This window comes from Oryzias latipes, chromosome 7 (genome assembly GCF_002234675.1).
Source record: "Oryzias latipes chromosome 7, ASM223467v1".
NCBI lineage: Eukaryota > Metazoa > Chordata > Actinopteri > Beloniformes > Adrianichthyidae > Oryzias > Oryzias latipes.
Genome location: NC_019865.2, coordinates 30,498,142 through 30,739,381, shown reverse-complemented (window position 1 = coordinate 30,739,381; position 241,240 = coordinate 30,498,142). Strand labels below are relative to the sequence as shown.

Sequence of the window (241,240 nt, the reverse complement as noted above, 5' to 3'; positions counted from 1 at the left end):
TCAGGCATGGAGACAGTTTTTATAAACATTTGTGAAAGAATGTGCCGTTGGCAGGAGCTCAGTGAATTCCACTCTGGAACTCATAGGATGTCACCTGTGCAACAAATCCAGTAGTGATGAATGATCAGAAATGCCCACATCCACAACAGAGGTCACAGAAGCCCTCAGACATTGAGTAACAATGAGATCCAGAGTGTGACCTCTGTTGTGGATGGGCATATTGAATTTGCCCAAGTACAGTATGCAGAGAGCTACATAAAATGGGTTTTCATGGCCGAGCAGCTGCATCCAATCCACACATCACCAAGTGCAATGCAAAGCATTGGATGCAGGGGTGTAAAGCTCTGGAAAGCAGTAGAATATAATTGTGTAGTAATTGATATTTCACTGTAAATCAAAGTGTGTCTTACGTGAGTATTGAGATACGGGGGCTCACCCAACATGGTCCTTTAGGCAGGATTCTTCCTGATGTGGGAACGAAAGACACGTAGACTAGCAGAGAGAGGAAAGACTGACACTGAAGACTCAAATGGACAGACATGGACCAACTGGCAAATATAGACTAACAGATTTGTCAGGTTAACAGACAAGTAGACTGACAATGAAATTTAAATGTTGTTAATGTTCTGGTTCTTAAAGATGTTAAATATATGTAATGGGAGGCACATCTATAAATTTGTTAAAGAAATAAGAGGTAAGATGAGCTTTAAATAGTATGTGTGTTTGGAGTTGCACAACAGTACAATTGAACATCCTGTCATCATCCTGTGATCAACATATGTCACTGCACATTCGTGTTTACATACACTAAGTGCAAATTCATTCTGGCATCAAGAAGCCGCTTCCATCCCAGCTGCGCGGACTGTAACAAGCGTTTATTGAGGCCTGGTTCAGTCCACGTGCCTTCTCGATCGGAACCAAGACCGAGACCCCCCATCTGTCCCAGCTCGTCCTGCCACGGTGTCTGCTGCCAGCTCCGCGGATTCCGCTCGGGGGATCCAAGCCCACTAAGGCAGCAGTGTTGTCTTGAAGCATGTGCTTCTTGAGTGCTGCCCACGGAGCAGGGGCAGCCGTTCGGTCAACTGTAGTTAAGTCAGCCGTGCTTTAGAAATGTCGTACTAACCCACAAGGACCACGTTACATGCTTTACTGCAGAGCAGGAAACACGATCGTCGCTGTATTACTACAAAAAAATGTTAATTCGCACGATAAAACTATCTCCTCACAAAGATTTGTGTACTGCGGAGGAACTCTGTGTTAAGCCAAAGCGTAAAGATGACAGAACATCCGAAATAAAGCTCACAAACAGATTTTTACCCCTAACACAATGTGATGTTAAAGAACAAAGTGAAATTGGACCACAGAGAAGGAGTCATAATGTTGGCAACAAAGCACAGGCAGAAAAAAAATCTGTGCCAAACGTCAAGGTCAGAGATACGCTGCTGCTTGGAGATGGCGCTATCAGTGGAGTCAGCCACAGAAGAATGCAAACTTTATGTTGCCCAAGTTCTAATGTTCCAGTGATTACAGGACTCTTATCTAAAGTCTTGTACCAAGGAGTCAAACGAATAATCATCCATGTAGGTGCTGTCGATATCAAAAAAGAACAATCTGAACGTTTGAAAAAGATTTCATCAAGTTATTTGAGGAGATTGACAAAGTAGAGGTTGAAGCATTCATCAGTGGACCTCTTTCTAACATCGATGGGGTGTCACTCAAGTTCAGCTGTCTGTTTCAGCTTAACAATTGGCTCTCCAGAGAGTGTGCTTCCAGAGGATTCCATTACATTGAGAACTTCAATACATTCTGGAAACGAAAGGACCTATTCATGGGAAGAGGCCCACACCTGAACAGAGGTGGAGCAAGAGAGTTAGTGAAGAACCTCCTCCACGCTCTGGGGCAAAGAGGCCAAGGGCCTGAAAAGGCAGTAAGGAAGGACCGAGCCAGTGTCCCAGGAACCACAGAACAACTGCAACAACAACTACCTCCACCACCACCACCGGTCAAAGACTTGGATCCGGCAGCACCAGTACCACAACCACCTCCATCTAAGGACTCAGCTGCACCAGCATCACAACAACCACCGCCAGCTTAGGACCCAACCGCAGAACCTCAACAACAACCACCAGATTTGGCCCCAGAAATACCACCAGCTGTGGGCGCCCCCTTCTACATCTACTTTCAGTGAAGACTCACTTTCCTTTTGTCTCCCCCACTTTCACCCATGGCCCTACCTAGCCATTTTGATAGCCTCATTAAGTCAGGAATTAAGATGGCTCCCCTAACACCTGTGAGCCTCACACCACACAGGAGCTCTCCTACCCCTCCAGCGCCCCCTCCTTATCCTTTACCCAAAGTCCCTCCAACACGTCCTTCATCCAAAGCCCCTCCAACACGCCCCCTCCGTCGTTCACCCAAATCCCATCCAGCTCCCGCTCCTCCTGGTCCATCACCCAAACTACCCTCAACTCGACTTCCCCTGCGCGCCTCTAGACGTGCTATCCCCCAGAGCTAGGATGAAACGGGCCCCCAGTGTCCTAGGAAAGGTTATGTCAAACTGGGGCCCTGTGATGAACAGCTTCCTTCTGGTGCTATACCTGTAGTTGCACCACGTAGAATGCAAAAAAGGGCAGTTAGACTGTCCAATCAAAGAAATCTAGTTGATATCCCTTGCAAGAAGGTTTTGACCAGTCCCAAGGAAACTAATCTCAAACTTGCTGCACTCAATGTCAGATCTTTGTGCAAAAAATCATTTTTAATCAATAATCTTATCTCTTCTTTTAATCTTGATTTTACGTTTTTAACTGAAACATGGCTTGACAAAAACACAGGAAACATAGTTTTAGTCGAATCAACTCCCCCCAACTAAAAAACATGTATCGGAAATACGAGAAAATAAAAAGGGTGGAGGCGTTTCTGCACTGTTTAGAGATAATATTGCAACCCGCAGACTATCATTTGGTGTGCTTTCATCATTTGAGTATGTGTCCTTTAAGATTGAGTTAAAACAAACTCCTCCCTTACTCTGCATAGTCATGTACAAACCTCCTCAGCACAGCCAAAGTTTCATTGATGATTTCACTGAAATGCTCTCAGTTGTGTGCATAGTCATTACAGGTGATTTTAATGTATATGTTGATAATGTCAATGACAGAAATGCAAAAGAGCTCAATGCTGTCCTTGAAACCTTTGATCTAATTCAGCATGCGAGTTGCCCCACCCATAGCAGAGGGTACACTCTGGACCTGCTCATCACAAAGGGGGTTAATATTTACAATGTCAGTGTGGTTGATGTCGCCCTCTCTGATCATTTCTGTGTATTCTTTGACCTGTCTGTTGCTCCCAAACCACCGCCTGGCCCTGCAGTTGTCTAAAGAAGACAAATAAATGAGAGCACTAGGGCACAGTTTGTAGAAATGATAAACCCTGAAAACGCCTCTGGTGCCAATGTTGATGAAATGCTGAATTCTGTTACTTCTAGCATCTTGAATGTTCTGGATTCCATTGCCCCTATGAAGGTTAAATTGAGAAAATATAGACAGAAAGCTCCCTGGAGGAACAATGATCTGGTCAGGGCACAGAAACAACAGTGCTGCAGAGCTGAGCGAAAGTGGCGCAAGTCAAAACTCCAGGTTCATTATGAAATGTATAAGGGGGAGTTGTACGCTTACAACCAGATCTTATGAAGAACAAGGGAAAGGTACTTCTCTGAAATCATTGGAAGTTGCAGCAGCAACTCTCGTGTCCTGTTCACAACAGTAAACAGATTAACTAACCCTCCAACCCAGCTACCAATAGAACTGGTTTGCACACCTAATTGTAATGAGTTTGCGGTATTTTTTAATGACAAGGTTCAGGGCATTAAAAAAGCCATCAACTCCACAACACATATAACTATCGAACGGCCACCTACTCACTCTAAGCTGACTCACTTTGTACCTGTCACTGACCAAACTGTCCAAGAGACCATCACCGGTCTGAGCTCGTCTACATGCTGCCTTGATGTGTTACCCACTAGATTTCTAAAGTCTGTCCTGAACAGTGTGTTGCCATCAATTAGTCAAATATTTAACATGTCTCTTCAATCTGGAATAATTCCAGAGGCCTTAAAAACTGCAGTCATTAAACCTCTCCTGAAGAAGAGCGGTCTTGATCCCACTGTACTGAATAATTACAGACCTATCTCTAATCTGCCATTTTTAGGAAAAGTCCTTGAAAAAGTTGTCTACCAACAGCTCACTGATTTTCTCTTATTAAACAATTCATTTGATGTTTTCCAGTCAGGTTTTAGACCCCATCATAGCACAGAAACTGCTCTTATCAAGGTAACCAACGACATCCGCCTGAACACTGTTGATGGCAAAGTCTCTGTCTTAATCCTGCTAGACCTGAGTGCTGCCTTTGATACTGTTGATCATGGGATCCTTTTGCACAGACTCCAAGACTGGGTTGGCATCTTTGGATCTGCCCTAAGTTGGCTCAAGTCTTATCTGGAAGACAGGAAATTTTTTGTTGAAATTGGGAGTTGTGTCTCAGACTACATGGCCTTGACATGTGGTGTGCACCAGGGATCGATCCTGGGACCCCTTCTGTTCAACCTCTACATGCTGCCACTAGGGCAGTTAATACGCAGTAATAACATATCTTATCACAACTATGCAGATGATACTCAGATCTATGTGTCACTGACAACGGGTGAATATGGGCCGGTGGATTCACTCAGCCACTGCCTCCAACAGATCAGTGCGTGGATGCAGAACAACTTTCTCCAGCTAAACTCAAACAAGACCGAATTTATTATTTTTGGCCCACAGAAACAAAGAGAAAGTGTCAGCAGCTACCTTCATTCTCTGTCTCTTAAACCCTCAAATCAAGTCAGAAATCTAGGGGTAAGCATGGACTCTGACCTGAACTTTAACAGCCATATCAAGTCAGTAACATCAGCAGCATTTTACCATCTGAAAAACATTGCCAAAATCAAAACCATAGTGTCAAAGCCAGACCTGGAGATACTTATTCATGCATTTGTCTCCAGCAGGTTAGACTACTGTAACGGCCTGCTCACCGGCCTCTCCAAACGAGCTGTAAAACAGCTTCAGTACATCCAGAATGCTGCTGCTCAAGTCCTGACCAAAACCAGGAAGTATGATCACATTAGTCCTGTGCTAATGTCTCTGCACTGGCTCCCTGTACCTAAAAGCAGTGTTTTTCAACCAGTGTGCCGCGGCACACTAGTGTGCCGTGGGAGATGGTCAAGTGTGCCGTGGAAAATTGCCCTCATTAACTGATCTAAAAACATTAACCATCTCCAGGAAATCAGCTCTGTGTTCATCCAAACAGGTCCTGATAAAACACTGAGTAGTTAGGAATATGAAAGATCATAAAATACTTTTTTCTTTGTGTTTAATTGATTCTATTAAAGACATTTTGATAAGAATGACGGCACCGCGATTTACCTGCAGCTATAACTGTTTTCTGAAAAGTCCCGCAGCTTTTACTGTCTCCACGACTCCACCAATCATTCTTGAAGGCTTAATCACATGTCATCAGTCTGACCAATCAGAAGTGTTAAAAGTCTTCACTTCCTTGTTCCAATTTAGCTCATAACTCACTCATTTCCAACAAAAACACCAGCTAAAGCTCGTCTTTAGCGGTGTAGCTTTCCACAGAATCCGGTATCAGACCGTGGAACAAGTGAACAAAACCATGAAGCTCAGAGACGCGAGTCTTTCTGCCGTTTTTCGCAGTATTCACACTACATCTCCCATGATGCATTGGCTTAAAGGGACAGCGCCCCAGCGTACAATGAGTCGTCCTTGTTACACGGATTGAAACCACAACGAACATACAGTTTGTATGTAACTTAACTTTTATTACATCTTTCAGAAAAAACATCTACAACTTCCTGCTTTTTCTGCCACAATTATCACAAAAATGCACGTCAGATTGCCGGGGGGGGGGGGGGGGGCAGATCAAAACAGACTATGAGTTTCTGCTTTTTTTTTTTTGGGATGCTGGTGTGCCGTGGGATTTTTGTCAAGGTTAAAAAAAGGTTGAAAAACACTGCCTAAAAGAATAGACTTCAAAGCAGCTCTGCTTGTGTACAAGTCTCTCCATGGCAGAGCACCAAAGTACATCTCTGACATGTTAGTGCCATATGAACCATCTCGTACTGTGAGGACCTCAGGGGCCGGCCTCCTGTTGATTCCCAGAGTCAGAACTAAACAAGGGGAATCAGCGTTTCAATACTCTGCAGCTAAAATCTGGAACAGCCCCCCTGAAGTCGTAAGACAGGCCTCTTCTGTGTTCATGTTCAAATCTAGACTTAAAACATTTCTGTTTAGCCGTGTATATGACTGAAAGGTCCTATCTGTACTTTTCTTTCCTTTCCTTCCTTTATTTTTAAATCACTTTTCAATTTTTTTCCTTTTCTTTTAAAGTAAATTTTACGTTGATTATTTCTATGATGTATTGTGATTTTAATGCATTTTTCTGTTTTGTGAAGCACCTTGAATTACTTTGTGCACGAATTGTGCTATACAAATAAACTGCGACCCTGCGACAGACTGGCGACCAGTCCAGGGCATCCCTTGCTGATAGGCTCCGGCAACCCCGTGACCCCGAAAGGGAAAAACGGTCAAGAAGATGAATGAATGAATGAAATAAACTTGCCTTGCCTTGCCTTGCCTTGCCTTGCCTTGCCTTGCCTTGCCTTGCCTTGCCTTACTCTTACACAAGCCGCAGCAAAAGGAGACGCTGGGAGCTGACTCCAAATGATGACCACCATCGTTGTCAGCTATGCTTCAGAAAGATTTGGCCAGATAGAGAAAGGAAAGACCAAGCATACCCCCTACACCAGGAACTGCAGGGCTACTAAGATACATCACCTGCGTTAGGAGCTGCATACCCTCAAGAAACAGCACAAGAAAGCTACTGAGGAGGAGAAACAACCATTAGCAGCTGACGAGCCTACGCAGAGCTGAGTGGCACCGGAGACGGGGGAGAGAGAGCCAGGAAGCGTGCGGCCTTCATTGCCAATCCCTTCGGCTTCACAAGGCAACTGCTTGGGGACAAGCGCAGTGTTCAGCTTGAGTGCTCAACAGAGGAAGTGAACTAATTGCCCCAGGACACAGTGAGTGATCCCCTGAGAGAGCAAGAGCTGGAGACCAACAAAGCTCTCAGCAACCCCGCCCCACCTAAAACTGAGTTCAATCTGAGAGAGCCAAGCCTGAAGGAGGTTGAGGAGATCATCAAGGCAGCTCGCTCAGCATCTACCCAGGCCCCAGAGGTGTACCTTATTTGGTATGTAAACGCTGTCCACAACTTCTCAGATACCTGTGGAAGATCCTAAGGGTGATTTGGCAAAGAGGAAGAGTTGCTGACCAGTGGAGGTGGGCTGAGGGAGTGTGGATCCTCAAAAGGAGGAGAACTCGAAAAACATCAACCAGTTTCGAACCATTTGGTTACTGAGGGATGAAGGGAAGGTATTTTTCAGCATCGTCTTGCGAAGGCTAACAGAGTTCCTCCTCAAAAATGACTACATCGACCTTTCAGTGCAGAAGGGGGGCATTCCTGGAGCTCCCGGCTGCTTGGAGCACACTGGTGTAGTTACACAACTCATCAGAGAGGCCCATGAGAACAAAGGTGACCTAGCTGTATTGTGGTTGGACCTGGCTAATACCTCTGGGTCTATTCCACACAAGCTGGTCGAGCTCGCCTTACACCTCCATCATGTTCCCAGTAAGATCAAGGACCTGATCATGGATTACTGCGGGTGTGTGGGTCACTCCTGGATCAGGGACATCAGACTAGCATTGCATTGGGAAAGGAATAATTACAGGCTGTACCATCTCTGTTATCCTTTTGCCATGAACATGGTGGTCAAGGCAGCTGAGGTGGAATGCAAAGGGCCCCTAACCAGGACAGATGTACGACAGCCCCCTATAATAGCCTATATGGATGACCTTACCATCACAACATAATCGGTCCCAGGGAGCAGGTGGATCTTACAAGGACTTGAGAGACTCATTGTCACATCGGTGATTAAATCAGCTCAATAAAATACTGTGCAAAAATGACTAAAAACAATTAAAAATTTAAAAATGGATTTAACAAATAGTAATCTAAAAACAGCTGCAACAGGTAAAAAAATAAAAGACATAAAATTTGATTAAAAGTCCCAGGTAAAAAAAAGTCCAGTCCCAAAGCCGCCCCCCCGAAGTCTACTGTTGGAACCGGCCGTGGAGGGGGAAAAAACCAGCATCTGTGTGGCTTTATGCACTGATTGTCAGGCCTTCAGGTCCCACACGCAACTTCTCGGTCAGCCTCGGCGTTCCTCCACACGGTCGACGCCCCCCTCTCACACGACTCCCGCTACGTCTTCAATGTCGGCGTCGAACTGGCGATCAGCTGGTCCGCCCTTCCTTGGCTCTCACCCGGAGCTTCATTCATTGCGGCACACTTCAGCTGCGTTGCGTGCGTCTGCCTCAGGTGCTTGATCGTGCCGGCAACTGCTCAGAGTTCCATTTAAGCAGTGGTGAGGAGTTCTGCCCAATGAGGTCCAGGTGTGTGTAATCAGGTCCATGATCCAGTACGATTAAACCGCATGCAAGAGTTAAACAAACAAAACAAAACAGCACAACATACAAAACCACCCAACACCAACAAGAAATACTAAGGATCAGCACAAATATTACACACACTCCGGTCCACCCTTGACATCATCACCTAGGCAAGGATGAGATTTAAGCCTTCAAAGTCAAGGTCCATGGTGCTGAAGAGGGGGAAAGTGGTTGACAAGTTTCGTTTTTCCATCTCAGGGACGGTCATACCAACCGTCTCAAAACAACCGGTTTGGAGTTTGAGGAAATTTTTCGACTCCACTCTGAAAGACTCTGCCGCCATCCAGAAGTCCAACAAAAAACTTAGAGCATGGCTCACTAAATTTGACAAATCTGGTCTGCCGGGTAGATTTAAAGCCTGGATCTACCAGCATTCCATCCTGCCCAGAGTCTTGTGGCCCTCGCTGGTCAATGCAGTCCCAGTGACAACAGTAGAGTCCTTAGAAAGGAAGATCAATGGCTTTCTTCCGAGGTGGCTGGGCCTTCCACGCAGCCTTACCAGCACGGCGTTGCATGGGACAAGTAATATCCTGCAATTGCTCTTCAGTGGCCTCACGGAAGAATTTATGGTGGTACTCACCAGGGAAGTCCTACAGTATGGGGACTCCAGGGATGGCAAGGTGTCAGCAGTCAGTATTGAAGTGAGGACAGGAAGAAAATGGAAGGCTGAAAAGCAGTGGAGGAGGCAGAGTCATGCCTGAGACAAAAGGCACTGGTGGGCACTGTGACGACAGGCAGAGCGGGCTTGGGCTACTTCCCAAAGACTCTGGTCAGTCAGGCACATAGCAAAGAAAGACACCGTCTACTCCAGGAAGAGGTCAGAGCAGGTGTGGAGGAAGAGCGAGTGAGCAGGGTAATGGAATTTCGGCAGCAGGGAGCATGGACTAGGTAGGAGAGTGCACTGCAGCACAGGATTACCTGGGCAGACATCTTGCAGGCAGACTTCCATCTGGTCTGTTTCCTGGTACAACCTGTCTATGATGCCCTGCCATGCCCAGCAAAAGAGTGAAACACCATCCTGCCTTCTTTGCTCTGAAAAAGGCTCTGTAGAACATCTCCTTAGCAGCTGCCCCAAGAGCTCTGCCTGATGGTCGCTATCGCTGGCACCAAGACCAGGTGCTTAAAGCACTTGCTGAGAGTTTAGCTCTTTGCATAGTCCTCTGCCATTTAGGCATTAGAGGAGCAGCTAAGAAGAGGGCCATTCAATCCATGAGCAAAGCCGCAGAGAAGGCTACGAGGTGGCTTTGGATTAAGAGGGCTGATCCGTGGACTGCTACTGGGATGCAAGTCGGGGTCTGATCAATCCCGGCTGGGTCGCCTGGGTGACGGTGTATGATATTGTGAGACCTGAAACACCCCATGATCTCAGGATTCCATGATATGTTTCATCCATAACTGTGTAGTTTTTGAATTTGTACATAACCTTAGTATTTTAGACTAGACTCAAAATACTTATATATATATATACACTATATATACTGTATATATATGCAGTATATATATGCAGTATATATAAACGCCCCTCTCACCCTCCGCGGGTCCTCTACCAGAGGCCTCTACCAGAGGCCTGGGAGCTTGAGGGTCCTGCGCAGTATCTTAGCTGTTTCTAGCACTGCGCTTTTCTGGGCTGAGAGGTCTGAGGTCTTTCCAGGTATCGGTTGTAGCCACTCCTCCAGCTTGGGGGTTACTGCCCCGAGTGCTCCAATTACCACAGGCACCACTGTCACCTTCACTTTCCATGCTTTCTCCAGTTCTTCTCTGAGTCCCTGGTATTTCTCCAGTTTCTCATGTTCCTTCTTCCTGATGTTCCCATCGCTTGGGACTGCCACATCCACCACAACGGCTTTCCTCTGTTCTTTATCCACCACTACAATGTCTGGTTGGTTCGCCATTACCATCCTATCAGTCTGGATCTGAAAGTCCCACAGGATCTTTGCCCTCTCATTCTCCCCACACCTTCGGAGGTGTTTCCCATTTTGATCTTGGGGTTTCCAGTTCATATTCTGCACACATGTTCCTGTATATTATTCCAGCCACTTGATTGTGGCGCTCCATGTATGCTTTCCCTGCCAGCATCTTACATCCTGCAGTTATGTGCTGGATTGTTTCAGGCGCCTCTTTGCACAGCCTACACCTTGGGTCTTGTCTGGTGTGGTAGATCTGAGCCTCTATTGCTCTGGTGCTCAGGGCTTGTTCTTGGGCTGCCAGGATGAGCGCTTCAGTGCTGTCCTGTAGGCCAGCCCTTTCTAGCCATTGGTAGGACTTCTTGATATCAGCCACTTCAGTTATGGTCCGGTGGTACATCCCATGCAGGGGTTTGTCCTCCCATGAGGATCTGTCCTCCAGCACTGTATCCTCTGTTCTCCATTGCCTGAGACATTCACTGAGCACACTGTCATTTGGGGCCTTGAGCTTGATGTACTCATGCATCTTGGATGTTTCATCCTGGATTGTGGCTTCTACGCTCACTAGTCCTCGGCCTCCTTCCTTGCGGCTAGCATATAGTCTCAGGGTGCTGGATTTGGGATGGAACCCTCCATGCATGGTGAGGAGCTTTCGTGTTTTAACATCCGTGGTCTGTATCTCTTCCTTTGGCCATCTTATTATTCCTGCAGGGTATCTGATAACTAGCAGTGCGTAGCTGTTTATTGCCTGGGTCTTATTTTTGCCATTGAGCTGGCTTTTCAGGACTTGCCTTACTCGTTGGAGGTATTTAGCTGTTGCAGCTTTCCTTGTTGCCTGCTCCAGGTTGCCATTTGCCTGTGGAATTCCAAGGTACTTGTAACTGTCCTCGATGTCTGCTATTGTTCCTTCTGGGAGTGAGACCCCTCCCGTGTGGACTACCTTGCCTCGCTTAGTCACCATCAGGCTGCATTTCTCGAGCCCGAATGACATCCCAATGTCAGTACTGTAGATCCTGGTGGTGTGGATCAGGGAGTCAATGTCACGCTCGCTCTTAGCATATAGCTTGATGTCATCCATGTATAGGAGGTGACTGATGTTGGCCCCATTTCTGAGTCGGTATCCATAGCCAGTCTTGGTGATTATTTGGCTGAGGGGGTTCAGATCTATGCAGAACAGCAGTGGGGACAGAGCATCACCTTGGTATATCCCACATTTGATGGACACTTGTGCAAGTGGCTTCCCATTGGCTTCAAGGGTGGTTTTCCACAGCTTCATTGAGTTTCCTATGAAGGCTCTTAGAGTCCTGTTGATGTTGTACAGCTCCAAGCATTCAGTGATCCATGTGTGTGGCATTGAATCATAGGCCTTCTTGTAATCAATCCAGGCTGTGCACAGGTTGGTGTGTCGTGACCTGCAGTCTTGAGCGACTGTTCTGTCGACCAGGAGTTGGTGTTTGGCTCCTCTGGAGTCTCTACCAATGCCCTTCTGTGTGTTACTCATGAATAGATCCATGTGCCTATTTATCTTGGTTGCAATGATGCCTGACATGAGCTTCCATGTTGTGGAGAGACAGGTTATTGGCCGGTAGTTGGATGGTACTGCACCCTTTGAAGGATCCTTCGGGATCAGGATTGTTCGCCCTTCCGTTAGCCATTCGGGTGAGTCCCATCTCTTAGCAGCTGGTTCATTTGTGCTGCCAGGCGCTCGTGGAGTGCGGTAAGCCCGGTGCTGTCCAGTTCTTCATACCTGAGACTCTTTCTTGGATGTCTGCCACTGTGATGGTTACTGGATTCTGTTCAGGGAGGTTGCTATGTTCTTTTCTCAGAGAGACCAGCCACTGGGCATTGCTGTTATGTGCTGTCTCTTTTTCCCATATACTTTTCCAGTACTGTTCAGTTTCTAACCTTGGCATATATATATATATATATATATATATATATATATATATATATATATATATATATATATATATATATATATATATATATATATATATATATATATATATATATATATATATATATCCATGAGTACATCAAGCTCAAGGCCCCAACTGACAGTGTGCTCAGTGAATGTCTCAGGCAATGGAGAGCAGAGGATACAGTGCTGGAGGACAGATCCTCATGGGAGGACAAACCCCTGCATGGGATGTACCACCGGACCATAACTGAAGTGGCTGATATCAAGAAGTCCTACCAATGGCTAGAAAGGGCTGGCCTACAGGACAGCACCGAAGCGCTCATCCTGGCAGCCCAGGAACAAGCCCTGAGCACCAGAGCAATAGAGGCTCAGATCTACCACACCAGACAAGACCCAAGGTGTAGGCTGTGCAAAGAGGCCCCTGAAACAATCCAGCACATAACTGCAGGGTGTAAGATGCTGGCAGGGAAAGCATACATGGAGCGCCACAATCAAGTGGCTGGAATAATATACAGGAACATGTGTGCAGAATATGAACTGGAAACCCCAAGGTCAAAATGGGAAACACCTCCGAAGGTGTGGGGAGAATGAGAGGTCAAAGATCCTGTGGGACTTCCAGATCCAGACTGATAGGATGGTAATGGCGAACCAACCAGACATTGTAGTGGTGGATAAAGAACAGAGGAAAGCCGTTGTGGTGGATGTGGCAGTCCCAAGCGATGGGAACATCAGGAAGAAGGAACATGAGAAACTGGAGAAATACCAGGGACTCAGAGAAGAACTGGAGAAAGCATGGAAAGTGAAGGTGACAGTGGTGCCTGTGGTAATTGGAGCACTCGGGGCAGTAACCCCCAAGCTGGAGGAGTGGCTACAACAGATACCTGGAAAGACCTCAGACCTCTCAGTCCAGAAAAGCGCAGTGCTAGGAACAGCTAAGATACTGCGCAGGACCCTCAAGCTCCCAGGCCTCTGGTAGAGGACCCGAGCTTGGAGGAGAAACCACCCGCGGAGGGTGAGAGGGGCGTTTTTTATATATATATATATATATATATATATATATATATATATATATAATGTAGAATGTGGAATGACTGGATGCTTCGAAACCCACAATCAAGCCTAACTGCCAAACAACTGGTCGCCCAATGCTCTAACATCCGCAAACGGCAACTCCTATCACAACTTGAGATTGAAACGATTCAATACAATACCAAGGGCGAGCCAGAACAGCAGTTCAGAGAGGACGTTATACCACACTCCCACTCTGAGCTTGGGTACACAGCCCCAACAACTACAGATATGCTGAGCGAGGCAGCAACTGACCTGAAAGACAAGATCATGTATAGAATGACCACTAGGCAACCCCGACACCAACTACAACGGTTAAGTGATGTACCGCCTGAAAGTCTACTGGAAACTGTGAATGAAGTATTGAGGGGAATTCCTACCACAACAATCACAGAAACCAATTAACTGGTTTACACTTCAGCAGCACTGATCCTTGAGATGCTTGGCTATAAGAGCAACCATGGAAGAAAACAATACCCATCATGGAAGCAACGGTTAGAGGCCAAAATCAAGGCAACTTGGAAGGATGTGAGTAAGCTGACAGAGGCTCAAAGAGGTACAATGAGAAAGCAAGTACCTAAGAGATGCAGCCAGATGCCCATACCTGAAGCACTGGAAAATGACAAACAAAGGCTTTTAGCCTTTAGCCTTTAGCCCTGACATGATACATGCCTACTGGCTAAAGAAGCACTCCACGAGCGCCTGGCAGCACAACTGAACCAGCTGCTAAGAGATGGGACTCACCCCGAATGGCTAACGGAAGGGAGAATGATCCTAATCCAGAAGAATCCCTCAAAGGGTGCAGTCCCATCCAACTACCAGCCAATAACCTGTCTGTCCACAACATGGAAGCTCATGTCAGGCATCATTGCAACCAAGATAAATAGGCACATGGAACAATACATGAGCAACACAAAGAAGGGCATTGGTAGAGACTCCAGAGGAGCCAAACACCAACTCCTGGTCGACAGAACAGTCGCTCAAGACTGCAGGTCACGACACACCAACCTGTGCACAGCCTGGATTGATTACAAGAAAGCCTATGACTCAATGCCACACACATGGATCACTGAATGCTTGGAGCTGTACAACATCAACAGGACTCTAAGAGTCTTCATAGGAAACTCAATGAAGCTGTGGAAAACCAAAGCTAAATACCTCCAACGAGTAAGGCAAGTCCTGAGAAGCCAGCTGAATGGCAAAAATAAGACCCGGGCAATAAACAGCTATGCACTGCCAGTTATCAGATACCCTGCAGGAATAATAAGACGGCCAAAGGAAGAGATACAGACCACGGATGTTAAGACACGAAAGCTCCTCACCATGCATGGAGGGTTCCATTCCAAATCCAGCACCCTCAGACTGTATACTAGCCGCAAGGAAGGAGGCTGAGGAGTAGTGAGCGTAGAAGCCACTATCCAGGATGAAACATCCAAGATGCATGAATGCATCAAGCTCAAGTCCCCAACTGACAGTGTGCTTAGTGAATATCTCAGGCAATGGAGGGCAGAGGATACAGTGCTGGAGGACAGATCTTCATGGGAGGACAAACCCCTGCATGGGATGTACCACCGGACCATAACTGAAGTGGCTGATATCAAGAAGTCCTAACAATGGCTAGAAAGGGCTGGCCTACCTAACTGCAGAAGGGTCCCCTAACAGCCCAGAAGGGTCACAACACAACACATTAACTTTACACACAACACATTAACTTTACACACAACACATTAACTTTAAGTGCATATATATATATATATATATATATATATATATATATATATATATATGGAGAGAGAGAGAGAGAGAGAGAGAGAGAGACAGAGAGAGAGACAGAGAGAGAGACAGAGAGAGAGAGAAAACTAATCGACTATCTTAAATGATTTGTATCACTGCGCCGGCTTCTGTAAAACAACCTTTTGCTTCATCATCTGGGCAAAAACAAGCGGTAAGCGATTAACTTTCTCTCTGAATTGATGCTTTATTCAACCCATCGGGACGATCAGCATATATATATCGCAACATATAGTACGCTGTTCATGAGAAAAGTTATCCAAATCGGAAAAAAAACAAGAATAAAGTACTAAAACTGATTGAAAAATATTTTTTTTTGTAAATGACCATGGTATAAGCGGGTTAATGGCCTTCGAAGTGTGCGGTTACTACTTTTTAACGCACTTCGCGGAAGCATTAAAAAGTTAAAAAGTGCGTTAAAAAGTAGTAACTGCACACTTCGTTGGCCATTAACCCTTACTTAACACATTAGGGATAGTGAAGTGGCAAACTGGAGGGAGAACAAACACCTATGTGGCTTACGGTAGGGCCAAATGTTGCAGCCCAAACAGCACCTGATGCTGCATACCTGCCACACATTCAGTGCTCACTGGTTCCAATCTGGAAGCAGCAGGTCTGAGGCTAATTCTCACACTGTCAGAGGGAGAGGATCAGCCTTTTGTAGGTGAGCCGCTGCTGCACACATGATATTAATCAAGTGGCCCTCTACCAGGCACATAATGCGTAATTATGCATTACTGACATCAATAAAGGGACCCTTATTATATAGTGTTACCACTTTATTAGTGTTACCAAAAAAAACAGACCATTAAAAAAATCTTAAAATTCCCAAGTAAAATAAATGATTTGAAGAGATTTAATACATCATTGCTAATACCCTGTGGATCTTGACAAATCCAGTTCTCAGTCTCAGTACAGGTGCTCCACGGGGTTCTTTTTTTTCAGCTCTGACCTCTTATCAACCATATTTCTAAATTTCATAATTTCATCATGTGTGTCCCAGCTTTTTTATAATGATAACACATCTCTTCTTTTCTTTTCAAACAATTAGCATAAAATTGCTATTTCGCATATCCGCCAACATTTCATTAAAGTAAAGTCTATTAAGTATGTAAAAATAAAACTGTTTGGAGATTTCTTTTCTACAAGTCTTTTTATTCAGCAAAACTTCAACACCAACTTGGGATTTTAGTCAGTATTCCCACAAATTCTGCAGGAAACCTTAATTTTATAAAAAACATTTGCACCACTTTCCATACACACATATTTTCCATCTTGACCCTCAGAAGTACAATAACCTGAACTTTCAGTTTATGTTACCCAAGTTGTTGTGTTAGAAACATAGTAGTAGTTTTTTATTGACTGTAACGCCCTTCAAACAGGGCTTACAGACTGCACAGACATTGATGATCCAAAATCTTGTAGCATAACTTATTTCTAATTGTTTAGATCAGGGGTCGGCAACCCATGGCTCCGGAGCCACATGTGGCTCTTTCATCCATCTCTTGCGGCTCCCTGTGACTTTGGAAAATAATGAGTATTTTATAATAAATAAATTTTATTTTAGTTTGTTCATTTTTCATGGCATTTCAAAGGTGCTGCTGGCTCCGCATGAAGCGCGGGCCACGTAAAAAACAACTTCGTAATGAGCTCGTTTTTATCGGGCGAGACCTGCAGAGCTGATAGCAGGAGGACACATGCTGGGCGGCTTCAATAAACACTCCGATCTTCTACCGGGAACTTGACGTGCTGCGGGGCAGAGACCAACTCACTGATGACAGAGAGTTCGCGCCAGTGTTGCCAGATAGTCACAGTTTTCCAGCCCAAAAGTCATCTGAAAACCGCCAGACCCAGCCAAAAACCGCCCAACACAGCTTTTGTTGATGTTTTTTTTCGTACTGGACTGATAAAATAAAAGATTTTTCTAAATAAAATATAGTTCAGACTAATAATAAAATGGTTACAATATTGAAGCGCCTTCTTCCATTCATTTGCTTAACCCGCTCTATCCCCGCTATAACCTGCGTCCTACTCTTCCATCCTTGTGCGGCGCTGGAGCCCCCCGACTATCGTATTTTGCGCTCTCTGTGTAGGACACACTGAGGAGCGCGGGGGAAACAAATCTCAGCTGCAGAGGATGTGAACAGGTGAACAGATAGAGAGGAAAAGCAGGTGGAGAGGCGGGGGAGGGGCTTTGGCTTCAAACTCTGTCAGAGATGCAAACACGGGCGTCAGATTCAGACGCAGCTTTCCCTGCAGGAGTTGAAGCAGAGACCTTCCCTGGGATGATTTTATGAACTCAAACATGGAAACATGATTACCAAGTAGAACTCTTCGAAATAAGAAACCTGATCTCTCCACATTCTCAGTGTCTACCATGCATTGATAAACACATCGCTCCATGCAGCGATCAAACCAGAACCAGTAGCTCCTCCCAACGCGGCCGCGGTTTCATCCTTTCAAGAACATAATGTGCATTTGCAGCGACGCATGCTTCAGACGATGTCCGATTGGCCAATCTACATGTCAATCAAGTCCCGCACTTCTCAGTGATGATTTTGATTGGCTGGTGGATTTTAAAGAAGTACTTTTATTTTAAAATCTTTTCTGGCCCGCGATCTGCACTCATGTCATTGAAGATCAACCGGTCGATCGCGATCGACGTAATGAGCACCTTTGAAAAATATATACATGCATAATATATATAATGATGTCAAAACAGGTTGTGGCTCCGGGTGCTTTCTTTTTTATTAGGGGCGGTCGCAAATGGCTCTTTGAATAAAAAAGGTTGCCGACCCCTGGTTTAGATCTATGCTTGACTGCCTATTCAGCAGATTCAACACCCATCAAAGCGACTACTTCCAATAAAAAGTCTTGACTACTTCCAATGAGAAGGCTATGTAAATGTGTGTAGACACGGATTTTGGGACCTCTCCATTCAAAACTCTCGTGTTCACTCTTCCCTGCTTAAGTTTTTACATGCGTTTTCATGCTTTATGCACAAAACAAAAGTTAAACTAGGTCGTACTCTGATCAATCAGGGACTCATATTTGGTAGTGATGGACAGCGTCCCTTTTAATTCACTGAAGTACCAACCATCCTCTGCTTTGCGTTGGACGGTTGCTTCCGCAAAGTGCGTTTATTTCTGTTAAACCAAACTTATACTGAAGAAATACCTGTTTTGTTGTTTAATCTTTTATTACATTGAAAGGTTGAGGCTCAGGTTTACATGCGTTTGATGTGTGCTGCACTCATTGTGACCTCTGACAAACGTTTAATGCCTTGACCTGTCTAGAGCAGTGTTTTTCAACCAGTGTGCCGCGGCACACTAGTGTGCCGTGGGAGATGGTCAAGTGTGCCGTGGGAAATTGCCCTCATTAACTGAAAAATTTAACATTTCCCATCTCCAGGATTTCAGCTCTGTGTTCATCCAAACAGGCCATGATAAAACACTGAGGAGTTAGGAATATAAAAGATCGTAAAATACTTTTTCTTTGCGTTTACTTTATTTTATTAAAGACATTTTGATAAGAATGACGTACCGCGATTCAGCTGCAACTCCGGCTGTATTTTGGAAAAGTCCCGCCCCTTTAACTGTCTCCACCAATCATTCTTGGGGAGCTTAATCATATGTCATCAGTCTGACCAATCAGAAGTGGTTAAAGTATTCACTTCCTTGTCCCGATTTAGCTCGTAAAGTCGCTCAGTTCTAACAAAAATACCAGCTAAAGCTAGTCTTTATCGGTGCAGCTTTCCACAGAATCCGATGTCAGACAGTGGAACAAGTGAACAAAACAATAAAGCTCAGAGACGCGATCTCCGCCGGCCGTTTAATGCACTACATCTCCCATGATGCATTGGGTTGTGAGAGTGACAGCGCTCAAGGAGATCTGTTGTTAAATGTCTTGAAATCAACGAACACACATCAAACTGTTTTTACATCTTCTAACTTAACTTTTATTGCATCTTTTAGAAAAAAACAGCTGCAGTTTCAAGCTTTTTCTGCAACAATTATCTAAAAAATGCATGTGAGATTGTGGAGGGGCTGTAGATCAATACAGACTATGAGTTTCTCTGTTTTTTGTTTTTTTTTAATTTTTGGATCCTGGTGTGCCGCGGGATTTTTTTTAAGGTCAAAGTGTGCCGTGGCTCAGAAAAGGTTGAAAAACACTGGTCTAGAGAACCATCCATGGGAACAGAGCTATAAAACCATTCTCATGCTAAGGAGAAGCTGACCTTTTCCCTAGTGCCTGCGATGGAATTTCTGCACCCAGAGCTGATTTACTATGGACGATGGGTAACCATTTTGCAGACCCACAAACGGGACCTCCACATATGGGCCGGCGGAAGCAGGCGGTCCAGCTGTTGACGAATCCATGCGTCCAGGGGAGGAGATTCGGTCGCCATGATAAAAACTTTACTTTCCAGAAGTTCTTTGTCCTCATCTGCCTGCATTCTAAGTCGCATGCAACTTTTGTGCATTTGCAGATTTTGTAGATTGAGAACCAAGATATCTGTTTTAATTTGTCTTAGAACTTTTGTTAGAGAAATAAAACTTTGTGGATCTTTATCCGGTCAAATCCTGGTCTGCTTTTATCTCTCCCGACTCCTTGAACACGCATGGGAAGATCTGAAAAGCGAAAAGATGTTTTTCCTGCAATACTTAGGCCAGTATCCCACAAACCTGACAATCCTGTCTAAACCAGGGGGCGGCAACCTTTCCTCCCAAAGAGCCACTTGGATCAGTTTCCCAAAGAAAGTTAAACACATCCTTTGGAAAACCCGGTGTTTCCAGTGAATGGCATATTTCATTTGTTTCTAAAGTTTGTGAAGAGATGTTCATTTTTTGGTCCCAAGACGCCACAAAACTAGCAAATATTTCTTAATTAACTAGTAGTCTGCTTCTTCAATACATTTTTGTTTCAACAAACAGCTTTTGTTCTAATCTGAATCAGGATGTTTTTGGGCAAAAGCTGAGTGTTTATTTTAGGATTTCTCACCGGATATGAGACTTTGTTGTTTGTTAATTCCTCATTAAAAATTCCTCAGTAATCATACTGGTAAAGTTTTTGAAAGCAAAAAAATCTGCCCAGGTGACATTAAACGTTTTTGTTTTCTCCAGGAACTTCCATTTCCTCCAAATTCTGCATCGTTGTCCTGCCTGGGTCAGAACATTGTTGGGATTACACGCCGGCGGGAGTCGTGGTGGTGACGCACGCAACTTTACTTAGAAAATGTCTACATTTAGATTTTATTTAAACCTAATTCTCAGCCCGTTATTTTATTTTTTTTATCTTTAATTATTTTTATAAACCTTTCCTGTTTACTGCTTGCCAACCGTAGTCGTCAGCACAGGGGAGCTGCTCAGGGACGAGCAGCTCGCCTGGTTCTGACCCGCTCCTGGTTCAGACCTGCTCCCCAAAATACAAAAATACCCTCCATGTGTTTACGCTGCTCTCTCGCACATCCCGACTGTGTTAAAGGCACCACGACTATCTTAGAACATAATAGTTATTTTACAAAACCGCAGGATGCCAACCCCTCGTCTAAAGTTTTTGTCGGTTTGCTCTATGACTCATGTTGTCCTGTTTGAAGGGTGCTGCAACAAAAATTTAGCACTCTTTGGGAAGTGTGACTGATCTGCTAAGATTAAAAATAATCTTGGTAGTACACTGGTAGTCTATTTGAAGATCAAGATTAAGTTTTTCTATTATCACTGTATGAGGTTTTTATGTTGTCCTTTATCAGTGCAGCTGAAATGGACAGTACAATAGCTTCTTGTGTTTTTGTGTTGAAATACTTGACATTTAGTGGTTTCTGCTAGACACACCAGCAAGATTTTGACACACTCATACCATTTATGCTTTAGTGCCAAGAACAGTATAACTTGGCTGTTACACTTTGTGTTAAAAAAATTCCTTAAAGTTCCCAAGTTCATTTTTGATTATCACTTTCCCAGTGCAAGCTTCTCGTACGCAACAACATTTTTGTAGAATATGCACAATCTGTCAGTTTAAGGCTTGTGTTAAATCATTTTCTAGCATACTAGTCATTTCCGTCTTCCTCATCAGTTTTGGTGCCTTTGCGGAGCCGTTGGAAGCAATGCACTGTAGAAGCCAAGACAAAACTGGCCACTATTGCAGCGACTGAGGCAGAAATACCAGAAAAAATTACAATAAGGTAGTCCGTAAGGGTTAGGACACCACTGCAGTCTTTGAAGCTGTCCTCTGAGAGTAAATTAAGAGGAATGCGACGTCCATCCATGGGCAAGGAGCACTCTATCCCCTCGATACCTGGGGAAAAAAAACATATTCAGCCCATAGATCTCTTTTCTTATCAAGTCTCCATTGTTCTATGAAAGAAATACCTTTGTATCTGCCTGAATAAAAGAAAAATGTTGTGTGGGTTAAAACACTTTTTTTATTTTGTAGAATAACATCCAAAGTTTTCCCCCAATACGCAACTAACACCGTTGCCTACCTACCTATAGAATATACATTTGTGGTAGATTTCAATGTTTCTTTATGATACCAGGATTTAAGTGTCACAGTTTGGCTATTTTCAAAAGCGTTTAGTTCAAGGACGGTCCAAAGCAGAGCAGAACACTCAGGTTTTTTAGAAGGACACCATAATTGCTCATATAAAAGTTTGACAGTCAGAGTTTCTTTGGTAACACAGTTATTATTTTACTGGTAACAAAAAGAGCTTTTATAGCAAATAGAGACATCTGTCTTGAATTCACCACCATCCGGTTATGACACTCCTGTCAAGGCTGTCAAGGAAAGTTGATCAAGTTGTTACAGAACAACTTGAAAGCACTTGAATAATTTTCAAACTGAAAAGGAAAAATTCCTAAAATTGTTTCACTATATTTTGAAATAAATTGAATTAAACTGTTGCACAACAATTATCAAGTTTTTATGTTTTTAATTTTCTGTTTCTTTTATTTTCCTGCAACAAGCTTTTTTTTCATCTACAAAAGTTTCAACTACTTAATCAGAATTATAACTGTAAAAAAGTTCAACTGAGAAAGGGCACAAAAACTTGAACAGCAATGTAACTGCAGCTAAACAATGTCAACTGTTGCATAAACATGCTCCAAATATGAATCTTAACCCGAAATATTCTTATGAATGGAGAGCCAATCTGCGAGTAAATCTTCGTGTGCAACCCCCTTGTTAAGCAGCTTACATCTTACCTGATGGGAGCTTGTGTTGGTTTTCCTTCATCCACACAAACAGTTTGGCAAACTGGCAGTTGCAAAGCCAAGGATTGCCCTCCAGGCGTAGCACTCGCAGGGAAGGCAGGAGTTCCAGAACTCCAACATCTAGGACTGTGAAAGCATTCTGTTGCAGCTCCAACTCCCTCAGTGACGTTAACCCCATAAAAGCATTTCTTCCCACCATGTTCAGGTAGGGGTTGTTTCCAAGTCGCAGCTTGATAAGACTTCTTGATTCCTCAAATGTTCCCGAAGTGATTTCTGTCAAATTATTGCACCCTAGGTCCAAGAAGACTAATCTAGATGCGGTGCTTAGGGTACCAGGCTCAAGCTGCGAAAGAGAGTTGTTCCTCAGATCCAGATAGACCAAATCAGTGTAAAGAACAAGGAAGTCAGCGGGGATCCAAGGAATCCAGTTGTTGGAGAGGAGAAGACGACGAACATTCAAAGGGATAGAGTCTGGGACTCTAGTAAGGCCTTGGCTTGTGCAGTCTACAGTATGGTGATCAGGACACAAGCATCTAAAAGGGCAGTTGTGGCCTCTTGTGAGTAAGGAGGAGGAAATCAATGCAAGGAGAGGCTGAAGCCAATTAATGCATGGTAGCATTGTCAAACAGCATTAACTGGGAGATTTGGGATAGGGGTGGAGGTAGCGGTGGGGGGTTGATTAGACAGTATCAAAAGGCTGAGACGGAAGATTGAGGAAACAAGATGTCAGAGCAAAAAATCTCAGAGGGAAAGAAAAAGAAAAGTCAATATTTGTAGAGCAAAACACTTCCATCCCACAGTATTGTTTGCATCGCAAGGCAAAAAAGAAAAGCATAAAGTGAAAGAGCAGAAGAACGTTGTGCTGCAGGGCATCAGTCAGAAAATATCAGCCTGTTGGCTCTGAGGAAGGATAGGGGAGGAGCAAAAGACACAGGAGGAGGGGGAGTTTGGAAAGAGCCAGGATTAACACAGACGCAATAAACAAGCTAAAAAGAAGCACGGGCAGCTGTATTTGTGAAGCTAGACAAGAGCTGCATCCTGGCCCCACCATCCTTCTTCTGTCAGCCAATGAGGAGAAGCAGCTGCGGCGCCATCATTAGCTGGATCAGTTGAGCAAATTGCAGACAATCATCACAAACTGGAAGCAGGAGCTCCTTCACCCAGACAGACCTGCAGTTGAAATGGGGATGCCACCAGCATCTGTGACATAAACGTGACGTTTCAACACACGTGGTCTTTGACAGCTACAACTGTTTCCTCAATTCTCTCTCCTCCCACAGTCTCGTACTTTTTTTCCCCTTTATCTCTGTTTCTTTTGCTGGAGTGATAAAGAATTGTTGCCTTTTCTTGATAGCTAAATATCATTTGCCGGACAGAGAAGTGTTCATTCTATCTGGTAAATTCCTGTTTTGTCTCACACTCTTTTTTTTATTAGAAAAACAGCCCTGACGTTTATTGATTCATTTCATTTTAATAAATGTTATATTACAATACAAGTATACTGATAAAATATTCTTTAACTGACCATACTTCCTACACTTCTATTTTGCAAGTGATGATGTTTTAATTTTTCAAATCAGGTATCAAGACAACAGACTACTTGTTTTTTAAATCTTCCTGCAGTTTCACAAAGTCATAGATTCCTTTATGCACAAATGATGACTAAAAAGACAAATGCACAGAATATTTTTGCTCCGCCCAGTCATGCATAAAAAGTAGGTCATGCTCAAAGCCACAGTAAAGACAGGCATGGGAGCACAGAGTGAGTATTTTATAGATCCTGTCCATCTCAGATACTCTCATTTCATATCAGTTTAAGCAACACGGTGCTGTCATTTTGTTGGTGCTGTCATTTTGTTGGTGCTGTCATTTTGTTGGTGCTGTCATTTTATTAAACACCATCTCAATATGTGCAATATCATCTCATCATGTGCAATACATTAAGTGCAATATATCTCTGCCATCATGGACACAGCAGGTTTTTTTGTGTTGGTTATAACTACCTCTCTGCAGAAATTTCTATTGTAGATTTTGTTCTTTTGTAGATTGTACTTCGTAAATTGTGCTCTTCATTTTGTGAAATTATTTTATTTTAATTGTTATATTATTTTGCGGGATTACTTCTCTTTTGCATGTTTGCACTGAATAGTGAGCGGCTTTAATTTCACTGCATATGTGTGTGATGCGAATTGTACATGTGTACAGTGACAATAAAGGCATTCTATTCTATTCTAAACACCAGAGTTACAAAAGAGCTCAAGCACAAAAATCTAATAAGCAACAACTGAAAGACTACAAACCAAAAACATACGCACAAACTAAAAAATAAATAAACGCACAGACAAACTGCTGGAACTTCTCCTGTACTGGTACGTTGCATGTTAGGACGAGACTTGCTGATGTGTTTGCCTTCATTGGTAAAGTTGGATCATTCTGTATAATTGAGCCATCAAAATGCAGTGGAAGCTAGTGATAAGAGATGCAAACATGTAGCCCCCACATTGATAAAAGAGCTGGGAGATTGCAGTTTTATTTTGGCACAAAGACTGACCAGTAAAAAAAGCAGAAAAAGCTGTTCTTACATTTGCTAAAACATCACAGCTCTGGTAAATTAGGTTGATTTAAAGTTGGAAATAACAGAATGAAAATATTTATTGAATTGTAAATGGACAAATGAACATTGAACAACTTGGCCCCACCTTTCACTTTGTCTCCACATCCTTGTTTACTGAAACTGAAAGACAAGCTTCTTCTTGTAGCCTCAAAGATCTAACAGACAGAAGGGATAGCATCATAGAGGGACTTTTTAAGCCCTTTATGATGCTATACTGAAATAGAGAGACAACTGAGATCTGACTTTGTTACTTTTCAGGTTGATTCATGCTTAATCTTTCCTGTCAGAAAAATCCTCCCATTCTGTGCCCATGTATACAGTGCTATACCTTTGTGAAACCAAAAGGGTAAAACCAGTGAGCCTTCCTATGGTCAACACATGTCCCGTGTATGACCTGAGGCTGAAAACATGTTATGATGGATAACGCTGTGTAATATCTGTCTGAAACCCTATTATAAGAAAACACACACAATAACAACACAATAAAAGGGGTCTGACAAAGCAAATCAAGAAGTGAGTCTGGAGCACAGCAGCAGACTCAGCACTAGGCAAAGGCACAAAAGGAGTCAGACTTTTACAGGTTCAGTAGAAAACTCTGCTGGGGGACTATAATACCTAGAATACGGTGGCCCAGAAGGGTCACAACACAACACATTAACTTTACACACAACACATTAACTTTACACACAATACATTAACTTAACACACAACACATTAACTTAACACACTGTCACGGTGGGGGGGTGGCTCGAGAGCCGGATGGACCCAGATGCAGAGATGTGGCGTGGCGAGGGACAAGGAACGAGGAACAGGGCATGACATGGCATGAACACCAGAACAGGAATACTAATGGACCAACACAGGAGGAAGGCAGAGACAAGACTTATATACAGACAGGGCAGACAAGACACAGGTGAACACGATCAGGGCAGATGGGGACCAAAGGAAGTAAAACCCAAGAAAACAGACAAGACAGGATACTTTCAAAATAAAACAGGAAACAGAAACAAGACAGAACAAGGACCAAAAACAAGACAACAAGTTCAAATCATGACAGTACCCCCCCCTCAAGGAACCGCTCCGAGGTTCCAAAAGTCACATGAGGGGGGGGCCCCGGAGGAAAAACCTCGACGGGCACAAGAGTCCAGAGGACGGCCGGGGTCCACGCCGTCCGGCGAGGCAGGTCCGGAGGACGGCCGGGGGGCCGAGCGGTCCGGCGAGGCAGGTCCGGAGGACGGCCGGGGGGCCGAGCGGTCCGGCGTGGCAGGTCCGGAGGACGGCCGGGGGGCCGAGCGGTCCGGCGTGGCAGGTCCGGAGGACGGCCGGGGGGCCGAGCGGTCCGGCGTGGCAGGTCCGGAGGACGGCCGGGGGGCCGAGCGGTCCGGCGTGGCAGGTCCGGAGGACGGCCGGGGGGCCGAGCGGTCCGGCGTGGCAGGTCCGGAGGACGACCGGGGGCCGAGCGGTCCGGCGTGGCAGGTCCGGCATGAGATGCGTGGAGTCGTCAGGCGTGGAGTCAGGCGTGGAGTCAGGCGTGGAGTCAGGCGTGGAGTCAGGCGTGGAGTCAGGCGTGGAGTCAGGCATGGAGTCAGGCATGGAGTCAGGCATGGAGTCAGGCATGGAGTCAGGCATGGAGTCAGGCATGGAGTCAGGCATGGAGTCAGGCATGGAGTCAGGCTCTGGCGGGTCGGGCCAGCAGTCGGAGTCAGGCTCTGGCGGGTCGGGCCAGCAGTCGGAGTCAGGCTCTGGCGGGTCGGGCCAGCAGTCGGAGTCAGGCTCTGGCGGGTCGGGCCAGCAGTCAGGCTCTGGCGGGTCGGGCCAGCAGTCAGGCTCTGGCGGGTCGGGCCAGCAGTCAGGCTCTGGCGGGTCGGGCCAGCAGTCAGGCTCTGGCGGGTCGGGCCAGCAGTCAGGCTCTGGCGGGTCGGGCCAGCAGTCAGGCTCTGGCGGGTCGGGCCAGCAGTCAGGCTCTGGCGGGTCGGGCCAGCAGTCAGGCTCTGGCGGATCAGGCGTGGAGCCGAGGTCAGGCGGGTCAGGCGTGGAGCTGAGCTCAGGCGGGTCAGGCGTGGAGCCGAGCTCAGGCGGGTCAGGCGTGGAGCCGAGCTCAGGCGGGTCAGGCGTGGCAGTGGAACCGGGGACCCATCGGGGCGCAGGCGGCACCCCCCTGGGAGCCGGGACGGGTCGGGGCGCAGGCGGCACCCCCCTGGGAGCTGGGACGGGTTGGGGTGCGTCCGGGACCACCACTGGACATGGCTGTGGTGCGTCCGGGACCACCACTGGGGGAGGTTGTGGTGCATCCGGGACCACCACTGAACGTGGCTGTGGTGCATCCCGGACCACCACTGAACGTGACTGTGGGGGACGGCGGGGACGACGGCGACGTCGACCCCCCCTCATGGCGAGACGGCTCCCAGTGTAGTCCTGCTCTGCTGGGTCCAGAAAATTTGGTTGGTCCATTCTGTCACGGTGGGGGGGTGGCTCGAGAGCCGGATGGACCCAGATGCAGAGATGTGGCGTGGCGAGGGACAAGGAACGAGGAACAGGGCATGGCATGGCATGAACACCAGAACAGGAATACTAATGGACCAACACAGGAGGAAGGCAGAGACAAGACTTATATACAGACAGGGCAGACAAGACACAGGTGAACACGATCAGGGCAGATGGGGACCAAAGGAAGTAAAACCCAAGAAAACAGACAAGACAGGATACTTTCAAAATAAAACAGGAAACAGAAACAAGACAGAACAAGGACCAAAAACAAGACAACAAGTTCAAATCATGACACACACAACACATTAACTCACAACACAACATATTAACTCACAACACAACACATTAACTCACAACACAACACAATAACTCACAACACAACACAATAACTCACAACACAACACAATAACTCACAACACAACACAATAACTCACAACACAACACATTAACTCATGGCCCAGATGGGTCACAACACAACACATTAACTTACCTTACAACACTTTAACTCACAACGGAAGTAAAGCAGCAATGGAAGTGCTTTTATTCTGAAATTTCCACTGGGCTGAGCGGCTAACCACCTAACAGAAAGTAACGTCACAGTGAGCTGTGGAGGGAGCATGATTTTTCTACAAGAGAAGATAGCAGCAGTGTTACCAGATTGGGCGGTTTTGGTTCTAAATTTGCGGGTAAAAATGGCTTTGGCCGGGTTGGCATAATTTGGGCTGTTTTAGGGTCAGTTCGGCGGGTTTTTTCCCTCATGAATATATAATAGCGGACTACGTTAGGCCGTATGGCTGTTGAACTTCTATGTACTGAAGCTCAGTGAACGCACCAGGCAGAGACGCTTAACGGGCTCTGTCATCTAACCTGTTGTTGGGGGGATGCAACACCCCGCCTCTTAGAAATTGTGTTCTTTAAAGCCTGACACTGCGGCTGCGTGTAGGAGGAGGTACCAGCTAAAGTTATGGTCTGATCGCTACATAGATCGTTGTCTGTGTTTATCAATCCTTTTATTATTAGTCTGAACTATCTTTTATTTTGAAAAATCATCGGATCGGGTGCTAAATCAGTCCAGTACGGGGAAAAACTCAACGAAAGCTGTGTATTCTTCTTTCTCCTGATCTAATAAAAGGAGGACAGTATTGAATATTTCTTCAGCGGACCGGCCTTCTTTCATTCATTTTCTTAACCCGCTCTATCCCTGCTATATGCGGCTTTCTTCCGTGTGCTAGGCCGGAGCGCGCAGACTATCGTGTCAACCTATGATGACCGTATTTTGCGCTCTCTGTGTAGGATGCACTGGAGGAGCGCGGGGGGAAACAACTCTCAGCTGCAGAGGATGTGAACAGGTGGACAGGTAGAGAGGAAAAGCAGGTAGAGAGGCGGGGGAGGGGCTTTGGCTTCAAACTCTGTCAGAGAGATGGAAACACGGGCGTCAGATTTAGATGCAGCTTTCCCTGCGGGAGTTGAAGCAGAGACTTTCTCTGGGATGATCTCATGATCTCAAACATGGAAACATGATTACCAAGTAGAACTCTCCAAAATACTAAACCCCATCTCTCCACATTCTTGGTGTCTAGTGTTGCGGAGTGGGTGTGTGTGTGTTTGTTTGTGTGTGTGTTGGGGACCGCACGCGCCTGTGTGAGAGGAGGGAGCGGAAGAAAGGAGAGGAGAGGAGCGCGCGTGAGGGACAGAGAGGGGTGTGACAGCGGAGGGAGGAGTGTGCGTTCATATTGTGTGTGTTTAGAGGAAGGAGAAACGTAATAAAGAGAAAGTTTCTGGCAACACTGCTGCTAGCTTCTCTTGTAGAAGAATCATGTTCCCTCCACAGCTCACTGTTACGTTACTTTCTGTTAGGCAGTTAGCCGCTCAAATTTCAGAACAAAAGCACTTCAATTGCTGCTTTACTTCCGTTGTGAGTTAAAGTGTTGTGAGGTAAGTTAATGTGTTGTGTTGTGACCCTTCTGGGCCATGAGTTAATGTGTTGTGTTGAGAGTTATTGTGTTGTGTTGTGAGTTATTGTGTTGTGTTGTGGGTTAATGTGTAGTGTTGTGAGTTAATGTGTTGTGTGTAAAGTTAATGTGTTGTGTGTTACGTTAATGTGTTGTGTGTAAAGTTAATGTGTTGTGTGTAAAGACCCTTCTGGGCCACCGTACTCTTACATTAAATCAGTGCTTCTCAATTATTTTTTGCCAGGAAAAAGAAAGTGTTTCGCCCCCCCCCCCGCGCACACACACTCGCACAGTGACAATATATTAGGTTAGTATCTATAAAATTTGTTTAAGTATACCTGTAAATGTATCTTTTAACATTAACAAATGAAAAAGAAGAAATATAAATCCACTTTCAACAAATATTAACTTTATTTTGCCACACAGAAACTCTGTTCTAGTCTAAAACAGAAAAGAAGCTTAAAGTGCCTGAAATGAAAAAATCTTTCATTCCTTATTTAAACTAGAAACATTTTGACCAACTGAACCAATAAATAATATTACATGTAAATTGATCTGAAACAGTAACACATCTGCACCAATATATTCTACGTTTTTTGTCTGAAGAAATAGGTAAAAAACATTTTGCTGAATATTTTTCTAAATGATGGATTGTTTATTTTCATGTCATAAAGTTCAGCTGTTTTACTGCATTACCTGCTGTCTTTATGTCAAATACTGACACCAACTAAACGGCAGGCAGACTAAGATCAAAATGTCTACAATAGTTCATAAAGAATGACATTATTAGCATGAGCTGAGTCATCTAAAGGCACGCCATGATCTTGGTGTTGCGCAATAGAGGCTGCTCGCGTATGCGTTCCACCTGGCAGCCTGAGCCCACTACCCCTCCCCTTTCATTCTCACACAGGAGACAGGAGCAGCTGCAGGGATGGCTGTTCACAGTTTTCAGGCTGTTACAAACTCTGTCATATAACAGATAATAGGAAACCAATTGTGGCACAGATTTTTTTTGTACAACAGTAAAACAACACTTTTTGTTATGACTATGTAGTGAAAGGCATTGCTAATGACTGTCAGGTACAATTTCACTAATTCAGTAACTTATATTTCACAACAGACATACTGTTCAGATGTAATACATGTATTTCAAAGCAACAAGACCATTAACAGATAACAGATTAAAAAATATATGCTAAAATATTTACTATTAGTTTGTGGTTTATCACAAGATTATTTTTTCTACTTTTCTGTTAGGGTTAATAGACACAAACACTTTCATTTACCTTTTGCTTTTCTGTATTTACTCCTGGAATTTCATAGAGCCAGTGTAGCGGCTGCGGGCTTACAAGCCGCTAGAGAGGCTGCGACAGGTCCTGTTTGCGACGCGCTCCACAAAAAACTATGACCAAGAAATCCACTTTGTTTGTGTGTCGTGATTTATTCCACTTCATCGTTGCCACAGATGAAACTTATGATACGATCCATCAAAGCAGAGTTCATAATCATGTATAGAAGCGGTCAACAAAAAATACTGGGCCCTGTGCACCCTCTCTATATCAAACCAACAAACCAAACTAACACAGGTGACAGGTGCGCCTAAATGACGTCTTAACTAATCACGTGACCAAAAAGGGAATTATAAACAAACATGATAATGGCGACTACAGCCAGTATGTTTCTGTCCTGTTGTTGTAGGCTACATGTAAAACTTTTGATCTGCTTTTATTTACCAGCATTGCTGTTTTGTTCTTTCTTAGGCACACAGGCCTCTGGTTCTTTCTTTGGTCCCTGTCATCTTGTTATTTAAAAGAAAGACAAGATAAGATTTTTAAGACTTTCATTGATCCAACGAAGAAATTGCTTTGTTACCATAGCTCAAAAAACAACAGATAATAATAAAAACAACAAATAGAACTGATAATAAATCGCACTAAAATACAACAAAATACACAATAGGGTGTCAAGTGTCTATGAGGCTTCGTAGAGTCTAATAGCTAACAGGAATAAAGGTCTGCTAAAGCACTCCTTCTTGCAGCGTGGTCTTCACGTCTATGACTGAGCTGCTCAGTGCAGAGGGTGATGAGGATTGTCCAAGATGGATTTCAGTTTCCGTTGCAACCTCTTCTCACCCACCACAGTTACAGACTCTAGGAGACAGGTGTCCTCACCAGTTTGTTGATCCTCTTCCTGTTCCTATCAGTTCATCGACACTCATTCTACAGGTTTTGCAAAGAAAGTAACCCAGACGTAGGAGAGTCATGTTCCAGATTAAAATCCTGAAAAAGTATTTTAAGATAAGGAATCACATTTGAACAGCAATCACAAGTAATCAATATAAATATTGCAGTCTGGAGATACAGAGGCTATTGTAATGAACAAAGTCTGGTGGGGAATAAAAAAAGCGAAAAGGAATTTCCTGGATTTATTGTAGTGTTCAAATATCAGCAGCATAGCTAGGCAGAAGATACAAATACACAGTTGGCAGGGGTGTGACAATTCATTTTAGCAATGGTTCGATTTGATATTTGTGGTTGCCGATTCGATTCAGTTTCGATTTTAGTTCAGGATCTGATTCTCTGACGTAGATCCAGGACATCTTTATCCCAAACTTCCATCAGTGTGACTCAGAGAGAAATACCTGATACTGAACAATGCAGGTGAAGTTTTCCAGATTCTTGGGTTTCTTCCAGATCATCAAGTGTAAATGAAATATGTCTCCAAACAAACAAGTAAACTAGAATGAATGTCAAATCCATTCACATTTTAGTTTCCTAAAGTTCACCACTGTTGTTTTTCCACATCCAAAGAATCCAAAGGGAACATTCTTAGAACATTCTAGCAAACTGGATGGTCACATGTCTTTGCTAAGATGACAATAGGTTAGACTTTATTTATCCCACGATAGGGAAATTCTTTTGACTGCAGTGGCAAAAGTGACATTCAAGCAAAGTGAAATTCAGAGTGTTTCCACACTTTGGACTGGAATGATGGACTGATCTGTTTTTGATGCGTCACGTGTGTGTTGACTGCTGTGATGGTTGTTTTTATGTTATAGTAAAATAAACCTACCCTACCTCAGTCTAAATTGTTTTTTTCAAGAACGATTCTACTATCGATTTATTTAATTTTGAAATTATTTTTTAGTGGTATAGGTTGATTCAATACTGCCCCTGACAGATCGATCTGTTTGGATTGTAGAAACAGAAATAGATTCATCTGACAATTGTTACACCCCTAGACTGAGTCTAAAACGAGCACCATTCAAAACTGACCATCTGGCATTGAGAAGATGAATGAGCTGACTCTTTGTACTGCTGATGGTGATGGGAGTAGTGCGTGTAGGATGTGTGACTTGTTGAGGCAGATCAAACCATGAACACCCAACCATCCACCCAGAAAGAAAGAGAAAAACAGACACATTAGGGAGACAAGACAGAGGAAAAGGCAGGGAACTTCACAGAAGCCTGTCAGGGCAGGGCAAATGGACCGGACAGTTTCTTTCTTTCATTCTTGATTTGTTTGCCCTTAGATTCAATCTGCACAATAAACCCGGATTGTACTTTCACCAACAGAGCAACAAACTTTTGTTTTATGACTATTTTATTCTAAAAAAAATTTTGTCTGTGATTTTTTGTATACAACCAGTGGTATTTTAGATTATTTAACAATGTGTAATTGTGCATTTACTTGCCACATGCAGAGCAGTCCTATTCATTACTTGCACAATTACAAAAACACAGTAATAATAATTATTAATTATATTATTTGTGTATTTTGTAATTAAGCTTTGCAATAGCGAACCGTCAAGAATCTATCCCTGTTCCCGCCTATTAAGTAGCTCCACAGTCCACGTGACCGTGCACTTGACTCAGCGAAACGAGGGGTGGAGTTCTTCTTCCATCCTGTAGGGGGCTCTGTACTCCTCATGCTGAACAGGAAGAAATATTTGTTTTTGTCACGTGATCGGAAGAGAGAACTAAACTCAATAAACTGTTATGCCGTGAGTTTGGTGTCGACGAGAAGGCTGTCATATGTGAAGGGAACAGAAAGACAGCAACTTATGAAATATTTCCGAACATCTCGGCTGCTCATCAGAACCAGCAGCAACTTGTTGGTGTCACAGCGCGCCCGGGCCGGCTTATCTTGATCTTGTATGCTAAGTTTAGCTATAGGCGGGCTTGGGGGATCCAACCGTCCTTGTCAGAACAACACATCGGTGTGCTGATGGTGTGTCGTCCGACTTCTATCTTCACTGAGCTTTTGTTGGGCCTGTAGTGATAACTGATGACCAGCAGACAGGAGGAGCTGAGCTGTCGCTGTCCCCGTTCTTCTGTCTGCAGCGGTTTGCTGCTCAGTCGGAGTCCTCCATCGACGTTAGTGTTGCTAACCGGACTTGGACCCAGAGAGCAAGGCCCATGAGACGGTGAGCCCAATGAATGAACCAGTCAACAAGACCGAGACTGTTTCTTGTCTGTTTTGTGTCAAAACTTTGCGGTGCTGCTTCGGGTGTTTCTGACAGATTAAACATATTAAGTGCTCTCTGAAAACACACAAGTTAGGGTCGCGTGGTGGTGACGCACGAGCGCTGTTGGGTAAATACATGTCCGACTGTTTTTGAACTTTTCAGACTCAGAGCCAAATCTCAATAAAGAGTTAAAACCGACTCTGCCAACCTTAACGAGACAAGTCAATTTAAGATAGATAGAAAGATAGATAGATAGATAGATAGAGTCTAGTTTATAATCCCTGAGGAAATTTAAAGATCATGAACCTTTTAGTCAATTTAGTCATGTTTTCCTAAATAACTACTGATAATACGGAGCCCCCAAAGGGACATTGAATAAAAAACAAATTGAAGTAAAAAAGAAAACACCAAAAAAAAAAAAACTGACATTGCAGCTTTGCCTCCTCACCGTCACAATAGTATTATCTCTGAACGTCCTCTTAAACTAGTTTTAAAGTCGCGTGGTTTGTTTGGGTGTAGGAGTTACACCAGCTTAGCTCAGGTTACCACTTTTATTAAGATCATCCAGTAAACTCCATGGATATTGGTGGATGCATGCAAAGTGCGGTCAAAATGGGTAAAATGCCTTTACATTTAATAAACATTTGCTTGTAAACATAACACAACTTGGAAAAATTAAACATAAGCAGACATTTGCACACCTAACTGGTTTTATAAACTCCAGATTGTCCAATTTCTTCCAATCATTTAGTGTTTAAACAAATTAATTCTCTAATGAAACCTGTCAAATATGCAGGTATTCTAGTATTTCAAACGCAGTGTTTTTTAGTATTTCATTCATCCTGTTTAAGTGAACAAGATTCTATTTTAACAGTAATGTTTACTTCCCTTTTGTCTTTACAACTTTGACTGAGTGCTGAAGTGAATAAATGCATTCATAGATAGTCTGTGATGCTGAATTCAGTTGTGTGCCAGAAACAAACCTGTCAGAGGTCTCTTTGAGTTCTTTGAAAATCTTAACCTCAGGTTTTACCTCCAAGGATTTTCAAGGCTCTAGAATTGTCAAAAGTGACAGTAGCATGTAATGTTCTGAATGAGTGTCTTTTGTATGAATGGAATTTCTTAAGGATTTTCTTCTACTAGTTAATGTTACGTTGTGAATGATCAAAAAGTAACTAGGCGACAGTAAGTTCAGTGACTCGTATAAACACAAAATTGCAGGCACTAAAGTAACAAAACAAAAAACTTATAGCAGACAGACAGTCAGGACCATGAATATTTGGACAGAGACAAATTCTTTCTAATTTAGTTTCTGTACATTACCACAGTGAATTTTAAATAAAACAACTCAGATGCCATTGAAGTGCAGACTTTCAGCTTTTATTCCATGGGTTGAACAAAAAGATTGCATAAAAATGTGAAAAACTAAAGCATTTTTTAAACACAATCCCTTCATTTCATGGGCTCGTTAGTAATTGGACAAATGAAATAACTGCAAACCAAATGGTCATTCCTAATATTTGGTTGAAAAGCCTTTGTTGGCAATGGCAGCCTGAAGTCTTGAACTCATGGACATCACCAGATGCTGGTTTTTCTCCTTCTGAATGCTCTGCCAGGCCTTTACTGCAGCGGCTTTCAGTTGCTGTTTGTTTGTGGGCCTTTCTGTCTGAAGTTTAGTCTTCAACAAGTGAAATGCTGCTCAATTGGGTTAAGATCAGGTGACTGACTTGGCCATTCAAGAATATTCCACTTCTTAGCAGCCATGCACGCCCAGCCATGCACGCCCAGACCATCACACTGCCTCCACCGTGTTTTACTGATGATGTTGTGTGCTTTGGATCAGGAGCTTCTCCACGCCTTCTCCAGACTTTTCTCTTGGCATCATTCTGGTAGAGGTTGATTTTGGTTTCATCTGTCCAAAGAATGTTTTTCCAGAACTTTTTTAGATGCTTTTTAGCAAAGTCCAGTCTAGCCTCCCTATTCTTGAGGCTTCTGAGTGGCTTGCATCTTGCAGTGTAGCCTCTGTATCTACTTTCATGCAGTCTTCTTTTGATGGTAGACTTGGATATTGATACGCATACCACCTGGAGAGTGTTGTTCACTTGGTTGGCTGTTGTGAACGGGTTCCTCTTCACCATGGAAATGATTCTGCCATCATCCACCACTGTTGTCTTCCGTGGACGTCCAGGTCTTTTTGCGTTGCTGAGTTCACCAGTTCTTTCTTTCTTTCTTTCTCAGGATGGACCACACTGTTGATTTAGCCACTCCTAATACTGTAGCAATTTCTGGCATGTTTTTTCTGTTTTCTCAGCTTAATAATGGCTCCTTTCACCTGCATGGAGAGCTCCTTTGACCGCATGTTGTCTGTTCACAGCAAAATCTTCCAAATGCAAGCACGAGTCCTCTAATCAACTCCAGGCCTTTTATCTGCTTCACTCATAATGACATAACAAGGGAATTGCCCACACCTGCCCATGCAATAGTATGGAAGTCAATTGTCCAATTACTTAGGAGCCCATGAAATGTAGGGATTGTGTTTAAAAAATGCTTTAGTTTTTCACATTTTTATGCAATCTTTTGGTTCAACCCATGGAATAAAAGCTGAAGGTCTGCACTTCAATGGCATCTGAGTTGTTTTATTTAATATTCACTGTGGTAATGTACAGAAACAAAATTAGAAAGATTGTCTCTGTCTAAATATTTATGGTCCTGACTGTACGTACATACGTACGTACAGTACAGTACAGACCAAAAGTTTGGACACGCCTTCTCATTCAAAGAGTGTGCAAAGCAGTAATCAAAGCAAAATGTGGCTACTATGAAGAACCTACAATATGACATATTTTCAGTTGTTTCACACTTTATTGTTATGTATATAATTCCACATGTGTTAATTCATAGTTTTGATGCCTTCAGTGTGAATCTACAATTTTCATAGTCATGAAAATAACAAAAACTCCTTGAATGAGAAGATGTGTCCAAACTTTTGGTCTTTAATATATATATATATAATAAATTGCATCTGGAAAATGATTGAAACTTCTTCAAGCCGACCTTAAAAATGTTTGGGAACCCATGTCGCCAAAGATGAACTAATCTTTTGTAATTTCTCTAATGTTCTGTATGAAGGTCCAGACCTCTCTACCCTCTGCAGCAGGGACTTGTGGTCAGGTCACAAACCTCAAAGCATGTCACTGGACTGCAGATCACCCAGAATGCAGCTGTTTACCAGTATAAGACACCATGACCACATCACCCCTGAACTCAATTTTCAGATCCAGTTTAAGTTTTTCGTAATTGTTGTTAGAGCTCTGAATGGCCCTGACCTGCGACGGACTGGCGACATGTCCAGGGTGTCCCCTGCCTTCGCCCATGAGTAGGGCGAAGGCTCCGGCAGTCCCGTGACCCCGAATGAATGAACTCTGAATGGCTTGGTTCCAGCGTATTTATCTGAGCTGCTGTGGCCGTATGCTCCAGGAAGACGTTTAAGATTTTAATCCTACCGGGTCTCAATTCAAACTATATCTTCTAATATTGATATCATCAATTTACTTTATTTTGAAATGATTTTAGAATGCTACAGGTCAATTTGTTTATCATGTTGCCTCACATATAAATTGATTTATCGATTAAGTTGGTTAATCGTTACACAACTAATGCTAGGATAGGGAAACACGTGGTCATCACTAATAATGTTAGATTGTCTCTCCTGTGTATCAAATCAAAAGACAATTCTTGGTGTTGAACAAATCTTGATCTCACAGCTGCTGACACTACCCCCACTCACATTTTTAGGTGTTATCAATCCAGAATTTCTCATCAGTTATGGGTTTGTTGCTGTTTCTTTTTCAGCTGTACTATAATCCACACTACCTGAAAAGATAAAAAAACATTTTGTTGTTTCAGGCATTCAAAGCCTCCCCTCTGATGCCAGCGACCAAGAGGGTTAAGCTTATCACCTTCACACCCCGTGAACCCCCCGCAGCCAAAGCAGAAGGATGCTGGAGGGACTTGTTGCCTGGGTGCTGAACACCTACCTTGGAAAATATGTCAGCAACTTGAATACGGACCAACTGTCCATTGCCCTTCTCAAAGGTAAGCGATGTCTCCACCTATAGAGTTTCACTCAAAGGTCTTAGTTGAACTTTGACATTGCCTTTTAGAAAATAACATTAGGCTCTTACTAACTTTACAAGCGTAGATAATTTCAAGAAATTCTTGGACAAATATGATTTTCATTTATGAGTTACCATCATTTAGCCTAATAACATGGAATACTGATGAAGCATCTGGTGTTATCAGTTTATCTTTACTCTGATTAAAAAACACACATTGTTGTTCAAAGCAACAGGAATGTGTAACTACTTTTTCAGATTGCCTGTTGAGCTTGTTTAGGTCCTATGCATTCCTTAAATGTAAAGTTCTTTTGAAGTGACATCTATAGGCCGCATAGCCAAAGTCTGATTGCCATATTTTTGCTTAGTTTTCATGGCACTGCAAAGAAATATAAAGTGAATACATTGTAATTTAACCAGCACGACTCGCAGATAGCTAGTCATAAATTGGAAGGTGGCATACAGCTGAGCAAAGAACTATTTTGCAGTGTCCACTTGTGCAAAGACCGTTAGACAACGTGTTCTTTGTCTGTTTTCAGGTGCGGTTGAGCTGGAAAACCTCCCACTGAGGAAGGATGCTCTCCGGGAGTTTGACCTGCCTTATGAAGTGAAAGCAGGTGAGAAACGGAGAACAATGGCAGGGGAAAGGAGTGGTTTCCCCAAAGTGTAGCTCTGAACTCGTGCAAAGATGTTTGATCTGGGATTTTTGTTGCCTAAAGACAAACACAATTTAGGAACATGTGTGCTCACATTTGTTTTCATGTATGTGTTCCCATTTTTTGGTGTTTCCGTTGAGTGTCGCTAACTGTCTCTGTTGGAACTTTCCTGCTGCTTAGTAAAGCATCTGTAGATGCTAAATGGCTTTTACTTCTACAGTGCTTTATTACCTCCCTTGAAGGCCCAAAGCGCTTGACAGTCACACACCCATTCACTCATGCGCACACACATCCACACACTCTGCTGCTGAACACTGGCGCCAACCTATAACCATGAGCAATGTGGGCTTTAGTGTCTCGCCTAAGGACACTTTGACACATGGGCGGACGGGCGAGGCAGGAATTGAGCCTGTGATACTCTGGCCAGTGGTTGACCTCTCTGCCTGTGCGCCATGGCTGCTGTGCATTTTACTGTTAGGGTTTTACAGGTCTGTAACAGCAGCTTCCTGGATGTTGTAGCATTTTTTCATTTGATTGCATTATATTTTCATAAACTCTCTCCAAAGAGTTTATCAAACAATTTGAGATATTTTTTGATAAACAAATTCTTCTTCTTGATTGCTATGAGAAGGGTTCATCTTTAATTTAAAATAAAACTGCTAACACACAAAAACTGAATTGCTTTGTTTGTTGTTTGCGTGAAAGTAAAAGTTCTTTTCTAGGGGTGTTGCAAAAAATCGTTTCGGCGACATATCTCGATATTTCATTTGGTGAAACATGTATCCATTCAGGACGATATTTACTTAATTATTTCTGAGCGTCTGAGCCTCTTCAAGCAGCTTTACTCCATACAAAACAACAAGATCTCAGCTAGAAGCAGCTTTTTTCGTTGTTACGAGACATGAACTACTTCGTTTTTACTTGGGATGGATACCAAATCAAAACTCTGTTCCATGTTGCTGCCAGTAACATAGAAACACAGATTGCAGTGCTTTTTAGAGGCTCAGATAAGAACGAGTGAAGCACTGCAGCTGCACAGAGGCTAATGCACGGAGCATCGGGTTTTGTTTGTTTTTTTGATTTTTTTTTTTAAAGTACCTTTCAGGCTCCTGAACCGTTTAAAAGTACTGGAGAAGCTACATTAAGCAATATTGAAAATAAACAGTATTTATCTTTTTTTTTTTCTTATACTAAAAAATATTTTGTTGTGGAAATCAGACAATATTGACTGTTTCCTTTAAGAACAACTATATTTGAAGTTACCAAAATAAAAGCACGATGAATTTGCTTTGGTAAAAGCAACTTATCTATGAGATACAGTTGCAGTGCTTAATATTGTGATCACTAAAGAAAACATATTTTACAATTTTATCACAATAAAAGACGTATTGTTTTAAGTTTAATACTCTTAAAAAGAAAAAAAGGAAGTTTTCTGGTACATTATCGATCTCTTGCCAATACACACCCCTATTCTTTACCAAGAGCTCACTCTGCAGTGTTAGAGCAGTGAAGGAGGCCTCCTTAACAGTTCCATCCAGCCGTAATACACTTGGTAGCTTCTTTCACTTCAGTGATATTCAGTAATATTCTGGCTGTCTTATGGGTGACATTGCCCAGTTCATCTTGCATACGGCTCTCTAAATTACTGAACATTTCTCTATGAATTTCTGCTTCTCATAAACATGCACCTCCCCTTTTTTAGTCCTCTTGGCTTTTCTTGTTCAATGCTGTGAGTGAATTTCACTGACGTGGGAGGAACAGCACTCATCCATCTGTCGTTACAGGCTTCATTGGTAAGATCACCCTTCAGATCCCGTTCTACCGGCCTCACAGCGACCCATGGGTCATCTCCATGTCCCAGCTCAACCTGATCATTGGCCCCGCCCCACCACAAGAGTACGATGAAGAAAAGGAACGAGAGGATGAAAATGAACGCAAGAAACACCTCCTGAAGGCCCTGGAAGACAAGTTTAAGGTAAGGTATGCACAGTGTTTCCCTGAGCCTCGGCAGAACTTCCTATTGTGTATTTGTATTATTGTGATACGTATCATATCGCCAGACTCTTGCCAATACACAGCCACGATGAATTGTCTTCTCTGCTCTTGTTTTTAGTTAATGTTGTAAATCTGCATATTGAATGTAATGGTTTGATGTCTTTTTCAGTGTGAATGTGAACAGAAAGGAGAGTCATACTGGTACTCTGTCACAGCATCTCTCGTCACCAGGATTGTGGAAAACATTGAGGTAAGAAAGGCGACATTTGAAATGAGTGAGGTACAGCCAAAGAAGGGATTTCCGCAAGTTATTTCAATCTGCTTGAACTACTTTTAATTCCATGTTTGGTTCATCTTTGTGTCAAGACAAAAGGGAAATGAAAGAAGAAATACTTGAGATTAAACCATTTAAATCCCACTCATGACTGCACGTTTTATCAGCTTTCACAAAATTACTAAAGTGGTTAAGAGTTTAGTCCGGCAGTACCAGATTATTAAAATCCCTTTTTCGTTCTTACATCATCAGTTGAAGATCCAAGATGTGCATCTTAGATTTGAGGATGACTCTTCCAACCTAGAGAATCCTTTTTCTTTTGGGGTTTGCATCAACAACGTATCTGCTCAGAACCCCGCCAAGGAGATGGTGAGTGTTGACACAAACCGCATCTACAATTGTCCAGGACAATCCACTTTCTTTATTAGTTACAAAAGCAAGCAGTACGGTGTTTTTGGCCTTGGAAAATTCAAGCCATTCTAGGAAAAAGTTCTGGAATGTTTACTGTCATCATGCGTGTCATCATGGTACTCTGTAAGTGTCAGGATGGAGTATAAACTTATAGAAACCACTTATATAAGTGACCATAGTATAAGCGGCATAATGACCTTTGCATGATCAGAAATGAATGCACTTCCACAGCGTGTGTTGATTTCTGATCATGCAGACTTAACCCTTACATAAGCATGGGTAATATGTGGTTTGATGCTTGCATCTGAGGATCACTGCAGTTGTGGGCAGTTTTTTTTGGGGTCTTTGATTATTGTTTTTCTGGAATTCTGTTGCATTTGCAGGTCCAGAAGCTCCTCAGACAAAAGCAGCTGGAGATCCAGGACTTCAGTGTTTACTGGGACACAGAGTGTGAAATGCTTGGAAAACTGCCAGCAAATCAGATTCAGGTCAGTAACACAGTGACTGTAAATATTTGATTTAAAATTGGGCCGACGGTTTTTGTCTTTAACTTGGCAGACTTGAACCAGACTGGATTCTGAGATTAATTTTCTGGTTTAGGTGAAGGTATTTTGAGGCAAACTCTGGAATAAAAATAACCTAATGAAACGTTTTTGGATGACGGCCCTCTAGCTGGAATATTATATGGCTTCAATGTTCATCCATGATCAGCCAGACAAATCCCTCTCTTTAATGAAAAAGCACAAAAATAAATTTTATATGGTAATTATACCAAACCTACAATAAAATATGAACATAATGATAGGAGGTAGCTGTTATGGAACCTTTTTTACAGTCTTTTGCCAGCGGTTAACTCTATATGAGACAAAGATTCAAATATAATCTGGAAGAAAAGATAACTAGGCAATCAAAGAGCAGATTACCTTTAATGCATCATCATAGACCATATTCTGTTGTAAAATTTTAATCATGTTGTACATGCCTGACTGTTATTGGACAAGCAGTCTTAATCTTGTGTTGACACCTAACGCGATTCACTTATCAAATTTGGGTTAGACGCCTTTCTTTCAACGGGTGTCAAATTCGCTGCTCGTCGTTTGTCCAAAAATATGTGTATGTAAATAATTTGACGGGCCGGACGCGTGTGGGAGGAGCTACTGTCTAAAACTTTTAGCCTCATCGCTTCATGGAAGCATTGACTCTAGATCTCATTTGGAGATCAGCTTCATTTATTCTGAAGAGCTTTAAAAAGACATCAGTTCATGACAGAGATTCATCCATGCGATGAGCTTCACCGTCTACTGCAGGAGCTGCATCTGAATGACGGCGCTTTCAGCGTTACTTCTGTCTGTCAGTGGCCCAGTTTGAAGACTTGGTCTGAGGAGGGAAAAATGACAATAAAACAAAATTAGAGGACTTTCTCCATACAAATAAAAAAAACTATCGTAAAGGTTATGAGGAGAACGATCAGATTATCCTCCACGTTTGGTTTTGACTCCGACCGCTGATTACATCATGAACACGTCACATGCCAAAGCATGCCATGCTGCTCAAAACATGCCGCAGGACCTCTGATCGAGTCTGAACATTGACTTAACAGGTAAACTGGATGCTCCTGATGCATGCCGTGCTTCTGAGAGTCAGCAACATCAAGAAAAATGAAGAACTTGAGAAATACCAAGAAAAGCAGATTTGTTGGAAGTGGAAGCAATGGCTCAGATCTTCAGATTTGTTATCCTGATATTGTTTTCATGTATGTTAAGACAAAAACTGTTGTCTTTATCCCACTGCAGGATGCAATGACTCAGTGTATGCTGAACCGAGAGCACCAGTACATCTTTGAACCCGTGTGTGCTTCTGCATTGGTCAGGAGAAACGCATCCAAGGAGCCTCTGAGGTCAAGGAGCACTCCTCGGATTGAAGGCCTTGTTCAGCTGGAGCCCATGTCTTTACGTCTTTCACAGGTCATTCTGAAAACTCACTTCATAATACTAATCAAATAAAACTCTAATCCGTTCGTTGTTATAGCAGAAATGAGTTAAGTTAGTATTTGCAGCAAAAGGAGGACAGGAAGAAAATGTACAGAAACATTTTAGTCCAAACGACAGACGTTTGTAACTGCAGCAAGGAGAGAACAGAACAAAAACACTGGAACGTCTGCTGTACAACAAAAGAGAGGCGAGTCGATAGTGCTGTCATGCCATTAATGTGTAATTAAATTAGGTAAATCATTTTTAACCGACTCTAATAATTGCTGTAAAAAGCCTTCTTTTGAGATATTTTCATTTAAATGTGTGGCATTGTGGTTCAGTAAAACATCAAATTACAACCAAAAAGGGCCTCTGAAGTTTTTCCTAACACAACAGACTTCCCACCTTTACTTTCACGCCACCAAGGGAGTTTTGTTTTCAATATGGACCAATTAAAAACAAACAAAAGAACAAAATCCGGTCCACACACTTAAATTTAACACACAAAAACAGTATTAATACTTTTCTGAGCAATCCAAAAAATATTGATCCCAAACTTCTTATTGATATAATAATATTATTATATAGTTAACATACCTTATTCCACAGTTTACCGTCTGATGGGCTCAGCTCTCCGCTTACCCCATTAATTTATAATAACAAACTCCTCATCAGGCTCTATCCCTTACATACTAGATAGTAGCTGTGACATTGTTTTGGGTTAATTCTGTTAAGAACCACAATGTCGTACATTGACGACGACACAACAGCCACACGCTTCGTGCCACGTGAATGAACCAGACCTGCACTGAGAGCAAAGTTCAGAGTTCAAATAAAACATTCATGCAAGTAAACCTTCGCTTTTTTTAATATTTGAGAACACGACAATAGTTATAGATTAAAAACGAGATTAAAATGCCATTAAAAAAAATCACGTGCTAAACTGTCTGTAGTAGGGCTGCACGAAATGAGGAAAATTTATGCGATATTAATGATCAGTATTGCGATAACAATAAAACTTGTGGAATGTGAAAAAATAGCAAAACAACCAAAAACGTCATTCGCCTTTCATTGCAACGGTTTAAAAATTAAACTCTAAAGCACTCCCGTCAACGAAGGAGTTTAAGATAAAAGGGCTCCATCTGATTGGTCAACAACTTGAATGGGGTCCATCCGATTGGTTAAATGCAGAAATAGATTTATTTAATACGTGAAATACTTCAAGTTGCCATAAGATTCTTTTAGCACATTGAAGGAAAGCATTTATTGCTATTCTTGCTGTCTTTTGCCATATGCATATTGCACAGCTTGATGTCACGATAACGATACATTTGCAGTATATTCTGCCGGCCTGGTCTGTAATAAATTAACTGCGATTAATGCGATAATTTGACACCGCTACAAGTTAATAACCTTTAAAAATAACAAATACTGCATATGTTCAACTTTACTGCTTTTCAAGTTGTTTTAGTTTCAAATATATGCCAAGAAGTTTTTTAAAATAATTTTATTGCACCGCTTTGCTTAACGTTTGTTCTCATTTCTTTTATGTTAGGTTCAGTATCTGCAGATCATGACTTTCCTAAAAGAGCTTGACCGCAGAGAGCGAGGAATGTTTTACAGAAAATGGAGACCCAAAGTTCCAATTCACACCAAGTATGTTACATTTGCTGCATTTCATTTCTTTTCTCTTAAATTTTTGTTTAATCATTTACTGTTTGCTTTCCTCTTAGCTGCCGGCAATGGTGGATGTTTGCTATTGAGGCTAACCTAAATGTAATTAGGGAGCAACGTCGGCGATGCAGCTGGATCTTTTCGCTACAGCGAGCCCGAGATGCTCGGACCTACACCAGCCTCTACTTCACCAGACTGAGGGGAATTCCTTTAAGTCCTCTTGAGGAGGTAGGCTTTGGTGTTGGAACCATGCTCAATTGTTTCTAAGTGTGCCAAGAAAAAATCCCCTCACCATGACACCACCACCACCAGCCTGAACCGTTGATAAAAAGCAGGATGGATCCAAGCTTACATGTTGTTGACGCCAAATTCTGACCCTTCAGTCAGAATGTAGCAGCAGAAATGGAGACTCATCAGACCAGATAACGTTTTTCCAATCTGAAATTGTCCAGTTCTGGTGAGTCTGTGTGAATTGTAGCCTCAGTTTCCTCTTCTTAGCAGACAGGAGTGACAACCCCTGTGATCTGCTGCTGTAGACCCTCTGCCTCCAGGTTGGAGGTGTTGTGCGTTCAGAGATGCTCTTCTGCAGACTTCAGTTGGAACCAGTAGTGTTTTGACTTCCTGTTGTCTTTCTACAAGCTGGAACCAGTCTGGTCATTCTCCTCTGACCTCTGGCATCAACAAGGCATTTCTGCCCACATAACTGCTGCTCACTGGATATTTTCTCTTTTTCTGACCATTTTCTGTAAAACCTAGAGATGGTTGTTGGTTAAAATCCCAGTAGATCAGCAGTTTCTGAAATGCTCAGACCAGCCTGTCCGGCACCAACAACCATGCCACATTCAAAGTCACTTCAATCACCTTTTACCTCCGTTCTGATGCTCGGTTTGAACAGCAGATCATCCTGACCACGTCTGCACGTCTAAATGCATTGAGTTGCTGCCATTTGATTGGCTGATTATGAATTTGCGTTTACGTGAAGTTAGGTACGTGTGCCTTATAAAGTGCCCGGTGAGTGTAGACCTTCATAAACCTCTGTGTTGATGCTTTCTGTTATTCAGAGTGAGCTGAAGCGAGTGGAAGAGGAGCAGACGTTTGAGGAGCTTCACACTCTAAGAGAAATTGTGTACGACTGGTTTCGACAGCAAGAAGACTCCACAGAGGTATGCTTTAACAAAGAGCTTTACTGTTCACACTCTTCAGTCTGTGAAGACTACAATTAAAAAGTAGTCGGTGTAAGTGCTGCAGTTCCTTAAATTTTCCTTTGAAGATTTGGAGTCAAGAACAGAAAAGTACATTGGAGCTGCGGTTCCTTTTTTTTTTACTTTCATGTCAACAGATTTCTTCTTTTTAATTTCAGTTTGAAGATATTTAATGAAAATCTGGAACATTCATGAAATTAATCATTGAGAAAATAAAAGCCTAACTGATTTGACATTTTTATCATTTTTACAAGAGATATGGATATGAAAATAACACCATTAAACAAGAAAAAGGGGCTCACTTGGAATGGCTCTGCTTTTTCATTGTTTCACTGGATTTCCTTTTTGCATTTCTTATTTTTTGCAGAAAATAAAAGAGCCGAGTGTTGAGTGTCAGCCTGAATTATCTGCCACAACCATTCAAAAAAGTGGGAGCTCAGGGATGATCCAGTACCTCCAGTCTTGGTTCCCTGGTTGGGGAGGCTGGTACGGAGATTCTGAGAATCTGGTCAGACCTGAGGAACCTTTGCCAAGTCCATCCTCCTGGAGTATTCTAGGTCAGGCCTTGTTTCTTAGTAGTGTCCCAGCTGCACATCGTCTGTTTTACAGTCTCCTATACATGCTGAATCATGACTATGTGCTGCTCTCCAGCAGAGACAGAAGACCTGTTTGATCCACTGGAGGACTCCCACACTCTGAACACTTTCACCAGGCGGGATCACATGTTTGCCCGGCTGGAGTTCTTACTGGAGAAGGGTACCATCATGCTCTTTGAACAGGACAGGAGGGGCCCTGTTCTGCATGAGAGTGGTGTCATCCATCTTGAATTCTCGGGTATGTTTCTGCACTCATGGAGTCGATTCTAAAGCTTTTACACTTTCCCCAAAAACCATCATTAGATGGGATAAACATCAGCTGCACACTTTGAAGTTGCCATGTTGTCAACTTTCACTCATACATTTGTCTGGAGAAGCGACTTCCACATAATCGAAGCAGCTCTTGTTTCAGAAAAGAACTCCGTTTTTTTTTTGTCTTCAGTGGTGAAGGTGATCGTGGAGTCCCTCCCTCGCTCAGAGTCCTCCTTACTGTCAGTGAAGCTGGGCAATTTGTTCCTGCGAGATTTGACCACTCAGGGTTCCATCTTCCCTGTCCTGATGTCAACCAAAACCGTAAGTGGTTCCGAGAGAGAACTGTGTTTATTTATACTTTCAAAAGGAATTATCTTTAACCTTAACTTTAACTTATGACTTGTCGCAGGATACAGTTGTCACCGTTAATCAGTCACCACTCCAGTCCAACAATGTTTCTGGTAAGATCCTCAACAGTCACAACTACTTTTCCCCATCATTTGTAAAAGATTATACAGAACTTTTCTTTTATATATCGTTTGCATTGACATTGATAGTAAAGATGGAAAAAAGTACAAAACTTAATTATGGAAAAAAGATTTGTTTTATCTTTGTTTAAGTGCAGACAGTTTAAACAATCTTCAGTATGTTTCACTTGGTAATAAATCCTGATATTAGAGCCTAACTAATTTCTTTGGAGCAACAGTGAAGAGCCAGAGAGGTGAGGAAGCAATTTGAATTCAGCCTTAGACTCCACTGACTTATTTTTAGAATGTCCCAAGAAACACATTCTAAGAAACCAATATGCTAATGTTTATAGCCATGCTTATATAATTTTCTTCTATACAGTAATCCTTTTAAGCTGCAACATTATATACTTTTTCCATATCTCGAGTATTAGACATTTTTAATAAAATCTTACACCTCCACAGCTCTATTCTAGTATGTTTGCTCAATGGTTGATTGAAAGTCTGTCCCATTCATGAGATCTTTTTTGCATATTCTTGTATTTTCAAAGCCACCCACAAATGTTCTAGAGTTCAAAGGTCAGGGCTTTTTAAATTGCCACCAATTTCCTCTAATAATCTTAAACTACTTTGAGTTTAATTTGGAACCAAGTTTACACTAAAGAGCATCTCTCGTCACTCGGATGCGGCTCTCACTGCCGGAGTGAATCTCACCGTACTGGGAGATTCTCTGAATGATCTCATCAACCCAGACATGGAGATGTGATTGCCCATGCTGTTGAAGAGCTCTTTAAAATAAATAAACCTTATTCTTTTAACACCATCCATGTCTTCCATGCATTGTGAATGAAGTATACACAGACGCCACTCCATGTAACATTTAGGCTACAAATATTTGGCAGTAGCTACACATCTGGGGTGTCAAGCCTTTTTGGACAGGCAGCGAGGAGTAAATTCGCCACACGGTGAAAGACTGGCGGCTGACGCAAATTTGATGAGCGACTCACGTTCGGTGTGAGCAGGGCTCTGGAACCAATGATGAATGATTTGAACTCATGTAAAGTTTGACCAAATACTTATTTTCTACCATAGTTTACAAATAAATTCTTCGAAAATCAGACTGTGATTTTCTGTTTTTGTTTTTCTCATTTTGTCTCTCATAGTTGAGGTATACGTAAATTACAGGCCTCTCTCATCTTTTTAAGTGGGAGAACTTGCACATTTGGTGCCTGGCTCAATACTTTTTTGCGCCAGTGAAAGACCAATCCACGCTCCATCTCTTTGATTAAAAATCATCAGCAAGCAGAATAAAGTAGCAAAACTGTAGTTAAGCCGATAAAAGCAATAAATAACGTTTGTTTTTTTTGCTGCATATTTTGCCAGAATGCAGAGTCGAGTCTACATCTCCAGTGTTTGAAATGATATATGAGCGAAACCCTGCAAAATCCAAGTTTGAAAGAAGACTGGAAGTCCGCACAAGTCCACTGAACATTATCTACAACCCTCAGGCTATTAAAAAAGTGACTGAGTTCTTCTACAAAGGGAGGGTCCACACCTCAGGTTAGTATCAGACCCAAGTTCACTTTGTTTGCTCATAGTTGCATACTGTTTAACAACTGTCTAGTTATTTTGCTGGAAGAAATAGAATGTGGTGTCTTTGTTTGAAGAGGCTGCATGTGAGTGTAGTTCATCTAACTCTCACCTACACGGTCAAGTAAAGTCAGACTTTAAGGATGTCTTCAGAAAAGATTTCAAGACTTCATCAAAGATAGGTCAGACTATTCTTCAGAAAGGAGTTTTAGTGTTGAAACGAGGTACCATGGAGCACAAGAAGGCAATTATGGAGAAATAGGATCATTTTCCTTATCTGTTCATGGTTTAGGCATATTTAAGCCCATCAACACAACTGACATCTTTATTTCTGTGGCAGACTTTTCAACAGCAACCCAAACATTGAACCTTTAATCAATACCTTAAATAAAAAAATCGCTTAATTTTTTGTAGAGGTCAAGTTTTAACAGTGAAATATAAATGGATAGATAGATGGATAGATGGACATTATCCCACTTATACCATGGTCACTTACAAACATAATATGTAGTCAATATTTTGAGATTAATCCTAGTTATTTTTTCGGTTTAAACCGCAGACTGATTGATATGTGGTGCAGCATATTGTCATGGTAATGGCTGACCGACCTCGAATATGGCGGCAAAGGAAAGCGATATATGTAAGGGTTAATGGCCTTCGACGTGTGCATTATCAGAATTTACGCACTTGGTGTCAGACGGTTCAGGCTTCCACGGCATGCATTAATTTCTGATAATGCACACTTCGTCGGCCATTAACCCACTTATACCATGGTCACTTATAAAAGAAATAAATACTCAATCAGTTTTTGGTACTTTATTCTTGTTATTTTTCTGTTTAGATCTCTTTTTTTACTAAAAGAGAGACAAAATGCGCCGCTTAGCCGGCTGAGCCAGCACCGACCCCGACTGCAGCGGCACAGGAAAGCGATATATATGCTGATCGTCACGATGGATTAAATAAACATCAGTTCAGAGAGAAAGTTTGCCTTACCACTTGTTTTTGTCCTGATGATGAGGCAAAAGTTTGTTTCAAAGAAGCCAGCTCAGTCAAGTGTCCTAATTACTTGATCTGAACTTGATTTTCTGCAGGGGGCACCAGACCAAAACCCCCCCGTTTGTCCAAGAAGAATAAATGCTCCCTGTAGAATGAATCTTCTGCTTCATGCACACAATCACCTGGATGCTGATGCAGTGCAGACATACACCGTATAACCAAAAGTATATGCCCACCCATCCAAATGATCAGAATCAGGTGTCCTAATCACTCGTCCTGGTCACAGGTGTATGAAATCATCGCTCAGGCATGCAGACTGTTTTTACAAACCTTTGTGAAACAATGGGTCACTCTCAGGAGATCAGTGGATTCCAGTGTGGAACTGTCATAGGACGCCACCTGTGGAACAAATCCAGTGGTGAAGTTTCCTCTCTAATAAATCTTCCACAGTCATCTGTCAGCTCTATCAGAACAACATGGAAGATTTTGGGAACAACAACAACTCAGCCATCAAGTGGTAGACCACATAAACTGATGGAGAGGAGTCAGAGGATGCTGAAGGACATAGTGCAAATAGGTCACCAACTTTCTGCACAGTCAGTTGCTACAGAGCTCCAAACGTCATGTGACCTTCAGATTAGCCCAAGAACAGGACGCAGAGAGCTTCATGGAATGGGTTTCCATGGCTAAGCAGCTGCATCCAAGCCACGCATCACCAAGTGCAAAGCAAAGCGTTGATGCAGTGGTAAATGGTGCATACTTATATAGCGCTTTTCTACCAGCATGCCGCCACTGGACTCCAGAGCAGTGGAGACGCCTTCTCTGATGAATCGCGCCTTTCCATCTGGAAATCTGATCGATGAGTCCGGGTTTGGAGGTTGCCAGGACAACGGGACAGTTGGGATCGCACTGTACCAAGTGGGAAATTTGCTGGAGGAGGAATTATTGTGTGTCATCTCTCACAGGGGGCTCAAACTCACAGCCAAAACTTTTAAGTGTCTGCCCCCCCCCACCCTCTTGGCTACCACAAACATCCATCCCATACTTGGCTCAAAAATTAAATTCTGACTTTATTGCACAGGTTTAATAGTCACATACGACGCAGCACGAGGTGCATTCAGGGACTGCATGAAACTCCTGTAGTTATGTGCTTTCATTGAGAGCTCATTGTTGCTGCATTCAGGTGCGCTTAGAGGAGCACACAATAATATATGCATGTTTTTGTATGGATGACATTTTAGAGAAAAAACACATTGGCTCAGACATCGATATGGTTGGATCTTAGGAAATAAATATGATTGATCGATTAAAAACAGACAAAAGTCACAAATGTTGCAAAATGTTTGAATCTAAGGAGGCAATGGAAATCAATAGAAAAGATGAGGCAACTAAACAGTTCAAATCCAAATTAAAACGCTTGTGAATTATAGAATATGTATGCAATTTAACAAAACACCCCCCAAAAAAACCCAAAAAGGATAGAATAAAAAATTATAAACCGTAGATGGACAAAAAGATCTTTATGTAATCTAAAACCGTCATTTTATAGATAATTGTCTTTCTTAACCCGTTTAAACTTAAACTAAGAGTTTGAAGAAACTTACAGGAGTTGTTTTTCTTTTGTTTTTGTCATCCAGGTTTTGGATATCAGTCTGAGCTGGAGCTGAGAGTGGCAGAAGCTGCCAGGAGGCAGTACAACAAGCTAAAGATGCAAACCAAGGCAGAAATCCGGCAAACCATTGACCAGCTTCTTGTGGGAGAGTTTATTGTAAGAGTTTTTCTGAAATGTGTCCCGAATGTGGCTGTTGATGTTTATTATTTATGAAAATATATGTTGTACATCCTTCACAGGAAAACAGTAAGCGCTGGACGATGAAACTTGACATCTGTGCACCTCAAGTGATTTTCCCGGATGACTTCCAGTCAGGAGACCCTGTGCTTGTTGTGGTCGATTTAGGCAGAATTCTTCTGACAAATTCCCAAGGTAAATTCCAGTTATAAAGGATGAACAATGTACCAACGCGTGCAAACTGTTTTGTCTATTAAATTTGATCATTCACTCTATGAACTGCTTGTCAATTTCATTAAAGATGAAAGTACCATCAGCTCAAAATCTGCCGAGCCTGAAAGGGAAGACATGAGCGATGATGAGTACCAGACGCCGCTTGCCACGCCACCAGAATCTCCACCACCTGAACTCGACTTGCCTTTAAAGGCGCAGCTTAAAAACCCTGAGGTCCCCAGTCTTAAAATCCCAGAGTCCACACAAGCTTACAGTTGGAAACTATATGAAAAATACTGCTTGTCATTTATGGACCTGCAAATAATGGTTGGTCGCTACAAGGATAACTGGAAACACCTTCAGGAAGGTGAAGTAGGGCCTACACATGTGGTTGAAAAGTTTAACGTGCTGCTCCAGCTTGAGCAGAGGCTGCGTTATACTTCAGATCCTCAGCTCCCCGGGGCTGTGCTCTCAGGGACGCTGCCGGATCTCAAGGTTCATTTCAACCTTGAGAAGATGACTGCCCTTCAAAGTTGCCTTGCAAGGCTAAGCAGTCCAGCTCCAAGTGAAGCGGACAAATTCATGGAAAAAGATCCAAATGTCCGATCTCCTGATCCTATACCCCAGCACAAATATTTTTTCAGGGATGACAGCTCATTGAAACTGCAGGGTTCTGCCAAGAATCTGACCCAGAGTGTTATGACACTGGAACAGCATACACGCGAAGTCCTCGTGGAATCTCGTCTGCTGTTGGCTGAATTCAATGTGGCATACATGCAGCTTGGTGTGGAGAGTGAAGGTCGCTATATATCTGTTCTCAAAGTGTTTGGCACAAAGGCGCATTTCGTGAAGCGGCCATACGATGCTGAAGTTTCTTTAACAGTCCATGGTCTTCTTTTGGTGGACACTATGCAGACCTATGGGTCAGATTTTGACCTTCTTGTTGCTTCTCATAAGCACCTGGGCTTTGATCTACCCACTGGTATCCTCAAAGAAAGCCAGCCGTCTTCTCCTGACTTGTGCAACAACACATCTGAGCATGAAGAAAGGCTTCCCGAGTTTTCCTCAAACCTCTCCATGGGTAACACATCCCCATTCAGTTCAATTTTCAAAGATGAAGATGCACTTATCAAGCTTGAGTATCAGTTTGTGAGCTCAGACTGTCCCTCCATGAACCTTGACAGCTCCCTTCAGGTTACAAGTATACAAGTCAACAACTTGGATATAATTCTTAACCCCGAGACCATAGTGGAGCTGCTAAAATTCCTTCAGAAGTCTTTTCCCAGAGAAGATAGCTCTTCAGTTCAACAACAGCCAACACATCTTCACAATGAGGACGAGGACAGGACATACCAAGCCACGTATGACCAGAATAAAGAGTTAACAGTGGAGATCCACAGACTGAACCTGCTTCTCCTCCGGACGGTGTCCACTGGCACCACGTTGGGTGCTGAGAAGAAAGCAATGAAGATAGCCACTGCCAGCATTGCTGGAACCAAGGTCAACGTTTCAATGGGAAGTACATTTGATGTGAGTGGTTCACTCGGATTAATGCAGCTGGGAGACCTGACCCAGGAGGGAAACCGAAGCCAGTTTGTGGTCAGCATTGGTAGTGTTGAGGGTAACTCTTTGGGTCTGGATGGGTTAACATTTCTCTCTGATACATGTGGCTCCCAAACAGATGCTTTAAACTTCCGCCTTCTGGAGCAGTCCAGAGGGGAATGTTCACTAAAACTCCACATGGCATCACTTCACTACAACCACTCTGCCAAGTTCCTTCGAGAGCTCAGTCTGTCAGCCAATGAATTGGAAGATAGTTTCCGTTCCATGTTGAAAAATGCTGCCACAAAAGTATCAACAGTTCTGGCCTCCAAAACAGCAGAATACAGTGGTATGGTTTCACTCTTTGAGACCCCACTAAAAAAATCTCGAACCTTCAGCCACAGTTGGCCATATTCATTTGAGGAGGAAGAGGAGGTTCCCGTTGAAGAACCTGAATCCACACTTGATGATTTCTCAGTGAAGCTTAACTTAAACATCCATATTGAATCTCCAGTTGTGTCTATTCCTCGTAAATTTGGACACCCTGAGCTATTGGTTGGTCATTTGGGAAGTATAAGGATATGCAATTGTCTTAATAGCCAGGACTTACCAGGGGAGACCCTGCAGGTGTTGGTGAAGGATATTCGTCTGTATTCTCTCAACATGAGTCACTTGATTCCAAAAAGAGCACCCAGATGGGAGCGAGTTGACGATGTGTTAAGATACCTCATAAACCAAGAGGAAGCCCCGTTCACACGCAACGACTTCTTCGAGTCTCTGAGCCGAGGACAAGGTGAGAACATTTCTGTTGCTACTTTTTTGTTTTTGTTTTGTTTTACTTTGTTTGCAATATATACAAACATTCAGCCTGAAAAATGGGTCTTTTCACTGAGTATTTCCTTTACCAGCCTTCCATATACTGAAAGATACTACTATTCAGTTTACTGTGGAGAAACTTCCTCTTGATGAAGATGCTGAGCAAAGCTTAAGTACCACTGAGGAATCGTACAGAAGCGTGGGACAACTGAGAATTCAGGGGGAATTTGTCACCCCTGTCCAGGTATGACTTTCTTTATTCTTTTTAAATTGACACGCTCACAAACGCAAACAAAATGAAGCTGTGATTTTGGTCCCAACCATTGGCTGTGTAAGAGAACTGGACAGAGTGAGTATGATGTCACCCATAGAAAATGGCTTGAAATTAGGTCAATTCAGCCGCCGTTTCTATGGCAACCACTCACCAATCAGGAGTGAGCTTGTTGGAAGTCCATGCCCCTACCACTTGAAAGTGGGCTACACAGAATCTGTCAAACGTTTTGAACATTCAGCATGAGACCACATGCTTTCATCGAGGTATCTGATTGGTCAGTTTATAACTTTAGATAAAGATATACCATCATAAAAAAACTAGGATTAATGAAAAAACATGTAAAAAAAAAATACAGGTAGCAGGACACGAACGATTATCCTGACTAATAGAATGATTGCGTAACAGCTGTTCATTTCTCTATAGTTGTCTATGGGATTTTAGCTTCCTGGAGCCAGCAGGTACTTCCTGTTTGGAACGCCAGGGGCGAGGGGTCCCTCAGTCCAGTTCTCAACTGCCACGCCTAAATGTTTTTAACGGGATACAGATTTTAGCATAGACGAGGATAACACAAGTGTATATATATTTATGTTGTATCCATTTAATGTGACGTTAATAGATGACTAGTATTGAGTGAAATTTTAAATTTGTCTGCTAGGTCTTCTTGTGCAAGCCTGTGTACGAACAAGTTCTCCAGACTCTTGACAACCTGTTCTTGATTGAGGAGCAGCACACAATGCCCAGCCAGCCACCAACCCCCCCACCACCAACGCCTTCCTCTGTCAGACTCCATTGGTTTCCTGACCCCCAAGGGGGGCTGTTTGCTAGGGACCCCCCCAGTGTTAACTTTTCCCATTCGTCCCTTTCTTCTCCTTTGTCTTTACAGTCTCAAAAACCAGCTCCTTACTCCGCCTCCTTTACTCAGCTAAAAGTCAACCTACATGTGGCAGAACTCCAGGTCCAGCTGAGTGCAGACCTGACTCAGGGATCCCAAGGGTTAGTCAGTGTTCGCTTCCAAGATCTTGAAGGAGACTTTACCAAAGATCATCCGAACTCGCTAAGGGTGCAGCTGGCTCTACGTGCAGTTCTGATGGAAGATCTACTGGAACAGAACCCAGAGTCTAAGTACAAATATCTGATGGTGTCTCGTGGCGCTCCCAAGCCCTCAACGTTTAGCCCAAAGGAGTACCTCTCCCAGAGCTGTCCCTCACAGTCTAATGCGTTTTACCCAGACATGCCCCGCTCACTGCCAGCCCACATGGAGGAGGCCCAGAATGTGTTTCAGCTCTACCAGAGGCATTCCAGCACCCCATCAAATAGCAATCGCAAGTCCAAGAAAGACCCAGAATGTCCCATCACCCCCCCGCCTTCTCCTTTGCATTGTAAAGCCTCTCTTCAGCCTTCAGACTTTGATGACTCTTTGGTTCATATAAATGTTTTGCTGGTGGACCAGAACCACCCAGAATTCAAAACGCGCTATGGCAGTGTGGGACGAAGTGTGGACATTGACTTCAACTGCCTGGACGTTCTGATCACTCTTCAGACCTGGGTGGTTATTCTGGACTTCTTTGGGATTGGGTCCACAGCCAGCAATCATGCAGTGAAGGAGGAAATCCCACCCCAAGCAGTGCCAGATTTCCCATTGTATGATCCAGATGTGGACGAAACAGTGCAACCTGTCAACACAAAAGTGGACCTAAAGGTAGGCAACAGTTGCCTGAAGTTAAAGGTTTGTTATTCTTTCAAAATCTAAACAAAGTAAAAAATTATGACTAATAAAAATGAAATGAATTCTCTTAGAAAATGGTGATCAATTCCATGAGTCATCTTTCCCTTAAAGTAATTTCCTTAATTTTTCAAGCAAAAAAAATGCTTTTAGATCGTTGTTTACGTAAGAATTCCTGTTTGATCAACGAAGTTTCCACTAAATTTCAGTTCATTAGTTTTAGTAGTTTCCAACTGATCAGCAGACATACAGCAAGTGGGATTATGAGAACAGATTATACAGAAACATTAAAACATAAATGACACTTTGACGTGGAACGTGACTTTAGGACAAATGTCATACCAGGGACATTATACGTCTAATAAAACTCATGCTTATAGATGTCATGTTAAAGATGTTCTCAATCTACTAGGTAAGAAGAAGTTCAGTTACATTTTTTGTTACCTCCCAAGACATTGTTAGTTTTTTGTGAGCTATTGTTGCTAAATGCAAAGTGTTCTGATGAGCTTAGCCGTACAACTTATATTTATTTGATTTATTCGTTTATTTAACAGAGACAGTCCACATTAAAAGCATGGCTGCAATGCACCACAATTAGCCCAAAGGCTATTTTTCATCTGTCGTCCCCGGACAGGTGTTAAAACCGTCAACTTAAAAACTTCAAAGCATAAATTCAATACATTAATAGAAAAAATATACATGTACTATACACAATCATTTAAAATACATACAACATGCACAGAGAGAGAAACATAAAAACATATATAAAAGACACATAGGTAACAGATCAGACAATGAGGGGCAGGCATTAAAATAGTTCAATGTAGACACGTTTCTTGTGACATGAACCAGTTTTTCAGGTGCTTTTTAAACAGAATGAATGTGGTGAGGTCTCTAATAATGTGAGGAACAGAGTTCCACTCTTGTGCTGCTGTTACGAAGAAGGCGCTCTGGCTGAAGGCACGTCTCTGCAGAGGAACTATACAGTCTTGACGAACCGACCCTCCTGTCTCTTTGGGAGAATGTTCTCATTTTTACAAACTGACTGAGTGGAGGGGATGACAATTCAGTGATGATTTTACAAAACAGGCATAGCTTTGCATACTTAATGATGTTCTCCCAGCTTAACAGTTTGTGTTTTTTTAAACTGTCTTCACATTTTCCACTTTTCAGGTTCATTCTTTGTCTCTTGTGTTGAACAAAAAGCTCAATGAGCTCGCCAGAGCCAGCGTGTCCAAGTTATCTGCTCATCTTGAGATGCTTGGTGAGTATCATCCACTCTAAAGAAAAAGAAAATAAACCAATCGTTTGTCTTTTTAGCTCATTATTCCCAAGTATTGTAACACAAATGAATCCTTGTATCAAAAGTTGTTTTATTATGTCTTACATTGCAGATGGTGACATGGCACTGCATGGGAGTTTGAGAAGTTTGTCGTTGAGTGACCTAACCCCTCATGGGAGCTTGTATGGAGAACGCTTTACCACCCAAGGAGGGGATGCTCTTGTTTTTAACATACTCAAGTTTGTACATCAGGCACCACACACTCTACAGCAAGGCCTCGAGGGCCGGTGTCCTGTCGGTTTTCCAGAAATCCTGCCTTATTTGCTGTTGATTACCTGGATCAGGTGTGTTTAGCCAATAAGACGCTTCAATGGCAGGTTTGTTGGAAACCATGTTGGAAACCGGCCCTTGACGCCTGAAATTGGACAGCCCTGCGCTACAGCATGTTAAGCATAAGAAACGGGTGTTTTGTAACATCATATGCTGTTTATGAAGGTACGGTCAGCCCGATCCTCACCTCGAGAGAGAATGTGACATCATGGTGAGCCTCCAGATGGCCTCAGTGCAGTATGTCCACACCCAGCGCTTCCAGGCTGAGCTGGTGGCTTTCATTCATCATTTCACTCAGCTACAGGACATTCTCGGCAGGCAGAGGGCTGCCATGGAAGGCCAGACCGTAAGTACCAGTGCAAAGGCTCTTTCCCGCCAGTTCCTCACAGCAATTTGCTGTATTATCTAGAATTGTTGTATGACAGTGTATTGTTTTGGCCAACCTGCCTGTATGAAGTGATATTTTCGCGACAGCATTGAGAACAAAAGTCACAGTTTTGAGATCCAAATTTCCTAAATTGCAAAAAAAATGTTCCATTTTAAAACTGAAAGATGCTGGCTAATTGTCTACACTAATAAGTACACTACCGTGTTGTATTCTGGCTTTGCTGCTCCTTTTGGGTTCAGCTCAGAGAGAAACGGGCCAATATGCTTGAAGACTGCAGAATCCTGGTCAAACAGAACCGACACAAAGTCCGGTGTCTGCTCCAGGCACGGTGAATGTGAGGCAGACTTACGTGATTGGATAGAATCTAGACCAATTAGCATCGCCCGTCTGGTCTCTGAATGGCTGTTTGGTGGCACAAACGTCACGGTAAACTCAGAGATGGGAATGCAAACTCAAAGATGGGGAGAAAGCGAGATGGGAGAGAATGCATTTAAATAAAATTACTGTTACAAATGCAAAAATGTATTTTTAATGGAAAGGTTTAACATTTTTATTTGTTATTAAAACTGAAAATTTTGCTTGCAATTTAGAAAATTAGATCTTAAAACTGGGACTTTTGTTCTCCATGTGGCGACACAAATATAACTTCATATGAGTGTCCTATTTTTCATATCTTTTTTGGTCTTTGACCTCGTTTTAGGTTCGTGATTGTCCTCAGCGGGCATCCAGGGTACTGCTTGATATTGATGCTGGCGCACCAGTTATTGTCATCCCTGAAAGCTCACAGTCACCAAGAGTCATAGTAGCCAACTTTGGCCAGCTCAGAGTGAAAAACCGCTTTCTGCCAGCCGGAGCTTGTGGGACATTTTCCCTCCGAGAAAAGGTAGAGAAACTCACCATGGTACATGCCTTTTTCCCTTCACTGGTGAGTCACACCGCTGGTTCATCCAAGTTCCTGCTGTGCTGTCTAACACTTTTGTCCTTTTTTCATGCAACTTTTCTGTATTCATTTGTCCATTTGGAGAATTTTTTCAAACTTTTAAAATTATTTTCACATGCTTTTTGTAACAAAATTACATACTTTTTTCCCCCCCCAAAACTGATACTATTTGGCTGACTTGTTTTGTAAAACTATTTGCAAAATGTGTTGGAAGCAACAAGGGGGAGCTATTAGATGCCTTGCTGCTTGTGCACATAATCTAGACTATTTGTTGCAGTTGTACATCATTAGGGAAGCAGCCTCTAAATGCATTTTCACATTAATAAAGGAAATTCATTTGGCTTGTACACCACCACAAGCTGTACAAAATCTCTAGCAGGAAGCTTCTAGTTTTGTGCAAACTTTGCTTAATCTCCACCTGGTATTTAATTCTGCTGGTAATCAACTACATTGTCCTTAACAATGATCTCTACTGTTTTCACAAATGACCTGTAAAAAGTTGAGTCTATCATTCAGAAGCTATTTTTTAACATTAAACTGTGTAGTTTTAAATTTTCCCACAAAAGCAATTGGCAGCACTACCATTTCCAGCTAACAAGTTATAATAGAATTTGAAAGCCCTGCAAGATTAACATTAACGTGACCTGGTCTCACCTGTGTGTCTCCAAGGTGTTCCCTGGTCACCAGTGACCAGCTCCTTCAGATAGGAAAGCTCCTTGGTTACCTCCATCCATATGGCCAGCTTGTTCATTGCTTTAGGTCAGGGGTCGGGAACCTATGGCTCGCGAGCCATATATGGCTCTTTTGATGGTCACATGTGGCTCGCAGACAAATCTTTAATTATACTTTTTTTTTCATTAGACCAGTCCTTCTCGGGCGCGATGCGATGCCAGAGGCGCGCAGTAGTAGCAGTGCTTAGAGAGAGAAATCTGCGCCAGCGCTATCAGTTACTATTATCTATTATTTCACAGAGTTTGTACCAGCTGAAAACCTGTGAATTGACGTGCCTAAAACTACGCGCTCCCGTCTCTGAGAAAGAGCGCGCAGATGCGGGGACGGGATGTGTGAGGAAGAAAGCAGGGGGTGGGGCTGAGGTGTTGTGGGGACAGCAGGTGAATCGCGCAGGGATTGTAAAAACCTAAAACCCACTGCCCGTCACTCACTGCAGCGTGTGAGTATATGTTTGTCACCCGTCTGCATGTGATCAGTCTTTGTCACATCTACAGAACATTCAGACCTAAGATCACGTTTAAAGTCTTAACGCCTGCATGAAGCAGAAACTCACCACGTATCAACCAGACTAGACCATCAGCAAAACTACCACGAGAAATACTCATCATTTATTAGCAACAGCATAACAATGTTATTAAAAAGAATCCACAGACTTATTGTACTTTAAAAATGTTGAAATTAAATCAAATGCACACATTCATTTGTATATTTAGTTTTAAACAAATTGTCGCGGACTGAGTTGGATGGCTGTTGGGCCGCGTTAAAAGTTCTGGAGTTCATTGAACGCGTCAAGCAGAGATCTGATTGGCCCTCAGTTCTGTCGCTCAGCCTGTTGTTAGGTAGTTTGGACCAATGGGGTTCAGCTATGGGCCGAATAAGGGAAATGGGAGGGCTGCAGCGGGAGCAGGGGAATATAAAGTTGGGAGAAGCGCTCTAGTGTCGGCGGGAGAGATTCAGGAGTTGCTGAATTAATTGAACGGCGTTTGTTGCGGTCTGCAGTAATCGGAATAAAGAACTTTAAAAGAGGTTAAGTCTCCATGCCTCAGTGTGGGGAAGGGACACTACATTATTGTATGGCTCTTTCGAAATTACATTTCAAAATATGTGGCATTTATGGCTCTCTTGGCCAAAAAGGTTCCCGACCCCTGCTTTAGGTGTTCAATTTAACTGTGATAAATCTATCCGGAATTTAAGATATAATCCGGAGCAATGTTTCCCAATCCTGGTCCTGAGGCACTGCCCTGAAGGATTTCATTACTCTGCTCTAACGTTACCAACCTTTGCAGAGACTTTGCAATGACAGTCATGAAAGCCGACTGTCTTTAAGCAGAACAGGATAGAATAAATGAAATACAGCGTTCTCTGAGGACCAGGCTCAGGAAACTGTTCTAGAGTCCTTAAAATACGGAAATTAACAAACTCGTATTAAGATAACAAACCGAGTTACTTTGCTGTGGTCTTTACTGCTCTGCAGCTGTTTTTATTAGCGTTCCTCAATTGTTGACAGGACCAGTTAATAAAAAGTGAGACAGTCACCGCACCTCCACAAGGAACTAAACCAACCAAATTCACTAGCAAATTCTGGGATTGCGTGTGCTTGTGTACCTCTGTGTAGCCTCCTCCCATCACCAAGTATGAATGAAGAGTGAATGAATAATGGACACAATGAAAGCGCTTTGAGCGTCTGGAAAAGCGCGGATAAAATCCAATCCATCCTAGCCAAATGCTGCCGTTTGCGTGCAGACAGTAGCATTGAGGAAAAAAGCAATTCACCAAAAGGAGGGCTGATAAACAGGACTACTTTGATCAAAGAGTTATTTCTCCAAGTGAACATGAATTTATTATTACAGCAAACACAGATTATTTCCTACAAGGTACTAAATGAAGGTTTTGTTCGTCATCAAAAAGTAGCTGGTGACTACGGTACTCACTTTTGAGGCCCCTGCCTAGTTATGCTAACTTCCATGCCTCAATCCAAATGGTATTTTGCAATATTGATATTAACAAATTATTTTGTTATAAGTTGGTTTGATTAACAGCAGGAATAAAAATCAGTTCATTGATTAATCAATTCATCGCTACACCACTATTAGCTTGTGTCGGCCATATATGTTGGTCAATCAAATAAAAATGCTAATCATTTTTTAATAAAGCAGCAGATGTCAATGCCTGGTGAATACAGAATTGTCATGGAGAACTAACTTGCATGTTTTCCTTGCATTGTGTTCTTTTGATGAATAAATAGTTGAAGTTGTTGGCCCATGAAGCATTTATTAAAAGGAAGTTTTTGTCTCCTGGTGTTCTCAACTCTTGTTTCCTGGATTTTGTTATTTCTGCTTCCCGGGTGTAAACTCTCAAAATAAAATGTATCTATTAAACCAGCCATGAATGAGATCGGGGGCACCGTTATGCTTGTGGCTCCTGGAGCTGGAGTGGGATGAGTGTTGTTGATAGAATTACAACATTAATCTGTTACACATCATATGCCGTTTCCCCTTCCTGTTAAGACAGAAGATATTATATTCCTGTTTTAGTTCTCAGTTAGGAAACTTTAAAGCACAGCTTAAGAAAACTAAGAAGAAAGTGATGATCTGGAACACCAAAACATGTTTACAAAGTACAGAAAAATATGGGATGACAAAAAAAGACTTGTTAGCTGGACATGTCTTTTACCTCAAAATTTGTTTTTGCTAAATTCCTTGGTTTCTGAGATTTACTAGCTAAACATATAATCACATAGATTTTCATTATTTTGGTCTTCAGTCCTACTGTGAGACCCATTTTTATTGAAGGTTTCCCTTCTAACTTGTACATCAATGGAGTTTCTAGAACTGCCTTCTTTGACCCCTGCATTGTATTTCCCTTTGGCCAGTCTCCACAGCAAAGTACCCCAAGACTTGCACATCTGAGTTGGCTTCAGTTTTATGGCAGATTATTTGCTGGGCATTTACCCAGATTGGGAAATAGCACATAGAAACATTTGAAAGCACTCCATGTGGTTGTAGTAATGTATATCACCTGGTAGTCCTAGTCTGCCATCCTAGGACTAACCAGGCTCCATAGCTTCTGTGATCAGAGAGGATTGGGTGTGTCCAAGGTGGTATGGCTCTGAACCTTATTTTATCACTACAACATGGTTCAAATCAGGGCCATTTCTTCTTCGTCCAGCAGCAGGCCTATATAAGTGACATGTTTTCCCTACTGCACCAGGCTTTGTGTAAATTAGTAGAGAACTCCTATAGTTCATTTGTTTACTTCAACTACTTTAAGACGTTTTTAGCCAGAGGTTGGAAAAGATCATATTTATACAGTTTTAAGCTTGTCTTCATGTTGAAATGATTTGACTAGCATTCAAAGCTTTCAACTGTTACTCTCCATTTTACCTCAAATAGTTCTGTATTTTCCCAACTTCATTCTCCCTGTGCAGGAGTACTGGCTGTTCTCAGAAATGTCAAAACTAGGATGGAAGGCAAAGCCTTGAGCTCTCAGGTTCTTCTTTTACGGAGCCCCCGGCTTCAGTCATGGAGACAGAGATCATTTCTATCTTTTTGGCAAAACCTAAAGCTTTTTTTTTCTTTGACAAAGCTCATGGTTAAGCGTTGGCATAATTGACCCTAATCCAAGCCTTAAATTATGGCCTCAAAGTTGGATGGCTGTGAGTCATTGTAAGATGCACTGCATTTTACTTACTGCACACCTTTCCTCTTTTTCCCCCCTTCTTATTCATTGTAGCATGCCCTTTTATATCTCTATGATTTTATGACTGTCTGTTTCTTTATTTTTGTGGCATAACCGTCCCCCACACCACATGTCTGCTTTCCATGATTGGACCCATATATGTGAAGAAATCTGCTGGGCAAAATGATTTATTGGGGACTATCATCTGTATTCGCTTTGAAGATCTCTGTTCACACAGACTTCTCTAACAGCTCCTAAAAATTCCTCATTGTTAGAAATCTAACTTTTAAAACAGAAACTGAAACAACAGTGTACTTCCTGTTAAAGCCTGATGCTCTTATAACTTGCAAAAGCGGGCTTTGATAAAAAAAAAAGATATTTTGTCTGCTTGTGACTAACAGACATATAATTGTATTGTTTTAAAAAGGACACAGTGACGAGCACAGCAGAGCAGAGCGATAGGCAGAACCTACCAGAAGGCTCCGTCTCCAACTCCTCATCTTCAAGCTCCACCTTTAATAGACCTTGTAGCCTGAACACAACTGGGGCTCCTGATCAGACCAGTCCTAGCAGCTCAGGTAAGCAGAGACATTGATATGAACCTGCTTTGAATGAAACGATTGGCTTCATACATGCTTTGATGTAAGTAGCAGGCAAAGGGCAGTCACCAGGACTTATCTTTTATTAATGTCGATGTTTTCCCTCTAATTCTAGAGGCTTTCTCAATCCTGAAATAAGGTGCTAAGAGAGCTGGTTGACTATGCTCTTTTAAGATAGCATTTAAGACATGACCTCTAATTCTTTATGCTGTGAGACTATGAGGTTAAGCCTGAGTCACATGCATCCGTACAGGGGTCGACTCATATTGGTTCTGTGGATTTTGGGGTTTTCTGGGCCTGTGGAGGGTCGAACAGAGGAGCAGCCGCATCACAGCTCTGTGACGCTGATTGATGCAAATCTGCAGACCACTTCTGCTCCATAATGACCTTAATTGTCTACCTGCAAGAAAAAACCTTCATGAAATCTTGTTTTTTATATCTGGAAATAAATTCAGGCATCAAGTGGTTAAGAGAAGCGCAGATCCCTTGAAGCTCGTAAAGCCACATCAATGGCTGTTATGAAAATGGAATATAACATTGTTGTGCGTGTGGTACATGTATCATGACGTATTTGTAAGTATCAGGTCATTTGTTCCCTCTTATGACACACAGGTGATGCTGTCGTACATTAGTCACAACTGCCCTTAATGCAGTCCTTCTCAAATAGTGGGATGCGCATGGTTGCAGACTTTGCTTTTTGGCGTGTAAAGTGTAATTGCACACTGACAACAGCAGGTGGTGCAGCTGTGCGCTCCGTGCCAAAGCCTGGGCAGGAGTTTAAAACTTTGTAAACTGCTGTCAACAAAGTGAGAGAGACGAATGAAAGTCTCCCAAAAGCTAAGAAAAGGAAATATGACGAAGCTTTTCTAGAGCTTGGATTCACTGTGACGACGGCGGGAGACGAGGAAAGACCGGTGTGTGTGTGTGTGTGTGGGTGTGGGTGTGGGTGTGGGGGTGTGGGTGTGTGTACTGTGTGTGAAAATAGTGGCAGCGGACAGCATGAAGCCAAATTAATTAGGACGTCACCTACAGACATTACATCCTCAACACGTTGACAAGCTGCTTGATATTTTTCAGCAAAAAGGTGCAGCTTGTCAACGGCCAACAATCATCCCGCTTTCCCAGCTAAACATTGAGCAGGAGCTGAGAGTTGCACTATCATCCTTCAAACCTCGCTTTTTTTTTTTTTTTTTTTTTTTTTTTTTATTTTATTTTTTTTTTTCCACAATGCGTCGAAAGCAACAAATCTCACAATACAGAATGTGGAAAAAATGGACATCCCAGAAGCAGCTGCTTATTATTAGGGGTCCAGCATTTTAGACAAGCATAAAAATACAAAAGATAAGTGGCGGAAGGAAAAGAAAAGAAAAGAAAATAATTTCATAAATAAAATATACTAATAGAATGCGAGAAATGATGGTGATATAGTGGAAAGTGTTAGACAATAGGGACAATGAATTTGAACAACATAAACTCTGGCGTGTGGCCATATAAGTGTCAACAGACAGAAAGAAATCACAAACACGTTAATAGATGGTTTCGGTTGGAGCAGCATTTTCACAGTATGTTGACAATAATAACAATTTCAGTTTCCTTTTAAACATGTACATTGTTGCAGACTGTTTAACGTCATTTTCTAAAATATTCCAAGTTTGTGGACCTCTAATACAGACAGAGAAGCTTGTACATTTTAATTTTCTGTTTTTGCCTTTTAGCATATGCTTTCCCCTGGTGTCATGGTGATAAGAGGGCAAAAAAAGTGGTATGAGGTCACACAAACGACTATTTAATTTATTAACAACACTGTACATTGTGCATGCATTATGATACGTGTTGAGTTCCGGTAACTTAAGGAGGCTGTATCTGTGGAAGAGTGGATCCGTTGGGGAATTTGGCGTGGACCAGGTTATTGCTCTTATTGCTTTCTTTTGTGTAATCAGGAGTTTTGCTGTGTAGGTAGAATATGTGTTATTCCATATGATGTTACAGTAATTCAGGTGGGGCTCAAACAGGGATCTGTATGATGTTAGCAATGCATCTGATGGGAGGATGTGCCGAATCTTATAGAATAAACCAACAAGTTTGGATAATTTTTTAACTAGTTCATCTATGTGTTTTTTAAAATTTATAAATTGATCTATGTGGATTCCAAGAAATTTGATCGAGTCCACCTGTTGAAGAGATTGCCCATCTATATTTATGTTCAATTTCCTGTAGGTGGATTTGTGTCTGGATGTGTGGAATATGATAAAAAAAGTTTTGCTCGTGTTTAATGACAATTTATTGCATTTGAACCAAGTATCTACTTTTACTAGTTGTTCATTTAAGAGTTTTTCCAATAAGTCGATATTTCTATGTGACATGAATAAACTAGTATCGTCTGCAAAAAGTATTTTGTGGATGGCTCCAGAACAGAAAACAAAATCATTTATATAAATTATGAAAAGAAGTGGTCCCAATATGGATCCTTGTGGTACACCCGTTTGAATGTTGAGTTTTTGTGATTTTAGTTCTTTAACCTTTACATATTGCTCTCTTCCACAGATATAACTCCTGAACCACTGGAGCGCTAATCCCCTGACCCCGTAATGCCTTAATTTGCTGAGTAAGATTTCATGATCTATAGTGTCAAATGCCTTAGAAAGATCCAGAAAAACCCCAATACCATATTCACCTCTTTCAAAGGCGTCATTGATTTTTTCTACAAGATCTAAGATAGCCATACCCGTGGTGCTGTTTTTCCTAAAGCCATATTGTTGTGGCACTAATACATTGTGTTTTACAAAATAGTCTGATAATCTTGAGTACACAACTCGCTCAAATACTTTGGAAAGAGTTGGCAGTATTGATATGGGTCTGTAATTTTTAGTATCATTTTTGTCCCCAGACTTATATATGGGTATTATTTGAGCTATTTTAGTAATTTTTGGGACTTTGCCATGTGTTAAAGAAAGATTAATGGTGTAAGCGAGAGGTTCTGCAATTTCATTTACTATGGCTTTGATGATGTTACTACTTATGTTATCAGCACCAACTGTGTAGGACGATCTTAGCTTGTTTATAATATTCACCACTTCTGTTTTACAGGTTGGTTTTAGAAAGAATGAATTTGGGTAATTTCCCTGAAGATAAGCATTGTAATTTGCACCACCTGGTGGATGAATGTTTTGAGAGAGACTTTTCCCAACTGAACAGAAATAATTGTTAAAAATATCGGGTAAACTGAGATTGTTTGTTTGACATTGCTCTAAGGCATCAGGGATGACTGTAGTTTTTGTTCTGCGGCTGAGAATGTCATTTAACACCCTCCAAGACTTTTTTTGATCTCCAGATGCAACCTTCAGTTGTGTAGTGAAATGATTTTGTTTGCTTATTCGTAATAGTTTTATTAGATTGTTTTTATATTTTATGTAAGTTGATTTATTTTGGGTATTTGGTTTTTTTATATACTTTTTGTACAATTTATTCTTTTGTTTGATAGAATTTAGTATTCCCTTGGTTATCCAAGGTTTCACTTTTATGTCTTTTTGTCTAATTGTTTTTTCTGGGATTGTTATACTAATTGAGTCAGTTAATTCTTCAATTAATGAATTATATGCAGATTCTGGATCTGTGGTGTTGAATACTGCGTCCCACCTTTTGGTCTGAAGGTGACTGATTAGGTTTGCTAAGGTTTGAGTGTTTACAACTTTCACTTTTCTCCTTGTACGTGGGATTGACGGTTTTTTATTTAGTTTCATATAGCATGCAATAGGATAATGGTCTGTAATGTCTGAGTATACAACCCCTGATTTATATTCAATATTCACTGTATTAGTTATCATGTTGTCCAAAATGGATTTGCTTTTTTCCGTAACTCTGGTGTACTTATTGATTTTTGGGAAAAAGGATGAGGAGAAAAGAGTATTAATAAAGTCATTATTGGTTTTATTGTCCTTGGATAGATCTATATTTAAATCACCCATAATAAGACAATTTATGTTCGTTTGGTTTATGTGGAGAAGAATGTTTTCAAGTTTGTCTCTAAATATGTCATAATCAGAGTCTGGTGGGCGATATATTACTCCAATAACAATACTTTTTGCATTATTATGTTTTAGTTCTAGAAATATTGAGTCAGAAAAACCATCATCCAGTATAATGTCTGTTCGTTCCCTTACTGAATATGAGGAGCTCACATACAGGCAAACTCCTCCACCAGGTTTACCAGCTCTATTTTTGCAAAACAGTGTATATCCATCTAAGTTGTAAAGATCTAAATAAGCAGCTTCATTAATCCAGGTTTCACTGCAGCCTATTATGTCAAAATTGTGACCTATTGTTGCCAGCAGTGAAAGTAGGTCATCATGGTGTTTTTTAATACTGCGTATATTTAGATGCAAGGAGGAGAAGGTAAAGCTACTGTTAATTTTTATTAAATCCTCTGGATTATAATATTCACAGTTTAAATTTCCCAGTTTTGCACCTAGATAGTGATGTTCAAAATAGTCTTCTTCAAGACTACAATTTACTTTTATCAACCCCATACAGTTTGAGGAAAACATGATGTCCAGATTGCAAGTAGAAGACTCTGTGTAGACACTTTCCCAAATTCCCGCACCAAACAAACATAGTAAACAAAAAATAAGTAAAAAAATTTAAGAAACATAAAGATTACCATAGTCATTAAAGTAAACTCAAGTCAAATTTCTGTCTCCCGAGGAGTGCAATTCATTCAATACCCTTAACAAACATTAGTCATTGATGACTGCGATGTTTACTCACCAGATTATTATTGAGGTTGGAGTAGGAGTACAGTACCTCATTTGTGGGCAATTTTTAGAAATAGTTCAGCCTCTTTCGAGTCTCTGAAAGTCTTTTTAGTTCCGTTGATTGTGAAGGACAAGCTGAAAAGCTGAAAAGCAAAACATGCTCATTGTAGCCATTAATCATCACTTTGGGCGGCCGTGGTGCAGCGGTAGGGCGGTCAACCTATGATCGTAAGATTGCAGGTTTGATTCCCGCCTTGCACGTCCATGAGTCGATGTGTCCTTGGGCAAGACACTGAACTATGATGGGAGGTTGGCGCCAGTGTTTGGCAGCGGAGCCGCCACCAGTTTGTGAATGTGTGTGTGACTGCAAATTTACATTTAGTATTATTTATTTATTGATTGAATTCTTTTTCTCAGCATCAAATGGTTCAGTTGGTCAAAATATTTCTAGTTTAAATAATGACTGACAGATTTTTTATTTCAGGCACTTTAAGCTTCTTTTCTGTTTTAGACTAGAACAGGGTTTCTGTGGCTAAATAAAGTTAATATTTGTTGAAAGTGCATTTATATTGATTTTGTTCTTTTGTTAATGTTAAAAAATACAACTTTAGGTACACAATTTTTATAGATATTAACCTTGTTTATAGTCACCGCAGCATGTGTGTGTGCGTGTGTGTGTGTGGTGTGTGTGTGGGGGGGGGGGGGGGGGTGCGAAACATTGTCTTTTTCTTAGGGGTTGCTTTGCAGAAAATAATTGAGAAGCACTGCCTCAATGTTTGGTCCAAAATACACTGTGGGATATTTAATTTTCATTTGTTTGCCATTCTCGGCTGTGCAGTATTTTTTATGTAAAGTCCACTCGTGCTGTGATGGTTCAAACATTTTTCAAACACTTATTTGTCTTTGCAGTTCATTGATAAAAAACAGCCCGTCTATTCCTTTTGTTTATGTATTAACCCTTGTGCTATCTTAAATGACCCCCCCTTACATTGACGTGTTCTCCCTACCATGACAAAGGTGGATAAAGGTGGAAAGATTTCATGTAATCCATGCACACCAGTGAAGATCACAAATCATTGAAGAAAAAAGGTTCAGAGCACTGTCTAGTGGGTCTAGATGACCCAACTCCCAATGGTAAAGTGCCTAGGATAGCAAAAGGGTTAAATAGCACCTCATGATGTGTTGCCAAAGACACAAATATCTACCACTGCCCTTGTGGCACATTAGCATTTCTTCAGAACTGAAACTTACATTGAATTCTTGCCAAACACTGTTAGTTCTGAAAAGTCTACAAAACAAACCTCACCTGATGATGTTCTTTTGTGCAGCATGCTTGTTGGACTGCATGGCTCTGGACCTGCAGGAGATGGACATCTTTGCTGCGGAGCGTTTCCCTTCTTGCCTGTGGGACATTGGAAATAACACTGAGTCCTCTGACATCGTCTTTCCTTCGTACTTTGTCCGTCGCACTGGAGACAACCTGCTGAAGGATTGCTGCCGCCTCAAACTTCAAGTAGAACGCAATCTGGACAGGTACGGCCGGCTGACCCTTCAGAGATGAGAGCTGCTTTCTCTGGGTTTGGTTCATCCCAAGGCTCCCCTTTTATTGTTGTTCACTGCATAGGGGTACTGATTTGACTTTTTTTTGGAAAAGTTCAAAGGAAAAAGATTCTTTAACCTTGGAAGTTTTTGTTGAAGCCGTTTGGTCACTACTTCTTCGTTAATAATGTGACATTTCTTTCAGGGAGCTGAGCCATGCAGTCCCTGACATGTCCATTCACGGCAGTCTGTCGTCAGTGCACTGCTCTCTGGACAGAAAGCACTACCAGCTGATACGAGGGCTGCTAGAAAACAACCTGGGAGAGCCAGTTGAGGAGTTCTTGCGACCCTACAACCTTCAAGACCCCAGCAGCTATGTTAGAATGCTCTACCTACATTTCAGCATGGATGCAAACATATCACATTTTAAAAGCAAACAATAAACTGCAGTCACGTGGATCAATGCTATATGTTCAGTTTGTGGATGAATTTCCTCTGTCCAGACGGTGTTAAGTGGAGACGTCTACACCAACCTGTCTTTTCTGATGAACATGATGGATGTCAGCCTAGAGCTCTTGGAGAGCTCGGGCCAAACTCAACACAGACAGTCATTAGGAAGGTTAGCTTGTTTTGACTATTTTCCCAAATGTACAAATCAATCCTGAAGGATCCGCTAAATGTGAGTGGTAGAAAATATCTTACTTTTAACTTTCTTTTAACCACTGTAACCTTTATTCTGTTTTGTTTTTTTTACGCAATTAACCTAATTCTGGTGGAATGTGACGTGTGGATTTTCTCTGCGTTAAAAATGGCTGATTCACGCCACTGACTGTAGTAGAGAACTGGGCCGAGTGAGTGTGACATCACCAATAGAAAGTGACTTATTTCCAGCTCCATCAAAATTAAGTCACTTGAGTCGACTAATTTTTCCCGACAACGATGCTGCCGTAGACGTCGTCAGTAAGCAGTAATTGGTCTGAATCACTGTTTCTATGGTAACCTCTCTCGCCAATCAGGAGTGAGCTTGTTGGATGTCCACACCCCTACAACTAGAAAGCAGGCTACACAAAATCTGTCAATCAAATGTTTTGCATGTTTGGCGTTAGACCGCATGCTTTTATTGAAAGATCTGATTGGTCAGTTTATTAATTGAATAAATGGCGCTACAGAAAAATGTAATAAAAAAGGATTATCGAGAACGTGTTAATAAAAGGTTTTAAAGCAAGAGTGGTTCTTCTGACCGACAGAATGACTTGGCAGCAGCTGTTTATGTCGCAATAGAAGTGGGGAGGGGTCAGTATGTCAGTGATTCATGTTGGATTGAAGAGTTTAACATCTCTGGTGTTAAAGAGTTAAACTTTCAGCATGAAGTACTCATGAAACTAGATGCTGTTTTAGTGGGTTGTTTTAAACAGAAGCCCCGTCAGTCGAAGGCACATTAGCTGTAGAGAGGCAGGGTGACCTTGTACTGATCATAATGAGTGCATACTTTCTGCCACTTCAGTGGACATATGGAAAGAGTCCATTGTGATAATGATGTAAAAGATCCTGAGTTTATATATATATATGTATAGATACTGTTGTCAAAACCTGCTTAGGAAAAGATTTGGCTGTCATCAAACCCAGAAGAAAACGATTTAAACAAACATGAAACCCTAACCAGTAGTTAGGGTTTAATGTTTAACTATATTGTGCAGAGAAAATATGTCACAAAAAATTATGTGTTAAAATTGGAGGAACCGTTTTATGTTGGCCTGGACTTTGCTAGCAAAAACACTTTTTTTCTTTACAACAGTTGAACTGAACCCTGAGAACAAAATGTTGTTGAAATTCCAGATATTTTAGTTACTCCAACAGCACCAAGTAACAACAAAAGGAGCAAACTGAGAAAAGAAAACAAATACAATCACTTCAGGCCAGTTTCTTTTTTGTAGCATTATCAGTGCACCACAACACAACCAAAATGAGCTTTTATGAGTTTCCACAAGGCAGCAGTGCAAAGAAAATACTCTTGTTATTGGAAACTTTCAGAATCAAAAGCAGGACGAGCACCATCCAACTTGACAGAGTGAAGTCTGAAAGGAGAGAGGAACAAAGACGCACACAAACAGAAGCAGTTAGAGGTTTACTACTGGTTTGAAATGTCACATTCTGGACATTTTCTAGACATTTTCTTGGAGAAGCTGAACTTGCATGGAACCTTATTTCTTTAATGTTTCTAAAACGACTTTCATGGTGATCAAAATGTGGAGATAAGAGATATGAGCTGACTGAGATGTGAGCCAACATCCTCGTGTCATCATTAACTCTGCATAGATCTCTGAACCTTTTAGTTTTCAGATTAAGTTTAGCCACCAACTAAACTTCTAGAAAGATTTAGCTTGTTTGTTTTTTCTTTTTCTTTCAAAGGTTTGACTTTGTAAAGTCAAAGTTGCTTTTTGAAAGCTTCTCCAATGGATCAAAGTCGGTCAACCTGGTGTCTCACTCCCTGCTGGCCAATGACACTCGCTACAGTGAGCCAAACAGAAGAACTGATGGGTCTCGCCCCAATGTGTTTGACTGCATCCTCCAGCCTTCCAAAACGGGAACCAACCGAGCTTCCCTGCAGCTCGAGTTGCATTATCGGTAACTAACCAAAGTTCAAACGGTTTAAACAGCTTTCACACAAACTCACAGAAGCTTTGATCTGGTCCCACATTTTCCTGCAGATCCACGCGGGAATCCTCCTGCTTCACAGTGCTTCTCAATAACCTCAGGGTCTTCCTCATCTTTGACTGGCTCCAGCTGGTGCGGGACTTCTTGCAGATGCCAGATGAGAAACGGTCGAGTGGCTCCAAGTCTAGACAGAGGGGGTCTAGTTTCAGCAGCACAGATTCAGGAGCCCTTGGCACTGTCATGCCAAAGACGGTAAAGAGTGGAGTTGTAACCAAGAGGTCCACCGTGCCTGTGACCCAGGACCACTGTTTGGAGGTTAAGATTAATGTGACAGGTGAGAAAAATGCTTCTGTACTTTTACGTCCATCTGAGACTAGGCCCGGGAGATGCTGGACCAAACAAGAATGATGTTTCTGCTGCAACCACATGTCTATGTGATATTGTGTTTGCTTGTACAGGTACCGAGTTTGTTGTGGTGGAGGACCGATCCTCTCTGGAATCAAATGCCATCATTTTAAAGGGCACCACTGTCCTCACATATAAGCCCCGCCTGCTGGACAGACCCTTTTCTGGCAGCTTGGCTGGAGTCGAGGTGAGAGTCTGATTTAAAACGGCTTTCTCTTGATCTCAGTGTCTTGGCAGAAGAAGTCCTGCCAGCTCCAGCTGCAGAACCATTTGTGCTTATGCCTTGTGCATTAAATAATGGGGCAGTTAACTGGTGATAATTGAACTGTTTGATTCAGGTATTCTCGTGTCGACTGGGCAGCGAGCAGGAGACGGCGCTGTCCATTATTGATCCTGTCAACGTACAGGTAGATCTGTGTGGGAGCCCAACTTACCAGAGCAGCTCCGGTCTCCTGGACGCCTTCAATGTGGAGGACATCCCTCCTTTGCTGGAGGTCAGGAGTGGCTTAGATCATGCAGCTCTTAATAGCTAGAAACATTTTCTCTTTCTAAATACGGTTTATTTACCAGATGACTGAATAGTCATATTCTTCTTTGAAAGATTCAGTTTCCTGCTCTGGACATCCGCCTTTCCTACAATGACATCCAGCTCTTTCTGGCCATCGCCAAGTCCTTCCCTACTGCAAGTTCTATACTCTCACCCGACACTGACCGAGTGGATGCCAGCCCTCCACTGTCAGACGGCTTCAGTCAGAAGACCAACACCATCTCAGGTTTGGAGACAAACTCAGAAGTCTTATCCCGTCAAGCGTTGCTTCAGGTTTTAGTATTCATTTTGGTGCTTTGTAGAACCTCAGCTGAGCCACTTACTAGACCTTGGCTTCAGGAGAGAGGACTGCAAAAGAGCTCTTATCCACTGTAAAGGTGAGAGAGCAGTTGATGTATCTAAAAACCATCTGAGCATGAACGTCTGAAGCTATTTGACAAAAGCTGTATTGTTCTGCAGGCCAGTTGGATCTTGCTGCCACTTGGCTGCTGGAGAATGCGGAACATGTGGTGGGGCATTCCAGGAGCACGGCGGACCCTGGTGCTGGCAGCCACTCGGCTCCTCTGTCTGGGGTGGAGATCAAGGCTGAGAATCTGTGCATCTGTTTCATTGACGACTGCCTGGACTGTGATATTCCTCTTGCTGAGCTCACCTTCTCCAGTAAGTCCTGATGGCATGTTCAACGCCGTTGACAAACTGCGGACAAACTTTCGGATTTTGGTCGATCCATTTAGTCACTTGAGCAGGTCCTCTGTCTGCATGGTGGTCCATCACATTGGTTTATTCCAACTAGAAAATGTAAATGGACCTTGATTTTGTCAAATAGAAAGTAATCTTTGTACTCGATATGATTGCAGGGTTTTGTGTGCTGCAGCGCATCGGGTCCACACAAGAAGGCAACGCCAGCTTCACTCTTTCTGGAGACTACTACAACCGAGAACTGTCAGGTTAGTAAACCTAGGCAGACCTAAACTGTTGTCCAACAGCAATTACACAAACACAGAAGAAAAGTTATGTGAAGTTCAATGTCTGAGGTAGTTTGGAAATCTCTACTCTCATTACTATGAGAGATAAAATCAACCAAATGATATGAGGGGGTCTACACCACCACCAAAACTGAACATTTTGACATCTGTGAACATGTATTTTGGGCGGCAGTGGTTCAGGCGGTTGAGCAGGTCGGTGTTTCGATCCCCGCTTCCCCCGGTCAACTGTCGTTGTGTCCTTGGGTAAGACTCTTCACCCTCCCTGCCTCCAGTGCGACTCCACTGGTGAAGGAATGTGCATGGATGTCCCGGTGATGGTCAGAAGGGACGTAGCAGCTACGCCTCTGTCAGTCTGCCCCAAGGCAGCTGTGGCTACAACAGTAGTTATCATTCATTCATTCATTTATTCATTCATTCATTTATGAAAATGATTGAATGTCCAATATGTTTACATGTTTGTCTTACAATATTGAACATTTTCATGAGTAGAAGGGAGCAGAATTGAAGAATACAATTCTTAGAATTGTCTGCTCCCTTTTAAACATTGCATCATATTTACATTTCTCACACCATCACCTGTGCTATGATTTCACAATATACAGTTCAAATAAACAGTAAATACTTTCCATTCATATAATACATACATTCCAAACATTCCATTCAACAGTCAAGTTTGTACAAACTAATTCTTTTAGCTTTATACATCCGTTTAAATTGAATAATATTTTGACAACTTTTTAACTGATTCTTTTTAACTGATTCTCCTGGGAATCAGTTAAAAGTCCTCTTGCTTTTTGATGACCACATTGTCTTTAAGGAAGAAGTGAGGTAGTTCTATTGATCCTGACTTATTTCCTTTGACCTTATTCAGAATATTCCACGTAGTCTTTATGTTATGTTTATTTTCATACAGAATGCTATGATAGTATTTCTTCTCAGCTGGTCTCAATACATTTGTTAACTTGTTTTTGTAAACCTTATAACGTTTTTCAGCTGCTGCTGTTCTTAAGTTTAAAAAGTCCTTATAGAGTTTGTTTTTCTTTGTTATCCAGGGTTTTCTGTTATGATTAGATTTAGGTCTACTTAGAACTTCTGGACGGTGTCTATTGTAAAGATCTAACTAACGTTTTAGAAAAGCCTCAGATGCACCGTTTACATCGCCTGTTTCCATTCCATTCCAGTCTTGATTCATGAGATCGTTTCTGAAAGCATTCACAGTTTCATCATTCCTTATTCTATTATATATTTGGTGGATTTCTGATGACTTTTTTTGGCAATCTAAAGTCAAACATAGCAAATATAGGCAAGTGATCGCTTATGTCATTAATTACTAAAGCTTTGACTTTCCAAAATGTTGGTAAAAATGTTGTCTGTTAAAGTTGCACCATTGTTGTTATTCTGCTAGGCTTTGTATTCAAAGGATACAGTCCTTTACTATATAATGAATCGAAAAAAATCAGATGTTTGTAAATGTGAGTCAAGCTTTGAGAGATCTATATTGAAGTCTCCACAGATTATTAGTTGTTCATGTTGGTTTAGATTATTAAACATATCTTCTAAATTGTCCTTAAAAGTTTCAATTTTTGATTCTGGTTTCCTAGATACACATCCAACAGTCATATTTTTGTTTTTTTGTAACTCTATTTCCAAGTGTGAAGGAGGAGTGAATGAATAATGGAAACATTTTAAGCACTTTGAGCGTCTGCAAAAGCACAAAAAATTGAATCCATTATTATTATTATCATCTGTTGTTTTTCAGATGCAGCTCTCTGAAGCTCACTGTACTGGGAGTCTCTGAATGATCCCATGAACTCAGACAGTGGTAACCAGTGTTTGTGTAGAACTCTTTCAAATAAATAAATCTGATGTCTCCACATCATCCAGGCCTTCCATGAATTGTGAATATACACAGACCCGCTCCACGTAGCGATGGGGCTGAAAACATTTGGCGGTAGCTCCTCCTCATGTGTTTGGGACGTCAAGCTTATGAACCCCTTTTTCAACAGGCAGTAAGCAGCAAATTTGCCACGCGGCGGAGGAGAGGCGTCTGGCGTGAATTTGACAAGCGAATCGCGTTCAGTGCAAACGCATATTTGACATAAATGATGAATGACTTGAACTCATGTAAAGTTTATCTGTGTGGCAGGCTGGGAACCCTTTATCGAACCATGGCCCTGCTCCCTGTCTTGGCAGCAACAGGCTGCTGGTCGCCTCCACCCTCCAAGGTTTAAGATGGGAGTTCGGTCCAAACAAAGACTAGATGTTAACATTACCTCTGTTTTGCTAGGTATGTAAGATGGGAAACCTTCCTGTTTGCAGCTGGTAAAATTCCTATTCTGAAGTCTGTCTTAGCTGTCTTGGGCCTCTTACTAAAGTTGTCTCAGTCAGCAGAAATGTGTTTTTGTGCCCTCTGAAGAACAATACAAAACCACCAAGAGTTCCTGGATGGCTGACTACTGTAGAGAGGAAGAACACACCCCCAGCTCCTCATCCTCCCCTCCCTGGATGGGTTCCTCTGTTGACCCGCCCAGCTTTGGACAAAGTGAGTGACTGTAATGAATAAACTTAATTTTAATAAATAACGTAAAACGTGAGAAAAAGTCAAATATAAATTGAAAGGTGAATGAAAACTCAGAAACATGATGTGACAAGGAGGAAGAAAACATAAAATCCTAATCCTCACTGTTCTCATCTTAGACCACTCTATTTCACATGTATTGGTTCAAATTCTTCTAGAAATAATTGGCAATGTCTAAAGTGGATGTTGTAGATGCGTGGATGATATTGGTCGACACCTGAAATTAATATAAAGCCTAAATGCTGCTGTGAATTATTTTCCTTGCGTTGTCTCTGTTTTCAGGTGCACCACTCGCCCACCTACGAACACGAAGTGCAGTTAACATGGTTAACCTTCAGCAACAAGTTCACTACACAGGTGCAGTGCACTATGCTGGTGGGAACTCCATGTCCTGTGTTTCAGCATTTCACGTATAACTTCCCGATTAAAAACTAAAATGTATGAGAGTATGTTTTATAATAGACAGGCTAACGAGCAAATATTGCTGCAGCCATCAGTACATCAGATGGATGCTGTAGGGGCCTCACTGTGGGGACATTCTATGGAAAAAGTGCCTTTCCGGACTCTCAAGGCCACTGGACATCAAATCCAACCTTATTTATGTAACACTTTTCATAAAGAACATAACCCAAAGTGCTTAACACCACAACAAAAACATAAAAACTTAGAATAAAGCCCCCATCCCCACCCCTAGCCCACACAGAACCCTTAATCCCATTGCTGCCTCCCACCCCTTAAATGATGGAGATACGCATTTGGGAAAGCTGCATAGCCTGCCAGATGCAGCATCACAGGCGGGGACCGCTCCACCACAGCAAGGTGGTGATGCAGTTCCCCATCTAGAGCCGCAGCGGCTGAACAGCAGCCGACCCAGAGGGAGAGGTCCCACCTGAGGAAGCTCTGGCAGTGAAAATGAAAAGAAAAGTGAACAGAATAAGGAACCATAGTTGTAAAAGGCAGAAATAATTAACAATAAAATGAGAAATGAGGAATATTAAAAATAAATTATTAATAGTCCTGTGTAAAAACACAAAATGTGAAAAAGTGGATAAAGTAATACATACAAAATAAATACAAACTATTAAAAATGGTGAATTTAGCTAAAAGCCAGGTTAAAAAGATAGGTCTTTAGCCTTTTCTTAAAAGCATTAATGCTCTCTGCGGCCCTCAGGTCCTCTGGCAGACTGGTCCATAGACGGGGGCCATAGTGCTGAAACTATACTACTCTGTAAGTTTTGGTTTGAACAGATGGAATGGTTAAAAGACCAGAGCCAGAGGATCTCAGGGTTCATATTTGACTAAAAGATCTAATAAAGAAGAAGGCGCAGGACCAAAAAAGACATTTAAAAACCATTAAAAATATCTTAACATCAATCCTGAAGCATATGGGGAGGCAATGGGGAGATTTGGGGTGATGTGAGGCCCCCTCCTGGTCTTTGTGAGAACTCGTGCAGCAGATTTCTGGAGAAGCTGAAGGTTCCTAAAACCTGTTATTACATGATGACCTTCATGATGAGGTCTGATCAACCCTATAGCAAACTTTCTGCTTCTGGATCAGGGGAATTGGAATTTACTGTCTACATTATAGTTAAAACCTTTGATTATCTAAGGAATCCAGTAATTATCAGGTTCTTTGGATTAGCACTTATGCATTTCAACGATACGCCAATAAGACCAGGGCTGGAAAATTCCCATTACCAAGCATATGTTACTTACTTTTTTTGTATTCTTTCCACTTCTCTGTGTTCCCCGATTGGTAAACAAAAAGTGACGCCTATAAAAAAAATGTAAATGTTTTAACACAGAAATAAACATGTTTCTTTTTTTTGTAATTAACTTTTCAAGAAAGAAATAAACATGTTTTTTAATTGTGATTTTTTTGTTGTTGTTTTTTAGTATTGTTAAGAGTCGTACTTCTTTGGTGACTCTTTGGTTTGAAATGTCAGAGAGCTAAGGCTCCAATCATGATGGACAGTATTTGTGTTCTAACTTGAGCTCCTAACACTTAACATTTTTCAGTTTTGGAAGACCCACTCCAATGAAAATGGTGTTTTTAGTGTTTTTGACATTTTCTTGTAGCTTTTTTCTGATGATTAAGGACAAAAATGAGGTATTTCTTATTTCAAATCGTTGCAAACCAGAAGGAGACAAAAATGCCTCTTGAAAAAGCATTAAAAGGTTTCATTCCTCGAGAAAATAGATTTATTTTCTTGAATGTGTTTTTTTTTTCTGTTTCATGTAGATGTAAGGATGTCAAAGAGGAGGCAGCCATTTGTGCCATATGCTTTGCGGAACCACACAGGATGCACCATGTGGTTTGCCACTCTGACCACAACACCAACAAGGTATTCTGACCCTCATGACCTTTGACAGCCAGCAGTTAAAAAGATAAAAAGAGACAGAGTACTGAAAGGTTTTTAGAGAAACTGTCTGCTGCGGATCCAGCTGGGAGAGTCCAACATATGGAAATACAGAAAAGAAAATCCTGGATGAGAAACCTGCTTTCACCATATCTGGCGTTTTCTAAACGAATACAAGCTTTTACTGCTTGTGTGGTGTATTGGGTCTTTTATAGCTTAGCTCCTCCACCATTAAATGAATGCGTTAAACAGAAATCTCCAAGGGTGTCTTCCAGAGTAACCAAGCCGCTGTTAGAGGTGACTGTCAGCTCTCATTCAGACAAACGTCTTTCTGACAGTCATTTCTGTCTTATCAAGGTTGACCTTCCTGGATCAGCATAGCCATCACAATAAGAGAAAGTAGACATTTTGTCATCTTTAAAAGACAAATGAGATTTTTAATGTTTATTAGAGTGCAGAGTCCCTTTCTTAATAAATACATGTTTGAATGTCCAAACATATCAGGACAGAATATGATAAAGAATGTGAACGCAGCTTCTAAAACCGCTGGTGCCATGAAACTCTGTTTGGAGTCCTGGTTTATGATGTTATACCAAGACTGCAAACAAAGTCCCACTGGCTCCTGCAGTACTTGGTGACTGTTCTGAGCACTTGAAAAAGTGAGCTGTTAATCTATCTGCTTCAGTTATACGGCAATAACTGTTTTAATCAACTGGGGAATAATATTACCAGGAACAACAAAAAAAACATCTAATTATGTGTATTTTCAGGCAATTCACTGTTTATCGAGTAAAGCTGGAGTTTTTTTTTTTTTTTTGAAAGTAGATTACACACATTGTGTTCAATTTAATTCATAAATATTGTATTAATTTCCAAACGGCCATTAGAATTTGTGATAATTCATTTTTTTTTCTCTGATTCTTCAGTTCAGTGTTTCTCAGCCTTGGTCCTCGGGGACTCGTACCCTGATCCAACACCTCTGGCTCTAATGACTGCTATTATCTAGCGTCTGCAGTTTAATGATGAGCTGAATCGGGTCTGCTAAAGCAGGTTGTGTTCCCTGAGGACCAGGGTTGGAAAACACGCATGTAGGCGGTCGCATCTGTGGGCCGGATTGATCTCCTGCAGCAGGCAGTGTTGCAGTGAATCTGAAAAAAGTCCCTGAAGATGCTGTTGTTGAGTTGCTGTGCAATGAAGAGGATGATGTAGGCTTTACATATATTTGTTTTTTTCCCTACAAAGCTTCATTTTTTGAACAAGCAACTCTAAAAGTAATATTTGTAAAGAGGAATCATTTGGAAAGACTCAGTCCTTCAGGATGGTTCCATCAGCCGAAACAGATTTAAAAAGAGTCATAAAGACTTCACTTTAAAGTACAAAATGAATCTAAACTGAAGTACAATATTAAGTACAAATAAACTCTGCCTTGCTGCATTTAAATAACAACAAAAAAGTTTCATTTTCTACTCTTCTCACAAGTTACCCTGTTTCCAAAACCTTTCCACACTTTTGACTTTTTCTACAAATACGTAGAAAGAATTCAAATAAGACGAGACCTTTCACCTAAATACGGAGATACTGTTAGTAGCCACTAGACTTTAGTCATTGTGTGGGCTATGCTTGTCTCAATTTGGTGAATTTTTATGTAGCCCAAGAAGAACAAAGCTTTATGAGAACTGAAAACAGATGTTTGCTTTTGTCCCAACAGGGTGGCGTTGTCTCACAGCAGCAGCGCAGATTCCATCTCAGACATCCACAGCTCAGGAGTGGATGACAGCCACAATGTCAGCCAATGGAGAGAGGTGTTGCCTGGGGAGGAGCTTCCTTTTGAGTTTGAAGCGCGAGAGAAACTGCGTCACCGGTACACTTCAGACTCTGCACACCGCGTCGCACCATACCATCTGTTTTCTGCAACGTTGATGCAGAATGGAGACAGAAGTTTTCACCCAATGCACAAAAACCTGAAATTTGCATGCCACAGGTCTACTGCTGTAGTCATAGTGCAAAGGGATTAGAGTCCTCTATTTTCTGCTTTATAGGGGACAGCAGATGATTAGCCGCACTGTCAGAGATGAGTCCAGTGCAGAAACTACGGTGTTGTCTGTGTTTGATGGCTTCTGCCTATTTCCCCACAGACACACTCACGAACTGAAGCTGCACCAGCTGCTGGTCCGGGTTTGTGGATGGGAGCAAGTCAAGCCGGTATCTGTTGACAAAGTGGGCATCTTCTTTCGCTATGCTGCCCCGGACAGGAACAGCTCTTCCAGCACTGTGAGCACAGACAGACTCTGGGAACGAAACACTCACCTCATGGTACCAGCTCATCCTTTTGTCCTTAATGGCCCACAGGTTGGCAGCCCCATTAGCAGGACCAACATCATCCATCCTCATGTTTATGTAAGTCTCTTTTTATGCTCTTTGGAAGTCTCCTTTTGGTTTAAACTGCAGTAGTTCTGGCTACACACAACTGGAGTGCTGATTATGCCTCCCTTCAGAATGGTGGCAGAAGCAGGGTGATAGTTCTGAAAAACCTTGTTTGGTTTAAGGATCACGGTCTTGCCCTCCTTTCTCTTGCCCCGTGGTCACAAGTGTCGGAGGAGACTTGATGCTGACTTGAAACTGGACCTCCAAGTAAATGCAGCAACCAGGTCATGCTTTTTACAGCTGTGACTTTTGGCTAGTATCAAGTCTATCCTATCAAAGCCAAACCTTGAAATTGTTACGCATGCTTTTGTTTTGTCCGGGCTGAATTATTGCATTTCCTTATATGCTGGGTTTCCTAAAGCTTCAGTGACGAGGCTGCAGCTGGTTCAGAACGCAGCAGCTAGATTTATCTGTAGCACTAAAAGCTTCGACCCGATCCTGGTCTCCTTGAACTGGCTGCCAGTTGAATATTTGATTTTTAATAAAATTCTTGTTTTTTTGTTCAAGTCACTGGCAGGTACTGCTCCCTTTTTTAAAGAGGCTTCATCCCAAAGTGGGGCTCAGTGGCTAATTTGCATAAATATTTCTGGCTCCTCAGTTCTCCGCGCTGCCCCCTGTCAGGGTAGTGTTTGCCATCACAATGGAGGGCAGTGCTAGGAAGGTGATCACCGTCCGCTCCTCCCTGATGGTGAAGAACCGGCTGGATGTTCTAATGGAGGTCAGGCTTGACAGCCCCTCAGCCCCTGACAGTGAGACCTTCTTTTTAATTTATTGGAGCTTTTTTTTTGTTGTGCCTTATTGTTTTTAGTTATTCCTTATAATTATTACCTTGTTATTCTTTTCAAGTCTCTTTTGTATCTATTCTTTGATTGCTTCTCATGATTTTTTTATGTCTCCTAACTTTTTTTCTGTGTTTTGGAAGAACCGATGGTGTTGCCTCCCATTCTACCTGGCCAGGCCTTGGCCATCCCTCTCCACCTGACGTCTTGGCGTCTGCAGGCCCGTCCTAAAGGCATGGGCCTGTTCTTCTGCAAAGTTCCAATCCACTGGACCAGTGTAGAGCGACCTGAAGAGATAAGTAGCAGCAAGAGGGAATGTCAGTCAGCAGACTACGATGACAGCCACAAGCAAAACTTCAGGTAAAGAATGTCAGTTGGACTTTTTTCTGTAATTTTGCTTTACATCCTTGGCTTCTCTGCACCTTTTCTATGAAGGTTTTGTGTGGTCATCAAAAAGGAGAACTACCCAGACCAGCTGCCAGCCAAGAGGCAGGTTTCTGGCAGTACACAGGAGATCTATCGCCAGCCAGGCCACACCATTTACCTTCTGCCCACTATGGTTCTGGTCAACCAGCTGCCCTGTGAGCTGAACTATTACATCAAAGGAGTGCATATCCAGGGCTCACTGAATCCTGGAAAGGAGGCAGTTTTGCACTTGGCTGACACGTCTCAGAACCTGGAGTTGGGTCAGAAACGATTGCCTTTCATGAGTACCGTGTCTCTAAAGAGGCTTTGGGTTCCTTCTTGTCATTTTTTTATTTATTTTTCCTCCAGGAGTCTTGCTGGAGAGCTTTCCAGTGTGCAAAGAGCTGCTGATTCCTCCTGGCACTCAGAACTACGTGGTCCGCATGAGGCTTTACGACACAGAGAAACGCCTTCTCTGTCTCACCATCCGAATCATCCTGCGAGCACAAGGCGCTCTGAAGATTCTCATCTCTGCACCTTACTGGCTAATCAACAAGACTGGTAATGCTTTCATGGCTTACAATGATCTGGTAGAAGAACCCCATCACAAACTGTTCTTTAAAACCCCCTAAAGCACTTTTATTCCCTAGGTCTTCCACTGATTTTCCGCCAGGACAATGGAAAGGCAGATGCAGCGGGACAGTTTGAAGAGCACGAGTTGGCCCGAAGCCTCAGTCCCTTACTCTTCTGCTACACCGACAAAGAGCAGCCTGCCATGTAAGTGTGTGCCTGGGACCTGTCTTCCATTCTTGAATCCATAGGCCGTTGTGTCATCCCTGATCAGTGCCTTTACTTCACACATTTTTCCTAAATATCTTTGACCCTAGGTGTACAATGCGGATTGGAAAAGGAATCCACCCAGATGGAGTTCCAGGCTGGTGCCAAGGCTTCTCCTTGGACGGAGGAAGTGGGGTGAGAGCGGTAAAGGTGATCCAGCATGGGAACAGGCCTGGCCTCATCTACAACATAGGCAAGCTAAGACAAGAGCCATGCTGAAAGTTAGACAGATGTTCTTAAAAATGGTTCCAACTCTAACCACCACTGACCCTTTGTAGGTATCAGTGTGCGGAAAGGTAAAGGGCAGTACAGAGATACACACATTGTGACGTTTGCTCCACGCTACCTCCTGGATAACAGATCAACCCACAAACTAGCCTTTGCACAGAGAGAATTTGCAAGAGGACAGGTAAGAGAGTCATGCAAAGAAATAAAAATAACCTTGATACTGCAAACAAACTACAAAACATCCGCTAAACAAATGTGTTTTAGGGTACCAGCAACCCAGAGGGGTATATCTCCACGCTGCCGGGCTCCAGCGTTGTTTTCCACTGGCCCCGAAATGACTTTGACCAGCTGCTGTGCGTGCGCCTCATGGAAGTCACCAACTGCACATGGAGTGGCGGCTTTGAGGTCAACAAGCCAAAGTCGTTTCACATTAATATGAGGTGGGTCAACTGTTTGCTTTACTAAAATCAATTACCATACAAATACATGTTTTCCATGTAAAAAAGCACAAGGAAACAAACATTTTGCATATAAACAGCCATATTTTTTCCTTTTTAGAAATATTTCAGTGCAGTAGCTTAAAGTGGGTTTTGGTTTTGACAGGGACACCTTGGGAAACTGTTTCTTCCTGCGGACAGAGATCACCCTAAAGGGAGCCACCTATCAGATTTCCTTTACCAATGCCGATCAGCTTCCACCGCCCCTGCGTATCGACAACCTCTCTGAGGTATTTCACTGTCTGTAGCAAAAACCTTTTCCAGTGTCCTTGACATGGTTTTGTGAAAGTGTTTCTGCAACAATATCCGTGTTTGCCATATTTAATTATACTTTCCTGAGCAAAATTTCTAAACTAGGTATTCTGTGACTTTTTTTAAACCTTCCACATTTTTTGGCAGTGTACAGTGAGCTGTCAGTTTTTTTCTAACAAAGTGAACTGCAAAATGGAATCTTAAGAAAACATGCCTTGGTGACTTGAATTACTTCTTAAAATTAGAATTTTTGGTAAAATAGTTTTTCTTAATCTATTGGCAGATTTCTTTTGCTTATTAAAATAATTTTTTTGTTTTACTGTGTTGCCATTAATGTTACATGTCTGTATGAACAGCCTGTTTATCTTGAACCAAGATTATCTTGAAGTTTGATACAAACCAAGTTTAATTGATGATGTTGGTAGTAATCTAATTTAGCCAATATTCAAAAAGTGTAAATGTTCTTAAAGGGTCTACATCATGCTTTTCTTAAGCTTTTGAGAGTAAACTATATCCATATATATGATAATATTTTACCTTTTGTACACTAATGAACAATTTTTTATGAAATATTAGTTATTTTCACAGCTAATTTTTCCTACCCGGTCGTAAGACGACTTGATCTCTGAGGCTCCGCCTTTATCTCCTTGTTGGTGCCGCCCATTTCATGATGTCATCCTAGAGTCGACCTCTAGGATGACATGCATTTCAACCACGAAAGCAAACAACAGCCAAACTTTTGAAAAGATGGAAAATGAAAGCATTTTGCTGATCCCCACTAGCTCTACAGAGAAAGTGGTTGGGTGTGTGTGTTAGTCTGGGGGCGGGGCTGGCAGTACTGACACCTCCTGGAAGGGGCTTTTCTCACTATTTGTAGATTGGGAGGGGCTGGTGCTCAGAGCGTTTAAGAGGAATGCTCAGAAATCTGTGAATGAATCAAAATATGACTTTTAGGTTGTTTTTTTGAGGAATCTATACTAAACTTCAAAGCTCAGAAAAGTTGATTTTGAATTAAATAGGCTCTTTAACTGCAGCGACACCGCGCCCCCTGCTGGTTCATCACCGCGGTGATCATGAGAGCTGATTAGAGGTCAGATAAATGTCAATGAAAAATGTAAATGTAAAAGTGCTTAATTTGGTTTTTCATCAGGTTCCAATCCAGTTCTGGCAGCATGGCGTTGCTGACCTTCGACTGCACACTGAAGTGAAGCCCATGTCGGTACTGGACTACGCCTGTGATGAGCCCACGCTGCCACCATACCTCACCATCACCGTGAAGGGGGCGGGATCCTCTGATGTCACAGCCGACATGAACTTTTTTAAAGAGTTCAACAAGCTCTACTATGAGAACTTCATCTACATTGCGGCCACTCACACCTTTTCACAGTAAGCCTTAGGAACAGCACCACCAAGGCCATACATTGTTGTTGGGTTTAAAAAGGAAGTCTCTTGGTGTTTGTGCAGGACTGCTGAGACGAGGCCCGTTGGCAAAAAATGGTTGATGAGCTGGTCAGAGCTGGTTCTTGATGTTGACACAAAGACTCAAAGAGTCATACTAAGAAAAAAGGTATACCACCAAAATACATTTTCTTACAACCAGATAAGGCTTCTGAAAAGCCCCTTGTGATTTCCAACGTATGAGTAATCATTGTGTGAACAGTAAAGTGGTTTAGATGAAAATAAGTAGTAAACGGTCTAAACTGCTGACCATGTTTATTCTGTCTAGTAGAAAGATGCGTCCTAGTATGTTTACTGGTTGTCCCATAGGAGCCTGGGAAGCGCTCCCAGCTGTGGAGGATGACGGGAACTGGAATGCTTTGCCATGAAGGCTCATCTCCACCACAGAACAAGCCAACCCAGCCTCGTCCCCTGGACTCATCCTTGGTGCTGGACATTGCTGGTCTTGCAGCTGTTAGTGACAACAGGTATGGGATGCATTCCTGAGATAAGGCCGCCTGCAGATGCTTTACGAAACAATTTAAAGTAAAACGTTAGAAAATGGCATAACTAGCAATGCTGTAACACTGATGTATGATGACCCTTTCTTACCGGTACTGCCGTTCTCAGTTTTGAACCTCTAATGTTGCGGAGGCCGGACTCGCGCCGCAGCACGACTCAGACGTGGTACTTCAGTTCAGGCATGCTGACCTGTGGCCTTCCTCGACTGGTGGTGCAGGTAAGACATTCCTGAGGGAGCTGTTTGAAAGCCCCCTCTCTCAGCCAAACGCATGTTGACAATAAAAGGTTCTATTAGTGTTAATGTTCTACATCAGTGCCTGTACTTGTCTTTAGAAGTAATGTAAAGAGCCACAGTACACACCGTGGTCTTGTTCATACAAACGAAGCCTTGTTCTGTAGGAAACAGCAAATATGGCAGAGTAGGGAGGAGTTGTCGCTGGATGAGAAAGTGTTTTGCTCAAGCACCCTTTCTTAAGTTTCTTTTGAGTCTGAATCAGTTTGGTTTGTATATTTCTACATTAGATTGTTTGAAAAGACAGTAGAAGTATGGTCTGATTCAGAAATGAAACTTGAATGTAGAGGCCGCAATTAAGCAGTGAAGCGTGTTTTTGGACTGTGGGTGGAGGCCTGAAGAAAACCCACGCATGAACGAGATGAACATGCAAACTCCACACAGCTGGGATTAGAACCAGAACCCTCCTGCTGTGAGGCGAGAGTGCTAACCACTACACCACCATACAGCTCACTTTTTACAAATGTGGTAGTTTATCTTTTAAGAGAACCAAATGTGGTGCTTTGAAGTTTTTCATTTATTTCCAGATGGAGTTTAGCTCAAAGTTTACAATTTAACAAAGTTTCTATTTAGAGAGACTACAAAACAGAAAACTAGCTGCATCTCACTGCATAAAAGTATCAAAAAATATAAACCGGTATATATTCAGTTAAACAAGTGTGACTCGTAGCACAGACAAATACATTACAAGTGTTCATTTCTTTATGTAAATTGCTTAAGCCTTGCAGTTGTTACAATGCCCAAACTAAAACATGAAAAACGCAACACCGAGTTAGTAGAAAGCCGGTTTTACGTTGGTTTTGTTGTTTTTAGGTGAAGGGTGGCATAGCAGGACTTTATGATGGTGCAGAGGTGGTACTCGGACCAGATTCAGGTCTGGCCCCACCAGGCCCAGAACAACAGTTTATTAACCAGAAGATGAGGCCCGGCTCTGGGGTGCTGTCGGTTCAAGTCATACCAGATGGACCAACGCGGGTTCTTCAGGTAAGAAACGGGCTTGGGTTTGGACACTCATTGAATAAATCTGTGTGTGCCATGCTAATATTTTCTACTCTTTGTTTAGATCAGTGACTTCAATCAGAGAAGAATAATCCGGTCCTCAGCTAGCAATGAACATGAGGAAAGTGCTGAGGACACAAAGAGCAGACCACATAGGCAGGAGCTGGAGGTAAAATACGGATTACTTGACTCCACTAAAATATGGAAGGGGGGCTAACCTAAAGCATCACAAAAAACTAAATAAAATCAAGCAACAACCTTACTAACAAAACCAAATTACACCCAAGTTTAGCCTTGAGGCTTTCTGTGTGTCAGCTAGTAGGAATGACAGGAAAATGTCATCTGTTTTAGGGAATTTTGTTGTTTTGAATCCACCGGTGACCGGTTACCTGTTGTCCTATTTGAGGATTTTATTAAAGACTCTTTTTAATGAAAAGAGCGTTTTTGGTTTGTTTACCATGTTGTTGTGGTGTTTTTCTGATTCTGGAGGACATGTATGTAAAAGATTAAAACTTTTTTCTGAGGATTTTTATTCAAATGTCCACAAGCTCCCTGCTCTGCTCTATTCCAATGCATCCGCTTGTAAACAGCTTCGGTTTCCTCGTCTGAGCTGAAATCTGGATCAAAACTTCACGGCTGAATATCTCCATCATTGTTAGCCTTTTCTGTTGCACCTCGTGCTAATGTTAGCCTGGGGTTGTGAGGGGCTGTATTCTAGCGGGAGAGAGTGGAAACAGGAAGTTATTCCACGCCAGTAGACCCTCCCATAACTCAGAAGAGAATTTCTAATGAACTCCTGCTGCTCTGCAGAAACTCTGTCCTAGAAAACGACACAGGTTTTTGCTTTTTTCGTCTAGAAACGGCATAATCATAATTAAAAGACCACTGGGAACACTTTTTAAAATTGATCAAAAGATGATCAGAGTGGGACTTTTTAAAAAATTAAGAGCTAACAGCACAGCCACCTGCATTACCGGTATGTTACTTCTAAAACCAAAAATGATAGAGCCTCGCTGTGGAAAGACTGTAAAAATACATGTTATAAATCAACTTGCCAATAGTTATACTTGCCAATAGTTGCCAAAAGTTTCACTTTTTTTTGTTTTTAATGTATATATCAAATATTATTATGCTCTTAGGAGGATGACCTCTGCTGTCAGTTGTAGCACTTTTCCAAAAACCTTTAAGTGAAACGGCTACCTTGGCTTTTTCCTTTGATGGTTTTATGTATTTGTACACATACCAGTTTAATTTGGCCTTTACAAAGTCATGATACTGTCAGTTGGTACTATCTTGCAGCCCTATTTGTGCTTTTACTCCCCCTCACCCTCCTGCCTTTATCCTCACTGCAAACAGTTGTTAGATAGTAAGCCACTTCTCCACAATATCAGTCGTTTGTCAGAATCTCATCTGATGTTTTTCCTGCCTTGTAAAGGTGACGGTCAACTTGGAAGAGGGTCTGGGGATCTCTTTGGTCAACAAGTCACCAGAGGAGCTGGTGTTTGCCACCCTGTTTGGCGTTGACATCCACTTCACACGGACTGTAACCAATGAGGTTCTAGAACTGAGTGTCCAGAACATCCAGGTGAGCCATCATACTATTTATGTTTTTTACAGTTTCATGTTGAAAATTCATTTAATACCACAGAAGACGACTTTGGTAGCCAAACATTTTCTGAGCTAGTGTTGTTCCTACTCCAATCAGGTGGATAACCAGCTGCTTGGCAGTACCCAACCAGTTATGCTGTGCGTGACTCCCAATTCCAGTGACTGTAACTTGAATGAAAGTGGCCCTGCCCTGCAGGTCAACTCTGTCAAGGTTCCCAGTACTCTCATGCTCACAGAACTTTTCAAGGTGAGTTTGACACAGAGTATGTCTGCTTATGCACCTAAAGCAACACGCCACTGTCACTGATGGTGTTACTGTGATCTCTGTTTAGCACCTGATGGTGACAGCCCAACGTTTCACCATCATCATCGAGGAGAAACTGCTGCTCAAACTGCTCAGCTTCTTTGGATATGGAGAGGCGGAAGCTGGTGGGTCTTCAGTCAATCCTTCCTCTTCATATGTTTTGTGCAGTTATAGTATATACAGTCATCAACCACTTTATTAGGTACAGGTTGCTAGTACTGTGTTGGACCTCCTTTGCCTTCAGAACTGCCTTAACCCTTTGTGGCACAGATTCAACACGGTTCTGGAAACATTCCTCAGAGAGTTTGGTCCACATTGACATGACAGCATCACACAGTAGCTGCAGATTAGTCAGCTAAACATCCATGATGCTGATCTCCTGTTCCACCACATTCCAAAGGTTCTCTGTTGGGTTGATATCTGGTGACTGTGGAGACCATTTGAGTCCATAGAACTCATTGTCATCTTCAAGGAACCAGTCTGAGATGATTCCAGCTTTATGACATGGCGCCTCATCCTGCTGGAAGTAAACATCAGAAGATGGTACACTGTGGTCAGAAAGGGATGGACAGTAGCTATGACTATGAAATTGCGTGAATTGGATATGCAATAAAGAAATTTGCATAATGGAAACACGAAAATTTCAAAAAACTCGAATTTATCACTAAAAAAAGTTTTTGTGCATGGAGGAAGTTGTTTTTGAGGTGTATTGAAATTTACATATTTCTCCAAACTGCAATAGAAACACTTTTTTCACGTGACCAACAACCAGATGGTGACGCACTTCTTGGTAGGAACTGGCAGCCTTGGTCGCTGCACAGCGGGCGCCACCAGAGGTCCCACAGCATCAGAGAATCAGACCACCACCATTTCCCAAAATAGCTTCATCCATAGCCCCTCCCACGTGTACAGGGCACCACAGCCTGAAGAAGACACGTCGTCTCCTTTGATAGATGATGATGAGCGCTAGAGCCGTGGCAGAAATCTGAATGTATCTGCTGTAGATCAAAGTATTGATTACATCCATCACCGTGTTTTTAAGTGACTTAGCATGAGTTGGTTTCCTTTTTAATTTTTTTAATAATCCAGTAAATCCAATGAAGTATGTGAATTTTATAAATAAAATCTATTTCTGCATTTGTTATCAGGAAGCCGCAGTTTGTGCGGTCTGGAGTCAAAAGCAGTAAATACCTGTTTACACCCTCTGCAGTTGCGAGTTGGTCCACCAACCCCCACCCCTCCATGCCTGCTATTTCTGTTGTTGTCACCCAGAGAGCGCATAATATTGACATTAGACCAACAAAGATCGTGCAGATTTCATTAATTTTGCATGATATTAGGCAGTTTTTGTCTACAAAAACCAGTGGAAAAACAACTGGCAAAGTTTTTTTCCTTTATTTTATGTATTTATTTTCTTTTTGGGCCCCCTATGAGATTGTGCCCACATTGCCCATGGCTAAAACCGCCTCTGGACATGGTCAGCAACAAAACTCAGAAAGGCTGTGGCATCATAACAATTCTTAGTTAGTACTAAACGACCCAAAGTGTGCCAAGAAAATATACAAACATCCCCCACACACCATGATAACACCACCAGCAGCCTGAACCGTTGATACAAGGCAGGATGGATCCATGCTTTCATGTTGTTGACGCCAAATTCTGATGTTGCAGCAGAAATCCCCTTTCGTTCACGTTCTGATGCTTGGTATGAACTGCAGCAGATCGCCTTGACCATGTCTACATGCATCGAGTTGCTGCCATATGATTGGCCGATTAGGGGTTAAGGGGCAGTTGGACAGGTGTGCCTAAGAAAGTGGCTGGTGGGTGAATATGTTCTGCTGGTATATTGTGCTTCAGCTTTTTAATTCTTGACCTTGCATAAAGCAGAGCTCGAGATGCTGGATGAAAGTCTGCCTGAGAGGCCCAGTGAGGAGGCAGGCCCTCCCAAACGCTACTACTTTGAGAACTTGAAGATCAGCCTCCCTCAAATTAAACTAAGTGTCTTCACATCGCAAAAACTGCCTCCTGATCTTAAGGTAACCTTACCTCACACGACAACATCTCAAGGGTGGGCTGGGGTCACAGCATAAAAACTGGACATAATAGCAGAAATGACTGATTCTGTTCTCTTTACTTTATTGTTTGTCACAACAGGCCCTAAAAGGCACTCTGGGGTTTCCTCTGATTCGCTTTGAAGATGCGGTCATCAACATGTATCCATTCACCAGAGTACACCCCTACGAGACCCAGGAGATCATTTTTAATGACATCCTGAAGCACTTCAGGGAGGTGAGAGGACCCATATCCCTGTGGAGAAAGCTCTGTGGAGCCAGAAATGTTCACAAGTTCCCTTCTGCCAGTTCCAGTCCTACATTTCGTCGCAAAAATGAACATTATGTTGACACAATTATCATAAAACTAGTTTTAAAAGGCTCATATCATGCTATTCCTAAGCCTTTTATTGTAAACAACACCCAAGTATATGTTCATATGTTGCCTTTGACAAACAAAATAACAAATTCCTTATTAAATTTTAATTATCTTTTTAGTTCTTTTCCGAACTGGAAGTAAGACAACTTGATCTCTGGAGCTCCGCCTTTCGCTTCTTTTGGATGCTGCCCATTTTATATGGAGTGATATTTCTGCCACCATGTTGCACACAAAACTTTCTAAGTTTTTTGCTCAAAAAATTTTTTTTTGCTCAAAATTTTTTTTTTTGCTTTCAAAAACGTTTTTTGCGTTTGCAAAACACATTTTTTTACGTGCGTTGTGTCAAATCTTGCTTTTGTCTTATCTTTGATTTTGCTGACTACTTTGAGCGCGACTTAACGTGATGTGACTGCCACTGGCATCGCCAAAAAGGAATTTGCATGCGTTGTGTGTCATCTCACTTTTTTCCTATCTTTGCTAAGTTAAATTTCGGTTTGACGTGACAAAGCTGCATTCAAACAGAGACACCTGATTGGTCCGGATTCTAACCAATCAAGTGTCTCTGTCTCATATTGACGGTACTCAGAGGCAGACATTGACTTTGGACTTTGTGTCGGTTCTGTTCGTACGGGGTTCTGCCGTTTTCAACCACTCTGGCCCGTTTGTCTCAGAGTAAAACCCAGAAGGAGCAGCAAAGCAGCTAAAATAAAACAGAGTTTAGTATTTATTCATGTCTGTGTAGAGACCAACGTGTTTAAAACGTCTGCAGCAAAAAGAACAAAAAAAAAAACGTCCGAGCTCCGACTCCATCCAGCCGGAAGAAGTTAAACTTTTTAAGATTTGTATCTGAACTTTTGTTTTATTTTAATAAATAATTGTTGAAATATTAAGAGAAAATAGCATTTTTGATGACTAATATTTTTAAACTTTGGACAAATGCTCACAAGTTCTGAAACATGAGACACTGGTGAAAATTTACAGAAAAGTTAAAAATGCTTCTGATAAATGCATTGAGTCTCCTGTGGTGAGTCATCATTCTTTTGCTTATTTCTGCTGTTCATCTGATCCCAAACACGTGTGCAGCATTAAATAATATGCGCTTTAAATTTTTTATTGTTTTGCTTTAACAAACAGACCTTAAAGAAAATCACACTTTTCACTAATATTTTGCTCTGCAGGATTCACAGATCAAACAGACCTGTTGATGTAATGTCAGCAGAGAAACTTTACAGTTTCTGGAGATCCTTAGCCATAAATTCACAAATCTGACTTCATAAAAATGAACGAATGCTAAAAAAAAAAAAGCAAGTATGAATTATTATGAATTATTTAAAAAATGAAAACGTCTTCATCCAAAAATGAGGGTAAAAAGAGCTGGTTCAGCCTCTGAGCCTCGTTAGCAGACACCATGTTAGATTCATATGGCGATTTGATTGGTTAGAATCTGGACCAATCAGCAGCTGTTTGATGGCAGCTTGGTCACATCAAACCGAAACTTAACTTAGCAAAGATAGGAAAAAAGTGAGATGACACACAATGCATGCAAATTTCTTTTTGGCGATGCCAGTGGCAGTCATATCTACGGTGGCCCAGAAGTGTCACAACATAACACATTAACTTTATACACAACACACTAACTTTACACACAACACATTAACTTTACACACAACACACTAACTTTACACACAACACATTAACTTTACACACAACACACTAACTTTACACACAACACATTAACTTAACACACAACACATTAACTTAACACACAACACATTAACTTAACACACAACACATTAACTCACAACACAACACAATAGCTCACAACACAACACATTAACTCACAACACAACACAATAACTCACAACACAACACATTAACTCACAACACAACACATTAACTCACAACACAACACAATAACTCACAACACAACACATTAACTCACAACACAACACATTAACTCACAACACAACACATTAACTCACAACACAACACATTAACTCACAACACAACACATTAACTCATGGCCCAGAAGGGTCACAACACAACACATTAACTTACCTCACAACACATTAACTCACAACGGAAGTAAAGCAGCAATTGAAGTGCTTTTATTCTGAAATTTCTACTGGGCTGAGCAGCTAACTACCTAACAGAAAGTAATGTCACAGTGAGCTGTGGAGGGAGCATGTTATTGCTACAAGAGAAGCTAGCAGCAGTGTTGCCAGAAACTTTGTCTTTACTACGGTTCTCCTTCCTCTAAACACACACAATATGAACACACACTCCTCCCTCCGCTCTGACACCCTCCTCTGTCGCTGCACGCGCGCTCCTCTCCCTTTTTCCGCTCCGTCCTGTGTGTGGGTGTGTGTTGGGGACTGCACGTGCCTGTGTGAGAGGACGGAGCGGAAAAAAGGAGAGGAGAGGAGCGGGCGTGCAGCTCCCTCCACAGCTCACTGTGACATTACTTTCTGTTAGGTAGTTAGCTGCTCAGCCCAGTAGAAATTTCAGAATAAAAGCACTTCAATTGCTGCTTTACTTCCGTTGTGAGTTAATGTGTTGTGAGGTAAGTTAATGTGTTGTGTTGTGACCCTTCTGGGCCATGAGTTAATGTGTTGTGTTGTGAGTTAATGTGTTGTGTTGTGAGTTATTGTGTTGTGTTGTGAGTTAATGTGTTGTGTGTTAAGTTAATGTGTTGTGTGTAAAGTTAATGTGTTGTGTGTAAAGTTAATGTGTTGTGTGTAAAGTTAATGTGTTGTGTTGTGACCCTTCTGGGCCATGAGTTAATGTGTTGTGTTGTGAGTTAATGTGTTGTGTTGTGAGTTATTATGTTGTGTTGTGAGTTAATGTGTTGTGTTGTGAGTTATTGTGTTGTGAGTTATTGTGTTGTGTTGCGAGTTAATGTGTTGTGTGTTAAGTTAATGTGTTGTGTGTAAAGTTAATGTGTTGTGTGTAAAGTTAATCTGTTGTGTGTAAAGTTAGTGTGTTGTGTGTAAAGTTAGTGTGTTGTGTATAAAGTTAATGTGTTGTGTTGTGACCCTTCTGGGCCACCGTACATATCACGCTAAATCGCGCTCAAAGTAGTCAGCAAAATCAAAGATAGGACAAAAGCGGGATTTGACACAACGCACGTAAAAAAAATGTGTTTTGCAAACGCAAAAAACTTTTTTGAAAGCAAGAAGAAAAAAATTTTGAGCAAAAAAAAAATTTTTTGAGCAAAAAACGTAGAAAGTTTTGTGTTCAACTTAGAAAGTTTTGTGTGCGACATGGTGGCAGAAATATCACTCCATAATTTTATGACCTCATCCTAGCCTGCCACAGCAGCATGTCTGCATTTCCCCACAAAAAACAACTTTTAAACTTTTGCAACAGTGGATGTTCATCTAGTACATGTAAAGAGAAAGTGTTTAGCCCATCACCACTAGCTCCATGGAGAAAGTGGGTAAGTACGTTAAGTCTGGGGGCAGGGCTGGCAGTGCAGACTCTTCCTGGTAGGGGTTGTTCTCACTGGTCTACATCACAATGTGAGAACCCGCTTGATGTGGGTTGGGAGGGGCTGGCGCTCAGAGAGGAATGCCCATAAATGCGTGAATGGATCAAAATACCACTTTGGGGTTGTTTATAGTGAGATCTCAAAAATTGATTTTGCATGTTATAGGCCCTTTAAACTATTTGTTGATGTTTCCATCACAAAGACGATGTAAAGAGAGCTTTATAATTTTAGAGCTGAAAGAAATGTCCCGTAAAAATAAAACCAACCAAATGAACATTGTTGATGAGTCCTAAACCTCAAGTCTCAAGTCATGTCTCAGGTCCTTGGCATTGAGTCTTAATTCAAGTGTCAAGTCTCTGCATGTGCTTTCAGAGTCCAGATAACTAAAAGTTGATTGAGTCAGACCGTTTCTGTGCTCTGCTTTGGTCCACAGGAGCTAATGAGCCAAGCAGCTCAGATCCTTGGCTCAGTGGACTTCTTGGGAAACCCCATGGGGCTTCTTAACGATGTCACTGAAGGTGTGTCCGAGCTCATCAAGTACGGAAATGTAGGCGGTCTCATTCGCAACGTCACCCATGGCGTCTCCAACTCTGCTGCCAAGGTTTGCATCTACTACTCTGTTTACTATGGGTTCCTCCAGGATCTTGTGGGCTTAGTTTTCTATGACTGTTGCTGGGAAAAAAGCCTGAATTTGCAACCAGTTTCTTAAAAATTGTTAGATTCAGCAAATTGTTTTTAATCGAAACCTGTAGAAGGACTTACAAATTTTAAGGCGGATGTTTTTCTTTCACAGTTTATTGAAATGACATTTTATACACAGCATTTTTGAAATGTTTTACTAAGCTGTAATTTATTTTAAAATAAAGTTAACTTTTTTTCATGTTTGACCAAGAGCGACTCTAAGACTTAAACAATTATCCAATAGCAAAATGCTTAGTCAATTTTACACAAAAATGACCAACGTTATGTTCATGTTGAAATTTTCAGTTTGAACTAGAGAAAAGAGTTAACATGCCAAGGTGTGACTGGTTTTCCTCGTTTAAAAAAAGGAAAGTCACTTAAAAAAAGTAGCTGCGACACCGTGACTCTTGCTGCTTCATCACCGCGGTGATCAAAAGTCCCACACCGTCACAGCTCCAGTTCACACACATATGATTAATTCACAAACACGATAGATTCACACACATATATAAGTATACACCGTTTACCATTTATAGCTGAGTAACATGAATGTCAGAACCATCCCACTCAGTATTGTGCAGTATGAAAATGTGCTGGTTTTTGTGTGTCAGTTTGCAGGGACCTTATCAGATGGCCTGGGGAAGACGATGGACAACCGTCACCAAAGTGAACGGGAATGCATTAGATACCACGGGGCCACCAGTGGAGAGCACCTAGTGGCAGGGATCCACGGGCTGGCTCACGGTAAGGCGTGGAGACGTTTCTGTTCGGATTCTGCTATCCTGATGAAGGTTTTCAGTGAAGGACACTCAGAATGTAGAGGCTTATAGTGGGAGGTCTTATCTTTTCTAAATTCTTTCCTTTGTGCTACATCATGTAAACTGGGGTAAAAAAAAAAAGGATTTTTTTTCTGCATGATGTCCCACTGAAATGGATGAGTTTGTTCTTTAATGTTCATCATAGATGAACTTCAACTGTTAGTGTCAGAATAAAAAAAATACAGGAATTTGTCCATGCAGATCTTCTCCAGAGCTTTTGCTGAAAACAGATTCTCTATTGGATTCAAGTCCAACACAATCACTGAAAGGTCTAAGGCTTTCTGTTGAGACCAACAGAAACAACTTTAAATTGAAGTCTGTGTTTTCTCAGTTGGTACAGCTGGAGACCAAGAGCTTCGCTTTTAAAGTCAAAAGTTGCAAAACTAGGTGGAGATATACCAATGCAAATCTCAACACTTGTGCAGATTTGTTAATGTTACCAAATAAAAGAGGTTAATAATTAGTGAATGTTCTGGAAATTTGATTGTCTGAACATGGACTTCCAATGGATAAATAAGCCAGGGATGCTGGATGAGAACAACATATGTGCATTCACACACATCTAACTGCTGTTAGGTGGAAGATTTCATGAAAGCATGCGGCATACCGTAATTTCCTGACTTTATAGCGCACCTGATTATAAGCAGCACCCTTTACATTTTTAGGATAAACTATTTTGTACATACATAAGCCGTTTTCTTTCACAACAGTGACACACCGTAACTCAGCGCTAACAGGGCTGTTTTAAAAAACATGAACGTAAAAGTCACTGAGAGCTTTCTTCATATTCCTCCTGTGCACTGAAACCATGGAAGTCTTCCTCCTCAGTGTGGATTGGAATAGCGTCAGACATTCTTGGCCACACTCTCTCTTTGTCTCTCCTTCATTGTAGCTGTCAGTGTCAGTCAGAGGTAAATTCCATCCTGAAGTTGTGCTTTCCTTTCCGTCACGCAGCAGACCGGCTTTTCCAAACCTGTTGGTGATGGTGGATTTTTTCACACTGCTTTTAATGATTGCTTTCAACTTGAAAGCTGCATCATGTGCATTTCTGCATTTCTTCTTTCATTTTCCATGATGAGGGTCTGTTCGTGCTATTCATTCACAAAGCAGGAATTCTTCCTCACACATTTACCGTATCCCCCCACGTCTCACTCTTACACTTTCTGCTCGAGCGCCCCTAGTGGCCGTTAGAAAAAATGCATTAAAAAAATGCATAAATTAGCCGCATCATTGAATAAACCACAGGTTTCAAAGCGTGTGACAAAAATGGCATCTTATAATCTGTAAATTACTGTAGTTTCATAAATCTAAAATTTAATTTAATAAATGATGTCCTACCACTGTGTTTTTTCAAAACTATCAGTGAAAACAGTTATGCTAGCCCTAATGCTATAGTCACACATACAACTGTCACCACGCAATTGGGAGGCATCAGCAGAATTGTCAAGATTAACTGCCGACGCCTGTTTTATTATTTTTTTTATAGTGGTCATGAATGCAGTCAGGTAGCAGTCAGTCAGGCGGGGATGACGCCTTTGAAAAATCTGGCAAAACCTCGGTGGCCACAGGGCAGTGGCAGCTGGATGGCTGGCTAGCAGCAACTCTGATTGGACTGCTCCAATCAATGTGTAAATGTCTCCACATCACAGCTCAAGTCAAGTGCCACCGGCCGCCAGTCACGCGGTAGCTGGGGGGGTATGTAAAAAGCGAGCCATTCTGCACCACAGGTCATTCGCAACTCGGATTCTTATCCGCCCTTCTTGTGCGTGTTGCTCTTTTTCTATGAGTAGTGCATCAAACACAATGTTCTGTCTTTGCATTAATCTCGGCATCAACTGCAATTCATCAGGACAGGTTCGGAGTCGCTGTGGTGCTATCAACACCATGATGACTTTTTCAATGGCGTCTCCCCATCGTCGGGTGACGGCTCTGCCACTGTACGATTTCTAACAATCAGATGGTGGCAGCGGGACGGTAGCACTGGGCAGGAGGATGGCAATCTGAAATCGAGCGATCATCTGACGGTTCTCGGGACCTTGGAGACCTTCCCATCAGTCAATTATCCTGCAGCTGCCTTCCTGCCACCCGCCTGTTACTGGACCGCCACCGTAGGACCTCCAAATGTGCCCGGGCAGCCACTGACCAATGTGAAAAAATTGTCCGGTCGCCGTTTATTCTGAACTTTTTCCTAAAACCTAGATGGCTGCCACGCGGCACGTAAAAATACAACTGCTGCCTTCCGATTACAAATGTTGCCATGCGGCCCCCCTACCCATTTTGCTAAAAACTGGCATGTAGGTCACCGCACTGGCATTATGGCATATGTGACCGTAGTCTAAATCTGCTGTATTTCAACCTATCAGTTACAGTCCAGATGTACAAACCTTTGCATGACCTTTCTTCCACAGGTATTATTGGAGGCATGACGAGCATCATCACCTCCACAGTAGAGGGGGTGAAGATGGAAGGTGGAGTCAGCGGCTTCTTTTCCGGATTGGGGAAAGGTCTGGTAGGAACGGTGACTAAACCAGTTGCTGGAGCTCTGGACTTCGCCTCAGAGACTGCTCAAACAGTACGAGACATGGCCAGTCTCAGCAGCCACAGGTAGGCCAGTGTGGTACTTGACACTTCAAAGAAAAAACAATGGAATAGAAAGGCTGTTCTCTCTGTTGTTCATCCATCCATCCGTCCATCTTGTAATGAATCCATCCACCCTTGCTGTAATCAGAAATATGTATTAGGTGTAAGTTTTAAGGCTTAAGATGGGAATATTGGTTTGTGAGTCATCATAGGTGGATGAGCAGTGAAGTCTTGGTTTTGAAGGTGGGCTTGTCTTTTTCAGGCTGGGGGTGCAGCGGGTCAGGAAGCCTCGTTGTTGTAAGGGGCCTCAGGATCTGCTGCTGCGCTATTCAGCCGTACAGGCGGAGGGTCAGGAACAACTCTTCCGTCTAACTGACAACATCCACTCAGAGTTGTGAGTCTTCATGCTCTAGTTGCTACCCTAAAATAAAGCCTCCATTAAGCTTGTCTGCCTTCTTCCCACCCAGCTTTATCGCTATAGAGCCCATCGACAGCTATAGCGTCCTCATCTCCTCTAAGGTGGTCTACTTCCTGAAGCCGGGGGACTACGTGGACCGTGAGAGAATCTTCCTAGAGGTTAAATACGACGACCTCTACCACTGTCTAGTGTCCAAGGATCACGGAAAGGTTTATCTACAGCTTACCAAAAAGGCAGAAAACACAACAAGTGGAGTGGCCATTCCCGGCCCCTCCCACCAAAAGCCCATGGTGAGACTCATGAAAATGAAAGGATTCTCTTGTGTTTTGAGAAGGTGTGATTAAAAACATTTTTCTTGCACTGCATTTTACAGTCAGACAGCTTTTTGTGTTTCTACTAGGGGAAAAAAAGACTGTGTTTGGCCATTACTTGTATTGTATTTCAACTGCTGCCTAAAACTATATTTAATCAGTTATTTATAAACAAACACGTAGTTCAACGTCTTACTATTGTTTGTTTCACTCAAACCCCCAACTGCTGTTTGGCAGCACAGCCCACCAAACCTATAGCAGCTCTGCAACAGGAAGATCTCACGAGAACCGTCTGGTGGTAGATTTTCCTCGCGGTTGTTGTTTTTACACAGCTAAATGACACATATACAACTTAGTTTTAACCAGGGTACAGTACTAAAACTCTGTGCCAGGTGGGTACCGGTACCGCTGCATGTGGAACTACCAGTACCGTATAAAAACATGGATTTGGGTTCTCTGTGGTGGGCTCATGTAAGAACATGTGAGGCTGTGAAGATGCGCACACAGCCTGGAGCTTCTGTCCAAATGTCAAAGGGCTTTTGACTGTAGCTGACTGAGCAAAATTTTGTCCGTACTTCCCAGTAAAAGATTCAAATTCAGCGACCCGATGGACCAGGGGGGGTCATTCCAGGAAGCATGTTTAAACTTCCCTGACTTTAATCCTGAACTCTGGCTGAGTTCAGAAGGAGTCTGAGATTTTATTGATGGCGTATGAAGATTATACGCCCATCAAAAAGTAACACGGCTGCATCATCAGCCAAAAAAAGAGTTTCTGCTTGGAGAAAAAGAACGGATAAAGTAAATGCATGAGTTTCTGATGTTATTTTCATTGTGGCGCGTATATATATAAATATCCAACTTAAATGAATTAATTCAATTATAAAAAGTAATTGAGTTAAATTTATTCAACCTCATTTCTTACGTCTATCCAACTCAATAATTGTTTAAACAACTCAAATTTACATATTTATCTAACTAAATGTCATATAACTCCAATTCAATTAAATGTTTTTCCATCTTAGACTGCAGATATTTTAATTTTTATAACAATAAAAGGAACGATTCACTTTGGATTTGCAACATGAACCATGACTTCAGTTTTCATGACACAGACTTTACCTTCAGGTCTTGTATCACTAAGCAGCATTAGAAGTGCTATATAAACTCATCATCCTCTCCCTCCCTCTCACTCATGGTGCAGAAAGAATTAAACATAACAGGGTAAAATAACTAGACATAACACAGTAAAACAACTAAACACATTTGGTCAAAAACCCACACTTAAACCCAAATCCGTCCAGACAGGCAAAGGGAATGGTATCCCACAATTCCTTGCACTGCCGATCTAACAGCAGCACCAAACTTACACCTACTTAATTGAATTAATTTAAATGAAAGTAAAATAACTGTCTGAAAACTGTGTTATTTTTAAGCAGACTTGACTAAAAAAATAATTTAAGTTAGATCAAAGTAAAAAAGTTTCTTTCCAACATCCATATGTGGTCTTATCACCCTCTCATGGTGGAAAAAGTATTATCTGAGCTTCTTCATCCACTAAATCATCTTCAAATGAACACGCCATGCTGCTCCACCTCTCTGAAAACAAACTAAGCTTCAACTAAACCTGCTCCAGACCAGGTTATGTTCAGAGCATGAGTTGCCATGGCAACTTGACATACCCTGAAACATACCTCCATTTCTGGATCCGAAAACTGAGGTTATCAACTTCCTTAGCTTCAAACTTACCGTGGGAGCTAGCATAACCTGCTTTCTGGAATAACCCCCAGTGTAGTGATCAAATGCAGTGCAGACTGTCAAGGAAATAAAGTGTCTTAGCCACATTCAAGTTCTCTTTTTCACCCCGGCACAGTGCTTCATCACACTTCAAACATTTCTGGAAAGAACTGGCAAGCTTTTTTCTCTATTTTTGTAGCACTCGTTCAAGCACCTGAACTGTTATAAAATGTTCCTGTTCAGCTACCTTAAGCAGAACTTTATTTTCTTAAGCATACTTTTAGAACCTTATTGATTAAGACACATTTGTTTTTTCTTTTTTTTATAGAGTAAAATATATTTTTGTGAAATTCAGACCATGAAATACATTTCATAATTTTACCAAAAGGAAAGCAACTTGTAGATTAACGTACTGATCCTTATAAAGATGTATTTTACAATTGTATTCATGTTAAACTGGTATTAATTTTCAAAGTTTTTTCTAAATACGACTTTCGAAAAATGCTGATATATTGTCTTTGGACAGTCTTGGAATATATAAGGGATAATGCCCAATGAAGTGACCTCTTGACATTGATAATCTACCACTTTGTGCATTTTTGTTCTCGTCCTCCACAAGATAAATTAACTCAAAAACCTTTTGTCCTAAGGACTTTCCTGCGCATATTAAATTAGATTAAGAAAGCCAACCACATTCCCAAAGACTCTATACATGTTCCAATTTGCCAAAACCCCCTCTTCAAGCCTGGGCAGTAAGATGGTGCATTTGCTATTTGAAGGAACCTTGCAGAATTTGGATGCTCTCCAGAGACTATGCAATTCACATCTGACTTGCTTACAGCCTTACAGCGTGGAATGGTGGTCGCTAAAAAGACCAACATAAATGACTAGGCTGGAAATCCACCACTCCCCTAAAACCCTAACACTGGGTGAGGGCGATGGAGACCGTCGTACAGCTAGAACGTCATTGTTTGGATCAAACGAACAACCGGCAAAGACATGAGACAATATGGAGACTCTTCCTGGCTGAGTGCCGTATCACCTCACCACCTGGATAATTGGGACATTACATTTTTGGTACACAATTACTATTGATGTACTATATTTTTAGCATTGAAAGTCAGTTGCATGTTTTGTAGTGACTTAGTAGTTTTTCCTAAAACTATTTCTTAATAAACTAAACTCGACATAATCCAAATATCTTTTCAAAGTTTTTTTTTGTGGACTATAAAGTTTTCTTTTCTCTTGGTCCCCCTTTTATTCACAGGTCATTACAACTGAACCATCACTGTAACAAAGCTTCTGTGGCGTCTTTACCAGATTTGGAGTGCAGCCAGTAAAAAAAACTTCATGTGTCCCTCATGAACCATCGGTTCCACACACTGATTTAAGTTTATTTAGCATCGCACGCTGCTATCTACACATGTTGGTGGTTGGACACTGCACACCTTCTGCAGATGACGCAGTGTAGCATCAGCAGATCACCGTGGAGTAAATCAACTTGTTCTGGCTGATCAAACATTGTCTGCTTGTTTTCTCCACAGGTCCACGTGAAGAGTGAGAGTCTGGCCATCAAGATCTCTCAAGAAGTAAACTATGCCAAGAGTCTGTACTATGAGCAGCAGCTCATGCTGCCTGCCAGCAAGAACGAAGACTGCTTACTGCTTGAATCCTGAGCAGGTTTTTTATACTAAAGTTTGCCACAGACTGTGTGTGTGACTTTTATTCTGCACTGAACCTGATTCTGCTTTTGTAACAGGACAGACCACTAACTGCAGGAAATCCTCTGCTGCAGTTGTTGCAGTCTTCCTACTGTACATATAGTTACGTAGATAATCCACTGTAAATAGTGTGTTCATATTGTAATCAAACAATAGAAGGGGATAATGTCACCAACTTCCTTTATTAAATTTCTATTTTGTGTACCAGATGTTTATTAGAAGAAAGGATAAGAAATTGCACTAATACATCGCCTAAGAAAACACTATTTACTTTACAAATTCAAACACTTTTTGTGTTTCTACTGGTCTTTAAAGTTTTTATTGGAGCCAAGTTTTCATTTGTCTGTAAGCTCTTGTCCTTCACCATCAGGGTAACCAGCAGTTCTGGTTCAGGATCTGCTCTACACTGTATTGAATAAAGAAAAAGACTGCAGGACTTTGTTTCCATACTTAACAATGTCCAAACCCGTTTATTTTGGTTCACAGCATGATGTGTAGCATTCACTGGTTATGTTTGTTTATTTCTTCTACTGTCAAGCTGGGATTGGAACCACAGACTCAGTCAGAATGGGAAGTAATGCTAACAAGTCTCACCCTCTCTGGTTTGGTTTGTTTTCACACATCAGACATTGAAGTGGAACAAACTGCCTGGAATAATCCTGTAGTTCCAAACACCGTTTGGTGAAAAACTCTTTTTTTTTTTTTTACCTTCCTGTAAGTCTCAGAGGTCTTTATAGCCAGTTCCATGCACACTTACATGCATACATTGATGTATGCCATACATGGATCCAACCTCTAACCACCAGGACAATGTGTCTTAACCAAGGACACTTTGACACATGGCCAGGCAAGACGGGTAGAGAAACTGTGATGTTTGGATCAGGGGTCAACCTCTGCACCATAGCCACCCCTTGGGAGCAATACTGCCACGACCAAGACAGGAAAAAAAAGTATTCACCCGCATTATAACATGGAAATGAGTGTCTGTCATGGCACGCTAGAGCTCTTTTATTCGGTTAAACGTGAGTTAAATCCAAATTGCTTTCCTACCCCTCTGGCTCCTCCCTGTTTAGGGGCATTTGGAGCTGTAGTGGTGTCTGAAAGTGTTTTTATAAAGATGAGTGGCTCAAGGCTGCCCATCCCTCTGGTACTGTGATCCACATCCCACTGTGACACGGAGGAGAAGCGTATTTCTTCACATGAGGTGTGGTCTGAAGCACAGACGTCTACATTTAAATGTAAAGCCGTGTCCGAATTGCTTCCCTCCCCCCACTGCTTCTCACTCTCCCTACATGTATCCCCCCAAGTGGTGAGATATGGAAAAATAGTCTCTTCAAATTTGGACGTTACTATCGCTCGATGACGTCATCAATAATCGCCGGTCATCTACTTTAGAACATGGCTGCCAGGCTTGGGAAACACACAACATCTGTTTTATAACTTTAGAAAGTCATGCTAAACAGAAAGTCATTACTTCAGGGTTCTCACACTTTTTTTAGCAACGGTTTTCGGACTTTTCCATAACTTTTCACAGAATTTCCAAAACTAAAAAGAAACACATTTTGTGTCAGACTATTGTAGTTGGTGCAGCTAAATCAAGTCAAGATTTTGACAAGCTTTTCTGCCTTGCTGGTAAGGCTGTTTGTGTTGGTACGGAGGAAACTACAGTCACGTGTGAAAGTGCACTGCTTTATATTTAAAAAAAAAACATGGGGGTCTTTGTTCTAATATTTTTAAGAACTCACTGATTCTTGAGAGTCGGGACAAAATAACTTGAAAAAAACAGATTTTTTTTTAACTTACTGTTCAAAAAATGTTTAGTTTTCCATGATATTTATTGTTTCTACATTTCTAACCCACATCTTTAATTTAATATAAGGGTTTTTACACTTATAAAGACTTCATGTTTTTCAATGCTGGTGACTATTGTGACCTAATGCTGAGGACTAGAGTAAAAACATTGGGCGCCTAATCACTAGTCATACATTAGAGCTAATATATATTAAAAAAAAAAGTAATTATCTAGGCTAAAACGTAACGGTGTTTACAATTCCCTTAGATCTGGTATAGTGAGCAAGTTAATCTATTTGAAATGACTGATTTTTATCCATAAAAAATAGTTTTTTTTATGTGGGACATGTTTTGTCCCGACTCAAGAATCAGTGAACTACAAAAGTAAAAAACTACAAACTAACTAATCTCATCTGTTCATGACAACTATGAGCTGCAATTAAAAGTTGAAATGCCACAAAGTGTCTGTGTCACAGACATGATCTGTTTTTTGTTTTGTGCTCGTCACAATACCACCAGTCTGTTCTTCCTACGGACTTTAACCACCAACATTGCAGAGTAAAACGCTGGATGTAGTTCTATTGAGCAGCAGGAACTGTTCATTTTTGTCTGTGGTGATGCAGAAGAAGAGTTCCAGCCAGAGTTTTCTTTGATGTGAAGCTGCCGAGGCAGGCGGGGACCGTCAATAAAGTACAAGAGAACACCCCAAACAACTCCCCATAAATAATATCATAATCATCACAAGAACTCATTACTGTTTAAACAAACTCCACAGAAGTCACTAACATCATGACTCTTTCTCTTAGTAAACCAGCGTGTTCAAGTAATGCAAGTTCTGGACGTGTCCTCGTCCCCTCGCTAAAATGTATTAAAGCGAAATCAGAAAAAAATGACAGTAATGTTGACCACACCATCAATGTGAGCGTCCACCGGGTCTCCCACAGACGTTGCTGCTTTGTGTCTGATATTGTCGTTGGGACTGACTCACAGACAAAAAAGAAACAGTTCATCCTGGTCAATATTTAGTACTTCCTTAACGTTGTTCTTTCTACTGTTAGTGGATAAAGTATGAATGATGTTGTGACAAACACAAGCTAAACGGATCGTGTCGATGACACTGACACTTTGTGACTTTTCTTCTGTTTTCATGAGCAGCTGAGGTTAAAGCCCAGCCTGTTTGGAGTTCTTTGCTTTGTAGTTGTGGAAAAAAGGTTTGTCTTTTGTTTTAACAGACTGCACTGAGCTTCCACGACTCTTCCAAAACTTTACACAAGATTTCATTTTTCACAATTTTTAAAGGACCTAGAAATTGCATTTTCAATTTCCCGAACTTTTCCAGGTTTTTCATGCCTGTACGAACCCTGTCACTCAGGGTGTATTCAGACTGGGAAAACTGTTTGGTCCAGATCCGGTCTGGTTGATTTGGTCCGGGTCGAGCTCTGAACCTAGCGTTTAGTCTATATTCAGACTGCCATTAAGGGGACTTTCCTGTTCCAGACTAAAGCTTATAAACAAAAGCATGTGACTAAAGACCTCTTCACTCATAGGTCAGGATTTACGAGGACGGGGCAAAGCTACTAGAGAACAAACTTATGGAAGTCCTGCACTTTAGTTCATTCAAACTTTATATTTCACTGACGTGTCCATATCAACATCAAGTAGAACACTGTTTACTGCTGCTTTGGTCCGTGGAGTCATGCTGCAGGGCGGTCACCAGCAAGAAGACGGCTAATAAGGTTCACTGATAAGTGTTTATAACATATAGATTGTTGGGATGGCAGTGAAAAGCAATGTGGATCACTTTAAAAATTGTTTTAATCAGCCTAAATTCATCTAACCACATTTCAATGAGTTGCTGTGTCTCATCGTTGTGGTGTTGCCATTGGATTGAAGAGAATTCTGTTAAGGAACTACTAGGTAGCTTTTAGGATGACGTCACGTCACAGCAGCGCCTGTAAGAGCGTTTGCAGCTGTGTTAAAATGAACTTTCTATACAAATAATAGGTTGAGCCAAATGTTTGTCCGCAGTTCATCAGTCACTACATTACTACTGTTTACGTCAGTTACGGTGGCTCTGAGGATGAATTGTATTCAGAGTGAGGAAACTCAGAGCGAACTGAAGTTCAGTCCGATTGGAAACGAACCAAGACCAGATCCAAAGATGGGTCTGAGACAATTCCTGGTCCCGGACCAGCGTTTGCTTGGGGGTATTCAGATTGACAATTTGTTCCAGATTATCGAGGGAAACGAACTCTGGTTCACTTAACCCTTGTGCTATCCTAGGCACTCTAACATTGGGAGTGGGGTCATCTAAACCCACTAGACAGTGCGCTGAACCTTTTTTCTTCAATGATTTGTGATCTTTACTGGTGTCCATGGATTACATGAAATCTTTCCACCTTTATCCACCTTTGTCATGGTAGGGAGAACACTGTCAATGGTCATCTTGACCCCATAGGATAGCACAAGGGATAAAGGGAACCAAATGTAATCTTTCTGAATACAGCCTTACATTTAAATGTAAACTTCTGTGCTCCAGAGCACATCTCCAGCACAAGTCACCCTACCGGCGGAGGGATACACAGCCCTGAGTCACTACAGCTCTTCCTTAAAAAAACGTCACGTCAAGCATCACCACAGCTTCCAATGCTCCAACAATTGGAGCAACAGGGAGGAGCCAGAGGGGTAGAGAAACTAGGATTTGGCCTAAGCATCGAGTTATGTTCCTCCATGACTTTTTAATGTTAGAAAGCCAATGTTGTTGTTGTTATATATTTTCGAGTGTACAACGTAGATGACTGTTGATTATTAATGACAGTGGTAGCATCAGAATTTGAATCCTTTTTTTTTTTTTTTCCATATCTCTCTGCATAGAGGGATGAACAGGGAGAAGCTGTAGGTAAGCAATTCAGATTCGACCATTCTGTTGGACATTTTAGCCTCTGCTATGGGCAGTTTATTCCCTGTGTAACCATCATTAACAAAAGGACCAAGGTCTTTGGCAGACTGGTCTTTGCCAGAGTTCAGGTAAGCTTTCGCACTTTCTAAAACGAGACCATCTGAACCTACAAAGTCTGAGGTAGAGGGTTACCTGCAAGTAGAAATCTACAGGAAACCCCCCACACACAGATCAATACCTTTTGTTTGACTCCTATTACCCACTCCAATACAAACTGGGAGTCAAATTCTGAATAATGGGACAAAATGAATCCCCACTTTAAATCAAGGAAAACATGATAGTTAACTTGCTTCAACTGTTTACCATTCAATATTTGAGCGGCAACAGAAATGTTTATCCTTAGAAAATCTGAACCCCCATTACAACCCTTTACCCACCCAAGCGAGACAAAATCAATTAAAAAAGATCCTGCTTATCGCTTTGGTGAGTAATATACATAATAGATGTGTTTTCTGCATGTCCTCTAACGTTTGTTTGAGTAGGCAGTGAAAGGGTTAAAAGCATAAACACTATCCTATCTTGAAGTGCAGAGGATCCAATAGTTTCATCAAATCCAAATAAAAATCTATACCTGCTTAGTGGTGTGGTATCTTGAAGTATTTTAATGATGCTTACATTCTTTTTTCATATTTATAACCAGTTAGAATTACCCATTTCTCGAATTTTTTGTTTAGTTGTTTTTCTTTTTAACTTGTCCTGTCCAACAGCTGAGACCTGAAGGCTTCTTATGTTGGACAGATTTTACGGTTATCATGTGGGCTATGAATCCTCTGACACATGAGGTGCATATTTGAATAAACCCCTTTTGATTTGAGGCTAAGCTGTATTTATATTAATTATGTTTGTACAGATTTCTTAGGAATCCCGGAGACGCCTGCCTGGATGCAGAGTATCATTTTGTCAATTCTCAATTTTAGAACACCCCCCCCCCCCTCCCCGCATGCACAAACCCTCTTATAAAACAGAATCATACCTGTTTTACAACTGCTTCCAGAATACAGATAGAATTGTTAAACATCAAGGTGACTCACAGCAGCAGTCATTCACACCACTGAATTCCTGTTTCTATACTCTCCACAGTTTTCAGACATCTATTCACTGATTTAACCTTTTTCAACACTTTTAGATTTTCTCCAGAATGGAAGCGATAAATTAATATTCATGACTTATATACATTTTCTGTGACAAATGTACTTTAAACATAATTATAGATTAACAGCTGCAGTAAGTAGAGAAAAAAATGACAGCTTACAAAAGTAGACATTACTTAAAAGAAGAGAAAAGCCTTTTTCTAATTGCGATGTGAATGTTTTAGTAGAGAAAGTTTGCTTCAGAAGGCAGATGTTCCAATTTTCTCAAAGATATATGTGGAAAACTATTTTACTATTTCAATTTGATTGTTTTATTCATGAAAAAAAATCGAGTTGTTCAGTTATATTTAAAACATAAGAGTTATTGTGGTATAAATAACAAAGCTATGGTATATTTTAGGCTCCTTTTGTTCTGAACCGATCTGAATCCACTGTGAATGACTGCTTTGTAGCACATTGGTAAAAATAAAACAAAAAAACCTCACAGACGCGAAGAAAAATAAAGATTGGGGAAGAATAAGGTCAATACCTCAAAAATGCAAACTTGTTATGTAGCCGTGAAAGAGATTTGGACAACAGCTGGGATTTTACAAACAAAAATTTTAGTTTTTATTTGCAACTTAGACTTTTTTTTTTCAAATCTGTTCACTTTGAATGCATTTAAGGAAATTTTGATTTAAAAACTATAACTTTTGCTATTATTGTAGTGGCACAATTCTCACTTCATATTTCACAAACAGTTACGACTTCTTGTTTAGCAGGATTATCTTTATATACAAAGGAGCATTTGCATCTGTACATTGGATAGCAGAGTGTAGCGTCCCTAAACAAAGATGTCAGTGAACAGGGGGCCTAACATAGAGGCAGAGGTAGCAGCATGAGGGAACACCCAAAGATGATCAGGAGGAGGGTACCATGGAGGCTGATGTCATATTTTCATAGCAGGAGCCAATGAGAAAAGAGAGGGAGGGGGAGAGGGGGGTCATGGGCAGAGCTTCAAAGGGTGTGTTTCATGTACCACTGCAGGAAAAAAAAAAAGCTCACACAAGGCGGAAGAACAGTCAATAGGCTGTGGAGGAGACTGAATCTATTCAGGGACGGGGACAAAGGAAGATGGAGGATTACCGATAAAAAATGATCCAACTGGAGGAACACCAACTGCAAAGGTAACGCAAAGGAAACCAACTGCTTTTGTCTGGCTGGAGGAGCACGTGTGTGTTTGTGTTTTAAGAGGATGGATGGATGGATGGATGGATGGATGGATGGATGGATGGATGGATGGATGGATGGATGGATGGATGGATGGATGGATGGATGGATGGAGAGAAACCAATTAGGGGAAAAACATGCGCAGCTGCAAAAAGCACACTGGGATAGCAAACACACACACAAACACACACGTGTGTGTGTGTGCTTTACCAGAAATCAACTTCTAACATTACAGATCATTTGAGGTGTGCCTGAGTCATTGCGGCTCCTCCTTTTAAATGTACCCTTTAAGGGGTTAAATGTTGAATGTGAAAGCATTATTCATGTCTATAGCTCCTTAAATTGTTTCACAACTCTTCTACATCTCCCATTGGAAAATAAAAGCTTAATATTGGATTGTAGTAAAGATTATATGATTCTTATACACTGTTGTTTTAGACTGTTGTTTTAGTATAAATGTACAACTGTCATTTATTACTATTTGAGATCACTGTGATATCTATAAAGTCTTTTTAATTTTAAAGATGCATATTTAAAATCCTTTTTCCAGGCTGCTTTAGGTTTAATAACATCCCTTAGGAAGCTTTTTAAGTATATCTATTTTGTATCTGTTTACGCATTTATCTATTGGATTTATTTTTCAATGATGTGTGTTATCACACAGCCAAGTTTCTCCTGATGGGGATGACTAAAGTATCCAACTGTCTGAAGATGGATTGAAATCAAACATCTAACAAAAGCATATTGAAAAGAAAAAACTACAGAAACTTTGCTTTTTTGTCCAATTAGTAAATACATTTATACAAGCAAATTGGATCATTAAAAATAATATAATTAGAACTGACTGCCTTCTGGCTTTTACCTCTGTTTTACTTGTTTTGGATTGATTGATTGTTAGTATTATTTACCTGAAGGAGCCCTGACTCACTGATTTAATCTAATCTTTTACGATTGAATTAGCTTTAGGTCACTTTTTTCTTTACATCTTCTGCATTCTTTGTGTGCACAGATTGTTGTCTAATTTGTTTAGCCAAAGACTTGTTTACAATATTACAATATGTTGTAATATCCCATTATATCCCATTATAAACAGAGACGCATCAAAAAACAAAACAAAATAAGTTAATAACATAAAGTACATTTCAGCCCTTTAACTGTCGGCTCAGCCAAATGGTTTATCAGATTTTGAGGCAATAATCAATAAGAGAAGTTCCAAACCCAACTCAATCTGATTTAGCCGTCTCTACTAATTGCTACAGGTATGCAATGCTAGAGAAATCCAACAGATGTCGCTGTGGCAGAAAATAGTTGTGTGATCTTCCCCTTTTACTAACAAGGAAGTCATAGCAGGAAAAATATCCCACACGTTTTTATTCGTTACTGTTTATGAAAATTTGAAAGGGTTCTCTTTTTTTAACATGGTATTAGTGATAGTGGCTTAAATGAACAGAAATGTGTTACTTGATAGCAAAAAAAAAAAAGTTTATATTCTTTTTAAAATATTTTAAAACATGGTCATTCAAACTGTTGATTTGTCTCTTTAACCCTTGTGCTATCCTATGGGGTCAAGATGACCATTGACGTGTTCTCCCTACCATGACAAAGGTGGATAAAGGTGGAAAGATTTCATGTAATCCATGGACACCAGTGAAGATCACAAATCATTGAAGAAAAAAGGTTCAGAGCACTGTCTAGTGGGTCTAGATGACCCCACTCCCAATGGTAAAGTGCCTAGGATAGCACAAGGGTTATGGTGTACGTAGTTCATTTAAGCCAACGGAAAAAAACTAGTAGTTATAAAATCAATTCAGTTAATCTTCTAAATTGGGAATTAATGTGGAAAATAAGTTGAGCAACCGGCATTGAGCTCTAGACCACCACTGAGGAAAGCTAATGCACCAAACCCTAATGACGAAAGCCACAATCAGATATGACAACTTTGGACACTGGCTGGAAGCAGGAATGCAACCTCTGTCTAATGGGTGTGTCAAAGTGGAAATGTCTAAAATGTAATGTTTTCCTCAACTCAACTAGCAATGCTTTACAGAGTATCACCAAAAGTAAAGTAGACAATGCTGAGAAAACATTTCTGTGGTTGCCAGTTGCACAGTCACACAAACTACGGTTACATGTGCAAAATATCTTTGATCGGATTAAAATTGAACTGTGTACATGGATCCAGAAAAACTTTATCCAATTATAACAAATGTTTACATACACCACACTTTCAGTCAGAATAAATGATTATGACTTGCGCAGGACTGTCTAAAATACCGGAAACAGCCATAGAAGAAGAAATAATGAGTTTCATTGTAAACAAACAAAGCTATGGCACAGAGCAAGATGATCTTTTATTTTTGTTATGATTGTGTTTACATGATGCATTTTTATTCTGATCAGGCCTTTATTCTGATTACTTTTGTCCATGTAAACGCTGGTGCAAATGAGGTGTGTTAAGGTGAAGAGATCGAATGTTTGGTTTGTTTTGTTAATGTGTGTTACCATGGTCTCAAAACCGGCAAATCTAGTTCAATCAAAGCATAAAAATATGAATCTTGTGCCTCAGAAACATAAGCACTGTTGAACAACAACAATTGTGTTTCTTCTTGTTTCTAAATGCTAACATGCGTTTTGCAGATAAGCATTCAATCACATTTATAAGTAATGTGATTACTTTGCGTTGTTGCAGTTTAGTCAAGATGTAAAATGTAATATGCAGCATTGCCCTGTTTGATGCAATAGTTTCCTTTATGGAAATAATCTTTTCAATATTTTGTGGCATAGTTTTGGAAATAAGGAGAAATGCCTTTTAATAAGTCAAAAAAACTGGCTCTCCCATTCATAAGGAAATTTACAAAGAGCGTATTTTACAATACAAGGACTTGGTTTCTAACACTAAAAATAAATATTTTACTGAACTGATTGATGCAAATAAGGGAAATTCTAAAATTCTTTTTTCTTTAATGAAAACTTTCCTTTAACCCCGTGTCAGTTTTCCTCCTCATTTCTATTCAGATGATGACTGTAATTCTCTTCAATCATTCTTTAACCAGAAAATTCAAGATATCCATCAGCATCTCCATTCATCCACCTCTCCTTCCATCCCTTCTGACTGTGTTTCTGTTTCTCATATATTTTCTTCCTTTCAGCTCCCCGATCCCAGTGAAATTTCCCGCCTCACCCATAAGTCCAAACCATCAACATGTCTGCTTGATCCCCTCCCAACATCCCTGGTTAAATCCTGCATCCCTTCTCTTCTACCCTTTATTTCTGCTATCATCCACTCCTCATTGACATCCGGTATTGTCCCCTCACTCCTCAAGACCACTGCTGTCAAACCCATCCTAAAAGAAACCGGCTCAGACTCCAATTCCAATTGATAATCTCCGTCTTATTTCTAACTTCCCCTTCATCTCCAAAACACTCAAAAACTAGTCTCCTTCCAACTTCACCATCAATCAAAATGATCTCGTTGAACCCTTTCAATCCGGTTTTCACCTCCCTCATAGCACTGAAACTGCTAACTGATGACCTTCTCCTAGCAGCTGATCTGGACTCATCATCATCCTCATCCTACTTGACTTGAGTGCTGCATTTGACACCATATCCCACTCCATTCTCCTTCACAGACTTTTATCTCTTGGTATCAAGTCCACCCCCCTCCGCTGGTTTCATTCATATTTCTCAAGCCGCATTCAGTTCATCCAACTGAATTCTTCTAAATCTTGACCCTCGCTCATTTTCTCTGGTGTTCCTTGAGGTTCTGTTCTCGGTCCCCTCCTCTTCATTACCTGCCTCCTACCCCTATGCAATATATGCAGTAAATTCAACATTGATTTTCATTGTTTTGACACTCAGCTCTATCTGTCCAGTAAACCCAACTCCTCTCTTCCACCTGCCTCCCTCTCCTCCTGCCTGTCTGAAATAAAAACCTGGTTCACCTCAAACCTCCTCAAACTTGGAAGTGATAAAACCGAGACATCGCTAAAAAGCAGATGACCGCATTTTGTGGAGACAATTAAAACAGAAACTAAAACAGTGGCAAGTAACTGCCCCCCGCCCCCACCCTCCCGTGGGGGTGGGGGGGCAGGGGTGTAAAACTGAGTTAATTCAAATAGATGGAGGGAGTGGCACTTGACAGGGGGAGAGTGGGGGGTGTTTAGATGGTGTGGGGGAGGGGAAACAGGAAAGAAGAGGTAGTCCTGGTTTGTCAGAGCGAAAGGAAATTTACCATATGGCAGTGAAATGAACTGACAGCAGGGGGATGAGGAAAATACTAGAGTACCAGGAAACTGTGTGTCACACACAGACTGGCAAGTCACGTTTGCTCCAGAGGCTGTAGACAAATAATAGATACAACCTTTTAGAGGAGGCAGTTAGAAATACCACAGTATTTACAATTTTAATACTGGTATGTTTAAATTGTATTTTTTACATAAAGATGACATAAAAGAAACTCTAAATCCATTGTGTCGTCTGTCAGAGCTGCATGCATCTGGTTGGATGTTGATTCTGGCTGTAGGCGTGTCCTTTTTCAGGGAAGAGTTGGAAAAGGCTTTGGGAGATTGGATGTTTCTTCTAGATTCGAGAAGGAGGCTAAGAAAAAGTGGGACATTGACAGAAAACCAGACTGGAAACAGGAAGATGCAGCACAAGGTGGAGGTGGATGTGGAAAAGATCAGACAAAGGGCGTGTGAGGGCTTGGATGACAGGTTGGACACAAAGGAGGTAGAGGTAGATCTGTACAGGTGAGACAGAGAAACAGAGATGGAAGGAGGTTCAGCAGGCTAAGGTGATCAAGTTTGTAGAGAGGAGCAGAGATGGCCGCAAAGCAGAAAGCAGCAAAGATCAAAAGGGATGATGTGAGGAAGACATTGAAGGGAATGAAGAATAGAAAGGTTGTTGGTTCTTGGGTTGAGGATGTCTCTAGAGAACAGAGAAGGTCACAAGGATCTGTATTGTGTCTTTGTAGATGTAGAGAAAGTCTATGGCAGGATCCAGAGAGAGGAGCTGTGGTTTCGATGAGGAAGTGTGGAGTGACCGAGTCCTTAGAAGATCTGATGTGGGAACATGTTTTTATGATCTGAAACACACAATCTGGTCATTAACTTAAGTTGTTTTTCATTTGTTCAAGTTTTCACAGGGTTTTACAAGTGCAAATTTGATTAAAATGGACCTGCAATATTCAAAATATCTCCTGCGTCTCCTTATATATTTTAGCAAGGATGTGGTAGGCACCTCAGGGCGGGCGTGGTGCAGTGGTAGGGCGGTCGAGCTCTCATCGGAAAAATGCAGGTTAAATTCCCACCTTGTCCGCCCATGTTTTGAAGTGTCCTTGGACAAGACACTGAACCCCACCTTGCCTCTGGTGGAAGGTTGGCTCCAGTGTGTGAATGTGTGTGGATGGGTGAATGGGTTTGTGACTGTAAAGCGCTTTGGGCCTTAGAGGGAGGTGGAAAGCTCTGTACAAGTATACACCATTTACCATTTACCTTGATGTTAAGGGCCTCTGGGCAAAAGGCCTATGTGCCCTTTTGAAGGATCTGTAATTCGTGCCTCCTAGTCAACTGTTTGGCTTTTTTTTTTAAACAGGCCAATTTAAACCTTAAGATATTGGCAAACACAAAACAATGTCAGTTTTTCTGGGCATTCCACATCTCATACAAAAAGACATAATGTGAAAAGTGAATATTATGATGTTGTGTTACAGTAAGAAACAAAGTTTTTTAATTTTGGCACGGCTTGGCATCCCTCCGCCACAAGGGTTTGCCCTTAAAAAAGCTATTTCAGACAACCCTACCCCTCCAAATGCCCCAACAATTGGAGGGGTAGGGAGAAGCCGTGGGGGTAGGGGAAGAACTATTACCTTGGCAGGAATTGCGGCTGGTAAACCATGACGCATATCTCTTTAACGTGAACAGCTGTGATGCAGAGGTAGAGTGGTAAGACACTGAACCCCACGCGGCTCCTGGTGGTTATAGACTGGCGCCAGTGTTCGGCAATGGAGCTGCCATCAGAGTGTGAATGTGTGGGTGAATGGGACTGTAAAGCCATTTGGGTCTTGGTGGAAGGTAGAAAAGTGCTGGTTAAGATGTTTGAAAAATGAAAATCTTTATTTGAGCTGTGATGTTAAAGCTAGAATAGTTCCATGCTGTGGTGAAGTATGTTGAAGGTTGGCAGGAATTTTTGTCTGTTTTTTAAAGATTGTCTTTTTTATACCTAAAGATTTTCCTAAGGTATTTTCACCTCTAAATCCAAAGCTTTGGGTATTGGAGGGAGGTGCAGTCATTCTGACTGCATGGTAAAAATATATTACTGTTTTGTTTTTCTCTTTGGCATCCTGATGTTTTTGATATTGTCTCCAATGAGGTACTTTCCGGTGACAGATGGATATATCTTGTGGGTTCAAGTCTCGTAGCAAAAATCTACAAGTTGTCAGATTCATAAATGACTGATCATGTGTAAAATAAAATACATAAAGTATATTTTGTCCTTAACTACCATTTAAACTGAAACCTTTAAAAGTCCCTATCCTTCTTCATGTTATTGTTCTACACTGCTATAAGTAGTTGACACTTTCAGTTGATGTTTATGTGTTGACAGATTGGTTTCATCATTTAACAATATTTCTTCCTTCCTGACAACAGACCAAAAGGTTAAAGTATAATATGTAAAATGGATTGCAGTTTGGGTTTTAATCAAGCCAGTCATCATTGTTAAACTGTGTGTGTATATGTATGTGTATTGGAGGGCCAGGAGATAGAGTGATAAAGTTGATGGAGTTATATCATTTACAAATTTAATTTAAGTGCTTTGAAACAAACAACTGAGACAACAATTATTCCATTTGTTCTGGAAAAACATCTATCACTGTGACTCATAATGAGGAAACTTTGTTATCCAGAAGGCTTTGCCTTAACCCTTTAATGATACAGCTGTCACCAGCTACAGCAAATAACACTCTTTGAACAACCATAACTCCTGGACTTATAGGTGCCAGGGGGGTCCAAACGTTTTCCAAAGTGGGCCAGATTTAGGGAGGTGAAAATGTGTGAGGGCCAACTATTTAGCCTGCATCCTGTGAACCTTGCAATCACATTAAATACAAATGAAATCATGAAAGGTTTCTTACAATGGGATACTTTTTTTATTTTTTTCCCACAGAACAGAAATAGAAACTAAATATATTTCATGATTACAGACCGGAAATAAGATGAAGAAAAACTCCATCTGGAAAAAAAACGTTTGTCGACATTAAATCTGGATTCACGTTAAATGGTATATAATTCACTATTCAATCCTCACTGTAAACTTCTAAATTTAAATCAGGAAAATGATACAAATAGTAAACTTATTCAGAAGTACAAACCACTGCCATTCTGATCAGATAAACAAATGAATCTGTTCTGATTGTTTGGCCCTTAAGGCTCTTCGCTCATATTCATGTCATTGTCTACTCGTCTTAAAAAATTTGCAACTGAGCGGTGTCGGATTGCACCAATGACAAAAATTCAAACCCCACTCTTTTCACCCCAGTTTTTCAATATCAAATGAAATGTCCTTAATTCTCTGCACCACAATGTTACTAGCGATGGCCTTCGCTCGTAGCTATGCTGTTTTATTGTTTTACAATCGACATTTTAGAAATGAGCTAGAAAGTGCAACAAAAGGGACCAGTGTTGCTGTACAAGCAGTTGTAAGAAAAAAGCCTGGGGCAGCGTATTCAATTTGATTTCTCCACCTTAAAAAAGTCTAGATAGAATGCTAAAAAATGGTAAATAGGGTATACTATGTTACTATATATATACATACTTACATGCATGCATACATACATACATATATATATATATATATATATATATAATTATATATATATATATAATTATATATATATATATAATTATATATATGTATGTATGTATGCATGCATGTAAGTATGTATATATATAGTAACATAGTATATCCTATTTACCATTTTTTAGCATTCTATCTATATATATATATATACATATATATATATACATATATATATATATGTATATATATATCGAGATCATTTTGAAAACACTGACGCTAACTTACTACCAGGAGCAACATGGCGTTCAGTGTCTCGTTCATAGACTGAAAAATCGATGAACGAAGGTCCATCAAGCTGTGACGTCACCCATAGAGAATGCCTTACCTCCAGCTCTCCCGAAATGAGGCAAAATCCCTTACTTTGCTTCCTGATACGGGCACCGCCATGTTCAAACCAGTTGACAGTGATTGGTCTTCCTATGGCAGCTACTGTCGCCAATGCCAGGAAGCAATGGTACTTTCTATTTGGGAATATGAGAAGGGAGGGGTTGAGCTGTCCGTTGTTTTTACATTCAATGGTCTTGCTCAGGACACTTAAACACATTGTCAGGGACTGAACCTGCAATCCTCCGTCAGAGGTTGACCGCTCTACCTCTGTGCCCCAGCAGATGTCAGGTCCTTTAATGCTTGAGTTCTTGAACTTAAATCTAAAAATGGATTTTATGTTTGTGACTTTCCTCCTGATCTGCTGCCCATCTACCCCTCTTTCTCCTCTGTTTATCTCCTCCACAGCTGACTGCTGAACATGAGACGGTGGGGCGAGCAAGACACTCAGAGTCTCTCACTCTAAACCGCAGAGCAAGTCCCAACCCTCCCAAACCCACCCCCCACTCCTCATCCCAGTCTAAATCACACCGCTGCTCACTTCTTTAGACCACATCGGGGAGTTCCTGGATGGTGTGCTTGATTTAGCACATAAGCTAGAGCGGAGTGTGCTTTAAAGGACTAATGAGTGCGGGGGTGTCTTGTGTGAGTTGGATGGGATACTGAAAGATGTGTGTGCCTCAGCATCGTTGGAGGGGCTATTGGGGGCTGGGCTCCCCACTCCCCCCTCTGATTCTACTCCTTTCTTTGTCCTGCCTCCTCTCCAAGTGTCCGTCTGTTCATGGAGCCATCCACATCCCTAAGCATTGTGAGTACTGCTTCAGACGTGAGTGGAAGCCCTGACCTTTACTGTGCACTTCAACATAAGAGTGATTCTAATGACAGTGGTGACAAAGTCTGTTGACATGACTCCCTCCATGCTTAGGAAATAAGTTAGACTGGGAACCAGGTGTTTTTTCAAATTTATGTCAGTTTTTACCCTGTTTGCATCTGCAGTCCTCTTCATTAGCTCAACATTTATGTAAACAAGATATTGGATTTAAAAAAAATAAACACTCAAATGATAAATACCTTATTCGAATTTGGCTGTGAGGAATTCACACCAAAACCTGTCTTAAATGAATCCTTCCTTCTGATACCTGGACCAGCATCACTGATAATGATGGAATAAAAGAAGTAAAAAAACAAAAAAGCTCATAGAAACAATTATTTAATATTACTGTTCATGTTTGTATTGAATGGAAAAAACGTGACTAAATAAAAACAATACAAATCATAAAAATAAATTCAGAAATAAATACACATTTAAATTTTAAGTAATGGTTTGTATGAGGCATCATACATCATAATGATAAATATAACATTTTATTTATGTGTATTTCTGACCAAACCATTATAAATGTGATTTTTTTTATGTTCTAAGTTAGAAATGCACTAATCAACATGTTAATGTTCCACCATATTCAAAAAGATAATTTTTTGGTTTAATTAGTTGTTTTAGTGATTCATAGCTATTTTGTTTTTCAAGGTTAAATGAGGTTAATCTGGCACTTTTTCTGATTTATTTTACCCTTTACGCTCTACCATATCCTACCAGGATAATATATCAGTAATACTCTGTCTGATGGTATCAACTCTTTACCCAAAACAAGACAGTCTTTCAACCCCAGAGACTTTGGTTTGTCCCCACTAGAGTAATTTTCCTGGTCTCATTGTTAACCGGGCTCCACAACAGTCACCCTTATGGCTCCTCTCTTTGGTTTATACAGCTCATAGCTTTGAATTGCTGCGTTTCCATGACACATATGTCTAAAATAGTATCGACCTGATCCTGGTGCATAAACTCCTGCATATGGGACTGTACTCCTCCAGGAAGAAGTACTTTATTTCTGAGCACCAACAGTCTTGAAGACCCTTTCTTCCCTCTTGACCACAAGGATGTGTTTTCCCCTCATACTCTTCACACATGTGACTTTGCTCAAACCCACGGATTTCATTTGATTAAGTCAGGCCGTTCTGTATGTGTTCTCTAGGGTCTTTGGAGTTTGGATCACTCCGCCCAAACAATTTGAATATAAATGTGGAAATAAGGAAATAATCAAATGGAATGAAAAGAAGTGTTTATTTCATTCTATACCAGGGGTGGGCATTTATTCTGGCTCGTGGGCCGCATAGGGTTCTAAAATTGGATAGAAGGGCCAGACTAGGAGAAAATGCATGGAGTGAGAAAGAAATAACATGAAATCTGGATGAAAACATTTGGATTGAAAATTATATTTTAAAACAGAGCATTTTAGAGTTTTTCGGTTAAAACTTAAAACTCATTTTAGAGCCAATTGCACCAACGGCTTGATGTACCTCGTGTAAAACTTAGAGAAATGCTGCGTTCATGTGGTGTTTGAATGATAGACAGAATGAAAAACAACAAATCTTCCAACATCACATGGATGCTAGAGTGGAGTCCCCAAACCTTTTCTTGTGAGGCCACAATAACTCTTCTCCTTAAACTTCTTTTATCTTTCTTTTATTGTAAATCCCTATAATAAAGTTGTATTCATTCATGATCCTTTTAATAAAATACGTAACACTATTTATGAAACAAAAAATGACCAAATAACTGATTTTCAAAGACAAAAAGTCAGGAAAAAAATATACAGATACATTAAAAAGAAAAACCAATAAATAGTGGATCCTCTCCTGTCATTTTCCAGCTGAGACTTTGAGGCTGCAGCTCCTCACGTCTCACAGTTTGCACTAAAACTGAGCAGCTGTGTCCTGCGCGTCTGTTTCTCATCCAGTAATAAGGAAAAAGCAAATTTCTCTGTCTTCTGCTGCAGCTACGCATATATATGCGTTACCTTTTCACCAGAACAGAGTTCCCTCGTTTATTGCAGGAGTTATGTTCTAAAAATAACTGATCGGTGAAATCCACGGAGTCTGATTACAGACGTTTATGGCAATAAAACTCCTCACTGCCTAAATACACTTTTGTCAGACAGACATGAACATTTTCACCATTTTCTCTTGTTTAAATTTCTCAAACCTTCATAGAAATTAGTTCCAGGATCTTAGAATGAAAACAAAGATCTGATCAATCACAGATTTCTGATCTGAAGAGCTCAGCACTTCTGTACAGGAGACACGGCACCGACTGAGGAGATTAATTGACAGGTCTTCAGCCAATCAGGACACAGAACAGGATGAACTGTTTAAAAAAGTCAGCATGATCGCTCCAAAAGAATGAGCTAAACCGGAAAAAGATGAACTGTGACGTAGAAGGGGAAAATTTTCTTCTTTTCTGTTTGACAGAGATTTTAGAGGCTTTCAGGTTGGAGCACAGACTGCAGAAGGGGGAAGAAAATGCCACGATCTATGCATTTCTTGATCGTGTGGCCAGATAAAAAGATAAAACATGGGTCTCTGATATTGTTCAGTGGGCCCGGCCAAACATGGAGGTTGGCCGATTACAGCCCTCGGGCCGTAGTTTGCCCCCCCCGGTCTATACTGTCAACAAAACAACTGTTTGATCCTTTTTTTGACCTAGGGTTAAAAATGGAGTACAGCTCCTAGGATTATCAACAAACCCACTACAGAGGTTAACCTATTTCTAAGTCCTGCAGTAGCCTTACTCTACTCCACTGCACTCTGCTTCAGGCTTTGTTTACTGCTCCACAAAAAATACTTGTCTGATAGAATGAATCATCGTCTATCCTTTAATTTTCTTACTGCTGTTTGTTATTTAAATGTTTTCCAATCAGTTACAAGCAATGCCTTTAGGAAAGCATGCTGGGTCAACAGTCTGATCCTGCTGTTTACTGAAGGCATTCCACCTTTGTGACTTGTATGCTTTGGAAACGGGGTTATCTTCTCAAAACTCAAACGGGTGTTGCACAGTATATTTGGATGCATTCAGAGAGGAGAGTGCGCATACGCCTACAAATCTTGTAAAATGATCTTATTCATGTTTAAAGTTTCAAATGTGTGATGCTTCAGAAACTTACCTGTGTCCTGTCTTTTTTCTTATTACTGCTCACTTGTGGACAAACAGATAAACTACAGAACAGTAAGTGTCTTTTCTTGATGCATAACGTATATGTAACTGCTAGCCTCTGTCATCCTTTATTCTGTTTTATTCCTCTGGTTTCCTTATATCAAATCCAATCAAACTTTATTTATCTGGAAGTTTTCCTATGAAATCATAACACAAAGTGCTTTACATTAGAACAAAACAAAATAAATAATATAAAAACAAACACGAAAATAACAAAAGATAGAGCCCCACTACCCATACCTACCCCCCCCCCCCCCCCCCGACCCCTATCACACCTCCCACCCCCTAACTGATGGGGAAAGACAATGAGATATAGGAAGTAGGCTGATGTAGACACACGTTTATCTATTGTTCACTGCAGAATATAATTTTATTATTAGGCATAACATGTGTTATGTTGTAATAGTGTACATAATTTATTACTTACTTACTTTTTTACTTTTTTCTATTTTTGCACATTTTTTGTATTTGAATACTTGCATTTGGGAACACCCCTCACTTTTGCACATTGCTGTCACTTTTCTTTTCTCTGCTCTTTGGAACTGCTGTGACAATTGAATTTCCCCAATGTGGGATCAATAAAGAATATCTATCTATCTATCTATCTAGAATAGCAACCATTTCTAAAGCTGCCAGTATTTTAACAAGATAAAAAAAACAGAAACATGCCAGGAAAAAACAAGCAACAAATCTCTAGTAATTACACAGATTAACTTCAGTGCTGCACCATTTCAGAAAACTGTGATACATAAAGAATTTTAAAATAATTACGTGAAGTTTTTAATAGTTTTGAACAAAAGCATAGAGGAGTCTGCAACCTTGCATAACTTTGGTACCAAATAATGTTATTGTTTATTTATTAACAATATTTATGACTTTTTGTGTTGGCCTCCGTCGGTCAGTGTTCACCATGGATGACGTATCCTAGCTCTCGTCTCGGTTCACGGATTGTCAGAAACAGCGTCGTTGGTGGCTGGGACAGCCATCCGGAACAGGCGTTCTTTGTCGCAGAAGTCGCAGCTGTAGGTGGTTCCCTGACTGTCGTTGTTTCATAACTTCCTGCAGGAACCTTCCCGCCTTTTAACATCATAGAATATAAAAAAAGAATATCAGGGGAAATTGTTAATTTAGAAATGTTTTTAAAAACCGTAAAGTAGAAATACAAATGTTTTAAGGCTGCAAAATTCCTCAAAACATCCTTCATCCACTTTTCTCACATATGTGAACATTTTCACACTTTTCTCTCTCGTTTAAACTCTCAAAGTTCAAAGAAAAATATGTTCAGTAACTTACCTGAGCTTATCTAACTGAGCTAGTGCCACCATGTGGTCAGTTATAATATCATTTGCACTTATTCTTTCATTCCATGATCTTTGAGTGGATTAATGTAGTTTTTTTTCTACATGCAATTCTTTAAGTGCTGTAAACAAAAAATGAAAATAGTCATCTGGTTTGACCCCCCCCCCCCCCAAAAAAAAAGGTTCGAATAGCAATTAGTTTTGCAATAGTATAACTTTTCAACAAAATTTGGAAGACAGGTATACCAGACATGGCTCAAAGTAAGCTTGAACAGTGACGATCAGACATGTTGCCCTACATTTGGATCTTTTAGTTTTAGCTTATCGCTGTACCAGTCTGTTGTGGTGCAGAGAGAGCTAAACCTGAAAGCGAAGCTCTCAATTTTCCAATACTCACCTATGGTCATGAGTTCTGGGTCATGACCGAAAGACCAAGGTACAGGCTACAAGCGGCTGAAATGAGCTTCTTCCGTAGAAAAAGCTCATTTCCCAAATTTTCCCTTAGAGACAGGGGGAGAAGCTCGGTTACCCAGAGCTAGACGTAGAACCGATTCTCCTCCACATCGAGTCAGTAAAGGTGGCTCGGGCATCTGGTCCGCGTGCCTCCTGGATGCCTCTCTGGGGAGGTGTTCCAGGCATGTCCCACTGGGTGGAGACCCAGGAAAGATCTGGACACAAAGGAGAGACTTTGTCTGTCGGCTGGCCAGGGAACATCTCTGTGTCCCCCCAGAGGAGCTGAAGGAAGTGGCCGAGGAGAGGGAAGTCTAGGCATCTCTGCTTAGGCTGCTGCCCCTGCCATCCGGTCCCAAATGAGCGGAAGAAGAGGGATGGATGGATGGATGGATGGATGGATGGATGGATGGATGGATGGATGGATGGATGGATGGATGGATGGATGGATGGATGGATGGATGGATGGATGGATGGATGGATGGGTGGAAAGTTTTAGATTGATATCTCTGAGTTCACACCAATTAGGATGGCACAACTCCATCCACACTAAGTCTATTGGAAATTCTTTAACATATATCACATTATACTAGTTTACTCCTTAGTACTGACATTTAATCTCAAAATACTCACAGATTATAAATAATGCCATTTTCTCTGTTCATATGTTTTTCAGTATTACAGCCTCCACAAATCACAAAGTTTCCAAAATCTATCACTGCCTTTTCTCGAGAGGACATCGACCTGCCCTGCAGTGCATCTGGTAACCCCACACCCTTGTAAGTACTGGAAGGTAGAGTTCAAAGTCACGTCTGGTATAATGCTTCTCAAGTGTTCTGAGATACATATGTGATATCTGCATATAATCAAACGAAAAGGAGAGAATGCTTTGTTTTAGTTTCAGGTTTTAAAGCATGAAAGCTGCCACGTCCAAAGTCTGGCCACTAAGCTTCTGTATGTTTGAACCACTATTCCAGGGCTGGCCAACCCTGGTTCTAAAGAGCTTTAACCAGCCTGTTCTCCCGCTTTCCCTGGTCGTCTTTATGCTGACTGCCTAAATCAGGTGTGTTCAGTCAGTCAAGAGGTGGAACCCATGTCAGCTAATCAGCAGCAAGCTGGTCAGGGAGGACTGGAAGACAGGCAGGGTGGTGGCTCCTGAGGACCAGGGTTGGCCAGCCCTGCAGCAGTAAAATCCAGACTACATACATCCAGTAGGTTGACGCCATCCAAGAGTCGGCCTCTGCAGTGTGTCGGCATCTCGCCTCCGAAAACAAATAACATCCAAGCTTTTGCAAAGACAGATGTGAATAGTGTGCATAGAAAATAAAAGCGTTTAGCCGATCACTTAATACCCTAAAGAGCTCAAAAAGTTAATTTTTGATAATAAAGGCCCTAAAATGACATTTGGTGAACCTGTGCAGATGCTTTAAGTTTAGTAGATGATTAACTGGTGAAACTCAGTTTAAAACAATGATGCCCGGCAAAACTTGGGCAGATTTTTCCACAGTTTTCTATTTTTTTTAATTGTGTTGTTGTGGGGTTTTAATAATAATAATTGATACTTTATTTATCCCACAATGGGGAAATTCTTCTCCACATTTGACCCATCCCCTGGGGGAGCGGTGAGCTGCAGCTGAACTGCTTGAGAGGCAGTTGCGTTAAGGGACTTGCCTAAGGGCCCTCACTGGGTGATGTTAATTGCTCGCCATTGTTATGGTAATTGCCCCATTACCAATATTTATTCCCCTCCAGGAATCGAACCCTGGTTCCCTTACCAACCCAGCTACCCACCGCCATGAGCTGGAACCCAAACAAAGAAAAAAAAATGGAAATCAATTAAACAGTGGGTCCTGGGTCGATATTCTGTGAGAGTTTAATTATTTAATGCATTGGATTTATCTGAGCTTTTCCAGATGCTCAAAGGGTTTACAATGTGTCCATTATTCACTCCTCATTCATACTTGGTGATGGTAAGCTACTGTTGTAGCCACAGCTGTCCTGGGGCAGACTGACAGACTGACATTTGAATGGAATCATGGAAAATTAATATGACGACAAGTCTCTGAAATAATTGGAAAGCAAAACACCAATTGCAAAATTGGCTAGAGGAAAATTTGATTTCAAAATTTTTAGCTCAGGCGGTAGAGCCGGTCGTCCAATAACCGAAGGGTCGATCCCCTCTCTCCCCAGCCAGCTGTCGCCCCCGAGCGCGGCCAGTCTGCAGCTCACCACTCCCCCCAGGGGATGGGTCAAAGTGCGGAGAAGAATTTCCCCATTGTGGGATAAATAAAGTATCAATTATTATTATTATTAGTTAAGTGTCTATATGATATGTTTTTAAAAAGGTTTATATTATTTCTACAAGAAGTTACTAACCTAGAGTCAATGGATTGTTAATTACATTTAAATGTTTTACATAAAAGTATTTTAAAAGGTAAACTTCTGTTCTTTAATGTTGTTTAATTCTTTTTGTTACCTTCTTACATGTCTTCTGTCCGGCTGCTTGTAGTATCCGATGGATAAAAAATGGCGAAGAATTTGGGACAGAACATTTAGGATCTGGGACGTTGCAAACAAAAGGAGAGGAGGCCGTGGAGAACTATGCAGGAAACTACCGCTGCTACGCATCCAACACTTTGGGGACAGCAATGACCCAAGAAGTAAAGGTCATTGTTGAATGTAAGTCCTTTATGCTCCATCCATGTGCATACATTCAAAACACAGTTCATTTGATCTTCACATGTTTTGGGTATTGGACAGGCTAGATAACAAGGGAACTTCTAAGGATGAAATGATCACAAACATTTATTGAGTACTCGAATGCTAATTGTGCTTAACTGTTTCTATTATTATGTGTTTATGATTAATAGTTTACCTCAAAAATTAAACACTTTTATTTTCCTTCATTTATTTTTTCAGATCATTTATTTTTAACACTGTGGGAAAAAGGAAGGGTGTTGCATTTAGAAATGAAAACATTGGATGTCATATTTTGAACACCATGACACTGGAGCTCGGTTCTGCTCTGCTCCATCTTGCAGTGCTGTCATAAGTGTAAAGAACTGCTCAAAATGCTTTGTTAATTATTGGACCATAGAGATATTTTTACAAAAGCCAAAATATTTATAACAAAAAGTAAAATCTAAAATTGTTATTTATCGATTAAAATCTTTTCTCCTTCAAACCTTAACCTATTTTACACCAGAGCTTCCTCACATCACCCACAGCTTTACAAAAAAAGTCTGTAAAAATGGAGCACACCTGAAAAAAAACATTCAAGCGTTGCTGTTCTGTCATGCAACATTTTTGTTTTGCTGCTTTCGTTTCAGCAAGTCCTGTTATTCCAAAGCAAAAAAAGCAGCGTAGAGAAGCCTATGAAAGAGAGAGCATCGTCCTGACCTGCAACCCTCCACAGAGTTCCAGTCCGCTAAAAATTCATTGGATGGACTTCAGTAAGTCTGGCTCCTGCTTCAGTCTGTGGCTATGGAGAGAAACAATAGTTTCAAATCTAAATCAAGTATTACACACACACAAATGTTTGGAGACTGTTTTCTCTCCACATGTGTCCGGCTCCTTGTGACTTGTGTGTTGTTGCTTTTTTTTTACAGCAATGGTACATATTAATCAGAGTGACAGAGTAATGACTGGGCTGGATGGAAACCTGTACTTTTCTAATCTGCTGAGCAGTGACAGTAGAGATGACTACATCTGCAATGCTCAGTATGCGGCTGCCTTGACAATCCTCACTGTAACAGCTGTCAGTCTCACAGTTCTCCCAAGTAAGTTCCTGCTCACATAAACACACAGTCTCAGAGAAAAATACATAAATAATGACTAAAAGCTGGACCAAATCCCTCATTTAGTGTGTAATATATGAGTTAAGTGACACTTTAAAGGACATTTTTAGTTTTTATGAGATTTCACACAAAAGCCAGTTTAACAAAACAACAACAAAACTTTCAGTCTCTTTTACAAAACAACTTTTTTACAGAGTACTGACTTAAGTTGGTACAAAAACAATTTCTAATGATTCATTATAGCTATGGCAAGATTTATTAGCAACAATTAAAGAAATTGTCATTTATGAATCATCTGATCATCTCTGGTTGTCAATAATCAACTTTCAGTAAATTCTAAAGGACCTATACCATGCAAAATGTTCTCTTTTTTTGAGCTTTTAAGTGTATGAACATGTTCATTCCTCACAAAAAACAACCGCAAATTGATATTTGATCTGTTCACGGATTTCTGAGTATTGCTTAAAAAATACTCAGCCCTTCAAGATCCCCGAAAACGAGTGGGTTTAGCTAGCGGTGATCGGCTAATGCTCTCATTTAATGCACAATATGCACATCCATCTTTGAATCTTTCTTAGACTTCCAGTAGATGATCAGAGCTTAGTTGAAAGTGAAATCTATTATCTTCTTAATTGGTAAGATCCCATAGAAAGAGTGCAGAATTGTTTGACTGTGCACAAAGAAACATCCAAGATAAAAATGTTTCACCAGCAAAAAGGGGAAAATACAGAGAGAGATGACCATTTCTGGTTCCAGATCACCCTTTAAGCATAAACATAGAAATGCTGCATATGCAAAAGCCTAAAAGTCTATAGTCCACATTTTAAAAAGGCAAAATAGTCCTTGCTTCTGGCACTAAAATCTGTACATGAACAGAACAGAAGCTCACTCTGATACCTTTGTTTGGATCAACATCTCATTCTTTAAACTGGATTGAATTGTTGTTTCTCTTGAGACAAAAAAATTATAATAATAATACATTGATTTACTTGTTTACCTTGTCTAGGTAATGATGTCATTTACGGCAAGAAAACGGAACTGTTCCGTCCAACCGGATTGCACTCCTCCATCCTAGCCCTCAAGGGCGACAGCGTCACCCTAGAATGTATTCCAAAAGGCCTGTAAGGATATTTGCACAACTTCTGTCTGCTTTCTCATTTTTTGCACACTGTAATGATGCAGATAAAAGTTTAGCTACCGGTATTTTGATCAATAATTTTCTTGAACAGATTTTAAAGTTTTTAAATCCGTTTTTTTAGCCGTTTTTTTACATCGATTTTTTTTTATTTCGTTTCCTTTTTTCTTTTCTCTAACTTCAAATTATAAATACTTTATCCTGGTTTACAAATGTTTACAGAATAGTACTCTGCTGGCCCAACAGATGACTGCATATAGATTTGCATTTAACTTACAAAGATCTTTAATATCTTTCTGAAAATGGCTGAAAAACATCTAGAAATACAACCTACCTTTGTCTATTTTTGGTGCTACCTGTCCAGCTTGACATCTAAGTATCTGCAGATCCTCAAAACCTTTAAAAGTTTTCCAAGGATAGCAAAAGAAAACGTAATCCTTTTTTGGGAGACACCGCTGGCTAAGTGGGCTCGGATCTCTCAGGCGGGAACTGCGTACCCGGCAGCAGGCGCCATGGCAGGACGGTTGGGTCAGATGGGGCGTCTCTGGCTCGGTTCCAATCAAGGTGGCACGTGGGCCTTAATAAATGGGTCCCCCGCTGGGGACCCGGCACGCAGCAGGGCCGGCAGAGGCTTTCTGATGGCAGGCAGTATGTGCCGCTCCATGACATATCTGGCGCTCAGTGTAGTTAGGACGATGAGGATGTTGGATTTAAAAAAAGCATTTAAAAAAGAAAAAAGAAAAGAATATATATATATTTGTGATGGTCCAAATAAATACACATCCTTTGCGATTGACCGGTTGATCCCGATCGATGTAATGAGCACCCCTACTCTGATCTTTTCCTCTGCATCCTTTTCTTTCACATCAACCACCTTCATGTCCTCCTTGACTACATCCACAAACTTTCTCTTTGTCAGCTCTAACATGTTGTAATACCTATTTACCATCTCCATCTATGTATTCAAAGATGCTCTGTTTGGCTGCAGCTGACCTTCATCCCTCTCCTTTTCAGATCCTTCTCTGTTCTTCTCCAGAAACATCCTCCAGCAAATATTGCATCTGTGGTTCTGTTTCTTTGCATGAAACCATATTTCAGACCTCAGTCCAAATTTCACATATATCATTTCTTAGTGTGACTCATCAGCTTCATTCCTCTTTCTTTTCTACAATTCATCACGTCTCCTTTGTTACTAAAACTGGGTACCAGACAGATCCTGTGCTCTCTGTTCTTCATCCATTCTTGGTCTTGTACCTTTTTGGAATGATTAGTAAAAGTTTATTTAAAAAGTTAGGTTGTGTTTTTCTTTGGATTTACAGCCAATTTCACGTCTTTCTTGGCAGACCCACACCTATAGTTGAGTGGAGGAAGAAGGATGGCACCCTGAAGGACATGAGCGGCAGACTCAAAAATCACAACCGCTGGCTTTATTTTGATAACATAAGCCAGGAGGATGATGGAGAATATGAATGTAGAGCCTCTAACAGTTTGGGTTTCGCCACACACACTTTTACTGTAACAGTGGAAGGTAAGCAGACTCTTGACAAAAAATAATTCTCCCTGGGTTTTGTTTTTGACCACTTCTACTTTTCTCTTGATCAGTGTCTACATAGGTATTATTTCCCTTTACTGCATGAAATACGTTTATAGGAAAACACCTGTCACAAGAACAGGCAGACAGCTGGATCCAAATGCAGCTGGTTCATTAGCTCAGCTAAAAGTCCACAAAGCTAAATCAGGGTCAGGCAGGCAGGAGTCGATACCAGAGGAGGAACAGGCTAGTCGGGATCCAGGCGGGAGTCGAGGCAGGCAGCCGGCAGACAGAGCAGAAACTGGGGCAGGAGACAGAGATCAGCTCCAAATATTACGCTCAGTAATGAAGGCAGAGTGGCACAAACAGTGTGGCCAAGTGTGGCTCAGTGCAGTGCATTAGTATTCTGTGGTTGATTGAATGAATAAGAGTCAGGTGTGCGGCATCTAGAAAGTGTGCACTGGAGGTTGCTGGGAGATGTAGTGTGGTTAGAACTCTGGAGATGGTTTCCGCCGGTGACCAGAGGGGGAGACAAAGTTCTGACTTCTGACAGAGCCCCTCGGTTAAGCAGTGAATATAAAAAACAAAGTTTTGTGTCATTTACAGGGGTGTTCAGAAAGTGAAGATGTTTTTGAAAAGCTTTTTAACTGAATATTAAAGACACATCAGTACACATGTGAGCTCACATGCACAACACACACATAAACACACACACACACACACACGTATATATACACACGCAGTCACACATAGCCATAATCACAGGAGCTATTGATGGTCCCTTTGCAGGAAAACCAGAACGTAGCTTTTTTCATTTTGAACATAACAAAGAGTGATTCTTTTTGACAGATGAGTCACATTTGTAAATCCTGTCCCGCACATTTGACCTAATTTCTTGATCAAACGCACCCATTTCAAATTATAATCAGGCCCACGTAAAGCAGATTATTTCATCACATATTATTAAAGAGTCTATATCATGCAAAATCAATTTTTTGAGCTTTTAAGATTATTAAAACATATATTCCTCATGAAAAGAGACCCCAAAGTGGTATTTAGATCCATTCGCACATTTTTGAGTAATCCCCTAAAAACCTGCTCTCTGAGCACCAGCCCCTCCCAATCCACTAAAATGAGCGGGTTCTCACATTGTGACATCAAAAGTGAGGAACAGCCCCTTCTAGGAAGAGTCTGCGCTGCCAGCCCCACCAACAGACTAACACACACACACACTTTCTCCGTGGAGCTAGCTCTGATCGTCTTTCCTTCCATATGCCCAATATGAACATCGGTCTTTGCAAAGGTTCGGATGTTGTTTGTTTTCGTGGGTGAAACACAGACATGTTGCTGAGGCTGGGTCTAGGATGATGTCATGAAATGGGCGGCGCCCACAAGGAGAGAAAGGCGGAGGGTTCAGAGTTCGAGTTGTCTTATTTCCGAGATGGAAAAGAGCTCAGGAAAATAATTCATATTTTGTCAAAGAAATCATTATTTAGTGTGCCAAAGGCAAAAGGTTATCATAAGTATATATAGTTTACTCTGAAAGGCTGAAGCATGATATGGACCCTTTAATAGAATCTGGCTGTATTGTTTAGTCGCCGTCATTGTGAAGTTAAGTAGCATGTATGCAGCCATCTCTCTTCTATGTCTGCATAGAACAGATATACCATGTAAGTAATATCCACATGTGATATCGACAACAGAACACTTCATTTTTGTTCTTAGTTCATTTTTATATCTTATTTGTCTATCTTTCCTTTTATTGTATACAGTTTCTACATGTAAGTACATGCTAATGCAATTACTTATTTTCCTGTTATTTGTTTTTAGCGGCTCCTTACTGGGTGAAGGAGCCCCAGAACCTTATGTATGCTCCAGGGGAAACAGTACGACTTGACTGCCTGGCTGATGGCATCCCAACCCCCAGCATCACCTGGAGCATGAATGGACAAGCCCTGGCAGGTACGGCAGGCTTCTCATTGGTCTAGAACTAAGTCAATAATTGTTTCCTGGCTTTTTGTTGTATGTAAAAACAAAGACCCATTAAATTTTAAATAAGTATATAGTGGTAAATATCACTACACAATGAAAAACGAACTAAAACATTTGAACAGAGTAACTATAATGCATACCTTGACCCCATAGAAAATGTTTCCTAAATAACATCTTGAAACCTTCTTGGGTCTAAGGCCCACTTCCATGAAAATGGGGTTCTCATGTTTTCAACATCTACTTGTGGCTGATTATGGAGATCAGGCACAAAAAAATTTTGCTTTAAATTCTGTTTCTGAGAATTTTTATACAAATCGTTGTGAATCAGGAGCAGATGAAAAATGGCGTTTGAAAAAAGCTTGTGGCTGTCACATGCAAAATACAATCAGCGGATCACAAGCTCCCTGCAGTCCCTCCAGTCTGATGCTTCCACTGTCAGACAAACAGATCCATGAACGTTTCTATTCTCCTCCTCTAAACTGGAATCTGGATCCAAACTGCACGGCTGGATAACTGCAATATTGGTCACCATTTTGGTTGCAGCAGTAATGTTAGGTTGAGGGTGTGACAGGCTGTAGGCCTGACTTGACCCACAACTCAGAATTGAATTTCTAGTGAGCCAGAGCAGCTCTGCAGAAAATATATTAGCTAAAAACAGCATAATCATAATTAAACAACCATGGGAACAATTTGAAAATAGATCAAACGATGAACAAAGTGGGACTCTAAGACTCCTTACGTTCTCTAAAATACTGAGTCAAAGTTTTAACTAAATTCTGAATACTGTTAAGTGATAACACTAATTGATCAGTCGTACATGCAGTGATGTGCAGTGAAAACATTTCAGTTTAGTCACTGTTGAATTTGGTTGGTGTGGACAATGACAACAACAACCTTTTTCTGGAGTAACTAATGATGAATGTCTTGCAGTAATTCAATTTGTTTTTTCTCCAACTAGAGGTGGACGATGATCCTCGTCGGAGTATAACCAGCAGCTCATTGATACTGAGGGACGTAGAAGTCAGTGACACAGCTGTGTATCAGTGTGAAGCCACCAACAGGCATGGTTCTATCCTCCTGAACACCAACCTGTTTGTTGTAGGTATGTATGGTATGTCAGTACACATTTAGGGTCTGATTTCTACTATATGAAAGCTGAGGCAGGCTTTGTGGCCCTGGGGCAGACCGGCAACCTCTCCTGGATGTCCCCTGCCTTCTGGGCGTGCTCCTGCAGCCCGTGACCCCGAAAGGGAAAAAACGGATTAGAAGACGATTGAATTAACTTTGTGTCCTGCAAAAGAAAGAGATGAAATTGCAAAGACAAAACTAGACAAATAGTGTGTAAAACCCTCAAATTAGACAGGAAAACAGCTGACTCTGTCAAAGCGACCATTAGAGTCACCAGCTAAATGCTACAGGTAACCTCACCAAAAGTACCCTGCCCACCACACAAACATCTGCTCTGCTTCTCATTCACTCACATCTGTCAGGTGAACAGAATGGCAGAGGACAGGAAAGGGAGGAGCACAGCATCAAGTCATGACTCTCCAGCTCTTAACTCATCCAGAGGCTCCAGCACAGCGGTGCAATGCATACATCCAACATATTTCCTAATAATCTTTCCTCCGGGCATTCCAACATTATTTACTGGCACTCCGCCCCTTACATTTTGAGGCCTTTAGTGTCCCCTCCTCACAACTGACAAGCCTTTCATTCTGCATATGGGCACGTTTATGTGCTTTATAGATCTATTTTCATCTACTTCTTCACTTTGCTCATCTTGCAGAAATGCATCTTCATCAAAGGCAAATGCGCTAAGAAGCCCATGTTGCACATATGAGACAGAATTTTTGATGTGTCCATTTAGTGAATCAATAGCATCACATTCTGTGTAGTTTTTACACTTGCAAACACATAGTAGATCCAGCAGTATTCAGTGTTGTGTGGAATCTTTCTATGGAACTCTAGTGTTTTGGTAGACTTTTGATATTTGTAAGGAATGATTGTCTAGTGTCTCTGTATGTCTCTCAGAGCTCCCGCCTCAGATCCTCTCATCTGATGGGGTGATATACAGGGTCATTGAGGGCTCTGACGTCAACCTGCACTGTGAATCTTTTGGCTCTCCTCGACCACATACAACATGGTGAGAAACACATCACGACTGTCTTTGATTTCACTAAGACATTTAGCCTTTTTTGAGTCACTTCAAAATAAGGTTTTTACAATAAAGATTTAATTTAACATTGAGCTCAATATCAGACAATATTGCACCTCCCCTCTGGCTCGTCTCACGCCCCCAGCCTTCCCCCAACTCCATATAAATAAAGTCCATCTGCTGGACTATTCAAACATGTAGTTGTAGAGTTAGCTATAATTGTATTTTATAACTGATTTAATGTTTTGTTTTTCTAGGAAATGATTATAATTGCATAGCTTAAAGGGAGGCTACACCAAAAGATTAATACTTTACCCAGATTTAGCACCAGTTGATAGCTTACAAATGCTATTATATGAAGCACCTCACTTTTATCATTTCAGAGGACTAGCAAACTAAAGTGTCTGGACTTGGGCCCTTATTGAATTAAACAGGGGTGCTGCCATATTGGATAACTAGTGCTGCCATCTATGGGATTAAGCAAAACCCATGCAAGAGAGGCCAAGTCCAGGAGTTTTGCACTTAATGCATTTTAAATGTCAAGCATAGTCAATGCATTACAACGGACTTGGGACGTTTTTGCACATAATCAGATAGCTTTTCCCTCGAAGACCATAGAACATTTAATATCTCCATTTTGAAAAATTGTGGACTTGGGCCCCTTTTGAACTAACCAATTCAATTGGTGACTGACTAAAGCGCTTTTTACCCCCATTGTGAAATTTAATGGCACCAAAGTCAGAAACATAAGAAAACTTGGTTTCTTCTATTTTTAAAAGGTTCTTATGTAAATATATTTTAAGTCTATTTTCAAAATTAGACTATTTTATTACAATAACGTGTAAAGGTTAAAGTCAATTTGACCTTTTAGCACCCTACAGTGTGTGTGTGGGGTGTGAGCGTGCTTGTGGGTGGCTCATGTGTGTGTTTGTAGGACACGGGAGGATATGGTTCCTTTGCTTGTGGATCCAAGGGCTTCACTTTTCACCAACGGGACAATACAGTTGTCCAGTGTGAGCCATGAAGATGGTGGAACCTACACCTGTTCTGTTAAGTTCTCCAACATCTCCATCAGTGCTAACCTAGAGGTTTTCAGTAAGTCTCACTGCTAAGCTGCTAGGTTTTCCCTGCAGCAAACTTTCAATTATTTGTTTGTGATTCTGTTCTTTTAGCTTCATCATCCACATACTAATTATGATCTCACTTTTAATTTTCATGTTTTTAATTTTATACTGTTCCTAGGGTTTAACACTAACAGAATAAGGTTTAAAAAAAGTTTGATGCATGTCATAGTTTAAATAACAATTAGTAGAATGAAAACCTGTTTTTGTTTGTTTGTCAGATCAAACCACAATATCTGAGGGCCCCAAGGACATTCGTGTTCTGGAAGGAACAACGGCTCTCTTGGCCTGTGATTTTTACAAAGATCCTCGACTGCAGGATTTTTACGTTAAGTGGAAGAGAGATGGAGTCGAACTGCAAGGGTCGTTGCCAGATGACAAGTAAACACACACACCACAGTTTTTCACAAAATGAACACAAACTGTTCCCCTGGTTCTCACCACTTGTATAAAAATCAGCTGAGGAAATGTGCAGGACATGTATGTTATTGCACATGTAGCTTAACCATGCAGAGTCATTAATGTCTTGTTTGATTGGTTCGACCGCATGTGTCAAAGTCAAAGCCAACAGGCCGCATCCGGTCCACCAAGTAATTATTTCCGGCCAGCCAGATCATTTAAAATGACTGACATTAATGGCTCGGGGAAATCTCACACTGATAACATATTTAAGAGTGATGTGACGTTTGCAAACTAATCAAATCTTTTTGACGTCTCCTTAACATGAACAAAGGGAATCGACTCACCATCAGATTCTGTACTTTGTTCTTTTTTCCTTCCTCCACTGAGTTTTATACATTCACATAAAAGCTCAAACAAGATCCTCCTTCTAACTTCAGATGCAAACATCACATGAGTTGTGAACACCCGATTGAAGCGAGTACCTCCATGAAAAAAGGAGAGAGCCTTTGAGTCGCGATGTGTGCAGAGGGGGGCATTCTGGAGTTGTAGTCATGAGTTTAAGTTGTTCTCTTTGTTAAAAATGTTCGTTTGGTAAAATGTTTCACCAGAAGTTTTTGCAAGGATCTCCAAACTAGCCTGATTTGTTTTTACTGAGTATAAAAAATGGGTTTGTTGGTGACATTTTGTCTTTTAAGTGTTTTATTTTTAATGAGAAGATCGTATAATAGTACAATCAACTTGTTTATAACCACTCCTGACATGACAACAAATTAAGAGCTCTAATGGGTTTTATCAATCCTCCAAAACGCACACGTCAGAGGAACTGAGTAAAATGATAAAGAAAATGATATTTGACATTACATTTTCAAGAAGTTCTCTGGTAAATGTGTAGCAAAATTCATTTAGAAATCTCTAATTTGACAATTAAAACGGATTCATTTTCACAATGTAACTGCATGAAATGACTCAAAAATAAAATTAAAAATCAACCCTCCAAAATCCTTTTTCATTTTCTACTTCAACATCGGTCATTCTGAGACATAATTTAAGCGATTATGCAAAGAGGGGATTGCATTTTTATATTCACGTTCACCCCAAAACTGTCGCATCAATCTCTCTAGTCAGCATTTCCGGGGGGGATATCACACACTCAAAATATGTATCTCATTCAACTTTTACTCAGACATACACCTCATTTAAACTATGCAACTGCAAATGTGACCTCAGTTGTTTTTTAAAAACACAATTTGAATGTTTTTGCATTAATATTAGTGATAAAGAGTTCCAAGCTGTTATTGCTCTAAGAATAATTGTTTGTTTAGAAAAAAAAATTCTTAGCTTTTGGAATCTAAAAACTTGTTTGTTGCATTTCTGGTGGCATAATTATGAGTCTAGATTTTTTTTAAACTGTTTAAAAATAAAGACCGTATTCTGCAACTTTAATACTTTCTAAGTTGAACTAATTGATGTTAGTGATGCTCTATCCTGAACTTTAAGCCATCTGAGATCAACATGCATCTCATTTATGCTGGTGTTGTATGTACATCTGAATGCCAGATGGATTACTTTATTTTTCATTACCTGGACTTTTTCTAGGGTGAGGCAAAAAAGTATTTATTCAGCCACCAATGGTTTAAGTTCTCTCACTTATAAAGATGAGAGAGGCCTGTCATTTTCATCATAGGAACATACCTCAACTATGAGAGACAAAATGAGGGGAAAAAATCCAGAAAATCACATTGTCTCATTTTTGGAAGAATTTATTTGTAAATGGTGGTGGAAAATAAATATTTGGTCACCTACAAACAAGCAGGATTTCTGTCTGTCACAGACCTGTAACTTCTTCTGTAGAGGATCCTCTGTCCTCCACTGGTTACCTGTATTAATGACACCTGTTTGAACTGGTTATCTATATAAAGAAACCTGTCCACAACCTCAGTCACTCTCCAAACTCCACTATGGAGACCAAAGAGCTGTCTGAGATCGATGTTTCTTGACCATGATACTTTTTTGTTCAAATGAAGTCCCAAGAGCTTAGCTTCTCTTATCTGTTCTACACTAAAAATTATTAAGATAGGTTCAAGTTGAGATGTCTTTTTGGATTTTGGCGTGACCCAAGTACCATACATTTCATCTTAGAGATATTCAGAGTTCATTTGTTTTCATTAGGTTCTACACCCTGTGTTCCATGGCAACGATCATTTTCTCAGTATAACCGGCTGTGCTGTTGGAATCACTAGCTTTTCCCATCAAAGAGAGAAACTATTTTTCTGTCTTTTGATCAGATTTAAAATGTGAGCAGAGAAGTAATTTAATCTTAGGATCAACTTTAAATTTAAGCTTACTAACAATTGTGAATATTTATATATTGATATTGAATTAAAGTTTTAATAATGGTCAGGGTTAAAAGGTGAATGAATGACTAAAGGAAATCATTGCCATAATGATGCGGGAAAACTTGTGAGAATATTTATGTGTTTACTTGTCTTCTTTTTAAACCTAGGTACACTATCTTTACCAACGGCACACTAGAAATGACAAAAGTCCATTTAAACGACAGTGCACATTATTCCTGTGAGGTCAGCACTGTTCTTGACCATGCCACTGCCAAGGGCTCCATCACTGTCATAGGTCTGTTACTCTGTGGACTGTATATGCTTCCAGTGTAATCTTTGCAGCAATTTAGGTTTAACACTAACAGAGATCTTTTGGCCCCTTAGCCCGACCGCTCCCCCCGAGGTCTTTAACTCTCTCTGGGGGTAGGGACAGCAGAGTCATTCTCCAATGGATAGAAGGGCCCGCACACAACAGTCCCATCACAGGTAATGGTTATCAAGACTCAACTTCAACATACAACTAGAAATGCAACTCCTCTGAGACATTGTATCTGTTTTTTTTTTATTCAATCAGAAGTTTCTGATTGAGAGTGTTTCACAAAAAAAAAAAAAAACAATGGTGGAGGATTAGATTAGATCAGATTAGATTAGATTAGATTAGATTAGATTAGATTAGATTAGATTAGATTAGATTAGATTAGATTAGATGACTTTTTTTTATCCCAGGATGGGGAAATTCACTCATCTGTGGCAGCAAAAACAACATTCATAAATAACAGCAAAAAAAGGCCATAAAAATGATGTTCTCATTATAAATTATATATCATATTATAATGATACAAGTTTTTTTTTTTAATATCCAAAAATAAAGGAAGTCCTGCGATTTGAAATCCTTCTCGGGGTAGTTCATTCAACCTCACTGTTTACTGCTGCTTTGGTCCGTGGAGTCATGCTGCAGGGCGGTTACCGGCAAGAGGACGTCTAAGAAGGTTTACTGATAAGTGTTTATGATATTTAGATTTTTGGGAAACAGTGAAAAGCAATGTGTCTAAAAATTGTTTTAATGAGCCTCCATTCATCCGATCACATTTCAATAAGTTGCTGTGTCTTATCGTTGTGGTGTTATGTTGTTGATTTAAGAGAATTCTGTTAAGGAAACTACAAGGTAGCTTCTTGGATGACATCACAGCAGCTGTCGGGTGCATGCAGCGTGACGGGACACAGAAAAGCTTGTAAAATGCGTTTTTAGCACAGCTAAAATAAACGTTCTAACAAATAAACAGTTGGACAATTCTGTCTGTTTGATAACACGATTATCATTGCTTTATATTTGTCCACCGGCTACAGTGGCCGTTTTGGTTCAGTTGTTCTGCTGCGAGAACGGATTGTATTCAGACTGAGGAATCTCAGAGCAAACCGAAGTTCAGTCTGATAGGAAACGAACCAAGACCACCTCCACGGGTTCGAGAGCAGTTTCTGGTTCCGGACCAGGGTCTACTTGGGTGTATTCAGACTGAAAATGTGTTCCGGATTATCAGGGGAAACGAAGTCTGGTTCACTTAAAGTGAATCAAATGTGTCCAATCTGAATACACCTTTAGTCTCTAAGACCTATCATTAAGGAGATACAAACAAAAGTTTTTTTTTGTTGTTGTTATAAATTTCTATTTAAGCAACACCCGTCATGTTTTTATTCTGTAGCTATAGTAGTTTCAGGTATATCAGGTTAAAAGCAATGTCACTTTTTGCAGCACCACCTATGGGCCAATTAATATCAAACTTGTTAACTTTATTCTTTTAAGGAAAATGTATAATTGGTTGTCATACATTTGGTAAGGTTGTGTTGAGCTGTTGAGGAGTTGTAGCATGGTAAAGTGAATGTGGAAGCTACTGAGGACAGATTTAGATGGAGTTGAATGATTCACCCTCAGCTACTCCCTTGAGGGAGTGGCTGAAAAGCAAAGAACAAGTAGTATCTATTTGAGCGGTAGTTCTTTTTTGTAAAACAGTCTTCTTCGTCCTTCCAGAGTTCATTGTGGAAGCAGAAGAGAAACTTCATACCGGAGAAGGGAAGGGGATTTGGAAGACGTGGGAAAGAATTTCTGGAAATCAAACCCAAGTACAGCTGACTCTACGCCCGTTTTGCACATACCGTTTCCGGATCATTGCTGTTAATGAAGCTGGGGAAAGCAGTCCAAGTGAACCCACAGAGGACCATGTTACACCACCAGCTGGTAAAACTGCAATTCTTATTTCTAATCCATGCTTTTGGAGATACACCTCTGATCTCCAGAATAACTCCATGTTTGTACTCTGGCTTTGGATGGTTCTGTTGGGCAAAGCATGTTCCTACTTTGCCCTCTTCGTTTTTAATTCATGTGGGGAAAGATGTATTGGAGGTGTCGTGTGTGTAATAAGAAAGCTCGTCTTTCATGCCTTTCTTCCGCTCCCTGTATTATTATTTTTTACAGCTCCTGACAAAAACCCCACTGATGTTAGCAGCAACTCCAGAGACTCAGGAACTCTTAGCATAACATGGACTGTGAGTTCTGCACTTTTTGTGTAAAATATGAACACTGGCAATGCAAAGCTTAATTGGAATATATTTTTATCTACCATCACAGAAAGTTGAGAAGCGCTTCCACAATGGTGACAATTTCCACTATAGGGTATTTTGGCGAGAAGCTGAGGGGGCAAGAACAGATACAAATTGGAAACATGCAGATGTCACATCTCCACCATTTCTGGTTGGAAACACAAGTACCTACAAGCGGTTTGAGATCAAAGTCCAGGCCATTAACTCGATTGGAAAAGGACCGGAGCCAGAGAAAAGGATTGGATACTCTGCAGAGGAAAGTAAGCAACCATGAAAACTTTCATAAGCTATATTGACTAATTTGGTGTCACTCTTCTGTAAAACTGGATAATGCTACACAACTACCCCTGGCAGATTGGTGTTTAAGTATTTCAAAGGTCATGTTTGTGCCTTTGAAGCAAAATAGGTGATTCAATCAATTCCAAACCCTTTCTTTCCGTTTTAATCTTTGATGTGAAAGATGAAGTCCAAATACCACCTGTCTAAAACACTGAAGGTTCAACCACCAAAACATGCTAAGGGGCAGCTGGACTGCAGTTTTCTGCTGGATGGATCAAATGTGGAGAACAAATTTTAAACATACAAGTGTGAGACAACTAATTATGGAACTAAAAGGCGTCTTGGACTTGTTAAATGCTGAAAGTGGCAGGCTCATATACTAACTCAGGTGATAAAATATCTTCGTTAGAAAATGATTTTGACAAAGTAGAAGTTGATTTAATTTAGAGCTTCTTTCATTTCACCACATGGGTTGTTCTAAATTGAGGCATTTTTCACATCTTTAACATTCTTAGAAAAAGTAAATCTAAATTTGTTGATACTCTAAAAAGAGCAGGGTTACTCAGTGAAATAGGACACTTGGTTAGGCTTTCTGTAACCCTTGTGCTATCCTAGGCACTTTACCATTGGGAGTTGGGTCATCTAGACCCACTAGACAGTGCTCTGAACCTTTTTTCTTCAATGATTTGTGATCTTCTCTGGTGTCCATGGATTACATGAAATCTTTCCACCTTTATTTACCTTTGTCATGGTAGGAAGAACACGTCAATAGCCGCGGTTACATGGACAGAATATCTTGATCGGATCAATGGTCGGGTTAAAATTCACCCGTGTACATGGGATCAGAAAACCTTTTTCCGATTAGAACAAACGTTCACATGGGTCACACTTTCGGTCGGAATAAATCATTTGGGCATGCCCAGTAGGGTCGAAAATACCGGAAGGAAAATGTGTCCCGTTGTAAACAAACCTTTGCTGTCACATATATTTATGCAGCAGCTCGGTAAAAGAGGCGATCTTCCAAACAGGTTATTATTAATGTTATGAATATTGTGAAGTGCCTGTTCGCTCATCATTTTATATTTAATCCGTGTGGTCAGTGCTTTTTTGTGGAAGAACTGAGCTGGAAGAAGGCTTAGGACAGGCTAACACGCGCTAACAACATTAGCCTTTTGATGGACACAAAATCCAGGACCATGCGGGAAACGCTGCAATGTGCATCCTGGCTGCACGTAAATGTCATGTATGCGCTCCAAGGCTTTCTCTCAGCGAAACACCGTCTATGCGTAACGTAAACCAGAGCAGTAGTGACACAGGATCGGAATGAACCGTTTACATGACCAACGATCGGACAAACGATCGGTATAACCCACCTATCTCCATCGGAAAGAAATTTTGATCCGAACGAGTCTGACCGGGGCAGAGTATTCCGAACGGCGTGTTTACATGACGCATTTTCTTTCTGATCAGGCGTTCTTTCCGATTACTTTTGCCCATGTAAACGTGGCCAATGTAAGGGTGGGGTCATCTAAGATAACACAAGGGTTAAAAAAGCAATTATGATGCTATCAAAAGGGCTTCTTGCTTGTTTGTAACCTTACGTTAACACTTATGCCTAAAGTATGTTGCATATTTTCTTGTCTCTCCCTCTTCAGAACCTGAAGACTCACCCACTGAGGTTTCAACAACCGTGAAGAATTGCACAGTGGAAGTGAGATGGCGCCCACCAAAGAGGGTTCAGGGTCTGCTTAAGGGATTCAAGGTGCTGAATGAAACAAAATTGGAATCCCTTTTTAATGTGTTTGTGAATCATGTAATTAAATTGTAAAGCACTTTGAGTATAAATACAGTTTGGAGAAAACAGGTCAATAATACAGGAGCATTTACAGTACTCATGAAACTTCAGGATACTTTTGTGTATAAATACAAAACAAGTACGACAGTTCAGTCCTGTTATTTCACTTTCCTCATTTGACAAATTCCACCCTCAGCTGAAAGTTTTACTGCATATCTCCTCTTGTCTCCCTCCATGTCAGATCTACTTTAGTAGTTTGGGTCCCCGGAGTACAGAGCACCAGAGTTCTTTCAGCAAACATCACCATGTCGAGCAAAGAGAAAAACCAGAGGGAAGAAGCCACAAAGACAAAAGGAGCTGGGTGGTGGAGGTTGAAGGCACAAACACATCAAAGGAAGTTGATGGTCTGCGTTGGTACTGGCATTATGAGCTGTCGGTGACGGCCTTCAACAGCAAAGGGGAAGGCCCTCACTCCCCATCACGCCGTTTTGAAACCCCAGAGGGAGGTGAGTTCAACATAAAAGGTGGAATAATGGCCAACAACAAAACATAATGAATGTTTGCCCAGTCCAGTCATCACATCTTCCATCTATGACATGAAAATGTGATTTTTTTGCATTTTTACAGCAATCTGGACTTTAAATAAGACCAAAACATTCTTGCATTTACCTGATAATACAAGCCTTTATTCTAAAACAAAATGTTCACACAAAAATAGAATCTGAATTCAAGGATATCAATCCTTACCAATTTTATAAGTAACTACTGCCTAAGTCATATTTCAATTTACAAATCGCTTTTTAAAAAGCCTAAAGACAAATTTCATAAACATTTACTGTATATAAAGACAATCTGTCCTCACATCTATTCTCACTGTTACTTCTAGGGGATTTGAAAATTCTCATGGACAATACTACTCTCCCTTCATGTCTAGAAAGTTTTGGATTCCATCAATTCATTGGTTTTCCAACACAAACGAAAAACCACATGTTGAACCTCATTTCCCACTTCAACTATCTTCAACCAAAACACTCAGTGATTAAGCAACAACTTTATTATTTTGGATGATTAAGGACGACAACACAGACATTCTGTCCTCCTATGTGGACAATCATTCTTTTGACTAGAGACCTTTACCTGGTGATATGATGATTGACTACAACAAAGGTCTAAGCTCTGTTTTGAATAAACCCAGTTTATTTACAGTTACCCTGACCTCTGCTTCACTCCTGAACTCTGGTCCAAGAACATCAAATGCAAACATCTAGAGCTTCTCTACAGGAAGACTGGTCTTATTATTCATTAAAATTCGTTTTTTATTCTGTATGTATGCTTACAGTTCCAGGTCCTCCTGCATCTCTGTGGTATAAAAGCCCTACAGACACAACTCTAATTTTGCACTGGAGTCCTCCACTTGATGCCAATGGTGTACTGCTTGCATACATGGTTCAGTACAAGGAGGGTACGGTTTGATATTCTCACTGATATCACATTATCTGAATGAGTTGTTGAACTTGTGTTTTTGTTTGAGCTGCAGTGAGGAAGTAAAAAACATTTAAAAAGTAGCACAGAGTTGGAAAACGTGTTAAAATTGGAAAACACATCACTTATTTGTTAGAAATTCCTGACTTGTCCTGCTTGCATCTGTGTTTTATTTTTTTCATTATCAGAGAGTCAAGACAGCCCAATGCGGATGCAGATGATTCATGATCCATCTGTGAATCACATAGTGTTGAATGATCTAAACCCAAGCAGCTATTATGAGTTTAAAGTTATTGCACACACTGCAGTTGGAGCTGGAGAGCCCATCAACCGTAGGTTGGCTACTCTACTTGAAGGAGGTGGGTAAAAGCTTTTTTAGTCTACATCACATTAATTTGGGGATCAGACTTTCAGAAATTGTTAAAGTTAATGACTACCTATCTGCATGCTGAAAATGTAAAAACAAACTTGTTCTTAAACATTTTTACCTGGGTAAGTAAAAGAATAAAAAGGTAAGTTAAGGTTAGTTTGGTTAAATCCTTGCATTATAAATGCAAAACAAGATTTTTCTTACTCTTATAGGAAATCATGTAATCTGTGTTTAAGTTAGGGGCCCCTCTTCCAAACAGGAGTATGGTGGGTTAGACCACCTATTAGAGGGACAAGTCAAATGTTCGGACACATTATTCAAATCTAATGTCCAGATATTTTAGTAATGTTGTATAACAGAGCTTTACTGGCTGTGCAGACAAAAAAACATCTCAGTGAATGAATGACAAATATAACTGAATGTATTAATTATTAGTTAAGAAAGATCAAATGTAAAATGAGAACCGTACTTTTTTTCTTCCTAACCTATGTGTGTTTTTTGCTTTGGCCAGTTCCTCCATCAAATGTTACTGTCGACCCCAGTAACACATCATTTAATCTGAGCTGGACACCTGGAGAGCGACACAGGAACCATGTTTTTCACATCTACTACACAAAGAAGACTGGTAAGAAAGGCCTTGGAAATATACCAAGTGGCAAGTATTTAATTAAAGAGCATACATCCTGGAAACTTGAACTAAGTCCCACTCCTATTATCTTTTGATCTATTGTCAAAGCTGTTTTTAGCCAAAATCAATAAATCTGTGTCGTTTTATAGTTCATAGTTTCTGCAGAGCAGAAGTTCATTAGAAATTCACCTCTGAATTTACCGCACGGTACAACCCTGCCCCCCACCTGTCACCCATAACCCAGAGAACTCTGTTTACATAATCTCCTGCTGGCTTACAGCCCCTCACAATCCTGACCTAACATTAGCGGTACAACAAAAATGGTGATCAATATCAGATCTATCCAGCCGTACAGTTTAGATCCAGATTCCAGCTCAGAGGAAAACAAAGACGTTCATGGATCTGAATGTCTGACAGTGGATGATCAGAATGGAGCAGAGCGGGGAGCTTGTGGCCCGTTGATTGTACTTTGCATGGTGGTATGTTTCAGGCTTTTTCAAAGTTGTTAATCTGATGCTGATTCACAACAATGTGAATAAAGAAATACGTACAAATGCAATTTTAAGCTTCATTTTCTTTATACAAGTCTTCCATTGTGAGTAAAAGTAGAACATGAACATTTTAATATGATTAACCTTAACACTATAAAAAAAATGTTTTTCATAGGAGTGGGTCTTTAATTACTGTGATATAAGGCTCTATATCATGTTTTTCTTAAGCCTTTAGGAGTAAACTATATGCATATATATGATAGCAAATTACCTTTGAGACAATAAAGAACACTTATTTAATGAAATCTTGGTTATTTTCACAGCTTATTTTTCTACCTGGAAGTAAGACGACTCGCTCTCTTAGGCTCCGCCTTCCGGTCCTTGTGGGTGCCGCCCATTTCATGGTGTCATCCTAGAGTAGACCTCGGCAGTGTGGTTACATTTCTCCCATGAAAACAAACAAAATCTAAACCTTTACAAAGATGGATGTGCATATTGTTCATTTGAAAAGGAAAGCGTTCAGCCGATCACCGCTAATTCCACGGAGAAAGTGGAACTGCACACTTCATCTATTCTAGTAGCAGTGCTTCTATAGCTGTTAGTGTTTTTATCAGGTCAGCCTTTAATTAACTCGATTCAGACTGTTGCCTGTCTTTAGGGACTTTGGAGAAAAAAAGTAACCTCATGAAAGTGAATAGTTAAGAAGAATGTTGTTGATTAGCCAGTTAGAAACAAAGAAGGACTGGAGCTTAAAGGCAAACAGAAAACATGTACAGTCAGTCAGGCATTGACAAAAGAAACTGATCAATGTGACAAAGTCCAGTCTCGTGTCACTTCTCCCAGATTTACCTCAATGCAGACCCTTTAAACTGTTTTGATTAGAGGATGAGAGCTTGCTAGGATCAAGTTTATGAATGCTGGAAGTAAGAGGTAGAGGCTGTTAAGGATGATAGAAATGAGACAATAGATAAATAAAGGCCAGAACAAAAGTAACCGCATCTCAGCACCACCTCCACAGCGGTAGTTGATGAAGTGCAATGGCAGGATGAACTGGGTTTAAAAAGTGTATGAATAACTTTTATTGCAGGGGCACCAGGAGTGCTGCCTGTAATGTAGTGCATCTGTGGAGAAGAATAAAAACAGCAACCAAACTAAAGAAGGGAAGCAGAAGGTGTCATCGTGACAGTGACCCCCTATCTGAGGGGCCAAATGATAATCTCTCAGCAAGACAGGGTCGAGGACATTAGAGCAGATATGCTACGACCAGCAGTGAAGGCATGAAGACCCTTCACAAGCCAGTGAGGGGAGGGGTCAAGATGTTTCTGAGATTTTTTCATAGAAGCTGCACCTAAAGAATGTGCTTGCATCAGAAGTTGTATTTCTGATCCTCTGAAGTCTTCCAGCATGTTTAAGACATTGTAGAGTTTTAACCACACACCAGTGTCTGAGCTTCTCCTTTTGATTTTTCAGAAAAGCAGCGTGCAGACTTTTTCATTTTCAGTGTTTAAGAGGATTTTCTTATCTTTGTGTTTGTAGGTGCAGCAAGTCAGTGGGAAGAATCGGAGATGGTCAACTCCACACAGGGGTTCTACTCACTGACGGGCCTCCAACCAGGAACTCAGTATCATCTAAAGATCATGCGTGGGAACAACACGCAGTGGGAAGATGTTATGTGGACTATTGGACCAGGTATTTGTATAGAGAAGAACACAACTTAGTGTAAACTATTACTATTTTACTAACTACTAAAAGAAAAATTATGCAACAGTAAAATTTACCAGATTGGGAAAAAAAAGCTCTCATAGGCTTGTTTCCAAATGAAGAGGGATTATAGTAACTTTGTGGCGATACGGTACAGTCCAAGATTATCACCTAAATGGATACAATCCAGATATTTAGCAGGCCATCCATTTAAAAGTAGTGATACAATTCCTATGAACAAAAAAACTCTTTTTCTTGCTGGCATTTTTTGTTTTAATCAATAAATAAATAAGGCAAAATGTCTTTGACAAAATAGAAAACTGCCAAGGTGGCAGAATTTGAGTGAAAAAATGCATTTCTGGACTTCATAAGAAGGCCAAGAGTATCATCAGTTCAAATCCATCACCAGTAAAAAAAAAACTTGAAGTAACATCTAGATTGCAGCGTAGTATTGTGTCGGGTTCTGAGGTTTAGAATTGCTCTGTGGTAGAACTAGATGTGAATGTGTGAGCGCGCACGTGTGTGTGTTTGTGTGTGGTGGGTGTGTGTGCACTAAACTGGAAATGTATTCAGGCACTGGAAAAAGTGCCTATTTACAATTAAATGACACTTTTTTTTAACCCCAGAGAACAAACTATTCTAAAGGTCCCAAAAAAGGACGTTTTTACTTTAAAGCTATTTTGGTTCTAAAACTATATATTGTGTGTAAATCCCACAGTACTTGCAATGCAGCTTCAGTTATAACCTTTAAATACAGCTGGAGTTATCAGCTTGAAGGTAGCTGCTCTTACAGCCTCATGCTGACCCTTTTCCCTTTGTTTCAATCCTGTGCTGCCTTTGTTGTGCCAGATCTGTTGTACTCCATGTGTTGCTAGTTTTGTATGTTTTCCACACCACAGCTGATTTATTAAGGGTGACCTGATTCTTTTGAACATTTCAAAGGACTTCCAGACTTTTGACTCAAGGTTAATAGCTTGATAGCTAATCCATACTTTTCTGCTTGTGGTCAGAATCCGTGGCAGTAGTTCCCCTTCAGCCCTCTGTAAGTGACTTGACATGATAAAAGCAAGTTTGTGATTGGCTTTTCCTTAAATTACATGTACATATAAGGCAAAGACAGTAAACCCACACCAGGAAGAGAAACTAACAAAGTTTACCAGAAATCAGTTGTTTATTTTCTATATCTTTTCACCAGCATAATCGTGTCTGCATCTGTGCTTTTGAACCGATTCTGACCCTCAGTAACATTTCATGTTTTGATATGTACCTGTTATTCTTTACATCCCTGATTCTAAACGTCGTCTCCGTGTCCCCCAGTGCCGTCAGAGATGCCTGGAGGGTTGGCCTGGTTGACGGGACTCATCAGTGCCATTGTGCTGCTTGTTCTAATACTATTTATCTTCTGCCTTGTCAAGCGCAGAAAAGGAGGCAAATATGCAGGTACTCACAAAAACCCTTCAGCACAAAAGTTTTGTCACTTCATGTTCTTGATTATTGAAGTTTTTCCCACAGTGAAGGTCAAAGAGGAGAAGGAGGTGGACTATGAGGCTCGGCCAATGAAAGATGAAACCTTTGGAGAGTACAGGTGGGTGATATCTGCATCATTTTTGAATTTGTTCCTCTTGATCTTTCAGCTCAGTGGCCTTGAGGTAGAGTGTCCACCCTGTGACTGGAAGGTTGTGAGTTCAAATCCAGGCTGAGTCATACCAAAGACTTAAACAATGCAGTGCCACCCTGCTGAACGGGTTGGATTGGGGGGTTGAACCACCAAATGGTTCCTGGGCGCGGCTGTGTCTGCGGCTCACTACTGGACTCCTTGATGCAACACACACCACACTCCCAGCACCTTCAGTTTCTCAGGAGCAGGTCTGGTGACATTGTTCAAACACACTGCTTCATATTTGGAAGAGCCTGCTCAAAAATCTGAAGAACTCCACTACAAAGACTTTTAGTTTCATTTTTCATTGACACTAAATCCTTTTGAGGTTCATTTGTGTTTTTTCTTTTTTATTGACATTTAAATCTGAACTTTTGTGGGTTTTTCACTCATATGTTTTGTGCTGAAAGTGGATGGCCTTTATAGATTCATTGTTTTAAAGTGCAGGCTTTCATGTTTTGAGTGTTATTTAAATTTTGATTTTTTTAAAGACGGATAAAACTTTGGACAACATTTAGGTTGAATTGTTATTTCATTATTTTACTGGTGATTTTACTTTTTTTCTTATTGTTTTAACTTTTTATTTTAATTTGTTTATTCATGTATTTATTTCATTGCAGACTTCATTCAATCTTCTGGATTCTTTTAAATGTAATTTTTTCAGTTTTGTATTTTTATTTGTGTATTTATTGTCTATGTCTTTGTCTTTTATTTGTGTAATTAATGTTTTTGTGTGTTTTTTCATTGAAGTTTAAATTTTTTTTTTCTTATTTTTCTCAATGAGTCCTGCTTCTTAATTTTTAGAATTTAACATAGAACTTTGCACCCTTTTGTGCTACAAAGAAAATAGAAAAAATAGATTCTATATAATAGAATCTTTCTCAAAGCATTTAGGAGACCAAAGAGGCAAAACTGACATTTTTGGGTAACTTCAACTATCAGTGAACTGATTGAAACAAGACCAGGAGGCTGATTTTATGATTATACCTATTCAAATGTAACACAAGTTGGTAAGTGAGCAAACGTTTCTTTTCAATAGAAGTTTTTCTGATTTTTCAAACATGTCTTGATCCAATAGGACAATTTCTCTTTTTGGTTTTTCTTTAGGTCTAGGTTAGTGCAGACCTAAAGAAAAGCAGGAAGTGTTAAACTTTTAGTGTCGGTTTTTAATGAAGCATCTTTTCTTTTTATCTTGGCCTGTTTCATTTCCTGCTGACAGATCGCTGGAGAGGTAAGGCAGTCAACTTTCTCTTTCATTTTCAACCATTGTTTACCTGCTTCTGTTTTGTTGTTAAAACGACATCGATTCGGACCAGCAGTGCCACAGACTCCTGGGGGGTATTCCAGAAGGCACGTTTAAACTACCCTGACTTTAAGACTGAACTCTGGCTGAACTTGCTTACTCTGGGTTTGTTGGTTCCAAAAGACTGGATATGAGTTAGCGTATTTACGCTCAACTTGGAAACGCATGGAAAAAAAAAAGAGAGCGCTATACTTTAGTGAGACGGAGTCTGAGATTTTAATGACGGCGTATGAAAATTATACGTCCATCAAAAAAGTAATACGGCTGCATCATCAGCAAAAGAAAGAGTTTCTGCTTGGAGAAAAAGAACAAAGTAAACACACGAGTTTCTATCTCATTTCTAATTTCATTGTGACGCATGTATATATAAATTATCCAGCTTAAATGAATGACTTCAATTGGTAACAAGTAAATGAGTTAAATTTATTCAACCTAATTTCTTAAGTCCATGCAACCCAATAATTGTTTATACAACTCAAAATTAAATGTTTTTCCATCTTAATTTATTGTACTTCTTGAACTCTTATAGGTCTTGGTTTGAGGCTGCAGATTTTCTTATTTTTATATAATTTAAATGAAAGATACAATGTGGATTTACAATAAAAACCATGCATTCCATTATCATAACTTTATCGTCTGTTCTTGCGACAGGAAGCAGCATTAGAGGTGCTTAATAATATCATCCTCTTCCTCCCTCTCACTCATGGTGCAGAAAGAATTAAACATAACAGGACAAAATAACTAGGCGAAACCCAGTAAAACAACTAAACACATTTGGTCAAAAACCCACACTTAAACCTAAATCCGTCCAGACAGGCAAAGGGAATGGTATCCCACAATTCCTTGCGGTGCCGATCTAACAGCAGCACCAAAGTTCCACCTACTTGAATTAATTTGAATGAAAGTAAAATAACTGTCTGAAAACTACGTGTTTTTTTTAAGCTGACTTAACTAAATAAATGATTTATCATAACTGAAGCAAATAATTAAGTTAGATCAAAGTAAAAAGTTTATCTTTCCAACATCCATATGTGGTCTTATCACCCTCTCATGGTGGAAAAAGTATTATCTGAGCTTCTTCATCCACTAAATCATCTTCAAATGGACACGCCATGCTGCTTCACCTCTGTGAAAACAAACTAACCTTCAACTAAACCTGCTCCAGACCAGGTTATGTTCAGAGCATGAGTTGCTATGGCAACTTGACCTACCCTGAAACATACCTCCATTTTTGGAACCGAAAGCTGAGGTTATTCACTTCCTTAGCCTCAAACTTACCGTAGTAACTAGCATAACCTGCTTTTTGGAACACCCCCTGATCGTGCTTTTCAGTTTACCCTGTTCAATCCTTATCAGTTCATCCATTCCTCCAATCATCCATTTTCTTTATCTGCTGTATCCTGTTCATTCTGGTGAGACACAACTGAGCCCCCGTGCCACAATCTTTGTGATTTTTAGCAAAGTTTGTGTTTGTGTCGGTGAAATTAGAGAAAGTTGCACTGGGACCTTCAGGCTTTCTCTTCCACCAACAGAATACAGTCATTACATTATTTTATTTGACATGTATGAACAGTGCTGCCCATGCCAAAAAAGAAATGGGCAGCACTGTTTGCTTTGAGAACATCCAAAATTGACCAATCATGGAAGAAACAAAGTTTAAAGTTCAAAGTGTAGTAGCATTGTAATATTTGGCTATCAAGTAGTAGGTTTAAAGGTTGTCATCTCGACTTGGTTTTTAAAGTTAGAAGAGGTTTCACCTCTTATCTAAAAGGCTTTGTCTATTCGGCAACCTTGAGTACCCAGAAAGGCGCCTTTTAAATAAAATGTGTTATCATTATTATTATTCATTCTGAATTAGCTGGGGGAGGAGTCAGAGCTGAAACTAGATAGTGTTGTCTACCTAGAATACATGGTTTCAGGTCGTTATGAGTCCTTTGTCCTCAGCTGGGGTTGGGGCGACAGTAGCTACCCTCCCCAACCTGGTCATCTCTTTCAGCTGTTAAAGACTTAGTTGAAACTGGTTCGGTTTGTTTGGGTTTCAGAACACTACTGTAGATGGATGGAAGAATAAATCTGAGACCACCATTCTTATTTAGAGAAGGTTTATCTTTTTTGACAAAGATGAATTCTTTCACTACTCGCTCAAGCCATCCTTTCTCTCGGACTTCACTGTCCTCGAACAAGTGGTTTGTGTCCTTCAGCTGGAGATGCACTGCAGACTCAGGTCTACTTGGGTTGGTTCTGCGTTGTTGGTAAAATCGTTTGTGTAGAGGTTGTTTGGTTTCTCCTATATGCTGTTCATTGCCGTTCTCTTTGCAGTGGATAGGCAAGGCAAGGCAAGGCAAGTTTATTTGTATAGCACAATTCATACACAAAGTAATTCAAGGTGCTTCACAAAACAGAAGAATGCATTAAAATCACAATACATCATAGAAATAATCAACATAAAATTTACTTTAAAAGAAAAGAAAAAAAAAATAATTGAAAACTGATTTAAAAATAAAGGAAGGAAAGGAAAGAAAAGTGCAGATAGGACCTTTCAGTCATATACACGGCTAAACAGAAATGTTTTAAGTCTAGATTTGAACATGAACACAGAAGAGGCCTGTCTTACGAATTCAGGGAGGCTGTTCCAGATTTTAGCTGCAGAATATTGAAACGCTGATTCCCCTTGTTTAGTTCTGACTCTGGGAATCAATAGGAGGCCGGCCCCTGAGGTCCTCAGAGTACGAGATGGTTCATATGGCACTAACATGTCAGAGATGTACTTTGGTGCTCGGCCATGGAGAGACTTGTACACAAGCAGAGCTGCTTTGAAGTCTATTCTTTGAGGTACAAGGAGCCAGTGCAGAGACATGAGCACAGGACTAATGTGATCATACTTCCTGGTTCTGGTCAGGACTCGAGCAGCAGCATTCTGGATGTACTGAAGCTGTTTTACAGCTTGTTTGGAGAGGCCGGTGAGCAGGCCGTTACAGTAGTCTAACCTACTGGAGACAAATGCATGAATAAGTATCTCCAGGTCTGGCTTTGACACTATGTTTTTGATTTTGGCAATGTTTTTCAGATGGTAAAATGCCGCTGATGTTACTGACTTGATATGGCTGTTAAAGTTCAGGTCAGAGTCCATGATTACCCCTAGATTTCTGACTTGATTTGAGGGTTTAAGAGACAGAGAATGAAGGTAGCTGCTGAGACTTTCTCTTTGTTTCTGTGGGCCAAAAATAATAACTTCGGTCTTGTTTGAGTTTAGCTGGAGAAAGTTGTTCTGCATCCACGCACTGATCTGTTGGAGGCAGTGGCTGAGTGAATCCACCGGCCCATATTCACCTGTTGTCAGTGACACATAGATCTGAGTATCATCTGCATAGTTGTGATAAGATATGTTATTACTGCGTATTAACTGCCCTAGTGGCAGCATGTAGAGGTTGAACAGAAGGGGTCCCAGGATCGATCCCTGGGGCACACCACAAGTCAAGGCCATGTAGTCTGAGACACAACTCCCAATTTCAACAAAATATTTCCTGTCTTCTAGATAAGACTTGAGCCAACTTAGGGCAGATCCAGAGATGCCAACCCAGTCTTGGAGTCTGTGCAAAAGGATCCCATGATCAACAGTATCAAAGGCAGCACTCAGGTCTAGCAGGATTAAGACAGTGACTTTGCCATCATCAGTGTTCAGGCGGATGTCGTTGGTTACCTTGATAAGAGCAGTTTCTGTGCTATGATGGGGTCTAAAACCTGACTGGAAAACATCAAATGAATTGTTTAATAAGAGAAAATCAGTGAGCTGTTGGTAGACAACTTTTTCAAGGACTTTTCCTAAAAATGGCAGATTAGAGATAGGTCTGTAATTATTCAGTACAGTGGGATCAAGACCGTTTTTCTTCAGGAGAGGTTTAATGACTGCAGTTTTTAAGGCCTCTGGAAATATTCCAGATTGAAGAGACATGTTAACTATTTGAGTAATTGATGGCAACACACTGTTCAGGACAGACTTTAGAAATCTAGTGGGTAACACATCAAGGCAGCATGTAGACGAGCTCAGACGGGTGATGGTCTCTTGGACAGTTTGGTCAGTGACAGGTACAAAGTGAGTCAGCTTAGAGTGAGTAGGTGGCCGTTCGATAGTTATATGATAGAGTACACAATGTTGCTCTGTTTGTAGCTAGGAATTTTGTCCTTAGGATGAACCAGTTTTTGTCTGAGGGTATTACAGTAACAGGTTTGAGATGAACTGGGATGTTATGTTGTCTGAAAATCCTTTTTAGTTTTTCAGACAGGCCTGAGATATAAGGAATGGAAACATTGTTCCCTTTAGGCTCTTGTTCCTTCTTGTGTTGTTTTCTTATATGTTGGGATTTGGTGAATGCCTAATTGGGATATCCACAGGTTCGGAGGGCTTGACAGATATGTTGATCTTCTTTCTTCTTTCTGTCAGAGCTTGTGGGCACCTCCTGGGCTCTGTGTTGTAATGTCCTGATAACGCCTAGTTTGTGCTGTAAAGGGTGGTTTGTGTCAAGTAACAGGTACTGTTCTGTGAGAGTAGGCTTCCTGTACACTTCAACCTGGAGCTGTCTGTCCTCTCCAATGATCACAGCACAGTCTAGAAAGGCTAGGATGTTCTCCTTTGTGTTTTCCCTGGTGAACTTGATGTTCTTGTCGACCGCATTGATATGATCTGTGAACGCCTCTACTTCCTGGATTTTGATCTTGACCCAAGTGTCGTACACATATCTGAACCAGTGGCTTGGAGTAGCACCTGGGAATGAGTCCAGGGCTCTTCTCCCGACTTTTTCCATGTACAAGTTGGCCACAATGGCCCAGATAGGCAAGCCCATAGCACAGCCATGCCTCTGCCTGTAGAAGTTTTCCCTGAATTGGAAATATGTGGATTTGAGGCACACTTCCAGCAGTTTGCAGTTGGTTCTTTCTTGTAACTTAGAGTCCTGCAGTAATCTCTTCCTCACTGCAATCACCGCCTCGGTGGTGGGAATGCAGCAGGTGAATAGGGAAGTTACATCATAAGACACGATAGTCTCGTCAGAATTCAGCTGAAGATGTTTGACTTGTGAATTCCTGACATGATGATCTGTGTTGTGGCTTTACCAACATCACAGAGCCAACTCAAGTTGACCTGTGTCTGCAGTACACCTCCACCTGAAGGGCACGAACCACTCGTTCGATGATAGTGAAGTCCGAATTTTAGCCAGAGAGAAAGGATGGTTTGAGCGAGGAGTGAAGGAAACCATCTTTGTCTAGAAAGAGAAACCTAATAAGAATGGTGGTCTCAGGTTTATTCTTCCATCCATCTACATCAGTGTTCTGAAACCCAAACAAACCGAACCATTAACAGCTGAAAGAGATGATTAGGTTGGGGAGGGTAGCTACTGTCACCCCAACCCTAGCTGAGGACAAAGGACTCATAACGACCTGAAACCATGTATTCTAGGCTGACAATATTATCCAGTTTCAGGTCTGACTCCTCCCCCATCTGCACATATAAACCAGCTCTATTACCAGCTATTTAAGAATTGACAAAGCATTTTGGATAAGAGATGAAATGTCTACAATTTTAAAAACCAAGTCCAGATGAAGGCCTTTAAACCTACTACTATGATGGAATCTACCTGGATAAATGAGAGTCTTCATAGAAATATTTGGCTATGTTTATTTTGTAGTTATTAACAGTTATACTAAATTGTTTGGATTCCTAATAAAAAGCTTTACTTTATTGTTTTTAAAATAAAGAGCCGAGTCCGATGTTAGCAGCAGAGCTTGTTCTACACTTACGAGGAAAACAAAAACGTTCGTGGATCTACTTGTCTGCAGGTGATGATCAGCATGGAGCAGAGCAGGGAGACTATGGCCCAGCCAGCCTAAAAAGAATGTTTTCGTCTGCTCCTGGTTCACAACAATTTAAATAAGAAATATTCAGAAATTTGAGTTTTAATCTAAAATCTCTATAAATATACATGCTCCATGATCAGAAAAAAGCCACTAAACACATTAAGCCTTGTGCTATCTTAGATGACCCCACGCTTACATTGACGTGTTCAGCCTACCATGACAAAGGTGGATAAAGGTGGAAAGATTTCATGTCATCCATGGACACCAGTGAAGATCACAAATCATTGAAGAAAAAAGGTTCAGAGCACTGTCTAGTGGGTCTAGATGACCCAACTCCCAATGTTAAAGTGCCTAGGATAGCACAAGGGTTACAAAAACAGAGCAAAACATAATTTTCATCAGAATGCGTCTTTAAAATCTTTGCAGTCCACATATTCACTCTGATTTATATTAAAACAGAAAATTGAGTGTATTAATTAGGTATCCAAAGGAAATGGTGTAAACAATAATAATTTGTACCAGTTATACCAGATAAAAATACTTTTTTGTTCCAATTTCACCTCAGAAATAAGAGGTTTGGGTAGATCACTCTCTAAGATTATTCAGGCAGGAAGGAATTCTTTCAGTAATAGAGCTGAAGAAGCCTTTGACAAAAGAAAACACTTTGTTTTGGAGGCTTTCTTGCTATAAAGCATCCTTCAGCTTTAAAGGACAACCCAGAACAGAGCCATCCTTCCACCATAGTTTGTTAAGGCTTTAAGCTTCTGCTTTGTCCCTTTTTGAAGGTATTTTCAAAAAGGTACCCATGTATTTCCAAGGAGTTTATTCTCCAATCGTTCCCAATTCTTTTTGTTTAAGATAAGATAGGATTTGACATTACTGCACTTTTGAAAAAACAAACAAACATTAATCTCCTTTTGACCTATATCAGATCATTTTTTAAACACAATAGAGGTCCACTGTTTCTCTTAACACAGTCTCTTGTTCATCTCTGTCACACCCAAACTGTAAGGTCATCTGAGTGTTTCTGCAGATGACAGAAGTCTGAGATGTACATGTGGGATGTTGGCGAAATGAATTAGACCCTGGAACAAAACAGGATCTATTTCAAAGCACCACGACCTACTTGTGGGTCGGGCTGCGATTGAATAAGAACGGCAGAATCCAGTCTGTTAAGATCCACTATGCTGGATTCTGGCCTTCCTATTCAATCCAGCATTGCGGGTCTACACAGTCCTGAAGGTCTGTGGGACTGGCAGCCGTCTTCCTCTTCAGACTCTCCAGACAAATCACAAAAGCAGCAAATCCCTACAGTTACAAGATAACAACTAAAAACTTTCTGCATTTCACTTCAAATACAAATTTAAAATAAAACAGGAACAGGAAGGGCTGCACGGTGGTGCAGTGGTTAGCGCTCTTGACTCAGAACAAGAAACCCCTGGTTCAAGTCCCAGCTGGGGGACATGAAAAACAGCATCAATGGGGGACCTTTCTGTGTGGAGTTTGCATGTTCTCCCCGTGCATGCGTGAGCTCTCTCCAGGATCTCCAGCTTCCTCCCACCGTCCAAAAACATGCTTCATAGGTTAATTGGCAGCTCTAAATTGTCCGTGAGTGTGAGTGTGCATGGGTGTGTGATTGTGGACATTCTACCCTGCGACTGACTGGCGACCAGTCCAGGGCATCCCCTGCCTTTGCCCATAAGTGGCCGGGATAGGCTCCAGCAGCCCCGTGACCCCAAAAGGGACAAAATGGAATAGAAAATGAATGAAAAAAATGAATGAATGAAAAACAGGAACTCATTTAAATTGTTCTTGTAATGCAAAGCAGTGATGTAAATATCTGCAAGTCTTGTCAGTAATTCACAGAGACAAAGAGCTGGTTCTGTTATCTCTCCAATGTTTAACTTAAAAAAAAACAAACATAAAAAAAATTCTCTTAACCCTTGTGCTATCCTAGGCACTTTCACATTGGGAGTTGGGTCATCTAGACCCACTAGACAGTGCTCTGAACCTTTTTTCTTCAATGATTTGTGATCTTCACTGGTGTCCATGGATAACATGAAATCTTTCCACCTTTATCCACCTTTGTCATGGTAGGGAGAACACGTCAATGTAAGGGTGGGGTCATCTAAGGTAGCACAAGGGTTACAACCATTTCAATCATTCATTTGAAAGCTGCTACGATTGTAAGATCATTAAAATGACACAGATCATTAATCTTTTCTCTTTTTTGGGTTATTTTTCAGTGATGGAGATGAGAAGCGTTCAGACAGCCAGCCATCTCTGTGTGAGGACAGTAAACTGGGGAGCGTTGACTCTTTGGCTGAATACGGAGACAGTGTTGACATTCAGTTCAATGAGGACGGCTCCTTCATTGGTCAGTACAGCGGCCGCGGAGCCGCCCCTCACGGCTCTAAAAGCTCCGACCCGGCCTCACCTGTCGATGCTGCTCCGCCTCTTCCCATTGTTCCATCCATGTCGAGCATCCTCAATCGGCCCAGCTAGACACACACACAACCCAATGCCAACAACACAACTGCCAGAATTTCAGTGAAAGAATGAACTGTCAGAATAAATATAACAAAGGAGTCAGAAAGGAGTTTGTCCACGTCATCTTATACTTGTCTGCAACCTTCAATGTTCCTGAATGTACTGATTCTGCTCTTAAGTATAACATCAAGTCAACACTCAAATGATCATCTGTCAGCAAAAGTAATTTTTTAGAGGCATTCCACAAACCATCCCCGCACCAGAAGATGGGAAGGTATCCGCCAACACCTCAGAGAAAACAAACCTTTTCCTGAACCTTGTCCTAAAGTGAATTTGTAGGTCTATAAAAATCTTTCAAACAGAAAAGATCCTACATTTAGGTGAAAAGTAACCTGACAGAGGAATCAACAAGGGTTCATTCAAAAATAATGGCCAGACATTAAGTCAGAAAAAACACTCCTCTGGCTCATTTTAAGTCTTGAAATGTGTAACTAATGATGGCTAACACATGAATATTTATGAAAAATTATGACGGGCAACTTCATCCCCTTTGTTGAATCCCAGCATCAGCATCAGAAGATGGTCCTCCAACTGTCAGTCTCAACTCAGCATGAGAGAAAACTGATGTGTGTTGGCATTCCGATTTTTTACTTATGTTTAATACAACTAACTAAAATAAAGCAGTGAAGTAGTCTTCATTGGTAACCAGGGCAATTTCCTACAAGAGACTAGACATCCTGTTTGGCATGCCTGGCCGTAAGACAGAGGATGTCTGTTTTTTCCTTCATTCCCAAACCAGTTCTTGCTGCTTGTTTGAGGACTTCACAGCTGCTTGCTCTTAGTTTTGTCACATCTAATGAAAAATACCACAGCTCCTACAGACATGAGGACAATTTCTTGTAAGGCTTGTTGGAGTATGACCTCACCTTTCAGAGGTACAGTTACTTAAATGTATAAGTGGATGAGCAAGTCACCACCAAAATGTTTTAGGCCAAGTCAGTTATTCCTCAAATAACTTTATATCCTACTTTCAGGGATGGTGGCCCACTCAGAACTCTAAAGCTGATATAGAATGAGGCCTATGGAATCATGGAGAGGTTAGGTCTTGGTAGCAAAATGAACCTCGGCAGGGCAGCAGGGGGATAGAGAGCCAAAATGTTGTGATTCTCAGAGTGTAAATACAATTTTGCTGTTGTCACTCCTTTTTTTGATTATTGTACGTCTTTATTCATAAGATAGCCATACTGTATTTTCTTTCGGATACCTTGGATGTGTACTGAAGTAGGCCTTTGCTGCTGCATTTGTGGTGTACGCTGGACCCCAAAAGTATCCTTTCATGTGTCACCTAGTAGTTAGCAGATTGTCACAGAGAATTAGAATCAGATGCCAGTTTTGCTCTGGATTTATCTGTAGTGATTAGAAAATAAATGAATGATGATTTCTGAATTTCTGTCTCCTCTTGTAAATGTGCACAGTCATACATACAGTGGTGGACAAAATTGTTGGTACCCCTCAGTAAAAGAAAGAAAGTCCACAATGCTCACTGAAATGACTTGAAACGTTCAAAAGTAACAATAAATTAAAATTTATTGAAAATTAAATAATCAAAATCAGCCATTACTTTTGAGTTGTTAATTAACAGAAGTATTTTAAAAAACAAACTAATGAAATAGGGCTGGACAAAAATGATGGTACCCATAACTTAATGTTTTGTTGCACAACCTTTTGAGGCAATCACTGCAATGAAACGGTTTCTGTATTTGTCAATGAGCCTTCTGCACCTGTCCACAGGTATTCTGGCCCACTCCTCATGAGCAAACTGCTCCAGTTGTCTCAGGTTTGATGGTGTCTTCCCCAAATGGCATGTTTCAGCTCCTTCCACAGATGTTCAATGGGATTCAGATCTGGGCTCATAGAGGCCACTTCAGAATAGTCCAACGCTTTTCTCTGAGCCATTCTTGGGGGTTTTGGCTGTGTGTTTTGGATCGTTGTCCTGTTGGAAGACCCATGACCTGCGACTGAGACCAAGCTTTCTGACACTAGGCAGCACATTTCTATCCAGAATGCCTTGACAGTCTTGAGATTTCATTTGACCTTGCACAACTTCAAGACACCCTGTGGCAGATGCAGCAAAGCAGCCCCAAAACAGAACTGAGCCTCTTCCATGTTTCACAGTAGGGACAGTGTTCTTTTGGTTGGATGCTTCATTTTTGAGTCTACCAACATAGAGCTGATGTGCCTTACCAAAAAGCTCCAGTTTTGTCTCATCTGTCCAAAGAACATTTCCCAAAAGCTTTGTGGCTCGTCAACTTGCATTTTTGCAAATTCCAGTCTGGCTTTTTTCTGATTTCCTTTCAACAGTGGTGTCCTCCTTGGTCGTCTCCCATGAAGTCCACTCTGGCTCAAACAACGAGGAATGGTGCGATCTGACACTGATGTACCTTGATCTAGGAGTTCACCTTTAATGTCTTTGGAGGTTGTTCTGGGCTCTTTGGATAAAGTTCCAACTATCCGTCTCCTCAATTTGTCATCAATTCTCCTCTTCCATCGTCCAGGGAGGTTGGCTACTGTCCCGTGGGTCTTAAACTTCTGAATAATATGTGCCACTGTGGTCACAGGAACTTCAAGCTGCTTAGAGATGGTTTTATAGCCTTTACCTTTACGAGGTTTGTCTATAATGTTTCTAATGTCCTGGGACAATTCTCTCCTTGGCTTTCTGTTGTCCATGTTAAGTGTGGTCCACGCCTTTTCACCAAACAGCAACGTGACTATTTGTCTCCCTTTAAATAGGCAGACTGACTGATTATGGGTTTGAAAACAGCTGTGATGTCAATTAAAGGACATACCTGAGTTCATCATGACCCCCTGGGCAATTAGTTCTCAGTCTTTTATGGAGGTACCATCATTTTTGTCCAGCTCTATTTCATTAGTTTGTTTTTTTAATAATTCTGTTAATCAACAACTCAAAAGTAATGGCTGATTTTGATGACTTATTTTTCAATAAATTTTAATTCATTGTTAATTTTGAACGTTTCAAGTCATTTCAGTGAGCATTGTGGACTTTCTTTCTTTAACTGAGGGGTACCAGCAATTTTTTCCTTCACTGTACTTGCCAATAAACACTCGAGGTTTGTACATCTGTAACCTGCAAAGCCTAAGCATTATAAAGCAAACTAATACACAATGTAAATGTTATGTTGGAGCAGCTTGCAGTCTTCAACTGTTCCAGCCAAAGGCTGTTTATTTAGGATAAAGGAAATATACTGAGTGTTGCATTTGTCCTAATTCTGTTGTGAAACTAACAACTCAGTTGTGTAACTAACCTTACCAGACTGTCAACTAATGAATAAACACTAACACTGGCTAGAGCACTTCTGAGTGTGGCGCTTTTTCTGTGTGACCATTTGTAAATCTGTGGTTTGATTTCCAAATAAAATTCTTATCAGCATCATTATTCAAGAAGTTTGTCTTCAATGCACCTAGTTCAGCCGTGTTAAAAGGTTTTGTTATCAGACATTTTATTACATCATTCATGTCTATGTCTAATGCAAAATGCAACCACAGGGGGGCATTGTGCATTAGACATAGACATGAATGATGGGCATTTTAACCCTTGTGCTACCTTAGATGACCCCACCCTTACATTGACGTGTTCTCCCTACCATGACATAGGTGGATAAAGGGGGGAAAGATTTCATGTAATCCATGGACACCAGTGAAGATCACAAATCATTGAAGAATGTGAAAGTGCCTAGGATTGCACAAGGGTTAAAATACTGCATATGTATATGATCAGATACTGATCAGACTCGTTCTGTTAAAAATTTCTTTCCGATCGAGATAGGTGTGTTATGCCGATTGTTGATCTGATCGTTGTTCATGTAAACAGTTAATTCCGATCGTGTGTCACTACTGCTCTGGTTTAACGTCATGCATAGACGGTGTTTCGCTCCAGAGAAAGCTTAGGAGCGCATACTGGACCAACCGGCTGCTCTGCAGACGCCTGGTGCGAAGCGCCGCTCCACCCTCGCCCCGCCCTCTCCCCGCTGGCTCTTCGCTCCTCCCCTCTCTTACACCCCTCACGAGGGGGGTACGGGGGAGCGCTCCGTTGAAATTCCTTCAGCAGAATTTGGTAACGGTGGAGGGCTTTTTCAGGTTTTGTAACTGCAAAACCGTGACCCGTGACATCTGGACCCTGCGCGGTCTGGGCTCGGGTGCCGGTGGACTGAGTGAACTGTGTCTCTGAGCGAGCAGCCGGGTTTCCAGTCGTGTTCCGACGAAATAAAGGCTGCTGTTATTCCCACATATTTACGTGCAGCCAAGATGCAGATTGCAGCATTTCCCGCATGGATTTTATGTTCATCCAAGCTAATGTTGTTAGCGCGTGCTAGCCTTCTTCTAGCTCTGTTCTTCTACAACAAAAGCACTGACCACACGGATTAAAAATAAAATGATGAGCGAACAGGCACTTCATAATATTAATAACATTAATTAAAGGACCTTTAGAAGATCGTCTCGTATATTACCGAGCTGCTGCACAAATGTATATGGCAGCTAGGTTTGTTAACAGCAGGACTCATTTTCTCTTCCGGTATTTTCAACACCACTGCGCATGCCCGAATGATTTATTCTGACCGAAAGTGTGACCATGTGAACGTTCGTTCTAATCGGAAAAAGTTTTTCTGATCCCATGTACACGGTTCAATTTTAATCCGACCATTGGTCCGATCAAGATATTTCGCGCATGTAACCGCGGCTAATGTCTCAGGAGTGACTCACTAACCTTGCCGTTGTTAGTATCAATCATTCAATGGGGGAGCAGATTTCATATGAAGACGTTATTGAAGAGTTTGCATCAAGGAAGGCTAGTAAGGTTAGGTTTTGTTTAGTGTTTTCTGTTTTTAGTGCAATGGTGCTGCAGTTATATTTATTCCTTGTGCTATCCTAGGCATTTTAACATTGGGAGTTGGGTCATCTAGACCCACTAGACAGTGCGCTACACCTTTTTTCTGTCAGACAACTCTTGCAGTAAGAAATATTTATTTCCACATACTTAATATCACATTCTTTAAGTTGGCATTCACATCTTTTTCGTTTTGGCATAAGGCTCCGTTCAATTCCGTGAGATAATTTTCCATAAAACTTTTGGGTAACAAAATCCCACACCAAGATCATCAAGAAGAAGAGAATGTAAATGTATAATCAGTGTGGAATAACAGGGCTCCAGACTGCGAGCAATTGGTCGCATTTTGCGACCAAAATTTGAGAGTGTGCGACTAAATTTTACATCCAGTCGCACATGTGCGACCAATAAATTTGCCTCCCCCACCCTTCGTATTTTTTTATACATCAAACGTGGAAGGGGCACGTCAATGATCAATGAAATAATCAATGAGACGCGAGCGCACACGCACGCAGGCAGACACACACACTCGCGCACATACTCATGAAACGCGAGCACACACTTGCGTGATGCCTGTCTGTGAGTCGCCCACTGCTTGTGAGAAGAAAGGGAAAGCCACTGTAAGTGGCTAAAATGCGTGGAGGGGGAGGGGCCTAGAGATAATCGAGTGCGCGTAAACATCTGTGGGAAGGAAACGGAGACAAATTTCATCACAACCTGATATGTGCGTCTGAGCTATGAGTAAGTGAACTATTGATTCATTCTTCCGACCTGTAAGCAGGTTTGAAAGCAGGAAACCTGACAGCTCCCTCCCCGGACCACATTAAGGAGTTCCTTACTTTCCTTTATAACGTATTTATTCGCTCGTAATTTTCTAAATGCATGCAGTCCGTGCTGAACTTTTCTCTGGGTCACACAGACCCGGAGGAAGGTTTAGGTTTTGGTTACGGCGGCGCATCAAACGGGTTACGGCAGCACATCGCTCCCGTCCCGCGGGAGTCGGGTCAGCTGAGGAGAATAAATGACTGTCCCACACCTACATGCGTGTCAGCTAACGGGGCTTGAACTTTAAACACGTGCGAGCAACAACAACATTAGTTTTAGACACACTGAAAATACTTGTGGAAAATACAACGATAGACGTGTTAAGATGAACCAGCGGCTCGCCTAGTTCGTTGGGGAGACCGGGGGGGGGGGATGAAGGCGAATCTACAGCAAGACTGAAGGAGAACAGGAAGATGGAGTTGTCCTTAACATTCAATTTAGTTTAATATTCTTCTCCCCCTTAGTATGATATGTGTTATGATTATTTTAATGTTTTGTGATGTATGTAGCCTTTTTTAATGAATTGGTATTTTAAATTATTTTAATTAATCACTCTACTACAAAAACCATCAGGACACATGTCCCATAATGCATTGTTTTGTAGTCTGTAGGGCAGCTTTCAGTCAGTTCAGTACTAAATTTCCAGCTGTGTCTGGGTAGGTTTGCCCCTTGCTCCCACCCCTTTCTCGCGATATTTTTGTGATGATTGACAGTTGATGTTGGAGCAAAAACAAAAATATATGTCACACACACAAGGTGATCTGCGCAGCGTTGAGTCCAACTGGGTGATCTCAAACACGCTTGTTGTGCATCTTGGCTGCACCTATTTGGTGTCACAAAGATAAATTTGTACTGTCATGACAGTGATGCTTTTGTTTTGTTGCATCTTCAAAAGTGCAGAATAAAATGTGACACTGAATTTGAAACAGCACAAAATGTCTGCATCTATTATTAAAGTATTTATTAGTAATACAGTGGAAATTAGTAGATTTGGTTAGAATGTTGATTTACGGTATGCGCCCCTAAATTTTCTGGTTGTGCCCCTAAAATTTTCAGTTAGGGGCCACTGTGCTCCTAGTGAAAAAAGTTAGTCTGGAGCCCTGAATAAGATGGGGTGTGTTTTCGGTGGCATTCCATTTTCATTTCATTTCATTCCATTTTCCAGTATGACTGCTATGTGTGACCCGGCACCTTTGACCGTTGGGCCGCCCCCATTCGAGTACAGCGCCACGAAGGGGACACAATATCTAGTGGATCTGCTATGTGTGACCCGGCACCTTTGACCATTGGGCCGCCCCCATTCAAGTACAGCGCCACGAAGAGGACACACAATCTAGTGGAACTGCTATGTGTGACCCGGCACCTTTGACCGTAGGGCCGCCCCCGTTCGTGGAAACCACTAGGGGACCATACTATCTGAAAGAGAGAGGGAAAGAAATGAAAGGGGAGCCAACATGAGAATTACTCGTAACTGATTTTTTGAACATAGCCCACGTCCGCAAAACGCTGTAAGGAACTATAATTTGAACCGCCATGAACAACCCGTTTGATGACACTAACTAAAATCAAATCCAATGCTTCCACGGGCATACTATGACATGCTTAAGTAACATCCATATTTCGAAGCCCCCATCAAATACTATGAACGAGCTTAATGCCATAAACTTCTTTCATTTGGCAAACTATTTATACGAGCTCAAGAAACATCCATTAGTCGAAGTTTCCATCTAAGTATTAAGAACAAACTCAACGCCATAATTTCGATGCTTCATTGGGCATACTAATAAACGAGCTTAAGAAACCAAATACGAGCTCCATCGCATACTATAATACAATTTAAGAACATCCTAATTTGAGGCTTCCTCCTGGCAATAATTTTCTTTTAACCTCTATAATCCAAGAATTTACATTCATTCTGCTGCTGACAGATTGATTGATTCAAATCAGAAGTGTCATTGGAACGCAGAGGAGGTCCACCGCCCCATCACTTTCAGTGCAGCAATAGGTACGCCGAGCAGTCATTGTTGCAGCACCAGATCAAGGAATGCAGGGGTGACATCATTCGCCAGAAATGGAGAAGCTGACCGGGGAGTAGGGGTTCGCAGGCTCAGGATGCGATGCATAGATAAAGACAAAACCAGTAATAGTCTCGGCAAAGAATATACATATAACCCAAAAACTGATCAGTTTTAAAATGCTTGATAAATGGAATAATTGTGCTTTTAAAGAACAAATCTGAGAAAGTGAAATTAAGTAGATAGTTAAGGAAAAGTCCCATTTGTGGATACATCGCACCATAGAAACCACCAGAATCACAAAATCCAACAGTGAATTTATAGTGAAATAAGAACCTGCACCAAATCTTAACACCAATTTTATATATACCAATGATAAGAGAAGTAACCTTTGACAGTTCCAGAGGGACGCACCTTCAGAAGGTCATCGAGGAGCAGGCGGTGGGAAGGGTAACCAAGGACCAAGGAGATTTGTAGATGAGGAAGGTCAACAACCCACGTAGCAATGGATTGCAGCTCGGCTGGATTTGATTCTTGTATTTGATATTAGTGGTTCTCAAATAGGTGAACAACAAAGCACGGACTACTGAAATTTTTATTCTCCAAGGGTGTCTGGATACTGCAAGAAGACTTGAGATTCATGAGGGATCGTAGGGTTTGATAGTATTTTAGCTAGGCTGAACCTTGTGCATTTAGAAGGCTATTATCCCACTTCTTGAAACAGCCTTAATATAATCTCCACGGCTGAATTCTCTCATAACTACATGATCCCTTAAAAGACCATAGAGCTGTGGATTTGGGTTTAACGTCCTATATTCTGGCGGCCGGACATACACAAACAACTCTTCATAAATCTTTTTCCCCAAAACCAGAGGGCGCAGCCTCAGAAGAACAAGTGGAGGGTGACTGAAGACACGACAGTCATCATCATAACAAAACCACTCCAAGCATTGAGAAAGAAAGACAAGAATCGCAAGACATGAATATCCAGAACAACAGGAAAACAGGGCCCAGGATTGAACTACCTGGAACAACAACACAAGATGAACGGATGACCGTGGGACCAAAGCACATGGCAAATTTCAGGTGGCCCAATCAGTGACAAATCATATTTATTCAACCAAAGAATGAATAAACGATGCACCGCACAAAAGCGAGAGATGACATAATGGGGAGATTAGCATGCATCAATGAACCATCCAGATTCATAAAAGAAAATAAATCCGGACGGGTGGAGGACCATACATTATAGATAACGCGGAAACCCAAATTCGAAAATAAATTTTTAACCACAGAGATGCAAAAGATCAGGGATCCAGAGGAAAATTGACCACCAAGAAATCATCAATAACACGCAAAACGAAGGGGAGCCCATACAAGTCCAGAACAGGGCTCCTGATAACACTGTCGATATTATGAGGACTGCCACGACACCTGAAAGTAAACCGATAAACACTCGAGCCCCAACTAAATGCCAAGAGACACCACTGGGAGGTATAGAGAGGCAGGACAATGAGAACATCAGCGAAAACATCATCATCCTCAGCCAAATATCGCGTTCAGAGGAAAATCGTGGAGATGGCATGGTCAGCCGAAGTAATAACAAACTAAATGGTAAATGGCGTATACTTATATAGCGCTTTCTACCTTCTTACGAAGGCCCTAAGCGCTTTACAGTCACAGTCCCATTCACCCATGCACACACACATTCACACACACATTCACACACTGATGGCGGCTCCGCTGCCGAACACTGGCGCAAACTTCCCACCAGAGGCAAGGTGGGGTTCAGTGTCTTGCCCAAGGACACTTTGACACATGGGTGTGCAAGGCGGGAATCGAACCTGCAATCTTACGATCATGAGTCGACCGCCCTACCGCTGCACCACGGCCGCCCCAAACTAATCCTAAAGGCGCACGAGGAATTAGGCCACTGATGCCCAGAAGATGAACCACGAGACACTAACAGGTCTAGATCAAGTCACGTCAACCTGAACACTTCCTAGGGGGCCACCCTCAGTGGCGGATTTGAAAACGATGCCCCGGAAGAAACCCATCACATAGCCTCCATAAACCTCCAAACCAACCAGAGAGGACAACAAAATAACTGTCCAGTTGAGAAAACAAGGCAGCGAAGAAACTGAATCACTCACGAGTGTGGCTGACGCAAGTCCCCGAAGGCCAGGCTGGACCCACTGGGGTACACAGAGCAGGGCGACAGGATGGAAGGGCGGAGCCGAACCAGACCCTGAGCATGCGGAGGCAACGAACAAGGATCGCCGAGTGAATAAAAATGAGCCATAGGCGATACATAAAAGAGACCGATCATAGGAAAAAAGGTCCACAGAGGAGAGACAGGTCCAACAAGACTAATCCAAGCCCAGATTAAACCATCAAATGTACACAGCAGCTTCAACACAAACAAACAAAAAAATAAACAAACAGAGAGCCGCCGTAATAGTAAGGCCAGCATTAAATAAAGACAGTCAAGATTTACATTCAGCTCCTAATTAACACACAGCAACAGAGAAAACGCCAAAAGCCACAACAAATTCAGCCAGCATGAGAAACCTGTCCGGACGAGGACCGCCAACCTTCACAACCACAGGAAAGACTCCACAACCCCTAAAACAATAACCAGCGACGCAGAACTACACAGCACAAAATGAACCAGGCAGACCCATGAAGTCCAAGAAAATAGAACTACAATTCCCAGGGTCCTTAGGGGCGTGACGTCACCGAAGCAGGAAGCAGGAAGAGACTTGGAAAAAAACCAACAGAAGAAAAAAAAAAAACACGGGAAAAGGATCGCATGGCCGCTCACCAGAGATTCTGACGACAACGGCAGACAAGAAGGCCTGGACAGCTCCTGATCGAGCGCACACCACGGGACGCTCACCCCCCCGTAGATGCACACCCGACCGCGGTGACACGAACGTACGGGCGCCGCTACCCGCCTGCTGAAAAGTCGCAAGGAGGAGAGGCAGACGCGGCAAAAACGAAAGCCCCCCACATAAGAAAAAGGGGGATCATCAATCCGAAAAGAATGGGGGGAATACATCAAGACGCTGAAAGAGAAGGAGACGAGCGGGCATGGAGAAACGGCGACGAATGCAGCGCTGAAGGTAAGAAAGAGAATGAACAACTGCACACCTGGACTTAAATAGGACGCTGAGCAGGTGAGTTATTACCTGAACCGCCCTAGGGGAGTAACCTGTAAAACACTGCCGAGTGTCTGCCAGAAATTGCAACGGGGTCGCTCATTTCTTCAATGATTTGTGATCTTCACTGGTGTCCATGGATTACATGAAATCTTTCCACCTTTCTCCACCTTTGTCATGGTAGGGAGAACACGTCAATGGAAGGGTGGGGTCATCTAAGATAGCACAAGGGTTAATTTAGTGTGTTATTTGTGTGATAAAAGATTTGAGCTTTATAATATTTATTTCATATTATTTATTCAATATTGTCTTTGATTTAATATTTTCCTAACTAACTGTATTTTTGCCATGCTTATGGTCTTTTATTTTTTATGTTCTGATAACTGTTATAATGCGGTGCAGAATTCTGATAAAGGTCTCTTGTATCAATTTCTTTATTTCAATGACAATAAAACATGTCAGTTGCCATGGACAAAGTTCTGTTGTGACTCTTTGGGGGGGGGGGGGGGGGGGGTCTTGCCCGGGGAGTAATTCAGAGTAGAATTGCCACACACCCCTGCTGCCCCTCTACAAAAGGGAGGGTGAGCCCCAGTGGGTACTGGCGAGCTAGCCCCCTGGCCTGTCCCCACACTCAAACACATTCTTCTGGTTGCCCACCGCCCCCCTCCAGCCCACCAACCCCCCAGCACTGCATGCCCGGCCACCGCTTCGACTAACAGGATCCCCACACACCAGGCGGAGAGGACCAGGTGGGTGAAGACCTGCCGCCCCTCCCCGAACCTATCAATGTGTTGTGGTGTGTGTGCAGTTTTTGTGCTGCAGGCAAACTGGTATGGAGTTAATTCCGCAGCACTGGGACAGCAGACTGTTGCTGAATGTGCAGCCCTTCCACATGAACAGGTTGCCTCTCCAAGGTGCTTGACAGTCGAATGATGCAGCCTTTGATGGATGTCACGCTTCAGTAATTCCTAGAGAATTAAATAAAAACACAACAAACACGGATTAGATAATTTAGCTGGCTGAGATTAAATTACATAACTTTCAAATATTTGAAAGAGGAATTTTTTTAACACTCTTGCTATGATAATTTGAGTTTTTAGTGAAGAACAACTTTAAAAAAAAGCAGAGACAAGACACTGATCACAGGAAGCCTGTGTGTAATACTTACAGTAACTTCTACTCTTATCACTATTGACAGCTGATTTCTCCTATCCAGCCTTTCTGTGACTACTTATCGACTAAAAAATGTATCAATTAATGAAAGAGAGGGACCGAGCACTGAAAAATGCAATAAAAGATAAATCTCAGAGTCTAAGATATCAATTTATAACAATAAGAAGTAAAGTGGTAAAAAGCATACGGAAGCCCAAGGCAGATTTTTTCTTGACAATAATTGAAAGTGCCAAAGGGGATTCCAAAAAAACTTGGAGCCAATTGAAAAAACTGAAGGAAAGGACACAAAACACAGAAAAGCTTTAGAAATAAAGGTAAATGGACATATTACTAAGGATCCAGTCACAGTAGCAGACACCTTTAATAGATTTTTCATTGAATCGGTTTCCTTATTTGCCAATCATTTCAAATCTAATGATTTGCATGCTTGTCCCATAAATACAACAGACCCTATATTTAACTTAATGACTCTCACTGAAACTGAAGTCTCACAAACAATCAGGTCACTTAGATCAAGCAAAACAAAAGATGTATTTGGGATGGATACTTTTTTGCTCAAAGAACTCAGCTCAACTTTAACATCTCCCTTAACCATTATTATCAATCAATCCATCTCTGAATCAATATTTCCAAGTGCATGGAAGTCATCAGTGGTGATTCCCATCTACAAAAAAGGAGACTCCATGTTACTTTCAAATTATAGGCCAATCAGTATCATACCCACAGTGTCCAAGATCGCGGAAAAACTTATTGCCCAACAGATTATTTCACATCTCAACAGTTCATCCTTTTCTCTTCATCCAATGCAGTTTGGTTTCAGAGCTCAGCACTCAACAGAGACCGCTGACTGCTTTTTCATAGCAAACATAAAATCTCTATTAGATAAGGGTGGTGTAGTTGGGGCTGTGTTTCTCGACCTGAAAAAAGATTTTGACACAATAAATCATAAAAAACTACTGACTAAACGAACCAAATTCAATTTCTCATTGAAAACTATAGAATGGATAGAATCGTATTTATCAAATAGATCTCAGTCAGTCAGGATAAATCATCATCATTCCCCTCCTCTCCATATCTCTACAGGTATTCCGCAAGGTTCCATTCTAGGGCCTCTACTTTTCTCTCTCAACATTAATGACCTCCCTTCTGTTTGTTCAAATGTCTTCATTCAGATGTATGCTGATGATACTGTCATTTATGCACATGGCAAAAACACATCTGAGGTGGCAGAGAATCTCACCAGAACGATGGGACATGTTCCAGAATGGTTGGAACAGTCGAGTTTAAGTCTCAATGTAAACAAAACAGTTGCAATGTTCTTTTCCAAAACAAACCGGAAAAATATTCTGGCTGATGTTGTTGTGGCAGGAAAGAAAATAGAAGTTGTTGAAAAATTCTAATATCTTGGCATTTTAATAGATACAACATTCAATTTTAAATCGCAAATCCAGAAAGTATGTAACCGTGTTAAGTTTAACGTGTCTAATTTTAGATTTATTAGGGCAAATCTGTCACTGCAAGCTGCTACAATGTTCATGAATGCAATGATCTTACCCCACATGACATACTGCCTCACTACCTGGTCGCAGGCAAACAAATCAGCATTAAAACCTCTGGAGTCACTTTACAAACAATTAAAATACTGGATAAAAAAACCATTAAGACATCATCACTGTGACATTTTACAAAAACATAAACTGTTAAGTTGGGAAAACATCACTAAGTATACAAAACTATGCCTGTTTTATAAAATCATCAATGGACTCTCATCCCCTCCACTCAGTCAGTTTGTTAAAATGAGAACATTCTCCCAAAGAGTGACAAGAGGGTCGGTTCGTCAAGACTGTATAGTTCCTCTGCGGAGAAGTGCCTTTAGCCAGAGCGCCTTCTCCGTAACAGCAGCACAAGAGTGGAACTCAGTTCCTCACATTATTAGACACCTCACTACATACACTCTGTTTAAAAAGCACCTAAAAAACTGGTTCATATCATTATAAACATGTCTACATTGAACTATTTTAATACCTGCCCCTCCTTGTCTGATCTATCACCTTTGTGTCTTATATTTGTTTTTTGTTAAACGAATAAATAAATAAAATAAATAAAAACAGCCACAAAACATTATAATGTATGTAAGGCCTGTAGGGGTTGAAAGATGGGTTAAATAATAAAATGAATAAGGATATTGAACAGCTAGGGGAATGATCCGGGGAGAGTACACACACACCACCAAAGAGGACCCGAGTTCTTGGCCACAATGACAATTTATTTCAATAAAAATATGAATGGCCACTGGGTTCCAATTAAAACTAAAAAGAGCATAAAATCATTCTAAATTCTAGGGAACGATTACAAACAGTGAAACAAGATAAAAATCTCAGAACCAGTTAAAACAGGATAACGGAAGGCTAAAAGTCCAAAGAACAGTTAAGACTGGTTTAAAAAGGCAGCTTAAAGGGAAGGATCACGGATCCCAAACCAAGGGGGCGTCCTATCCAAGCCAGACTTGGCTCTTGGGATCGACTTCTCCCGACGCTGATCTGAGGATCCCTCTGGTCATGCACGCTTAGACCTGGGAGGCGGGGCACCCCTCTGCCTCTGGGGTTTGCGCATCACGCAATTAATCTCAGCTTGACATTCCAGTTGTTCCACCAGTGCTGAGTTGTACGGAGAGTGAACAACAGTAGCACAAGCCAAGAACCCTGGCAAGACTTGGAATAATGTAACAATAATTTCAATACTACATCTACACACACATCACATACGCTCATCACTGCTTATTGTCTATATTCACAGGGTGTTAAACCAGGTCCCGTCGAGAAGATGGCTGTGATGTCTGCCAAACCAAAGCAGAGGACCATGATCGAGGGAGTAAAGTGAGAATTTGGCTAGTAGTTAGTAATCTATTTATTAACCTAGGGCTGTCAAAAGATTAATCAAGATTAATCGCATCCAAACGTTTGTGTTTACATAACGGGATAGTTCACCCAAAAATGAAAATTCTGTCATCATTTACTTACTCTCATGTTATTACAAACCTGTATAAATCTCTTTGTTCTGATGAAACACAGACGAAGGAAGATATTTTGAGACATGTTTGTAACCAAACCGTTTGTGGACCCCATTCACTTCCATAGTAGAAAAAAAGAATAGTATGGAAGTAAATGGGGTCCACAAACGGATTGGTTACAAATATTTCTAAAAATGTCTTCCTTGATGTTTACCAGAACAAAGAGATTTATAACTGTCAGGGTTGAGTCGGGACACAAATGCAGGACAGCGAAAAGAGCTTCAAAAGCAAACAAGGTTTAATCACAATAGTACTTGAAATGACTGAAGCGAACTTACAAAACGACCCAGTGACAAGAAACAAACAGACCAGGGTTTAAATACACAAATGGGAATGACAAACAGGTGAGCAGACAGGTGCCGGTGATGACTGGTGAAGTTACCTAGTGAAACAGTGAGCCCTGAAAGGAAGTAACAAAATAAAAGCCCAAAACCGGAAGTGAGAAAACACCCACCAAACCCGCCCTGGCTCCGGCTCCTGACAATACCCCTCCCTCAAGGGGCGCCTCTGGGCGCACCACCAGGCTTGTCAGGGTGCCGCTTGTGGAAGTCCTTAAGCATGCCCTTATCCAAGATCCTTGACGTAGGCTCCCAGGACCTCTCCTCAGGCCCATAACCCTTCCAATCCACCAGGTATTGAAGGCCCCGACCTCGACGTCTGACGTCCATAATGCGCTTGATCGTCCAAGCGGGCAAACCGTCGATGATGCGGGGTGGTGGTGGTTGGGCGGGCGCGGGCTGGAGAGGACTCGTGATGTAAGGCTTGACCTGGGAAACATGAAACACAGGATGCACTCGCATGGTTCGTGGCAGACGCAAGCGGACTGCCACAGGGTTGATGACCTTCTCCACCACAAATGGCCCGATGAACTTGGGCGCGAGTTTCCTTGACTCCGTCCGCAGCTTGATGTTGGAGGTGGACAGGAGAACCGACTGACCCGGCGTGTAGGTGGGTGCCGGTAGCCGGTGCCGATCAGCCAGTCTCTTGTTTGCTGCAGACGAGCGTAGGAGTGCTGCACGAGCCTCCCTCCAGATGCGTCGACAGCGTCGGTAAAGGTGTTGCACCGAAGGCACGGCCACCTCCCTCTCCTGCTCAGGGAATAATGGTGGTTGGTAGCCCAGGGAACCCTCAAACGGGGACATACCCGAAGCTGATGACGTCAAGGCATTATGGGCATACTCCACCCAGGGCAGGAGGGTGCTCCATGACGACTGGTGACGGGAGCAGACGCACCGGAGGGCCACCTCAAGGTCCTGGTTAGTCCTCTCCGCCTGCCCGTTAGTCTGGGGATGGAAGCCTGAGGAGAGACTGGCCGAGGGACCAAAGGCCGCACAGAAAGCCTTCCAAACCTGTGACACAAACTGTGGCCCACGGTCAGAAACAATGTCCACTGGTATTCCATGTAGTCTGAACACATGTACGACAATGAGCCTGGCTGTTTCAGAGGCAGACGGCAGTTTCCTCAGAGGCACGAAGTGGGCTGCCTTAGAGAAACGATCCACCACAGTCATAACCACCGTCTTGCCAGCGGACGGAGGCAGTCCCGTGACGAAATCCAACGCTACATGTGACCAAGGACGACTCGGGACAGGTAAGGGATGTAACAACCCAGGTGGTGGTTGAGTGCTGACCTTATTTTGGGCGCAGATCATACAGGCCGAAACAAATTCCTTGGCATCCCTAGCCAAACCGGGCCACCAGAAACTGCGACGCAAGAAGGTGATAGTCCTGTGCACTCCGGGATGACAGGTGAACCGTGTAGCATGGGCCCACTGGAGGGCCTGGCTCCTCATGGCCCTTGGGACATAAAGTCTGTTAGGAGGACCCCCCCCAGGGTCTGGCTCGTGGTTCTGGGCGTCCTTAATGTCCTTCTCTAACCGCCAGGAGAGAGCACCCAGAACACAAGCGGTGGGTATTATCGTCTGAGGGGTCTGAACCTCAACTAAGGGCTCCGACTGTCGGGAAAGGGCATCAGGTTTCACGTTCTTGGAGCCAGGGCGATAGGACACCACAAAATCAAAACGAGCAAAGAAAAGTGACCACCGTGCCTGTCTTGGGTTCAGCCGTTTTGCGGTCCGGATATAAGACAAGTTTTTATGATCCGTCCAGACCACAAAAGGCTGACCCGCCCCCTCTAACCAATGCCTCCACTCCTCCAGCGCCAGTTTAATGGCCAATAGTTCTTTATCCCCGACGTCATACCCCATCTCCGCAGGAGTAAGCCTGCGGGAAAAAAAAGCACAGGGGTGCAGTTTGTTGTCCTCCTTATGTAGCTGGGACAATACCGCACCAACCCCCACGTCTGAGGCGTCGACCTCCACAATAAATTGGACGGAGGGATCCGGCTGAACGAGCACCGGCGCCGTAGTGAACAGGTGTTTAAGTTTACAAAAAGCGGCCTCAGCGGCTTCAGTCCAGCGAAACGGGGATGAGGTAGAGGTCAAGCCAGTAAGTGGAGCCGCAACCGAACTATAATGACGGATGAAGCGACGTAAGTAATTGGCGAACCCCAGGAACCTCTGTAACTGCTTACGGGACTCTGGAGTAGGCCAGTTGACCACAGCACTAATCTTGGCGGGTTCCGGACGAACCTCCCCCTCAGCAATCACAAAGCCCAAAAATGACACGCTGGGGGAGTGGAACTCACATTTTTCAGCCTTGACAAACAACTTGTTCTCCAGGAGCCGCTGGAGGACCAGGCGAACATGCCGCCTATGTTCGTTGAGGTTCCTGGAGAAAACAAGAATGTCGTCAAGGTAAACAAACACAAAATGATGTATGTAATCTCGGAGCACGTCATTTATGAGTCTCTGGAATACCGCCGGAGCATTAGAAAGTCCAAAAGGCATTACTAGGTATTCATAATGTCCCAGGGGAGTGGTGAAAGCGGTCTTCCACTCATCGCCTTTCCTTATGCGCACCAAATGGTATGCATTTCGCAGGTCCAACTTGGTGAACACCCGCGCCATCTGCAGAGACTCGAACGCGGAGTTCATAAGAGGCAGGGGATACCTGTCCTTAATCGTTATGGCGTTGAGCCCCCGAAAATCAATACAAGGACGCAGCGTCCCGTCCTTCTTGCCCACGAAAAAGAAACCTGCTCCAACAGGCGATGAGGAGGGTCTTATGAGGCCCGCCCGGAGAGAGTCAGTGATGTACCGGTCCATGGCCCCTCTCTCAGGTTTAGATAGACTGTAGAGATGACTCCTGGGAAGGGCGGCTCCAGGCAACAGTTCAATAGCGCAGTCGTAAGGCCTGTGTGGGGGTAAGGAAAGAGCTCGCGACTTAGAAAATACCTCTCTCAGATCGCGGTATTCAGGCGGAACACTGGAGAGGTCAGGTGAGGGCGGCTGCCCTACCGGGTCGGCGGAGTCAGCCCCTGGATACAGAGCTGAACGCAGACAGACTCCATGACAGTCATCACTCCAACTCACAATACGGTTAGTAGGCCAATCTATATGGGGATTATGGAGAAGGAGCCAAGAAAAACCTAACACTACAGGATTATGGGAGGACTCGAAAAGATAGAATTCTGTGTGCTCGTGATGATTTCCAGACAAAATGAGGTGAACGGGCTCAGTAATTTGGTTAACAGTAGCAACTGACTCACCATTAAGGGAAATGACCTTCAATGGATGGGAAAGGGACCTGGTCCTGAGACCGATCTGTCTGGCCAGCTCTGCATCCATAAGGTTCCGTTCGGACCCAGAATCTAATAACGCCTGAATGGAAAACCCCTTACCCTCAGAAAAAATTTGCCCCTTCAAAATACAGGAAGTGGATGTAACACTAGTGGGCGCTTGACCCCCGCTCGTCAATGTGCCCACTCTTAAGGACGAGCAGAGGCTTTTGGGCAGTCCTTACAGAAATGACCCCGCCGACCACAGTAAAGACACTCACCCGCCGCCATCCGCCGTCTGCGTTCAGTGGGAGATAACCGACCACGCCCTAGCTGCATGGGCTCCTCCGATGGTGCTGCCGGAACGGCTGTGGAGGTGACAGAAGATGAGTGAGTGGTAATACGACCATGGTCAACTGGGGACACCCTGTACGAGGTACCCGCCTCGCGGCGACCTCGCCGACGGTCCTGCAGCCGATTGTCAATACGAATGGTCAAAGCAATGAGCGGCTCCAGAGAAGAGGGCAACTCCAAAGGAGCCAAATGGTCCTTTAACTCCTCCGATAATCCCTCCAGAAACGCGTCTGTGAGCGCTGCGGGGTTCCACCCGCTCTCAGCAGCGAGAGTCCGGAACTCGATGGCATACTCTGCCACCCGGCGGTCCCCCTGAGTCAGCCGCATCAGCGCCCGCGCCGCCTCCCTGCCGGGTTTCGTATGTTGAAAAACCAGGGAAAATGCCTCTAGAAAGGCAGGGAGTGATGAGCAGGTCTCCCCCCCACGTTGCCACTCCGCAGTGGCCCACGCTCCGGCTCTGTCGGAGAGGTGAGAGATGATGAACGCCACTTTGGAGCGGTCCGTGGGAAAGTCAGCAGCCTGTAACTCGAAGTGAAGTTCACACTGGGTGACGAACGCTCGACAGTCCCCGGAGTCGCCAGAAAATCTCTCAGGACGTGCCAGTCGAATCCCCGAACTGGAAGACGTCTGGACCGGAACCACCGGGGCGGGCACAGGAGGGGATGGATGAGATGGAAGCGGCTGCTGGATCTGTCTAGCCAAGGCATCAAGGCGGTTGCCGATTAAGCTCAGCTGCTGCTCCTGGCGCCCCGACATCTCCAACATCCCACGTCGAAGGCAGTTCAGCTGCTCCTCCTGCTGACTGATGATCCAATCCCGGTCACTGCTCTGGGCTCGTGCGCTCTCCGCGTCTGCTGTGTCCATGGTGACTGGGTCGTAATGTCAGGGTTGAGTCGGGACACAAATGCAGGACAGCGAAAAGAGCTTCAAAAGCAAACAAGGTTTAATCACAATAGTACTTGAAATGACTGAAGCGAACTTACAAAACGACCCAGTGACAAGAAACAAACAGACCAGGGTTTAAATACACAAATGGGAATGACAAACAGGTGAGCAGACAGGTGCCGGTGATGACTGGTGAAGTTACCTAGTGAAACAGTGAGCCCTGAAAGGAAGTAACAAAATAAAAGCCCAAAACCGGAAGTGAGAAAACACCCACCAAACCCGCCCTGGCTCCGGCTCCTGACAATAACAACATGACAACATGGGTGAACTATCACTATAACATATGTGTGTACGGTGTGTAAATATTATGTATATATAAATACACATACATTCATGTATACATTTAAGAAATATTTGCATTTATATACTGTATATACATTTATATAATTTATATTATATATAAATATAAATATTTTATATATAAATATAACCTTTTTTTTAAATATATACATGATTTTGTGTGTTTATATATACATAAGTTACACACCGTACACACACATGTTATGTAAACACAAACTTTTATTTTGGATGTGATTAATCTTTTGACAGCCCTAAATTAACCCTTCAGACCTGAATTGTTTAAAGTTTCTGAAAAATCTTAAAGTACATTTTCCAGCTCACGAGGCTTCTATAATTGAGACCAAATAAAAATAAAATGTTAGGCTTTAATTGTAATTTTTTAGTCCATTTCAATAAACGTCAGGTCAAAACAGGTGTACTTTTTGTAAGTGTACAAAAATATACCAACATATAATTAAATAATAAACATTTTGTTGGTTTGAGGTTTTTGTGGGAATTTTATAGGCTATAGTTAGAAAAAATACTATGGAAGTCAATGGCGACTTTTAACTGTCTAGTTACCGACATTCTTTAAAATATCTAATATTTATTTGTGTTTCTCTATTTGTTTCAAATAGGTCCACATTGTACAAAGCCATCAGTGGAGAGTTGCTGGACCTGTCCACTCTCAGTGTGTCAGAGACCTACAAAGAGTTCACCCCTGTTTCTGCACCAGCCATCTGTACAATGGGTATCACCTGTGAGGTCCCGCTAGTGGACTCTGCACTCGGTTTGGTATAAGCAGGCAGCCCCCTGTCATACCAACAACCCAAGGCAAGAAGACGCCCTTTTGCTCACATTGATGCTCCACCACGCCCAGATTTGCCATTGGCTGGCTGCAGACTGGAGACATCATGCAGTATGTTTGTTTTCACTGAGCATTAACAGCTGCACTTCAAGTCACTTGAGGTTACCTGGGAGATGGCAAACAAAATAGAATATGCAACTAGGAGTCAAAGTACATCAGCAGACTGGCATAGACTAAGAAAACCCAGACTCACGTCCTCACATTTTGGAGAGATATGCCATGCTAAACCATGCACCTTAGATAAGATGGCAGAAGAGGGGTCTGGAAATGGAAGCTGATGCCATTGAGGAGGACTTCAAGCTTAAGAAGGTGAACTACTACCCTTGTGGCTTCATTATACACCCCGACACTCCATGGCTAGGTACATCCCCAGATGGGGTTGTCTTTGACCCTACAGAAAATACTGAATTCGGCCATGTGGAAATAAAATGTCCAAATGTTAAGAGCTATGTGGATTATCCTCATCTGAAAATGAAAGACGGCAACCTGGAATTGAAGCAGGGTCATGGGTACTACTGGCAGGTGCAGGTCAGCTGCTCCTAACAGGGGTGGAGTGGTGCGATTTGTGGTGTTTACGGAGGAAGACACCCTGATTCAAAGAATATGCTTGGACAGTGATGTGATGCAAAAAATAAGAGAGAGAGCAGACTTCTTCTTTTTCTACACATACCTACATAAATATTTGCTGTAATAAAATGAATTCTCAGTAGAACTGTCTTGTTCTTGTTGATATCTCATTATAATGTGCGTTGTTTCAAGTTATTTAAATTTGTCACGTAACTGATTAGAAAATATGTGCTAAACAGAGTTGTAATACTTTAAGGATTTACCACTTGACTTAAAGTGTACACAGCAAAGGTGAACACACACCAATGTATTGCTAGATGTTAAAGGGATAGTTCACACAACAATTAAAATTCTGTCATCATATACACACCCTCGTGTTATAAACCTGTATAAAATTTCTTGGTTCTGATGAACACAAAGGAAGATATTTTGAGAAATGTTTGTAACCAAAACATTTGTGGACTCCAATCTCTTCCATAGTTTAATTTTATTCCTACCATGGAAGTGAATGGGGTCCACAAACGGTTTGGTTACAAACATTTTTAAAAATATCTACCTGTGTTTATCTGAACAAAGACATTTTTACAGCTTTGTAACAACATGAGAGTGTGAAAATTATCAGGTCATTTTCATTTTTGGGTGAACTGTCCCTTTAGACTAATATTCAGTAAGTCAGGCCGGCTTGAGGGGAAATTAAAGAACACAAAAGGAGACCAAGGTAATATAGATTTCAAATAAATAATTTATTAATTAAAAATGTCAGTAAATGTAAGGCAAAACTAAATTGTGGTGTGAATCAGTAAAAAAAAAGGTAAATGAGGAAGAGGAGCAGCCAGCCATGAAGCAAACAGTCAGATCTCTACCTGGCTCTAATGTTCTCTCCAGTCATTGACCAGAAGTCCATTTTGGTAGTTGGAAGCTGCAGTGAAAAGCTGGCTAATGCTCCCTGAAATAGACAAAGAGATTACAGTGTCAAAAAGTTTGTTCTCCTTAACCCGCCTGATTAGCCTTTCAACATGAACTCGCAGCCGCACAATTGATTGGGTCTCCAGGACGTCCTGTGCTGCCATTTGATTGTTGTTGGAGCGGAAGGCAGGCCTGTGAAGTTTTCCTGGCACAAGGTTTTCCACCCTAAAGCCCTTGTCCACCATCACAGCCATGTCAGGGGACAGGAGAGCTGTCTGTTGTCCGATGGATATTAAATCGGTGCCCAAGCTCTCTCTGTCTGCATCCAGTTGATAGATAATTGAGGAAAAGAAATAACTCATCTATGGGCAGCAACTTAGTTGATCTGTTTGCTGTTGTCTTCTCTGCCACAGAGGCTGATGCTTCTCTAGCCACACTTGTCACACGGATCATCCTTGATGTTGCTGGTTCGATGAGCCTCCAGAATGCCATCAGGTGGTCATAAGAATGGAATCTTTTAAACAAAATCCACAAAAATAACATTGTTGTTAGTCATGGTAGGCTAATTTAGTTACACATAATCAATTATCTTTATTTTTACTCTACTTACTACATTTGTTTAACATGAAGACATTAAAAAGTTGTGTCTACGCATCTGACTGTCAGTCATAAATTACTTTACTTTTGATATTTGATGTACACTTTAAGGAAAATACTCTTCCTCTTGTAAGGTGGACTTTTAGTGGAGCAACATTTTACATGTGTGGTAGCCCGTCTTTACTTTCACTTAAGTGCATGACTTTGTACATGATGTTCTGTCCATCACTGTTAATATGGTACAAGACATCAGCTTCCTGCAATTCAAAAAACCTTAATTATGACATACCTGGTATAAAATCGGATGTCCTCGTCCGATCCTGCAAACCGCTTCAGTCCAAAACAACTCCGCAGCTGGAGAGCATCAATGTGTAGTTCCAGCTCCTTAACTTTCTGGGGAAGTGTATCGTTTTCCTCAGCTAACCGATCTGCGACCATTGCTATTGTAGCAGTAATACAATAATCATAATCTGGTGCCAGGGTGTCCAGTTGCATCTCTTCTTCTGAGTCGATGTCATGGACAGGAGGAGGGGGGCTATCTGGTCTGGGTCTCCGCTCCCACACGCTCGCCCTCGGTGCCGGTATTTGAAAATCATTCCAGGAAAAAAAAAAAGAGTAGGATCAGGATGGCCCCTTTCTTCAACTTTCTCGATTTCCCGGTGTTGTTAACAAAATCACCCATTTGGAAATGCCTGCTGCAAACACGACTCGTCTTGCTTGGGGTGAAGTCCTCCCGCCGTTACCAATGCCATCCATTGGACTCTCACCGACACATCTACTGGAAAGCTATGAAAGCTTATAATACTGTTGTACTTTGACGAATTCGCACACAGGGGTACACAACAATGTTGTGATGTCTCTGTCACGCGTTGAAACACCAAACGCCTCTCTTTTACCCGAAATCCGCTCATATTTACTCAAAACTAGCAACTCAACAAAACTCCCCACAACAATAACACGACCAACAGGAAGTTGTCGGCCTCACACTCAACACACGGAAGTTAACCGGAAGTTCTATCGTGCACGTATGCTACAACACCGGACTGACGCATCACTGCCACCAAGTGGTGGGAGGCTGCAATCAGGTCCTGCAGCCTTCACAGCCCATAGATTCAGAATAGATATTTTTTTGCAGCCCACTACTTGGCGCTCACAGACAAAAATTTGAATCACTGCTCTATGGCAATGACGTCATTGACATGACACAGGATGACATGACTTATGATGACATGACGTATGACATATGATGACAGGTCATATGATGACATATGATGTTTTGTTGACAGTTAGGTGCAGAAACTGTCTTTGATCTGGGATTAGGCAAAGATGACATCATCACAGAAAAGTTCCTATATAGACCCTAAAACGGACAGAAACATTGTAGAATCCCTTGGAGCCGATACGCGAAGCAGGTTTTCTGTGAACAAGATATTTCTTTGTGAGCTTCATTGTCATACCCTGAAGATTTTTTTTGTTCAGTCTTGTACTTGAAATTTGAAAAATCATGACTGAGAGTTCATTTGAAGTGCAGGAAAACTTCCTTCTTATTGGCCATAAAGGCTCCTATTTGGTAGAAAAGTTTCTTGGTGAAGGAACTTTTGGAAAAGTGGCAAAATGCAAGAATCTGTCAACAAACAAAGAAGTGGCCATTAAAATAATCAAAAATGGCTTTGATAATGCAGGAGAAAAAGAATTAAAAGCCCTGATTGAGATTTCCAAACTTGACGCTGATAAATACAACTTGGTCAAGTGTGTCGACGTGTTTCGCTACAAAAGCCATGTTTGCATCGTTTTTGAAATATTGGATCAAAGCCTTTATGACTTCCTGGAAGATCGTACATTCCGTCCCCTGTTTGTGCAGGAAATCAGAGCTGTTGCTTGGCAGCTGCTCATTGCCCTGAAAGGCCTGAAGCGCATCAACTTGGTCCACTGTGACATAAAACTAGACAACATCATGCTGGTGAACCAAGATTCAAAGCCTTTCAGGGTCAAACTGATTGATTTTGGGTTGGCATCAAAAACTAAAGACATCCCCACCGGAACCAGACTGCAGAACATTTGTTTCAGGGCACCTGAAGTCATCCTGGGCCTGCCCTTGGATGAACGTCTGGATATGTGGACAGTTGGCTACGTCCTTGCCCTGCTTTACACGGGCTTTTGCATCCATCCATGGGACTCTGAATACAACATCATCAGAGCCATGGTGGAGATGCAAGGAATGCCTGACAGTGAACTTCTACACCAGGGGTTGTACACCAACAAGTTCTTCACCAGGACTGAAGAGGACTCCAAAGTTGTCTGGAAGCTGGATACACCAGAACAACAGTCCAAAAAAACAGGGAACCAAGTCAAAGACAAAGTGAACTGCAGGTCCTTTGACGACCTCAAAAATATGTACCATGATCAGAAAAAGATGACAGAAGTGGAGCAGTTGATTGACCTTCTTAAGCAGATGCTGGAGGTGGATCCAAACAAACGCATCTCTCCAAATGATGCTTTAAGACATCCATTCTTTATACTGGAGAAGAAGGAGGCTAAGACAACCAAACCTCAAGAGCCTGCAGCCGTGGAGGTCCACCAACAGGCAGAAGCAAAAGAGGTCACAAGTGTTCCTCAGGGACCAGCAGCTAATCCTCAGGAAAGATCCAGCGACAACAAAAAGACAAGCTTGGTCCAACAGCAAAAAGCTGAAAAAAGAAAGAATCCAGCTGCCTCAAGAAAAAGGAAAAATAGTGACCGACAGAGCCAGGACGGCGAAAAGAGTTGGCAAATGGAGGCAGCAGTTAAAAAGAAAAAGAGATCTTAGAAGACTTCCTATCAAGCATCAGGAACGCCATCTTAAAGAACCTGGTGCAACCCCCACCCCCAAAATTAGAAATAGGGGAAGAGTACGCCTACATTGAAAAATCTTTAGGCGTACCTTCACATTTTACAATCCAAAGTTCCTTCAACAATTCGGCCACTGACTGCCAGGTCTGTACCTCTGAACCCAAGAAGAAAATCTTCTTCCTAAAAGTTTATCTACACTCTGTGGAAAAATCCCCAAAATGAGCTTCAAAAACAGGGGCAGCACGTTGGTCTGTTGGTTAACATCGTTGGCTGGCAGAACCGCGACTGCGTGGGTTTTCTCCGAGGGCTTCGGTTACCCCCCACTTTTACAAATGTGATAGTAAATATTTGGGGACCTTTTCACAGGTGTAGACCAAAAACAAAAAATTCAGCTTCCAGCTTTTCCATGTAGCTGTGAAGTTTCACTCAGCAAAGAGGTACAGCTCAAATAATCCCCCCCCCCCCAAATAAATAAATAAAACAAAAATAATCAAACAGGATAAATATATAAAAGTAATACAATATTTGAAATTCAATCTAATAAAGTTAATAAAAAAAAACAACAATCCCCAAAATGAGCTTCAAAAACAGGGGCAGCACGTTGGTCTGTTGGTTAACATCGTTGGCTGGCAGAAGCGTGTCTGCGTGGGTTTTCTCCGAGGGCTTCGGTTACCCCCCACTTTTAAAAATGTAATTGTAAATATTTGGGGACCTTTTCACAGGTGTAGACCAAAAACTAAAAATTCAGCCTCCAGCTTTTCCATGTAGCTGTGAAGTTTCATTCAACAAAGAGGTATAGCTCAAATAATTACCACCCCCCCCCCCAATAAATAAATAAAAAACAAAAATAATCAAACAGGATAAAAATATAAAAGTAATACAATATTTGAAATTCAATCTAATAAGGTTAATAAAAAAACAACAATCCCCAAAATGAGCTCTGTTTTCTCCGAGGGCTTCAAACCCCCCCCCCCCCCCACCCACACACACACACACACACTTTTACAAACGTATTAGTAAATATTCGTGACCTTTATAACAAGAATAAATAAATCGTAAAAATAAAATCATTCAATTTGTTCCAATAAAATAAATGATCAGTCACCAAATTTACAGGGAAATAAGTCAAACAAATCCTGGTAGTCCTGTGGGTTTTCTCCGAGCACTTCGGTTTCCCCACAGTAATTTTTAGTAATTGGCTAGTGACTGATGAATTCCCCTCCCTGAATCGCCACCTTATCGTGGTGGAGGGGTTTGCGTGCCCAGATGACCCCGGGAGTTGTGTTGCTAGAAGCATTTGCCCTGTTGGGTGTTTCATGGTGAACTGCTCCTGGGGGACGGGCCAGACAAAGGGCGATTCAACCAAAAAAATCCTTTGATTACAGGATAAAATTATTGTTGATTTACCTGGGCCTCAGCCTGGAGCCATAACTGGAGGAGGGACTCATGAACAAATTTATAAGGGTTGTTACTTCAACCATGTTTTCTCTTGGGCTCAGTCCAAATGAGCTCCATGACTTCACCTTTGATTCTGTTTGTAACTTTGATGGACAAAACTGCTTTGAGCAGCCATACACAGAGGTTTGACTTCAGCAGCCTTGGAATGGCATCTGGACTGTTATGGAGTGAGTGGTGCTCGGAGAGTGGGTCCTTTTCACAGCAGAAAAAACTCAGAGGAGGAGCTATGCAGCTTTCTGAAATGGTTCAGTTTGAATTTACACCATTTCAGTCTGAACTCAGAGGAGGAAGTGGAGGGGGCGGAGACAGTCCAGTAAGCTGAAAGTCGGTTGAAGCATAAGGCTATCCTAGGCTCTATTCCTGTTTGGTCTAAAAACACAAAGACACTGATAATGGTATGCCGGCTTTAGCAGGTTAGGGTTCAATTCCCTACGGTGCTCTGCCAAATATTTAGACTTTAATACATGAAAAGATGAGCATTACAACCATAAAGCTGGATCAATGCTTATGTTCACCTGAGGACCAGAGAAGAGTATGAGTGGAAGCAGTGACGTGACGGTCAGATGAGGCAAGTGAGGCTCAGCCTCACCTGATATTGTAATAAAATAGAAAAATAGCACATTAGGTAAATATTATGTTCCACTGATCCGTGTTAAAGATACATTTTTAGTTGACTCGACATGTTTTCCACAGTTTCTGAGGTTGAATCGCCGAATTTGAGTGTTGTAAGATCACATTGGGAGCGGAAACTCCGGGTGAGGTTCTGGAGTGCTTCACCTGATTGCAGGACTCTATTGTAACAGTGATGTGCCGTCACAAGGCTGACCTTGTAGCTATACTGGTGCAGTAGAAACAGAACAGACCGAGGGTGTCTTTCTTAAAAAAAAAGCCCTTGGGGTGCTTGTAGGATGTCTGTGTTTAAAATATTACCATCTGTATTCATTTTTGCTGCCCTTTTCCCACTTTGAGTCCCCGCCCCTCTAAAATCCTGAGAACGTCCCTGGTGTTTGGAAAGGCCTGAAACCTGCAGCTGCAGTGATGAGGAATCCCAGTGATGAGTTTTACCATGTGTTTTAGGTTTGAACGTTTTACAACCTAAAAATGATATTTGCAATAACAGGGTTTTAAAAATCAAATCACTCTGATACTGTTCACAAAGCTACATACAGGACCTCACAAATCAAACAGAAATGAACTTGTTGTACACTTGAAGGAAAATACTCTTCCTCTTGTAAGGTGAACAATGCCAGGAGTTCCGCTCTGAAGAAATTTACAAAAGAGCAAAGAAAACAGATTTGATTTGATTTATTATTGCTGAAAAGCACAGATTTTATTTTGATTTCCAGTCTTTGTTTTTTTCTGCAGCATGTTTATATTTGTATAATTTTGATAGGATATATTTTGAAGGACAGCAAAATATTATACGTTACTTAAGATTTAAATGTATTTTATTCTGTATTAATATTTTCTTTTTATTCATATTAAAATGTTCAAAAAGTTCAGTTTTGAAGTTTTAATCTTTTTAAAAGTTTATCTTTAGTGTGTTTAATAAATATTTATCCTGTTCAGCCCACAACATAAAGCATGTTTTGGATTTTGCCTTCCTGTGTGATTGAGTTGGACACCTCTGTAAATCGAGTAGGCTATGTAAAATTATTGCTTTGGTTAATTTTTGTGTGAAATGGCCAAATTAAAAGCGGGAACACAAAACGATGTGGTATATTGGGGTGGGGGTGGGCGGTAAGTCCTGGGGAGTAAGTCAGTGTAGAACTGCCACTGATGGGGTCATTTTAGTCCAGTGAACTCATTGTCATGTTCAAGAAACCAGTCTGAGATGATTCCAGCTTTATGGCATGGCGCCTCATCCTGCTGGAAGTAGCCATCAGAAGATGGTACACTGTGGTCATTAAGGGATGGACATGGTCAGCAACAATATCCAGGAAGGCTGTAGTCTTGGAACCATGCTTAGTACTACGGGGCCCAAAGTGTGCAAAGAAAATATCTCCCACACCATGACACCACTACCACCAGCCTGAACTGTTGATTCAAGACAGGATGGATCCATGCTTCCATGTTGTTGATGCCAAATTCTGACCCTACCATCAGAATGTAGCAGCAGAAATGGAGACTCATCAGACCACACAATGTTTTTCCAATCTTCTACTGTTCAATTTTGATGAGTCTGTGCGAATTGTAGCCTCAGCTTAGCTGATAGGAGTGACACCTGGTGTGGTTTACTGCTGCTGTAGACCATCTGCCTCCAGGTTGGACGTGTTGTGCGTTCAGAGATGCTCTTCTGCAGACCTCTGTTCCTTGGTGGTAAAGTTTTTATTTGAGTTCCTGTTGCCTTTCTATCAGTCGGAACCAGTCTGGTCATTCTCCTTTGACCTCTGGCACCTATTTTCTCTTTATAGAGGGCAGAAGCTGGGGACTCTGGGGGGGAGGGGACTGTTCATCCCCCAAGCCAAAGTCACAGAGGTTGCTGAAGAGCTGCTCAGTGGTAAGGCTGCAGGGATGGATCTGAGTCAGAAAGTGAAGCTTTCAACTTACCGACCCATCTTTGTTCCAAAATTCTTCCATAGTCTGGCTCATGACTGAAGGAGCAAGGTCCAAGATACAAGTGGCTGCAATAAGTTTCCTCTACAAGGTGTCTGGCCCCTTCCTCAGAGATAGGAAGAGTTCAGACATCTTGGCAAAGCTTGAAGACGAGGTGCTACTCCCCCTCATTGTTTGCGTCATGTTCTTCCAGTGTTTCTGTGACCCTCTTGTGGTTAACTGTAGAACAATAAATAATCTGTATTGAAGATGAAGGAGCAATTGGTTATTAAAAATTCCACATATGTTTTAATAATATTTGAACTAGAGCTTAATTTGTGGCCTACATTATCTTCAAGTTTGTTTGAATTAGGGTTGAGCACGTTAACGCCTTCATTGTGGCGGATTAACCTGAATTGTTTTATTAATTTAAAAAAATGTGTTCTTTATGTCAAGGCATTGACATCTGAATACATTGGCATCTGAATACTGATGCAGGAAGTTTGGTGTCATTTACTTAAGCATCTCCAGAGCTATTGAGGATTTTTGTAATGATTCATGTCTCTATTAAATAATAAAAAGTATATGCAATAAAATAAAAGGAAGATGGTCTTTGTTACAGAATGTTGATTGTAGCATGAATATGCTGATGAGTCTTCATTACCAGTTAATATAAATATAGACATTTATTCGCTTTTTAAAAGATTATTGATTTTTACAGAATGGTGTTTTCACAGAGGTTGTACTTTGTTGACGGTCCCTTGGCAGCCGGCTCGCTGAATGTCTGCATTCACAGCACAAAGAGAACAATTCTGATTAAAAGGCAAAAAAAAAAAAAACTGATCTTTTTTCTTTTGAATTGCATTTGTATTTCACTCTCTGTGTCAATACAAAAGGATTTTTGAGATACTTGCTGTCCCATCTGAACGTTTATCACAAGAGTTATTGAGGCCAGAAGTCCGAATCTGTGAACATCTTTCTAACTTTACCAAACTAGACATGCAGAAGTTGATAGAGGAGGGTGTCCATTAGTACTTTAGGCAAGCATTAGTGTAATAATAACAATACCCTATCATATAGATCTCAATGTTACAAACCCAAGTAACAGTATCTACAGGTAGCAGAGGAAATAATGTCCAGGGTTTAACCCGCCCAACTCCTGCGACTAGCTGGGGTGGGCTCAGCAAGACCCCCGTGACCTGTAGGGGTTATGCAGGTTAGAATATGAATGGAGGAAATAATTTGACAGCAATGTAGAAATCAGAATAAACCATCTGTGTTTATTATCAGACTTTTTTCTCTTTTCTTTTTCAGGAAGTCAGACATGTATTCAGAACTGACTAATGCAGAGCTGGATGCCATCATTTCAGAAATCCAACTAAGTCACCCAAATACAGGATACAGAATGAGGAAATCATTTCTTCAAGCCAGAGGAATGCTAGTGCAGATTACATTTAATATAAAGTGAATTTTGTAGCAAATACAGTCTCTCTGTTGGACCTAAATGATCTTGAAATGTTGTATATTGCTCTACAAACACAAATAGTCAGTGTTTTTAAGGATCATTAAGAGATAAGATTTAAAAAAAGACTATGAAAACCATTAAATGGATTGTATTTTGCATGAGTACAAATTTTTGGAAAGGCTCTTCATATCTAAAATATTTTGTCTTTAAGAGTTAACAGTTTTTTGCCTTTTTCTTTGTGGTAGTAACAAGAGTACGTGACTCATTAAGAAGACTGGATCCAATTGGGACTGAAGTTCAAACTGTGGGAAATCGCACAATAAGAAGGAGGCAATACTCTGTTCCTGCACCAAATGCAATTTGGCACATTGATGGAAACCACAAATTAATACTACAGTTTTCCAAATTTTAACATACTTGGACAAGTGAGTCAGTTCTTGCTCCCAAAAACTTGTCGTGTCTATTTTTCAACAGATGGAGATTTGTTGTTCATGGTGGCGTAGATGGCTTCAGCCGTTTAATTGTTTAAATGTGTGTTGCAACGAACAATCAAGCAGCTACAGTGTTGGAAGCCTTCATTGGTGCCGTCAAACAAATTTGGTTTGCCGTCACGTGTGCGCTCTGGCAAGGGTGGTTAAAATATCGAGGTTGCCCATTTCATGGTGGAACCCAGAGGGAATAACCGAAACTCGCACATTACTGGAACAAGTGTTCATAACCAACGGTGAGAGTAACCCATTGCACAACCAGTGTATTTCTTTACTATTTACTATATCAGATGTTTTGGTCTTCTGTCCTCTGCCCAACAGGATAAAGCTTGATACATCAAACTTAAGAGAGAAACATTTTCAAACTTTAAGGCAAGCATACAACCAAGAACACATTAGGCTATAATTACATTTTAAGACAATTTAATGAGTATCAAATTTTGTATTGTATAAGATATACCCAGTTTAAATCATAGAAGTTTCTTCCCATTTGTAGTTGTATATTTTTTACATTTTAATCATGATCCTGTTCTTTCAGAATTGAACGCCTGTGGAGAAATTTGTACATTCAAATCCTTGAACCATTCCATATTCTTTTTTTGTAATCTGGAGAGAGAAGGGATGTATAACCCTGATGATGAGAGTCATCCTTTTGCTCTCCACTTGTCATGAAATGTCTGTTTTGTTGTATTGTATGGCAGTCTGTGATTTTTCTTCTGAATGTCCTCTCTCTCCCTGAGGCCTCATGTGTGAGTCACAGCAGCAGTCAGTTACCAATTATGCCTCTATTTAAGGTGTGCCTTTGTCTGCATTCGGTGCCTGAGCGTGAACCTTCTCTGGTTTTTGGTTAGGTATTAAATCCTGCACTAATTGAGGTTTTGTGTTGTGTCCTTCCTGCTTCTGGGTTTCTTCAATGGTCATTCTGTTACATTACGCTCAGACCATGTCAAACCCAGCAGAAGGATCACAATTGGGAGACTCACCTCTGCCTGCCACTGAAGAGGTGTCTGTCTTAGTCCGTGATCTGGGTGACTGCAGTCTCCTTGTCCACCTCGGATGATCCGGTTGGGCTCACTGGAGCCTTTTGATGGGACGGCTAATGACTGCCGGGCGTTCCTCACTTCGTGTTGCCCCCATTTTGACTTCAATCCGAGAGAATTCCCTTCCGAGCAGAACAAGTTGGCTTTCGCTCTGAGTTTTCATACGGAACGAGCCAAGCGATGGGGGCAGAGTGGGACCGCGAAGCTGAATTGTGTCACTCACTTGGAGCTTTCTCCTACCAACTCCTCCCGGTGTTCGATCCGACCACTCCTCACCGAGCTTCTCCGTCTCCAGCTAGGAGCCCGCAGCGTCTCAGATTACGCCGTGGAGTTTCAGATCCTGGCTGCCAGCACCTGCTGGTTGGACGATGGGCTGGTGGATGTTTTTCTTCGGGGTCTCTCCAGCGCACTCAAGGATGAGTTGGCAGCGAGGGAGGTTCCAGAGGAGCTGGAGGAGCTGATCAACCTGGCTGTGCGCATTGATCGGAGGATGAGAGAGCGGGGTCTGGAGAGACGCAGTATCTTATAAGGGATAAGGGAGCAATTGTGTCTGTATCGCGGGGCTTCCGGGCATCTCCTTCCCAGCTGTCCGGAGAACTCCAGAGAAAAGCCAGAGCCGGTGAGCTGTATCTTCTGTTTTTCGCCACCTGCAGGGCCTCATACCAAGGTTTTAGTTGAACACGCTGGAGTACAGGAGGATTTTGAGACATTAATTGACTCAAGACTTTATTTCTCAGGAGGTGGTGAGAACACTCTTGATCCCTGTTGAGCCATTGTCTCCAGCCTTTGACATTCAAGCATTGAATGGTTCAGTCATTCATAGGTCACTTCATGCACTGTGAACATTAAAGTGACAGTGTCTGGAAACTACACTGAACTTATGAGGTTCTACGTTTTAGAGAACTTAAAACCCATGGTTATTTCAGGTTTCCCCTGGTTATGCAAACATGCCCCTCATATTGACTGGTCTTCTGGGCGGGTGTTGTCGTGGAGTTCTTTTTATTTGTTGTACTGTCTTTCTGTTGCTACTGTGCGTTCTACTGTTAGTAGTCAAAATTCTCCTGATCCGGCTGATCTTAGTGATCTTAGTAATATGCCCTCTGTATATCATGACCTGAGTTTGAACTGATTTCATAGCTTAAAATTTTGAGAAGGAATTGAGAGGGCTGAAGTTAAAATTTTGAAGCTGGCATGGGCTTTGTATAAGTATCATGTTGATGCAGCCACAACCAGAACTGGATGATTGAAACTTCAGCACAGAAATGCATTTATATACTCATGCCCAAGAGACTGTTCTTGCATCTCAGACAACTCACCAATATTAGAAATGTTTTTTTCAAGGTTTGCAAAACTATCAAACAGAATTCAACATGTAAATCAGAAAATGTAGCATTTATTTAATCATATAAATGAATCAAAAGTCGTTTTCACTTCCTAACGTTAACAAGTTTTTTTAAACACTAAATGGAAACTTTAAAAAAATGCAATGCCTTAATCTTGCTAACATCCATGTAGCCATAAGCATTTAAATAAGTAGTATGAACAATGTGCTTTCCACACCTGCAGAAATTAATGGCATTTCAAAGCAACATTTGAAGCATTGAAATGTTGAGCCTTCAGTTTCTCAGACTATTCCAATCAGATCATTCCAAATCTAAAGTCTGTACTACCAACAGCTGCTGCAAGGTTCCCTTTGAATGTCTGGAAACTTGGGCACTTCTGAGGCAGTTTCAGTGTCATCATGCAGGTTGACGCCACAGGTATGCAAATGCCAGAAGACACTTCTACATACAGCTGCTGGGGAGGTATACTCCAACCCGTCCAAAATTTCTGGAGTTGGTGTAGTTCCTGAGAAGACCCTACAGAGACACAGTCATAAGTATTAAAAAATACAGAAGACACTACATAATTCCCTTTTGAACTTTAAAAAAACATGAAACGCTGCTTTATTGTAAGGTGATTGTCAAAAACAAGATGTCCAAGTCAAATAAAGGAATTTTGTGCAGGTGTTTCCATAAATATCCATCTACGGAAAGGCAGGTCCACCAAGGCAGGTGCTTGGATCCATTGATGTCACCAATGACCTGCACCAATATGCATACAGGTCAAACAGATCCACAGAGGACGCCATCTCTTCTGTGGTCCACACAACCCTCACCCACCTACTGAACAAGAACTTGTATGTTTGTCTGCTCTTTTTTGACTCCCCATCAGCCTTCAATACTATCATCCCACAGACCCTCATCCAAAAACTGCACACACTCAGACTGAGCTCCACTCTGTACAACTGGGTCTTGGGGTTCCTGACAGTCAGACCAAAGTTTTTTAAGGTCCGCAACCTCTCGTCCTCCCCAATCACCCTCAGCACGGGTTCCCCCCACGGCTGTGTGTCAGGCCCCCTCCCGTTCACCTTGCTCACGCATGAGTGAACAGCGAGTCGCCGCAGCTGTCTGATTATGAAGTTTGCGGGTGACACAGCTGTGTTTGGACAAATCACCAACAGCGAGGAGTCAGACTACAGGCAGGAGGTGGAACATCTGGAGGGCTGGTGCAGAGATAACAACCTCTGCAACAACGTGAAGAAGACCAAAGAGATGATGAGGACTTCAGATAGGACAGACACCCCCCTCCTCCCCTTCACATCAGGGGGGCCGCAATGAAAGTGGTTTCTTGCTTCAGGTATCTGGGCGTGCGCATCTCCAACGACCTTACGTGGAGCACCAACACTTCCTGCCGGGTCAAAAAGGCACATCAGCGCCTCTATTTCTCTATTTCCTGAGTAGGCTCAGGCGCGCTGGGATGGGGATTCCAGTCCTGACCTCCTCCTACAGGGGTGTGGGGGACAGTGTTGTTTCCCGCTGGTTTTGCCGTTCGAGGACAGCTGCAGCCTCCCTCAACAGCTCAAGCACAACGCTAAAGTTGGCTTCCGATTCACAGCTTCTGATTCGCGAATGCACTAAAGGAACATTCCCCTGCATTTTTTGCACAAAGATCACCTAGAACCAGGTCCTGTTCAAAGAACGCTGGACCTGGTGACACAGTGTGGTTTTTTTCTTGTTCTGTTTCCTGACTGCCTCTGTGTTTTGCAGGTCAGCTGGCGCTCCACCTGGATGGCCCCTCCCTTCCCTGTCTGGTCCTCTCTGTGAAAGAGTGCACAGCTGCCTTCACTTTGCAATAATGCCTATTTAAGTTGATGTCACTCAGTCCTCAGTGTTGGTGCGTCCCTGTTAGGTCTGTGGTTTTCATGCTCAGCCGACACTGAGGTCTGTTTGTCCTTTTGTCTTAGCTTAGTTGTTTCCTTTTTGCAGTTTTCTACTTCATGAGGAGTTTTGTGTTTTGTGACCACACCTTGTGGCGCTTTATGTTCGTATAAAATCGCTCCTGAGGGCATTCCTGAGTTTCAGCCTGATTCCTCTCTGCACTTGGGTTTCCGTCCTTCCAGCCGTGACACCTGGACTGCTCAAACCTGGATTCAATTATAATTTGGATAGTAAAGAACACATTAAACACAGTTTCTGATTTGTGAAACCTTTATTTGCTTTTGTGGCAGGATAAGCTAATTGAGGCACAGGTGTTGTCACTCATCCTGGTGCTGCTGATGAGCACCTAGCAGTTATAGAATAGGACTGAGTTGGCTCTCCCTCAGTTCCTGACTGAGACTGTCTCCTGTTCTGGGTTCCAGCTCCTCTGTCATTGTGGCCGGCCTTGCTGCCTCTACATTCTCCCTCTGTCTGTTGCTGCATTCGTGGTGTCCTTTTTGTTTTTACTGCAGTGATTGTCATAATCCCTGGTCACACAGTGAATCCACCCCTTTATCCTTGAGGTAATGAGAGTCAGGGGGGGCCTGGGGGAAGTGCCATCCCAGGAACAAAATGGTGTGGTTCGACTAATCACATATTCCAGCAGAGGCCTGCGGCCCACTGAACACAACCCAGCCAACTATAGTTTCATGAAGTTGGAATTTCTGGATTTAAAGTGGGCTATGACCGAGAAATTCAGGGAGTGCCTTCTTGGGCAAAAGTGCACTGTCTACACAAAACATGCATTTTAAATAAATAATAAACAAATTACTGAAAATGTGTATAAAACATGTAGAAAACTTCACAAAGACTGATCAAAACGACTATCCTGATGAACACAATATGAGCGAACAATGATGATGATGATGCAACACCTCAATGCAAAGACGGTGAAAACGTGGTTGTTTCTAGAAAAGAAGTGGGGTCATCTGAAATCAGTTTTTAAAAGACTCAAACAACAACTGCAAAGCTAGTCTTGAAGCCAGTCCAGCTCAGTACGTGAACATGGAATACCCTGCCGATACTTTATTTTGTGTTTGTTAACAGCCAAATGATCCGAGTGAGCCATGTGCTCAGTGTAGTTGCTGTAGAGACTGGTTTCATGCAAACATCTCCCCATGGTGCTGTCCTTCCTGTGACACGAAACCACAAGCAGCAGTCTCTGGACAGGGGGGGAACATAAAAAGAAAGTTGTCCTTTGGTAAGAACCTGCCATCTTGCCCACAACAATTTACCACGAGTCTGACAAGAGCGGAGTGGTCTGTGATAAAGCCAGAGGATCGAAAAGGATACAGTTTTAAAAAAACGATGGACTGACCTAATGACCCATAAAATTGGCCTTGTGATAAACACTGTGTTCTTTCATTTCATCAAAGCCGAAAGACAAAGAAACTGTATTGGAGAGGCAAGGCTGTCTGTAGGGATGGGTACCGTGCACCGGTATTGAACCAGCCCCGGGGCCACATTCTTTAAGACCGCAGTATCGTTAAGATCTGACCTAAACGGTTTTGCTATCGGTACTGGAGAAGTTACTTTTTCGTTTTCTTTTTTTTTGTGTGTGTCCCACAAGCGTTATCTGTCATATTTAACTCACCAAGTCAGTCAATTTTACGTTAATTAATGATGATATTAATTTCGGTATTCTCGTTGAAGCTGAGAGCTCTGTCTGTCTATTTGTGTGCAAGGGGGGCGGGGCTGTTGTTCAGACAGCACGTGCCGCGCGCACAGACACACAAGACAAGACAGCGCACACACAGTCTCGTAGGGGACACGTGAGCGCCCTAGACTAACAACACCCGTTTCTGCGTAAGATTAATGAAGTTTGCATCAAGGAGCCCCCACCATCCTGTCACCTTGCTGCTACGAAGACCGTATGTTGCGCTGTTTGTGTAAAACACGCTGGGACGGCGTGTTCTACACAAAACAAACAGGTAGAGAGGCGAGGCTTAGATTCACCGCTTATGATCCCAGACCCGTGACAAACTATCAGCTGCTTCCTAATACTTAATAATAATTAATGACTAATGATAGTCGTCATCCGTAAAATTGATATAATTTATTGGTTTTACTGGATTTAAACAAAAATAAATAAATAGAAAGGAGTCTGCATCAAAGTGAATTTGTTTCCACCATCTCACTCAATCCTAACTCTGGTGTTTGGCAGACAGAAAAGTCTATTCAAGGTTGTGGAAAATGGACAAAAGATCAAAGGAAACATCACGCTCAGAAAGAATAAAAATAATTAGATTCAATAATTAAATGAATATCCTGTTTGGAACATTCTCGTGTATAAAGTAAAACTTTTTGGTTAAAAAAAACAGTTTTGTTGCATAATGAGGAAATAAAATACTTTATGTTCTTCACTTGTTATTTATTTATTTATTATTCGTCCCCAAAAAGTATCGATAAGAGTACGGTTAAAATACCGGATCGATAAGCAGTATCGATAAGAGTAGTAGTACTGTTAAAACCTTAACGATACCCATCCCTAGCTGTCTGCAAGTTTACTGGCTATGTTATTTATCTTTTGTCAGTGAAAGGAGAATCCAGGCACAAAGACAGATGACATAACCATTAACATCAAACTTCTGGGAAAGATAAGCCACAGTTGTAATGAACAACATACCTGCCACTATTGACAACAAGAGCGAGATCATCTTAAAACTAAACTTGGAGAATTTACTCCAATGCATGTCCACACCAAGCAACTTTTCAGAGCAGATGAAGATAAACTTTTTGCAGGTAATCTCAATGATGTCAAATCTGTCAGTGTTCTGCAGAAGATATCAAGTGAGAAAACCTTGACAAACGCTTGAATAAAGAGGCTTTCATGGAATACTTCAAATTTCAGCGTAAGCAGGATGCTGAAAAGCCAAGCTCCAAAATAAAACACAGCAGTATTCAGTTCATTGCCATGTTTCCTTTTGTTGTACATTCATATTCAGAATCCCAACTGATTCTGCAGTTTGCATACCAACCCAAGGCTGGAGTGGATGATGCACTGATATACCTGCTGCAGAGGGGATACTCCTCCCTGGAAAAGCTGAACACCATAGTGAGGATCATGTTCTTTGACTTCTCTTCAGCCTTCAACACCATCCAGCCGAGACTGATGAGGGAGAAGTTAGGGAAGATGCAGGTGGATGGCCCCCCTGGTCTCGTGTATTGAGGACTACCTGACAGGTTGACCACAGTTTGTGTGACTGCTGAGCTGTGTTTCTGACACCCTGATAAGCAACACAGGAGCCCCTCAGGGAACCGTGCTGTCCCCCTTTCTATTCACCACCTACACAGCTGACTTCCAGTACCACTCTGAGCTTTGTCAGCTTCAAAGTTCTCTGATGACACAACTGTAGTCGGGTGTGTGGAAAATAGATGGGAAGAGGAGTACAGGAGCCTCGTGGAGCGTTTCATCAGGTGGTCTGGGGAAAATTACCTGCAGCTAAACGTGGCAAGACAAAAGAGATTGTGATTGACTTTAGCAGGAGAAAGTCTCCACCCTCCGCAGTCTGTATCGGTGGGACGGATGTACAAATTGTCTCGTCCTACAAGTTCCTAGGTGTACATCTGAACAACAAACTGGCCTGGTCCACTAACACTGAGGCGGTCTACAAGAAGGGCTCGAGCAGACTTTACTTCCTGAGGAGACTCAGGTCCTTCAATGTTTGCAGCAGGATGCTCCACATGTTCTACCAGTCTGTCAAGGCGAGAACCATCTTCTTTGCTGCACTGTGCTGGGGTGCTGGCATCAAAGCAAAGGACACCAACAGACTGAATAAACTCATCAAAAAAGCAGGGTCTATTATTGGCTCCAAGCTTGGCAATCTGGAGGAGGTAGTGGGGGACAGACTACTGGCTAAACTGGGGACCATCATGGACAATCCCTCCCATCCCCTTTTTAGGAAGTTGGACAAACTGAGAAGCAGTTTTAGCGGCAGACTTATACACCCCCACTGTGCTACAGAACGATACAGGAAGTCATTCCTGCCATCAGCCATTAGACTTCACAATTTATCTGGCAGACTTGGATGTACATAAGATTTTTGAGAGTTCTAGAGTTTTCGACTGTGTAGTTTATTTTTTCTTTGCATCCCTGTATATATTGTGTCTTGTGTTTATTTTTATCCCCCATCTTATTTCTGTGGTGCTGCTACTACAACTAAATTTCCCTTTGGGGATTAATAAGGTTGATCTTGAATCTTGAATCTTGATCATTCTTCAAGACCTGCAGAAGACAAAGCAAGTGTTGTTTGCTGTATTTCGATGCCACTGGCAGCGCAGTCTCTTAACCTCATCCATCGACCCAATCAGTGCTTTACTATGCACTTTGTATTGCCTGCCATTCAACAACAAAGATTGTGATCCCTGTGGCTTAAATGCTTTCATCTGATCAAACCACAGCAACAATCCTGCATTGGTTGACATTTTTATGTAGAGAATATTACAAACTCTTTCAAAAACATCTGAAACCACAAAAAGTTTGAACTGGTTTGAGTTGGGCAATGATCCATGTAGTAGTTCAAGTGTTCAACACAGTCAGTGTTCAACCTGAAGCTCTGCTTTCAAGAGTGCCAGGAGAACAAGACAGTGCAGTTAACAGTCTTACATCTATGTGCTGCTCACATGATTGAATGGATAAGTGTCAAGCTTTCCAAGATGGAATGCAAAAAGGAGACAAAGCAATTCTTTTTGTACTGCTTTGGTCTTCTTCAGAATGCAACAAGGTTTGATCAAATCTTGTCCATTTCCAGATGTATTTTCATCCAGATATGACACTAAGGACTGTCAGAAACATCTGTCTGCTCTGAAGGATGCCATTGAGACACAGAGTGTAGAAAAGATGGCAATTTAGAAGCACAGATGAATAACAAGGGTCTGGGGATTTTGAAATCTAGCTCAAAATCATCCCCATTCTTTGCTCCAATTAAAGATGTTGTCAACGTAGCACAACAAGAAGCGGATAAAATGGATTTAGCAGAGCACAGTGGGCAACAGAATACTTATTTTTGCACTCCATTACTTCATGTGATTTTGCATTATGCTGGCACTATTCTCCTTTGGTCAGGTATAATGCTGAAAAATAGTGGCAAACGTAGAGATAGCAATGCTGTGGTGGAGAACTGGTTTCGTAAAATCAAATCAGTCATCCTGGGTTCAAAACTACACCGAAGACCAGGAGATTTTCTGCAAGTCCAGCATGAGTTTGTTGTTGGAAGAGTAAAATGAATGTCACATGTAAAAAGCATGCACCTAAAATAACCCTAGACAACAAAGATATGCAGAAAACTGAAGGCTCAGAGACACCTGCCTTGTCTCAAGAGGAGCAGTGGAAAAAAACGAGCTTCTTGGGGGGGAAAATCCAAGTATTTCAGTTCACCTCCCTGCAGTGAAAAAAGTTCATGCCTCTTTAAAGACAAAAAACATGGTGTCCAAATCAGTGACCGACCCTAAATTAAAAAATCAAAAGAGATCGTTTCCACAGTGGGGAGGGAAGGCAGTCATTGAACAAAAAACCATTACAATGACAAGCACTTGTTCAGTTGACAACCTGCTTTACACAATGTATCTGGCAATCAAAAACAAGCCAGGGATATAATGAGCTACATAAACTATCAAAGTGTGATAGACAGATTTCAACTTTACTCCATACCCACAACCTTTGTGAGAATGAGGAGTGGGCACAGGGAAAAGCATTGTGGCTAAACGAGATCAGAAGATTCACAGGATCAACCTGGGATGCTTTTGGGGCAAAGGAGGACATGGTCACATTTAGACTTGAATTCCTTGACAGAACAGAAGTTGTACAAACATGTCTTAATCCAGCCTGTCCAACTACAAAAAGAAGATACAACTCAATAGATATTGTGTAAGTACATGGTATTCATTGATCAAACCTTTACATATACTTATTTAGCAAACTTTTTGCTTGTTTTTATTGTTATTGTAACAGAAACAATAGTTTATGTAGCATGTAACCATACATGTTATTTATTTATTTTTAATTTTTGTTGCAAGGTGTGACGACCTCACTAAGTCACAGGCTGATGTTGACAAGTGGTCCAATGGCATTATTGTACTACTTCCATGCAAAAGGTATGTAGAAAGTAGAATATATAAGAGAATCCAAAAAGAAAAGTCAAAATATTTTAACAAATGTTGGACTTACTCACTTTTTAATATTTTCAGAGGTGCTGGGCCATGCACAGAACAAAAAAGAACATCAAAATGTACCTTTGTGCATGGGTTGCCATGTCTTCTACTGGTATCAATCCTTCACAAAAACACTTTGACAAAGAACCAGCATCCAACAACGTTGCCACATCTGATCAAACTTCTTGGTGGAAAGTAAGGCGTAGAATGAAGCACTAATTTAGAGATTTATAGCATCCTGTTTTTCTTGGCTTTATTTTTTATTTAATTAGCATCATATGTTTACTCGCTACTATTGCATTTTTGTGGGTAATTTAATTATCAATTCCTTGACATTTTACTATTTTCATTTTTTATACTGGATTGTACCATTGCATTTGTTTACACAGCTTCGAGCCATTGGCCATAACATATCACCTGGGTGCGTAAAATCATTTTGTTGCATTCCACAGACTGGGCACATACAAAAGCTGGAACTTTTACGATGGACTACAGGAATTCAAGAAGGCTGGACGAGGCGACATTACAATCTCAGACATCAACATACAAAAGAAACTGGGAAACAGATGTCAGATTTGACACATAATTATGGTCAGGGTTAGCATGTGCACCTGACATAAGTTTTAGTTCTCTGTTCAATTTTTTCTTGTTTTTTTTCCTGATTTACTTTAAAGTTCCTGTTTTGGTGTTCTTCTGCCTGTGTCTGGATCTCCTGTTCTTGGGTCCAAGCCAGGTAAGTTGTTCTTCCCTTGTCCCTATTACCCTTAAATTGCATAAAATGCGATAAAATGATGCTATTTCACATTTTCACAAATGTTTAATGTGTTCTTTAGTATCTAAATCAGGGGTGCTCATTACGTCGATCGCGATCGACCGGTCGATCTTCAAGGACATGTATGTAGATCGCGGCCCAGAAAAGATAAAAATCCACCAGCCAATCAAAATCCTCACTAAGAAGTACAGGACTTGATTGACATGTAGATTGGCCAATCGGACATCCTCTGATACACACGTCACTGCACATGCGTGTTTAAAAACACTGAGCGCAAACTCTCTGTCATAAGAAAGTCGCTTTCTGCCCCACGGCACGTCAAGTTCCCCGCAGAAGACCACTCCGGACAACAGGAGTGTTTATTGAAGCCGCCCCGCGTGTCTCTTCCTGATATCAGCCCTGCAGTTCTCGCCCGATAAATACGAGCTCATTAAGGAAGCTGTTTTTTATGTGGCACCCGCTTCGTACGGAGCCAGCAGCGCCTTTGAAATGCCATGATGCTCCCCCTATTGCACGGTTTACAGCAGAGCATGACAAATGAAAGACGAGGCTTTATGTCTTTATAATAAAACGCCTAATCTGTTAATACAAAAGTATCTTGTGTAATCTTACTGTGTAGTTCTTAATCATCAGTACATAAACAACAATGTTCAAATAAAGATGTGACTAATAAACATAACTAACAAAAATTTACTAATAGTATTTGATATATATATATATATATAAACCTTTTTTAACGCCCCTCTCACCCTCCGCGGGTTGGTTTCTCCTCCAAGCTCCGGTCCTCTACCAGAGGCCTGGGAGCTTGAGGGTCCTGCGCAGTATCTTAGCTGTTCCTAGTACTGCGCTTTTCTGGACTGAGAGGTCTGAGGTCTTTCCAGGTATCTGTTGTAGCCACTCCTCCAGCTTGGGGGTTACTGCCCCGAGTGCTCCAATTACCACAGGCACCACTGTCACCTTCACTTTCCATGCTTTCTCCAGTTCTTCTCTGAGTCCCTGGTATTTTTCCAATTTCTCATGTTCCTTCTTCCTGATGTTCCCATCGCTTGGCACTGCAACATCCACCACAACGGCTTTCCTCTGTTCTTTATCCACCACTACAATGTCTGGTTGGTTCGCCATTACCATCCTATCAGTCTGGATCTCGAAGTCCCACAGGATCTTTGCCCTCTCATTCTCTACCACTTCGGAGGTGTTTCCCATTTTGACCTTGGGGTTTCCAGTCCATATTCTGCACACAAGTTCCGGTATATTATTCCAGCCACTTGATTGTGGCGCTCCATGTATGCCTTTACCTGCCAACATCTTACATCCTGCAGTTATGTGCTGGATTGTTTCAGGCGCCTCTTTGCACAGCCTACACCTTGGGTCTTGTCTGGTGTGGTAGATCTGAGCCTCTATTGCTCTGGTGCTCAGGGATGGTTCCTGGGCTGCCAGGATGAGGGCTTCAGTGCTGTCCTGTAGGCCAGCCCTGTCTAGCCATTGGTAGGACTTCTTGATATCAGCCACTTCAGTTATGGTCCTGTGGTACATCCCATGCAGGGGTTTGTCCTCCCATGAGGATCTGTCCTCCAGCAATGTATCCTCTGCTCTCCATTGCCTGAGACATTCACTGAGCACACTGTCAGTTGGGGCCTTGAGCTTGATGGACTCATGCATCTTGGATGTTTCTTCCTGGATAGTGGCTTCTACGCTCACTAGTCCTCGGCCTCTTTCCTTGCGGCTAGCATACAGTCTCAGGGTGCTGGATTTGGGGTGGAACCCTCCATGCATGGTGAGGAGCTTTCGTGTTTTAACATCCGTGGTCTGTATCTCTTCCTTTGGCCATCTTATTATTCCTGCAGGGTATCTGATAACTGGAAGTGCGTAGCTGTTTATTGCCCGGGTCTTGTTTTTGCCATTGAGCTGGCTTCTCAGGACTTGCCTTACTCGTTGGAGGTATTTAGCTGTTGCAGCTATACTTGTTGCCTGCTCGAGGTTGCCATTTGCCTGCGGAATTCCAAGGTACTTGTAACTGTCCTCGATTTCTGCTATTGTTCCTTCTGGGAGTGAGACCCCTCCTGTGTGGACTACCTTGCCTCTCTTTGTCACCATCCGGCTGCATTTCTCAAGCCCGAATGACATCCCAATATCAGTACTGTAGATCTTGGGGGTGTGGATCAGGGAGTCAATGTCACGCTCGCTCTTAGCTTGATGTCATCCATGTAGAGGAGGTGACTGGTGTTGGCCCCATTTCTGAGTCGGTATCCATAGCCAGTCTTGTTGATTATTTGGCTGAGGGGGTTCAGACCTATGCAGAACAGCAGTGGGGACAGAGCATCACCTTGGTATATCCCACATTTGATGGACACTTGTGCAAGTGGCTTCCCATTGGCTTCAAGGGTGGTTTTCCACAGCTTCATTGAGTTTCCTATGAAGGCTCTTAGAGTCCTGTTGATGTTGTACAGCTCCAAGCATTCAGTGATCCATGTGTGTGGCATTGAGTCATAGGCCTTCTTGTAATCAATCCAGGCTGTGCACAGGTTGGTGTGTCGTGACTTGCAGTCTTGAGCGACTGTTCTGTCAACCAGGAGTTGGTGTTTGGCTCCTCTGGAGTCTCTACCAATGCCTTTCTGTGTGTTGCTCATGAATTGATCCATGTGCCCATTTATCTTGGTTGCAATGATGCCAGACATGAGCTTCCATGTTGTGGAGAGACAGGTTATTGGCCGGTAGTTGGATGGGACTGCACCCTTTGAGGGATCCTTCTGGATCAGGATCGTTCGCCCTTCTGTTAGCCATTCGGGATGAGTCCCATCTCTTAGCAGCTGGTTCATTTGTGCTGCCAGGCACTCATGGAGTGCGGTAAGCTTCTTTAGCCAGTAGGCATGTATCATGTCGGGGCCCGGTGCTGTCCATTTCTTCATACCTGAGACTCTTTCTTGGATTTCTGCCACTGTGATGGTTACTGGATTCTGTTCAGGGAGGTTGCTATGTTCTTTTCTCAGAGAGACCAGCCACTGGGCATTACTGTTATGTGCTGTCTCTTTCTCCCATATATTTTTCCAGTACTGTTCAGTTCCCAGCCTTGGTTGGTCTGCTTGGCTGTTTTGACCCTGCCACTGAGCGTACACTTTTGCAGGTTGGGTTGCGAAGAGCCTGTTTATTCATCTGGCTTCATTGTCTCTTGTTTGGCAGTTTCCAGTGCTTCAGGTATGGGCATCTGGCTGTATCTCTTAGGTACTTGCTTTCTCATTGTACCTCTTTGAGCCTCTGTCAGCCTACTCACATCCTTCCGAGTTGCCTTGATTTTGGCCTCTAACCGTTGCTTCCATGGTGGGTACTGTTTTCTTCCATGGTTGTTCTTATAGCCAAGCATCTCAAGGATCATTGCTGCTGAAGTGTAGACCAGTTCATTGGTCTCTCTGATGGTTGTGGTAGGAATTGCCCTCAATGCTTCATTCACAGTTTCCAGTAGACTTTCAGGCGTTACATCACTTAACCGTTGTAGCTTGTCGGGAATGCCTAGTGTTCATTGTAGACATGATCTTGACTTTCAGGTCAGTTGCTGCCTCGCTCAGTGTAATTGTGGTTGTTGGGGCTGTGTCCCCAATCTCAGGGTGGGAGTGTGGTATATACATATATATATATATATATATATATATATATATATATATAAACACATTTTATAGGTAGATCTTCAAGACATTGTCGATTCAATAGCAGCTCACACGCCAAAAAAGGGTAAGAACCCCTGATCTAAATCATAATTTAATCCAGGTTTGAGCAGTCCAGGTCCAGCAGTTTTTGAACAGGACCCGGTTCTAGTTGATCTTAGTGCGAAAAATGCAGTGGAATGTTCCTTTAGTGCCCTCGTGAATCGGAAGCTGTGAATCGGAAGCCAACTTTAGCATTGTAGCTCAGCCGCAGATTTTGTCATGCTTCCGTTTGCCTGTGGTAATACTGCCGACGCAGAAGAAGAAATGCTGTTGGTAATACTGCCACCAACACAGAAGAAGAGTGAACACCGATGTCATCACCCTGCCTCCTTCCTGGAAATGTTTACTAGGGTCTGTCCGAATTCCCACCCTAATCCCAAACTACTAAAACCCTGCATAGTGCCCTGAATTTTAAAAGCAATACGAAACCATGCTCACTACTTTTTTTCTTCAGGTGTTTTTCATATGGCGCTTACAAGAAAATAGAGAATGCCTTAGTACTGCCACCACCTGGTCTGGGGGCGAACTACTTGTATTTTAACGCCGCTTATGACGATATGACGATGACTGCTGTGTTCTGATGATAAAAACGTAGCTTATTTATAAAGAATAAAATTAAATACACATTGGTGTAGATTTTATGTATTTGTTCTGAAATAAACCGCCAAGTTACAAGTCCATGGCAACGTTTATTTTTATTTTCAGTCCGACACAAGACCGGACTATTGGTTTACCCGCAGGTCCATCGGGCATCTGGTGGAGCAGCTTTGGGTTCCTCACAGTCTAGGAGGGGCACAGGACACTGAGGTCCTGGTGTTCCTGTACTGGCAGGCGTGTGGCACATCTTTCCGTGTGGAAGCCAGGGCCTTTGACAAGCCATGGTCCACTGTGAGTGACATTGTCCACAGGATGGCAGACCGCATTCTCCAGCTGATGCACAAGGTCATCCAGCTTCCCACTGTGAATGAACTGCCATTAGTCGCCACTGGTTTTTAGCAGCTCGCTGGGTCTGCTGCCTTCCAAAAGGTCTTGGGGAGCATTGATGGCTGCCGCATAAGAATCAAGGCCTCAAAAGAAAACGCAGATTATTTTAACAGGAAGCTTTTTTTTTCCATTCAAATGCAGGCTGTATGTGATTCGAATGCCAAATTTTTAGATATTTCTGTTGGGTATCCGGGATCAGTCCATGATTCCCGGGTTTTGCGTAACAGCCCAATTTATGTAAATCAAACATACCCACCTGAAGGATACATCCTTTTGGGTGATGGTGGGTATCCCTGCATTGCAAATCCCATCACACTGCTGACACCCTACAGCAGGGGTCGGGAACCTAAGGCTCGCGAGCCATATATGGCTCTTTTGATGGTCACATGTGGCTCGCAGACAAATCTTTAATTCAAATTTTTTTTCTTCATTAGACCAGTCCTTCTCGTGCGCGATGCGATGGCAGAGGCGCGCAGTAGTAGCGGTGCTTAGAGAGACAAATCTGCGCCAGCACTAGTATAAGTTTAAAATTGTCTATTAATTCACAGAGTTTGTACCACCCGGAAACCTGTGAATTGCCGTGCCTAAAACTGCGTGCTCCCGTCTCTGAGAAAGAGCGCGCAGTTGCGGGGACGGGATGTGTGAGGGAGAAAGCAGAGGGTGGGGCTGAGGTGTTGTGGGGACAGGCAGCAGGTGAATCGCGCAGGGATTGTAAAAACGTAAAACCCACTGCCTGTCACTCACTGCAGCGTGTGAGTGTGTGTTTGGCTCCCCGTCTGCATGTGAGCAGTCTTTGTCACATCTACAGAACATTCAGACCAACCTAAGATCACGTTTAAAGTCTCAACGCCTGCATGAAGCAGAAACTCACCACGTATCAACCAGACTAGACCATCAGCAAAACTACCACGAGAAATACTCATCATTTATTAGAAACAGCATAACAATGGTATTAAAAAGAATCCACAGACTTATTGTACTTTAAAAAGGTTGAAATTACATCAAATGCACACATTCACTTGTATTTTAGTTTTAAACATATTGTCGCGGACTGAGTTGGATGGCTGTTGGGCCGCGTTAAAAGTTCTGGAGTTCATTGACCGCATCAAGCAGAGAGCTGATTGGCTCTCAGTTCTGTCGCTCAGCCTGTTGTTAGGTAGTTTGGACCAATGGGGTTCAGCTATGGGCCGAATAAGGGAAAGGGGAGGGCTGCAGCGGGAGCAGGGGAATATAAAGTTGGGAGACGCGCTCTCGTCTCGTCTCGGCGGGAGAGATTCAGGAGTTGCTGAATTAATTGTTCGGCGTTTGTCGCGGTCTGCAGTAATCGGAATAAAGAACCTTAAAAGAGGTTAAGTCTCCGTGCCTCAGTGTGGGAAAGGGACACTACATTATTGTATGGCTCTTTCAAAATTACATTTCAAAATATGTGGCGTTTATGGCTCTCTTGGCCAAAAAGGTTCCCGACCCCTGCCCTACAGGGAACCCCTGAGGAATGCGGTTGAGGCCCGTGTCACGTCCCAGGACTCATTTGACATCTCCCATCTCTCCCAAAAGTAGCTTTATGGAGTTTAGAATTGTAGGAGTGGACTGCCAATTATTTTGAAACATGTTTTCTCTTGTTTTGTTATGTTAGGGAGGTAAGTTATCTTCCTTTGGTTAATGTTGTTTTACTAAGTAAATACTCTAGCTCTTATAGTTCGATCAAAATAAAATCTCTTAACCTGCTTTAAGTGTGCTGGCTTTTGAGACTGGAGGAAGATGGGGCTTAATTTTGTGTTGCGTCATCTTTGGGCCACTAAACAGGGGATTGGGGGCGTAACATAAATTGGGGGCTCGTCCATTGGTTTTACTCTGCTCTGCGTTGGTGAGTTCTGGTTGGCAGTTTTTTTCTTGTGGTGTGGGGACATTATGGATGTTTTTCTTGAGGATTTTTTTGGCGGCTCCGCCGCTGGACAGACTACATAAATATACAATAGCCCATATACAAAAGCACGTTTGATTCTTATTGCTAACAGCTTTGGCCTTGAAGTCTCTTCCAGCATCCGGAAAGCTGACATTAAGCAGCTGCTGTGCGAGGCCCTTTGGAGAGGGGCTGTTTTCCGCGTCACCTGTTGCTGAGGACGAGGAAGGTGATGCTGTGGAGACTAGGGCGGCAGAGGTTGCTGGTGTGTTCCATGCCAGACAGAAATATGAAGCGGGCTCTTATTCTCATCGTCATATGTCCACCAAGGACCTTTGTTTGACCCTCCATATTAAAGAAGTGGAAACCCATCACAAAGAGCTCGAGGTACAAGCTATGCATCTTCCCATTATAGCTATTGAGTTAGAGAAAAGATCACCTGTTGCCACGTCACCCCCAAGCACATCTGCCTCTCCTTTGAACGGTTTTGATATTAGTAAAGATATAGCATTAGTCCCTTCATTTTATTATATATACATAATATGTATATATATATATATATATATATCACATAATATGTATATCTAACTATCTATATATATATATGTATGTATACATATATGTGAACCCCCCTCTCATATATGCGTGTATATGTATACATACACACACACACACACACACACACACAGTGACGTGCGGTGAGGTTAATGGCTGGTGAGGCACTGACGTCATCAGTCAGATTTACAAACATGAACCATACTGAGTAACTTATTCACCGTTTAATTGACAACAGTTAACGTGTTTTGTTTAAAATATCATTTCAACGTGTTTTTTTTTTCATATACAAACTGCAGCATAGAAAAAAGCACAAACGTTATTATCATCTTACCTTTACTAGTAAATAAAGTCCATACGCCGCTCCTTCTGAAGAAAATGACTTGCCGCTTGCTATCACTTACTCTATTGTTTTTTAGTGTCATAATCTCAGGGCTCACCGGCGCCCCCTAACATGAGGCACGATAATGTCTGTCCTCACCCAGCGGCTTTTTTGCCGGCGTTTACCGCTCAGCACAAGAAACACGTCCCTCTCACATACAGTTATTTATAAAAATAAACACTGTACATCATATACATCTGCTAAATTATGTAAACTCAGCTCATATAGTACAGGTGATTGAACCGACATACAGAGAGACAGCAGTACCGTCTGACTGCATAGGTATTGCGCAATCCAAGGTGAGGCTCAGCGGGCTGGTGCCTCATTGCACGTCACTTAGTATCTGAACGGCAAATGCGGAAATTCAGCGATTTTGAAAAGAAAAAACACCCAAAAATGGTACATGTACAATGTACATTTTCTCTCTCTATATATATATATATGTGTGTATTTATGTGTATATATATATGTGTATATATATGTATATATATATGTACATACATCTATATGTACATATAGATGTATATATACACATATATATATGTATATACATACATATTTACATATATACATGTATATATATTTATATATATATATATATGGATGGATGGATATATATATATATATATATATATATATATATATATATATATATATATATATATATATATATATATATATATATATATATATATATATATATATATACACACACACACAAGACGGAAATGGACTACATGTGAGAACAAGGTTCTGCTAGAATGCTATTACTCAACTAATCCCACCCAGAGGGGATACATGCAGAGAATGTGGAATGAATGGAAGCTTCGACACCCACAATCAAGGCTAACTGCCAAACAGCCCCTATGCTCGAACATCAACAAGCGGCAACTCCTGTCACAACTTGAAATTGAAGCGCTACAATACAATGGCAATACCACGGGAGAGCCAGAACAACAGGTTAGAGAGGAGGCTACACCACACTCCCACCCTGAGATTGGGTACACAGCCCCAACAACCACAGATACGCTGAGCGAGGCAGCAACTGACCTGAAAGTCAAGATCATGTCTAGAATGAACACTAGGTAACCCCGACACCAGCTACAATGGTTAAGTGATGTACCGCCTGAACTTCTACTGGAAACTGCGAATGAAGCATCGAGGGCAATTCCTACCACAACAATCACAGAAACCAATGAACTGGTTTACACTTCAGCAGTGCTCCTTGAGATGCTTGCCTATAAGAGTAACCATGGGAGAAAACAATACCCACCATGGAAGCAACGGTTAGAGGCCAAAATCAAGGCAACTCGGAAGGATGTGAGTAAGCTGACAGAGACTCAAAGACGTACAATGAGAAAGCAAGTACCTAAGAGATACACCCAGATGCCTATACTTGAAGCACTGGAAACTGCCAAACAAAGGCTCTTAGCCTTGAGCAGCCGCCTAAAGAGGTACAGAAGAAACAATGAAACCAGACGAATAAACAGGCTCTTCGCAACTCAACCTGCAAAAGTGTACGCTCAGTGGCAGGGTCAAAACAGCCGAGCAGACCCACCAAGGCTGGAAACTGAACAGTACTGGAAAAGTATATGGGAGAAAGAGACAGCACATAACAGTAATGCCCAGTGGCTGGTCTCTCTGAGAAAAGAACATAGCAACCTCCCTGAAAAGAATCCAGTAACCATCACAGTGGCAGAAATCCAAGAAAGAGTCTCAGTTATGAAGAACTGGACAGTACCGGGCCCCGACATGATACATGCCTACTGGCTAAAGAAGCTTACCGCACTCCACGAGTGCCTGGCAGCACAAATGAACCAGCTGCTAAGAGATGGGACTCATCCCGAATGGCTAACAGAAGGGCCAATAACCTGTCTCTCCACAGCATAAAAGCTCATGTAAGGCATCATTGCAACCAAGATAAATAGGCACATGGATCAATTCATGAGCAACACACAGAAGGGCATTGGTAGAGACTCCAGAGGGGCCAAACACCAACTCCTGGTTGACAGAACAGTCGCTCAAGACTGCAAGTCACGACACACCAACCTGTGCACAGCCTGGATTGATTACAAGAAGGCCTATGACTCAATGCCACACACATGGATCACTGAATGCTTGGAGCTGTACAACATCAACAGGACTCTAAGAGCCTTCATAGGAAACTCAATGAAGCTGTGGAAAACCACCCTTGGAGCCAATTGGAAGCCACTTGCACAAGTGTCCATCAAATGTGGGATATACCAAGGTGACGCTCTGTCCCCACTACTGTTTTGCATAGGTCTGAACCCCTCAGCCAAATAATCAACAAGACTGACTATGGATACCGACTCAGAAATGGGGCCAACATCAGTCACCTCCTCTACATTGATGACATCAAGCTATATGCTAAGAGCGAGCGTGACATTGACTCCCTGATCCACACCCCCAGGATCTACAGTACTGATATTGGGATGTCATTCGGGCTCGAGAAATGCAGCCGGATGGTAACAAAGAGAGGCAAGGTAGTCCACACAGGAGGGGTCTCACTCCCAGAAGGAACAATAGCAGACATCGAGGACAGTTACAAGTACCTTGGAATTTTGCAGGCGAATGGCAACCTCGAGCAGGCAACAAGTATAGCTGCAACAGCTAAATACCTCCAACGAGTAAGGCAAGTCCTGAGAAGCCAGCTCAATGGCAAAAATAAGACCCGGGCAATAAACAGCTACGCACTGCCAGTTATCAGATACCCTGCAGGAATAATAAGACGGCCAAAGGAAGAGATACAGACCACGGATGTTAAAACACGAAAGCTCCTCACCATGCATGGAGGGTTCCATCCCAAATCCAGCACCCTGAGACTGTATGCTAGCCGCAAGGAAGGAGGCCGAGGACTAGTGAGCGTAGAAGCCACTATCCAGGATGAAACATCCAAGATGCATGAGTACATCAAGCTCAAGGCCCCAACTGACAGTGTGCTCAGTGAATGTCTCAAGCTGGAGGACAGATCCTCATGGGAGGACAAACCCCTGCATGGGATGTACCACCGGACCATAACTGAAGTGGCTGATATATGAAGAAGTCCTACCAATGGCTAGAAAGGGCTGGCCTACAGGACAGCACCGAAGCACTTATCCTGGCAGCTCAGGATCAAGCCCTGAGCACCAGAGCGATAGAGCAGTGTTTTTCAACCTTTTTGAGCCACGGCACACTTTAACCTTGCATTTTTGTGATAATTGTGGCAGAAAAAGCAGGAAGTTGCAGATGTTTTTTTCTAAAAGACGAGCTTTAGCTGGTGTTTTTGTTGGAACTGAGAGAGTTATGAGCTAAATTGAAACAAGGAAGGGAAGACTTCAAACACTTCTGATTGGTCAGACTGATGACATGTGATTAAGCCTTCAAGAATGATTGGTGGAGTCGTGGAGACAGTAAAAGCTGCGGGACTTTTCAGAAAACAGTTATAGCTGCAGCTAAATCGCGTTACCATCATTCTTATCAAAATGTCTTTAATAGAATCAAATAAACACAAAGAAAAAAGTATTTTATGATCTTTTATATTCCTAACTACTCAGTGTTTTATCAGGACCTGTTTGGATGAAAAAAGAGCTGATTTCCTGGAGATGGTAATTGTTTTGAGATCAGTGAATGAGGGCAATTTTCAACGGCACACTTGACCATCTCCCACGGCACACTAGTGTGCCGCGGCACACTGGTTGAAAAACACTGCGATAGAGGCTCAGATCTACCACACCAGACAAGACCAAAGGTGTAGGCTGTGCAAAGAGGCGCCTGAAACAATCCAGCACATAACTGCAGGGTATAAGATGCTGGCAGGGAAAGCATACATGGAGCGCTACAATCAAGTGGCTGGAATTATATACATGAACATGTGAGCAGAACATGAACTGGAAACCCTAAGGTCAAAATGGGAAACACCTCCAAAGGTAGTAGAAAATGAGAGGGCAAAGATCTTGTGGGACTTCCAGATCCAGACTGATAGGATGGTATTGGTGAACCAACCAGACATTGTAGTGGTGGATAAAGAATAGAGGAAAGCCGTTGTGGTGGATGTGGCAATGCCAAGCGATGGAAACATCAGGAAGAAGGGACATGAGAAACTGGGGAAATACCAGGGACTCAGAGAAAACTGGAGAAAGCCTAGAAAGTGAAGGTGACAGTGGTGCCTGTGGTAATTGGAGCACTCTGGGCAGTAACCCCCAAGCTGGAGGCTGGCTACAACAGATACCTGGAAAGACCTCAGACCTCTCAGTCCAGAAAAGCACAGTGCAAAGAACAGCTAAGATATTGCGAAGGATTCTCAAGCTCCCAGGCCTCTGGTAGAGGCACCACTGTCACCTTCACTTTACAGGGTTTCACCTTTCCTTCAGACGTATGAGCTTGTCCATCTGCTAACACAAAAGTTAACCTGGGGCCTCATTTATAAACATTGCGTACGCACAAAAGAAGGCGTACGCCACTCTCTACGCAATAATTGACATTTATAAAAAGCAAATTTGACGGGAAAATGTGCGGTCCTTCACGCAAGCTCTGACCCAGGCGCACGCACAAAAGCGGGTGAAATGAGAAACGGCGACACCGTCGGCAGATGGAAGAAACACGTGAAAGTAAAAATGACAATACTGCCTCTCATAAATAACTTGAAGACTTCAAAAAGCAAGTCTTACAATTAACAGCCTACACGAACACCCGTTATATCGATCAGCAGCGAAACAAACAAAAACAATCAAACAAAAATTACAACAGAAATTCAAAGGAACACATATTTGCAAAAAGAAAAGTGAAATATGTTCTGCAATATTGGCATGTTGTGCAATTCATCCTCATAAATAATATAGTTAACAGAACGAAATAACGTACAAAACTGATATTCTCGTCAATGTGTCCGTCTGGCGGAGCAGATATAGGTGCAATTAGATAGATAGATAGATAGATAGATAGATAGATAGATAGATAGATAGATAGATAGATAGATAGATAGATAGATAGATAGATAGATAGATAGATAGATAGATAGATAGATGGATGGATGGATGGATGGATGGATGGATGGATGGATGGATGGATGGATGGATGGATGGATGGATGGATGGATGGATGGATGGATGGATGGATGGATGGATGGATGGATGGATGGATGGATGGATAGATAGATAGATAGATAGATAGATAGATAGATAGATAGATAGATAGATAGATAGATAGATAGATAGATAGATAGATAGATAGATAGATAGATAGATAGATAGATAGATAGATAGATAGATAGATAGATAGATAGATAGATAGATAGATAGATAGATAGATGTATTAATTGTCCACTGGGGAAAGTTGTTTTCATAGTAAAACATTTCTTCATAAGCTACGGAATTTTGGTATTTATGCATATGCCTTTGGTTTGTTTTATTTTTGATAAAAAAATGTATGGCGTATTTTTTGAGCAAAAAAGAGTTACCAATGCAAGATATAAGTATGCAATACGTTTTATTTGTAAAAACGACCAGGCAATGAGAGCTGACTCCATGGCTAGGAATCTATTTAGTCACAACAGTCGAAACTTCTGGAAAGAAGTGAAAGTTAATACTGCTGGCATAAAAACAATTCCATGTGTGGTAGACGGGGCCTCTGGCACTGAAAATATTTTAGAGCTATGGCGACAACACTACATAAGAATATTTAACTGTGTCCAGAGTGATATGTATGTTGCCAATGATGCTGATACCACTGGTATAATCACAACACATAATGTTCACCAAGCCATCTCCAGACTGTCTAATAACAAAGCTACTGGACTTGATGGGGTATCTTCTGAGCATGTGAAGTTTGCCAGTACAAGGGTAATTCCACTACTTGCCATGTGTTTTACAGCTTTTCTTGTTCATGGATTTTTACCAGACTCTATGATAGCTGTAATGTTAGTACCAGTGATAAAAAACAAAGCTGGAAAGATTGGTTGCACTGAAAACTACAGACCAATTGCTCTGGCTAGTATACTATCTAAACTCTTTGAGATAATCCTGCTGGACATGATTACAGAGTTTGTGAAAACGACTCACAATCAATTTGGGTTTAAAGAAAAGCTTGGTACTGACATGTGTATATATGCTCTTAAAGAAATTATTTACAAATATAGGAGTCTAAATTCCTCTGTTTTTCTGTGTTTTTTAGATGCCTCTAAAGCATTTGACAGGATAAATCATAAGAAATTATTTATGAAACTGACGAAGAGAGGTGTACCCAAATGTGTTGTGCGTATTCTGGCGTATTGGTATGCTCAACAAACAATACAGGTTAAATGGGGAAACCAGGTGTCAGAACCTTTTAAATCCACCAACGGGGTGAGGCAAGGGGGCATTCTCTCTCCTATTCTGTTTAATTTATATTTGGATGAATTGTCTCTTAAACTTAACGCCTGTCACACTGGTTGTGTGACTGGAGATCTAATTATCAACCATTTGATGTATGCTGACGATATAGTTGTGTTGAGTCCGAGTACTGCTGGTCTTCAACAATTGCTTAACATCTGTTCAGCCTATGGGCTTGATAATGACATCATTTTTAATGCACAAAAAAGTCTGATTATGATTTCTCGGACAAAAGAAGACAAAAACCAAAAATTTCCTGATTTTTACCTGTCAAATGCTGTGCTTGTGTGTACTAATAAGATCAAGTATCTTGGGCATATCATTTCGGAGGACTTGTCAGATGACGCCGACATCTACAGGCACTGTCGTGTGGTATATGGCCAGGCCAACACTCTTTCTCGAAAGTTTGGTATGTGTACAGAAGGAGTCAAGGTGACATTATTTAAAGCTTTTTGCACTCCTCTGTACACAGCTCATCTTTGGGCGAACTATAAAAGTGCCAGTATGAGAAGGCTGCAGGTGGCGTACAATGATGCTCTAAGAGTGCTTTTAAATAAGCCAAGGAGGACGAGTGCTAGTGAGCTTTTCGTTTCACTCAGAATTAACACTCTGTGGGCTTGCATGCGCTCGCTTATGTTCAAATTTATCTGCAGATTAAACGCTTCAGAGAATACTCTCATCTTGGCCATAAGCAACATTAGATTTAGTGCAATACGTTTCCGGTCAAATCTATGGAAACACTGGAGGGACTGTCTTTTTACTTGTCTTTGTAATTAAGATTTTATAGTGTGGTATATGTAATCTTTTTATCTTGGTATTTATTCTTATCCTTGTTAATTAATTTATTTATTTTTTAAATATTTTTTATTAACCTTTGTATTAATTGTAACTTTACACTGTACCTCAGCTTGTGTATTCTTGACACTGTGTATTTCTTTTTAAAAATGGTGGGTCTGTGTACTCCTTTTTACTGATTGGACCATGAGTCTGGAATAAATTCTATCTATCTATCTATCTATCTATCTATCTATCTATCTATCTATCTATCTATCTATCTATCTATCTATCTATCTATCTATCTATCTATCTATCTATCTATCTATCTATCTATCTATCTATCTATCTATCTATCTATCTATCTATCTATCTCAATCATTCAGAAAGCAACAAGAAATTACATTTGCGCTGAACAATTTCCCATTTCCACGTCGATTATTACCGACATCTGTAGCTTGTCAGATGTAATTAAACGGATGGAAATAAAATGCCCCATCAAAAATGCGTAATGACGCACAATGGCTGATCTTGCGCTCTTAGAAGATGTGGCAAATGGAAGAATTCGGAGAGAACGCATCTTTAGACAGCAAGAAGACTTGCTGGCAAACAAGGACGAGTGGCTTATGAGCCGGTTCCGACTTCCTCGAGCCGTCCTATTGGACCTCTGCAGGCTTTTGGGCCCGGTGTTACAGAGGAGCACTCGGAGGAACCACGCCATGCCAGTCCCATTTCAAGTACCAAAAACACTTTGATTCCTGGCGACTGGCACTTTTCAGAGGGAATTGGCTGACAGGTCAGGAATATCTCAGCCGACCCTTAGCCGGGTAATGCCGTGTTAAAAGGCATAATAGCTTCGTCCCATGATTCCATAAAGTTTCCATACACGGCGGGTGAACAGGCAAACAAGAAAGCTCATTTTGCAGCTATGTATGGTTTCCCAAATGTCATCGGTGCTATTGACTGCACTCATGTTGCCATAAGAGCATTGAACATTAATGAAAATACTTTCATTAATAGAAAGCATTTTCATTCAATCAATGTCCAAATTATTTGTGATGCAGACATGTTGCTCACTGACGTAGTAGCTCGGTGGCCTGGGTCAACCCATGACTCATTTATTGTAAGACACAGCAGTGTTGGACGCAGACTCGAAGCTGTTGCTATACGTGAAGGCTGGCTTCTAGGTACGTTTGATTATAGACATTCACATTTTAATGTACTTCAATGTCTTAACCCTTTCACTATCCTTGCAGGGGACAGTGGATATCCGCTCAAACAGTGGCTGCTTACGCCTTTCCTCAACCCACATAGTGCAGAGGAAAGGCACTAAAACATGTGCCACAGCCGAGCTCGCGCTATATTGGAGCGCACCATCGGCCTGTTTAAGGGCAGATGGTGCTGCCTCGACTGCACTGGAGGGAGGTTATTGTACACGCCTGGAAAGGTGTGCCAAATCGTGCTGGCATGTGCTGTGCTACACAATGTGGCACAGCTTAAAAACGTGCCTCTACCCCCTGGCGCCAATTGCTGTGTTGGCCCCGACCCTGAACCCCATCCGCTTGGAAGTGATGCGTCACTTGTGTAGCCTGCATACATGTGACTTGACTGCATTCATTTTAATTATTTCTCTTACCTGTGTCACCCGGTGCATCTGGCGCGTCGGTGTCCCCCTCCGCCTCAGTCACCACTCCACTTAATAGGGATTCCCCAATAATTGCCGCCAGTCTCTCATCAAGAGGGGTCAACTCCGGTGTCCCCTTGCCCCCACCCGTGGCAGACACACTCTGGCGATGGAGCGCAAGACGTTTTTTTGCCTCGACTTTGATGTCTGATTATTTCTTTTTTAATTCGGCCACGGTCCGAGGTTGTGAGGCTACAGCATTTACGGCGTCTGCCACCGTTTGCCACTCAAGTGCCTTTTTGGCATTAGTAATGCCCACATTGTGCCCTCCAAACAACATTTTTCTCCTCTTTTCCACCTCGCTATCGATAACTTCTACTTCACATTAAGTGAAGTTACGTTTTTTTGATTTCCTCTCTGTGTTTGCCATGATTTCGCAATCAATGAATATTAACTTGTGGGTGTTTCACGGACTATTTATGGGCAACTATGGGCGTGTCATGAGGCCGCAAAAGCTGCGCTACATTTAGAATTGGTTGTGATTTATTAAGGGAAAAATACGTAGGATGTGCACGCGCACGGTTTTATAAATCCAAATATTTTTGTGTGTACGCACGTCCTATGTTTCATCCGTACGACACTTCTGAAGCAAATCCTACGCAAATTTTTATAAATGAGGCCCCTGGTCGTCTTAGCCTTTGCCACAAGCTCAGCACACTTGTGCAAGTGGCCTGCCATTGGCTTCAAGGGTGGTTTTCTACAACTTCATCGAATTTCCTATGAAGGCTCTTAGAGTCCTGTTGATGTTCTACAGCTTCAAGCATTCAGTGATCCATGTGTGTGGCATTGAGTCATAGGCTTTCTTGTAATCAATCCACGCTGTGCACAGGTTGGTGTGTCGTGACCTGCAGTCTTGAGCGACTGTTCTGTCAACCAGGAGTTGGTGTTTGGCTCCTCTGGAGTCTCTACCAATGCCCTTTCTGTGTGTTACTCATGTATTGATCCATGTGCCTTTTTATATTGGTTGCAATGATGCCTTACATGAGCTTCCATGTTGTGTACAGACAGGTTATTGGCCGGTAGTTGGATGGGACTGCACCCTTTGAGGGATCCTTCTAGATCAGGATCGTTCGCCCTTCCGTTAGCCATTCGGGGTGAGTCCCATCTCTTAGCAGCTGGTTTATTTGTGCTGCTGCTCAGGGCTAGGAGCCTTTGTTTGGCAGTTACAGTGCTGCAGGTATGGGCATTTGGCTGTATATCTTAGGTACTTGCTTTCTCATTGTGTATATGCATATATATACATATACCTTTTTTTCCGGACTAGAAGCCACTACTTTTGTCACCAAATTTGGAGCCTGCAGCTTATGCAATGATGCGGCTAATTTATGCTATTACTTAACGGCCGCCAGGAGTGTTCCGGCAGTCTCAGGGTGGAGACTGCCTGCATAATTATATGTCCAGCAACAAGAGCAATTGCTTTGACACACACTCAAGCCACACGCAGCCAAACAGCATGGACCTCACTTCAGTTGTTAGACCCTCCAACCTCGCCACAGCCACATCTAATCTGGACACTTTTCAAACCAGCCATCTTCACATCTGGAGAAAACAATAAATCCTTTCTCATCATCCACTTACCTGTCTTCCTTCTGGGTTGCAGCATATGGGTTCCTCATCCTTGTGAAATCATGACACTAAGGATCTAACAACATTAATCACTTACAATTATGACAGACTGTGGTGATGCAGGAGGCTCCATCAGTCTGTACTGACCATCGGCTTCTGCAATACAATAAAACCAGTCACATACTCTATGTATATTCATAAGGAAACACCTAATGAAGGAAAATCACTATACATTAGACGTCATATGGTGTAATATTGAATAAAATATACAATTGAAATGCATAACACATAAAAGTAATGCTTTCTAATTGTGTTTGTTAAATGGTGAGTGTATATTTGATGTATTCAACACTGATGTACAGTAAAATCATCAATTCGTCATGACTAATGTGATATACCTACATTTAACTAAGCCACTTATGTTTGTTGCCACGTCTGATGAGGTGCCCCCTGGAATCCCATCCACGACAGGGCGCCCTTTATTGAGGGACAGTGCTAGCTCCTCAGCCGGGGTGAGGGAAGGTGGAGGGGGACCCCCGCCTGTTTGACGGACCTCAGCCTTTTTTCTGTTGGCTACACAACCACATTACATGGAATATTGTATTTCATGACAATTCTGTGCATTGGTATCTTGATATTAATATTTTACCATGTTGGAGAATGTTTTTATGCTTCATTTTGACTTGCGTCAAGGTCCTCCTCTTTTTGGACGTGTTACAGCTGATAACAGAGGAACCACAAATCATTCATTAGTCTTAGATATATATGTAAACTGCTTCTCATCTCCCCATAAGCAGTTTGCATCGCTATGACAATGTAAATAAGATTAAATGATCATACTCACGTGTTCACTCTGTTATTTTATGCCAGGCAGCCATTCGCTCCCTTGCTGATGCAGCTGTATTACTTTTTCTTGTTATTATATGTTTGAATTCTTCGTAAGCTGTCATCAAGCTCTCCAACTCCGTCTCGCTGAAGTAAAGGGCTCTTTTTTTCTCTCCACTCGTTTCCATGGTGACTCGTGAAATTGGCGATTCATTGAGAATGTCTTTATATACATGCCGTGCCCAGGGTTAACTAGTCGAGCGTAATTACGCTAACTCATATCCAGTGTTTTGGAACCGACATAGCCAGAGTAAGCAAGTTCAGGCGGATTTCAGCCAGAGTTCAGGGTTAAAGTCAGGGTAGTATAAACATGCTTCCTGGAATACCCCCCAGAAGTTTCCTTCACTGTTGTGGAAGGAAACTTCTGGCGCACGAGGCGCAGCACGCGCAGAGGCGCATTTGATGCATTTATTTTTCCCCAAGGTCTTTCTGATTGCTGTTGTTTTGGCTTCCTGTTGTCATAATCCTGTCCCAGTAAGTGAGATTCATGAATGAAAATCTTGTCTTCGTCACCTTTAGTTTCTTCAGCAGCAATCTGACTCATCATCATTGAAGGAACATCCGTGCCCCATACACCGCATGACACCAAACAGTTTCAGAGAGGGAGAAGTAACGGAGAAGCAAATTCAACCGTGCAAAATGACACCCATCTGGAACAACCCAGACATCCTTATAAACAAAAAATGATACACTTCCCATCTTGGCAAGAAGGGAACCTAATTAGTGATAAAAGATTAATAACTCCCCAGGAAACAGTTTAGATATAGAGACAACGATTTAAAGCTAACAGAAGTAGTTACCTCTCTGATTAATTTCTCAATGAATAAAATTCTCTCTAAAATATACAAACTCTTATGCAATTTAGATAATAATATTTCACTTCCAACAAGAAAATGGGACGCAGATTTGAGCATCAGCATCAGCACAGATGAAAGTTTCTGGTCAGAACTTAGTCGAAACACCTTTAAACTGACAAAAAGTCCAAATCTGCAGATAATCCATTTCACAACTCTTCACAAAATTTACTACACTGGACAGAGGATGTTCAAGATGGGTCTCAGTAACTCAGACATTTGTCAGCACTGTGACAGTAATCTACCCGACAGTTGCATGCATGCAGTGTGGTTCTGCACACCTGTCCAGGCTCTCTGGCAGCAGGTACGTGCCGATCTATCAGTCTGGCTTAAGGTTCCAATCACAGAAATTTCCTGTTTGATCATATCAGCTATGAAAAAATGGTCTCCCATAGCTAACACCATGACTTAAGGGGTGGGGGGCCTGGTCGTCGCTGCTCCTTGCCTTTCTGCCGTGGGTCGTGTGGGGGTCGGGGCCTCTGGTGCCTGGCAGGGGTGGTGGGGACCCCGTTGGTCGGGGGACCGGGTCCGGTGCCTGGGTGGGGCGGGCTGGGGTGCTGCGTGATCTTCTGGGAGCGGGTGTGGGGGGTGTGTGGTGGGGGGGGGCTGAGTGGTGGCTCGGCTTGGCTTGGGGTGGTCCAGCGGCGCTGGGCGGGCTGCCCGTCTACACCTGGGGCTGGGATCAGCCCTTCCCTGGCTCTGGGACGGAGCGGGGCAACCCTCTTGGGGCCCCCGGTCGCTCTGGGTGTCATCCGCTGGGGCTGCGGGGAGGGGGGGTCCCACTATCGATACGGGACCTTGGGGGTTTGGCGGGTCGGGGTCTCCGCTGAGGCAATCGGCGGTTGCACCGGCCGGTTTAATATGCCTGCAATTTCAATTTATATATAAAAACGTATTTAAACTTTAAAAGTAACTTGGAAGGTCTTATTTTGTGCACAATCTTTCATTTCATAAATATGTTATGAGACGTGAGCCAAGAAGAATTTAAAAAATTGTTATTGTTTAGATTATTTGTATTTGAGGATTATTATAAACGCACAAGCTCTTCTAAATAATTTTCCATGCAAAGTTTTCATCGATTTTTAGTTAGTTTTAACAGAAGTCACAAGCCACTTATGGGCCTCAAATGTAGTTTCATTGTAACAAAAACGCTAGAAAACCTGGGGGAGAGCTCAGAGGGTATTTAACATTGTTTTCCAACTGTACTTTTCCAGTGAACTCTTTCCATTACAAAATCTGTAAAAAAAAAAAAAAAAGTACCAGAATCTCATACCTGTCAGAGGGTTCAAACAAAAGAACAGATCTTGAATTTAAAAACGTCTAAGTTCTACCTTTTATGGCATTAGAACAGTTTTAAATTGAATGACCACAATAAAAGGAGTCAGATGAGCTAGCAAAAACATTAACTTAGCTCTTTAACATGTGTGTTGTTGTTTTTTTACACAGTTTATCATGGAATGATCATCCAAACAATAAAGAATGAATTTTTTTTTTAAATTATGGCAAGAAAAGCACTAGAGAGAACAGCTGTATCAAAAACTAGGATAAAGGAAACACAGAATTGGCTTTACTGTCAGAATTTAGAACTGTCTCTCTCTCTCTGGTCACCAGCAGGAACCATCTCCAGAGTTCTAACCACACTTCCTGGATGCTGCACACCTGACTCTCATTGACTCCATCTACTGCAGCATACTTAAACACCTCATTGAGCTGGGTTCAGTGTGAAGGATTGTTCGTGCCACACTGGTTTCCTTACTGAGTGTTATATCTGGACCTGGTCTTCTGTCTTCTCGCCCAGACTCTGGTTGCTTGCCTGGACCCTAGCCGCCACTTTTTTGAACATACCGTCTCTCCTCAGATGAACATATGCCTATTATTGACCCCTGCCTGCCTGACTCTAATTTAACTTTGTGGACTTTTAGCTGAGCTAATAAACCTACTGCATTTGGATCCAGCCGTCTTGCCTGTTCTTGTGACTGAAAACTTCGCCACTTTTTTTTTTTACTTCAAAAAAAATGTTTTCACTTCAAAATTTTGTTTTTCATCAATGGCCCTTTAGGGGCTCCGTACAAATGTGGTCTTATAACCCTCTCATGGTGGAAAAGGTATTATGTGAGCTCCTTCATCCACTAAATACTTCTTCAAATGAACACGCCATGCTGCTTCACCTCTCTGAAAACAAACTAACCTTCAACCAAACCTGCTGCAGACCAGGTTATGTTCAGAGCATGAGTTGCCAGGGGAACTAAGCATACCCTGAAACATACTTCTGTTTTTGGAACTGAAGGCGTTGGTTGTACACTTATTGAGCCTCAAACTTACCGTGGGAGCTAGCATAACCTGCTTTCTGGAATACCCCCCAGAACTTTATGTTTTCAGGCTGTTTTTGTTGTGATTTCATATAAAATGTTCACCTGGAGGACATTTATAGTAAATCTGTCCTTGTTTTCTCATCATATTTGAATTTGAGATTACAGTTAGATGACAATAAAGATGTGTTCAAACCATTTTAAATTACTCTGAATTTCTTTTTCTTAAAAAACATCAGAAAAAAGTTTAACAAAGTAAAACGCCTAAGGTATTTCAATGTAAAATGTAACCAGGTCAAGTGAGTTGCACTAATTTAAAATGTTTATTGCTTGGAGGGGCACTACGTGGCGCTGTTATTTATTTATTTATTTTTTTTACGACTCAAAGCTGACAGACCAGTATGTCGTCACGGGTGTGAGGAGGTAACAATATGGCGGCCTGACGGTCCTATCTCGTCACATGTGCTTTGGTGAGGAAGGGTTTGACAGATTATGGTGCAGTACCAACATAGTCAGCAGTGTTGGAGTGAAAGAGCTTTTATTAGCTATATAATACTGTGAACCTGTAAATGATCGGTGGCCTCTATTGTGTTTTATTTTAGAAAAAGTGTCACGGTGCCTCTGTCAGGTTTCCCCCCCCCCCCCCTCCCCTCTCTGCTTGGCTTAATTCTCCGCAGCTGCCGCCACTCTTCTCATCAGACTGCCAGACCTTCATAAGGAGCTCCAGGACCAGCATTCAACGCGAGGTCGTTGCCCCTAATGGTGCATGATCAAGCCTCCTGTGAATCTTGTCTGTTTATCCTCTGCCTCTCGCCTCATGCCTTTGTCCTGTTCCAGGAAAAACCCTAACCCACGAGTGAGCGGTCAAGCGGACGTGTCGAGCAACTTCCATCCACACTCACCTCCTGCAGTGGAACGCTGTTGGATTTCACGGCTCCTCTCACGCCACGGTCTGGTTCCTCAAGCGGTGCCTCCTGTCCTCGTCTGGTCTCGGATCCACAGACTCCCTCCAGCCACGTCGCCTCCCTGCCGTACCAAGACTACATCACCAGCTGAATCAATAAACCCACTTCTTACCATAACTCACCTCCTGTCATCCTTCCGGGTTCCAGCATCTGGGTCTGCCTAGCCTAGCCAGTCATGACAGAACGAACTCGCCAAAGCCCTGACCCAGCTGACCCGGAGGGCTTTCGTCTTGCCGTAACCCAACAGGGCATCATGCTCGGACGTCAGGCAGATGCTCTCGCCCAAATGGCCTCGGCACAACAGGAATTATTCCGCCGACTTGACGGTATGTCTCGAACCTTCGTTGATCTAACCGGACAATTTGCTAACCCTGCTACAGGATCATCCATTGCTACATCCGACAACATCTCCTCTCCCGCTTCCGGATCGTTCCAGTCAGCGGAAAACTTCCGGCTGCAGCCGGAGCCCTTTTTTGGTGACATAGAGGCCTGCAGCGGCTTCCTTTTACAGTGCCAGCTCACTTTTCGTCAGGCCCCCAGGTACTACCAGTCTGATCATAGTAAAATCACACTCATCGTCAATTCCTTACGCGAAAAAGCTCTCCAGTGGGCTCAAGCCTTTATTACTGCAAATCCTATTACTCATCTCCAATATGAAAATTTCATTAATGAATTTTGGCTCATTTTTGATCAGCCACGCCGACAAGAAGAAGCTACCAGGCGCCTCATAAATTTAAAACAGCGGGGTCGGTCAGTTAGCGACCATTTGATCGATTTCCGCATTTTGGCAGTAGAAGCTGGGTGGCCAGACATTGCTTTAAAGGGCATTTTCTATCAGTCTCTGAATGAATCCATTAAGGATCATTTATGCACACAGCCTGAGGCTAACACATTTGAAGACCTAGTCACAGCTGCTCTTAGATCAGACATCCGTCTACGTGAAAGACATCATGACCGCCAAGCCAACCATCGTAAAATCATAAATAATCACCCGGTTTCTATCACTCCCGCTCAAACACAGTCAATAATTGATCAGGTTCCCTGCCCCAACACTCTGGAAGAACCCATGCAGGTGGGGCACTCTAAATTATCCGCAGAGGAACGACAGAGGCGTCGCATGGAGGGTTCATGTTTGTACTGCGGCGCCCAGGGGCATTCAGTTTCTCAGTGTAAACGACGTTTAAACTCCCAGACCCCTCGTTGAGTGACAGGCCACGGGGGGAGTATGTTTCAGCCCGGACTCCGGCTACCAACATTCACAGTACCAAGGCTCTCATAGATTCTGGAGCTGAACAGAGCCTCATTGATTCTGATCTCGTCACTAGTCTTCGTCTTCCCACTGAACCTCTCGAAAACCCCGTTGAAGCGTCTGGTTTAGGTGGGCAACCCCTTTCACGCATAACCCATCGTACTAAACCCGTTCAAATTCTCATCTCTGGAAATCATCGTGAAAACATTCAGTTCTTCATCACTCGTTCTAAGCACACCCCCATCGTCCTGGGTTACTCCTGGCTAAAACTCCACAATCCTCAATTTAACTGGTGTCTGGGTCATATTACCAATTGGAGTTCCTACTGCCTGGCCAACTGTCTTACCTCTGCCATTCCCTCCACTTCCCATCCGTCTCCTGAACCCTCATCTGACACAAACCTGCCTGTTACCATGACCTTCACGAAGTCTTCAGCAAAACCAAGGCCTGTGCTCTGCCACCTCCCCGTCCGTACGACTGTGAAATCAACTTACAACCTGGTTCCACCCTCCCCAAGGGTAGGTTGTTCAATCTCTCCAGGCCTGAAAGACCCGCTATGGAAAGCTACTTTCAGGAGGCGCTTTCTCTGGGACATATACGACCCTCTTCATCACCTGTCGGCGCAGGATTTTTCTTCGTAGAAAAGAGACAAAACTCTGCGCCCCTGCGTCGACTACAGAGAACTCAACCAAATCACGATCAAAGATAAGTACGCCCTACCTCTAATTTCCACTGTTTTTGACTCCGTGCAGGAGGCCCGCATCTTCACGAAGTTGGACCTCCGAAACGCTTATCACCTTATCAAGATGAAGGAGGGGGACGAATGGAAGACGGCGTTTCGTACTCCACTTGGACATTACGAGTATTTGGTGATGCCTTTTGGGCTGACCAATGCCCCCGCCGTCTTCCAGAGACTAGTAAATAATGTCCTTCGGGACTTTTTGAACCGTTTTGTTTTCGTCTATCTGGACGATATTTTGATTTACTCCGAGAACCTTACCCAACATGAACAGCACGTCCGCCAAGTACTCACTCGTCTTCTGGAAAATCAACTATTCGTCAAATTGGAAAAATGCGAATTTCACGTTGACCATGTTCAGTTCTTGGGATACATAATCGAGCCAGGCCTCATTAGACCCGATCCTGCAAAAATTGAGGCCGTTGCCAATTGGGAGCCTCCCAGCAGCCGAAAGAAGCTCCAGCAGTTTCTCGGCTTTGCAAATTTCTACCGGCGGTTCATCAGGAACTACAGCAGTATCGCCGCACCACTAACACGACTCATGTCCACATCCCGGAATTTCTCTTGGACCCAGGAGGCTCAAGAAGCTTTTGACCGGCTTAAGGGTCTGTTCGTCTCTGCTCCCATTTTGATTCAACCAGATCCATCCCGTCAGTTTTTGGTGGAAGTGGAGGCCTCGGATTCGGGAGTCGGAGCCGTACTTTCCCAGAAAGAACACCAATCCGGTAAGCTCAAGCCATGCGCCTTTTTCTCTAAAAAGCTGTCTCCCGCAGAGCAAAATTACGACGTGGGCAACCGGGAACTGCTGGCCATCAAGCTGGCCCTTGAAGAGTGGAGGCACTGGCTGGAGGGAGCGGAACACCCTTTTGTGGTTTGGACGGACCATAAAAACTTGGCATACTTGAGGACGGCCAAAAGACTGAACTCCAGGCAGGCAAGGTGGTGTTTGTTTTTTGACCGTTTCCGTTTCACAATAACTTATAGACCTGGCAGCCGAAATATCAAACCCGATGCCTTGTCCCGCAAGTTCAGTTCCTCGGATCTTACCACTGCCATCATCATTCCCCCCACCTGCATCGTGGGAGCCCTTACCTGGGATATCGAGAACCGTGTCATCCAGGCCCTAGGTGAGGAACCCGGTCACGCCCCTTGCCCTAACGGAACCCTGTTTGTCCCCAACTCTCTCAGGTCTGAAGTACTATCATGGGGACATGCATCTAAGATATGATGTCATGGAGGGGTCCAACGTTCGCTGAACTTAATCAAACGCAGATTCTTCTGGCCGTCCATGGAAAAGGATGTTCGGGAATTTGTGGTCGCCTGTTCCACCTGCGCCCGTTCCAAATCGGCAAACTCTCCACCCGCTGGGCTCCTTCACCCACTACCCACTCCCAGCCGTCCCTGGTCGCATATAGCCTTGGACTTCATCACCGGACTACTTCCTTCTCAGGGTAACACTGTTATACTCACCGTCATAGATCGTTTCACCATAATGGCTCACTTTATCCCGCTAGCCCAGTTACCCTCAGCCACCGAGACGGCCCAAGTCCTTGTCAATCAGGTAGTCAGGCATCATGGCATTCCCTCGGACATTGTATCTGACCGTGGCCCCTCAATTCATCTCCCAAGTTTGGAAGGCGTTCTGCTCCGCCTTGGGGGCCACGGTCAGCCTCTCCTCTGGATATCACCCCCAGTCCAATGGTCAAGCAGAGAGGGCCAACCAGGAACTGGAGGCAGCGCTACGCTGCCTGGCGGCACAGAACGATAAGGACTGGTCCCAGTATCTCGTTTGGATAGAGTATGCACACAATACTCACATATCCTCTGCCACTGGGGTGTCACCTTTCGAAGCCGCCCTCGGGTACTCACCACCTCTGTTTCCGTCCCAGGAACTAGATTTGGCGGTGCCGTCGGTCCAAGAACATCTCCAGCGTTGCCAATGCGTTTGGCGCCAGACCACAGAAGCTCTCCTCCGCACCAAGGAGAGCAACTGTCGCATCGCCAATCGCCACAGGGTGGTGGGTCCCGCGTACCAGCCTGGGCAGAATGTTTGGCTCTCCGCCCACAATATTCCCATTCAGGCTCACTCCCGCAAGTTGACTCCCCGGTTCATCGGACCTTATACCATTGAGAAAATCATCAATCCTACCTGTGTCCGTCTACGCCTCCCTCGAGCTCTCAAGGTACACCCCTCTTTTCACATCTCGCAGATCAAACCCGTTCAAGACAGTCCTCTGTGCCCGCCGTCCGCTTCCCCACCACCCGCCCGGGTCATCGACGGCGCCCCCGCCTATACTGTGAGCCGGATACTGGACATCTGTCGTCGGGGTCGCGGGCACCAGTTCCTGGTTGATTGGGAGGGTTATGGTCCTGAGGAGCGATCTAGGATCTCGCGCTCTCTCATCCTGGACCCGTCCGTCATCGAGGATTTCTTCCGGGCCCATCTGGATCGCCGTCCTGGACCGCCTGGAGGCGGTCATTGAGGGGGGGATACTGTCACGGTGCCTCTGTCAGGATCCTCCCCCCTCCCCTCTCTGCTTGGCCTAATTCTCTGCAGCTGCCGCCACTCATCTCATCAGACTGCCAGACCTTCATAAGGAGCTCCAGGACCAGCATTCAACGCGAGTTCGTTGCCCCTAATGGTGCATGATCAAGCCTCCTGTGAATCTTGTCTGTTTATCCTCTGCCTCTCGCCTCATGCCTTTGTCCTGTTCCAGGAAAAACCCTAACCCACGAGTGAGCGGTCAAGCGGACGTGTCGAGCAACTTCCATCCACACTCACCTCCTGCAGTGGAACGCTGTTGGATTTCACGGCTCCTCTCACCCCACGGTCTGGTTCCTCAAGCGGTGCCTCTTTTCCTCGTCTGGTCTCGGATCCATGGACTCCCTCCATCCACGTCGCCTCCCTGCCGTACCAAGACTACATCACCAGCTGAATCAATAAACACACTTCTTACCATAACTCACCTCCTGTCATCCTTCCGGGTTCCAGCATCTGGGTCTGCCTAGCCTAGCCAGTCATGACAAAAAGGCCACTGCTGTTGTCTTGTTGGGGATTTTCCTTATTTGTTCCATCTTGCATTTTCTGTTTTTGCTGCACAACCAAATCAAGCTTAAATTAATGCTGTTCCCTTTCTTTGGAAATAAAATTCCCACATTATTTTGAAAGCTGCTTGTGTCTGACCTGTCATTTTCAGATTGGCTACAAAAATAGTGATAGAATTTGGCTGGAAGTTTTTTTTCTTCCAGTGACTCAAAAATGTATTTTGGGCCTGTGTGGAGGTGTTAGTTATCAAAAATCTGACAAAAACAGAGTAACATGCTCTGCAAATAGTGCACAAGGCGTGTTTCTTCTAAAACTGGAAATACCACCAACCTTTTTGTCGGGAGCCAGTTTAGCTCGTGCTGGTTTGCGGCGCCTTCCGTCCGTGAAACCCGGGTTCGACTCCGGGCTGCTCCCTGTTCCCTTCTCTACCTCTGCCGGTTCCAAGCCCGGTTTGAGAAGGTTGCGTCAGGAAGGGCATCCGGCGTAAAACATTGCCAAATTTACCATGCGACTTGTTCGCTGTGGCGACCCCTGATGGGAGAAGCCGAAAGTGGAAGAAGACCACCAACCTTTTTGTCACCTGAAGCAGAGCCAGCGAGCATCTCAGACTGAAAGAAACCAGTATTCTCCAGCAGAAACAGCAGAAGTCACACCTCCACAGCAGCAACAGTCTGAACTACAGAAGAAACTCCGAGAATTGATTTTCTAGATTATTCACAGGATATGGACAGAAATGTTTGACAATTTAATGTTTACTCTGTAAAAAAACATTAGAATTTATTTGTAGAATGACTGTTCTGTTTTTAAACGGAACTGATGTAACAGTTTAAAGTTCTGTTTTATTTCTGTTCTTGTTGAAACTTAAAGCTTTTGCTTTCATTTTCAGTTTAGTTTGGGATATAAAATGCCTGATCACATCTGAAAAAACTGTTGCATCATGGTCCTTCAGTGCAACTGTTATGCTTAAAAGATGAAATAAATGTTGAAATCTAAACAACCTGCTGATGTTTACACAGTTCTCTGATGAGCCACAGAGTGTTTGACAAATATGGTTGTTTGGTTTATATCCTGATCTAACAGCCATCTTCTCTAAAGTTCTCCTCTTCTTCATCTGCAGCTCCTCCTCTGTCATGATGTCACCGACAGGAAGAGAAGAAATAAGATGATTGGCTGAACTCACAGTGAAACCATCTGATTGGAGGATCAGAGTCAAAGCCGTTTCTAAAGAAGTGAAACTCTCACAGTCTGTGTGTCTGAGAGGAGAAATGGCGCAGAAAGGAGTTGATCTGGATGAAGAAAGCCTCTGCTGTTCCATCTGTCTGGATCTGCTGAAGGATCCGGTGACTATTCCCTGTGGACACAGCTACTGCATGAAATGTCTTCAAGGATTGTGGGATGCAGAGGAGAAAGTCCACAGCTGTCCTCAGTGCAGGAAGACCTTCACACCGAGGCCTGTTCTGGTGAAAAATTTCATGTTTGCAGCTTTAGTGGAGCAGCTGAAGAAGACCAGACTCCAAGCTGCTCCTGCTGATCTCTGCTATGCTGGACCTGAAGATGTGGTCTGTGACGTCTGCACTGGAAGAAAACTGAAAGCCATCAAGTCCTGCTTGAGCTGTCCGGCCTCTTACTGTGAGGAACACCTTCAGCCTCATTTGAAAGCAGCTGCATTTAAGAAACACAAGCTGGTGGAACCCTCCAAGAACCTGCAGGAGATAATCTGCTTGCGTCATGATGAGGTGATGAAGATGTTCTGTCGCACTGATCAGAAGAGCATCTGTTATCTCTGCTCTATGGAAGAACATAGAGGCCACGACACAGTCTCAGCTGCAGCAGAAAGGACTGAGAAGCAGAGAGAGCTGGAGGAGAGTCAGCAACAAATCCAGCAGAGAATCCAGGACAGAGAGAAAGAGGTGAAGCTGCTTCAACAGGAGGTGGAGGCCATCAATCACTCTGCTGATCAAAGCGTGGAGGACAGTGAGAAGATCTAAGCAATATAATTTATTTGCAAAATCCTAAAACCATTTAAAATGAAGAAGTTAAAAAGATCGGCACCACAGACGCCTGTTCACTGGGCTGAGGACACTTTTTTTTTACTAGGCCAGGTGGAGGCTCCCAAATAAAATGTCAACTTATAATATAAATCACCCCACTCACGTGATAAAAACACTCACACGGTGAACCCTTCACCCGAAGACACGCCACTCCAAACCGGGGAAGGCTTCCACCTTACACACAGGACTGACGCCTGGGTCCTCAGTGCTGGTGACAAAACAAAACAGGCTCTATAAAAAGTTGGAGACAATAATTGAATAGTTCATCTAAAAACAAACTAAGAACAACGGGTCCCAGCAGTTCGGTGACCCAGAACCAACCCTAAAAAGTACAAGATTAAAATAAAACACCAGTTGGCTACTCAGGCGGGGGTTAGCCGTTCACTCGGATGCTGCACAGTGCAGTGAGTGCCGCTCGTTTTTGCTTTGGGGTAGATGAGGGGAGTTCAGGCCCCAAAATGTCCCGGTCGCCTCCTTGGCGAGCACTCCAGACAAACCCTCCTGGAAGTCCAAACTGGATCCTTTTCCACGCAGGATCAATAAAAGGTTCTGATAAAATCAGTATAAAAGCCATGTATAACAAACGTAAAAAAAACCAGCAGCTGTTCCACTCTTGGGAGCGTAAGAAAGTCCCTGGTAAAACAGAGAAAAAAATAAACATTAACACTTAAAATTATCAGCTTTAGGCAAACGCAAGGCTTGAGCGACGCCAGCTTACCAAGGCTCTGTCTGTTCAGCACCTGGTAAACAAAAAGCGCTAAGCCGCGCTATCCGCAGAGCTGCAAGAGCTCACCCTTTGGCCGTGAGTATCTGGCGCTGAAACCAGCATAAAATCATGAAAGCCGACCACACACTGTCAACAGGCTACCACCGCTACCTTACCTGTGAGGCTAAACCGGATGTATACAATTGAAGCGGGCGGTTCCAGTGGCCAAATGCTGCACATCCTGCCAGTGACCGCCTAAGGTTTTTTATAGTGCCTCAAGAGGCCACCGCTTGTAATTACTCTCCGAGCCACACCTGAGCCAATTGATCCTACCACATCCTCCCCCACAAACTGCATCGTCGGGCCGACGATGATGCAAAAAAATAAAATAAAAAACACCGACTACAGCCATGGTCTAAAAGCAACCATAGCGGAGGTGCTTACAGAGGAACAACTTTGCCCTTCCCCTATGGCCCTAGGGAGCCTGTGAATGTTGGAATGGTGCCCAGCAGTGGGCCGTGAAGTGCGACGTACTGGTATGGAGCTTTGATCCAAGTCAGCTGGTAAGGTGACTCTGGACGTAGAGGGTACAGCAGCTACCGCAGCCTCAGCCTCAGAAGAGACTGGTTCAACCGGCCCAAGCTGCTGTTCAAGTCTGTTGTCCCCTACTGCCTCACTGGGGCAGTCCTCTCTGAGGATGAACCAGTCAATGATCTCCATTTGGTCCTCTTGGGGTAGGGGCGATTCGGTGGGGGGTGGTTCGAAGAGCGAGCAGCCTGCACCTCGTCTTGTCCCCGCTTTACAACGGCCTTCAATAAGGACCGATGGACTTGCCGAGGTATACAGGGGCCATCCCTGGGGAAAATGGTATACACCGAGCCCCCCTCCGTGGGTGCCTTCAATATTTTATGTAGCCTGTGATCCCACAAATCCCTAATTTTCTGTCGCCCTCTAAACCCCAGATCCTGCACCAAGACCAACTGTCCCTCACTCAAGGGACGGTCCCTTACCCCTTCATCATGAACCCTTTTCCTGCGATCAGCAGCAGCTCGCAGTTTCTCCCTGGTGCCCTCAAAAGACAGTTCAAGCCGAGCCTTGTGTTCCTTGACCCACTCCTGGACAGTGCCCCCCACTGGCTCCTGTACCCGGCCCAACAAATAGTCGACCAGAAGCCTTGGCTCCTGTCCAAACATCAGAAAATAGGGTGACTCACCCGTTGACTGATGGGGAGTCGTATTATAGGAACAAGCTGTGGTAGGCACATGTTCCAGTCTCTCTTCCGGGACACTGGTAGAGTTCTTAGCAGGTCGTGTAGGGTTCTGTTGAAGCGTTCACACTGCCCGTTACCTGCTGGGTGGTAAGGTGTGGTGCGAGATTTCTCTACTGCATAGAGGTCACAGAGTTGATGGATTAGGGCGCTCTCAAAGCTCCGCCCTTGGTCAGAATGTATTCAGGCTGGCACGCCAAATTTGGAGAACTATTCTGTGACCAACACCTGGGCCACTGTTGCGGCGCGTTGATCCAGAGTGGCGACCGCCATGGTGTATTTACCTAAAATGTCAGTCATTACCAGAACATTCTCTATGCCACTATCCGTGGGCTCCAGCACTGAAAAGTCCATGGCCAAAATCTCGTTGGGCCTGGAGGCCAGCAGATGACCCATGGGGGCGCGGGCTGCCGGACGAGTCACCTTAGCCACCTGACACCGCTCACACTGACTGCACCAGTCTGCCACTGCCGATGACATCCCAGGCCAATAACAGCATTGGCGCAGCAAGTCCAGGGTCCTGTCTGCCCCCTGGTGACCATGCTGTTGATGAACTGCTGTCAACAATTCCTTCCTGAGCGAGGCAGGAAGCAGGACTTGTAGTACTGACTCCCCACCATCATCCCGAAAGATCCGCCTGTACAGAACCCCACCCTGCTCAACTCCACCGTCGGAGCAATTTCAGTGTGGGCGGAGACAACTGCTTACGCTCCTCCGGGTTTGGACAAATCTGCCGTTCCCAAAAAGGCAAAAATTGCCTCAGAACGGGATCAGTCCGTTGGAGTAAAACCATGTCTGAGGGGCTGTGATGGGGCAGGGCAACCATAGTGGCTTGGGTCACACTGACATTCTCTGTCTGTTGCACTTGCTGCAACGACTGGGGCAAGCTACTGCCTGCCAGACCATCCTTCCAGGTCTGCATGTCTGGGAAGTGCTGCCTAGACAAAGCGTCCGCGTTTCTGTTGCTGCGCCCTGAACGGTACCTAATTTCAAGGTCAAACGCTGCCAGCTGAGCTGCCCACCATTGCTCCATGGCACCAAGCTTAGCAGTGGACAGACAACTGAGGGGATTGTTGTCGGTGTAAACCACGCATTTCTGTCCCAGAAGGTACTCCCTGAATTTCTCAGCCACAGCCCATTTCAGTCCCAGAAACTCTAACTTCATGGAGCTGTAATTGGATGGGTTCCTCTCAGTAGGCCAGAAGCCTCGACTAGCATAGGCTATTGGCCTGACCCTACCCTCTTGTTCTTGTGAAAGAACAGCTCCGAGGCCTCCGTTGCTAGCATCAACCTCGAGGATGAAGGGGCGAGAAAAGTCTGCATAGGCCAGCACTGGTGTTGTTGTCAGCTTAGGTTTTAAAGCCTCAAAGCTGCGCTGACACTCCTCCATCCAGTGGTCACCCACACCACGGGCTGACCTCTTACGGACCCTGGCACCCTCCAGCTTTGCAACCCACCGGTCCAGGGGTGCAGCCAACTTGGCAAATCCTTCCACAAAACGTCTATAATAGCTGGCAAAGCCAATAAACGACCGTAGCTGGAACACTGTGGTAGGGTGTGGCCAGTTAGCCACTGCTGCCACCTTGCCCGGGTCTGTAGAGACTCCCTGGTCTGAAATCACATGCCCCAGGTAATTCCCCTGGCGCTGAAAAAAGGCACATTTGGTGAGCTTAACCTTAAGCCCCTCCTGCTGCAGTCTCTCAAGCACGAGCTCCAAGCGCTCCAGATGCTGTTTGACTGTAGAGGAAAAGACCACGATGTCATCAAGGTATAAAAGCAAGGACTGACCTTGTTGCTCACCAAACATTCGCTGCATCAGCCTCTGAAATGTACTGGGGGCGTTGCAGAGGCCGAAGGGCATGCAATTCCACTCAAAAAGGCCAAACAGTGTGCAGAACGCGGTCTTAGAGCGATCTGCCTCTGCCACTGCAACCTGATGGTAGCCGCTGGCTAAATCCAAAGTGGAGAACCAACGAGCCCCTGACAGAGCATCCAGAGATTCTTCGATTCTAGGGAGTGGAAAAGCATCCTTCCTAGTTCTGCCATTCAACTGCCGATAGTCCACACAAAGGCGGAGGCCACCATCCTTCTTGCGGATCAACACTATTGGGGACGCAAAAGGGCTGCAGCTCTCCAGAATCACCCGAGACTGGAGTAAATCGTTAATATGCTCCTTTAATGCCTCATAATCCGAAGGAGGAATGCGCCTGTAGCACTGCCGGACAGGAGTTTCATCCACCAAGGGGATCTCGTGGGTGATTGGGCTCGTGCAGCCCAGGTCACCTTCATGCATTGAAAAGACAGTTGAATATTTCTCCAGAAGGGCCGTGATTTTCTCCTGCTCTTCCACAGACAGGGCAGAGAGATCTATTGACTCCAAATGGGCCCGGGGCAGGGTAGATGCTGTATGAGCAGCCACTAAGGCAGCTCCTGCGGGTACCTCTGTGACCTCCTTGGGCAAACTCACAACGCCAGCCGGGGCCAGCGTGCCCATAAGGGTACGTGGATGAAGTCTCACAGCAGTGAGGTGGGGCGCCCGTGGGCTTTTGAAGGAGCTGTTCAAAAAGAAGAACAAGTGTGTGTTGAAGCCGTGGAACAGAATAAAAACGAACTGAGCTTCCAAGTCCGCCTGATGACTGATTTGTGCAGCACCAAAGGTCACAAACACAACTGGAATAATATGAGGGAAGAATTAGGGCAGTTTTCCTAGAACTCCAGAAATGACAGAATTCATGTTTAAAGCAGGAACATCTATCAGTCAGTCTAAGTCCTTTTAGCTTCATTTTTGTTAGGATTATTAACAGGTGTCTGTTTGCTCATAAGTTTCTAAATATGTTGGCCAGTGCTTAATTCCTGGTTGAACTTACCCAGGGACAGCGGAGGAAAAACTTTAAATTCAAGTTTTTGTTGTTTTTTAATTGACTCCGCTGATACAGAACAAAGATCCACTCCACCCTCCGGTTCCCACTCACACTCTGCATCAGTATTCAGATGCAGTCAATGCAATACTTTGACATAAAAAACTCATTCATTATTTTAATGCATAAAACAATTCAGGTTAATCCGCCACAATGATGGCGTTAACGTGTTCAACCCTAATTCAAACAAACATGAAGATAATGTAGGCTACAAATTAAGCTGTAGTTCAAATATTATTAAAACATATGTAGATTTTTTAATAACGAATTGCTCCTAAAGCTTCAATACAGATTATTTATTGTTCTATAGGTAACCACAAGAGGGTCACAGAAACACTGGAAGGATTATCAACATGACGCAAACACACATTTTTGGTTTAAATTATGCAATTTTATGGTCAACCACTGATGTAAATGTTGTTTATGTTTTGTATATCGTCAAATACTAAACAACATCAATTCATAGACTGAAGAATTGTTAAAACAATGGTAAAATGCTGCAACTGAAGTCTGAGAATTTCTGTTTGGAGACTCTTAGCCTTTTTTGTAAATATATATAAAAAGACAACATAGTGTAAGATAAAGTCTCCAAAGTTTTTTTCAAGTTTAATGTAAACATTCAGTATTGGAGCGCGGTCCAACTGTCCGACTACATTGTAAACATCCTTCTTTTGTGGAACTTGTGTCAAGTTTTTAATAAATTGTACATTTTTACCACTACCACATCTAGTCTCTATTTGGGGTGGTAATGTGAGAGGGCATTTGGTCACACATCCATCCTTTTCCTTGAGACAACATTAACTTCACAGAAATGTTTTATAACCATCAGCTTTCCCTTACACTAGTAAAAATATTTCCAAATAGTTAAAAAGTTTGAATGTTTTACTGACTTCAAGCTCAATGAAGGTTGACTTCTCATGTCCTTGTGCTATCCTAGGCACTTTACCATTGGGAGTTGGGTCATCTAGACCCACTAGACAGTGCTCTGAACCTTTTTTCTTCAATGATTTGTGATCTTCACTGGTGTCCATGGATTACATGAAATCTTTTCACCTTTATCATCCTTTGTCATGGTAGGGAGAACACATCAATGTAAGGGGGGGGGGGGGGGGGGTCATAGGATAGCACAAGAGTTAATCATCGAGCTGATCAGCTCTCTCCCCTGAAAGCTTTCAATTACACGTTTTGCTAAGTTCATGCGTCTGCCCTCGTAAATCATCTCTTTCTTCTCAAGTATAATAAAGGAATGAGTTCTTAAACAGATTAAAATGGTAAATTCTTAGAGAAAAGCAGCAACATTAGGGTTTTTAAAGTTGTTGACGTTCTAACAACCTCAGTAGAATGGGGATGTTTGGGAGCACCAACAAGCTCACACTGTCTGTCAGCTCCATCAAGGAGGAGTTCATGGAGGCACGAACACCTGCAGAACTCTGGATCCAGCGAGGTCCAGCGACGGGGAGGAAGTGGAGGGGGCGGAGACAGTCCAGTAAGCTGAAACCTGTTTTACGCACAAGGCAATCCTAAGTACAGGCCAGTGACGTGCAGTGAGGTTGAGGGCTGGTGAGGCACTGACTCCTCAGTTTTACAATTGCGAGAACTGAATATTTCCCCATCCATCCAACAGCAGGTAACAGTATATAACAAAAACACAAACATGTTTATCCTCCAAAGAATATTTCTTTTATAGACATGGATTTCACACTCCTCTTGTGTATAATTTACTCATAAATACTGCTTACGAATATAGATGAGATAAGAA

General features: G+C 42.2%; 4 protein-coding genes and 1 long non-coding RNA gene across 9 annotated transcripts; 3 read left to right on the top strand and 2 right to left on the bottom strand.

Moving 5' to 3' along the window:
• Window positions 1–19,447: 19,447 nt before the first annotated feature.
• Window positions 19,448–23,678, bottom strand: LOC101163722 (leucine-rich repeat-containing protein 38-like). Its single transcript, XM_004086385.4, has 2 exons — window positions 22,505–23,678; window positions 19,448–21,599 (listed from the first exon to the last, which is right to left on the bottom strand). The coding sequence occupies exons 1-2, from the start codon at window positions 23,130–23,132 to the stop codon at window positions 21,352–21,354; spliced, it is 876 nt and encodes a 291-aa protein (XP_004086433.1). The 5' UTR covers window positions 23,133–23,678; the 3' UTR covers window positions 19,448–21,351.
• Window positions 23,679–33,536: 9,858 nt separating this feature from the next.
• Window positions 33,537–105,576, top strand: vps13d (vacuolar protein sorting 13 homolog D). 3 transcript variants are annotated; one of them, XM_020701641.2, is made up of 70 exons: window positions 33,537–33,992; window positions 37,941–38,129; window positions 38,689–38,766; window positions 40,590–40,780; window positions 40,970–41,050; window positions 41,327–41,443; window positions 41,869–41,973; window positions 43,279–43,449; window positions 45,011–45,111; window positions 45,189–45,357; window positions 46,191–46,292; window positions 46,699–46,888; window positions 46,986–47,165; window positions 47,370–47,500; window positions 47,589–47,640; window positions 49,030–49,206; window positions 51,870–52,000; window positions 52,084–52,216; window positions 52,323–54,569; window positions 54,685–54,836; window positions 55,522–56,565; window positions 57,763–57,853; window positions 57,984–58,110; window positions 58,367–58,547; window positions 59,290–59,514; window positions 64,367–64,517; window positions 70,618–70,822; window positions 71,034–71,205; window positions 71,332–71,447; window positions 73,238–73,453; window positions 73,537–73,817; window positions 73,942–74,075; window positions 74,227–74,382; window positions 74,490–74,661; window positions 74,738–74,812; window positions 74,895–75,095; window positions 75,293–75,382; window positions 77,568–77,708; window positions 77,838–77,963; window positions 78,282–78,356; window positions 80,242–80,344; window positions 82,068–82,220; window positions 82,495–82,630; window positions 82,709–82,756; window positions 83,382–83,532; window positions 83,706–83,922; window positions 83,998–84,248; window positions 84,337–84,528; window positions 84,618–84,744; window positions 84,855–84,997; window positions 85,083–85,213; window positions 85,297–85,472; window positions 85,636–85,759; window positions 86,932–87,167; window positions 87,246–87,348; window positions 87,549–87,706; window positions 87,849–87,957; window positions 88,846–89,016; window positions 89,096–89,200; window positions 90,467–90,616; window positions 90,737–90,886; window positions 90,972–91,068; window positions 92,831–92,979; window positions 93,098–93,232; window positions 97,297–97,464; window positions 98,156–98,288; window positions 100,771–100,966; window positions 101,205–101,336; window positions 101,410–101,650; window positions 104,950–105,576. In XM_020701641.2, exons 2-70 carry the CDS (start codon window positions 38,033–38,035, stop codon window positions 105,079–105,081), a joined length of 13,101 nt encoding a protein of 4,366 aa, XP_020557300.1. In that variant the 5' UTR covers window positions 33,537–33,992; window positions 37,941–38,032; the 3' UTR covers window positions 105,082–105,576. The 3 variants fall into 3 exon arrangements, with proteins under 3 accessions (XP_020557300.1, XP_023812810.1, XP_011471303.1); XM_023957042.1 differs by having other exon boundaries at window positions 46,983–47,165; XM_011473001.3 differs by having other exon boundaries at window positions 33,538–33,992; window positions 46,983–47,165; window positions 59,290–59,472.
• Window positions 105,577–111,948: 6,372 nt separating this feature from the next.
• Window positions 111,949–162,712, top strand: LOC101164215 (neural cell adhesion molecule L1.1). 2 transcript variants are annotated; one of them, XM_023957039.1, is made up of 29 exons: window positions 111,949–112,133; window positions 120,766–121,165; window positions 124,406–124,420; window positions 126,833–126,935; window positions 128,666–128,835; window positions 129,486–129,608; window positions 129,765–129,935; window positions 130,960–131,074; window positions 132,432–132,616; window positions 134,450–134,581; window positions 135,570–135,713; window positions 136,643–136,754; window positions 137,701–137,861; window positions 138,109–138,268; window positions 140,793–140,920; window positions 141,010–141,111; window positions 142,652–142,858; window positions 143,096–143,166; window positions 143,249–143,480; window positions 145,155–145,261; window positions 145,536–145,800; window positions 146,634–146,756; window positions 146,965–147,135; window positions 147,658–147,771; window positions 149,802–149,954; window positions 151,284–151,406; window positions 151,479–151,551; window positions 152,843–152,854; window positions 161,023–162,712. In XM_023957039.1, the coding sequence occupies exons 2-29, from the start codon at window positions 121,027–121,029 to the stop codon at window positions 161,279–161,281; spliced, it is 3,870 nt and encodes a 1,289-aa protein (XP_023812807.1). In that variant the 5' UTR covers window positions 111,949–112,133; window positions 120,766–121,026; the 3' UTR covers window positions 161,282–162,712. The 2 variants fall into 2 exon arrangements, with proteins under 2 accessions (XP_023812807.1, XP_023812808.1); XM_023957040.1 differs by lacking the exon at window positions 124,406–124,420.
• A 9,983-nt stretch (window positions 162,713–172,695) lies between these two features.
• Window positions 172,696–185,535, bottom strand: LOC101156561. Of its 2 annotated transcripts, XR_002873564.1 has the most exons (3): window positions 184,838–185,535; window positions 183,909–184,465; window positions 172,696–173,138 (listed from the first exon to the last, which is right to left on the bottom strand). It is a non-coding gene; the product is annotated as an uncharacterized LOC101156561 (long non-coding RNA). The 2 variants fall into 2 exon arrangements; XR_908397.2 differs by lacking the exon at window positions 172,696–173,138 and having other exon boundaries at window positions 183,770–184,465.
• Window positions 185,536–233,775: 48,240 nt separating this feature from the next.
• Window positions 233,776–235,141, top strand: LOC101156803 (E3 ubiquitin/ISG15 ligase TRIM25-like). The gene has a single exon (XM_004086357.4). It carries the CDS (start codon window positions 233,805–233,807, stop codon window positions 234,525–234,527), a length of 723 nt encoding a protein of 240 aa, XP_004086405.1. The 5' UTR covers window positions 233,776–233,804; the 3' UTR covers window positions 234,528–235,141.
• The last annotated feature ends 6,099 nt before the right edge of the window (window positions 235,142–241,240 follow it).

Excerpts from the sequence above, each read along its gene's own strand:
- LOC101163722 (XM_004086385.4), bottom strand. The coding sequence starts at position 23,132 with ATGCTACCATGCATTAATTGGCTTCAGCCTCTCCTTGCATTGATTTCC. Across the intron at positions 21,600-22,504 it reads CCAACACAAGCTCCCATCAG|GTATCGAGGGGATAGAGTGC; the intron begins GTAAGATGTAAG and ends TTTTTTCCCCAG.
- vps13d (XM_023957042.1), top strand. The coding sequence starts at position 38,033 with ATGCTGGAGGGACTTGTTGCCTGGGTGCTGAACACCTACCTTGGAAAA. Across the intron at positions 82,757-83,381 it reads TCATCCATCCTCATGTTTAT|TTCTCCGCGCTGCCCCCTGT; the intron begins GTAAGTCTCTTT and ends CTGGCTCCTCAG. Across the intron at positions 101,337-101,409 it reads GACAACATCCACTCAGAGTT|CTTTATCGCTATAGAGCCCA; the intron begins GTGAGTCTTCAT and ends CTTCCCACCCAG.
- LOC101164215 (XM_023957039.1), top strand. The coding sequence starts at position 121,027 with ATGTGTGTGCCTCAGCATCGTTGGAGGGGCTATTGGGGGCTGGGCTCC. Across the intron at positions 141,112-142,651 it reads ACACAACAGTCCCATCACAG|AGTTCATTGTGGAAGCAGAA; the intron begins GTAATGGTTATC and ends TCGTCCTTCCAG. Across the intron at positions 147,772-149,801 it reads CTACTACACAAAGAAGACTG|GTGCAGCAAGTCAGTGGGAA; the intron begins GTAAGAAAGGCC and ends TTGTGTTTGTAG.
- LOC101156803 (XM_004086357.4), top strand. The coding sequence starts at position 233,805 with ATGGCGCAGAAAGGAGTTGATCTGGATGAAGAAAGCCTCTGCTGTTCC.